General features: G+C 40.6%; 3 protein-coding genes across 4 annotated transcripts in view; 2 read left to right on the forward strand and 1 right to left on the reverse strand.

Annotated features, from left to right (window-relative positions):
* The window catches only part of ripor3 (RIPOR family member 3), a 237,847-nt gene extending 218,963 nt beyond the window's left edge, over nt 1-18,884 (reverse strand). The window contains exon 1 of one of the 2 annotated variants that reach the window (XM_087994934.1): nt 18,673-18,884. The gene's annotated coding sequence lies outside the window, so the exon portion shown is untranslated. Of the gene's footprint in view, nt 1-18,143; nt 18,168-18,672 lie in introns of those variants that run through there. The other variant, XM_087994936.1, reaches the window with a different exon arrangement.
* A 74,869-nt stretch (nt 18,885-93,753) lies between these two features.
* Nucleotides 93,754-187,525, forward strand: LOC122560062 (partitioning defective 6 homolog beta-like). Its single transcript, XM_043710266.2, has 3 exons — nt 93,754-94,523; nt 101,178-101,400; nt 179,394-187,525. The coding sequence occupies exons 1-3, from the start codon at nt 94,461-94,463 to the stop codon at nt 180,233-180,235; spliced, it is 1,128 nt and encodes a 375-aa protein (XP_043566201.1). The 5' UTR covers nt 93,754-94,460; the 3' UTR covers nt 180,236-187,525.
* A 5,245-nt stretch (nt 187,526-192,770) lies between these two features.
* Nucleotides 192,771-223,663, forward strand: LOC122560063 (breast carcinoma-amplified sequence 4-like). Its single transcript, XM_043710267.2, has 5 exons — nt 192,771-193,052; nt 210,526-210,597; nt 219,917-220,018; nt 221,819-221,953; nt 222,321-223,663. The coding sequence occupies exons 1-5, from the start codon at nt 192,825-192,827 to the stop codon at nt 222,438-222,440; spliced, it is 657 nt and encodes a 218-aa protein (XP_043566202.1). The 5' UTR covers nt 192,771-192,824; the 3' UTR covers nt 222,441-223,663.
* Nucleotides 223,664-237,817: the final 14,154 nt, after the last annotated feature.

The raw sequence follows: 237,817 nt of genomic DNA on the forward strand, positions 1-237,817 counted from the left end.
GGTACTTGTTCGTTGAAGATGAAATCCAAATATCACTGCAAATTGACTTTCCCAGTATTGGAAGGGGCCAGAAGGTCAAACAGGAACTGCAGATTTAGTTCTACCATTTGGCTACCTTTTGCAGAAAGAATGATCAATATTATTTGGAGATCTATGTAAAGCTATGGAAGCAAAATCTTTATGCTTTAGCAAATAGTTGGGTATCATGGTGGTGATGCTACATGCTATTCTAGAACAATGAACTCAAATAAAATGAGTAGCTTTTCTCATATATATTTATGTTTTGGCAGGGTGAAGAGGCTGAGTAATTTTCTATGCTAACAATAACTCTCATTCTTGTGCAAACAGGTTATGATTCACTACATGTTGAGTTTAAATTTTCAAACATATTATTGTGGAAGGTGGAACTGAATGGAGATCATGCACATCAGGTTGGGGAAGCAGGGAAATTAGCAAAGTTTTTTGGTCTCTCACTTGCATCTTCAAAAAATGACGCAAGAAGGGACACAAGTCAGCAGACCAATTTCTCACTTACTGGATCATGGTAGTCAAACAGGAAGAAGAATAAAAATTAAAGGAAAATTATAATAATTTCATTGGCAAAATTGTTCACAGTCGTGCTTCTATGGCGGGACCTCACATTGAATCAACACTTTGCGATAAACAGTGGCAGTACCATGTACAATTTTGCCTGGAATGAGGATAACTGATGGCCTATTAGTATTATCACTGGATGATTAAATCAGTAACCCGGCTAATGTTTTGGGATCCCAGGTTTGAATCTTGGCATGGCAAATGGTGAAATTTTAATTCAATAAATATCTGGGATTAAGAGTCTTAAAGACATCCATGAAAATCCATCTAGTTCACTAATATCCTGCAGGTAAGAAAATCTGCCATCCTTACTGACATGTGATCCCTGATCCACAGCAACGGTTGACTCTGAAATGGTTTAGCAAACTACTCAGTTGTAACAATCATCACTAAGTCTCAACAAAGAAACAAAACTTAACAGACCACCTGACATCGATCAAGGGAATAACAATGGCAAAAATAGCCATTTTACCCTTGGAAAATCATCCTCACTAACATCTGGGAGCTAGTGCCAAAATTGGAGGGCTGTTTCATAGACCAGTCAAGCAACAGCCTGACATCGTCATACACATAGAATTATACCATACAATGTCCCAGACACCACCATCATCATTCTACACTCTGGGTCAGTACTTGGATAGAGTTTAGAAGGATGAGGTGAATCTCATTGGAACTTACAGAATACTGAGAGGCTTGGACAGAATGGATTTGGGCCCCAAAGCTCAGGAAGGTTGTATTGGCCCTGGAGCAGGTCCAGAGGTGATTCATGAGAATGATACCAGGAAGCTAGTGCTTCCAAATAAACCTGTTGGGCTGTAACCTGGTGTTGTGTGATTAACTTTGTCCACCTCAGTCCAACACCGGCACCTCCAAATCATGATCCCAGAAATGAAAGGCTTAACATAGGAGGAATGTTTGAGGACTCTGGGACTATACTCAATGGAGTTTAGAAGGATGAGGGGGATTGGATTGAAATTGACAGAATACTGAATGGCCTTGACAGAGTGGAAGTTGGGAAGATGTTTCCATTGGAAGGAGAGGCGAGGACCTGAGGGCACAGCCTTAGAGTGAAAGGAAGACAGTTCAGAATGGAGCTAAAAAGAAACCTCTTCAGCCAGAGAGTGGTGAATCAGTGGAATTCAACATCACAGAGGGCTGTGGAGTCCAGGTTATTGAGTATATTTAAGACCGAAATAGATAAGTTCTAGATTGTTAAGGGGATCAAAGGTTACAGGGAAAAAGTGGGAAAATGGGGTTGAGAAACCTATCAGCCATGATTGAATGGTGGACCAGACTCAATGGGCCAACTCGCCTAATTTCTGCTCCTAATGGTCTTATGGTCTTAAAATAAACACTCTCTGTACTACAGACACTCAGTAGCAGCAGCATGTACTATCTAAAAGGTGCACCGCAGAAATTCATCAAAGATCTTGAGACACCACCTTCCAAACCAATGACCACTTCCATCTAGAAGGATAAGGGCAGCAGATACATGAGAACACCACCCCTGCAAGTGCCCCTCCGAGCCACTCACCATCCTGACTTAGAAATATATCACTATTCCTTCATTGTCATGGAGTCAAAGTCCTGAAATCTTCTCCCTAACTATATTGTGGATTTACCTACAGCTCATGGAGTGCAGTCATTCAAGAAGGCAGCTCACCGGCACTTTCTCAAGGGTAGTAGGAAGTAGCTACAAAACACAAATGTACCACGAGAGAGAAAAATAAAATTTCCAAAGTGTACTCAGTGTGTACGTGCTCCTCAATTGCCCTACGCTATGTGAAAATTACCTTTATATGTCTGCTAGCTGACACTAACAAGTTTAAAATATTTCTCTTGCACTACTAGCACACACGCGTTTAAAGCATTTATATGCTATTAGACTATTCACTAGCTGGACTAGTCATTTAGTTTAGATGGGTCAGTACCTCCACTGAAAAAATGTAGTAGCATGTCCAACAAATATGTTAAGTAGCTGTCACAAACAGTGATTTAAGTGTTATACTACCATCACGAACATGCACTGATCCTCAACATGATCTACTGCATGTTGTAAACATTGCTTAGTTAATAGCTTTGGGGTCAATGGTACCAAGTTAACAGGAGAAGCAGGGATTATGTACTTAATGTGAAGTCAATGACTTCCTAAACAATGACCTCCAATCCTCTGTGAGAGTGAAGCTGTAAGATAATGCAACTAGTTATCAATCACCTGCCATCCACTCATTTCATGTGAACATTACAGTAACCAAGTGTGTAAGAAAAATGCCCTTTTGCATGATGACTTACATTTTCAAATGTAACAATTTTCCTCTCAAATGCACTTAAAACTATAGCCTATTTCCATTGGAGATGACAAAAGTTCATTCAAGGTGCTAAGAATTGATACAGCAACTTTCACTCTACTTCAAAAACCAAAAGTACTTATTATTTAGTGAATTACTGTTTGTTATGTAAATACAAAGTTGCAAAGAACCACGCTGAAGTCCCACAAACAGCAGTGAGATAAATAACCAGATAATAAGCGTTTTGCCATTTTAGTCAAGCGATAAATAATGTTCAGGGAACCATAAAACATACATCTGCTTGTATTCAAATAATGCCATGGGATCATTTATGTTCACTTAAATAGGATAACAGAACATCAGTTCAATGCCTGATCCAAATGAGAAGACCTGTTCCAGTGCAGCAGCAAATTTAGTGCCGCGTGGCTATGACTTATTGTGCTTGCATTTTTCACTGCACTTCTAACCAAGAACTTTCTGTCTTACAGACAGAAGAGAGCACCCACTTCATAAAGCTCAGAGTCATTTTCAGTCTGCCTTTCATGAAGACAGGAAGCATACAGGTGACATTACAGCATACATAGTGTAGGGGACCACATATTTTTCCTTTGTGAACTATCACTGTATGTTTAACAGATCAACATTATCCACATTAGGCAGGAAGAGGCTTTCAGTGATTTTCAAGGAATGTTGTTAATTTATTGTCGAGCACAAACACCAGTTTTCACCTTTCCCTTCCCAGCAACCCATCCTTCCACTTTGGAAGAACCCAACTCCTTTTAAAAAAAGAAAATCAAGCTGTTTAGACATGCTAGAACACATTTCTGGAGCAGAGGTGGGACTTGAATCCAGGCCTTCTAGCTCAGAAATAGGAACACTATCAATGTACCCCAAGAGCTCCCTTAATTAATGTTTTCTAATCAATCTGCTCAAGGATGCAATGACACAGCTCTAGAACAGATGTTTTCTTTGTGTTTTTTCCTATGCACCTCAGAACGTTTTTAAGAACACCACCATATCATGTGTATTACTTTTGTTTTAATAATTCCTTTCTCCATCACCACAACACCCATATTTCTAAAAAACTGAAAAATTACAAGCACTGCTCATCAGGTGCAATAAGAACAAAAGTGAGGAAAAGCAGGGAGAAAGGGAAAGGTCTAAATTAAAATAGAGTTGGAATAGAATGGAGCAAGTGTTTTTCTTATTTCTAAAGGACATTAGTGAACCAGATGGGTTTTTACAATAAGCAACATGGTTACATAATCACCATTAGGTCAGCTGTTTATTCTAGATTTTATTGAAGTTAAATTTCATCATTTGCCACCACAGAGTATAAACCCAAATCCCTACAGCATTAATGTAGTGTTCTGGATTATTAGTCCAGTGATATTATCATTATGCCACCACCTGCTATAAAATGTGCCACAGGCTGAATTTTGCATGTGTCATTCTGAAGTATATACATAGCAGTTACAATGGATATTATGTTACTCAGAACTTTAATAACTAAAAAGAATGGTAGTTGTGTGTGTGCATTCTGATGTTCGGAGTGGAGATTTTAGCCGACTGCTGTACTATTTTTACTATTTACTATTTTGGGTGTTCGGAATTGATATTACATTCCTTTTAGAGCAGTTATGGCTTGAACAGATCGTCTGGCTCAAAGGTAGTGACATAACCACCGCAACATAAAAACCACCGCTCTTACTATTTTCTAATCAACCTATTCAGAGATGTTACAACACAGTTCTGGAGCAGGTGTTTTATTTATGCACCTCTGAACGATTGAACTGAACTGTAGCTCCTATGAGTAGGACAAAAAGAGCATAGTTTTTAAAACTAATCAGAATGAAGAATCCTTATTGAAGCACCCAGAATGGGGAGAAGTTTGTTCACACAGCACCACCCTTTGTGGTAGTAAGCAGACTTATCTTTATTTTCCCAGGTGTAGCCAGTGCTTTGGACCACTAGCTGTGCAGCTGCATGTATGCCGCATTAATGTCATTCAAAAATGCTGTGTGGGTTGCACAGGTAAAAACAATGACTGCAGATGCTGGAAACCAGATTCTGGATCAGTGGTGCTGGAAGAGCACAGCAATTCAGGCAGCATCCGAGGACAGGCAAAATCGACGTTTCGGGCAAAAGCCCTTCATCAGGAATAAAGGCAGAGAGCCTGAAGCATGGAGAGATAAGCTAGAGGAGGGTGGGGGTGGGGAGAGAGTAGCATAGAGTACAATAGGTCAGTGGGGAAGGAGATGAAGGTGATAGGTCAGGGAGGAGAGGGTGGAGTGGATAGGTGGAAAAGGAGCTGGGCAGGTCGGACAAGTCCGGACAAGTCGAGTTGCTGGAGGTTAGAAACTAGGATGAGGTGGGGGAAGGGGAAATGAGGAAACTGTTGAAATCCACATTGATGCCCTGGGGTTGAAGTGTTCCGAGGCGGAAGATGAGGCGTTCTTCCTCCAGGTGTCTGGTGGTGAGGGAGCGGCGGTGGAGGAGGCCCAGCACCTCCATATCCTCGGCAGAGTGGGAGGGGGAGTTGAAATGTTGAGCCACTGGGCGATTTGGTTGATTGATGCGGGTGTCTCTGAGATGTTCCCTAAAGCGCTCTGCTAAGAGGCGCCGGTCTCCCCAATGTGGAGGAGACCGCATCGGGAGCAACGGATACAATAGATGATATTAGTGGATGTGCAGGTAAAACTTTGATGGATGTGGAAGGCTCCTTTAGGGCCTTGGATGGAGGTGAGGGAGGAGGTGTGGGCAGAGGTTTTACAGTTCCTGCGGTGGCAGGGGAAAGTGCCAGGATGGGAGGGTGGGTCGTAGGGGGACGTGGACCTGACCAGGTAGTCACGGAGGGAACGGTCTTTGCGGAAGGCGGAGAGGGGTGGGGAAGGAAATATATCCCTGGTGGTGGGGTCTGTTTGGAGGTGGCGGAAATGTCGGCGGATGATTTGGTTTATGCGAAGGTTGGTAGGGTGGAAGGTGAGCACCAGGGGTGTTCTGTCCTTGTTGCGGTTGGAGTCTGAGGGCGGAGGTGCGGGATGTGGATGAGATGCGTTGGAGGGCATCTTTAACCACGTGGGAAGGGAAATTGCGGTCTCTAAAGAAGGAGGCCATCTGGTGTGTTCTATGGTGGAACCGCTCCTCCTGGGAGCAGATACGGCGGAGGCGGAGGAATTGGGAATACGGGATGGCATTTTTGCAAGAGGTAGGGTGGGAAGAGGTGTAATCCAGGTAGCTGTGGGAGTCGGTGGGTTTGTAGAAAATGTCAGTGTCAAGTCGGTCGTCACTGATGGAGATGGAGAGGTCCAGGAAGGGGAGGGAGGTGTCAGAGATGGTCCAGGTAAATTTAAGGTCAGGGTGGAATGTGTTGGTGAAGTTGATGAATTGCTCAACCTCCTCGCGGGAGCACAAGGTGGCGCCAATGCAGTCATCAATGTAGCGGAGGAAGAGGTGGGGAGTTTTGCCGGTGTAATTACGGAAGATCAACTGCTCTACGTAGCCAGCAAAGAAACAGGCATAGCTGGGGCCCATACGTGTGCCCATGGCTACCCCTTTGGTCTGGAGGAAGTGGGAGGATTCAAAGGAGAAATTGTTAAGGGTGAGGACCAGTTCGGCCAAACGAATGAGAGTGTCGGTGGAGGGGTACTGTTGGGAACGTCTGGAGAGGAAAAACGGAGGGCTTGGAGGCCCTGGTCATGGCGGATGGAGGTGTAGAGGGATTGGATATCCATGGTGAAGATGAGGCGTTGGGGGCCGGGGAAACGGAAGTCTTGGAGGAGGTGGAGGGCGTGGGTGGTGTCTCGAACGTATGTGGGGAGTTCCTGGACTAGGGGGGATAAGACAGTGTCGAGGTAGGTAGAGATGAGTTCAGTGGGGTAGGAGCATGCTGAGACAATGGGTCGGCCAGGGTGGTCAGGCTTGTGGATCTTGGGAAGGAGGTAGAACCGGGCAGTGCGGGGTTCCCGGACTATGAGGTTGGAAGCTGCGGGTGGGAGATCTCCTGAGGTGATGAGGTTGTGTATGGTCTGGGAGATGATGGTTTGGTGATGGGGGGTGGGGTCATGGTCAAGGGGGCGGTAGGAAGAGGTGTCCTCGAGTTGGCGTTTGGCTTCAGCGATGTAGAGGTCAGTGCGCCAGACTACCACTGCGCCCCCTTTGTCCGCTGGCTTGATGGTGAGGTCAGGATTGGAGCAGAGGGATTGGAGGGCTGCGCGTTGTGAGGGTGAGAGGTTGGAGTGGGGGAGGGGGGTCGACAGGTTGAGGCGGTTAATGTCCCGGCGGCAGTTGGAAATGAAGAGGTCGAGGGCAGGTAATAGGCCAGCGCGGGGTGTCCAGGTGGATGTAGTGTATTGGAGGTGGGCGAAGGGGTCCTCGGAAGGTGGGCGGGAGTCCTGATTGTGAAAGTAAGCTCGGAGGCGGAGGCGACGGAAGAATTGTTCGATGTCACGGCGTGTATTAAATTCATTGATGCGTGGACGGAGGGGGAGAAAGGTGAGTCCTTTGCTGAGGACTGATCGTTCGTCCTCAGTGAGGGGGAGGTCTGGGGGGATGGTGAAAACTCGGCAGGGCTGGGAGCCGGGAGCTGGTGTAGGTGTAGAGCTGGGAGTGGGGTCGGAGCCAGTACCTGGAGTGGGTGTGATGGTGGGGGGAATGGGGGTAGAGTCATGAGCAGGGGTAGTGCTCCCCTCGGGGTTCTGGGGGGTGGGGATAGTGACAGTGGGGTCTGTGGAGGGCGTGTCAGCAGAATGCAGGTGAGTGGCGCTGGTGGGGGCAGAGGTGGTGGCAGACACGGCAGTAGGGGTGGCGGAAGTCACTGAGCGTGTGGCATCAGCGATGATGAAGCAACACAGATTTATGTAGACTCAAGGAATCAAGGTAAAACTGCAGAGAATTATTTAAGACTGCACCAGGCAAACAAACTTCTCTCCCATGCAGTCTAAAGCAGCAGGTATAAAACAGGACGGACATATAAATATGAATTATATAGATACAGAATATGGAATAAAATGTGGGGGAGAAAAAACTGGGATTAATAAAGAGAGATAAAAAAAAGATATAGAGAAAAGGCTGATAAAATTATTCACATTTCATTTTACAAATCTCCAACATAATTCAATTCTGAATGATTAAGATTCCATATTGGCATCATACAATTTCAGGGTTAAAGAGAATATTTATTAGTTAATTGTTAATTATCACTTGTCATATTACTAAACTTTTAATTAATGCATCAGCCCTAACTTTTTCTGATGGGGACCTAATGGGCAAGTATACTGAAGTCACAGCATAACAGTGATGTCAATGGAAAAACTGATCAGCGAGGACTGATATTCCTAACAGCACAATATGGACTTTCATGTCAAACAACAACTATTTGGATGCCAAAAGATGCCTTTTTTTTTCTATTTTAATGGTGAGTGCGATTATCCATATAAAACACAGACATACATTTTGTAAAATTCAAATATAACCTCATCTTAGGGCTTACATGGACTGTAATTCAAACTATTGTAAAATGCACTTAATAGTTAGATTTATGTTGTAATATTGTCCATTTACTGCAAAATCCTAATTATGATGCAGCTGAATTGTTTTCAAGAACTAATCTGCGGATCTAAATAATGCAGAAAGACAAAAATATTTTAAGCAATGTGCAAGAAAACTATTTGAATCAGTCACAGCTACTATTATAACATTATGTTTACTCATATTATTCAGTCATTTATGTCATATTGTTTTTGGCTTTGTGATTTAATCCAGTTGTGAGACGATGGGATAAGTGTGGGTCACTATCTGCCTTGCCACATAAAGACAGACTTCTCTGAGAACTTGACCTCAGTGGTTCCTTTGGCAGATGAAGTCAGTTTATGTAAACACAATTCACACTGGAACTGGACAATGTCCTGCCTCGAAACCTTACCCTTCCTCTCTGATCTCATAATCATTCCCTTTCTCTAAGTAACATATCCAAGAAGCATATAATTTAATGTTGGAGGAAAAACAGAAATTGTTTTTCTTTCTTTGTCATAAAATTTCTCAGTTTGCGTTATGAAAATGGAAAGTATACAGAAGAACAAGCTGAAAAATTTGCAATGTACGTATTCAAGAAAACATTGCTGATTTTAATTGCTAAGTTATAGAATGACATTTAACTGGGTCTTAGAAGCAAAATAAAATGTTTTATTTTGGTCAATGTTCCTCATTACTAATAATGAATATTCTAATAAAATAGTGTATGTTTTAAAGGAAGGATTCCAGGAAGAAAACAGAAAACAGGATTTACTAAATATTAATCTCTAAACCAATAACTCACTAAACCAATAACGCAATGAGGAAATTGGGATATATCATAAACATTAATAACAAATCACCCACTCAGCACTAAGTATTTTTGACTCTCTCAAATTCTATTGTGTATCTGATACTTTAATCATTGATTTGGGGGTTTTGCCTCACTGTAGGCTGGATGCTGAATTTTGGAATTATGTGTTAATTAGGAGGTTAATCAATGGATCGGAATTGTGTTAAAGGCATTGGAAGCAAAGCTCTATTGGCTTACAACTATCACTTGGATGTATGGGTTTCAAAAACCATTTTAAAATAATTTCTTGCTATCTACCTACTTATAAGATACACAGTTTTGATAATAAAAGAGAATTTCATTCGTAATCTCATGTTGGCATTGGTTTACAGCAAACATGTTCCATGTCTTTAATATGAGGTGATACTAAATTAAAAGAAATAACAACTTGCATTTATACAATATGTTAACATATCATAAGATACTGCAGAGTTTTATCAACATCACCCAGACCAGAAAATCCAAGCCAAACTCCCTGCCCCTGACTGAACACCAGTTCTACCTTTTTGACTCTCCACCCACCTACCCTACTCCCCTCTTACACCTGTTATCCTAACCCTTTACCCACCTGCCATTCTCCCATCACACACTCACCTGCCATCTTACCTCAACAATTAATTATACACACACTTAACCTTTTCTCAGCAGCTGTAAAAGAGACTGCAGAAAATTTAAACTACAGAATATAGCACTTAAATGCCAGATTGATTCTCTCTGCTTCTGGCTTTGAGCATTCCTAGATTGTTGGCTGTTGATTCATAACAAAAAGCTTCTGTCCAGGAAATTTGAGAGCAGAACTGCTTTTTTTTGTCCAATCCAAGCAGAATTAGAGAGGGAGAGAGGTTGAAGAAGGGAATTTCAGGACCAGGAACCCAGCAGCTGAAGTCTATAGAGGTTCAATTAAAGTTTGAGATGCTTAAAGTCCAAAATTATAGGAATGTAAATATCTAAGAGGATTATAAATGTGAGGAAAATTAGAGATCAGGAGCAGGGAAGCCATAGAGTGATTTGAAAACAACAATGTCAAATTTTAAACCGAAACATTATTTAACTGGGAGCCATGGAAATCAGTCCAAAACACAGTGATGTTAAGTCATAGAGTCATAGAGATGTACAGCACGGAAACAGGCCCTTCGGTCCAACTTGTTCATGTCAACCAGATATCCTAACCTAATCTAGTCCCATTTGCCAACACTTGGCCCATATCTGTCTAAACCATTCCTATTCATATACCCAACCAGATGCCTTTTAAATGTTGTAATTGTGCAGCAGGTCAGGCAGCATCCAAGGAGCAGGAATCCTTCATGAAGAAGGGCTTATGCCCAAAACATCGATTCTCCTGCTTCTTGGATGCTGCCTGACCTGCTGCGCTTTTCCAGCAACACATTTTTCAGCTCTGATCTCCAGCATCTGCAGTCCTCACTTTTTCCAATGTTGTAATTGTCCCAGCCTCCACCACTTCCTCTGGCAGCCCATTCCATACACGCTATTTATCTATTTATCTTATCTATGCCCCTCATGATTGTATAAACTTCTATAAGATCACCCCTCAGCCTCCGATGCTCCAGGAAAAACAACCCAAAAACAAAACTCCCTTTCATTCAAACCCTGGCAACATCCATGGAAATCTTTCCTGAACCCTTTCAAGTTTCTTCCGATAGGCAGGAGACCAGAATTGCATGCAATATTCCAAAAGTGGCCTAACCAAAGTCCTGCACAGCTGCAACATGACCTCCCAACTCCTATATTCAATGCCCTGACCAATAAGGGAAAGCATACTAAACGCCTTCTTCACTATCCTATCTACCTACTTTCAAGGAACTATGAACCTGCATCCCAATGTCTCTTTGCTTAGCAACAATCCCTAGGACCTTACCATTAAATGTATAAGTCCTGTTCTGATTCGCTTTTCCAAAATGCATCATCTCACATTTATCTAAATGAAACTTCATTGGCCACTCCTCAGTCAACTGGCCCATCTGATCAAGATCCCAATGTACTCTGAGATAACCTTCTTTGCTTTCCACTACAGCTCCAATTTTGGTGCCATCTGCAAACTTACTATGTTCAAATCCAAATCATTTATACAAATAATGAAAAGTAGTGGACCCCACACTGATCCTTGTGGCACTCCACTGGTCACAGGCCTCCAGTCTGAAAAACAGTCCTCCACCACCACCCTCTGTCTTCTACATTCAAGTTAGTTCTGTACCCAAATGGCACTTCTCCCTGTATTCCATGAGATCTAACCTTGCTATCTCATCTCCCATGGGGAACCTTATTGAAAGCTTTACTGAAGTCCATATAGATCACGTCGTCCACCACTCTACCCACATCAATCCGCTTTGTTACTTTTGTTTCAAAAAACTCAATCAAGTTTGTGAGACATGAATTCCCACATACAAGGTCATGCTGACCTAATTATCCCGAATTAGTCCTTGCCTTTCCAAATACATGTAAATCCTATCCCTCAAGATTCCCTCCAATAACTTGCCCACCACCAACATCAGGCTCACAAGTCTATAGTTCCCTATCTTGTCCTTACCACCTTTCCGAAATAGTGGTATCAAATTAGCCAACCTCCAGTCTTCCAGCACCTCACCTGTGACTATCAATGGTATAAATATCTCAGCAAGTTGATCAGAAGTTGATGTGAATTAAAGCAGGGATAGCTGGATTTTGGATCAGCTTAGGTGTCTAGTGTACGGAAGATGAAGAGCTTGCCAGGAGAATATTTGAATAGTCAAATCTAGCAATACAAAGGTATGGATAAATATTTCCAATCACAGATGAGCTGAAACAATAACAGGGCGATACAGCAGTGCAGTGATGTGAACAGGCTACCTTTGTACTGGTTCTGATATGTTAAAAAAATCCTAGTGTACTCCAGTATTTTTGAAAGGTCAGTTGTAATTGATGACCAGGAAATTCAACATCCAGTATATATTTCCAATATTAAGGAGCACTATTATCGGTTAAGACATTTAATCACAATTTTGAATGCATTTAAGAACACAATGACATTAGCAATGACATGGAGATATTACTGACTGGCCAGACGCTTCAGGTGGTTAAAAATATACTGTCAATTTGCTTTTATGGTATTTTATGGTTGAAAGTACAAAACATGTTTTGTCAAAGCTTGGACTTGTTTCAAATATCCATGCTATCATGAATATAGCTGCGCTGGGAATTTACCCTATCCATGACAGCATTTGATTTGAACATTTTAAGATTCATACAGGAGAGTTGCAATTATTAAAGTCAATTATGCCAAAAAACAAGGATATTGAAGTATAGAATACAGTATATTTTTGATTTTTGCAAATTTAAAAAAGAAGAAAATTGATACTTTCAACATCAGCATGTTGTATACTAGTTTTTACTAGCTGAAAATACAAAAAAAGTTTTATAGATATGCTGCAAGTTTTGTGGCTGAGATTTAATTGCTCCAGGTAATAAATACTACAGATATACATCTTTGTTTCTGAAGTGTTTGAAATAAATGAATGGATCAACAATTGTATAGCAAATTCCAGAACTTAGATGGATGAGTAAGAAAACAGCTGCTCCAGTGCTTTTAGGGGGTCACAGGTGCAGCAACTCCTAATAATGAAAATTTATTGCTCACTGAACAAAAGCTCACAGTGAATATTTTCTTTGATTAAACAGTTCAACATATAATATGTGAATGTAGAAGTTGCAAATGTTCTTGATCTATGTGTTTTCTTCAATATTTTACAGATGCATTCGTTAAAATTTAGAAAAACATGAAGTTATATTACTTTATTTTTCCTAAGCGCATTAGACAACTTTCCATCCATTGATTCCATTGTCTTGTTTCCCCATCTGTTTTCTTGTTGCAGTCTGATTGGCCAATGCACTTCTTCAAGGAGGCAATTAAGTGATATGTTTTGGCCTTCACCTGTGACCAAGCAGTCGATAAAGTGAGGTACTGAACAAATGTTCCACTATTCTTTGAAATCATTTTTGGTGCTTTGGTATCCTACAACATTTCTATACCACTCCATTTCTGTTATTCATTTTATCTCAGTGGTTGACTTTAACATTTAACATATTGCCAATATGTTTTTATTTTAATATTGACCACTTTTCTAAAGCATCAATGAGATTACTTATTCATCATCAGCCACTTTCTGTATGATGTGGAAAAATAGATCAAAAGAGGAGATACTGTACAAAATCAATTTTTTGTCTTTGTCATTTGGTTAGCCCATAGAAGAGTTCTGAAGCTGCTATTTATCTAAATTATTCTTTTTAAATGTACAGCTAAAGAGGCAAGGCTAAGGAAAATCTTAAAGTTAGAAAAAAGCAAGAAGAAGGAGAAAATATAATTTGTGCAAAAAAATTATCAAATTACAAATCAAAATACAGGGAGGAAGAATAAAGAAAACTAGGCCACTAAGTGAACACAAATAAACAGCTTATGAGTTATTTTAATGCATTTGTATTGGCCATTTTGGACCAATCTTGCATTAGAAAAATTCCAGTACTGATGTGCAGCATCTGCCTGTCTCGAGAGATAATGGACTGCACCAGGACTTATGCCACTTCTATCTGAACATGGTCTGTTATGGTTGAGACTGGAGAGTGGCAGTCCCTTCTGCAGTTGGTATGGATAAATAGAGCTGGCTGGAGGTTAAAAGATGGCCATTTCTTTGGCTGGGCTTTGTTTTCCTCCATGGGGTCATTACTTTTTCCACGTCTTTATGATTGTTTGGATCTGAGCAGTCCAGTCAACAACAAGGGCTTCCTATTCATCAACTCTGACCCCAGTCATGTTGGTGTCTTGCTTACTGATATCTCCTATCCACTTTCTGTCGCAGAGTTTCCAGGACTGAGACTGTTTCCCACAAATACTGCCACAAAAATAATACTAAAGGAGCCAGAAGTATTTTAATGATTACATTGAACATGCCACCTTCAATGGTGGTGCTTCTCTATGAGTTAAACCTAAAGTGAGTTTTTAAAATGTAGAAGTTGTCTAAAAAGTATATAGCTAGTAGGAAGTACATCTATTTATTTCAGTTCTTCGCCTTCCAAATACCAAGCCACTACTTGTAACTGTTACCAATGTTATGAATGCTCCAGAATATCATGTGACTGAGGAACAGATCAAGTTTGAGTGTATTTCACTCCACACTTGTACATAGGTACATCAGGGTGAATTTGACATCAGGGAACAGCAGGTGGCAAGTACAAAGTTTAGATATTTTAATGATAATTTGGATGCTGACTTACACACAACATATATGAGAAGTATATGATCTTTTGGCCAAAAGTCAAAGGTCATCTTTTACACAAGATCTAACATTATTCAAGAACATATCGTAGTTTAAGCTGGATGTATAATTTTATATTCAAATTAAATGACAAGGTGTCAGTGTAGTCATGGTGTTGCCATAGTAATATGCCAGTTTGAAATGTAACTTCTGTTATCTCATATACCCAGGAAGGCAGTCCTGGCAGGTTATAATGACTGTGTAGGCAAGATAGCAGGTTATCTGTCAATCATTATCAAAATACATGATCTAATGGATACTTGTCATTTCTATTTAAAGATAATACATAACTGTAAATCATTTACCCACCATTCTTTCCCAAAAATACTGGGTTGTGATCGATTAATGCTATTACCTTTATATTAGTCTAAGTAGCTGTTCTTCCTGCATGAGCCAAAGCAGTTGGTACTAGTTAATTAATTGGGGCATGCTAGCTTAATGTATGGTTGCAGTTTCTACATGTGCATTTGCCACAATAGTGAACAAGGGAACGTTGACTGATTTTCAGAAATTCCAGTACTATTACTTCACTTCAGGGTCAGCTAATCAGGGTCCATTGAAAACTTGACCTGGACCTTTGAGGCACAAATTAATTCTAGAGAATACATTTGCCTGAAAAAAACTTGAGAAAACATCACAAATCTTTTACACTGACATATAAGCTCTGCCCTTTGATATTGCTAGACTGAAGGAAGACTAATTCTTCCTTCTATTTGTCAAATGTTCACTCAATTTCTACACAGCAGAATATATTACTACACAAACTAAAATAGAATATTACTCCATAATAAAAGGTCACACATGATAAATTATTCTAAAAGCTCTGAAAAGCCAGATATCAAGGTTTATTACATTTTGCTGTGATGTCAGGATTCATCTGAATTTTTCTGGACAAGAAAGGGTAAACTAAAAAGTTGTAGCAGAAGATAATTTTAAGACAAAGATGTGATTGGCAACATCTTTAATTTAGATTACCATATATTTAATATTAATGTAGTTAAAATAATTCATCAATATCCTCGATAACTGCCAACTCTCCATTTAACTTAACACCACAACATGCAAGAAAATCATAAATTGATACAAGATACTATATAGAAATCCTCATATAAAGTGGAAAATCTTGCCTGCCAGAAATGTCATTATGTCTGTACTCTGCAAGATAGCTCATGCTAATGTTCAAGGTGAACACTGTCTAATTCTGGGAATTGTAGTTCACGAAAGATGAAGGCACTTTAAAAGGTATAGAAAAGATTTATGGCAATGGTTCTGATGATGAAAGGATTCAGTTATGTGGATAGATTGGTGAACCTGAGGCTGTCCTCCTTAGAGAAGGTTGAGGAGCTATTTGAAGTAGGCATTGAAAATCATTCGGGGTCTTGATAAAGTAGAAATGAAACTGTTCCTGTTGATTGAGGTGTGAATCAGAGGTCAAATGGTTTAAGGTGATTGATAAAATTGGACAACATGAGGAAATATGTATTATGCAGCTAGTGGTATGGATCTGAAATATATTGCCTGAACATGTTGTAGAGGCAATTACAGTATTGGCTTTTAAAAGTGAATTGGATAAGCACCTGAAGACAAAATAAAATAGTGTTACAGGGGAAAGGCTGGGGAGTGGGGCTAGATAAGTAGATTTTATAAAGGGCCAATACGGACACAACAAACTAAATAGGCTCTTTCTGTGTGGCAACTATTCTAATGATTTTTTTAAACTTCAAAACAATGTAGCAGCCAGACCTAACCCTGTATGATGAGGAAACCATGATCTTGAGATACCCAGTGACTTATTTATCAGTGAGACTATTTAAAGCCAGTCAGTACATATCTCAGAATAAATGACTCCTTCCTGAGGAAAACCTCTCTTCCAGGTTGTACCATACAGCTAATAACTATCTCAGATCATGCCCAAATGTGTAAAATTTGACAGCATTTCTACACAGTGCTGCTGTCTTAGTCCTGAAATGCCTGGCATCCAGGGATGTGTGTTATCTGTGGGAATGGCCTATCAAAGAATGACGTTAGTGCAAGTTCCTGTGGATGAACCTCTGAGATTTTTCTGAAAGGCTATAAATTACCATTTTCCCAATAAATGTGAAATGGGAGGATAAACAGGACCACATGGAAATACATTTTCATAGCTATCACTTGCAGGAAAATAAATGATGGCCACTCTACCTGATTAGCAGCCTTTATGATGTTCTGTTCATTAAAATGAATTAACACGGAGACAATACTTAAAGAGAAGTTATCAGTTTGGTAGAATAATCATGTGGTTCAAATGATACTGTAAACTGCTAAACCAGACCACACAATGTTCAAGATAACTGAATCATGCAGCATATCGACAGCAACAAACGTATGCTTTTCTATCTTATTGTATTATTTTCCTGCCACAAATTGTTCACTTCTTGCAAAATACGATTAAGCATCAATGAAGATAATAAAGTCCAGTAATGATATTGAGCTTTCAAGCCCTTTGGAAATTGACATGCAAGTGTACAATCACAGTACATTAAAGACTATATGAACAGAGCCTTATATGGTGACAAGTTCTAAAGTATTCTCAATTGTTCCACATAAGATATCATGGATTCCTCCAACACACAACACAGCATGAACTAATTTAAAAATCTCTTTGAATTGATCAAAACCCTGACAAGGATAATCTTAGCCCAGCACATCACTATATTGAGGCAAATTACTTCGTTAGTCACAAAATCCTCCTAAAGGCAAAGGGGTAAGGCAGTTCAATTTATTTTTATATTATCACAGAGTTGGTTTACTAATGTACATTATATACAATTAAAGTAGCCATGATGTGGCGGTGGATGGCGTTGTGTGATTTTTAACAATAAAAGTTGCTATTGAATACATCTGGTGGTGAATAACTGTGTATGTTTTATTATCATCTTATTTGATATTTTGCTAAGTTGTATGCACACCAGAGCAGAGAATTTGATATTTGAGAGCAGGATAAGCTATGCTGATGACCAATGAATTAGCATTAATCCTCTTCTATTTCAGAGGATACTGGATAGCAGTGATATAAATGCCACCCATCTCTTTTACTGATAAAATACAACTGATAAAATATACCGTGCTATTAACTGTATTAATATTAATACTAAATGTGTAATGTAAAAATAGTAACATAAGTTGGTTACAACATAAAAATCCATATACATTTTGAAAATGGTATAACTATTTTACAGTACTAAGTGAAAAGAATCCAAGAGTAATAGAAGCCACATGGTGTTTATAAAATACATCTGAAGTATTCAGGGAGCATTTTGTGGAAAAAAAATATTTCAGCTAAAACATACATGCTACTTTCAGGACCTGAATGATAATTAGAGTTGAAGACTATGAAACAATCATTGGTTGCAGTCAAACTCTATCCTGAAAAATGCATAGAAGTGTTGCATGTCACAAGTAATCCAATATCTTTCACAGCAATAGTTATCTTCTGTATAGTGAATGTGTAAATAACTGTCTCAGAAACCATAACTTATAACTGTATATATTTTACAGGTCCAGCATATAAGCTATTTACAGTTTTGACAATTATTTAAAAATTGCTCTGCTCACCTACGTATACTGTCCTGATGTTGATTGCTTCTGAGGTCACATATGACTCTATGCACTGTGGTTTTTTTTCAAACTGTTGTGGTGTTTGCAAAGTACGTAAGGCAGCAATATGCCTACTACAGATAGAAGTTTATCTTAGGAGTGGTAATCAAGAATGTTATCAAAAAGGAAAATTCTAAGAAGCAATTAAGAAGTTGGCGACAAACAAACTTTCTGGTATGCTGCCATTCTAACATTCTGTTACTGTACAGGATGGAGTATAACCTTTATTTTTTCACCTATTTCCTGCGGTGCAGTGGAGCTAACTCTGGAACTGTTAAACAAGTTCTAAATTAACAATATGTTAGTCTGTATAATGTTTCCAGCATGCTATCAGCTGCATGTCATTAATCAAACATCTGTTTTTAGTTTTTAACCGGATCTTATGTTTTTCTCTTTTACCTAGAATGCTCACGAAAATCATAATAATTACTGCAGACATTACTCTTGCATAGATTTTAGAACTAAACACATATACATAAAGACATACCCTCATTATTTGTCCTGGAGCTGGCTGCTAAAGTGCCTGGAGTTAAATATTGTGGATACAATTCACTGAAGCAACAAGATGTGGGTAACCCAAGCGTGAGGCTTTTCTTCCAAAGCAGCGTCCTTTAATAGTGACACTCTTCGGAAAACTGAGAGCTACAATGTTGTATCCCGACACCAATTGCTGCACGCACTTTAAGAGAACCTCAGTTGCCAAATTTATCTCATCATGTTAACCAAGGCAGCTCTCATCGTAGTTAGACAGGATTAGCTATTTTAAAATGTATGTGTAGTTCCCCTGCTGGTGTACTAGGTAAGGACTTTAGCTGGTGTATTGAGCTGACAAATCAAATTCAGTGCATTTGAAGTAAAGGAACTATAAAAGCCCTTTGTGTCTTTAAAGCAAGATTACCTCTTCCAATTGTTATCTAGTTCTGAGACAGGTTGGGTTGCGATTACCCATCATAGTTAATTCATCTAATAATATTTGCTCTAACATGTTCTAATATTGTATGTGATCAAGAATCACTTAATCTTAGGGATGCTAGCACTGGTTAGATGTTGTCTCATATTCTTCACATGACCTTCTAATTCCAACCAATCCACCCCATCCAAGCCTCCATCATTTACTGCTGTCCATGTCTATCCTGTGGCCCACTGACTTTCCACACCAAATGGAAGTCTAAAGATTCTTTGTTACCCATCTAGATAACTCTGAAGCAGGGTCACTGAACTTAGAACATGTAACATTGGGTAATCACCACAAAACAAGTAAGTAGGAGGAGGACAAGGAGGGTGGAGTTAACTGTTGGAAGTCCCCAGGACAGACACTGCTATCTTTGAGTGAAGGCGCTTGGTGTCAGGTATCACAAACAAGGACAGCTTCCTAAAGCATCAAAGGTAGACAAGTTCCTGATTATTGAAGATCCTTGATATATTGTGGGGCCATCAGCATTTAGTAGAAGAGTCTGTATGGTGCATGTTCTTAATTATGACATGATTTGAGCACATGAGTTCCTCCCTTTAGAGAATGGCCAATCTCTTGGACAGCAATATAGAACACCAATCTGAATGGGGGTGGAGGGCAGGAGTAAATCACTGTTGCACATAAAACCTTTCAGTGTTACTCTTAGGCAAAGATGTTTGGAGTGGATGTCAACTGTGTCCCAACCAGTCAGAGATTGAGGAGGGGACCACTCCTCAGAGAGCAACAGCATTATTCCTCACCACCTTGGTCTTTCTGACTCAAGATCGTTACACGTTGTAACGTCCTGTGACAGAGACTGCCTTTGGACTGAAGCACATGCAGTTACCTAAAGAGGAAGCATATGAGTACCTCCAAGACAAGGATTGAAACTGTGGGCATCTCAGCCGGATACAGAAATCACGTGACAGGATACCTCCTGGGATGCAAGTCCCAGATGAGAGGCCAGCATGGGGAATCGAGACCCAGACTGGAGACCAGCGCGAGGAGGCGTGTCCTAGACTGGAGGCCCCAGCAGAAAGACAAGTCCCAGATTGGATGCCACAGTGGGAAGATGAGTTCCAGACTGGAGGCTGTCACTGGGCCCTTGCAGACTAGAAGCATGATGTCCAGTTTTGAAGCCCAGTGTGGTCTGGAGACTTGGCCTGGATTGGACTGGAGGCTAGCATGGACTGGGGTGAAGTACTATACATAGAGTGTTTTTTTTTTCTTTTTATTCTTATGCAAGATTTTTATTTATTATTCTTTCAATTTTGTACCAAATACATAAGTTTCTGTACTTGGGTATCTTCGACCTAAGATGGTACCATAAGCTGTGACATTACAAACCTTTCATTACATTCATTCGAGTGCATGTGACAATAAAGCTAATTCAATTTGATTCGATTCCATCTAATTCTTACTCTCAGGGGAAGCAACTTTTAGAAATGAACATGAATACAAAGTGCCACATCCTTAGTTAGGTTTGATGAGTCGCCTAGGTGAGTTCTTTTTTATTATTAATCTATTTTTCCTACTCAACCTGTACAGAAATGTTATTACATACCTTTGGAGCAGGTGGATTTTGAACTTGGGCCTCCTGGCCCAGGGGTAGGGACATTGCAACTGTGCCATAAGAGGGCCCTAAAAGGTCAGATTTTCCATACTAATTAGTCATGACATTATGAAATTAGAGTTTGAATCGTTCCAGTTTGATATCAAACGTTGAGATGAGGATTAAAGGATGGAAGGTGATTCTTGGACTGGTGCCATTCAATGTTCTGTTGAGACTATTCTGACAGTGAACACGCCATTCTCAGTGTATTTGAGTGTTGATAGGATTTTTCAGATATGGATCCTTGCTAGTTAGTTTATATTTCTGAGTAAGGTGAGTTACAAAATCATCTGTCATCGGGCAGGGAGCTGCTTAAGCGAAATAAAAACAGAAAATGCTGGAGAAACTCAACATTCAATAAGCATCAAGTAGAGAGAAACAGAATGAGCAGACAGTATCTTACATTTTTTGGTTAAGTAGCTACATGCATCGAAACACCCTGTCTAAATTGGCATTGCTCCATCCACAGTGCACACTGACGATCTATAGCTTGCCATGTAAGCAGGTAATTGGACAATTCCAAACATGAACTTTTCTTAACAGCTACCAAAAGGGAACACACACAAAACTATAGAATCTGACTTTTTCCCTAAAAATGCAAACTCGATGTGGGAGTCAACAGGATTCTGTTGAGCTTGTAGCACCCAATGAAGCTGAGCTCTCTCATGCAGAAGGAGAGCTTTCTCCTGCCCAACATCCTTTCCCCCCCCCACACAGATGACAGCTCCCACTCCCAGTTCCTCAACATATAGAACATTGTCTCATTGCTTGCTCCAATTATGTACAGCACAATATCCCAAAATATTGTGACAAATTCTGTCGAGACTATATTGGAATTGTCCCTTACCACCATACCACCACACCACCACCCCCCACACCCCCACCCCCAACCTTCCATCTCTGTATTTCATATCATGAAGCCTAACCTCCTGCCTATCATCTTGAACATTCATCCAGCTTTTTATATTCTCCAGTGGCCTTCCCTGTTCTATTTATAATGGTCACACTTTGCCATTCACAAGCCTCTTCCAGTAAGTATTCAACATTAGTATTCACTTTGACAGTTCCCATTTTGGACCAATGGGTTTATACTGACCACCAGAACTGATGTGTCCATTACCAGAAAAACTGGTAATTGCAGCAGTTTGATCCTATGGCTACACAAAATTTGGGTACGAGTGGTAACTGACATTTCACTATTTTCAGTAACTTCTCCAGAGTCTGCAAATTTATGATCCATGCCAAGCAATCTTAAAGAATGTACCCAAACAGTCTGGTTCCCATGCTGTACAATTACTAAACTTCCATCTTTACCAATAACATTACCTGAGTTATCCTAAATTTGGAAAGGCAATTGATCTTCTTATAAACATTATCCTAAATTAATCTAGTCCCATTTGCCACATTTGGCCCATATACCTCTAAACCCTGGATAAGAGCAAACTACTGCGGACGCTGGAATCTACTGGATCAAAGCAAACTACTGCGGATGCTGGAACTGTTTTTTTTTAACCTTTTATCTTTAGCTTTGACAAAGGGTCAGTTAGACTCGAAACATCAGCGCTTTTCTATCCTTACAGATGCTGCCAGACCTACTGAGATTTTCCAGCATTTTCTCTTTTGGTCCCTCTAAACCCTTCCTATTCATATACCCATCCAGATGCCTTTTAAATGTTGTAAATGTAGCAGCTTCTACCACTTCCTTTGGCAGTTCATTCCAAACACGCATCACCCTCTGTATGAAAAACTTGCCCCTTAGGTCGCTTTTAAATCTTTCCCCTCTCACCTTCAACCCATGTCTTGTAGTTTTAGACTCCTCTACCCTGGGAAAAATAGCTTATCTATTCACCTTATCCATGCCCTTGTGATTTTATAAAACTCTATAAGCTCACCCCTCAGCCTCTGATGCTCCAGGGAAAATAGCCCCAGCCTATTCAGCATTTCCCTATAGCTCAAACCCTCCACCCTGGCAACATGCTTGTAAATAGTTTTTGAACAATTCAAGTTTAACAACATTTTTCCTATAGCAGGGAGACCAGAATTGAATGCAGTATTCTAAAAGTGACCTAACCAAAATCCCGTACAGTCATAACTTCCTAACTTCGATACTCAATACACTGACCGATAACGATAAATATACTAAATGCCTTGTTCACTATCCTGTCTACCCGTGACTCTACTTTCAAGGAACTAAGAACCTGCAACCCAAGTTCTCTTTGTTCAGCAACACTCCCAAGAGCTCTACTATTAAGTGTAAAAGTCCTGCCCTGATTTGTGTTACCAAAATGCAATACCTCATCTTTATCAAAAGTAAACTCCATTTGTCACTCCTCAGCCCATCTGATCAAGATCCTATTGCGCTTTAAGATATCCTATTTCACTCTCTACCACACCACCAATTTGGTATCATCTGCAAACTTACTAACCATGCCTCCTATATTCACATCCAATCATTTATATAAATGACAAAATGCTGTGGACCCAGCACCAATCCTTGTGGCACATTTCTGGTCACAGCTTTCCAGTCTGAAAAACAACCTCTACCACCACCCTCTGGTTCCTACCTTTAAGCTAATCTTGTATCTAAATGACTAGCTCTCCCTAGATTCCATGTGATCTAACCTTGCTAAACAGTCTACCAGGCAAATGCTAATTGAATGCCTTGCTGAAGTCCATATTAACAATGTCCATTTCTCTGCATTCAATCTGCTTTGTCAGCTCTTCAAAAAAACTCAATCTAGTTAGTGAGATATGATTTCCCACACACAAAGCCATGTTGTCTTCCAAATGCATGTAAATCCTGTCCTTCAGAATCCCCTACAACAATGTATCTACTACTGAAGTCAGGCTCAGCAGACTATAGTTCTTTGGCTGTTCCTTACCACCTTTCTTAAAAGATTTCCCCATGTTAGCCACCTTCCTTCCAGTACCTCACTCATGGCTATGATACAAATATCTCAGCAAGGAGCCCACTGATCCCTTCCTGAGCTCTCCACAAAGATCCTTGGGAAAAGGGTCAAATCCAGTTTTAAAGTGACGTTAGTGAGACACTCATTACTTCCTTATACAACTAAGCATGGTTAACATGGTTTTGAGAAAGGGATACTGTGTTTGTGACAAATGTATTCAAATTACTTGAGGATATCAGAAGCAGAGTGGAACCAGTAGTTGTGGTCTATTTGGATTTCCAAAAAACATTTAATAAAATGTCACATGAAAGTTTACTGAATGAGAGCACATGGTGTTGGGGGTCATATATCATCAGGATTGGCTAACTAATAGGAAACAGAGTTGGAATAAATGGGTTATTTTCAGGTTGTCAAATTTTAACTAGTGGACTGTCACAGGGATCAGTGTTGAGGCCTCAATTATTTATGAACTACAATGACAACTTCAATGAAAGGACCAACTATATGTAGCCAAATTTAATGAGATAAAACAAAGTAACAGAGCAAGTCTTGAGGAGAAGATAAAGGACAGAATCTCAGAGAGCTGAGCAATCTGAGCAATGATCCATATGCATCTGCCAAGTGACAAGGTGAGTTTCTCACAAGGCAAGAGTGGATTGCTATTTAAGAGGGATTATAGCTTGATAAATGTTTTATAAATGCTCCAACTTGTCTCATTAATATTTAGCTTCTTGTCTGGTGGTGGGAGAGAGAGAGCAGGTGAGGGAGATTGTTGCAGGCAATAGTGAAAGAGGCAAATAATGAGATTTTGTGAGGAGTAGTGCAGCAGCAGAAATAGAGTGAGCATGAGCAGAGAAAAAAAAGTGTCACTTACTCTTATAGAGCAGAAAAAGTCACTGACTTTTTACAGCACTATTGGCCATTGCCCCACACCATTAAGACCACACTGAGCCAGATGACGAGTTCTGACCAGGCTGCAAGGATCTGGTGGCAAGGTTTCCACTTCCAGTCCTCTGGGAAAAGTGTACCTTTTGGTAAGACAGGCCTCGTGAGATTTCTCAGCCTTCAAAAGACTTGGCACTTGGCTAATTCAGCCCAAAGAGTCTATAACAGATATAGATGGGTTAAGTGAGTGGACAAAAATTTAGCAGATGGAGTATGATGTGGGAAAATGTGAGCTTGTCCAAGTTGACATAAGAAATGAGGACAAAAATATTATGTAAATGGTATGAGGGTGCAGAGTACAGAAGTACAAAAATAATCAAGGTGTCCTTACACATAACTCACCAAATATTAGCATTCATATAGTGCAAATAATTCAGTATGCAATTAGAATGTTGGCCTTTATTGCAAGAGAGATGGTGTATAAAAGCAAGGATATCTTGCTACTATTGTACTGGGTATTTGTGAGATTCCACCGAGAGTATTCTGTACAGTTTTGGTCTCTTTACTTTTTTTTAGATTAGATTCCCTACAGGCCCTTTGGCCCAACTAGTCCACACTGACCTCCCTGGAGCGTAACCCACCCAGACCCATTCCCCTACCCTACATTTACCTCTGACTAATACACGTAATGCTATGGGCAATTTAGCATGGACAATTCACCTAACCTGCACATCTTTGGATTGAAACCAGAGCACCCAGAGGACATCCATGCAGATAGGGGGAGAATGTGCACAGATAGTCGCCCGAGATAGGAATCAAACCCGGGTTCCTGGCACTGTGGGGCACTTATGGAGGGATATACTTCAATTGAAAGCAGTTCAGAGAAGATCTGTTTCTGGGATGAAGGGTTGTCTTTTGATGAAAGGTTGAACGGATTGGGACTATATTCATTGGGATTGAGAAGAATGAAAGGTGATCTTAAGATCCTGAGGAGGCTTGACAAGCTAAATGATAAGAGGTCTGTTTCCCCTCATTGGAGAATCTAGAACAAGGGGGCAGAGTTTAAAATAAAGGGTCTCTCATTTGGGAAGATGAGGAAGAATCCCCTCTCTCACAGTGTTTGGAATCCTCTTCCAAACAGAACAGTGGAGGATTTGTCATTGCATCCATTCTAGGCCGAGTTAGATAGACTTTTGGTTGATATGGAGGTCAACTGTTGGGAATCATAGAGTCATAGAGATGTACACCATGGAAACAGACCCTTCGGTCCAACCCGTCCATGCCAACCAGATATCCCAACCCAATCTAGTCCCACCTGCCAGCAACCGGCACATATCCCTCCAAACCCTTCCTATTCATATACCCATCCAAATGCCTCTTAAATGTTGCATTTGTACCAGCCTCCACCACATCCTCTGGCAGCTCATTCCATACACATACCACCTTCTGCGTGAAAAAGTTGCCCCTTAGGTCTCTTTTATAGCTTTCCCCTCTCACCCTAAACCTATGCCCTCTAGTTCTGGACTCCCCAACCCCAAAGTCACTAATAGACTTTGCCTATTTATCCTATCCATGCCCCTCATAATTTTGTAAACCTCTATAAGGTCACCCCTCAGCCTCCGACGCTCCAGGGAAAATAGCCCCAGCCTATTCAGCCTCTCCCTGTAGCTCAGATCCTCCAACCCTGGCAACATCCTTGTAAATCTTTTCTGAACCCTTTCAAGTTTCACAACATCTTTCCGATAGGAAGCAGACCAGAATTGCACGCAATATTCCAACAGTGGCCTAACCAATGTCCTGTACAGCCGCAACATGACCTCCCAACTCCTGTACTCAATACTCTGACCAATAAAGGAAAGCATACCAAGTGGAATTGTAGCCAGCATTAGATCTGGCACAGGTGAGACTTGAACTCGGCCTCTTAGTCCAGGGATAGGGACACTACCTCTTGTGGCACAAGAGGGCCCCCATTGTAGAATTTATACAATGAGTGGAAATGAGAAGAATCTGTTTCCAATGGCTGAAGGGTCATTAATCAAAGGTCAGAGGCTTAAGATAAATATCAAAAGAACATGAGGAAACATTTCTCACATAGCCAGCTTTTGTGATTTGGATTGCACCATATAAAAAGGTAGTGGAATCAGATTCAGTAGTTATACACAAAAGAGAACTGGATAAATACTCAAGAAGAATAAAAAAGTAAGGGCTATGAAGAAAGAGCAATGAAGTAGGAAGGAGTTGAGCTATAGGGAGAGGCTGAATAAGCTTGAGTTGTTTTCCCTGGAGCGTCGGAGGCTGAGGAGTGACCTTATATAAGTTTATAAAATGATGAGGGGCATGGATAGGGTAAATAGACAAAGTCTTTTCCCTGCATTGGGGGAGTCCAGAACTAGAGGACATAGGTTTAGGGTGAGAGGGGAAAGATATAAAAGAGACCTAAGGGGCAACTTTTTCATGCAGATGATAGTACATGTATGGAATGAGCTGTCAGAGGAAGTGGTGGAGGCCAGTACAATTGCAACATCATCTGAATGGGTACATGAATAGTAAGGGTTTGGAGGGATATGGGCCGGATGCTGGCAGGTGGGACTAGATTGGGTTGGGATATCTGGTTGGCATGGACATGTTGGACTGAAGGGTCTGTTTCAGTGCTGTACATCTCTATGACTCTATAACTGTACTTGCACAATGGACCAAATAGACTCCTATATGGTATCACTCCATGATTCGTTGAATGAAAAGTAAATTCTGCCCAGCAGTAAAAATAAATATCCCACTTCTCCCAGTGATAACCACACTTTTTATGAAGGCATAGAATAATAATTGATTCTACACAGTGATTGACCTGTATAATACAGGTTTTGACATTGGATTTGCTGTTTCTGCTGTGGATTGCCTTGTCTCCAACATTTCCCTGACAATATAATCAAGGTCTGATTATATTGCATAATTAGAAGGCCCAACTCCTGAATTAGGTAAGTATTATTGCTACCCAAGAGACCATCCTGATAAAATTCTTGGCCTTAGCTGGCCTTAGCTGTCAATTTAATCAAGCCAGTTGCTTGGCAGAGGATTAACATATTCAATAAAACTAAAGAACTGTAATTGCTTGAACTCAGAAACAAAATTAAAAATTGCTGGAAAAACTCAGCATCTTTGGCAGCATTGGAGGAGAGAGAGCAGAGTTAACATTTTGGGTCCAATGACCTTTCTTCAGAACTTGGACTCTTTTGAAGAAGGGTCTCCGGACTCTAAACAACAACTCTGCTTTCTCTCCACAGATGCTGGTAGACCTGCTGAGCTTTTCCAGCAATATTTGTGTTTGTGATTAACATATTCATGTGTCCACATATGAAGACAATGAAAGCTGTGTAAGTGGAGGAAAGGTAATTGCCAAATGTAATCTGGTACAGTAAAATGGTTGAAGTTACTAAAGGGTTTCCTTTCTGCCAAGATGTCCAATGCTGTCTAGCACATGAAACCCTTTGAATTGCAAATGTAAAGGATACTAATCTATAAGCAATATAAAATCATTTTAGAAACAAGCTATTCATAGTCTTTTGGGTGGCATGGTGATTCAGTGGTTAGCAATGCTGCCTCACACCGCCAGGCACCCAGGTTCAATTCCACTCTTGGGTGACTTTCTGTGTGGAGTTTGCATGCTGTCTATGTGGGTTTCTGCCAGCTGCTCTGGTTTCTTCCCACAGTCCAAAGATGTGCAGGTTAGGTGGACTGGCCATGCTAAATTACCCATAGTGTTCAGGGATGTGTAGGTTAGGTGAGTTAACCATGGGAAATGCAGGGTCAGAGTTAGGATTGGGGGGAATGGGTCTGGGTGGAATTCTTTAGAAGGTTGGTGTGGGCTTGCTGGGCCGAATTCCCTGTTTCCACACTGTACAGATTCTATGTGTATCAGAATTGTTTCAGTTACAATAAATTTGCAACTTTATGTTGCTTGTTATCGTTACCACCGCTGGGGAAAAAGGAAGTATCTGCAGATTTGTTAGCACAGTTGGGTTTGCAGGTGCAAAACTGCAGCTAGGTCTTGTCTGAGCAGCAACATGGCCTTCTTCTGTTTTGGTGCTATTTTCAATGGAAATCCATTCTAGCCTGGATATCAGTTGTGGCCAGTTTTACAGAAATATTCAATATAATTTTTGCCCCTTTATTCCAGATAAATTCACCAATAAAAGCATTTATTTTGCAACCAGTACATGCTTAATTATGTTTTCTGACTGTTTTAGAATCATATAATTCCTTATTTATTGATAGACAAATGCATTTATACTTTACTTTCCAAACAAATTGCTTCCTTTGCAAACAAAACATTTATTTGTCCACAGATGCAATGGTCAACAGATAGAAGAAATGAGAAGATACTTAGCAACATTGACAAATCTTTCACAATATGTTGATCAACATTAACTTAAAATTCACAGACAAATAAGATATGACATTGAAACTTTTCCCATTGGATCTAATAAATATAATGTATTTTAATCTCAAAACTCACTTGCCATGTTTTTAACCTTTCACATAATATCCGCAAAACATGTTCTGTTCATTTCCAGTACTAAGTATTACGAAATACAAAAATGTAAATTATTACAGAAATATTTTGTAAATGCACCATTTGTAATGTTTCTTGGTTTCATGCAAAATGAATTTTTGCAGGCCTCAAAAGTAACATAATAAATAAGATATATCAACGCAGAAAATAAATAATATTACCTTGATGTGCAATCTACTTCCTTTACAATAAGCATATGAGAAGGTGAGATCATTATCAAATTTCCGTCGTTTCTAAATGGAAACAACTTCACCCAAAATTTCCTGGAGCAGGACTTCAAAGTCTGGCTTCCATGTCCTGAGATTCATTTAATGTATCCACCCAGATTTTCATCAGCAAATTGTCTGCTTACATACCGACAATCTTGGCACATTTATAGATTTTTCTTCATTTAATCTTGATATTTAATAACATTTCTTAGTATACTGTGGACACTGGTAAATTTCTGCATTGCAATTTCAGTTAATGATGCATCATCTACTTTGTTGGCTTACAGTTACAAACAAAACAATAACAGCTTTCTTTGCAAATTATATCAAATGTTAATCACATGCTCAAAAAATGGAGACTGGAGAAATAAAGATACTGTTGTCACAATCTGCAGTGATTTAAAATTTTATTTTTCTTCCATGAGCAGTGTTGTTCTTGCATGTGAAATTTAACATATAAGAATTTTGCTCTACACAGTTCCTTTTTACTCGATGACAGAAATTATATTATCTTGTTTCCTAGTTGAACAAATGCATTTTTAGAGTTAAAATCTTAACAGTCTATGTAAATCTTATTCTACACTCTCTGATCTTATTTCTCTGTTTAAAGTCAGATAATCTTGAAAGAGTAATCAATCAAGAATTCTTCCAGAAAACCTAATACAAGACCAATCTGGTATATCTTCACTGCTGTTTTTAACTATTGATATGGGCAGTAATGTGGACTTTGTTGATGTTTATCAAGTGTGGTCTAAAGGTGGAATACCAAAGTATTAAAAATGACAATTGCTAATTTCACGTGGCTTCCTATAAGTGTATTTTGAAGTGCAAGTTGAACATAGTGGAATTATTTTTAAGTTAAAGAAACAGATATGATGAAGACCAATTTCTTATTGATTATTCTCACTCAGTTAATAAGGCATGGAGGGAAAGAGGGAAAGTATTTTAAATATCAAGAGGAGAAAGATAAATGGATTGTTTAATCTTGTTGAAGAGCGTCTCAAGAGCCCAGGAGATGCCCCAATAGGAGGTATCCCCCTTCCTAGCCATTAATGAAAGCTGCTCACCATTCCACTGCCTTCCTCAACCAGACAACGTTTTATGACAGATTAAGGCTATTAAGTGGCAGTCAGTTGTTCATTTAAAGGCATAAGTAGGTGAAGGGCAAGTGGACTGCCTTACCTGTCTCATGTTATTGATGGGTGCAAGGGCAAGGGTGACAGGAGGCAGGCCACCTGCTTTACTCTATGTGGCCCTGCCTTTAAATGCAGAGTTGGGATCCATAAAATTCACCTGCCTGTCATTCTGCTTAATCACTTGCTGTCCCTACCTCATTTCCACCTATTGTTGACCATCTATCTTTCAGATCTACCCTTGAGGCTCCTTGACACTTCACATAACTTCCTCAGGTTTTCTTTCAAACTAACCTTTGAACTTATTGCCCTCTCAAATAACAGCCATAATTCCCTTCCTTTCAAAGTCCTTAAACAGATAATGCTTCCAAATGCTTATATGCTTCCAAAACTCCATGCTTAACCCTTTTAAAAAGTGTTTTAATCAGCAGGAACACATTGGTAGCATGGAATAACAGCTTTTTATGACAGATGGAGTTTGGGCTTTTACACTCATGAAGGTTTGATGTGGCAAAAGTAAATGCCAATCATGAAAATGTTGATTCAAAAGAGAAGATACCATGACTCATGTGATCACAGCTTCTTGAAAAAAAAAGACAAATTCTTATTCTCTTTTCTATGTGCTTTTCAATATAACATACAGGTAAAGAAGAATGAAAGACATTCTGAAAATGTTACTGGAGATGAGGAAATGAAGGCTCCATTACTTGAAGGCAGGAAATTTTCTTTCTACAGTAGTAGTATCACCTCAACACTTGGTGCAGCATTGAAACTTATGAGGTGCAAGCAAGGGAGCTTAGGGACTCCATGAGAACGTGTCAATACAGACAATACATAGTGCCAAAACAGGACCAACAGGAAACTCTTCTGTAGTACAGGGATTTACAGAGCTACATGAAATGGTAACCTCCTTTGGAATACTTCAGTGTCTCTTTCTCTTTTTGAAAGATTAGGTCATCGCTCGTTAACAGTAGCAGCAAATTTTCTCTTTTTTTATTCATTTGTGGGTTAGGGTTAGGTTAGGGCTGGCACTCTCATCTCTGGAATTCAGCTCTTTTGTTCATGTTTGAACTAAGGCTGGAATAAGGTCAGGAGATAAGTGGCCCTGGCAGAACCCAAACTGGGCGTCACTGAGCAGGTTATTGCTGAGCAGCTATTACTTAATGACACTGTTGATGTCACCTAGCTTCATTTTACTAGGAGAAAATGATGACTGCAGATGCTGGAGAGTCGGAGTCGAAAAGTGTGGTGCTGGAAAAACACAGCAGGTCAGACAGCATCTAAGCAGCAGGACAGTCGATATTTCAGGCATAAGCCTTTTATCAGAGATGCCCTCATCATTTTACTGCCAAGAATGTGGTGCTGGAAAAGCACAGGCGATAAGGCAGCATCCAAGGAACAGGAAAATCAAAGTTTCGGGCAAAAGCCCATCATCAGGAATAAGGCTGGGAGCCTCGGGGGTGGAGTTATAAATAGGAGGGGGGTGGGGGTGGGAGGAAGGTAGCTGAGCATGCAATCAGTGGGTGGAGGTGGGGGTAAAGGTAATAGGTCGGAGGGGAGGGTGGAGCAGATAGGCGGGAAGGAAGATGGACAGATGGAACGGGTCATGAGGACGGTGCTGAGCTGGAAAGTTGGAACTGGGGAAGGTGGGGGGAGGGGAAATGAGGAAACTGGTGAAATCAGTTGATGCCAAGGGGTTGAAGGGTTCCGAGGTGGAAGCGGAGGCTTTCTTCCTCCAGCTGTTGGGTGGTAAGGTAGTGGCGGTGATGGAGGCCCAGGACCTGCATGTCCTCGGCAGAGTCGGTGGAGGGGGAGGAGAGTTAAAGTGTTCAGCCACGGGGCAGTGGGGTTGATTGGTGCAAGTGTCCCGGAGATGTTCTCTGAAGTGCTCTGCAAGTAGGTGTCCAGTCCCCCCAATGTACAGGAGACTGCATTGGGAGCAACGGATACAGTAAATGACAAGTGTGGAAGTGCAGGTGAAACTTTGAGTGTGGAAGGCTCCTTTGGGGCATTGGAAGGAGATGAGGGGGGAGGTGATGGCACGTGTTTTGCAATTCCTGCAGTGGCAGGGGAAGGTGCCGGGAGGGGAGGGTGGGTTGTTAGGGGCGTGGACCTGACCAGGTAGTCGCAGAGGGAGCAGTCTTTATGGAAAGCAGATAGGGGTGGGGAGGGAAATATGTCTCTGGTGGTGGGGTATGTTTGTAGTTGGCAGAGGATGATGCGATGTATACTGAGGATGGTGGGGTGGAAGGAGAGGACCAGGGGTGTTCTGACCTTATTGCAGTTAGAGGGGTGGAGTTCGAGGGGGGAGGTGCGAGATGTGAATGAGATGCACTGGATGGCATTATCAACCACATGGGAGGGGAAATTGTGATCTTTAAAGGAGGCGGCTATCTGGTGTGTTCTGTGGTGGAATTGGTCCTCCTAGGAACAGATGCGGTGGAGGTGGAAGATTTGGGAATAAGTGATAGCATTTTTACAGGAGGCAGGGTGGGAGGAGGTATAATCCAGGTAGCTGTGGGAGTCGGTGGGTTTGTAGAAAATGTCAGTGTTGAGTTGGTCACTATTGATGAAAATGGAGAGGTCCAGGAATGGGAGGGAGGTGTCAGAGATGGTCCTGGTGAATTTAAGGTCAGGGTGGAATGTGTTGGTGAAGTTGATGAACTGTTCAACCTCCTCGTGGGAGCAGGAGGTGGCACTGATGCAGTCGTCAGTGTAGCAGAGGAAAAGGTGGAGAGTGGTACCAGTGTAATTGTGGAAGATATATTGTTCCACGTAGCCATCAAAGAGCAAAAATTATCTTCCGCAATTACGTCGGCATCACTCCCCGCCTTTTCCTCCGCTACATTGATGACTGCATCGGTGCCACTTCGTGCTCCCATGCTTCAGAGAACATCTCTGGGATACCCGCACCAATCAACCCCAGTGCCCTGTGGCCAAACACTTTAACTCCCCCTCCTACTCTGCCGAGGGTGTGCAGGTCCTGGGCCTCCTCCATCGCCACACCCTTACCACCCGGAGGAAGAATGCCTCAACTTCCGCCTCGGGACCCTTTAACCCCATGGCACCAATATGGATTTCACCAGTTTCCTCATTTCCCCTCACCTCACCTTACCCCAGTTCCAACCTTCCAGCTCTGTTCTCCAGCATCTGCAGTACTCACTTTTGCCCTCATCTCTTTACTGATGAACAAGAGCAGACTGATTGGGAATGGCCGGGGGGGGGAGGGGGTAATTGGATGTCGTCATGTATCCTTTTTGTATACAGGATATACCTGGGCATTTTTTCACATGTTTGGGTAGATGCTAGTGTTATAGCTGTATTGGTTAACTTAGCTATGGAGCAGCAAGTTCTGGAGTGTCAGTGTTCAGCACCACTGCCGGAACGGTGTCAGGATTCATTGCCCTTGCTATATTCAGTGCCTTCAAATCATGAGGAATGAAATGAAATAGCTGAAGATTGGTATCTGTGATGCTGAGAAATTCTGGAGGAAGCCAAAATGGAATATGTTCACCTTGAATATGGAGCTCTGGATATTTCTATAAATAAACGGCTTTTTCCTCTTTCTAAATATCTTTGTATTTAAGAGCTGAGTTCTTCCCCAAAAATGATTCAATTTCTGGAAAGGATCCAAAAGGGAAAATACAGAAACTGGTATTCATATCAAACCATGAATTAAAAGTAAAATATTTGTATATCTCAGAAAGCTTTTGCTGCTGAATTTAACATATGGAAATCAAGTCCTTAAACATGGTAGAAGAGAATTAACTTAACCTCTTCAGCTGGGAAAATTAAGAAGACAGAAGGTAAAGCATGGTTCTGACAGATACAAATGGCTTTGGCATCATAAGAAGGGATAAAATTAGAAATAAAATATTTTTGAAACAGGGTATGAAAAACCCACATACTGTACCAAGGAAGGATTTGGAGATTCTACTACAATTTATGAACAAAATTTTCAAATGGGTGGCTTGTTGGAAGCCTATGAAACATGATCAAAATTTGATAAATTTAAGAAAATGGACAATGATTCCATGGAAAAATATATCAAGGCATTTTGAGAGATGATATGAAAAATTAAAGAAATTCAATTGAGAAATTTCAAAGTCTGCGTTAGTGTTTAAACTGTTAGACTGTGTATAAATCTCACACTTTGATAAACTTCAACTTTTGACGAGTATTCAATTTCATGGTAATTCCTGTCTTTTTGAACAAATGGCTACTGCTCCAAAACATTTTCATGGAGATAATTGTTTCTAGTCTCAGGATATGTTGGGAGTTCCATGGTGATAAAGAAAATGGAAGACTGGGATTACTGACTTGTAAAATTGAAGAGAGCCTCGTTGCAGGTATTTGTATAAGGATGACATTGCTGAAAGATTATTTGAAGTGGGTCATACATTTTCACATCGAAGGAAAATGCAAATTTGGAGTAATAGCCAACAGTAAATGAATCCTAGAAAGCCATGGGGATTAATTAATAGATGTTTCCAATGATTTTCTAACCATAACCATGTCAGGAATTGTCCAAGCATAAGAAGTCAAATATTTGAAGTACTCATGAGATAGATGGTTCTAAAGGGTTATCGTGGTGGAGTATTGGAGTCCCTACTTCTGAGCTATAAAAGTACTAGAGTTCAAGTCCCATCTATACTAGATATGTCATGTCTGAACAGGTTAATTAGAGTTTTAAAAAAAGCTAGGTTCTAAGCCTTTAGAGAGAGTTGGGGCTTGGAGTGCATTATTTCCCTCCCCATTTAGTTCTCTCCCTGTCTGGGGTCAACTCAACCTGTATTCACAGGAATTTAGAAGAAAAAGAGGGGATCTCATTGAAAGTTATGAAATTTTGACAAGGTTGCACAAACTGGACATAGGGACATTTTTTTTTCCTGGCTGGGGTTTCTAGAACACTCACACTTGCAGGATACTGCATGGACCATTTAAGACCCAGATGGTGAGGGATTTCTGTATTCAGAGAATGGATAACACGTGGAATTTCCAACCATATTAGGTGGAAGTGGCCAAGTGACTGAATATATTTAAAATTTGTTTTGACACAATACATATGTCAAGGTTTATGAGGAAAAGGCATGAGTATGGCACTGAGATAGAGGTCAGCCACGGTCATATTAAATGATAGAATAGGCTCGTTGGGCTGAATGGTCTAGTCATGATCCTATTTTCTATGTTTCTACTGGTCTTCATTTCAGGTCCTGTTCATCATTCACCACCCAACTGCATTTCTGTGGGTCTGGTTACCATTGCAACATCGAGTAAGATGAGGTCCACAGACATCCAAATGAACATAAACTGTCTTTAAAGAACACAGCTATACAGAGAAGATGGTAAAAGTGGGTTCTTGGAGCTCTGCAGAGCCAGGTTCCTGCTTGGAGTCACCTGACTTCACAATAACACTGCTCTTTTTACACATGCTCAGCAGCAATACCCAGATTGAAGGTAAATTTCTTTTTCTCTACACTGGTTCCTATTGCTCACATTCTCTTACCTTCTCTTTGAAACTTGAAGCACATCACAGAGACTTTAGAAGACTGACGTTATCTAAGAGTGCTATTTTTAAAACAACATCAGCACCCAACATCTAACCAGAGCATTAGCTGTGGCTTAGTTGACTGTAATCGCACTTCTAAATGAAAGGGTTTTTTGGTTCAAGCCTCACTTTTGGCTCTGGACTTTACAGTTTCCAAAGCAGTCAGAGGGATGAAATGGGAAGTGTCTTTTCAGTGTGATAAATCAAATATTGGACAGGCAATTAACAGCTGGATAGCAGGAATGTTGGCCAATTTCCATTTTAAAATGGGGTTGTGCACCGATTAAGTGTCGATAAAATAAGGAGCTAGACAAAGCACAGCAGGTCAAGCACAATCAGAAGAACAGGAGAGTTGATGTTTCGAGCAGGATCCTTCATCAGGACTGTGCACCCAGTCAGGGATCCAGGGTGGAATGTCTGGCAGGGGAAAGATTAGGCCATGAACCAGATGTCAGTTCCCCTACAAGTTTACAGGCTCCTTCTTTCTCTCAGTTTAATATCAGATCTAAAAGCTGAACAATTCAAGTCTACTGACAGCCAACATTGCCATCTTTGGAATCGGACTCTATTGGTAATCGCAGCCACTGTCCCATTGGCAGGCCTTTCATCTGCCCTTCTGCAGTCTCCAGACACTTCATATAACTCACTCAGTTGACAATGACTGTTTTTTTAACAACTGAATTAAATTGAATTAAGTTTAGTCACTTACTCAAGTGAGTACAGTGAAAAGTTTACAAGTCACCACTTATGATGCCATCTTAGGTACAAGGTACCTAGGTACAGATTAGATTAGATACCCTACAGTGTGGAAACAGGCCCTTCAGCCCAACAAGTCCACACCGACCCTCTGAAGAGTTACCCATCCAGACCTATTCCCCTACTCATGCAGCTATCACTATGGGCAATTTAGCATGGCCAATTCACCTGACCTGCACATTTTGGAGTGTGGGAGGAAACTGAAGCACCCAGAGGAAACCCACGCAGACACAGGGAGAATGTGCAAACTCCACGCAGACAGTCGCCCGAGGCTGGAATTGAAACCGGGTCCCTGGTGTTGCAAGGCAGCAGTGCTAACCACTGAGCCACCGTGCTGCTTGTTAGAAAAATAAAGAAATAAAAAGTCCAGTATTACAGATCATGAGTAAATTAGAAAAGTAGTTCAGAATAATAGTCTTTCCAAGCCTCGATTCCACCCCGGGCCTTGAATCAACTCTAGGCTGGAAGTCCACGCTGAGGCCATGCCAGGCCGTAAAACTGCCACAGGCCGCCAACAGACTGCTAGGCCAAGCCACAGAGAGACTGCTATAGTAGGCCAGGAGATTGCTATGTTTTTCTCAGTCTTCCTTTCCTTCTTTCTAAAATATCCTGCAATTGTTTTTCTTCTAGTTCCTCACTGCTACAAATGGAATCCCCCCATGGATCTACCTTTCACTCTTTCCTCTTTCTTATCTACATGCTGCCACTTGGAAACGTTAGCCAAAGATGTAACTTTAAATTCCACAAACATATTATTGATACCCAGTTCCAAATCATTATCACTTTTCTTGACTATTTTTAACTCCGTGTATCTGCTTGTCCAATAGTCATTCCTTAATGAGCTGAAAATTCATTCAATTAAACATAGAGAGAGGCCCAAGGCCCATCAGAAACCCAAGGCCTGCATCACTAATTCCATTGCCAAACCTGGCCACTGTCTTAGAATTAACCATCTACTTTAATCCTGAATTGAATTTCTGAACCCAACCCCTCTTCATTAATGAACCAATGCTTCTGAACATAACCTTCTATCTTCCACCATGAGCTGATCCTAAACTCTTCTACTCATACTTATCCCATTGCCCTATCTTTACCTACAAGTGAATAGGCTGTGAGCTTTGAAACTCTCTACCTGAATCTTTTCACCAATTACTTCTGAATGCCAATGTTTGTTGGATAATCCTCCCGTGAAACCACTTGGGAATATTTATGAATTATAAAATGGTATTGCTGAACTCCTCTATGTATACATATAACAAGGTCTAAAGGATAAAGTTAAGACTTTTGGTACCTGAGATATCACAACAACTCTAAATATCTTATGACATGTTTTATTGAATGATTTTAGGAGCAACAAGAAGTTTTAATTAGCAGTACCATATTTGGTGTATCAATGCACACCTCATCCTCTCCATTGGTCCTACACTGGAAAATATATCACACATTGTAGTTGTAGGGTTAGGATTAAGTGAAAGTAGAACTTTTCCCAAAATGAGCATCATGGAAAAATGCATAGAATGTGTTAAAGGAACATTTTTGTCACAGGGTGAGCAAAATATAAATCAGTCTATGATCTTTATTCAAAATGGCTGGTTCAATTGTTTATGTGTTCATGCCAAGAAAGCAGATGCTAAGTTTGTACGTCAATGGCATAAGTTCATCTGAGTTTAATATTCATGTTTTGATTGTAATGTTTTCCCATGTTGAATATTTGACAGATAAACTTGGCAATAATTCCGTTGTTATGATACCAGTGTCAGTGAATTTAAAGACATAGGTTGAACTATTTGAGTTCTGCACGAAGAGCTGGGATTGGTTGATCATTTTCCTTGGATGGGAGAGCAAGAAAAATCTAGATCAATGGTGTTAAGCGTAGGTTGTTCACTTTAGTCTGTTCACTTTATTTCATTTCAATCATTATCTCATTAATTTGGGCTGATAGAATGAAGAAAAATCCAGCACAGTCCAGTTTCTTGTTAACTCCATCACAATAGAAAATACAAGTGAAAAGTGTGAGGTGATACACCTTAGGAGGAGTAATTTAAGAAGGAAGTTTTCAATGAATGGCATAGAACTAAGAAGTTCTGTGGAACAAGGAGACCCTGGAGTGTTTGTCTATAGATCTCGGAGGGTGGAAGGACATGTTAGTAGAGTTCTTAGTCAGGTGGAGGAACAGAGGGATCTTGGGGTCTATGTACATAGATCTTTGAAGGTTGCCACTCAGGTGGATAGAGTTTGTAAGAAGGCCTATGGAGTATTATCGTTCATTAGCAGAGGGATTGAATTCAAGAGTCGTGAAGTGATGTTGCAGCTGTACAGCACTTTGGTTAGGCCACAGTTGGAGTACTGTGTGCAGTTCTGGTCGCCTCACTTTAGGAAAGATGTGGAAGCTTTGGAGAGGGTGCAGAGAAGATTTACCAGGATGTTGCCTGGAATGGAGAGGAAGTCGTACGAGGATAGGTTGAGAGTGCTAGGCCTTTTCTCGTTGGAACGGCGAAAGATGAGGGGTGACTTGATAGAGGTTTATAAGATGATCAGAGGAATAGATAGAGTAGACAGTCAGAAACTTTTTCCCCGGGTACAACAGAGTGTTACAAGGGGACATAAATTTAAGGTGAAGGGTGGAAGGTATAGGGGAGATGTCAGGGGTGGGTTCTTTACCCAGAGAGTGGTGGGGGCATGGAATGCGCTGCCCGTGGGAGTGGTAGAGTCGGAATCATTGGCGACCTTTAAGCGGCATTTGGATAGGTACATGGATGGGTACTTAATCTAGGTTAGAAGTTCGGCACAACATCGTGGGCCAAAGGGCCTGTTCTGTGCTGTATTGTTCTATGTTCTATGTTTTATGTTCTATGTTCTATGTTCTAGTGGTGAAGAAGGCATATGGGCACTTGCCTTTATCAATCAAGGCATAGATTACAAAAGTAGAGAAGTCATGTGGAGTTCTTTAGAACTTCGGTGAGACCACAGTTGGAGTACTGTGTGCAGTTCTGGTCGCCACATTACTGGAAGGATCTGATTGCATTGGGGAGGGTGCAAAGGAAATTCACCAAGATGATGCCTGGAATGAAGTTATGAGGATAGGTTGGATATGCTTTACTTGTTTTTATTAGAGCAGAGAAGCCTGAGAGGTGATCTGAATGAGGTGTACAAGATTATAAGGGGCATGGATAAGGAGCAGGTCAGGTGCTTCTCACGTGTTAATGGTTGAAGGGTCTCTACGCACTGTATAATTCTATGAAAATCACTCAACCAGTAGGTTTGCCAGCAAAATATTTCTCTCTTTGCTTTAATCAAAACACTAATGCTAAGAAAAATCTAGGCCACAGACTTTACTTGTAACTCCAATGTTCTCAGGAGACTTCACAATGCCTTGAAAGAGAAACTGGCTGTAACACAAAGGATTTTTAGATCAATCCCTCAAACCATTTCCTACAAAATAAAATCCCACAGAGATCACTAATCTGAGCATTTCAAGAACTCTTTTTTTATACTGAAAAACCCTTCCAGCATTTTAAACTGGTTTGCTGCTAATTATTCCCTTCCTAATGAAAACATTAATGGAGATGTTGCTGTGGTAAGATACTGCTTAGATTTACACTGCTTAGGCTGCAGAGGTTCAAGGTGGTGCTTTACCAGAATCTTACTGAAGGCAATAAGGAATGGATAACAAATGTTTGTCTTGCCCGGAATGTTGACACCCCATGAATGATTGTTTTAAAAAAATACAACAATTAACTCTTTTTGTTTGCTTGATGTGTAATAATAGTTTTTTTGCTGTTTTTAAATCACCATGTGCAGGTGGGACAAGAAAAGAAGTTAGTGTGTGGTTTAGTTACGAGTAATAATGAGATCATCACAGGATTGGTATAGCAGCAATCTATGGTCGTTAATTGTGCAGTCGAAGAGGGTGGCCTGGAGCAGTGATAAATTTGAAAGCAGACAATTTGCAGAACAAGCTACTCTAAGGAGAGAATGTGGTTTAATAGGTGCAGCTAACTAGACCTCATAGTGATGTACATATTAGTATATTAGTACAGCAATCGAGATATTTTGAACCAACCTTTTCAGATGTGATATGATGTACCTCTGTTTCCCTTCATTGCCTTTGCCTCTTAGTTTATGAGATCTTCCCAGGCACCTTCAAGGACAGACAATGAAACATTCTCTATGCCTTCCATTAAGGAGATTAAGAAGTTAACTGAAGAACTGCTTTGTGGGTACATTGACGAGCCTTAACAACAATCTGAGAGGTAGCTACAGTTTTGCCAACTTGCCCACCACTCATTAATACTACTGCAGCATTATTAATTCCGAATGGGCAGGTCTCATATACTCAGTGGCATCTGAAAGTGAACTTTCCAGATTTATTCAGTATGGTAATGAGTGTTTATTTACTCTCAGCCTAATGACTTACTTAAATAGGAAAGGCCAATTAGTTTTTAATATTTGCACACGCTGTAAATGGACAGAAATCTGTTACAAAATGTTAAAGGACTAACAAATTGATTAGGGGAAAGTGGTTGATGTTGTCTACATGGACTTCAGTAAAGCCTTTGACAAGGTCCCAGATGGCAGTCTGATACAAAAGTTGAAGTCACATGGTATATCAGGGGTGAGCTGGCAAGATGGATACACACCTGGCTTAGTCGTAGTAGACAGAGGGTAGTGGTGGAATGGAGAGTTGTGACTAGTCATGTTCCACAGGGATCAGTGCTGGGACATCTACTGTTTGTGGTCTACATAAATGATTTGGAGGAAAATGTAGCCGGTCTAATTAGTACATTTGCGAAAGATACAAAGGTTGGTGGAGTGAGGAGGATACAGCAGAATATAGATGAATTGGAGGCATGGGCAGAAAAATAACAGATGGAGTTTAATCCAGACAAATGTAAGGTGATGTATTTTGGAAGGTGAAGTACATTTGGAGATTATACAGTGAATAGCAGAACCCTTAGGATTATTGATATGCATAGAGATCTGAGTGTGCAGGTCCACAGATCACGAAAAGTGGCAGCACAGGTAGACAAAGTACTAAAAAAGGCCAATGATATGCTTGTCTTCATTGTAAGGGGCATTGAATATAAGGTTAGGCAAGTTATGCTGCAGCTTTATAGAACTTTTGTTAGGACATACTTGGAATATTGTGTACAGTTCTGGTTACCAACTACCAGAAGGATGTGGATACTTTGGAAGGGATACCAAAAAGGTTTATCAGGATGTCGCCTGGTAAGGCTGATTTTAGATATGAAGAAAGGTTGGATAGACTGGGTTTGTTTTCACTGGAATGCAGGAGGTTGAGCGGCGATCTGAAGTTTAAAAGATTGTGAATGGCACGGACAGAGTGGAAAGTATGAGGCTTTTACCCAGGGTGGAGGTGTCAATTATAAGGGGACACAAGTTCAAGAAGTTTAAAAGAGATGTGCAAGGCAAGTTTTTCACACAAAGAGTGGTGAGTACCTGGAATGCACTGCCAGAGGAGGTGGTGGAAGCAGACAAAACAGCAGCATTGAAGAAGCACCTGGACAAATACATGAATAGGAAGGGAATAGAGGAATTTGGATCCTCTAAGCGAAGATAGTTTTAGCATGAAAAGGTAAAACATGTTGGCGCAAGCTTAACAGGCCAAAGGGCCTGTTCCTGTGCTGTATTGTTCTTTGTTCTTGTTCTTTGAAAATAATGCACTCCAGTGTTTGTTTCTGAGGGAATATACTTGATGTTTCCAATTTGAGATAGTTAAATATCATACAACTTTTTATCTCAAATGGAGGAATGGCTGCATAATGTAGAATATTAACATTTGTGCCCATGTCTAGTCTACGAGCAAATAAAACAGACAATGCATCTTTTACGAAAGTTGTTATTCCACTATATTGATAATCCATTAATCCATTGGATGACACATATAAAACTTAGTAAGAAAATACTTTTAGTACAAGCTTCCAATATGCTTGTACACAGTATTGCATAGTGTAGTTATCAATCATTTATAGAGATGCATTTGGTTGGAAATTAAGTTGCCTTTGACTTATTATCTGCTGGTCCTTCATTCTGAGTTGTTTTCTTTGAAATTTTTGATGGTGGTAGCTTGCCAGTCCTTTCCATTCTCAGGGAAGGCAAGAGAACAAGTTTCAAACTACCTCAGCCAGAACATGAATCAAACCTGCACTGTTGGTGTAACTCTGAACCATTGCTGGCCACCTGCCATCAGAGCTAGCTTACGTGCATACATGAAACCTTGTTTATCATCAAAAGGTCAGAACCACAGAAAATATAGAAAACCCTTTTTAATACATGGATAAGTGTGGCTGGAAGTACTGTTGGTTAAAGCTCTCCAGAAGCTTTGATCTGGATATCAATTGACATAGGTTATAATTGCAGGAGGATAACAAATTTCAGCTGAGAAATCTGGAGGTCTGGAATTCCCCATTTGCTGTGGAATTTTAACTGTAGCCCTTTTGTCTTGGAGAATCATCACAGGAAATTCATGGTAGGCCACAGGAAATTCATGGTGGTTCCTGAGTGTGTCTTATCCTGCATTGGTAAAACTTGGATGTTGGTGACTTGAAGCACCAACTCCTTCAGACATCTTATAATTTTACGGTTCAGAAAGGTAATGTCCGACAGCATAAGGTGGCAGAATGGAGAAAAAAAAGGGTGACAGCAGAGTTGCAGAAAGATAACCTTTAATTAGTATAAATCCAGTAAGGAGTAAGGACTATTTGAAATGTCTGTGTTAGAGCATAGCATGTTTCCCTTGTATGTATGTTTCACAACTTGCCTGCAGTCCCCGGGGTTCCTAACCTATATCAACTGGTCAGCAGCTTCCTCCATATCCTCACCATTGGAGAAGGTATCATTACCCACGAGACTCTCACTGTTCAACACTTACCCCACTATGCAGAACAAGATCATGCAGTGGAAATCAGTCCACAATCTGCAAGACTCATGCTGGGGCATATCAAAAGGCTCAACCCTTCAGATACCCATCCAGAAACCTGAATCCCTTCAGAAGGCTTACAGCCAGCTCAATTATTACTCTGGTTGCTAATTACAAATGTTATACCTTTCCTCTGTATCTGTGTGTAGGTTCCTCACAGCTAGTTCCTCAGGGGATCACCATTGTCTATGAGCATCAATCCCTGATAGCAGCAGGACACCAGAAAATCTATGGCACCAAGGAGTGGATGTTTGCCTGATCCATCCACATATCTGAAGGATTCAGTGACACTGATCAATGGAGTGGAAGGCTTTCCTGCTGGCGAAGGCCATTGACTGGTCTATTGGAATCTTAATGGATATCTGCAGTCAATCACACACTGCAACTGGAGAAATCTAGCTATGGCTCTGAATCCAATTGCTGTCACAACCTGACTATTTGGTTCAGTACTGAACAACATATTCACTGTCTTGAGTAGGGCATCCGTCACCAGTTTGATTCATTGATGTGATATCACACATATCTCCAGTGGTGCCAGGACAGATCCTGAAGCGTGTACATTCAATACCCCAACGACATTCATTGACCCTACTACTTTATGGCAGTGACCTCAAAGTGGCTCAGTTCATTGTGCAGCATGGCACAAAGATCAGTGACAGTTTCCTTGGAGAAGTGTGGTCTTCAGAGACCCTACTTGTAGGAGCAGAGCCCTCAGATGGTCAACTATCTCTAGAGGGTAGCTTCCTCGACCTTCAGGAGGCTGTTTGTGTGTCCCTCTGTCCCCTTTTCCTACATCCACACCCCAACACAGGCCTCCTCTTGTTGCTAAAATAATTGATCTCACACTGCCTTTGGCTGGCTTTACCTCCCTCAAAGCTGCTCCTCCTCAATAACTGTCCTGGATACTGGATTGATGGATCCCATAGCAGATGGTCTTTTTCTGTTTCCATGGCAGTAATGCAAATCCCCATCCCCGCTTCTTATTCCAAAGTGTTACTATTTGGATGGGATTCTTACATCATGGCCTTTACTGTGCGAGCACATTTACTTCTTCATTCCTGCCTTGGTTTAACATGCTGCGCCACCTTCCCCAGCTCATCACATTGGCTTTTACAATGAAAGCCAGCAGTGAGTTCCAACATGCTTGCAGCCTCTATTAATGGGGCAAACTACAAAGCCACATCCCATTATGAATTATTTTAAGAAAATGCTAAGCCAAATTAATTACCCTGCCATTACATTCATGTATGAGGTCTCCCTGCCATGTCAGTCACTGTCAAGAGTATCTGCTAGCAAAATGAAGACATTGTCTCAGTATTCTGTCACCCTCTTTTAGTCTGACCTCAAGAAACAGAAGAAATCTGACCTCGGACTCTTGAGATTCATACTTATGGTTTTTGGTTAGTATTTAATCACAATGGAACTGCAGACTGCTTTAAGATGAATAAATTAGAAATAATGCCAGACAAGCAAATTATCCTGCTCAGACAGTCATATCCAAGCTTCATATATTGATTGATTTGGTTCATATATAACCCACTTTTGTGGTTGCTGAACTGATTTGTACAATCAATCATGTTGTATGTTTTGAAAATCCTGCTATTTGGAAGAATCCCAGGGTTCTGTTCCTGTTGCTTCTTGCCCAAAAAATCCATAACAGCTTGTTCTTTGAAACATTGTCTCAGTCACATCAATCTATGGAATGCAGACTGACTGATTTTACTGATGTCCCCACCCCCCAGAATGGAAAAAGATTGAAAACAAAGTTCAGTGTGACCTTTGTGACTGTTGAAAATGCATGCTGGAGGTCACCTTGAAGAACGTGGCCTAAATCTGTCACTCCCACCCTGCTGAATGTCAGCCTTTGTGGAAGTATTATTGCTTGATTTAAACCAAGTTAATTGCGCCATAGCAATAGGTCTACTTAACAAGGTAAAGGAGATAAAATCTCTTCTCTTGTAGTGTAGCCTTATCTCTGAGATCTAAACATCTATCTTCATTCTCTTTTTTACTATATGTAAAATCCATTTATAACGTCTCCGAAAGGAACACCTACTGCGATGAAAGAATGTGATGTGAGAAGTTATAATAACTCCAAAACAATTCTGCAAATATCCCACCTGAACTCAATAGAATTACAGGATCATAAGCACAACTGAAATCTCTGCTGAATGCCGCTGACTGCTCCTTTAAGAAACTGTGAAGGGCTGACTAGCAACAATGAACCATGGGACTATGAACAAAAAGACACAGTAAATGTTATTATATCACTTCCATACTACTGTACTTTTACTTACTATGGAAGGTGCCTACACCCCAGGAGATAAACCATATATTGGCAGTAGAGATGGGCTGTTTCTGCCGCTTTACTATGTTCTAACAGAATGGTCTTCGAGTTAATAACAATCATCTATTACTTTTATACTAGTAGGCAAATTTAATACGCGGTAAGAGACTGGAATGACTGTGTATTTAAGTACCAGATATAGAAATAATGGTAAAGCAGTTACGCACTTCCAAAAACCCAAATCTGATTTTCTCTTGCACAAATTATTGTAGGAAATGGTTTGCTTTTTAATTCTTCCTTGGAATATGAGTGCTCCTCGCAAGTCCAACATTTGTTATCAATCCCTAACCACTCTTAGGCATCTTAAGAATCAACCACATTGCAACAGGGATTCCCAGGAATTATTAAAATTCAATGGAAGTGTTAAGGGAATTATCTTAAATGCAAAATATTCACTTTACATGGTGAATGCTGGAACTAGAAGAGTTGCATTAATTATTTGTGATAATAATGTGCCAGACTTTTTAACATGGAAGGTACTTTTGCATTCATATATCAACCATTTGAAATGATTTCTTTAAAACCACTAAGATAGACCTTACAATCAAATACACAGTATTTTCTGTTTGCAGCAATTATGAAAATATAATGCCGTTCCAATGTAATCTGTATGTGCCATTCATGACAGATTCAGAGACATCACCAGAAAATTGTGGCTGGACAATTCTTCAGAGGAGCTACTTAGAAGTCAATGATTCTATGACAGACCATCCATGAAACAGGAAATGATATATCTGAGGTAATGTTATTTATATTCCAAGATATTACTGAATATTATTGCCCTAATCACATATATTCTGAATAGAAAAAGTATGTTCTCTTCTTGCAGTAATGGTGGCATACCTCTGTGCATTAGATTGTCAATGAGCTAAAGTTAATGCAAAAAAAACATCAGAATGATTCCTAAAACCACTCCCAAAACTAATTGAGACTGATAAGATGATCATAGAATGAATGTTCAAATAAAAGCAAAGTATTGCCGATGGTGAAAATCTTTAGTAAAAATAGAAGATGCTGGAGAAACTAATCAGGTCTGGCAGCATCTATGAAGAAAGAAACAAAGTTAACATTTCAGGTCTGATATGACTTCTTTGGAACTGAAGGGAGTTGCAAAAATATGATTTAAAGGTGTTAACAAAGGGAAAGGACAACTGAGTAGGATAGATGATGAAGTTGCCCAGAGCTCTTTTGCGACCTGTTCCATTCAATATTCCTCCCTATGTGTTAAGAGGATTAAAAAAAATTTCCAGTCCTCTTCAGTCATTTCAGATTCAACACATTAACTCAGTTTGTCCTTCTATAGTATGAATGTTGACTGCCCTCTATTGTACAAAATATAAACACAGAATTGATGAGGTGGTTTGATTACTCTGTTTCTACCATCCTAATTGTAACAATTTGAGTACTCAATTTCCACACCGAAATTACAGAGACTTATTGGAAATGTGACAGTTTCAGTGTGAATTTTTAAGAACATTTCTGTGTATTTGGATACAACTTTATTTTTATAGCTGAGTACACAATCTGCAGTGTTGAATTACTGGTTTAAGCTTCTGTTGCTCTTAGTGTCTGTGTGATTAAGGTATGTCTATTTTTGGTATACTGAGGCCCAAGTTTCTCATTTGGTTTGTATGGAGGCTACAATAAAAAAAAATTAACCTCAACAAAGTAATTTTATTAGTCTTAGATTCTTTGTGGAAATGGGTGGATCATTGAAATTAAGAATGATAAATTCATCAATGCCAGTTTAAGGTTATTAGCATTCTAACTCAATGAGCCCTTGGTACTGCACACCCCATTTGATGCACTAATATGGTCCCTTTATGATCATCATGCAGCCTGTTCGCCTCTTAGATGGCACATTCCCAATCTTCTGCGAACCATGCACATGGGGAGGTGATGGTCTAAATGGCATTATCACTGAACTATTAATCCAGAGACCTAGATAATATTCTGGGGACCAGGGTTAAAATCCTGCCACAACATGTGGTGATCTTTTAATTCAATAAAAATCTAGAATTAATGGTCTAATGATGACCATGAATCCAGTGTCAATTTTTGGGATAACCCATCTGGTTCACTAATATCCTTTAAGGAAAGAAACTCTGCCATCCTTATCTGGCCTGGCCTACATGTGACTCCAAACCCACAGCAGTGTGGTTGGTTCTTAACTTTCCCCTGGTTAATTAGGGATGGGCAATAAATGCTGGCCTAGCCAGTGACTCCCTTATCCTGTGAATTAATTTTTTTAAAACTGAACAGCTTATAGGTAAACATATACAGTACTTACTTTACAGCGATTGTTGCTAGCTCCTTTATGGAACTTGGGAACTAGAACTATTGAAAACTGTTTAGTTTATCTATGACAGATGTTTAATACACATTAACTGTAAATGAAATAACGTGTCAAATATGGTTTGTTTTACATGAGACAAACTCAATAATTTACAAACTGATGAATGAATCATACAAGTGGAAAATGTCACATTCATATTGTTGTACAGCCACTCTACTTTCATTGCAAGCAAGGATAAACCCATGGTAAAAATATAAAGGATAGGTTTCATTTTCCCAGTATCTGTGCATATGTTAGAGACAGGTACTCAGTTGATGAAATGTTGATAGGAATAAATGAACAGATGTTTATGCATCTTCAATCACATGATATTGATACTGTTATGGTTTATTATTAGTCATAAAGGAAGTTTTAATCTACATCTGTTTGAGCCACATCCAATCCAAGAGTACTTTATATCATTGGTAGGTTGCAAAAAATGTTAATATAACTTAAAAGTATGTCAAAATTGCTAAATGATTTCATTGTACACCAAGTTGTTCTTTCATTGTACAGTGTCCCACTTAATTTTAAAACACTAAATTGTATGTAAGTGTATTCACATAAAAATAAATGTATTTATGAAATTTATTCCAACTATATTCTGTTAGTGTTAGATTATATATATATATACCACTTCCAGAAAGAGAACAAATCTGCATTACTGAGGCCCAGTGTATAGTTAATGTTTTAACAGATAGAAGTTTACATTTTTTGCAGCTGGAATATACGGTTTATCAATTATATTGTGAAACAATTCCTCCTCAGAACCAGATCTGCAGTTGCAATCTTGTCCGATTCTGAGGATCTTCTTTCTGCTACAAAGTTATCTGTTCCAACTTCTGGAACTGAATGTTGCAGTTTTTCCCATAGCTTCCTAAGCTTTGATAGCTGAATTCCAAAAACAAAATGACCACAACTGATCCATATACACTATAAGATAAAGTTGAAACAGTATAATTATGAAAAGATTTCATAGAACATGTAAATACAATTCTTATTTTTTGTTAATATTGAGAAAAATCCTACTTATTAATTAATCAGTCACCATAGGAATCACAGTGTTTTGATTGTCAGAACTAACACTGCAATTATCCAGAAAGCTCAGCAATATCCTGTAATTTGTCACCACTACACATTCATTACTTTTTATTAATACTGCAAGTTTTGTGTTTAATGAACTTAACTACTGGAATGCAGTTCTTATATCCCAAATAGCATTTTGTCAATGGGTACAATAACTGTCAATATCCATAGAATTTTAAACGTGACTTTTAGCTTTGTTGGAATGAAACTTTTTTTGCAGTTGTAGCAAGTTATTCATTCTTCAATGTGTTTTCCAATGCCGGATGTTTTTATGAATAAGATTAAAAGGTGTTGTGTGGAGTTAAAGAGCTTTATTTATTGATGTGATGAATGGCTATGGTTGATTGACACCTTCCACACTGTAGATGATTTTCAAAACAGATCTTCAAAGCCTCTTTGCTTATTTTGTACGTTCCGAGAGCATTTCAAAGACTGGCCCACTGTTATTATTTGGTTCATTGGTTCTGTACATAGTGGTGATTGGAGGAATAGGCTTTGGAGATGCATGAGGGCATTGAAGGAACATGGAATTGTTGAAAAGGATTTGGAAAGTGCATAAGCATTATGGAAAAGGATATGGAAGGAAGATATGGGGTGGAAGAGCCTATTTGTGTATGGAGAGGCAATATGAGGGGGCATAGAGAAGACATGGGGATTACGAGGAATCAATAGAAAAATTTATCTGGCAAAACATTTTTGGCTCCTCAGTATGCTTCCAACAGGGTTGACAAATTAATTTACCTAATGGGATTCCCACAGACATGATAATCCTTCCCACTGCAATGACAATTGACTGAGCAATGAAATTCAAATTTCCTCTCAATGTTCCTCATAGAGACCCTAACATCACAAGACATGTGTATGGGTTTGCTATCCAAGTTTAAAATTCCAGCACCACTGGCCTTACTTTACCCACTCCCAACTCAATTTTGGGCAGGTGTAGCAGGTGAAAATGCAGCCAAGACTAGAGAGAGAATTGAGTGAGCAGCAGGTTGGATTTGCACTGGAGACTTTTAGAAAAACAGGACAGAGGAGGGAGATTACTGCATTGTTCAGTTTCCTTATTACAGATAAACAAAATATTTAATATATAAAATGAAAAGCTTGTACTTCAAATAGCTTCACAATATAAAACGAACACAATTTTGAAGAAATTGCTAATAACAGTAGCTATAGCTAAACAGGTGCAAGATTAGATTAGATTAGATAGATTAGATTCTCTACAACGTGGAAACAGGCCCTTCGGCCCAACCAGTACACACCGACCCTCCGAAGAGTAACCCACCCAGACCCATTTCCCTCTGACTAATGCACCTAACACTATGGGCAATTTAGCATGGCCAATTCACCTAACCTGCACATCTTTGGACTGTGGGAGGAAACCAGATCACCCAGAGGAAACCCACGCAGACACGAGGAGAACGTGCAAACTCCACACAGACAGTCACCCGAGTGTGAAATCGAACCTGGGACCCTGGTGCTGTGAGGCAGCAGTGCTAACCACTGAGCCACCATGCCGCCCTATAACTAAAAATCATAAAGATATACTATTTCCAGGTGTATCACAATATTATTCAACACAACCAAAGCATCCCTGCTTTTAGTTTTATGCTCCTATTGGAGGGGAAAAAAGAAATAAAACTTGGAACAAGGATGCAAGAATAATATAGAGTAATCCTTGAGAAACCCATTTGAAATCAATAGAATACAAGTTTTGTGATGGGCTTGTGCCAAGTATTGTTCTGTGGTTCACAGTCTATAAGAAACCTAGCTTGGAAAGAGAAGTAATTACAGTACAGGAAAGCTATAAGTCTGCTTTGGCTTCAAAAATGAACATATTGATTTTGTATGCATGTTTGATGAGGTTAGTGGAAGATGTGGCTTAATGTTCCTGAAATAAGATCGTTAAATTTACATATCTGAACAGTTCCGAGAGCACACTGAAAGCAATAAACACCATAAATAATTCACTGATACATGTTTGTATTGCAGCATTAATGATCTGTAGATTTTAATCCTGTGAATATTGAAATTTATTCTGCTCAATGACTTCTAGTTTGCTTTGCAATCATTGCAGGTTTAAAAAAATCATTTTTTTTATGGTGCTTGATGCCTTGAGAGAAAAAAGGGTAAAATAAGCATATCTAAAGTTACTATATGCAGTTGCAAATAATTTATTGATGATAATACTACTGCACAACATGAACATGACAGTGCTAGCAAGATTTTCTGTTCAGTAATCGACCAAGGGTACTATTTATAAATATTAAATTTTAAGAAAATGAGTAACAATGGAATAAGGTGTTTAAAAAAGAGCCACTATTTAACAGCAAAGTGGTGATCTGTTAGTTTCCCAGTGATCCTCCACAATGCAGACTTTCCTATCTTAACTGTCGGTAAGCATTGCTTTAAGGCAAGCAGTTACCACAGTAGAGACTTGATGGAAAATGAGAATGAATGTAAACAATAATACACATATTTTGTGACTAGTTCAAAGATGACTTGACAGATGATTTCAAGTAGGGACTCACTTGATTTCTAGTTAACATAAGGCCTTGGAGCTTGACAAAAAGGGATGACTAGAAAATAGTATTAAAAAGATCCAAGCATACTCACATAATAAAGAAACATATGCACTTCCAGTCACACGATGATGTATCATGTTATCATTTTTTAAAAAAAGTTCCAATCATATTACAAATACAGTACGGTGGGCACTCTGGCAATGTTGGTAACCATGATCAACTCACAGTCCTTGTAAAGTCAAAGCCCTATCTTTACATTGAGAATACCCTCTAGTGTGTGGCATTTTCATGTTAAATAGGATAGACTTCAAACAAATCTGCTAACTCAAAACAGGGGATCCAGGAAACACTGTGTTCCATCAACAGTAGCCAAATTTTACTTCAACACAATCTGCAACTTCATGGCCTGGCATATCCCCAATCTATCATTATCATCAAGCCAGGGGATCAATCCTCATTCAAAGAAGAGTGCAGGAGGGCATGCCAGGAGCAGCACCAGGCATACCTGAAAATGATCTGTCAATCTGGTGAAGGGTGTCCCTCTCCCCTTTGGTATCTCCTGAGCATTCGGTCTCTCATGGCCAGACTCTGCACCAGTGTCTTCCCCCAAGGCTCCTTATTATTGGACTCTTATCCATCTGAAATTCTTTACACGACTTTGAATTGCTGCTGGAACAATGTCTATTAATGATCATTCTTTTATTACACTGTAATTGTGTGTTTTGCATTTCTTATGCACTTTATGCTGCCCTGTGTATGATTGTGTAGTTTGTGCTGTCCATGTAGCATCTTGGTCCTGGAGGAATGCTGCCTTGTTTTTTACTGTTTCAGTTCTACATGGTAGAAATGACAAATAAAATCTACTCTACTCTACAAAACAGGATTATTTGTGAACCTAATAATGTAAGTAGCAAATGGTAGACAGAGCTAGCAATCCCACAATCAACGGATGTAATCTGAGATCTGCAGTCCTGCCACAACCAGTCATGAGTAGGGGTAGACAACTAAACAATTTGCTTTCAAGGTCAACAAATATCCCATCTTAAATAATAGGGGAGGTCAGCATATCAGGTTAAACGATAAGGCTTGAAGCATTGGCAACAATCTTCAGCCAAAAGTGCTGAGTGGATGGTCTATCATACCCTCCTCCAAAACTTCCCAGTATTACATATGCCTGTTCTCAGTTAATTCAATTCACTCTGTGTAATGTCAAGAAATAGCTGGAAGCAATGGGCACCGCAAAAGCCATGGTCCCTGACATATTCCATCAATAGTCCTGAAGACGTATGCTTTAGAACTTACTGTGCCCTGAGCCAAGCTTTTCCAATTAACTACAACACTGGCATCAACCAATGTAGAAAATTGCCCAGTTATATGCTGGACATAATAAAAAAGCAGGACAGGTTCAACTTGGCCAAATACTGATCAATCAGTTTAATCTTGATAATTGATAAAGTGATGGAAGAAGTCATTAAGTACTATCGAGCAGGCTATGTTAACAATAATCTGTTCACTGATGCTCAGTTTGGATTCTGCCAGGATCACTCACCAATGGCATTGTGAGTATACCCACACCAAATGGATTGCAGCAGTTCAAGAAGGCAGCTCATCATCACCTTCTCAAGCTATTGGGATGAGCAACAAATGCTGGCTTAATCAACAACATCCATATCCCATGAGTGAATTTAAAAAAGCCAATACATTTATTGATCGAGGAGGTGAATTTTTAAAATAATTGTCCAATTTTTCTTCAGAATTCACCCACTCATCCTTCTAGTTCTGGAATCTAAAAAGGATGAGCTCAAAAACAAAGAAACTGCTCTCCCCAGTTCTTTATATGTGAGCCCAGAGTAATGCACGCTGTCATGTATATACACATAAATTGTGTACAATATAAAAGGCTTACCTTCTGTAAATCTTCTTCATCTGCATTTATTCTTATTCCTTTCAACGTTTTATTAAACTAACATTTATCTACATGATTCCAATATTACAGGAAACAATCATCACATTTCATCTCAGGGACAATTCATTTGCCCACTGAGTCTGTGCAGATATTACTTTCCTCCTGGAGCATTTCGTTTAATGTCACTTTCTTGAGATACTCTTTACCAATCCCTTTTTTTTTCCATGACATAATCCAATTCCCATTTTTTGAAATAAACTTACGAGCTCAGTTTCAATATCTGTTTCTGGCACATCAACATTCAACACTCTAATTATCCTTTCAATGAATTTCTTTACCAACTTTTCTAAAATATTCAGTCTCCACATTTATTGCATCGTGATGGGGAATATAACTCTTTTTAATGATGATCTGGCTTGAGCCTTATAAATTTTGTATTTGTGTCTTACAGTTTATTGCAGTCAATGTTAACTAACCTCTCTTCATTCACAAAATCTACAAATTTCAAAATTACCTTGTTTGTAATTCCTCTTATATCTCAATCTATGACTTGATTGCTCTTCAATGAGTTCTTCTGAGGGTAATTCTTTTTCAAAATTGCACATTATTTACATCTGGTCTTAGAAAAGAGTGATGATGGAAATGTTTCCAAGATCTTGCTCAGTTACACTGAAGAATCATGCTATGAGATACTCCATCTGATTCCCCTCCTCCTAAACTTAACTTCAATCAAACAAAGATCAGGAAGGTTCTCTTGCAAGCAGGCACTTTGCTCTCCATGCTCCCACCTTCAACAATCCCACTGGTTGATTGACAGTTATTTGATAGTATTAAATTCATTTCAGGTGATTAACTTGTCCAGATACTTGTTATTGTATTGCTTTTCATAAATGAGTCAAGTAGCATAGTCAGAGTCAAAGAGATGTACAGCATGGGAACAGACCCTTCGGTCCAACCTCTCCATGCTGACCAGATATCCCAATCCAATCTAGTCCCACCTGCCAGCACCCAAATTTTATAATATGATTAAACCTGCTCCATTTTAATTGTGAATATGGCAAACAGCAAATATAAATCCCACTTATACATCATTTCAACTGTGCATTCTATAAACAAATATGAACTTCACTAAAATAGCTAAAAGCATAATAAATATTCCATGATGCTTACCAGTCTGTTTGAATATCTGGAATAACACTTGGTTAAATTTTATGCGTATAGTGCACCTCGTGTTTATGAATAATTGATTAACAAACCATTTGACAATTATTTTCCGAACTAAAATCAAGGCAATGATTGGTGACTGAGTTACTTCTGTCAGTACTATGTCATCAGTGAGGCCATGCAATCAGCTCCTTCCATTGCAGTGCTCAAAACTCCTGGTGTATTAAGCTAGATCAAGCTATGTTCCTTTCCTTTTATGTTTCATCAGAACTATTTCCACAAATACATTACAGAATCACAATGCTCAAATATATTTGGAAGTGCTATGGATGGGACTTTAGCATCACTGACAGAATGATTGTTCTGTATTGATTTGCATCAATATGTCTTTATCACTGCTGGAAATTTTAATATGTTATGACACATCTTTACAATTACTAGAGTCTGCACAGTTTAATTTCATATTTTAAGCTCTTTAAGTAATCCAGCTGCTGCTTTCTTTTTCTATACAACTGTCCAGAATCCCCACCCATTTAGAAATATGCAGTCAGGTGATCCTCAAAACAGCCAATTTAAAATCACCACAAACTTACTGCTATTTCCTCCAGAATCACATTGAGTAGTTTGATGATCAGAAAAAACACTCTTTGTTGATTTACCACCTTTGGAAGAGTGGGAAATGCAGTTCTAAAAGGCTTCAGCCAGGTAAAGGGGATTTTATCATTTATAGATACCAGTTCTATAGGAAGGATGTGGTTAAGCTTGAAAAGGTGCAAAAGAAAATTACAAACATGTTGCTAGGACTGGAGGGTTTGAGTTATAGGGGATGGCACAGTGACTCAGTGGTTAGCACTGCTGCCTCACAGCACCAGGGTCCCAGGTTTGATTCCAGCCTCAGGTGACAGTCTGTGTGGTGTTTACACATTCTCCCCATGTCTGTGTGGGTTTCCTCCGGGTGCTCCGGTTTCCTCCCACAGTCCAAAGATGAATTGGCCATGCTAAAGTGCCCATAGTGCTAGGTGCATTAGTCAGAGGGAAATGGGTCTGGGTGGGTTACTCTTCAAAGGGTCAGTGTGGACTTGTTGGGCCGAAGGGCCAGTTTCCACACTGTAGGGAATCTAATCTAATAAACTTAATAGAGTGGAGCTTTTCTCCCTGGAGTCATAGAGTCATGGAGATGTACAGCATGGAAACAGACCCTTCAGTCCAACTCGTCCATGACAACCAGATATCCCGACCTAATTAGATCTCATTTGCCAGTACCCAGCCCATATCCCTCCAAACCCCTTTCAATTTATATATCCATCCAGATGCCTTTTAAATGTTGCAATAGTACTCGCCTCCACCACTTTCTCTGGTAGCTCATTCCATACACATTCCACCACCCTCTGCATGAAAATGTTGCCTCATAGGTCTCTTTAATATCTTTCCCCCTCACCCTAAACTATGCCCTCTAGTTCAGGACTCCCCCACCCCATCCTATCCAAGCCATTCATGATTTTGTTAAGCCTCTATAAGATCATCCCTCAGCCTCTGACGCTCCAGGGAAAACAACCCCAGCCTAGTCAACCTCTCCCTATAGCTCAAATCCTCCAACCCTGGCAATATCCTTGTAAATCTTTTCTGAACCCTCTCAAGTTTCACAACATCCTTCCGATAGGAAGGAGACCAGAATTGCATGCAATGTTCCAAAAGGGGCCTAACCAATGTCCTGTACAGCCACAACATGGCCTCTCAACTCCCGTACTCAATACTCTGATCAATAAAGGAAAACATACCAAATGCCTTCTTCACTATCCTATCTACCTGCGACTTCACTTTCAACATGCTATGAGCCTGCATTCCAAGGTGCCTTTGTTCAGCAACACTCCCTAGGACCTTACCATTAAGTGTATAAGTCTTGATAGGATTTGCTTTCCCAAAATGAAGCACTTCAAATTTATCTAAATTAAACTCCATTCTCCACTCCTCAGCCCATTGGCCCATCTGATCAAAATCCTGCTGTAATCTGAGGTAACCTTGTTCACTGTCCATGACACATCCAATTTTGGTGTAATTTGCAAACTTACTAACGATACCTCTCATGCTCACATCCAAATCAATCATTTATATAAATGACAAAAAGCAGTGGACCCAGCACCAATCCTTGGAGAACTCCACTGGTCACAGGCCTGAAGTCTGAAAAACAACCCTCCACCGTCACCCTCTGTCTTCTACCTTTGAGCCAGTTCTGCATCCAAATGGCTAGTCCTCCCTGTATCCCGTGAGACCTAACCTTGCTAACCAGTCTCCCATGGGGAACTTTGTCGAACACCTTACTGAAGTCCATATTGATCACACCTACTGCTCTGCACTCATCAATCCTCTTTGTTACTTTTTCAACAAACTCAAGGAAGTTCATGAGACATGATTTTCCACACACAAAGCCATGTTGCATGTCTCTAATCAGTCCTTGCCTTTCCAAATACATGTACATCCCATCCCTCAGGATTCCCTCCAATAACTTGCCCACCATTAATGTCAGGCTCACCAGTCTATAGTTCCCTGGCTTGTCCTTACCACCCTTCTTAAACAGTAGCACCACGTTAGCCAACCTCCAGTTTTCCAGCACCTCATCTGTGACTATCGATGATACAAATATCTCAGCAAGGGGCCCAGCAATCACTTCTCTAGCTTCCACAGAGTTCTAGGGTACACCTGATCAGGTCCTCTGGATTTGTCCACTTTTATGAACTTCAACACATCCAGCACTTCTTCCTCTTTAATACGGACATTTTTCAAGATGTCACCGTCTATTTCCCTACAGTCTATATCTTCCATGTCCTTTTCCACAGTAAACACTGATGCAAAATACTCATTTAGTATCTTCCCCATTCTCCTGCGGCTCCTCACAAAGGCCGCCTTGGAGCTTCAGAGGCTGAGGAGTGACATTATAGAGACTTTTAAAAATCATGACAGGCATGGATAGGGTGAATGGCCAAGGTCTTTTTCCTGAGGTAAGTCCAAAAGTAGAGGCATGGATTTAAAGTGAGAGGGGAAAGATTTTTAAAGTACATGAGGGGAACTGTTTCTGAGGGGAAAGCTGAGGGGTAACTGAGAGGAAGCTCCTTGGATGCTACCTGAACTGCTGTGCTCTTCCAGCACCACTAATCCGGGAACTGTTTCATGCAGAGGGTGATGCATGCATGGAATGAGTTGCCAGAGGAAGTGGCGGAGGCTGGTACAATTACAACATTTAAAAGGCATCTGGATGGGTACATGAATAGGAATGGTTAAGAGGGATATGGGCCAAATGCTAGAAAATGGGACTAGATCAGATTGAGATGTCTGGTCGGCAGATGAGTTGGACTAAAGGGTCTGTTTCCATGCTGTATGATTCCACGACGCTATATCTGACAGAGCAGAAGCTTTGGACTGACAGCAGTAAACAAGTCACCAAGTTTTTCACATGCATATAGGTCATAGAGTCATAGGGATGTACAGCACGGAAACAGGCCCTTCGGTCCAACCCGTCCATGCCGACCAGATATCCCAACTCAATCAAGTCCCACCTGCCAGCACCCGGCCCATATCCCTCCAAACCTTTCCTATTCATATACCCATCCGAATGTCTCTTAAATGTTGCAATTGTACTAGACTCCACTACTTCCTCTGGCAGCTCATTCCATACATGTACCACCCTCTGAGTGAAAAAGTTGCCCTTAGGTCCCTTTTATGTCTTTCCCCTCTCACCCTAAACCTATGCCCTCTAATTCTGGACACCCCCACCCCAGGAAAAATACTTTGTCTATTTATCCTATCCATGCCCCTCAATTTTGTAAACCTCTATAAGGTCACTCCTCAGCCTCCAACGCTCCAGGGAAAACAACCCCAGCCTGTTCAGCCTCTCCCCATCGCTCAAATCCTCCAACCCTGGCAACATCCCTGTAAATCTTTTCTGAACCTTTCAAGTTTCACATCTTTCCGATACGAAGGAAACCAGAATTGCATGCAATATTCCAAAAGTGGCCTAACCAATGTCCTGTATAGCTGCAACATGACCTCCCAACTCTTGTACTCAATACTCTGACCAGTAAAGGAAAGCATACTAAACGCTTTCTTTACTATCCTAACCACCTGTGACTCCACTTTCAAGGAGCTATGAACCTGCTCTTTGTTTAGCAACACTCCCTAGGACCTTACCATTATGTGTATAGGTCCTGCTAAGGTTTGCTTTCCCAAAATGTAGCACCTCACATTTATCTAAATTAAACTCCATCTGCTACTTCTCAGCCCATTAGCCCATCTGATCAAGATCCCATTGTAATCTGAGATAACCTTCCTCACTGTACACCTCATATTCTGGTGTCATCTGCAAACTTACTAACTATACCTCTCATGCTCACATCCAAATCATTTATTTAAATGACGAAAAGCAGTGGACCCAGCACGAATCCTTGTGACACTCCACTGGTCAGAGGCCTCCAGTCTGAAAAAACAACCCTCTTACTGGCATGAAGGTCTGAGCTGTTCACGTGCTTGTCCTGACTTCCATCTTGGATACCAGGCACTAACATCAAAAGACACACTCCATTAGCAGTGACCGAGTAGATCCTCCATCCATAGACATTGGCACCCAACACATACCAGCCTCATCGCATCACATTATGGAATATCTCCAATCCAGTTATGGTATAGTTCTGCTGCACTCAATGCTTAAAAAGTCACTGTATCTCTGTCTTGCCATACTTGTCAGCTTGGACTCAGTCATAGCTACAGCAGTCAACACTTAAGGAGATGGAAATATTGCTGTATTGCATCATGCTATCTTAATCTCATGCTAACAGCATGCATCAGCAACCTATTCTGTAAACACACTACATATGCCTCAACTAAATGGCTATGTCTCAAATTCTAAGGGTTATGTGGATAAATGTATGGTTATCCACTTCGGTGGCAAGAACAGGAAGGCAGATTACTACCTAAATGGAATCAGTTTAGGTAAAGGGGTAGTACAAAGAGATCTGGATGTCATTGAAGGTAAGCATGCAGGTACAGCAGGTAGTGAAGAAGACTAATAACATGCTGGCCTTCATAACAAGAGGGATTGAGTATAGAAGCAAAGAGGTTCTTCTGCAGCTGTACAGGGCCCTGGTGAGACCACACCTGGAGTACTGTGTGTAGTTCTGGTCTCCAAATTTCAGGAAAGACATTTTGGCTATTGAGGGAGTGAGCATAGGTTCATGAGGTCAATTCCTGGAATGGCGGGACTACCTTACGCTGAAAGACTGGAGCGACTGGGCTTGTATACACTTGAGTTTAGAAGACTGAGAGGGGATCTGATTGAGACATAAGACTATTAAAGGATTGGACACTCTGGAGGCAGGAAACATGTTTCCGCTGATCGGCGAGTGCCGAACCAGAGGACACAGCTTATGGGGTAGACCATTTAGGACAGAGATGAGGAGAAACGTCTTTACCCAGAGAGTGATGGCTGTGTGGAATGCTCTGCCCCAGAGGGCAGTGGAGGCCCAATCTCTGGATTCATTTAAGAAAGAGTTGGATACAGCTTTCAAGGATAGTGGAATCAAGGGTTATGAAGATAAGGCAAGAACAGGATACTGATTAAGGATGATCAGCCATGATCATATTGAATGGCGGTGCAGGCTCGAAGGGTAGAATGGCCTACTCCTGCACCTATTGTCTGTTGTCTAAGGGGAATAGTCCACAATCAAGTCAAGGATGGTTTCTGTCAATCAGGGACATCCAGAGGCTTGAGCACAGTCAATTTCCTGTTTGGGGTGGACCTGATCAGGAGTCCAGTTCACTCCAATCTTAACAGTGGGCCATAGTCAGTCCTGCAGGTCCAGTACGAACAGTCAGGGATTCACAATACATCAGTCAGGGAACTGCACAGAGATCAGTCAGGGGTCTGGTCAGTAATCAGTTAGGGCTGTCCATCGAAGTTGGTCACGAAGGAAGGCCATAGTTGGTCCAAGGGATCAGCTGAATGAAAGTCAGAGGTGTTTTCAGTCAATACTAATGTGTCGGGAAAGTTGAGGAACTCACCACCATGGCCTTGACAGTTGGAGCTTTCAGCATGATGGTGGACATGACTAAATTGTAGGACCAATGCCCAGAGTTAATGATGAAGACTGCACACATAATTTGAGGTAATATGTGGAGAACACGTGGAGTATCGGTAGTGATGGGCTAGTCAAGGAAAGCCAGGAAGGAAAGGATATGGAGGCTTATAAAGGTCCCTTTAACTACCAAACCTATGACTAACTATACATTATTTGTATTGCCTTCCATATTCAAATGACTTCTGAAGACACACTGCAAATGGAAAATAATTGTGATCACACCCACAATGGAAGAAATCAATATTTGTTTTCTATCTCTGCACATCAGCATCCACTGGAAATTGGTACTGGTCCAGGGTTTGCTGGTGCATCTCCATTTCTCTGAGCCTTAATTGCATCATAGCAAGAGGAATGATAGCCCCTGTTGTGGCTGGATCCATCAATCAGTCACACTTGCAGTGACTGTGGGGAGAACACAAGAAACAGAATGGGTCCATATTAATGTGAGCAGTCAGCACTCACAAATGACAGTTTAGCTGAACAACCTTCCAGTGAGAAAGCTACAGCTAAAGACCTCTCAGGGTGCGCAGGAGGGCCAGAGCCTATCATCCTTGATGCCATTTCCTCCAGATGAGTGAGGTGGTGTGTTAACACAGGCTGAGGTTGTCACTGATACTGCCACAGAACTATGACAACTGCTGGAGTGGGACCTGCGAAACAAAAAAGTGGGCAGCCATTCTAACCCAACCACCATTAAAATGACTGCTGCACTAAACTTATATGCAACTTGCTTCTTCCAATCTATCAATCCTTGACCCACAAATACATCAAGGTTGCTACTGATGCAATTTGTTACAGATCAAAGGTGTCAAACAGTCTTCTCCTTTATCTAATAAAAAAATCAAAGAACTACAGATCCTGGAAATCAGAAACAAAATCTGAAATTGCTAGAAAACTCAGCAGTTTAGGCAGCAACTGTGGAGAGAAAACAGAGCTAACATTTTGGGTCCAGTTACCCTTCTTCAGAACGCGAGTTCATTTCATTATCTTTGTCTTCTTCTCAGAGGAAGCAGCAGCACAGCATTCACCTGCATACTTGCATCCTCTACCATCAGAGTCATTTACCTCAGTGAGTTTACTATCTAGTGTAGGCTCAGAACCACAGATTGTTGTGCACATCATTGAAACCTAACTACAATTGATGGAGGAAGCAATTCCCATGGTCTGTGACTTTCAGAGGACTGCTGAAAACTGTGCATTCGATCAGCACAATGTGGATAATGTACTCTGTCATTACCAACAAGATGAACTTGCAGAGGCTGGCACGAATATCAAGCAGTGATGCTAGAGACCCTCACTACAGCAGAGGATGAAAGAGTGATGGCCACCTGAGGTGGATAGCTGCCAGATGTGTGCTCATAGCTGCACACCATCATTGTAAACATGGATGCACAGCATCAATGACAAGGCGAGAGGGTTGACAAGACACCTCGATTCCACTTCAGTTGCCTTTCATCTCAAGGAGATTGGGAGTGCCAGTAGGCATCCACAAGGGGTAGACTACCAGCAGGGCATCAGGGAACTTCAACTTGGGATCCTTGAGAGATGCCCTGCCTCTCCAATTTTCCTCTGCTAGTGACTCCATTGCTTGCAGAAAGGTCAGCCTGAAATGGTGTATCTACTTGTGCGCAGGAGATCCACAGCTCACTACGCTGTGAATCCCTAGGAGATGTTCACTAAAAATCATTGTAGTCACCAGGTATAACACTCAGCAGGTTCTCTCTATTTCAGCTAGTTATGTGGGCAGCACCTAGGTGTAGAATTCAGCAAATAAAGAAAACCTTTTGAGAGCGCATGAGTAACATGAGTGTTTGTTACATCTTTCTCGTCTGAACCTGTGTGTGTATATGCACAAATTGCACTATTGTAATGTTTGTTGCTATCTCATAATGCCATAGTCAAAGCTCTAGAGAATACTTTCATGGACAGTGACTTTGTCTGAGGTCAGAATAAGGACACGGCTTGGGATTGTGACATTGCACATAGAAAATGTATGTAAGTAATGGAGGCCTGTCCCTGAAGGGTATTGGAAGGAAAGATATGTTCCTTCCAGGCCAAACATTATCCATATATGAAATAGGCAATGGTTAACTGGGATACAAAGGACTTCATTCTTTATGCAGGATATGAGGAAAATGTTGGATTTGTGTAGTCCATATCAGTGGCAGCAAGCTCAGCTATTGCAATAGAAACGTAAAAGAGAACTTAACTAAACTTGAATTAAAATGTCATTACCAGGATTAACAATAGAGCCAAGCCACACCAATCCCTAAGCACCTTTACTGTGCCAGGGAACTCCCCATGCTCCCTCTTCATGGACATCAAGGCATTGATGTGACCATAGAAAAAGGATAGACAATTGGACTCCACAGCCTGCTGCCTGGGCCTGTTGATGGCCACTTTGCCCCTGCCCAGTTCCATGAGGAGATCCTCCAATCTGCCTGCCCCTACCATTATGAGATGCTCTTTGGTCAACAGTGTGGAGTTGAATTGCAATTAAGAATTGAGAAGCATGCCTTTGAAAAAAAATCTAGATAGAGGCTGCAAACAAACATCCAAAGTAAACTTTTAAAACTATTTCCTCCAGACCACATGTGGAATCCTGTGAACCTATTTAAATGCATATTACATGTGACTGCTGCATGGAACACTCTCCACCCCAGATTCACAGTGGAAAGAGGAAGACCCCTTAGAGAGTCATCCACTAGGATCGCTGCTACAGAAGATTGGAGGTTACATCATAGCATATCTCAGTGATGGTGGACAAAACTGAGGATGTGAAGATATGAAGAAGTGAGGAAGCCCATGCAGGAAACTTCTCCGTTCTCTTTTAGAGGACAAAAGGAATTTCCTCAAGGTAGTTCACATTATGAGGTGCAGAATCTCAAGGGAGGGCTCAGTTTCCAGGACTAATGTTAAGTGATGGTTTCATTGTCAATATTACTGAAACTAGCTTTCACTTCCAGGTTAATCCTATCTTGGCATGATAGAATCTTTATCTCCACCTCTTCTGCAACCTGCTCTTGTCTCACAGGAGCTTCCAGCTGGGATTCCAAAGCTTTCAGTTCTTGTGATGACTATCCTGCAAATGGAGCAATGTAAGAACTGAATGTTCATCCCTGCCTCCAGAGTGTGTCATGCATACCTGAGATATCAGGAGATGGCAATCAGGCCACAACATGATTTCAAGAAATCTTGATTTGCGTGAAATGCAGAGATATGCAGCTTCCTTGGGAATTGACCCTAGCTGATTGCGATTCTCTATCCACTGGATTCAGAACGAGGTGTCTCTTCAATTGATCAGAAATTATAAGCTGTAACTCTACACCCCCAAAACTGTACTCCCCCCACTTTAGATTTACCTTTTGAAATTGAAAGAGAATTGCACAGTTGGTGTAGGAGATGGTGAGGTTTACTCCCATCCTGTGAAATAATATGCTTGATCATTCAACTGTAACCCATCAAATTATCCCCATTGTTTACATTCTTCAACATTTTGCAATTCTGACTCCTTTGTGACTCTGTTTACTACCTCCATTTCAGCCTGGTTCCAGTCACGTCACAATTTATTTCCTCATTTTGTCCCCTGATCCCATCACTATCCAGGTCCCTAAACATTTCCTGATCCCTGACCTCCATTACTGAGGGTACCTGCACCATCAATTGCCTTTACCACCACTTTGAGATCATATGTTCCTTGACCCTGACCTATAAAATCTCACCCTATCACATCCAACATCCTCCAGGCTTCACGCTGTAGATGGTGCTCATGTCAAATGAGGAATGGTGATATCACAGGAGTTTCCATCTATTTGTGAACTGATTGAGGAAAAGAAATTGATGAAACCAATTGATCTTAGCATTCAGGTAAGTGTAGAACAACAAGTTGTTTTTAGCTGCATACACTTAAAGGAGAACTCTGTAGCTGTGCTATGAGGAGCATTTAATTGGATTTTTTTAAAAGTTGATCTCTAGGCACTCATGCTATTTTGTAAAGAGAGACAGGTTTTCTAACTTGAAAGAAAATAGATTTTAATCAGAAAGAAATTGTCTCTGTATTCTAGCTGTTGAATGCCTTTCCAAAGATATACTGTATACTCATTAGCTACCTGAATTCTTTGTCCAGGGCTGTGGTCTAGTTGATCTTTAATTACAATTCCAAATACCTGCCATTGAGATCTTAGAATTGTTTCTTTGTAGATGGCCGCTACTGCTAACCATGATGTTCATTTTGCCCCAGCAAAAGGGTTGGAAAATGCATTTTATTAATTCAAGTTACTAAGAAAATGTGAAATATTGCCAAACATGGGACATACGTTCTTTCTAAATTATAAATGTGAGGGAAAAATATTGAATATGAGTTTCCCCCACAATTTGGGAAATAAACAAATATGATTAACAGAGACCTTAAGCGAAGAGGAATAGGGAATTTCATTAGTTTTATAAGAAAGATTCATTTTTATAGTTCATTTATTACTATTTGATTGTTTTGAGAAATGTTTTTGAGTTAAACTGAACATGCAAACACTATGCAGCTAAATGCTGATGTAGCCAACACAAAGACCCTGCAGCAAAGCTTATACGAAGTTGAACTGCTAGTGTCCTCTGACATCCTTGGTCCCATCAATAGCTTGAATGCTTGGTAACCTCCACACCACTCTGAGATGCTCAACAACATGATACTGTCAGCAAAGCTGGCCTCACAGAAGATTAGCTCAGTAATAACAAGCAGGCTCAAAGGGAAGATTAGGGCAGTGTCTGGGAGATAGAAATTATAGATAAGACCAGGAGTAGCAGATACCCTACCTCCTAGAAATTGGCAACAGAGGTTTTTTTGTTTAATGTAAACCTAAATCAGACCATGTTGAAAGTCAAGTAATGTACTGCCTATGTGCTACTCAATGTATAAATATATCTGATTATTTCTTGATTGGGTAGAGTCTTGCTTCAGAACCTTTCTGTAGTAGAGCTCAATGCATTGGCAAAATAAACAATTGCAAATGTGAGCCTCCTGAGATGCTATTGTACAATGATTTACCACAACAATAATGAACTAACCAGGCTATTTATAACTGGCATAACAATTCAACAGCTACAGGTGGTGGAAATTTAGTATGTTTTATTGATGAGGTTAAGATAGAAACCAAAATAACATATTTTATATGATGTAGCAGCAGTTAAGAAATATAGATGGCAATTCTTAATGCTGTGATAGCCAAACAGGTTTTTTAAGAGCACAAAAAGCTTACTTCATAAACTTTCTAAGCTGTCATATGTTTTATCCACTTATGATCTGAAATAACATATTCTTCCATGATCTTATACAAACACAAAATGATCAATTCTACATAAAGTCGATTGCCAAATGTCAATATGTATTTTTTAATTATGTTTTCATTTTTGCAAATGCATATATTTTAGTTATATGTGGATCTATATTCTATATAGATATATATATATATATAATAGATGGATGCAAATTGGCAACATTTGTCAAACAATAGTACTTGATATACTTTTAAAAGCTTGATGCTATTATTCATTTACTTGAACTTTCTGAAAGGTGTGCTTCTAAGTGTTTATAATTTCTCATAGAGCAAAGGCAGATTTCCTGAGAAAAGTTGGAATTTAAACTATAAATTAATTTGAGAATGTTTAATTTTAACATAATTTCATCCAACAACTGGCATATTTTTCTGAAGTTTAATGAGCTTTTGCATGGAATGACCTGTCCAATGTTTTCTTCATGTGTAGCATGTCAGTTATTTCATTAGTAAGCTGTTCGTTATTTTCTAATGCTAGTTTCATGACGAAGATTTTCTGATCAATTACATCTTACACTATTAACCCAAAATGGAAAATAACGTTAAAATAACACTGAGTAGATATCATTGTCAAAAAGATGGGGATATTAGCAAATTTAAATGTTGTGGTCAATCTACTTTAGATTTGCTAAGATTCAATTATGTAACAATTAAAATGTGAGTATGTGAAAAATACTGCATTTTATAATTGGTCATGTTAAATTTGGCCTCTGACTGGTTAGAAGAACTAGAAATGACAAATTACTAAAGTCGGATGAGGGGGATCCTGTTACTGGAGCAGCTCTTAAAAAGGAGATAGTTTATTCATTAAATGGAAGTGATTGTTTTTCATGTGAAAGAAGTTTCTTTGAACCAGAGTGAGCAGTAACTACAACAAAAAACGTTTTGAGAAGTTCAAGATTTGGAATCCAAAAGTCAGAAACATCTCCCTATCTTAAAGATTATATTGTTGATATCTTTCTCCAAGGCATGCAGCAAATGTACCTATTTGGAGCTGTGAAAGCAGAGGTTTAAACTATCTGAATTTAGGTGACTTAAGCAGTGACTGCAGTCTCACAGAAATATTAAATTCAGAGAACGAATATGCAAGATATGTTAGTGCACAGCATATATAAAATGTATAGCAGAAACAGAATGAATAACATTGCACACGCTCAGGCAGCAGAATATGAAGGAATTAGATGGCCATTCATCTTTTCATAATTGTTTTCTCAGTAATAAAAATAAAGTATACATTTTTGTGTGTCACTGAATTAGCTTGCATTTTACACAAATTTTCCAAGGGGCACTCAGAATCATTTCCTATCACAAAAATGACATGTATACTGTGATAGTCTCAAGATTGCAAACTAACCACATTTGGTAGCCTGAACACACAGGAAAAATGCCCTTCCAAAGTGGTATCCATCAGTTCTTCAGTACTTCTTTTTGTGAAATCATGCATTATTTTTGAATTAATTTTTGAATTTGCTGGCTGGATATCCTTAATTGTCTTTGCAAAGACCCCAAGGCCACATTCCAATGAGATGAAATCACAATCTCAAAGAGGGCTGAGCATTTACATTACTGTATTTATTACATTCCAATGCCATTGAAATTAAGATCACCTGTTTGCAAAGCCTCATGAAGAACAACTACCTTGTAGCAGTGTGAATGGGAGCCACGAGGTCCTTGTTTTCATATCCTCAGGCCATCTCAAAGAGCTCTGCATTCAATTTTTAAAATTTTATTAAGTATTTTAAGTACTGTTGTAGTTAAAGCATGAATTATTTTCTCCCTCACAAAATATTCTGGGTTTTGTGAAAGGAGACCTTTCACATTGGTCAGAATATATACTTTCCCAGCTCTCCTCCATCTATGTTCTCCCATAAAACTTGTGCATCACAATTTGCACACCCATAACCCCACATGAAAGCCATTAATCTGATGAGATGAAAAACTAGATAAAGGGTTAGGCCAAGGAGGAAACAAAACTGCATAAAATTGCTCTCTGATTCCTTTAGTTAATTGAATCTCTTGCAAAGAAACACATACCATATTGTGTACGAGGTGATCTCTGGCCTAGCCTGAAATGGACTCAGCTATTTCTTCAAAGAATACAACAAATCACTACACACCACACATGCTGACACTCTGTTCCAGAGCTCCACTATTCTATGGTAACTGAAACCACGCCTAACATCCAGTATAGTTCTGGTCTTACATAATCCAATTGTAAAACCTGGTTTACTCTAATGCAGTAAGTTAAAACAAGTCATCTACATAAATTCAATTTATTCCCTTCGTCATCCTATAAACCTTTACCAAACAATATATAAGACTTTGCTTCTTTAGAGTCTGTGCTTTGTTTAGATTATCTAACCAATATTACAAACTGCATGTCAATCTTATGGCCCTTCTCTGCACACTTCCGAATGCTCAATATCATCAAACACTCTTGACTGACATAATCAGATGATTTATCTATATTGTACTTTGTGGAGTAGTTTAACTAGCTTTCTGCAATAAAGGAACATATTCTATTCCACTTAGTAAAATATGTCCAAGTACTAGTAAAGCAATTAGTCCCTCAGAGAAACAATCAAGCTCACATGCTTCACTGACGACTACTCCTTCTAGAGTTACATGTACTTGTTCCCATGATATCCATAAAGGCACCTGTGCCCTATGTGCTGTGCTTGCTTGTGTCATGACATAATTCAGAGAAAAGGTGAGGATTGCAGATGCTGGAGATCAGAGCCGAAGAGTGTGGAAAAGCACAGCTAGTCAGGCAGCATCCAAGGAGCAACAGATGTTTCAGGCATAAGGCCTTCCTGGTGAAGGGCTTATGTCTGAAACCACATAATTCAGGGAAAACCTAAAGTGAGCCAGAGCTAGATTACCAAATCAAAACAGGAGGAAAATTTGATACCAAACCTTGGAAAATATAATCTGTGGTTAAAGACGTGGAAGATCAATTCAATCTCAAAATCAAGTATATAGTTGCTTACACAAAAATAGACACTGCTAGAAAAGCTCAGCAGATTCAGCAGCATCTGTAGAGAGAAATACAGAGTTAACATTTAAAGTCCTGTGGCCCTTAATTTTATCTGAAAATAGCTGGGAAAAGGTGTTATTTATACTGATGATAGACTGGAGTGTAGAAATGAATAGAGATAAGGGATATCTCTGTCCTTTTTCGACAGATAAGGCAAGATCTGCTGAGCTTCTCTGGTATCTACAGTTCTTTGTTTTTATTATATAACTGCCCACATTAGCTTCATTAGCTTTGGTGGAGTTGTGGATAGTGAGGAGGGCTCTTGTCGGCTGCAAAGGGACTTGGATATGATGCAGAGCTGGGCTGAGGAGTGGCAGATGGAGTTCAACCCTGCCAAGTGTGAGGTTGTCCATTTTGGAAAGACAAATAAGAATGCGGAATACAGGGTTAACGGTAGGGTTCTTAGTGAGGTGGAGGAACAGAGGGATCTTGGGGTATATGTTCATAGGTCTTTGAAAGTTGCCACTCAGGTGGATAGAGCTTGTAAGAAGGCCTATGGTGTATTAGCGTTCATTAGCAGAGGGATTGAATTCATGAGTCGTGAAGTGATGTTGCAGCTGCACAGGACCTTGGTTAGGCCACATTTGGAGTACTGTGTGTAGTTCTGGTCGCCTCACTTTAAGAAAGATGTGGAAGCTTTGGAGAGGGTGCAGAGAAGATTTACCAGGATGTTGCCTGGAATAGAGAACAGGTCGTACGAGGATAGGTTGAGAGTGCTAGGCCTTTTCTCATTGGAACGGCGAAAGATGAGGGGTGACTTGATAGAGGTTTATAAGATGATCAGAGGAATAGATAGAGTAGACAGTCAGAAACTTTTTCCGCGGGTACAACAGAGTGTTACAAGGGGACATAAATTTAAGGTGAAGGATGGAAGGTATAGGGGAGATGTCAGGGGTGGATTCTTTACCCAGAGAGTGGTGGGGGCATGGAATGCGCTGCCTGTGGGAGTGGTAGAGTCAGAATCTTTGGTGACCTTTAAGCGGCAATTGGATAGGTACATGGATGGGTGCTTAAGCTAGGACAAATGTTCGGCACAACATCGTGGGCCGAAGGGCCTGTTCTGTGCTGTATTGTTCTATGTTCTATGACCCATCCTCCTCAGTTAGATGATTGCAGGTGAGGACACCATTAAAAGGGACTACTGTATTTGCGTATCTTTTGATTCTGATTTCTAATCCATCCATTTAGGAAATAATTCAGGATTGCTCATATACATTTTGCAAGTGAGACAAATACTTTTTCATGAAGAACTGTGTTCCTCATGACTTGAAAGAAATTCTGGGATTTACGTATTAAATCAATCGAAACCTGCATTCCTATTCTCAGTGATTAAAGGCTTAACAGACATCTAGGTTTGTCTAATACATTGCATCAGTTGTATGACACTTTGATCTTTTCCTTATAAATTCTGTGTCCTATGTATCCTGCTCCACTAGCTACCTGACAAAGGAGCAGCGGTCTAAAAGCTTGTACTTTCAAATAAACCTTTTGGATGATAACCTGGTGCTGTGTAATTTTTAACCTTATATTGTACAGCCATTAGAATTGTTGTAATGCCATAATTCCACTAGGTGGTGCAATCTGACAATGTTACTACAGAAGAATAATCCTTTCGCTTACTGAACTGATCAATCTGAATATTTGGGTTGAATTTTTGGGCCCTTCTAGGAGTGGCAAGAGAGGCAGGCTAGGATCAAATATTCCACTGCAGCGAGCGTGTTGGTTTCCTGACTCACGAGTGTCACAAGGAATTTGCTGGGCCCCATCAAAGAGTGAATGGTGAAAAGAGATCTCGCCTGTTGACCGCCAGTTGCCTTTAGGATAGGCATTGGACAGTGTGCAGTAAGTGTTTGCCAGTCTTGTGGCATCATTGGGAGGTGACAACACAGGACTGCTCTGCATAATCTGGGGAGGCTACCTGAGCACAACTAAGGCTGCAATCGACAATTGGTCACAATGTTCAGGTTTTGGGTTTGGTAGCAATGAAGAGATTACCCTCAACAAGAAAGATGAACCTCGGGCATCAGGGTTGCAGTAAAAAGAAGAATGGTGCAGCAAACACATGGATACCATCTCTTGATTATGGGTATCTTCCACAAAAGATAGAACTACATGGAGATGACTGAGAACCAGTGCTACGCAAAACTATGACTTTCCAAGCAATTGGCCACTATCATTCATCTCCTTCACGCTGAAGATCTCACATCTCACAACACAGGTTATCATGACCTGTCCAATAATCGTTAAAGTCACTGTGGTCTGCTTGTCTTCACTTCTGCCTTCTTCCAAGGATCAACCTTGGTGGTGAAGAGGGAGATGGCACGGGGCAGGGTGACGACAGGCACATGAACACACAAGATGGCTGTTGAGCCATCAGTTGGCCAACTTGACACACAAGATGGCCGCCGGATCACAATTTGCCGAGAAACAGCAGAGACGATACCACCTGGGGCCACCAGAATGCCAGCACAATGCACTCACAACCCAGTTGATAAGTTTAAGGCAGGTGGGGGAGAGAATACACATGAGTAAAAAACACTGCTCGCCAAAGTGTCTGGGTCCAACCAGTACGTCTTATAGAAATGCTAACAACTTGATACAGACTCAATACAAAAAGTTAATGGCCAGGGCTGCAGTAATCTCCCTTCTCAGGAAGAGTGATTAACGCCCATTACTACAGCAAGAGTTTCCATGCAGGCATTGAAACTGACATTGTTTACACTGGTACTGACAATGACCACACGGAAATTAACAAAAGCTGCGCTGGGTCTGACAAAGACTGTACCAAAACTATCAATGATTCTGTGACGATTACTATAAACAAATCATGTACAAAGAAAATAATCTCATCACTGACCTATTGTATCACAAGATGTATAAAAATGTCTGGACATGTGTTCGGGTTGAGAGAAGACTCACAACTGACTTCTGTGCTACTAATGTTCTCTCTCCGCGGAGCTCCGGTATACCCTTGTGCAATAAACCCCGACTCTGACTCCATGATTTTCCTCACAACAGTGGCATCGGCAAAAAGAAGCGCATCATCTCACAGAGCATTAATGACACCGCTGTCAAAGCTAGATTGTAAATTCAGAAGGTGATGTTGAAATTGTATAGGACACTTATTAGACCTACTCTTCACGATTTTGGAAACCTCTATTAAGTGTCCTCTAGGTCTTCTTCTCTCCAAGTCCCAACTTGCTCATTTTATCCTCCTAATTAAAACTTCTCATTCCTGGAAGCATTCTTGCAAATTGCTTCTTCACGCTCCCCAATGCGTTCACATCTTTACTAAACCCTAGTGAACAATACTTGTGGCTCCTGTTGGCTTCCAAGGAAGGGTAATTAGAGACAGAGACTGCAAGGTTCAATTTTAGTTTGCACCACAAGCTCATTAACCTGTTTCATATACTGTGTGCTTTTACGTGAAACACCCTCAGTGTTGCGTTGACTGCCCCTTCTCATAGTTGTCCCCTTATTTATTGTGCCTGAAGTTAGATTCCTGATCATTTTCATTCTGTCTGTCCTACTACTTGTTTTGGAAACACTCCCTCTTTAACTAGTTTAAAGTCCTTGTGACCACCCTATTTAGCCTTTCTTCTAGGATCCTGGTCCGAGATCAGTTCAGTTGGAGCCAACCCCAACAGTTCAGTTCCTTCTGGTCCCAATACTGATGCCAGTGCCACACAAAATGAAACTACTTATTCCCACACCACTCCTTCAACCATACATTTATTTGAAAAATGTTATCTCTATGCCAATTTGCACGTAACTCGGGTAATAATCCAGAGATTAAAAACTGAAAGAACTGCAGATGCTTCAAATCAAAGACAAAAATAGAAATTGCTGAAAAAGCTCAGGAGATCTGACAGCATCTGTGAAGAGAAATCAGAGTTAATGTTTTGAGTCGAGTGACCCTTCCTCGAGTTCTAAGGAAACTCTAACTTCTCTCTACAGATGCTGCCAGACCTCCTGAGCTTTTCCAGCAATTTCTATTTTTGACAATAATCTAGAGATCATGACCTTTAAGGTCTCGTTTGTTAATTTTGATCCTAATTTCTGACATTGCCAGAATAGGACCTCTTGCCTACGTGTTGGTCTCAACATGGTCAACAACACCTCATTCCCACTCCAATATCTTTTCAAGCCAGCTCAAGATGTCCCCTATCTTGGCACAGGCAAGAAACACATCAAGGTGGAACACTCAATCCTGCTCACAAGGATGCTGTGTGTACCACTAATAATAGAATCTCCTACCACTACTACTTTTCCTTTAGCACCCTCATCCTGCTTGAATGATCTTCTGTACCACAGTGTTGTGATTACTTTTCCACTTCTCCCTACAGTCCTTCTCCTTATCCATATTGGGAAAAAGTACCTCAGAGCTGTTGGACAAGGTCAACAGCTGAGACCCCTCCAAGGCTAAATTCATGGTTGTTCTACCTGCCTCACATGTAGTCGAACCCACCTGTCCCTGACCACTGAACAAATCTGGAGTACTTAACCCACATGATGTGACTGTCTCCTAAAAAAGAGTCTAGGTAATTTCCCTGTCCCTGATGTGTCACAGTATCTGAAGCACAGACTCAAACTCATCAATTCTTTTTTATTTCAAAAATACATTTTATTCATAAAAACTACCTTTGTGTATACATGGTTACAAATGCAGTTCGGCTTTGTATAATAGCATATGAAGGAAGCAAATAAACATTCGAGTGTAACTCTATCCAAATAAGTCAAAGAATATCTTACAAGTACAAGACTATATTTACATACACTGGCTCCTGTTTATTAACTCTGAGCCGAGTTCCTTGAGCAACCAAGACTTGCCACAAATGTAGTCACTATGAACAACAATGGGGTCCACCAGCTCCACCAGGTACAATGCATCACCTGGCCCTGCATCTCCACATTAGTTAATTTTTATTGTATTTTTAAATTTCTTACTGCTCTTTAGTTTTTAATCTGCAAGCTATTTTTCAAATTTACCTTTAAACTAAAAGCAGTTTAGAGACTGGTGAGCCTTACCTCGGAGGTGGGCAAGTTGTTGGAGGGAATCCTGAAGGACAGGATGTACATATATTTGGAAAGGCAAGGACTGATTCGGGATAGTCAACATGGCTTTGTGCGTGGGAAATCATGTCTCACAAACTGGATTGAGTTTATTGAAGAAGTAACAAAGAAGATTGATGAGGGCAGAGCAGTAGATGTGGTCTATATGTTCCTCAGTCAGGCGTTCTACAAGACTGATTAGCAAGGTTAGATCTCATGGAATACAGGGACAACTAGCCATTTGGATACAGAACTGGCTCAAAGGTAGAAGACAGAGGGTGGTGGCGGAGGGTTGTTTTTCAGACTGGAGGCCTGTGACCAGTGGGGTGCCACAAGGATCGGTGCTGGGTCCTCTACTTTTTGTTATTTACATAAATGATTTGGATGCAAACCTAAGAGGTACAGTTAGTAAGTTTGCAGGTGACACCAAAATTGGAGGTGTAGTGGACAGCAAAGAGGGTTACCTCAGATTACAACAGGATCTTGACCAGATGGGCCAATGGGCTGAGAGGTGGCAGATGGAGTTTAATTCGGATCAATGCGAGGTGCTGCATTTTGGGAAAGCAAATCTTAGTAGGACTTATACACTTAATGGTAAGGTCCTAGAGAGTGTTGCTGAACAAAGAGACCTTTGAGTGAGGTTCATAGCTCCTTGAAAGTGGTGTCACAGGTTTATAGAATAGTGAAGAAGGCATTTGGTATGCTTTCCTTTATTGGTCAGGAGTTGGGAGGTCATGTTGCGGCTGTACAGGACATTGGTTAGGCCGCTGTTGGAATATTGCATGCAATTCTGGTCTCCTTCCTATTGGAAAGATGTTGTGAAACTTGAAAGGGTTCAGAAAAGATTTACAAGGATGTTGCCAGGGTTGAGCTACAGGGAGAGGCTGAACAGGCTGGGGCTGTTTTCCCTGGAGCGTCGAAGGCTGAGGGGTGACCTTAGAGAGGTTTACAAAATTATGAGGGGCATGGATAGGATAAATAGACAAAGTTTTTTCCCTGGGGTCAGGGAGTCCAGAACTAGAGGGCATAGGTTTAGGGTGAGAGGGGAAAGATATAAAAGAACCTAAGGGGCAACTTTTTCATACAGTGGGTATGGAATGAGCTGCCAGTGGAAGTGGTGGAAGCTGGTACAATTGCAGCATTTAAGAGGCAATTGGATGGGTATATGAATAGGAAGGGTTTGGAGGGATATGGGCCAGGTGCTGGCAGATGGGACTAGATTGGGTTGGGATATCTGGTCGGCATGGACGGGTTGGACTGAAGGGTTTGTTTCCATGCTGTACATCTCTATGACTCTAATAGGTATTCAAATTAGCAGTTACTTAACAACCATTGAACTTATGACTGGAATTACATCATGAGCTGCCTGTGGTATCACTTTCATTGACAACAGATTGGAACATATAAACTCTTATGCTAATGAAGAATGCACATCTTCCCAGAGGTTTCACCATCACAATTGAAAACCGCTTATTATTGTTCACTTCGTACTTCCTTTGTTGGGAATAACAAAAGCTGACTCACATACAGTCACAGAGATATACAGCACAGAAACAGACTCCTTTGGTCCAACACATCCATGCCGACCAGATATTTGAAATTAATCTAGTCCCATTTGCCAGCACTTGGCCTGTATCCCTCTAAACCCTTCCTATTTATGTACCCATCCAGTTGTCTTTTAAATGTTGCAATTGTACCAGTCTCCACCACATTCTCTGGCAACTCACTCCATACATGCACCATCCTTCGTGAAAACATTGCCCCTTAGATCCCATTTAAATTTTTACCCTCTCACCCTGAACCTATGCCCTCTAGTTCTGGACTCCCTCAACCCAGGGAAAAGACTTTGTCTATTTACCTTATCCATGCCCCTCATGATTTTATAAACCTTTATAAGTTCACCCCTCAGCCTCCCACGCTCCAGAGAAAATAGCCCCAGCCTATTCAGCCTCTCCCTATGGTTCAAACCCTCCAACCATGGCAACATCTTTGTAAATCTTTTCTGAACCCTTTCGAGTTTCATAACATCCTTGTTATGGAAGGAAGACCGGAGTTGCACACAATATTCCAAAAGTGGCCGAACCCAATGTCCTGTACAGTCGCAACATGATCTCCCAACTCCTTTACTCAATGCTCTTACCAATAAAGGAAAGCATATCAAATGACTTCTTCACTATCCTACCTATCTAAGACTCCACTTTGAAGGAACTATGAACCTGCACTCCAAGGTCTCTCTGTGCAGCAACACATCCTAGAACCTTACCATTAAGTGTATAAGTCCACCCTAATTTGCCTTTCCAGAATGCAGCACCTCACATTTACCTAAATTAAATTCCATCTGTCACTCCTCAGCTCATTGGCCCATCTAATCAAAATCCCATTGTACTCTGAGGTCTGGTTTCAAATGTTTATATTGTGCTCATAAAGGAAACAAAGTGCATAGTGATTAAAAGGCATTCAATAGTGTACTATGCAAAAGGACAATTAAGAACTCATGGGGTTGGGGATAATATATTAGATTGCAAAGAATGTTGATTAAAGACAGGAAACAAAGAGTAGAAAACAAAAACTAAGTCAGTCATTCTTAAGTTGCAAGCTGTGCCTAGTGGAGTGCCATAAAGATCAGTATTAATGTATCTCAGTTTGATGGCTATACAAAGCAATGTATAGAAATCCATACAAAGTCTATAGTGTGAAAACAGGCCATTCCACCCAACAAGTCCACAATGACCCTCCAAAGCACATCCCCTATCAGACCGATCTCCCCTCCCCCTTTCCATATAACGTTGCATTTCCCATAGCTAAAGCACCTAACCTACACATCTGAACACTGTGGGCAATTTAGCAATCCACCAAACTTGCACATCTTTGGACTGTGAGAGAAAACCTGAGCATCCAGTGGAAACCTGTGCAGACACAGGGAGAACGTGCCAACTCCACACAGACAATTGCCTGAGGGTGGAGTCAAAGCTGTGTCTTCGGTGCTGTGAGGCAGCAGTGCTAACCACTGCCCCACCATGCCACCTGTTGAGTTGTGAAGGGAGTAGAGAGACTATGGAGAGATATAGACAGGATAAAATAGCTAGCAACAAGATGGCAGGTGAATTGTCATTTGGGAAGTGTGAGATTATTCACTTTCTTCTTAAAAATAGAAATGCCCAATATTTCAGTTGAAGGTGTGAAATTTGTAAATGTGATGTTCAGAGAAACCTGGGTGTAGTTGTCCAAGGAACTCAAAGTTAGCATGCAGGCATAGAAACACTTAGGAAAGTAAATGGCATGTTGGCCTTTACTGCAAGGGGATTGGATTACAAGTATAAGAATGTCTTGCTACGATTGTACAGATCTTTTATGAGACCACACTTGGGAATGCAGAGTCTCAACATTTAAGGAAGGATATACTTGCACTGAAGATAATACAGCAAAGGTTTATGAGATTGTTCCTGGGATGAGAAGATTGTTCCATGATGTGGGGCTGAGTAAATTGGGCCTACATTCTCTGTTCCTTAGAAGAATGAGAGGTGATCTCATTGAAACGTACAAGATTTTAAAGGGCCTAGGCAAGATAGGTGCAGAGGTCTTCTCAGCTGCCTGGGGAATCTAGAATACAGCACAGCCTCAGGATGAGGTGTTGATCATTTAAAATTGTTGATTAAATGAAGTGAACATTACACATATAATTATTAGATGTGCTTTTACATGCAAATCAAAGTATCTCAAAGAAGTGACGTGAGACATGCTGCAAGCTAAAATGAACTGTTAATTCCTAAAAGCAAAAGCAAGTCTTTACATGGTCATCTCCCCTGATGAATATGGCATTGGCCACTTCCTTTATGCAATAGTAAGATGTAGTTGGTGAGATCCTTCCTTCTTTACCACTCTCCTCTTCTTTATAGTGTAGACCAGGAGGTTCTGTTGCATGCTAGATGATCTCTCCCAATCTCTTATGCTAACTTGTAGTCTTTCACTTCTGAAGTCTTACTATTGCCACTCATTTGAAATGAGTAAATACCTTAGAGAATGCCACACAGTTTTGAAGGCTAGGTGAGATCCTACAGCACCCTTGGTAAAATCTGGTAACTTTGCATAAAATTTTAAGATGGTAAGAAATTGAGCAGAGATGTACTGCTGAGGCTGTATAAGATTTTGGTCAGACTGCATTTGGAATATTGTGAGCAGTTCTGGGCACCATATCTAAGGAAGGATATGCTGGCCTTGGACGGGACCCAGAAGAAGCTTGCAGGAATAATCCCAGGGATGAAGGGCTTGTCATATGAGCAGCAGACTCTGGGTCTGTACTCGATGGAGTTTAGAAGGATGAGGAGAAACATATTGAAACTTACAGAATACTGAAAGGGTTGGATAAGTGGGCAGGCAGAAGATGTTTCCACTAATAGGGAAGACTAAGACCTGAGAGTCAGCCTCAGAGTGAAGGGATGACTCTCTAGAACTGAGTTAAGGAGAAATTTCTTCAGCCAGAAGTTGGTTAATCTGTGGAATTTGTTGCTACAAAAAAAGTGTTGAGGCCAAGTCATTATTGTATTTAAGAGTTGAGATAGATAGGTTCTTGGTTAATAAAGTAAAAACAATAACTGCAGACGCTGGAAACCAGATTCTGGATTAGAGGTGCTGAAAGAGCACAGCACTTCAGGCAGCATCCGAGGAGCAGTAAAATCGACGTTTCGGGCAAAAGCTTTTGCCCGAAACGTCGTTTTACTGCTCCTCGGATGCTGCCTGAACTGCTGTGCTCTTCCAGCACCACTAATCCAGAATCTTGGTTAATAAGGGGATCAATGGTTATGGGGAGAAGACAGGGGAATGGGGTTGAAAAACATATCGGCGATGACTGAATGGTGGAGTGGCCTTCATGGGCGAAATGGTCTAATTCTGCTCCGATATCTTATAGTCTTGTAGTCATATGGTTGGTGTGGTAAATGCAAAACTTTGCACTGGCTTGGCAGTTTATGTTTTTCCAAAAAGTGGAAGTTATAGTAAAGTTCAAATAGCTGGTGGGAAATACTTTGCCTCATTGATGTAAGATGCAAAACAATTTCCCAGCAATGCAATCCCTCATATGAACAGCACAAATGTCCACTAAAAATAAGCTATATGTTATAATTTTCATGGCTCTGTCAATGTTTAAACATGCACAAGAGTATCTCGGACATTTAATTCTTTTTGACGCTCTAATTTACAAAGTGTTCATTGGTGTAATTTTCAAATGCCTTGGTAGCAGCGTCTAGTCTACTTTGCAAATAACCCTCCTAGATTATTTACCAGTTTACCAAAGTCTCTGAAACAAGATGTAATTTTCAAAATAAGACCAATGTATTTTGGGGAAGTCAGCAAAATGCTCACCTTCAGTTAACGACCTGTTAAACTTGCTGAAGAGTTTCAGGAGTTATTGAAACTATGCCACTGAAGTGGTGACAGCAAGTGACCACTGTTTGAATAGATGGGCCAAATACCTTGTGAATAACTAAATACCCATTTTTAAGAGGCTGCTGGTCCTCAGCTTTCCTGCCGACATCTCTAATCTGCAAGTCAAAGGCAAACCCAGTCATGGCTGCCATCTGCCTTTGATCATTGCACTTCATAGCCAGGTCCGGTCCCCCGCCAACACCACAAATAGCACAAAGCTCTACTCTGGTCAAATGAAGGGCTTTGGATATGAAACTGCATTTCATTAGCAATGTTTCAGCAGACATGTTAGAGCAAATGGGAAAACAGAATTAATTTCTTTCTACGGCATTCATTCAGATTTATCCACAATGTAGTTGGTCACTTATCGACCTAGCTGATTAATAAATTTCAAATTACAGGTATACATTTTCTGGCTGATTCTTGGAAATTATTTCAAACTTAAGCATATTGAATATGCATACCATAATTCTTTAGATATGGAACACTTTGGAATTTTCTGAGAACTATAATAAGCGTAGAACGTAGAACATGAAACAGTACAGGCCCTTCGGCCCACGATGTTGTACCCAGCATTTGGTAGATACAAATTCTCTACTTCCATAAACATATTTCATGGACAGTACCCAGGCACCATTAAAACCAACCTTTGTTCCTATTTTCCACAAATGAAAATCCAGCTTTTAGGACAATGAATTATTGAAAGCCTTAGGTCCCAACTCCCCTCTGACATTTTTCTTGATTACATGATTAACCTCCGAGTGTGAGGTTCTTTTAAATTATGTTGCTAAGTGTGTACAACTGGGCAAAACAAAAAGCCGAATCGAGTTGCTGGAGGTTAGAAGCTAGGATGAGGTGGGGGAAGGGGAAATGAGGAAACTGTTGAAATCCACATTGATGCCCTGGGGTTGAAGTGTTCCGAGGCGGAAGATGAGGCGTTCTTCCTCCAGGCGTCTGGTGGTGAGGGAGCGGCGGTGGAGGAGGCCCAGCACCTCCATATCCTTGGCAGAGTGGGAGGGGGAGTGGAAATGTTGAGCCACAGGGCGATTTGGTTGATTGGTGCGGGTATCTCGGAGATGTTCCCTAAAGCGCTCTGCTAGGAGGCGCCCAGTCTCCCCAATGTAGAGGAGACCGCATCGGGAGCAACGGATACAATAGATGATATTAGTGGATGTGCAGGTAAAACTTTGATGGATGTGGAAAGCTCCTTTGGGGCCTTGGATAGAGGTGAGGGAGGAGGTGTGGGCGCAGGTTTTACAGTTCCTGCGGTGGCAGGGGAAAGTGCCAGGATGGGAGGGTGGGTCATAGAGGGGCGTAGACCTGACCAGGTAGTCACGGAGGGAACGGTCTTTGCGGAAGGCGGAGAGGGGTGGGGAGGGAAATATATCCCTGGTGGTGGGGTCTGTTTGGAGGTGGCGGAAATGTCGGCAGATGATTTGGTTTATGCGAAGGTTGGTAGGGTGGAAGGTGAGCACCAGGGGCGTTCTGTCCTTGTTGCGGTTGGAGGGGTTGGGTCTGAGGGCGGAGGTGCGGGATGTGGATGAGATGCGTTGGAGGGCATCTTTAACCACGTGGGAAGGGAAATTGCGGTCTCTAAAGAAGGAGGCCATCTGGTGTGTTCTATGGTGGAACCGCTCCTCCTGGGAGCAGATACGGCGGAGGCGGAGGAATTGGGAATACGGGATGGCATTTTTGCAAGAGGAAGGGTGGGAAGAGGTGTAATCCAGGTAGCTGTGGGAGTCGGTGGGTTTGTAGAAGATGTCAGTGTCAAGTCGGTCGTCACTGATGGAGATGGAGAGGTCCAGGAAGGGGAGGGAGGTGTCAGAGATGGTCCAGGTTAATTTAAGGTCAGGGTGGAATGTGTTGGTGAAGTTGATGAATTGCTCAACCTCCTCGCGAGAGCACGAGGTGGCGCCAATGCAGTCATCAATGTAGCGGAGGAAGAGGTGGGGAGTGGTGCCGGTGTAATTACGGAAGATCAACTGCTCTACGTAGCCAACAAAGAGACAGGCATAGCTGGGACCCATACGTGTGCCCATGGCTACCCCTTTGGTCTGGAGGAAGTGGGAGGATTCAAAGGAGAAATTGTTAAGGGTGAGGACCAGTTCGGCCAAACGAATGAGAGTGTCGGTGGAGGGGTACTGTTGGGAACGTCTGGAGAGGAAAAAACGGAGGGCTTGGAGGCCCTGGTCATGGCGGATGGAGGTGTAGAGGGACTCTACACCTCCATCCGCCATGACCAGGGCCTCCAAGCCCTCCGTTTTTTCCTCTCCAGACGTTCCCAACAGTACCCCTCCACCGACACTCTCATTCGTTTGGCCGAACTGGTCCTCACCCTTAACAATTTCTCCTTTGAATCCTCCCACTTCCTCCAGACCAAAGGGGTAGCCATGGGCACACGTATGGGTCCCAGCTATGCCTGTCTCTTTGTTGGCTACGTAGAGCAGTTGATCTTCCGTAATTACACCGGCACCACTCCCCACCTCTTCCTCCGCTACATTGATGACTGCATTGGCGCCACCTCGTGCTCTCGCGAGGAGGTTGAGCAATTCATCAACTTCACCAACACATTCCACCCTGACCTTAAATTAACCTGGACCATCTCTGACACCTCCCTCCCCTTCCTGGACCTCTCCATCTCCATCAGTGACGACCGACTTGACACTGACATCTTCTACAAACCCACCGACTCCCACAGCTACCTGGATTACACCTCTTCCCACCCTTCCTCTTGCAAAAATGCCATCCCGTATTCCCAATTCCTCCGCCTCCGCCGTATCTGCTCCCAGGAGGAGCGGTTCCACCATAGAACACACCAGATGGCCTCCTTCTTTAGAGACCGCAATTTCCCTTCCCACGTGGTTAAAGATGCCCTCCAACGCATCTCATCCACATCCCGCACCTCCGCCCTCAGACCCAACCCCTCCAACCGCAACAAGGACAGAACGCCCCTGGTGCTCACCTTCCACCCTACCAACCTTCGCATAAACCAAATCATCTGCCGACATTTCCGCCACCTCCAAACAGACCCCACCACCAGGGATATATTTCCCTCCCCACCCCTCTCCGCCTTCCGCAAAGACCGTTCCCTCTGTGACTACCTGGTCAGGTCTACGCCCCCCTATGACCCACCCTCCCATCCTGGCACTTTCCCCTGCCACCGCAGGAACTGTAAAACCTGCGCCCACACCTCCTCCCTCACCTCTATCCAAGGCCCCAAAGGAGATTTCCACATCCATCAGTTTTACCTGCACATCCACTAATATCATCTATTGTATCCGTTGCTCCCGATGCGGTCTCCTCTACATTGGGGAGACTGGGCGCCTCCTAGCAGAGCGCTTTAGGGAACATCTCCGAGACACCCGCACCAATCAACCAAATCGCCCAGTGGCTCAACATTTCCACTCCCCCTCCCACTCTGCCGAGGATATGGAGGTGCTGGGCCTCCTCCACCGCCGCTCCCTCACCACCAGACGCCTGGAGGAAAAACGCCTCATCTTCCGCCTCGGAACACTTCAACCCCAGGGCATCAATGTGGATTTCAACAGTTTCCTCATTTCCCCTTCCCCCACCTCATCCTAGCTTCTAACCTCCAGCAACTCGATCCCCTGACCTGTCCGGACTTGTCCGACCTGCCCAGCTCCTTTTCCACCTATCCATTCCACCCTCTCCTCCCTGACCTATCACCTTCATCTCCTTCCCCACTGACCTATTGTACTCTATGCCACTCTCTCCCCACCCCCACCCTCCTCTAGCTTATCTCTCCACGCTTCAGGCTCTCTGTGCTCTTCCAGCACCACTGATCCAGAATCTGGTTTCCAGCATCTGCAGTCATTGTTTTTACCTCAAAAAAAAAGCCGACTTGGTCACAGTCTGCTTGAAAACTTTTAGGTTGCAATGGAACATTGCTTCTAGCACGTTTATGCATTGACAAAGCTTTGCGAGTTTGGATGTTATATTAAGACATGTATAGGACGTCTGCTAACGCTGTTTAAAACAGCAAGACTTTCATTGTTTCGAAAAGCAAGCAGTGAGCCGGGAGTTTCAGTGTGTAGAAGAGCGAGTTGAGTCAAAGGTTTCACTGGTTAAAAAAGTGACTGTTGAGTCAGGGACGGTGCAGCGAGCTGAGGTACAAAGCGGTGAACACACGACTTCTCGAGTTGGGGGCGGGGGTGGAGCTTCGGCGCTAACATTACCGAGAGTGGCATGGGCTACACAACCAGCTGATTGGATGAGAACTAACTCTATTCTAATTACTTTATACTGTTTTGTACTATTTTATTCCATTTTATACTGTTTTAAGGCTATTATACCAGTTTTAAACGTAATACTTTCGAATTTTTAATGTAAAGTACATAAGGATTATATTTCAGAAATCCTAGATAGGAGGGTCCGAGAATTAATATAATTTGAGTTGAAGGGCAGTCCAATTGTTTAAGTTCAAGGTTTAAAAGATGGAAGCTCAAGGTCGTGGCGTGCTCCTCCTGTTCTATGTGGGAAGTCAGGCTCAGTTCTAATGCCCTGCATTAGCAACTGTGTAGGAAGTGTCTCCAGCTGCAGTTCCTGGAACCCTGAGTTTCAGAACTGGAGCAGTAGTTGGAGACATTATTGAGCATATGCGAAGTTGAATGTTTCATGGTTAGAACATATAGAAAGGTGGTCACTCCACAGGCAATGAAGGAATGAGTAACTACCAAAAAGAGCAAAAAGACTAGACAGGTAGTGCAGGAATCCCTTGGGGTCATTTGCCTGCAAATCAGATAAAACTTGTTGGATACTGTTTGGCCTCTTAGAGGAAAGTGGCAGCAAAGTCACAGCACCACAGTGAATTCTGCGACATAGGCCAGGGGAAAGGGACTGAGAATGCTATAATATTATAAATTCAACTGTAAGTGGAATAGACAAATGGTTCTATGACTGAAAACAAGTCTCCAGGATAGTATGTTGCTTCCTGGATCAAGGATATCTTGGAGTGGCTACAGGACGATCTGAAGTGGGAAGGTGAACACCCAATGGTCGTGGTACACATCAGTACCAATGATATAAGTAAGAAAAGAGATGAGGTCCTAAAAGCAGAATGGAGGGAATTAAGAAGAAAGTTTAAAAAAAGGCCTCAAAGATAGTGATCTCAGAATGCCACCAGTGCCAAATACTAGTCAGAGTAGAAATAGCAGGAAATATCAATGAATCTGTGGCTGGAGATGGTGCAAAGTGAAGGGTTTCAGATTCCTGGGGCATTGAGGCTAGTTCTGGGAGAGATGACACCAGTACAGGCTGCAACTGGGCAGGACCTAAACTGATGTTGTAGGGATGTATTTGCGATTGTGGTAGGAAAGGATTCAGATTAAATTGCCAGGGCAATAAAAACATATGCAGGTAGAGGGAAATAATGACTGAAAGAAAAGATATAATGGGGAAAAAAGAAAGGGTGATAGGAAGATACAGCCTGAGTGAGTATATCGTTTGGGGAATTTGGAGTCAGTGTGGGAATTCAGCCCAGGGGGAAAAGGTGCTTTTTGCTTGTTTCTTCGGCTATAATTTGTAAGTTGTTTTACAGGATAACTTGAAGCCCAGGATTGGGCACAGCATAGAAGAAACAGTCACATTATAGGAAAACCATAGATTATTTGGTAGGTAATAGCTGGTATTTTGACCATTATAGTTACTTTCAGATTGAAGGTAAATGGGGGAAATATATGCAGGTTACAAACTAAAAGATCAGTAGAAAATTTTAAAAATCAAACTTAGAATTAAGTAAATAAAATAGGGATGCAGGCTATGTGTTGTACCAGCATTTTACGGAAGCTGGTGGACCTCATTGTGATTCGTAGTGACCACATGTATAGCAAGTGTTGATTGCTTGAGGAACTCTGGTGCAGAGTTGATGACCTGGAGTCTAAGCTTTGAACACTGCATCACATCAGGAAGGGGAAAAGTTTCACCTCTAAGATTTACTGCCTTGAATTTTGTCAGTGGTCAGGGACAGGAGGGTGTGACTATGAGTGAGGCAGGTAGTGGGAGGTTGTAGAGGGTAGTGCTGAAGAAGGTCAGCCTTTGAGCTCGTCTAACAAGTTTGAGATTTTTGCTTCCTGTGTGGGTGAGAAAACTGACCACAGTACTCCCCGGTACAGGGAGCCATTCAAGAGGGTAGAAAAAAAGAGAAATGTAGTTGTAATCAGAGAGAGCGTAATTAGGGGAATATACATTGTTTTTTGTGGCCAGGATCCAAAGTCCTGAAGGCTGTGTTGCCTGCCTGGTGCCCAGGTTCAAGATATCTCAGCTGGGCTGCAGAGGGACTTGGAGTGGGAGGGGAAAGATCCAGTTGACATAGTCCACTTAGGTACCAACATTAATAGGTAGAAAGAGGAAACAGATTCTGTGAGTTAATATGAGGAGCTAGGGAATATATTAAAAATCGGAACCAAAAATATGATCATCTCCAGGTTACTACCTGAGCCACCAGCTATTGGTACAGATGCAACAAGATTAAAGAGGTAAACATGTGGCTCAAAGATGAGTGTGGGAAAAATGGGTTCAAATTCGTGGGACAATGGCACCAGTACTGGGAAATGAGGGAACTGTTCAGATAGGACAAGCTCCATCTGAATCATGCTGGGAACTGAATGCTGGTGATTCACATAACTAGGGCTTTGGATAGGGCTTTAAGCAAAATAGCGGTGTTTGGAGGGGAATTCAATTGCACGGAAAATCATGGAAAAAGTTAAAGGGTGGTGTAGAGGTTATTAAAGTTTCCAGAACAAGTAATAAGGCAGAAAGTATGGAAAGGGGTAGGAATCTAAGTTTAGGCTTAGCAAATAAGGGGACAGCTATGAGAAGTAGTTGGGGAGTTAACAAAGTACTGAGAGTGTTGTACCTAAAACACGCAATATTTGAAACAAAAGTAAATAGGTATACAGTGCAGATTGAAATTGACAGGTACAATGTTGTGCGGAATCACTGAGACATAGCTGCAAGGGGAACAGGGCTGGGAACTAAGTATTCAAGGATACGGTGACTAAATAAAGGACAGGCAGATGGGCACAGGAGGTGGAGCAGCACTGTTAGTAATAAAGGAAATCAAATCAAAAGCAACAAGTGATATAGAGTTGGAAGGTGTAGAATCTGTGTTGAGTAACAGCAAAGGAGAAAAGATCTGATGGGAGTTATGCACATTCCTCCTCGGAGCAGTCAGGATTTGGGGAAGAAAATAAATCAGCAGATAGAAAAGGCATGTAAGAAAGGCACTCTTTCAAAAACTATAGGTACTTCAATATGCAGGTGGATGGGAAAATCATGTTGGTAACAGATCCGAAAAAAAGGAATTTGTGGAATGTCTATAGAATGATCCTTTGGAGCAAATTGTGATCGACCCCACAAGGGAACAGGCAATTATGGAGTTGGTGATGTGCAGTGAGGCAGATTTGATTAGGCAGCTAAAAGTGAAGAAACTCCTCGGGGTAGTGCTCACAATATGATAGAACTCACCTTGCAATTGGAGGGGGAAGAGGCTGGAAATCAGATGTATCGGTATTATAATCAAGTAAAGATAACTACAAAGTCACGAGGGAAGAGCTAGCCAGATTTGGTTGGAAAGAGAGCCTCAGAGAGCAGACAGTGGAGTAGGAGTTTCTAGGGGTAATTTGTGAGGCACAACAGAAAATCATCCTAAGGAAGAAGAAACATATTGAGGGGAGAACAAGGCAACCGTGGCTGACAAGTGATGTCAGGGGCAGCATAAAAACAAAAGAAAAAGTATATATGGTGGTGAAGATAGTGAAAAACCAGAGGATTGGGAGCCTTTTTAAAAGTTAGCACTAATTAAAAGCACAATAGGGCGAGAAGATGAAATATGAGGATAACCTAGCTAGTAAGAAAATAAGATTACAAAAGTATTCTTAGATACATAAAAGGCAAGAGAGAAAGAGGCAAGACTGTGTAGTGATTGTAATGAGGTCAGCCAAGTGGACCTCATACAATATGAGTTCCTGATTGGACCAGATTAACATCCCCAATCAGGAGAACCCTGACTGACAGATAAAAATAAGAGTTGCTGGCCACCTGGGTGTTTTCCTATCTTCCTGGTGGTGGAATTAGAATAAAGATTCGTGCACCTTGTGTCTCTCACTGTGTCTCACACCTGCGCACACACACCATGGAAAAGAAGAAAAAAAAATAAAATAAAATAAAATAAAATGGTGTCTCTACCGCAGTTAGTCAGTAGCGTGGGAGGAAAAAAGAAGAAAAAAATAAACAGAAGTGTTAGAGACTCTGGAAAAAAAAGGAAAAAAAAAAACAGTAGTGTCAGAAAAAAAAATTAAAAAAAGGGAAGTGTCACTGCCCTTTGATGTGAAGGGCAGTGCTTGTCACTGGCCACCCGGGTGTTTTCCTATCTTCCTGGTGAAAAAAAATAAAAATAAGAGTTGCTGGCCACCTGGGTGTTTTCCTATCTTCCTGGTGGTGGAATTAGAATAAAGATTGGTGCACTTTGTGTCTTCCACTGTGTCTCCCACCTGCACACACACACCATGGGTGCTGGGGATAAAATAAGCACTACCGCACTTAGGTGGTAGTGTGGGGGTTAATAAAAAAAAAAAAAGAAAAAAATAAAATAAAAATAAGAGTTGCTGGCCACCTGGGTGTTTTCCTATCTTCCTGGTGGTGGAAATTGAATAAAGATTGGTGCACTTTGTGTCTTTCACTGTGTCTCACCCCTGCACACACACACCATGGGTGCTGGGGATAAAATAAGCACTACCGCACAAAAAAAGTAAAAAGGAAAAAAAAATAAAAAAAAATAAACAGGGATGGAAATATATAATAAGCACTACCGCACTTAGGTGGTAGTGTAGGGGTTAAATTTTTAAAAAAAGGAAAAAAAAGAAAAAGGAGTGTAAAAAAAAAGAGTTGCTGGCCACCTGGGTGTTTTCCGATTTTCCTGGTGGTGGAAATTGAATAAAGATTCGTGCACTTTGTGTCTTTCACTGTGTCTCACACGTATACACACACACCATGGGTGCTGGGGGAAAAAAATAAGCACTACCGCACTTAGGTGGTAGTGTGGGGGTTAAATAAAAAAAAATAAGAGTTGCTGGCCACCTGGGTGTTTTCCGATCTTCCTGGTGGTGGAAATTGAATAAAGATTGGTGCACTTTGTGTCTTTCACTGTGTCTCACACCTGCACACACACACCATGGGTGCTGGGGATAAAATAAGCACTACCGCACTTAGGTGGTAGTGTGGGGTTAAAATTAAAAAGGAAAAAATAAAAATAAGAGTTGCTGGCCACCTGGGTGTTTTCCTATCTTCCTGGTGGTGGAAATTGAATAAAGATTGGTGCACTTTGTGTCTTTCACTGTGTCTCACCCCTGCACACACACACCATGGGTGCTGGGGATAAAATAAGCACTACCGCACAAAAAAAAATAAAAAGGAAAAAAAAAAGAAGAAAAAAAAATAAACAGGGATGGAAATATATAATAAGCACTACTGCACTTAGGTGGTAGTGTGGGGGTTAAAAATAAAAAAAAATAAAAAATAAAAATAAGAGTTGCTGGCCACCTGGGTGTTTTCCCATCTTCCTGGTGGTGGAAATTGAATAAAGATTGGTGCACTTTGTGTCTTTCACTGTGTCTCACACCTGCACACACACACCATGGGTGCTGGGGATAAAATAAGCACTACCGCACTTAGGTGGTAGTGTGGGGGTTAAAAAAGAAAGGGGAAAAAAAAGAAAAAAGAAAGAAAAAAAACAGGTGTGCTAAGAAAAAAAAAATAAAAATAAGAGTTGCTGGCCACCTGGGTGTTTTCCTATCTTCCTGGTGGTGGAAATTGAATAAAGATTGGTGCACTTTGTGTCTTTCACTGTGTCTCACACCTGCACACACACACCATGGTTGCTGGGGATAAAATAAGCACTACCGCACAAAAAAAAATAAAAAGGAAAAAAAAAGAAGAAAAAAAAATAAACAGGGATGGAAATATATAATAAGCACTACTGCACTTAGGTGGTAGTGTGGGGGTTAAAAATAAAAAAAAATAAAAAATAAAAATAAGAGTTGCTGGCCACCTGGGTGTTTTCCTATCTTCCTGGTGTGGAAATTGAATAAAGATTGGTGCACTTTGTGTCTTTCACTGTGTCTCACACCTGCACACACACACCATGGGTGCTGGGGATAAAATAAGCACTACCGCACTTAGGTGGTAGTGTGGGGGTTAAAAAAGAAAGGGGAAAAAAAAGGAAAAAAAGAAAAAAAGAGAGAAGAAAAAACAGGTGTGCTAAGAAACAAAAATTAATAAAGATAAGAGTTGCTGGCCACCTGGGTGTTTTCCTATCTTCCTGGTGGTGGAATTTGAATAAAGATTGGTGCACTTTGTGTCTTTCACTGTGCCTCACCCCTGCACACACACACCATGGGTGCTGGGGATAAAATAAGCACTACCGCACAAAAAAAAATAAAAAGGAAAAAAAAAGAAGAAGAAAAAATAAACAGGGATGGAATTATATAATAAGCACTACCGCACTTAGGTGGTAGTGTAGGGGTTAAATTTTTAAAAAAAGGAAAAAAAAAGAAACAGGAGTGTAAATAAAAAATAAGAGTTGCTGGCCACCTGGGTATTTTCCGATCTTCCTGGTGGTGGAAATTGAATAAAGATTGGTGCACTTTGTGTCTTTCACTGTGTCTCACACCTGCACACACACACCATGGGTGCTGGGGATAAAATAAGCACTACCGCACTTAGGTGGTAGTGTGGGGGTTAAAAAAGAAAGGGGAAAAAGAAACATAAATAAATAAATAAATAAAAATAAACAGGAGATTCCCTCCCCTTCACTGTTTTGATCACAAAAAAAAATAAAATAAAAAAGAGTTGCTGGCCACCTGGGTGTTTTCCTATCTTCCTGGTGGTGGAAATTGAATAAAGATTGGTGCACTCTGTGTCTTTCACTGTGTCTCACACCTGCACACACACACCATGGGTGCTGGGGATAAAATAAGCACTACCGCACTTAGGTGGTAGTGTGGGGTTAAAATTAAAAAGGAAAAAATAAAAATAAGAGTTGCTGGCCACCTGGGTGTTTTCCTATCTTCCTGGTGGTGGAAATTGAATAAAGATTGGTGCACTTTGTGTCTTTCACTGTGTCTCACCCCTGCACACACACACCATGTGTGCTGGGGATAAAATAAGCACTACCGCACAAAAAAAAATAAAAAGGAAAAAAAAAAAAATAAACAGGGATGGAAATATATAATAAGCACTACCGCACTTAGGTGGTAGTGTGGGGTTTAAATTTTTTAAAAAAAGGAAAAAAAAAGAAAAAGGAGTGTAAAAAAAAAGAGTTGCTGGCCACCTGGGTGGTTTCCTATCTTCCTGGTGGTGGAAATTGAATAAAGATTCGTGCACTTTGTGTCTTTCACTGTGTCTCACACGTATACACACACACCATGGGTGCTGGGGGAAAAAAATAAGCACTACCGCACTTAGGTGGTAGTGTGGGGGTTAAATTAAAAAAAAAAGAGTTGCTGGCCACCTGGTTGTTTTCCTATCTTCCTGGTGGTGGAAATTGAATAAAGATTGGTGCACTTTGTGTCTTTCATTGTGTCTCACACCTGCACACACACACCATGGGTGCTGGGGATAAAATAAGCACTACCGCACAAAAAAAAATAAAAAAAAGGGAAAAAAAAGAAGAAAAAAAAATAAACAGGGATGAAAATATATAATAAGCACTACCGCACTTAGGTGGTAGTGTAGGGGTTAAAAATAAAAAAAAATAAAAAATAAAAATAAGAGTTGCTGGCCACCTGGGTGGTTTCCTATCTTCCTGGTGGTGGAAATTGAATAAAGATTCGTGCACTTTGTGTCTTTCACTGTGTCTCACACCTGCACACACACACACCATGGGTGCTGGGGATAAAATAAGCACTACCGCACTTAGGTGGTAGTGTGGGTGTTAAATTTAAAAAAAAGAAAAAAAAAACAAAGAAAAAAAGGGGGAGTGTCCAACTCTATTTTGATTTGGACAAAAATAAAAAAATATAAGAAAAAAAAGAAAAAAAAAGAGTCACCATGGGTGCTGGGGAAAAAAATAAGCACTACCGCACTTAGGTGGCAGTGTGGGGGTTAAATAACAAAAGGAAAAAAAATATAAAAGGGGTGACGAAAAAAAAATAAGAGTGTCAGATATCCTGATGAGGTTGTACCAAAGTCAAGGACTTTCCACCTATAAATAAAGGGTGACTTGGTGATATGATACTAGCCTCTGTGGAGTTTTTTTAGAGTAGACTTTGGACACTGGAAAATGAGACTTAAGAAGTAGTAATGGGGAACAAAGGAATGGCAGATGAACTGAATACTTAATTTGCATCAGTTTTCACAGTAGTATACCAGAACCTCAAGAGAATCAGGGGGCAGAGGTAAATGTAGTGGCCATCATTAAGAAGGTGGTGCTGGGAAACTAAAAGATCTGAAGGTAGATAAATCACCCAGACCAGATGGACTACACCACAGGATTCTGAGAAGAATAATTTACGAGATTATGGAGGCATTGGTGGTGATTTTTCAGGAATCATTAGAGTCAGGGAACTGGAAAATAGATAATGTAACAACCCTGCTTAAGAAGGCAGGGAGGCAGAAGACAGGAAAATATAGGTTGGTTAAGTCCAATATTAAGGATGAGATTGAGGAGAACTTGAAGTGCATGGTAAAATAGGGCTGGGTCAGCACAGCTTTGTCAAGGGGAGATCATGTCTGACAAATCTGTTAGAATTCTTTGAGGTGGTAACAAGCAAGTTAGATAAGGGAGAGTGAGTTGATTTGATCCATTTGGATTTCCAGCAGGCCTTTGACAATGTGCCACACATTGCTGCTAAATAAGATGAGTCCAGTTAGGGGCAAGGTACTGGCATATATAGAAGATTGACTGACTTGCAAAAGGTAGAGTGTGGGAATAAATAGTTGGGGATCCAGCTGTGATTCTTGTGATAGTCTGATTCCTGTGATACTTTCACAATTACAGATTGTTAATCCAGAAAATGGTCAGTTATCTCAACTCTCTATTTCCTGTTAGATTGCTAATGTTAATCCATGTTAATATATTATCCCTCCACCATGAGCTCTTACCTTGTGCAGTAACATTTATGTGGCACCTTAATGAATGCCTTTTGGAAACCCAAGTACAGTACACTACATCTACTGGTTTGCTTTTATCCATCCTGTTTATTAACATTCTCAAATTATTGAATAAAATGTCAAAGATAATTTCCCTTTCATTAAATCATGCTGACTCTGATAGTTTTGTGATTTTCTGAATGTCCTATTATACATTCTTGAAATTACATTTTCCCAATTTCGATATCTAAGGCATCAAAATTTACTTTAACTTCTCTCCCCCATTGTGGAAGCCCTGGCCGTTTTTTTTTTAATATTTTTACAAGTCACCTGCATACTCCATGTTTACCCTTTTCAAGAGCATCAGTCAATTTGTGATAGCGAGGAAGTAGGGAGGAATATTCAGGAAGGAAAATTGAGCGTTAAACAGTTGAGAATGAATAGGTTCTGCAGAGGACCAACAAAACAGGAAAATAAATCCTGAAAACATCAAAATCGTCAGTGAAATTGTTCATAATTATCTTTAGCCACATGTATTTCATCGAAGAATGAAAACCAATTAATACAAATTTAAAATTCACAGCACTACAGATCCTTTAGTGAAAGCGAGGTATTTATTTAAGTGCTGATAAAGCGGACTAAATGTTACGCTTTAATTTTAGGCTTACTTGTATTTATTAGTGAAGTTCGAATAATTATGCCGAACACATAGCAGAAGTTTCAAAGTTGTTCGCTGAAACTTTTGCTTTAGTTGTGACCTATACCAGACGCCTACTTGACACCTGCTCACTCAAGGCATTTCTGATACCTGGACCCATCACCGGCGCTTCGAATCCGCGAGGTGGTGTCAACCGCCGCCGGGCGGCCGCGCGCCGGGGCGCACATTTAAAAATGCACGATGGGCAGGCGGACAATGAAACGAGCGGGCGCCCGCATGAAATGTTGCAGCGGGCTGGGTGCACGTACATTCACACACACAGGTGAAACCGAGGCTGAGTTTCCGGGGCGAGTGACGTCTTCTGGTAACGAAGTCTGGAGTTTGCGGGTCGTTAAGAGGGTAGGGTGCGCGAGGACGCGCTGCGGGTGGGCGGAGGAGTCGGGCACGCGCAGCCGCCAGTAACCGGCTGGAGGCCGAACAGTGGCGGCTGGAGGCGGAGGAGCCAGTGCTCGGACGAGTTCGGCGAGAGTCTTGAGATTGGTCCCCGACCTTTCGTATACCTTACTTCCCCCTTCCAACTCCCTCATTACGCCCCGGGCCGATTCAAATCGCTGCCCTTGGAAGGTCGGGGTGAGCAGCTGGCACCAAAACGGACAAGAAACGTTCTTCCGAAAATGATCAAGACTCATCACCGGACGCCGTCCAGAAGCCTGGAGACCGTGGAGGTGAAGAGCAAGGTGTGTGTGTGTAAAAGGAGGCGCAATGTCCGAGGGAAGCAGGAGGGAGCTTCGTGCTTTGCCAGTCAGTAGCTATTGGGGAATTAATCCAAGAGCCTCGGCCAGTGTTGGCACAGGATCTGTCAGCAAGCTGCTGAGGCCAAGGTTCAATCTGACGGCCAGACACAGGCCTGCTTCAAATGGAGATTTTAGAGCGATAATTTATATTTTTCTTATGGTACACAGGTCGTTTCTCAGTTCTGAGTTTACTGGAGTTGGAGCAGGTGACAGCACAGTTCAAGGAAGTAATAAAGACATTAAGATCTTTCAGAGAATAGCCGGCGGCTGTAACAAGATTTTTTTTTGCGCAGTACATTGCGTGTTGTTTTTAATGCTCCTTGCTTTGTAAGAAACTTCGAAGAGGCTTGTAAATGCCAATAGAAAGCAATTAACGATGTAGTTAAAAAATCTGTGTTCCCATAGGATTTGTCTGGAAGCTCGCTAAAGTGGAAAGGGAATTTTGACTATCCTAGGCAAAGTTGATAGGTAACAACCCTAAAAGTCAACACCAGGTGCACACATTGTTACAAAAATTTTCTTGTTCAGTTTGTCAGATCCCTCTAATTTATGCTTCAATTTCTGTGTGAATTAATGTAGTTAAACAAACAAACTGAGAAAGTATATTAAGTTGTCAGCATGAAAATTCTTGAATGAATTATTTTTTGAGGGAAATATAATGTGTGCAAACAATTTGGCTATTTTATCATAACATTGGTGACCATTGCCCTAATTGTGTATACTTAACTACAGCTTCAGCTATGTCCAAAACATTTTACATCACATAAATGGCTTGCTTGATGGCAACCTTCTTAATTAGACCATATTTCTGATGTGCTTAATCTTTGTCTGATGTCCAGAAGTGTGTGGACTCCCAATTAATCCTAGTCACAAACTTGAATATGTAAGAAACTCCTATTTCTTTTCAAATTGAAGGTAGTAAATATACTAATGTTCTATTGGCCTCAAATGAAATGTGCTCCTAATTTAAGAAGCAATTTGACAAATGCGATTGCAGACTTTCATTTGAAACAAATCCTTGTTGTGCAAATCTTAAGGAATTGCTGTAGGTTTGATCCAATGATTTGAAGAGAAATGAAGATTTTTTTTGTATTATAAAATTTGTCTGATCTAAAAATTTTAATGGTTAAATGTCAGAGTGTTGGCTGCAGAGTAAATGAAGAAAGGAAGTATAGTGCATGACCTTGGGTTGTCCCACTTGGCTGCAAATCTGGAATTAAGAGTGTAATGATGACCATGAACTCTTGTCATTTGTTGGAAAAACCCAATCTGGTTCAATAAAGTCCAGTAGGGAAGGAAATTGTCATTCTTGCCTGATTTGGCCTAGATGTAACTGCAGACCCCCTCAGCAACATGGTTGATGCTTAACTACCAACTGGCTAGTTATTGCTAGTCTACCCAGTGAAGCATGAATAAATTTAAAAAAAAAAACAATTTTAACGTGATAGCTTCTTGTGCATTCCAGTAAAGTGACCTACTTCAGGGTGTAACTTTTAGTTTGTATTTATTGGCTTCTGTTCTATTTGTAACATTCTGGATGCATTGAATTCATTGCCTTTTTTAAGTCTCATGGTTTTGAAATGCATGATATGCTTTTTAAACTTGAAACATCTAGGATATTGTCATGTCTATAGGTGAACTAGAGTATTTGCCCTTTTCAAACTTTTATATTTGTAGAAATAAAACAAACACAATGTTATCATTGATGTTAACAATGTTAGCATTGTTCTGTAATGCTTGTATTCTATATTTCAATTAAATTGTAATGGTGCATTATTATCATTGAACTTTACACACTGGGATAAAAATACGTAGTTTAAGATTTTAAACCCCTCCCACCCATGGAAGTCTTTGTACAGGACAGCACTTTATTTGTTAATCCATGATCAGCATTGATACTTGGCTCATTCTTTTTGTATGTATGAGCAACCACTGTTTTTAGAGCCTATCTATGCAATCTAAATGCAGAAATCAGTATGACATGTAAAATGACAATTATTTTGCAAATTCTACTTGAAGTATTTTTCTTCTCTATAAACAATCTTCTTTTGCCACAATATAAAGAGACATTTATATTTGAATGAAGTGTCTTCACAATTTGTGGATATTTTGTTCAGGTGCATAGTAATTCTTTAGTTATCACCTAACTGAAGGCAGGTCAAGATAATGACTTTTGCCTCTGTTTATCTGTAAATAATATTTCTCAAAAATGGATGGATTTTTAACAAAGCTTGGAATGCAATGCATAGCCAAGGGAGAACCGATTAGTTCTAGGTGAAGATTTGGAAACAGATCCAAATTGTTTGAAGCATCTTTTACCATGAGATGGGATGAACAGTTTATTTTTGTTTGTGCCACTGAATGGTTGTGTTGCTGTTAGTCTGTTCGTAATTAATATACAGGTCATTCTGCTATAACGTGGTTTTGTTAACACAAATTTGCTTTAACACAATTGACAAATTGGGGACACTGTTTCTAAAGCGGGAAGTTTGAGAGTATATTGGTTATGACGTGATTCTTGCCCCACCATTAGTTTAAATAGTGCTACTATTACACAATTTTCTTATACCATGGGATTGCATGAGAACAGAACTATCGTGTTATAGCAGAACTAATTGTATCTTAAGCTAATGGACACATTTTGAGAAAACCTGGTATGTAGATAATGTATGGTCCGAAGGAAAAGCCAGTTTATGTCTGAAGATGTGGATCTTGATCCCTTTAACATTGAGATGGGTATTTTTGTTTTTGAAAAAAGCAGATTGTAGGTCATTTTATTTTAACGTATTGTGGATTGACTCATGCTATTTTGGAATTTTCCATAGCTGTCAAAATGTGAGCAAGTTCTCGGAGCAGGTTATAATAGCGTGAAACCCCATCAGTAAGGTGGAAGCTATAAATAACTTTTTTTCAACGTATTTAGTTCCAGAACATCAACCAGGCAAGGGAAATATTCTAGGAAGTGAAATGCAGAATGACTTCGAATTAAGTGTGGTGGCGGTATGTGTTCTGAGTGCCCTCTGTAGCTCTCAAGGAAAACTAGGAATGGGAAATAAACGTTGGTCTGGCCAGTGGCACTTATCCTGTGAGTGAACATTTAAAAATTTTGTGATGTTGGAGGGGATTCTGAGGGACAGAATTTACAAGTATTTGGAAAAGCAAGGACTGATTAGGAAGAGTCAATATGATTTGTTGTGTGGGAAGTCATGTCTCACTAACTTAAATGAATGTTTTGGAAAAATCACACAAAATTGAAGGCAGAGTTGTAGACATTGTTTATATGGACTTCAGCAAGACATTCAACAAGGTTCCACTTGGTAGACTGGTTAGCAAGGTTAGATCACATAGAATCCAGGGTGAGCTAGCCAATTGGATAAAAATTCTCTTGAAGGTAAGAGACTAAGAGGGTGGTGGGGGAGGGTTGCTTCACAAACTGGAGGCCTGTGACCAGCAGTGTGCCGCAGGTATTGGTACTGGGTTCAGTGGTTTTTGTCATTTAGGTAAGTGAATATGGGAGGTGTGATTTGGAGATGCTGGTGTTGGAATGGGGTGGACAAGGTCAGAAGTCCGATGACGCTGGGTTATGGTCCAACAGGTTTATTTGAAATCATGGTTTTTTGGAGCGTTGCCCTTTTATCAGGTGAAGTCTTCATCTGACAAAGGGCCGATGCTGTGAAACTTGTGATTTCAAATAAACCTGATAGACTATAGAAAGTATGATAAGTTTGCAGATGACACCAAAATTGGTAGTGTAATGAACAGTGAAGAAAGTTACCTCCGAGTCAAATAAGGACCTTGCCAATTGACTGAGGAATGGCAAACGAACTTTAATTTACATAAAAGTGAGGTATTCTGTTTGATAAAACAAATCAGATCAGGACTTGTATCCCTGGGATGCAAACAAAGGGACCTGGGGTACAGGTGCATAGTTCCTTGGAAGTGGAGTCACAGATAGACAGGGTGGTGAAGAAGGTGTTTAGCACGCTTGCTTTCCTTGGTTAGTGCACTGAGTATAGGAGTTGGGACATCATTCTGCAGCTATACAGGACATTGGTTAGGCTACTTTTGGAATACTGTGTTCAATTCTGGTCTCCTTGCTATAGGAAAGATGTTGTGAAAGGAAGCAGTTACAAGAATGTTGCTGGGATTGGAGGGTTTGAGCTAGAGGGAGAAGCTGAATAGACTGGGGCTTTTTTCCCTAGAGCATCAGAGGCTGAGAAATTTTTAAAATCATGAGGGGCGTGGATAGGTTGAATAGCCACAGTCTTTTTTCCCAGGATAGGGGAAAGTCCAAAACTGGAGGGCATATGTTTAAGGTGAGTGGGGAAAGATTTAAAAGGACGTGAGAGGTGATCTTTTCACGCAGAGAGTGGTGCATGTAAGGAATGAGCTGCCAGAGGAAGTGGTGGAGGCTGGTACAATAGCAACACTTAAAAGGCATCTGGATGGGTATATGAATATGGAAGGATTTTAGAGAGATATGGATCAAACACTAGCAAATGGGACCAGATCAGTTTAGGATATCTCATTGGCATAGATGAATTGGATCAAAGGGTCTGTTTCCACATGGTATAACTCTGTGACTGTGCTGCCTTGCTTTGGTGTCCAACATACTTATCTGAAGCTAGTGGAGGGAGAAAGAAGGGTCTTTTAGTATCATGTACTGCCATTGTTTGGGTTATGGTTTTCAAACACATAGGGTAGTCACCCTATAACATTTACCTACCTCTTCAACACCCACTCTGTTCCCTAACCCCAGTTACCCACTCCTGGTACGTGGGCCTGATGTGTGGACTCCTGGAGTGGCTGTGTGGCATCAATTGTAGTGGTAGCTGAAATGGGACTCCTGGCTATGGGAGACATGGAGCGTGGACACTTTCAGCAGCGTCAGGTTGTTGACTGTGGCTGTGTTAGTGCCTGGAGTGGGACCTCCTGGCTGCAGTAGGTCTGGAATGGAGACCTTGCTGAAGTCCTGGAGCTGTGTTTAGGACTCTGGCTGAAGAACTTTATTTAGTGCTTTTTTTAAATTCTTTTGTCAAAATGGCACCACATGGTGGAGACAGAACACCTTTTACTCTATTCCCATAGAGGGCAGAGGTTTAGGGTGAGGGGAAAAATTTAAAAGGGACCTAAGGTGCAATTTTTTCATGCAGAGGGTGGTGTGTGTATGGAATGAGCTGCCAGAGGAAATAGTGGAAGCTGGTGTAATTCGAACATTTTAAATGGCTTTTGGATGGGTAAATGAGTAGGAAGGGTTTAGAAGGATATGAGCCAAGTGCTGGCAAATGGGACTAGATTAGTTAGGATATCTGATCAGCATGGACGAGGTGGACCAAAAGGTCTGTTTCCGTGCTGTACATCTCTGACTCCATGTGATAACAGAATGAATGAATGATTTGTAAATTGGAATTTCAAGGAGATTTTTTATTAATGCACATTGCAATTTTCATTATCCTGTAAAAACTTTGTTAAAGATGTAAATACAGTAGTACTCCCAAAGAACAATACATACATGCTTATGTGAAACACTTATGAAAAATCTGATTCATGATATGGTGGATAATGGGAAGAAGGACAGTGAAGCAATTCTTTTAAAAAGTTTTGCATGTTGCTATTATAAGCTGTTTGCATCGTGTTGATGTGTATACTATCAACTCTACTGTTTAGAAATAAAGACAACTATTTCTAGTTTATTTTCACATCGCTTTCTAAAATATTTTACTGATGGAGCACGAACGAAGAAACTATGCTAGTTGTTACTTCCAAAAGTGTTGTCAAAGATAGGAAAATAAATGTTCTTAGAGTCATAGAGATGTACAGCACAGAAACAGACCCTTCGGTCCAACCCATCCATGCCAACCAGATATCTAGTCAATTTTTATGCATTTGATACTTCTGAACCTAGCAGAAAATTGTTTTGCTGTTTCTGATTTTCTTTGCTTTCTTTGTTATCTGGATTTCATTTGCTGTGACTTTCCACAGGCAAGATGCAAAAGAATGTTTGCATCCTCTCATTTCCACTCCAGTCCTATCTAGGTTGGATACGTTATTGCATTCCTGTGATTACTAAAGAATGTCTACACAGTGTATTGCAGTTTAGTCCTGTTTTATTTCTTTTGACAAATTTTAATTTTAAAACATTTCATTTTCTAAATACAGCTTTTTTTGTTAGCGCTTTTCATATAAGCTGCTTGATAGTAACCAAAAAACAGATTTTTGCTTCTAAAACAATCATAAGTGTGTTTGATAGATTTTAAAAATTGAAATAATACTGGTTTGACCGGTTATGCCACGTTGATTTATACGTTTACTTAAACACATGTTCCAGTAAATTCCTTGGTTGTTCTCTGGATCGCCCTCTAACTTTGTGAAGTCAATGGGAACTGACAGTGTTTTACCAGTTTGATGCAGATTAAGAAATCCCTGTGGAGTCTGTTCTTTGCAGAGTGACCCAAGGAATACATAATCTAAGGGATATGTGATACTGTACATTCATTTTTAAATATTTTGTCTGAATTCCAAATATTAGCTTCCTAATGGTTCAAACTTGTACCACTTCGCTTCAGTACTTTTTTTCTTCCTTTTTTACTTATTTAGTTTGGGGCTGAATTTCGGCGCTTTTCCTTGGATCGATCCAAACCTGGAAAATTTGAAGAGTTTTATGGATTATTGCAGCATGTCCACAGAATTCCAAACATTGACGTGTTAGTGGGTTATGCTGACATTCATGGGGATCTGTTGCCGATAAATAATGATGACAACTATCTGAAGGCAATTAAGACAGCAAACCCACTTCTCAGGGTATTTCTACAAAGAACAGGTAAGAACATTTTAAAAGAATGGTTAATAGCTGTAAGTTGATTCTTCAGGTGCAATGCTTGTTTTGTGTTAGCAGTGATAGAGGGAACTACTATGACCAAAACAAATTTGAGGTCATGGGCAAAGATTGATCCTACTAGTCTGTAACAGAGTTGGCTGATTTGAATATAATACATATTTCAATATCTTGATTTTTAAATGTTTAATGTTCAAATCTAATTAGTCTTTAATAAAGTATTCTTTGTTTCTCTGCAACTATAATTCTAATGCCAGTGCTTATTTTGTTTATGCTAATCTGTTACAACATTAAATATTTTGTGTTCTCTCATAAATTTGCATGGTCACACAGCAATCCAGGAGTTTCATGTGAGTGAGCATGATTTGGATCCTTTAAGTTAGCAGGCGTATGTGGCTGCACAAAACGGTAAGGGGGCTCATGGACTTAAATGAGTAGGTCACACAAAAAAACAAGAAAACACAAGAGTCTGGTGTTTTTTTTCCTTTTCCCTTGTCGCTTTAGAAAAGAAAAAAATAATTCTGATATTCATTTATATTCTGTGGCTTCAGTAAAATGCCAGACTAATAGCTTAATGGGTAATTGTGCTAATGCTGAAAGCACTTTGTCCCTTGCTAACCCCAGATTGAAAAGAGGTGATGTTGCTTGAAGTTTTGGATGTGATTAATGAAGCACATGACATCAATACTGCAGTCAGGCCTGAAAAGAAAACTTAGCAAATAAACAGGGTAAAACATGCACAGCTGCAAGCCAGGACAAGTATGTAAATTATGATTTTGACCTAGTTAACATTAATGTGGATTTTTTTTTGGTTAATTCAATTGCTTCAGTTCTTTTGTAGGTTTAAGTATAACTGGCACCTCAGAAAATACTATCTTTGATGTTTTGAAATAAGGTTAAGTGACCATAGTCCCAGAAGACTGCTCTCTCATTGGACAGAGGTGACTGGCGATGGTTTAGCCTGAGGATCACCATGCTTCAGGCATGCGCAAGATTCCAAAGATGGGACCTTCATGGTAATCTTAGGTACAGAAATTTAGTCTGCGCTTGGCATCACTCTGCATCACCAAACCAGCTATCTGGCAAACTGAGCTATCAGAGCCTCTGATTTTTAAAATACTTGGTTAGTAGATATACTGTACAGAAAACAAGTTATCAGACCATTGCAACTGCAAGGCTACATATAGACTTGGAAACCATCAGCAGAAGGATGTGAAATTTGTTTCAAATTCAGTGCATTTAATTTAAACCTTTACCTTAAATTTACCAATGAGCAAAAGGTGAAAGGTTAGTGGTAATCTGTTAAAACAGGAATAGATTCATTTATAATTAGTAGGACAAGGTTTTCAAACATTCAGCCTAGGCTGTCTGAAAAAGGATGCCTGCCTTGAAGAAGTTTTCTTCCCCTCTCTACAAGAATCTCAGGGAGTCCCTCTCCCACTGCACGGGTACAGCTGAGAACAGAAGTGAGTCAAAAAGTCAGGGCAGGCAGGGACAAGGTAGGACTAATAAAATAAACTGCACTTATTTCAATGTAAGGGGCCTAACAGGGAAGGCAGATGAACTCGGCATGGTTAGGAACATGGGACTGGGATATCATAGCAATTACAGAAACATGGCTCAGGGATGGGCAGGACAGGCAGCTTAATGTTCCAGGATACAAATGTTACAGGAAGGATAGAAAGGGAGGCAAAAGAGGAGGGGGAGTGGCATTTTTGATAAATGATAGCATTACAGCTGTGCTAAGGGAGGATATTCCTGGAAATACATCCATGGAAGTTATTTGGGTGGAACTGAGAAATAAGAAAAGGATAATCACCTTATTGGGATTGTATTATAAACCCTCCAATAGTCAGAGGGAAATTGAGAAACAAACTTGTAAGGAGATCTCAGCTATCTGTAAGAATAATAGGGTGGTTAGGGTAGGGGATTTTAACTTTTAAACATCAACTGGAACTGCCATAGTGTTAAAGGTTTAGATGGAGAGGAATTTCTTAAGTGTGTACAAGACAATTTTCTGATTCAGTATGTAGATGAACCTACTAGAGAAGGTGCAAAACTTGAGCTACTCTTGGGAAATAAGGCAGGGCAGGTGACTGAGGTGTCGGTGGGGGGAGCACTTTGGGGCCAGTGACCATAATTCTATTCATTTTAAAATAGTGATGGAAAAGGATAGACCAGATCTAAAAGTTGAAGTTTGAAATTGGAGAAAGGCCAATTTTGATGGTATTAGGCAAGAACTTTCAAAAGGTGATTGGAGGCAGATGTTCGCGGGTAAAGGGACGGCTGGAAAATGACATACCTTCAGAAATGAGAACATGAATCCAGAAAAAGTATATTCCTGTCAGGGTGAAAGGGAAGGCTGGTAGGTAGAGGGAATGCTGTATGACTAAAGAGATTGAGGGTTTGGTTAAGAAAAAGAAGGAAGCATATGTCAGGTACAGACCAGGATAGATCGAGTGAATCCTTAGGATATAAAGGAAGTAGGAGTATACTTAAGAGGGAAATCAAGAGGACAAAATGGGGACATGAGATAGCTTTGGCAAATAGAATTAATGAGAATCCAAAGGGGTTTTACAAACATATTAGGGACAAAAGGGTAACTAGGAAGAGAATATGGCCCCTCAAAGATCAGCAAGGCGTCCTTTGTGTGGAGCCACAGAAAATGGGGGAGATAATAAATGAATATTTTGCATCAGTATTTATTGTGGAAAAGGATATGGAAGATATAGACTGTAGGGAAATAGATGGTGACATCTTGCAAAATGTCCAGATTACAGAGGAGGAAGTGCTGGATGTCTTGAAACGGTTAAAGGTGGATAAATCCCCAGGACCTGATCAGGTGTACCCGAGAACTCTGGGAAACTTGCTGAGGTATTTGTATCATCGATAGTCACAGGTGAGGTGTTGGAAGACTGGAGGCTGGCAAACGTGGTGCCACTGTTTGAGAAGGGTGGTAAAGACAAGCCAGGGAACTATAGACCAGTGCGCCTGACCTCAGTGGTGGGCAAGTTATTGAAGGGAATCCTGAGGGACAGGATGTACATGTATTTGGAAAGGCAAGGACTGATTCGGGATAGTCAACATGGCTTTGTGCGTGGGAAATCATGTCTCACAAACTTGAGTTTTTGATGAAATAACAAAGAAGATTGAGGGCCAAGCAGTAAATGTGATCTATATGGACTTCAGTAAGGCGTTCGACAAGGTTCCCCATGGGAGACTGATTAGCAAGGTTAGATCTTATGGAATACAGGGAGAACTAGCCATTTGGATACAGAACTGACTCAAAGGTAGAAGACAGATGGTGGTAGAGGAGGGTTGTTTTCAGAATGGAGGCCTGTGACCAGTGGAGTGCCACAAGGATCGGTATGGGCCCTCTACTTTTTGTCATTTACATAAATGATTTGGATCCGAGCATAAGAGATATAGTTAGTAAGTTTGCAGATGACACCAAAATTGGAGGTGTAGTGGACAGTGAAGAGGGTTACCTCAGATTACAACAGGATCTTGACCAGGTGGGCCAATGGGCTGAGAAGTGGCAGATGGAGTTTAATTCAGATTAATGCAAAGTGCTGCATTTTGGGAAAGCAAATCTTAGCAGGATTTATACACTTAATGGTAAGGTCCTAATGAGTGTTGCTGAACAAAGAGACCTTGGCGTGCAGGTTCATAGCTCCTTGAAAGTGGAGTAGCAGGTAGATAAGATAGTGAAGAAGGCGTTTGGTATGCTTTCCTTTATTGGTCAGAGAATTGAGTACAGGAGTTGGGAGGTCATGTTGCGGCTGTACAGGACATTGGTTAGGCCACTGTTGGAATATTGCATGCAATTCTGGTCTCCTTCCTATCGGAAAGATGTTGTGAAACTTGAAAGGGTTCAGAAAAGACTTACAAGGATGTTGCCAGGGTTGGAGGATCTGAGCTACAGGGAGAGGCTGAACAGGCTGGGGCTGTTTTCCCTGGAGCGTCGGAGGCTGTGGGGTGACCTTATAGAGGTTTACAAAATGATGAGGGGTATGGATAGGATAAATAGGCAAAATCTCTTTCTTGGGGTGGGGGAGGCCAGAACTAGAGGGCATAGGTTTAGGGTGAGAGGGGAAAGATATAAAAGAGACCAAAGGGGCAACTTTTTCATGCAGAGTGGTACGTGTATGGACTGAGCTGCCAGTGGAAGTGATGGAGGCTGGTACAATTGCAACATTTAAAAGGCGTTTGGATGGGTATATGAATAGGAAGGGTTTGGAGGGATATGGGCCAGGTGCTGGCAGGTGGGACTAGATTGGGTTGAGATATCTGGTCGGCATGGAAGGGTTGGACCGAAGGGTCTGTTTCCATGCTGTACATCTCCATGACTCTAACTCCCAGGTCATTTCCTCTGCCCTGAAGCTCTTCAACCATGTCCTGAAACAAACACGCTACTCTATGCTACTTTCTCCCCACCCCCACCCTCCTCTCACTTATCTCTTCACCCTTCAGGCTCTCTGCCTGTATTCCTGATGAAGGGCTTTTGCCTGAAACGTCGATTTTATTGCTCCTCTGATGCTGCCTGAACTGCTGTGCTCTTCCAGCACTACTAATCCAGTATCTCTGAAAGAATATGTAGTGAAGATTACCTTATGATGATCTGGCCCCACTGGAACTTTATTTAAACAATGTTTTCATGGTGGGGGGGGGGGGGGGGGGGAAACTATTTAAGCATTTGATTTAGCAATTGTTGCAAGCAATCTGCAGAACATGATCAAGATTGAGAACAGATTTATTTATTAATCAGCTCAGCAGCTTTATGGCCTACAACATTTAAGCCACTTTGTTTTACAGTGAGAATTGCAGAGATAATGATGTGTAGAATTTCTATTTTTGGTTTGTTATTCATCTTAATTGTTCATGCAAATTAATGCTGCTTTTATTCATTTGAGAGCATTGTATTTAGCACAACTTGAATGTACAAATGATTTGTATAATGATAGTATTGAAGAACAAGGTATCTACTGTGAAGTATGCAACAATAGGAACAATAGACTGATGTGCTCAAGATAAGAGAATGCTAGAAATAGTCACCAATTAGGCAGCATTTTAAGAGAGAAGCAGCTCAAAATTTGGTTTTGCCTGATTATCTGCCATGGTAAACATTAATCTTTCTTTTATAGAATATCTTATGCAATGTTTGGAGATTTTAAAAATAGAAGAATGTGCTTGCTTTTGAGTGTAGTGATAGAAATATTTGAAAAAACAATAGTCTTAGTTTTTACAATACAGATAAAGGTCCTTTGGCATATTGTATCTGTGCTGGTCATCAAATGCCTATCAATTCTAATCCCATTTTCCAATATTTGGCTATGTGACATTGTAACTTCAACATGAGATAGCTTTGGCAAATAGGTTTAAGGAGAATCCAAAGGGATTTCATAAATACATTAAGGACAAAAGTGTAGCTAGGGAGAGAACAGGGCTCCTCCGAGATCAGCTGGACAGGCCATGTGTGGAACCGCAGGAGATGGTGGAGATTCTAAACAAGTATTTTGCATCGGTGTTGACTATGAAGGAGGACATGGAGGATAGTGTGTGGGGAAATAGGTGGTGACATATTGAAAAATGTCCATCTTACAGAGGACGAAACGCTGGATGTCTTGAGACTTTTAAAAGTGGATAAATCCCCAGGGCCTAGAACTCTGTGGGAAGCTAGGGAAGTAATTGCAGGGCCCCTTGTTGAGATATTTGTAACATCAGTAGTCACAGGTGAGGTGCCAGAAGACTAGAGGTTTGCTAATGTCGTGTCACTATTTAGGTAAGGGAAAACTAGAACTATAGACCGGTGACCCTGAAATCGATGGTAGACAAATTGTTGGAGGGAATCCTGAGGGACAGGATTTACATTTGGAAAGGCAAGGACTGATTAGGGATAGTCGGCATGGCTTTGTGCGTGGAAAATCATGTCTCTTGAACTTGATTGAGGTTTTTGAAGAAGTAACAAAGAGGATTGAGGGCAGAGTGGTGGATGTGATCTCCATGGACTTCAGTAAGATGTTCAACAAGGTTCCTCGTGGGAAACTGCTTAGCAATGTTAGATCTCATGGAATACAGGGAGAACTAGCCATTTGGGTACAGAACTGGCTCAAAAGTAGAAGACAGAGGGTGGTGGTGGGGGGTTGCTTTTCAGACTGGAGGCCTATGACCAGTAGTGTGCTCCAAGGATCTGTGCTGGGTCCACTGCTTTTCATTTATATAAATGATTTGGATGCGAGCATAAGACGTATAGTTAGTAAGTTTGCAGATGACCCCAAAATTGGAGTCTTAGTGGACAGCAAAGAAGGTTATCTTTGATTACAACAGGATCTTGACCAGATGGACCAATGGGCTGAGAAGTGGCAGATGGAGTTTAATTCCGATAAATGTGAGGTGCTGCATTTTGGGAAAGCAAATCTTAGCAGGACTTAATGGTAAAGTCCTAGAGAGTGTTGCTGAACAGAGACGTTGGAGTGCAGGTTCATAGCTCCTTGAAAGTAGAGTCGCAGAAGATAGGATAATGAAGAAGGCCCTTGCTAGGTTTTCTTTCATTGGTCAGAGTATTGAGTATAGGAGTTGGGAGCTGAAAATGTGTTGCTGGAAAAGCGCAGCAGGTCAGGCAGCATCCAAGGAGCAGGAGAATCGACGTTTCGGGCATGAGCCCTTCAGGGAGTTGGGAGGTCATGTTGCAGCTGTACAGGACATTGTTTAGGCCACTGTTGGAATATTGCGTGCAATTCTGGTCTCTTTCCTATTGGAAGGAAATGTGAAACTTGGAAGGTTTCAGAAAAGATTTACAAGGATGTTGCCAGGGTTGGAGGGTTTGAGCTATAAAGTGAGGCTGAATAGACTGGGACAGTTTTCTCTGGAGCGTCGGAGACTGAGGGATGACCTTCGAGGCTTATAAAATCATAAGGGGCATGGATAGGACAAGTAGTCAAGATCTTTTCCCTGGGTTGGATGTGTCCAGAACTAAAGGGTATAGGTTTAGGATGAGGGGAAAAAATAATAGAAAAGGAACCTAAGGGCCAACGTTTTTCACAGAGGGTGGTACATGTATGGAATGAGCTGCCAGAGGAAGTGGTGGAGGCTGGTACAATTACAGCATTTAAAAGGCATATAAATGGGTCTGAGTAGGAAGGGTTTGGAGGAATATGGGCAAAGTGCTGGCAAATGGGACTAGATTAGGTTAACCTAAGCTGGTTGACATGGACCATTTGTGCCGAAGGGTCTGTTTCCGTGCTGTATATCTCTATGACTAAGTCCTCAAATCTCTTGAGGGTTCTTGCCTTTACTACCTCTTTGGGCTTTGAGTCCCAAATACATACCATCCATTGGATGAAAATGTTTTCCCTCCAATCTCTTCCAATCCACCACCTTATCTTCAAATTGTCCCCTCTGGTTATTGAGCCATCTACGGGAAAAGGTTTCTTCCTATCTACCCTAACTATGCCCCTCATAATTTTGTACAGCTGAATCAGTTGACTTCTCTGCTTCGAGGAAACCAACACCAGCCCCCCTCATCTCCATCTGTGGCTGAATTACTGCACCGTGGTTAATGTCCTCTGTAACCTCTCTCGTATAATCATATCCTTACTGTATTGTGGAGACCAGAATTGCACGCAGTATCCAGCTGTGGCTTAACTAATGTTTTAAAAAATGGCTCCATCATCTCCTACTTGCTCTTGTCTTTATTAGTCAACGGACTGGATACTAGTATACCATATATTTTCTTAACCACCTTCTCTACCTGTCATGCTGTCTTTGAGAATCTAAGAATGTGCAAATGAAGATCCCTCCAGTCACTAGTCCTCTGAACTTCCTCGAGTCATCCCATTCAATGTGTACTAAGGCCATAGCTCCTTGAAAGTGGAGTCGCAGGTAGATAGGATTGTGAAGAAGGCGCTTGATATGCTTTCCTTTATTGGTCAGAGTATTGAGTGCAGGAGTTGGGAGGTCATGTTGCGGCTGTACAGGACATTGGTTAGGCCACTGTTGGAATATTGCATGCAAATCTGGTCTCCTTCTTCCTATCGGAAGGATATTGTGAAACTTGAAAAGGTTCAGTAAAGATTTACAAGGATGTTGCCAGGATTGGAGGACTTGAGCTGTAGGGAAAACTTGAATAGGCTAGGGCTGTTTTCCCTGGAGCATCGGAGGCTGAGGGGTGACTTTATAGAGGTAATAAAATCATGAGGGGCATGGATAGGATAAATAGACAGTCTTTTCTTGGGTGGGGGAGTCCAGAACTAGAGGACATTTGGTTTAGGGTGAGAAGGGAAAGATATAAAAGAGACCTAAGGGGCAACTTTTTCAAGCAGATGGTGGTACGTGTATGGAATGAGCTGCCAGTAGTAGTGGTGGAGGCTAGTACTTTTGCAACATTAAAAAGGCATTTGGATGGGTATATGAATAGGAAGGGTTTGGAGGGATATGGGCCAGGTGCTGGCAGGTGGGACTAGATTGTGTTGGAATATCTGGTTGGCATGGACGAGTTGGACTGAAGGGTCTGTTTCCATGCTGTACATCTCTATGACTCTACTCCCTTGCCATGTTAGTCCTCCTAAAATGCACTTTGCTCACTTTTCTGGTTTAAATTTCATCTGCTACTGTTCAGCCCATCTGACCAGCCAGTCTATATTGTCCTGTAGTCAAAGGCTTTTGTCCTTGCTATTTACCATGCCAGTTTTTGTCAGTGAATGTAATGATCAGACCTCCAATATTAATGTCTAGATCATTAATGTACATAACTGAACCCTTGGGTAAGGGCAAATTGAACTTTTTAAATTTAAAGCTACTTTTCAATAGTTCTACGAATAAAATTTGCTATACATGATTTGAAAGGCTGTATGAAGTTGATCAGAATTTGCAAAATCAAACTGATGAAAGATAGCTGTGATAGCATATAGAGAGATTGACACTCTAGTTTTGATATTGTATTTTCAGTATACAAATGATTAGGAATTGTTGACCAAAGAAATATTAAGTTTATAGCTAGACTTTGAGGGGGATGGAAAGCTCTAGTGGGAAGTGGAATAAGCAGATTGTGATAAATTGAAGTTGAGCTGATCAGTGGCAAATGCTGTTTAAGATGGGCTTTGTTAAACAGTGAAATATTGGCTAACCTTGTCACCCGCATGGGCCCCAGCTATGCCTGCCTCTTAAGATGCGTGGAACTCTTTCACAGTTACACCGGCACCATCCCCATCTTTTTCTCTGCTACATTGATAACTGCATCAGCACCACCCTCGTGCTCCCACAAGGAGGTTGAATAATTCAACTTCACCAACACCTTCCATCCTGACCTCCTGTTCACATGGACCATTTCCGACACCTCCATCTCCCTCCTGGACCTCTGACTCCATTGATCGACTCAACGCGGATGTTTATTTCAAACTCACCGACTCACACAGCTACCTTGACTACACCTCCTCCCACCCCCTTCCTATAAAAACACAATCCTTTTACTTCTGCATCTGCAATTTTATCTGAGATGTCCCACGCTTTCAAAGACAGCAATTTACCCTCCCATGTTATCAACGATGCCCTCCAACACATCTCCACTTCCTGCACCTCTGCCCTCGCAACCCATCCCAATCCACCCTCCACACCTGGCATCTTCCCTTGCTGCCACACAAAGTGTGAAACCTGTGCCCACAGCACCTCTTCCACCTCCTCCCACCCCACCCCACCTCTGTCCAAGGCCCTAAAGGATAATTTCAAATCTAGTAGAGATTTTCATGCACATCTAGCTACCTCATCTACTTTGTCCATTGCTCTCTGTGTCTCCTCTACATTGGGGAGACAGGACACCAACTCGCAGAGCAGTTCATGGAACATTTCTGGGACGTACACACCAAACAACTCCACGCCCTATTGCCAACCACTTCAACCCCCCAAGGACGTGCAAGTCCTCAGGTCGCTGCCTCTGCGAAACCAAACCCATCCACCAACTAAAGGAAGAATCTTCCACATTGGGGCCCTCCAACCACAGAATATCGTCAGCTTCACCAGTTTTCAAATCTCATCTCCCCCCACCAAAACTCAACTCCGATCCAGCCCTCCAACGTAGCACTGCCACCTTGACCTGTTCTTCCTTACCTGTCTGTACCTGTCTGCTCCATCCTCCCCATTTACCTATCACAATTACCTCCCAACTGCATTCACCTCGCACTTTCCCACCTGCCCCCGACCCACCTGTCTGTTTATCTCTCAGCCCCCTTCCCCCTCCATGTTCCTGATGAATGGCTTATGCCTGAAACGTCGACTCTCCTGCCCCTCAGATGCTGCCTGACCTGCTGTGCTAGCACCACTTCCAGAACACTTTTTAACTGATTTCCAGCATCTGCAGTCCTCACTTTCTCCTATGGTCAGCAGCATTGCAATGGCACTTGTCAGCCCTGAAGAAAGCAAACGACAGGCATTCAGCGATCTCTAGCATAGACCCTTCTATCCTGATAGCAATTTAAGTGTGATACCAAGTCAAGGGGGATCTTTGACATGCATCAGCAGTAATGACTCTATACTGATAATCACATTGGTTCAAAAAAAACAGGAAGTTTGCTGTCCATCACTTTTTTTATTTTAAATTTTCAGCATGCTTTTTTATTAATCCAGCCTGTTATTTTGCTATTGTAAAAATGTAGCATTTTTTCTCTCAAATTTAGAGCACTAAGATCTATCCCCACTCATTTGTTTAGTATTTGGCAACATGAATTGTATAGTCAATTTGGTGAGAGAAGTGACTGTGTTGTAATTGAGAAATTTGACATTTCACTAGTATGAATTAGTTTTCAAGACTAATGAAGGTATTAAAAAAGCAATTGTGAAATTAATTCATCACTGAAAACTAAACTGGGATCTTTTTCCATAGTAATATTTGAACTTTTGCAATGAGACTTAACCTCAAGCAGAAATTGAAAATGTGTTGCTGGAAAAGCGCAGCAGGTCAGGCAGCATCCAAGGAGCAGGAGAATCGACGTTTCGGGCATGAGCCCTTCTTCAGGAATGAGGAAAGTGTGTCCAGCAGGCTAAGATAAAAGGTAGGGAGGAGGGACTTGGGGGAGGGGCGTTGGAAATGCGATAGGTGGAAGGGGGTTAAGGTGAGGGTGATAGGCCGGAGTGTGGGTGGAGGCGGAGAGGACAGGAAGAAGGTTGCAGGTTAGGAAGGTGGTGCTGAGTTCGAGGGTTGGAACTGAGACAAGGTGGGGGGGAGGGGAAATGAGTAAGCTGGAGAAATCTGCATTCATCCCTTGTGGTTGGAGGGTTCCTAGGCGGAAGATGAGGTGCTCGTCCTCCAGGCGTCGTGTTGCCATGGTCTGGCGATGGAGGAGGCCAAGGACCTGCATGTCCTTGGTGGAGTGGGAGGGGGAGTTGAAGTGTTGAGCCACGGAGTGGTTGGTCTGGTTGGTCCGGGTGTCCCAGAGGTGTTCTCTGAAACATTCCGCAAGTAGGCGGCCTGTCTCCCCAATATAGAGGAGGCCACATCGGGTGCAGCGGATGCAGTAAATGATGTGTGTGGAGGTGCAGGTGAATTGGTGGCGGATATGGAAAGATCCCTTGGGGCCTTGGAGGGAAGAAAGGGGGGAGGTGTGGGCGCAGGTTTTGCATTTCTTGCGGTTGCAGGGTTGTTAATTCTAAGTTCCAGCATAACAAACATGTAAGTTAGAAGTAGACCACTTAAACCCTTGAGCCTACTCTGCCACTTAAGATCATGGATGATATGATTGGAACCTCAGTTCCACGTTCTCACCTACCCCACCTCCATGATCATCTTTCAGCCATTGTTTACTTCGTCATTTCTGCCACCTCCAAACAGACCCCACCACCAAGGCTATATTTCCCTCCCCTCCCCTATCAGCGTTCTGGAAAGACCACTCCCTCCGCGACTCCCTCGTCAGGTCCACAACAACCACCAACCCAACCTCCACTCCCGGCACCTTCCCCTGCAACCTTGGACTCCTCCATCGCCAGACCATGGAAACATGATGCCTGGAGGAAGAGCGCCTCATCTTCCACCTAGGAACCCTCCAACCACAAGGGATGAATGCAGGTTTCTCCAGCTTCCTCATTTCCCCTCACCCCACCTTATCTCAGTCCCAACCCTCGGACTCAGCACTGCCTTCTTGACCTGCAATCTTCTTCCCAACCTCTCCGGCCTATCACCCTCACCTTAATCTCCTTCCACCTATCGTATTCCCAACGCCCCTCCCCAAAGTCCCTCCTCCTACCTTTTATCTTAGCTTACTTGGCACACCTTCCTCATTCCTGAAGATGGGCTTATGCCCGAAACGTCGATTCTCCTGTTCCTTGGATGCTGCCTGACCTGCTGCGCCTTTCCAGCAACACATTTTTCAGTTCTGAGAATTTGTCAATTTCAGCCGTAAATATTCAAAGACTTTGCTTGCACTGCCTTTTGAGGAAGTGAGTTCCAAAGACTTGTGACCCTCTGAAACTTTTTTTTTCCCTGTCTTAAATGAGCGCACCCTTATTTATAACAGTATGATCCTACGATCTAGATTCTATTCCAAGAAGAAACCTCCTTTCCACATCCACGCTATCAAGATTCTTCATATTTTGTGTTTTCAATCGGATTGCTTCTTACTCATCTAAAGTCCAGCAGATACTTGAGCCTGTCCAATCTTTCAGAAGTCAGCTCGTACATTACGGAGTCCAGTAAACTATGAACTGCTTTCAATGTATTTAGACCCTTTCTATAAAGAGAGCAATAATGTACACAGTACTCGATGTCAACTCGCCAATTCCCTGTGTAACTGAAGTATAACCTTCTTTTGTTTGTATTCCATTTCCATTAAAGAAACAACCTTCTACTAGCTTTCTTAATTACTTGCTGTATCTGCTTACAAACCTTTTGCGATTCATCCATTAACATGGATCCCTTAACATCTTTGGAGCTCTGCAATCTCTCACTCTAGATAATATGCTTATTTATTCTGCCAAAGCGGACAACTTCATGTTTTATACTCCATTTGCTGGATCTTTGGTCATTCTCTTAACCTATCCCTTTTTAGCCTCCTGATGTCCTCTTCACAACTTACCACAATAGTATCATCAGCAAACCTTTAAGGCTTTTCATCCAAGTTTATTTATATAAATTGTAAAGAGTTAAGGCATCAGCAATGATCCTTGTGGCACACCACTCATTGTATAATGCCAGCCAGAAAATGACCCATTTATGCTGACTATCTGCTTCCTTTAACCAGCCAATCTTTTATCTATGTCATGTCATACTCATTAAACCATCCAACTTTATTCTTCCTAACAAACTTTGTGACACCTTTATAAAATACCTTTTGGAAATCGAAGTAATATATCCACTGGTTTCCCAGAATCCACAATACATATTACTACTTCATACGCTAAATTGGTCAAAAATAATTTCTCTGTTCATGAGTTTTGAGAAAAATGAGACTTCTAGCTCAGCGAGCAAACCTACATCCATGATTTCTCCTTTCTCAAAATTGTGTTGGCTGTGCCTGATTAATATTGGACACCTGTTGTTTCTGCCAACGTACATAATGTCATATTTTCCCATGTTATATTCCATCTGCCAAGCTTTTGCTTACTTGCCTAACCTATCTATATCCCTCTGCAGATTATGTCAACCTCATCACTTGACTTCCTATCTATTTTTGTGTCATCGACAAACTTAGCTAATGTATGTTCACTTTTCTTGTTCAAGTCATTAATGTAGATTGTAAATAATTGTGGCCCCAGCACTGATCCCTCTGGATGAAATCCATTAGGACCTGGGGACTTGTGACCTTACACCTCCAGTCATTTGTTGAGTACCACTTTTCTGGTGATTCTAATTTTCTTCTGTTTCTCCCCCCCCCCCCCCCCCCCCCCCCCCTTCTTCCATTCTCTAATTTACAATTGCAAGTGGAATGTTACTTTTATCCTCTACATTGAAGACTGATGCAAAATGCCTGTTCAATTCTAATGCCATTTTCTCACTTTCCATCATTAATTCTCATCTCTCTTTCTGTAGGACCAATGTTCACTTAGCTCATTCTTTATCTTTCCTTTTTTTAAAAAATTATTTTAGAAACTCTTACCATCTGGCTTTTATACTTCAAGGTAGCTTTTTCTCATAGTCTAAATTTTCTAGCCTTTAATCTCGTATAAGGATAAAACCCCAAGGAAGTTGCATAAAACTGAATAAATTTAAGCAGGTGTGTGATGGCTTCTTCCTGGAGCTATCTGCAGTTCTAATCTAAAGGTTGAAGCAGCAATAATTTCGCTGTACTGAGGTTTTAGATGCAAGGACTCTGGAAAAGCATTGTAAGAGTGATACTTTGAGTAGTATGGGAAAAGTTGTTTGTTTCCTTTTTTCTCATTATAAAGGAGTGTTTTTGAGTTTTGATATGATTATAGAGTCATAGAGATGTACAGCATGGAAACAGACTCTTCGGTCCAACCTGTCCATGCCGACCAGATATCCCAACCCAATCTAGTCCCACCTGCCAGCACCCGGCCCATATCCCTCCAAACCCTTCCAATTCATATACCCACCCAAATGCCTTTTTAAATGTTGCAATTGTGCCAGCCTCCACCACTTCCTCTGGCAGCTCATTCCATACACGTACCACCCTCTGTGAAAAAGTTGCCCCTTGGGTCTCTTTTATATCTTTCCCCTCTCTCTCCCAAAACCCTCTGTATTGTATATAGATGGGTTGGTTTATTGTTTTATCTTCCTTTCTTTTATAAGTAGACCTCTTCGCTTTCTGTCAGTCTGGATCTAAAGGTGAGGTAAATGAATGAATTCTGCATACATTTTAAATTGTTTAAATTTTGCGACTTCTCTGGGATTAGTGGGGTTTGATTTCCAGCATGCTACCCCAGTGAGGCACACCAGGATCATAAGTGGACCTCAGATAATTAGTCATCCCCTTGGCATTTTTCTTTCATGTACCTATCAGATACACTCAATGTTCCCATTTAAGGGACTATTTCACACATCTGTTGTATCTCCTTGCAATCCAGAGGTGATTATGTTTCCAAATGCAGCAAGACTTAGACAATATCTGGTGACAAGTGACAATATTTGCACAACAGGTATTAGGCAGTGGCTATATCCAACTGGAAGGAATGGCATTCAATGGTATTACCATCAATGTTGTGGGGTTACCATTGATTAGTGTCAGCTCCTTCCACTGCCACCACCACCACCCTGCCTCTTCTCCCAACCCTTCCCTATGCTGTCTCCTGCTACCAGTTCATTCTTTGTGGTCTACCCATTTGACCCATTTGTGATCTATCCTGCATCATAATGCTCTGGTCAATTAGATGATCGACCCTACAGCCCTCATTTTCATCCGAACAAGCTAAAAGAGTCAACTTTGTTGGACAATCTCTCAGGCTTGTGGTTCCTGCCCTCTTGAGTTTTTTCTTACCTACTTCAATGGTAGTTGTGTCCACTTGTCATTGATGTGCAAACCAGACAACAGATCCTATTCTAAGCAGTGCGACTGACTCCTGGTACAAAACTTTTTAGATTGCTTTCCTTTATCCATGTGTTGCAGTGTCTACAGCTTGGCCTCCAGCTCAAAACTCAAGTGAAGCTCCTCTAGGCACAGTTGTCACCGATGTCTTTGTTTTGGATCACGCTGGTGTCCAGGATTGCATTGCTATAGCTCTGAAACATCACCTTTGCCATTTTATTTTTGGTTAATTGAAATATTTATTGTTTTAGTCAATCAATTTTCATTTTCTATTTGTCAATAGTAAATGTGCTATTTTAAACATTAGAAATATAACAAATCTTAATCCCATGGTGGATACACACTGGTCGATCATCTAATTGACCAGAGCATTATGATGCAGGGTAGATCACAAATGGGTCAAATGGGTAGACCACTGGGCATGTGGATGAAGAAGCAATTGCTGCAGATGGAAAAATTGGAGCAAACAAAGGCACACTACCTCCTCCCTTTAATATGCCTATCATCTAAGCTTCCAGCACTCTGTTTAAAGCTTCACTTTGTGCTAAGTCTCACTAAGAAGCCTCTCTTTATAGATACTTACCAACCTATTCGGATGTGTTGTGGCACAGTTGTGGAGCAGGTCTTTTCACCTCAGGTCGGAAAACTACCACTGCACCATGAGAGTCCTGCATATTTGGTTTTACAGATATTTTCTGATCAAGGAGTTCAGAGAAGTTATTGCATACCTATGGAGCAAGAGCAATGTGAACTGGGGTCTCCTGGCTCAGTTAAGGATGCTTCCACTGCATCACATTTTTTTTTAAATATGCTGCTTAAGGAAAAGACTTAGCTGACACCACTTTCAGAAAAGTAGTTTCAGCTGCTTTCATTATTTAGCTATGCTTCCCTGCAACGGAAACTTTGTAAAACCCATGTCAAGACTGGAAAATTTACAAACAGTAGAATTCAGTCAAATGTTAACTACAAACTAAAATTCAACTTTTTTTATATTTAAAAAAAAAACTGGGAATCCTTTTCCCACAACATAGACAAGAATGCATCGACTTTTATATTGTCTCCTTTGTGGTAAAGTTATATAACATTATTATCATTTGATATCTTGAGTTATGAAGTTGAGGTGAAGAAGAAATGATTTCAGTTCTTGGGATAAATAGTTCTTTCAAGAGTTCAGAACGTCATTCAGAGCAGAGAACTAAGAACACCATTTCCAGCAACATATAAGCCTTCAGTTAAGCAACATGCAGGATACAGGTAATATTAATTGAGGTTATTGACAAGTTGAACTTTGTGATAGCAAAATCAGACCAGAACCCATTATTGATATGATTCCTGTTCAGAATCTTGGGTTTTAGTTTGTGAAGTCTCCAAGTTGAGAGAGTTTGTATCAAGTTTTTAAGCTGCCAGAACTAAAAATATTTTTAAGGTAATCGTAACAAAGTAACCTCTAAGCAATCTGAACTGGAAAGAGTATGTTAAGATCAGAATGACACTTCACTGAGATTTTGAGTATTTGGAAAAGATATTGCTGGGGGAAAAACAAGAGTGACTGTTTGTTTGCTTTATCAACTGTGTAATATAACTTTTTGTTACTTTTAAACTTTTATTTAATAAACTTTTATGTTCTTTAGTTTAGTAACATTGGCAGTCTCAAGAATATGTTCAGTATCCACCACAGTAATCAACTGTTTTAAAATAAAATCTACTGAGCTACGATTAATTGTGATCTAGGCAAAAGTGAGGACTGCAGATGCTGGAAACCAGAGGTTAGATCAGAGTGGTGTTGGAAAAGCACAGCAGGTCAGGCAGCATCCGAGGAGCAGGAAAATCGACGTTTCGGGCAAAAGCCCTTCAACAGGAATTCATCTTAATTCTGTGATCTGACTTGTCTAGTATTACCCTCAAATGGGTACGTTTGGATAACGCCTTGCTGGATATGTGGAACAACCAGATCTAGTCTCTGTACAGCTATCAGACTTGATCTGTAGCTTCAATTTGCAAAGGTCTGAGCAGAAAAAAAAATTGGAGGAAATACTGTTGGGTATTTATCTTTTTTGATTGACCAATCAGGAAATGTTATTACATTTAGGAAGTACAGTTAGGAAATTCACCTTTAACATCCTAAATGTTTAACATCTGACTTAACTTCTAATAAAGAACCAAGATGGTTGGATGGGCGATGATTTAGAGTAATAGAGATGTACAGCACTGAAACAGACTCTTCGGTCCAATTTGTCCATGCCAACCAGGTATCCTAAATTTAATCTAGTCCCATTTAGCAGCAATTGGCCTATATCCCTCTAAATCCTTCCTATTCACATATCCATCCAGATGCCTTTTTAAATGTAATTGTACTAGCCTCCACCGCTTTTTCTCTGGCAGTTCATTCCATACACGCACCATCCTTTGCATGAAAGCATTTCCCCTTATGTCCCTTTTAAATCTTTTCCTCTCACTTTAAACCTATTAAAATCTTGTCTATTTACCCTATCCATGTCCCTCGTGATTTTATAAACCTCTAAGATCAATGCCCAGCCTCTGACGCTCCAGCCTATTCAACCTCTCTGTATAGCTCAAACTCTCCAACCCTGGCAACATCCTTGTAAATCTTTTCTGAACCCTTTCAAATTTCACAATATCCTTCCTATAGGAGGGGGATGAAAATTGCATACAACATTACAAAAGTGGCCTACTACTCCCCACTAGTAAGTAAATGGGAGGTGAAACCTTGCAAGTAAAACTCACATGCATAGATCATCCTGAAATCAGATGGAAATTGAGTGACTTGATGAACAGCTGCTAAATGATGTAACCTGATTAAGATATAAGTATAGTGGAAGAAATGGTCTATAAAATTCAAGTTTAGCATTTGGAACTGCTGAAGTAGGAAGCAAACATCACAATTGTAATGAAATTGATAAGATGTGCAAACTATTTTAAATTTTTGTCTGATGTACTTTAAGAGCAAAACCAGATCAAGTATTAAAAGCTCCAACACTTTCCCTGGATAAGTGCAACAGTGAAACATACCGAAAAAAATTAGCTAATCAGGAGGGAAGAGAGATTACCTCAAGAGGAAACATTTCTACCAGAACTGCAATTGTCAATTATTTTTTCAACAATCTGCTCAGATGTTCTTATACAGCTCGAGACTTGAACTAAAGCCTTTTAACCCAAAGGTGAGAATGCCATTACCTCGCCACAAGGGCATTACTGCAATTTTAGTCTGGCTTCTGTACTCTCTTGGCAGATACTACAACCAAGCTAAAGCTAGAAAACATGTTTTCATTCCAACAAATGCATGACATGATTCATTTTGCATGCTGTTTCAGGAGAATGAGCTTGACAATTTGAAAATAATCAGTCAAGGCTCATGCTCCCCATTGTTGTGCAGTAACTTCTACTAGAAAGATAGGGTTTATGGGTATCAGAGCAATTACCAATTTTGCTGATGCTGTCCAGTTAAATAACATTAGTCTTTGGCATTATAGTGACATTAATGGCAAGTAGTCAGTGTATGAACAATAGTGCTTGCAATTTCAAACTTTTTTAAAAAAAAGTTGGGATTCAAGTGTCCACATTGTTTGTTTGGTTTGAGGATATCCCAAGGATGTGTAAAAGGGATATGGGCAAAAAATCATGCAAAACAATCTGATCAAAACTCATATCTATAATTCAAAATAAAACATGGAGAATCTGCTTTACTTCCTAATCTCTGGCATATAACACCTCAATAAGATCTCCTTGGTTACATGTTTGCCACGGTGTAAACATTCTACTTCTGGCTGTTATCAGCTAGGCCAGAATATATTTAAAGAGAGCATGTCATTTGTCTATTTACTCTTACCCATTTCATGCATTGGAGAAGCTTATTGTAAAATTGCGCTACCTACTATTTGCAACCTAATCCAAATGCATTGTAATGTAGTTTCATAATCCAGTTTACACTTTTGATTGTAAATGCCTGCAACATACCTTGACTATTTCAGGCTAAATTGAACTGTATTGATTTTCCAGTTCATTGTAGAAAACACCCCAATTGTGTGAGCACTAAAGCTTGAACAACATTGTATAGAGCAGCAGCCTGGAATCTTTTCATAGCATTCATATTCTGTGGTAGAGCAGTGAGGTTTAATTAATGACAAATACCATGATCCATTCATCCAAGAATTGTGTGGAAGATTAATTTTTTAAACAGGAAATTGGAGTTTCTAACTTTGTGGATAAATCATTTGTGACTACAATATAGAAGTTAATGAAAATTGACTGGTAAAGCATGTATCTTGTATTTTGATCTTGTACCAAAATAATATTTATATTTAACCATAATGTTAGATTATTTTAAAATCTGTTTTTGAGTTCCACTACTTCTTGTAACACTGCATTCAATGACTGACAAAGGACTTTAACTTAACAGCACCAGTTATCGATTGTGGATGACTTAAAAGTGCTTTTCAGCTGCTTAATTATTTTGGGAGAGTAATAATGTGTTTAGGCAAATATCGCAATTGATTTGTGTGCAGGAAGGTGAGCCAAACAGTCATGAGTTAATTGTATTTGTATTGTTTTGCTGGAGTTGAGAATAAACTTTAGACCGGAGACTTTTTTCAAATTCACATTGTCTTCAATACTGTAGGGATCACTTTCCTTCATTTAAGAGGGCAAGAGAATCCAAGCTGCACTCCCTCCAAATTTAAATGAAGCCTCTGCTAAAGTGTTTTAACCCTTAGCTTGGAGTTTTATCAGAACATCAAGGGCCAAGGCCAATGGTAATGAATCAGTCCAACAAATTGGAATAAAAACTAAGTTTTAGGTCTACAGAAGAGATATAGCCTTGCATTTTAGGAATATGTCCAGACTGTTCAAACTCAATATTGTGCCTTTGACCAATATGACCACATCAGATTTTCCACTGTTTGAAAGGCAAGCTGAAATGATTACTTATGAGGTCAAATATGAATTGTAAAATTACTTTCATTTACAAATAGACTATGATGATGAAAAAGCTAAGCAAACTCCATTTGCTTAATTTGTTCTCTTCTGAAATGATGTGTAAAATAATAAACCAGGGTCCTTGCTGCTTTCCTGGTTTTTCTTTTATTACTATTCTATGTAAGATTGCCATGCAAAAATACTGATCTTCATTTTAGTTTCATGCCAAAAGTTATATTTCACAAAGCTAATTGTCCGTGATCCTTTGCCACTTTGATCACGACCAAGAGAGAGCGCCAGAGATTCATACAGCATGGGAGAAGACACTTCGGTCCAACTATTCCATGCCAACCAGACATCCATATCTGACTTAGTCCAATTTACCAGCATTTGGCCCATATCCCTCTAAAACCCTTCCTATTCATTTACCCACCAGGATGTCTTTTATGTAATTATATCACCTCCATCACTTCCTCTGGCTGCTTGTTCATACATACATCATCCTCCGCATGAAAATGTTACCCATTGTGTCCTTTTAAATCTTTCTTCTCTCACCTTAAACCTTTGCCCTCTAGTTTTGGATTCCCCTCCTCTAGGAAAAAGACTTTGGCTATTCACCCTATCCTTGCCCATCATGATATTATAGACCTCTAAGGTCATCCCTCAACCTCTGACACTCCAGGGGAAAAATGGCCCAACCTTTCCAGCTTCTCCCTATAGTTTAAACCCTCCAATTCCAACAACATGTAAATCTTTTCTGCACCCTCTCAAGTTTCATAACATCCTTTTCCATAAGGGTAACCAGAATTGTACACCGTACTCCAAAAGTGGCCTAACTAATGTCTTGTATTGCCACAATGTGACGACCCAACTCTCCTCCTTGGATGCTGTCTGACAAGATATGCTTTTCCAGCACCACACTGATCTTCAGCATCTGCATTCCTCACTTTTTCCTAGTTTTCGATACTCTATGCACTGACCAATGAAGGCAAGCCTTCAAATGCCTTCACCATCCTGTTGACCTGTGACTCCAAGAACTATGCACCTGCACCCTAGGTCCCTTTGTTAGGCAACACTCCCCAGAGCCCTACCATTAAGTGTATAAATCCTGCCCTGGTGTGCCTTACCAAAATGCAACATCTCCCATTGATCTAAATGTGCCATTTATTGGCCTATTGACTCATCTTATAGAGGTCCTGTTGTTTACTGAGAGGGCCACCTTCAGTGTCCACTACACCAACCATTTTGGTATAATATGTAAACTTACTAACCATACCTCCTACAAAGTGTGAACTGATACATTTTGGGAGGTTTAACCAGTCAAGGGTTATGTGATGAATACTTAGGAGAAAGGGAGGACTGCAGACGCTGGAGACCAGAGTCTAGAGTGTGGTGCTGGAAAAGCACAGCAGGTTAGGCAGCATCTGAGGAGCAGGAGAATCAACATCTCTGAATAATTTCTGAATTATTCCTGATGAATGGGCTTATGCCCAAAACATCAATTCTCCTGCTCCTTGGATGCTGCCTGATGTGATGAATGCCCTCAGCAATACAGAGGGCATGTTTGCAAATCTTTGAAGATGACAGGTGCTTAAGATGGCAAAGAGAATACTTGTTTTATTAGTCAAGACATTGATCACAAGCAGGGATGTTATGATGGAGTGTAGGAGACATTGAAACAAAAACAGAAATTGCTGGCAAAACTCAGCAAGTCTGAGAAGAAAGTAGAGTTAATGTTTTGAGTCAGGTAATTCTCCATCAGTTCACCTTGGAGACTTTACTAGTAGAATCACTTCTACCAGACTGGATGAACTTGTTACAGATAAGGTTTAAACTGTTGATATCTAAAACTGTCCAAGGTAATGCTAAAGGTGTTACTGAAACTACAGACAGATTAATGGATTTGCCAATGAACATTTTAAATAAAATTTGCTGATCACCTACTGAATTGAATATGAATCAGCCAGTCTGAATGTGAATGGTGAAGCAATAGTTGGCTCACATTGAGGCCGGATATCATTTTAATGGTGACGATGAAATGAACATGGTTCACTTTCTTTACAACAGAAACAGGTGTGGAGGTGGAAAGGTAATGATTTTGACAAATAGTTTTGCTCGGCAAGAGTTGCCTTCCATCATAGTGAGAGTAAGCAGAGTAATTGTAAATCTTTTTCATCAAATATCTCAGACATGTTATGACACATTTTGGAGCAGGTAAGACTTATTGTATTCTTGTAGGGGAGGAAGTACTAAGAATGATTTCTGATCCATTCAATAGTCTTGTACTGGCTGTTGGGATGAATGGAGGTTTAAACTTGAACTTGATGTGAAGGGTGTTCAGCGAGAATAAAACGGAGTTGTTTCTAACAGGTCTACATAGTGTGCTGTGCATAAGCAACTTGAATTTCTTAAAAGATGGTCAGATATTATGGTGTGTTTTATATTGTGGAGTATAGTGTGTAGATAGGCTGAACAAATCCGAATGCTACCTTAAGTAGGATGTGAAAGCAGTTACTCTTCTCAAAATTAAAAAAAATGTGCACTGGAAAATGCTGCCTTTTTAATCTGTTAAAAGCATTTTCTATTTGTATATCTTTTGGTGTTGATGTGACTGACTTTCATGTGGTATGTGATTCCAGGAGATTATTGGCTAGAATACAGTTTTTGCTAATAAATTGCCAGCCAGAAAGGATGCTGTCTCCAATTTGTTTCCTCCATAAATTGTTGGGAAAACCCTGGTGACTGGATTTGAAACATTAACTCTAATTTCTCTCCCTAGGTGCTGCCAGATCTGCTGAGTTTACCCAGCTGTTTCTGATTTTTAGCATCCACAGTTCTGCGGTTTTGTTTGTTTCTTCGTTGTTGATTTGAGAATAAAATAAGATCCCTTAAGAATGAGAAAGCTGCCTTATTGAATTCCTCTGGGAAATATCTACCCATTTTCAGTTGTAACTTATCTGATTTTGTTTTACCGAACAATGCTGATGAAAAATAAAGGCATTGAAAGTTTTGAAACAAATTTCAAGCCTTTGAAAAAGTAAGAAGCTAATCTAGAAGTCTAAGGTAATGGCAAGTTAATTTCTACCAGAATCCTGGGAGGCAGCCTGTCTGAGAGAGAAATTTGACCTCTGGACCACTCTGCCTCTTTTTAAAGACTTACAAGTGATTGTCTCTGTCTCTGGAACAATTGTTCGCAGACTTTGATGTTATTATGGTGTCAGCAAATGTTGATTAGTGATTTTCAGTAGAAGGACAGTGTTAATTTGAGGCATGAGGTTTTTTTGGTGTTTTGCAGGTTTTATTGCGCAAGCTAAATCAGCACCATCAATTCAAATGGTTTGAACATTCCTGCTGTTTGTTTTTAGGTATTAAAACATCTCACAAGTTTGCTTCATAGTCAAAAAAGTTTTGAGGCATATTGCAAAGTATTTTTGCAGGAAAGTAAAACTTTAAATTTAATCTTTAAACCAAGAGCCTATCAAAACAAAACCGTATTAAAGCAGTTCTTTTCTGAAATGTTTCCTGATCCATGCCGTTGGATGATTTTGCAATCTTCAATGCGTAACATTCTGTTACCATATAATTTATTTCAAATGGTGGTGGCGGTGGCAAATACTGACCGTGCAAAATACGATGACATTATTTTGCTCTGACTTTTTTATATTTAATTTTGTTTTATTCTTTTCTATCACTGGCAAGACCAGTATTTGTTACTCATTGCTAATTGTCCTTCAACTAAGTGACTGGTTAGGCTATTTTAGAGGGCAGCTAAGAATCTGTTAGGGATGTGCAGTCACATGTAGGTCAGATTCCCTTCCTATAAGATGTTAGTGAACCAAGTTGGCTTTTATGACTATAATGGTTTCATGATTGATCCAATGCTTCAGATAAGCCCAATCAGTAATGTAGGCAGTTCTACAATTTGTTTGCAGTTTTGTTGTGACCCCAGGATATAGTATTTCATAGATTATCCATTTACTATTACCTGAAGACTACATAAAGTATTGCAGGTAAATGAAGGTCAAGATTCCATTATGTGGAGATGCCAGTGTTGGACTGGGATGGACAAAGTTGGAAGTTACACAATACCAAGTTAGAATCCAACAGGTTTATTTGAAGTCACAAGCTTTTTGAGTGCTACTCCTTCGTCCGGTGAGGGGATTTCACCTGATGAAGGAGCAATGTTCCATAGAGTCATAGACATAGAGATGTAGAGCACAGAACAGACCCTTCAGTCCAACTTGTCCATGCCGACCAGATATCTCAACCCAATCTAGTCCCACCTGACAGCACCTGGGCCAAATCCCTCCAAACCATTCCTATTGATATACCCATCCAAATGCCTTTTAAATGTTGCAATTGTACTGCCCTCCTCCACTTCCTCTGGCAGCTCATTCCATACCTTCTGTGTGAAAAAGTTGCCCCTTAGGTCTCTTTTATATCTTTCCCCTCTCACCCTAAACCTATGCCCTCTAGTTCTGGACTCCCCCACCCCAAGAAAGAGACTTTGCCTATTTATCCTATCCATGCCCCTCATGATTTTGTAAACCTCTATAAGGTCACCCCTCAGCCTCCGACGCTCCAGGGAAAACAGCCCCAGCCTGTTCAGCCTCTCCCTATAGCTCAAATCCCCCAACCCTGGCAACATCCTTGTAAATCTTTTCTGAACCCTTTCAAGTTTCACAACATTTTTCCGATAGGAAGGAGATCAGAATTGCACGCAATATTCCAACAGTGGCCTAACCAATGTCCTGAACAGCCGCAACATGACTTCCCAACTCCTGTACTCAATGCTCTGAACAATAAAGGAAGGCATACCAAACGCCGCCTTCACTATTCTATCTTCCTGCGACTCTACTTTCAAGGAGCTATGAACCAGCACTCCAAGGTCTCGTTGTTCAGCGATACTCCCTAGGACCTTACCATTAAGTGTATAAGTCCTGCTAAGATTTGCTTTCCCGAGATGCCTGCCCCAAATGATATTAATGAGTAGAAATCTTACCTACTGGCAATCTGCTTTGCCCCTGTGGTAAACGTGGAAGAGAATCAGGACTGTGATCATAATTTCTATAGTCATCGGAGAAACGCTTGGCTATGTGCCGTCGTCTTTGTCATCTTCGTAATACAGTTCAGGATAATAGTAACGGGTATAAGGCTGGTTAGCTTCACCATTTTCAGAGGAATTAATTTCAGTTAGAAAGGATTGTGACGAGACACCATATCCTCTAGGAACTTTGGACAGATTACATGTGATGTGGGAAGGTCCTGAAGGCCTGCTACTTTCACATCTAATGATACCACATGCTGGCTTTTGGACTGGATCTCACACACCACTTTAGTTTCGGGAAACAAGATCAACTGAGGGATAAACAGAAGTCCCTGGATCCACTAAAGCATCAGTCCGCCTTGGAATGGTTGGCCCATGGCGAATAAATGAAGACATTAAGTTTCCAATATGTGATTTCAAATAAACCTGTTGGAATGTAACCTGGTGTTGTGCGACTTCTGACAAGATTCCAAGAACAGTGATCTCACTCATGATGAAATGTGGTTTCCTTGAGCTATGAATGGCTACCATATATTATTTTTCCCTTTTCTTCCATTACAATAATTACAGAATTGTGCCTTCTGGTGGTTATATTGCACAAGAAAATAGAATTTCACTTTTGGTGAATTCGATCTCCATTCCAAATCACTTTTCCTTTCAAGTTCAGTGTCTTCTCATATCCTTCCAAAACATCCTCTGTGTATACACTTCATAGCATGTTTGCTTTTGAGGTTGGAATCTCATGTGGTCTTGCTAGACTTATTGTATCAGTTATAGATAAGGTCATCGCTGATCACTGAACCGTGGTCTATGTCCCACCCCTTTTATACTCGACCAGGGAGGGGGTGGGGGGCAGGTGGTAGTAAAAGGTTTCTCATTTCACTTAATGATTGCACTTTAAAACTTTCAGTTATCTGATCTTTGGACTTCCATTCAAGAACATGACTTCCATTGATTTACTCACTTGTATCCTCAACCCCATCTTTGCTAACACCTAATAATAAAAAAATACAGTTGCTTGTCTTGAACGTTTTCACTGTCCCCCACACCTTTACCTCCAAAAACAAGTGCACTGAGCCCATTTAACTTTTGAAACCAAAGTTGCAGCAATTACTTCTCTATACTAATCTCCCTTGTTTGCTTTACTTCTAATGTTATCTCTGCTCTAAACCTGAACTTCCATCTTTCACTAGATTTTCCATGAGATCCTACTTGTTTTCCCTCAATCCTATTCCCACCAAACTATGATCACCTCCTGCTTTCAAGACTCCTAAGCCATTCTATCTTTGGATATCATCTTGCTTTCCTGTCAGCTGTCATCACCCATCTGAAAATAAATAGCTCTTGACACTATTGTCCCACTTCCAATCTTTTTCACCTTCAATGTGTTGAACATGGTTTTGCCTCTGAAATCTGCTTCCATTGTTCCTAGAGTTCAGAGTTTTACCTTGCCACTGTACCAATATATTTTTAAAAGTTGCAAAAGACATACATTACAATCCAGTTCGACAGGGCAAATAAATTCCTCTCTTCACTTCTGAGGTTCGTATAAAAATATGAATTTTCAGAAATAGGTACTTTTTTCTATTTGATATATATATATATTTGACCATTAGTAAAGCTATGAAGTTTAGCCAATTCTCCTGAATTTACTTAATTGGTTTATTTTATTTTAACCTCCATTTAAGTAAAGTGCAAAACATTTAAATGCAAAGGTGAAAAGTTGTGCCAAATTCCACAATGTGCATGTGCATATACAACTACATGCACCCAGATGCACAAGCTCACAACTGCTTATCACATTCACTACAGTTCATATGCTAAGTCGCTCAGTACTACACATTCACCCACTCACCCAATCTCTGCCAACTTTCTTGTTTTCTGACCCTGCTGAAAAGCTTTGAGCAATTTGAAGCTAAATTAAAAGGTAAAACCTCCAAGATGATAGTATCTGGGTTACTACTTGAGCCATGGGAAAACTAGCATAGTGTAAACAAAGTCCAAGAGTTACATGTGCACCTCAAGTTTGTATGGATGGAATGCTTTCAGTTAGCGGGCACTGGGACCAGTATTGGGGTAAAAAGGATTTGTTCCAGTGGAATGGACTTCACTTGAGACGTTATCTTTGCAAATCAAGTAACTAGGTCTACATTGGTCTTTAAACTAATTTGGAAGGGGCGAATGTTGATAAAATGCAGTAATAATAGAGTAAACACCGATGTGGAGAATTTCTCAAATGGTGATTAATTTGGAAAGCAATGTTCAAAGAGACCTTGGTATCCTTGTTCATCACTGAACACTAGCATGCAAGTGCAGCAAGCAACAACGGTATTAGGCAAGAACTTTCAAAAGCTGATTGGGGAAAATGTTTGCAGGTAAAGGGACGGCTGGAAAAATGGGACGCCTTCAGAAATGAGATAACAAGAATCCAGAGAAAGTATATTCCTGTTAAGATGAAAGGAAAAGCTGGTAGGTGTAGGGAATGCTGGATGACTAAATAAATTGAGGGTTTGATTAAGAAAAAGATAGATCGATTGAATGCTTTCCGTATAAAGGCAGTAGTATACTTAGGAGAGAAACCAGGAGGGCAAAACGGGGACATGAGATAGCTTTGGCAAATAGAAGTAAGCAGAATCCAAAGGGCTCTTACAAATATATTAAGGATAAAAGAGTAACTAGGGAGAGAATAGATCAGCTAGGTGGCCTTTGTATGGAGCCGCAGAAAATGGGGGATACTGAACACATGTATTGTATCAGTATTTTCTGTGGAAAAGGACGTGGAAGATATAGAATGCAGGGAAATAGATGGTGACAGCTTGAAAAATGTCCATATTCCAGAGGATAAAGTGCTGGATGTCGTGAAACGGGTGAAGGTGGATAAATCCCCAGGACTTGATCAGGCGTACCCTAGGAATAGCTCTGCGGGAAGCTAGGAAAGTGATTGCTGAGCCTCTTGCTGAGATATTTGTATCATAGTCACAGGTGAGATGCTGGAAGACTGGAGGTTGGTTGACGTGGTGCCACCGTTTAAGAAGGGTGGTAAGGACAAGCCAGGGAACTATAGACCAGTGAGCCTGACATCAGTGGTGGACAAGTTGTTGGAGGGAATCCTGAGGGACAGGATGTATGTGTATTTGGAAAGGCAAGGACTGATTCGGGTTAGTCAACATGGTTTTATGCGTGGGAAATCATGTCTCTCAAACTTGATTGAGTTTTTTTTTTGAAGAAGTAACAAAGAGGATTGATGAGGGCAGAGCAGTAGATGTGATCTATATGGACTTCAGTAAGGCATTTGACAAGGTTCCCCATGGGAGACTGATTAGCAAGGTTAGATCTCGCGAAATACAGGGAGAACTAGCCATTTGGATTTGGAACTGGCTAAAAGGTAGAAGACAGAGTGGTGGTGGAGGGTTGATTTTCGACTGGAGGCCTGTGACCAGTGGAGTGCCACAAGGATCTATGCTGGGTTAAATACTTTTCATTTATATAAATAATTTGAATGTGGTATAGTTAGTAAGTTTGCAAATGACACCAAAATTGGAGGTGTAGTGGACAGCAATGAAGGTTACCTCACATTACAACAGGATCTTGATCAGATGGGCCAATGGGCTGAGAAGTGGCAAATGGTGTTTAATTCAGATAAATGTGAGGTGCTGCACTTTGGGGAAAGCAAATCTTGGCAGGACTTATACACTTAATAGTAAGATGAGAAATTTCTTGACTGCAGGTTGAGATGATTTGGAATCTTCTATCTTGGAAGTTTGTTAGTCCATTGTTGAATCATCTATTTAAGACAGGCAAAAAGCCAGATTTAGGAAATTGGGATTGAGGAATGAGTGGGAATGAAGTGAGAGAAAGTTAACTATAATAGCTTGAAGGGTTGTATATCTGTTGCTCCTGTTGTTATAGACTCGACTGTCTTTTCTCATTTCTTGCCATTGAATCAGAATATGTGGCGTTAGGACACAGCTTAAAACATGCTGTCTTTTATTACCAAAATGTTTTCTTCCATCTTATTGTGTGCTTCTACCACAACTCTTTTCACCACCTGAATCATTTTGTCATGCGTTTCCTCTTACTCCAATGCCCTTTTTGTAATGTGGAGAATGGGAGACTGTAAAGTCTCTAATTTATCAAATTCAGCTGCTGAAATGGGTCCTAGATCTTGTTCATCCATCAATTCAGTCTTCACTTACCTATTATAGGTTTAGATTAACATAAAAGCTAAATCAATATCCTCGTCTTTCAGGCCTTGCATGGCTGTGTTCCATCTAGTGTTTGCTACTTTCTTCAATTTTGCAATCTGTCTTATGTTGTTGTCTTCTGACCACACTTTTGTGCATCACTTTTTCAATTTGCCTGCTGTCTGTGAAGTGAACTGGCTCCTTCAGGAACTCTAACCCTAAACTGTTCTTCATTTTACTACCTTCCTCTCCCTTCACCATTTTTAAAAAACGTCACTGAGCCAACTTTTCAGCCAGCCTTTTGTTTGCTCATCTTTCCAATGTCTCTTAACTTTATTTTCCCTGTTGACTACAGTCACCTTTTTTAAACTTTAAGTGCTGATTCATTTTGGTGTTTTAAGCATCAGAGAGAGCACCTTGAATGTAAAATGGAAAGTCTTGCATTTTTTGCAACTACTGGATGCCTCAAAGTGCTTTAGTCAATTGAGTACTGTTAAAGCTTTTTCACCTTTTTTGTACAGAAAATACAACACCATTTAAAAATTAAGGTTGTAATTACTTCATAATGTGACTGACTAAATTATCTGTTTTGTAACTCTAGTTGAAGGATAATGAGGTCCTCTCTTTGACAGTTTATCTGAATGATAGCCCCTTTTGACAGGGAAGGACTTACTCACTACTGAACTGTAACATCAATCTTACTCTTTGCTCAAGGGTCTTGAGTGGAATATTTCATAACATATTGGGACTTCATAAATAATGAGCAAATGTTTGATTTCATGTATAAAATTCTTCAGGAGAAGGGATAGAAATTATTGAAGTTGGTCTGCACATAAAAGTGTATCCAGGAGGTGAATGGCTTATGTTTCTATCTGATATGACATGTCCTACAAAACTGTTCCCAATCTTGATACTAGAAAGACCATTCAAAAGTCAAATAATTATTGACATATCAAATGTCAAGAGCATGAGATGTGCTTTTTGGAGCATAGAAGTTGAAACATGCTTGAGTAAAATGAGGCAACTTGACTGTCACTTAGCTGTGACCCACGAACCTGTTAAAACTGTGTTACCTCTAACCACCCCCTCCCACCCACACTGAAAGTGGTCAACCCGAGTTCAGAAACAAACTGAGTTATGGTTTTGGGTCAATACATATTGTCTGCGTTCGCTACATAACCAATTTTACCCTAATGCAGAAGCTAGGGAATAGGAAGAAATCATATCAGAAGGTTTGTGCTGAATAGAAGCCAGAAGAGATTAAATAGCAACCATTTCTTTGAGGATCTGCTGTATTTTGTTTAGGAATTATGGTGGTAGTCGGTAATAGATCATTGAGTCATAGTTTCTGTGGAAACATGCACTTTTACATGCAGGTTGCAGTCTGGAGATATGGCTAATGATGGTAGAGGCTCCTGCCACTTTTTTCCATTACACAGCTGACCAGGAACCTCTTCAACTCTTAACATCTGCCTTTGGCCTGTGATTGACCATATTTTGAACACCGCTTCCTTGGCAAATTGGTCTTTGAGTGGGAGTCAAACCTGGAGCTCCCAACTTGCAGGCAGCAACTGCCATGCTGCAAAACTTCCAATGGATTATAAAGCTAAAAACCAAACTTGCTCTCCTCTCAAAAGAGATTATGTGCTGCTAACGTTAAACCCACTGGTCTGCTGATTGTCACTATTATGGGGGCTTATCTTATATTTCCTGAATTTACGAAGGATTTTCATATTGAAATTGTAAATAACTTCACCAAGTTTTAAAACTGTTGAATGTATTAGAATGTTTTCCATTTGAATAACCTGACTACATTTTTCACTTTCCTACTTTGTAGGCATTGAAGGAGCAAATAACGCAGAACCATTCTGGAGTTTAGGGAAAAGGATATACTACAGATTCACTGGTAGCTCTAGAAATGTGACAGAGAAATGAGTCAGCAAGCAAGGTGCATGTTTGAGTTCTGTAAATACTGTGTAGCTCAACAAAACAAGTGACTAACTGCTGACATGAAACAAAGTTCAGAAAAGAAAAGGTCAGGGAATCATAGTAGCAGAAGATATTTGAAAAATCTCTCCAGAGCCAATGCTCAGAATGAAGAGCAAATTAATATGTTGCTATAGAGGAAAAATGTACAACATGAGACCTGTTTCGAACAGCAGTCATTAAAAGTAGAGTTCATTGCTGCACTGATACCAAGGAAGCTCTAGGTTTTGGTCTTTTATAGGATATTGTCTGATCCTAATTGCAATTAAATGTGCCAACTATATTTGCTGGAAAATATGCCTTGAGATTTTCTATGAGGAACTTGCTCAACTTGTAAGCATCACAGAGTATATTGACACTAACACTGGTTGTCCAGTTACACATGCACAATTGATCTCTTGAATGCATTTCAGAAAATTGGTCTGTGCACTGGGATAATCAGTTGTCTTCAGAAAAAGAAGAGAAAACTAGATGGAATGATAGATTTTGACATGAGATAAACAAAAAGCTGCTTCATTTATGTTCCAAGACTTTAAAATAACCATTTTTTAATTGGATTAAGAGGAATGTAACAAAGCTATTACTTTATGGGAAGAAAAGAAAGGAAATGTTATTGTTCCATCTTTAACTTAACTAGGAGACGGACAGGTTGGAGAATTGGAAAGACAAATGCTATCTTTTAAGATGCAAATATGAAATTAGGTTGTTTGTTTTGCAGACTTGGACATGCAATTCTATAATAGCTGAGCTTATTCATGTGCTTTTATTTATCATTTTCTAGCTACGTATAATGAAATAACAGACCATGTTTAAATTTAATTAAGGTTCCAATGTATAACACACATTTTAAGAATGTGCTGTGCACTCCTCACTAAAGATCTTTCCTCATGCATTGCTGCCTATCATGAGAAAGGAATAAAAGATTAGACTGATAACTGGTCAACATATGCACACTGTAAGCTAAATTTGAATAGTCATCAAAGAATCTTAATTAAATCATTCATGGTCTGTTCTTACTATTCAATTTATTATGGATCTAATTCATGCAAATTCTTATGTGATGTGTACATTAAACTTGGCCATTGTTGTAAATCAAAATATGTATGTACACTAAGCATTAAATGCATTTATTCTCTTACATGTAAATATGACTCGATTGAGTTCTCACTTGGAATATGCTGAGTTCTTGCAGGATTGTGTTCCAGTGTAGTTAGGGCTTTCATTGAACCTAGTATTTCATCTCTGGAATTAAATTAATTGCTTGTGACAGGTTTAAAATACATTTGTAGTTCTGTGGAAGAAAGACTCTTCAACGCTGCAGCAATTGTAATGATTCTGCAGTAAAATTTGAATCCCACACTTTTTAACCACTGTGCCACTTCATATGTGCATCACCAGGTTGAATTTACCACAAATTGGCTAAATGTCAATTTTGTCAAGTTACAAAGAGGGGTTATTTCTGTGACCCCAAGTCGGTTTTCTCACTCATGTCTGCATCTTGCTTCATTAGCTATGCGCCTCTCCACTATGGTGCCCTACTCAGGCCATCATGCACTCAAAGGCTGAACTACTTGCCTCTGCAGCAACCTCCAGAGTTTGAATGCTGGTGACATTTTTAACTTAGCATACAGCAGGTCGGGCTCTGCTAGCCAGGACATGCTTCATGATGTAATTAGTGGGAGGGAAGTGGAAAAAAGAAAGCATCTGTGGGCACATTGGTAACACTGGTAACATATTGCTATTTTACGTCACCTTTCTGATGCACTGCACTGTCATTGTATGTGGGAAAACAAGAATGAAGCTACATAGGTTTTTCATTCTTAATGCCCTTCCATTTTATATCCCTGTCCTTCCCATGGGTGAAATTGGCTGGGCAAGGATTTAGTGCCCATCACTAGTTGCCATCAAAGGTGGTGATGAGTTGCCTCCTTGAACCACCATAGTTCAAGTGCTGTAGGTAGACCCTATGTTATTATCCTACACAAATGCTGTCTGGGAGGAGATTTCAGGATTTTGACCCAGCAACAGTGAAGGAAAGCTAATATGTCCAGGTCAGGATGGCATGTGACTTTGAGGGAAACTTGTAGGTGATGATGTTTCCATGTATCTGCTGCTCTTGTCCTTAGATGGAAATGGTGATTAAGGAACATTGAAATTCTGGAGTGGACTATTACTGTGTATTGATAGTGGAGGGAAGGGATGTTTGTGGATGTAATACAAAACAAATGGGCTGCTTGGTCCTGGATGGTGTCAAGTTGCCCAAGTGTTTTTGAACTGTATTCATCCAGGCAAGTGGGGAGTATCCATTGCACTTCTCACTTATGCCTTTGATTGGTGAACAGGCTTTGGGGAGTCTGGGGGTGAGTTACCTGCTGTAGGATTCCTAGCCTTTGACCTGCTGTTGTAGGCACTACATTTGTATAGAGTCATGAAGGTCACATCACAGGAAAAGGCCTTTGGCCCTTCGAATCTGTGCTGGTCAAATACAACCATATGATTTCTAATCCCATGTTCCAGCACTTGCAACAGCCTTGTATTCCTTGGAATTGCAAATGTGTATCTAAAATGATGGTTTCTGCCTTCACCCTTTTACAGGCTGAGTTCTGGATTCCCACCACCCTCTGAATGCAATTTTCTTTTCGTCTCATCCCTTTTAAATATCCTCCCCCTTACCTTAAATTTATGCCCCTTGGTCAGTGATCCTTCCAACAAGATGAAAAGGTTCTTCCTATTTTGTCACGTATCCCATGACATACAACTGATGAATGTTTAAGCATGTTCAGTTTCCGGTCATGGTAAGCCCCAGGATGTTGACGGTGGGGCTAATGGTAATTATGATGGTTGTGTTTTTATAGGAGATGATGATTACTTGGCATTGTGTGGCACAAATGTCTTTTCATCCCAAACTTGGGTATAGTTCAGGTCTTGCTGCATTTGGACATGTACTATTTCAGTGAATGAGTAGTGGCAAATGGTGTAAATTGTGCACATTGTGTAAATGTCAATAGACATCCTCACTTCCAACTTTGATAGAGAGGCAGTCATTGATGCAGCTGAAGATGGTTGGGCCTAGAATACTTCCCTGAGCAATTCCTGCAAAGATATCTTGGAACTGAGATGACTGACCTCCAACAGCCACAATCATCTTCCTTTTGTGCAAGGTTTAACAGAAAAACGCATTGGAGAACTAGTAGCAAAATGTTATCTCATTCTTCAATATGGGGCTATCACCTACTAGAAAGCCTTCAAATGATTTTAAATGTTCACTTTTATTCAGCAAAAGCAAACATGAAGATATAACAAGCCAAAAAAAGCTGTATTTGCTTCTGTGACCAGGTAGGGATGTTTTTCTTTTTGAGCAACAAAATATTTTCAGCCAATGAATGATCACTGTGCCCAGCTTACAGCTGTTTGAATCGGATGTCAGTTAATTTCTGTATGGCTTGTTGTACCTGATGCTGCAATGCTGCTTCATGTAGAGCGTGATGTTCCTCCTGTTCAATGTCATTCTCATCCTCTTCAGAAAACTGCTTCAGCTCTTCAGTATCCACCATGTCTTCTCTTTGGCTGCCCCAGTTTTGCAAAGCACAGCATGCAAAGATTATGTGGCAAGTTCTGTCTGGAGTGAACTGCAAGTCTAATCCATTTACTGTGGCAAAGGATATGGAAGATATACACTGTAGGGAAATAGATGGTGACATCCTGTAAAATCTCCAGATTACAGAGAGGAGGAAGTGCTGGATGTCTTGAAGCAGTTAAAGGTGGATAAATCCCCAGGACCTGATTAGGTGTACCCGAGAACTCTGTGCGAAGCTAGAGAAGTGATTGCTGGGCCTCTGGCTGAGATATTTGTATCATCGATAGTCACAGGTGAGGTGCCGGAAGACTGGAGGTTGGCAAACATGGTGCCACTGTTTAAGAAGGGCGGTAAAGATAAGCCAGGGAACTATAGACCGGTGAGCCTGACCTCAGTGGTGGGCAAGTTATTGGAGGGAATCCTGAGGGACAGGATGTACATGTATTTGGAAAGGCAAGGACTGATTCGGGATAGTCAACATGGCTTAGTGCGTGGGAAATCATGTCTCTCAAACTTGATTGTGTTTTTTGAGGAAGTAACATAGGGGATTGATGAGGGCAGACCAGTAGAAGTGATCTATATGGACTTCAATAAGGCATTCAACAAGGTTCCCCATGGGAGACTGATTTAGCAAGGTTGGATCTCATGGAATACAGGGAGAACTAGCTCAAAGGTAGAAGACAGAGGGTGGTGGTGGAGGATTGTTTTTCAGAGGAGGCCTGTGACCAGTGGAGTGTCAAAAGGATAAGTGCTGGATCCTCTACTTTTTGTCATTTACGTAAATGATTTGGATGCGAGCATAAGAGGTACAGTTAGTAAGTTTGCAGATGACACCAAAACTGGAGGTATGGGTGGACAGCGAAGAGGGTTACCTCAGATTACAACAGGATCTGGACCAGATGGGCCAATGGGCTGAGAAGTGGCAGATGGAGTTTAATTCGGATCAATGCGAGATGCTGCATTTTGGGAAAGCAAATCTTAGCAGGACTTATACACTTAATGGTAAGGTTCTAGGGAGTGTTGCTGAACAAAGAGACCTTGGAAAGCAGGTTCATAGCTCCTTGAAAGTGGAGTCACAGGTAGATCGGATAGTGAAGAAGGCGTTTGGTATGCTTTCCTTTACTGGTCAGAGTATTGAGTTGGAAGGTCATGTTGTGGCTATACAGGACACTAGTTAAGCCACAGTTGGAATATTGCGTGCAATTCTGGTCTCCTTCCTATCGGAAAGATGTTGTGAAACTTGAAAGGGTTCAGAAAAGACTTACAAGGATGTTGCCAGGGTTGGAGGATTTGAGCTATAGGGAGAGGCTGAACAGGCTGGGGCTGTTTTCTCTGGAGTGTCGGAGGCTGAGGGGTGACCTTATAGAGGTTTACAAAATGATGAGGGGTATGGATCAGATAAATAGACAAAGTCTTTTCCCTGGGGTCGGGGAGTCCAGAAATAGAGGGCATAGGTTTAGGGTGAGAGGGGAAAGATATAAAAGAGACCAAAGGGGCAACTTTTTCATGCAGAGGGTGGTATGTGTATGGAATGAACTGCTAGAGGATGTGGTGGAGGCTGGTACAATTGCAACATTTAAAAGGGGTTTGGAGGGATATGGGCCAGGTGCTAGCATGTGGGACTAGATTGGGTTGGGATATCTGGTTGGCATGGACAGGTTGGACCGAAGGTTCTATTTCCATGCTGTACATCTCTATGACTCTAAATATCAGAACCTCATTTTAGGCAGGCCATTTTAACAGCTATTCAATGATAGCCTGGTTGAAGAATGGGCTGTATTTTATTTGCTCTGCCTCAGTAGAGGGTTGCATAATTGAGTCATCGGCCGTGGTCATGGAAGAATAGCATTGTCTTCCGTTAACCATTCTTGAAAAGCATTCTGCCCTTTGAAACAAAGGAGGAACATGGGAGTTCTCAAGGTGTTAGACAAAATGGCAACTCCCCAGGTCCCTGGAACAGATTTGAGAGATGTGGTATTGATCACATATAACTTGTACATTTGATGGAATGGAGTTTTTTTTTATTAAACTCAGCTGTTATGATTTGGTGCTTTCAGTGTGATGTATGTGCAGTCTATAGTGCCCTGCAGCTTGGAGAATTAAGCAATGTTGATTTAAAACCTATTTATTAGGCTGCAGCATTGACCTTTGTCACATGGCAATGAAATGGTATGGTGTGATTGCATCAGTCATAGTCTTAATACATTTGAGATTTTAGGGATGAAATCCACACAGGACTGCAGATCTTTGGAAGCAGCCATGTCTGCACAGTGCAGCCATCAGTCACTGGGATAGGATGGCTGCCCATTTCTTCAGCATGCAGATCTTGTTCAGTTAGCATAGCTTTGTGAAGGTGTCCTAGCATATCCTCAGTCTGCAGTGATATTGTGCCTCGTGCTTTTTTTTTGGAGGAAAGGACCATAGAGTCAAGATTTAGACAGGTACAGTTGACTGAAGAAATCTTCAGCTGTGACTCCTTCCTATGGAAATTGTTTGATAGTGACTGGAAGTTGCTACTGGTCCTGGGATTGCTGTCACTTACGTTTGTTCATCATTCCTTAGTGACATAACTCTGCTGTGGTTGGGTCTAGTGGTCAGTGTGACATGGAGGACTCTGACAAGGAGAGCCAAGGAATGCCTCCACATGGATCTTTTTGACATTGCAGATCTATTCCGCTATATGCAGCAAAACCATCTTGTGTAAATGTAGTTAGAGATTCTAAGAGTGGTGGACTTACTGATGTCTTTCCTCCACCCCACATCAGTCAAGAATGGCAACATTGCACATAAGAGTATGTTGGCAAATACAGTGCAAAGACTTTGTCCTCCTTGTTCAGTCCATGAATTCTTAGATTGCCTTTGAAACCTGTGGGCTGCAGGTGAGATTATTTTTGTTTGCAGTCGCCTGTGATTACTTCTGCCGTACAAAATGACTGACTGGCTTAAATCTGTAATGACCAATAATATGGTCAAAATTGTTTGTGGCTAGGATTAGTATTCCATACAACTGAATACATGCGTGTGTTTCTCATATAGAGTACTATGATTTACGAATATCTTCAATCTATGCTTATAAATACTTAATTTAATACTATTGCCACTTAAATTCACATCACCTGCAATTGGGGGTTCTGCATACTCTGCCCTCTCTCACTATGATGTCAGCTATTTCCCATTTCAATTGTATAATCATGAATTGCATAAATATGGAAAGTGGCAGAGTGATAGTCTTAGAAAGATCATGCTGAAGAGCAGAAATAGGCCACTCATCTCATTTACTCTGTTTAGGTTTTCAATGAAATCAAGGTTAATCTGATATTCCTCAATTCCATTTTCCTATCTTTTCATATCAGGGAATCAATTGTTTAGAAATGTACCTATATTGGCCTTGAACATAATGACCCAGCCTCAACAGCCCCCTGTGGCAACGAATTCCACCCCCTACTCTGAGATTATGCCCGCTGATTCTTGACTTTCTCATCATGGGAAATCACCTTTCTATATCTACCCTGTCAAGTTCTCTAAGAATCCTACATGTGTAGTATGGAATGAGCAGCCAAAGGAAATGGTGGAGGTGGGTGCGATTACAATATTTAAAAGGCATCTCGGTTAGTACATGGAAAGGAAGGGTTTAGAGGGATATGGGCCAAATGCTGGCAAAGGGGGCTAGCTCAGTTTAGGATATCTGGTCAGTGCTGACGAGTTGAATCGAAGGGTCTGCTTTCATGCTGTGTGACTGTTTCAAAAGGGTGCCTCTCTTTTTTCTTTTTCTTAAATCCATGTTCCGGTCCAGGAATCTCTCCTGTTCCTTTTTCTCCTTGCAATTCCTACCACGCCTATCAGCTCTGAGCTGCCTGATGGACACATGATTGAGGTTTTCATTTTCCAACATTGCCCTGCTGAATCCAAACTCCATAATTTAAGCATGCTAAACATTGTGCTGTATTGTCCTCATGTTAATGGTGGTTGCAACCGTTGATGTCACGAGGAGCAACCTGTGAGCTAGAGCCAACAGCTCGGTGCCCGTTTTGACTTTAAAGTTGAGAATTGTTGCTATCTGGTTTCTTTTTGCAGTATTGGGGAATAGGAAAATGCATGTCAATGAGGTGAGATTGGATCCCAGTGTAGTGCAAATGCGTGCAAAGAAGCTCTGCTCACTACCATGTTCTCATTTTGCTATTCAAAATGTGACTGGAGAATCAAACTTTTATTCTTGACATGAAGAAATGAGATTCTCACAATTTTGCGATCCTCTATCAACCAACTTGAGGGACTGGGAAAATTCCGACCTTTGCACTTGCAAGATTAATATCTTGAGAGGATTGCTTTAATTTAAAAAGCCTTTCCAGTCATTTAAAGCTATTCTTGACTTGATTGTACCATGGGTGAGTAATTGTTAAATCCAACACTGAAGTAGTTGATAATTTTGAATCATTTTTGTACAGTTAATCGTCCAGTGTAAACATAACTATTTATTTGCACATTTTTTATTTTTTCTAACATTTTGAACTACTGGTCACAAAAGTGTCTGTTTCTTTGTGGGTGCTATCTTAGCGTTGATTCCTTGATGGTTCTTGATAAAAATGAATTCTATAAAAATTGATATTAGTTTGAAGCAGTACTCTTGAACAATATTGAACTGGGAGATGGTGATGAACAAGTTTAACTTCAGTTTTGTCCTCCGTTAACTACATCTTGACTCTGCTAACTTGTTTATATTTCAGTTTTTAAAAAAAGTAGGTTTTTCTGAATTTCTTGTAGTCAACTTTATTCCATGGTGTCATTTGAAAGCGATATCTATAACTAAACAAGTTACAACTAATCCTCATTAAACTGCTAAGTGAGCCAGCCAGTAATAGTGAAAACTCTTTCAGCATAAAACTAAAACTTCGTGTTATCCTTCTGTAAGTTTTTTTTAAATGTGCTGGCAAATTTAAAATCTAAAGTTTTTAATTCCCTTTTGAATACTTTACAGTTTGGAAACAAAACTTTTACTTTTCAACAGTTTTAAGGGAAAGATTTTTAAATTTAATAACTTTGGGGAAAAAAAAACCAAAAGCCGTCAGAACGAGGCTACTTGATGAAAAGGAGTTTTGACTCTGATCTGTATCTTATAATTTTCTCTCTCTTTTCAACCTGTTCCTTTCATGAACATTTGCACTGCCTTTGTCTCTTTTTTTCAGTCCCCATTCACAACTGGGATATATGCACCATAACTAAAGATGATTAAGCAGCTTCTGTAACTTTACTTTTCCATGTGTTTATTTGCATGATCCCCTTGACTGCTGTTCAGGATGCAAAGTTATTGCTTCCATCTCCACATTAATACTTTCCTCCCATTTAATTTGTTTCTTTCTGTCTCTTTGAAACCTTTTTCTTAAATGGAGGTGCAGGAAGGGAAAGTAGATAACAGCTGCATTTTGGGTCAATGGGAAATGGTTCTCCCTATTCTTCTCTCGTTCCTGTTTTTCCTTGAATCTCATCGCTAGTACTTTGAACTATCTGCTCAGCCTTTGAATTTCCCCTTACATTTGTTCACCTTGCCCTTGATCATCCACTTACTCCTGCTAAGATAGGTAGCCAGAGGTTCCCTCACCCTTGTTGTACCCCTCCTCCTCTTGTTCCCTACTTCATTTTCCTCCCACGGTCCTAATACTGTTGTGGGTTTTGACTTTGCAACATTTTTAAATGTGGAAATATTCTCCTAACTGATATCAATTACACCCTGATTTGCATGTATAAATAATTATCAATGAGCTGAGATTGCTAGAGAAAGATCCTTGATGGAAGAAATATAAGTCTGGACACAAGGGGAACCAAATTAAAACAGCTGCTCATGATGGGTAAATGAAAGATCTGTTAAATATGCATATCATATAGTGAGAGGTTGAAATTAAGGGTGAAATTGAGCACACTACTTTGAACTGTTCTGCTGTTTCCTTCTTTCATAAAACGAATACAGAAACACAGTTAAGAACTGAAACAAACAATAGATTACATTTAGCATCATTCTGAAAGAAACCCTGATGGCACTGAAATGAATGAAAAAATGGCAAAGCAGCAAGACTGACTGAAATACCAGTGGAACTGTATAGGTGAATATGGAGTCCAAGTCCTGAACAAGGTCCTTAACTGTGTTATGATTAAAGATAAAATTCCAGGGACATGGACTCAAAGCATTTTAGCAACAATGTTCAAAGAAAAGGGAGACATTCATGGTCGGTAGTTTTTGCAAGAAACCCCCACTACATATATATTTTCAAGGTATAGAAAACAGTCAGGGGCCAGATACTGAGTGGAAGGAGCAAGAAAGTGCAAACCTATGAAAGTCAATTCAGATTCAGGCGTGGACAGAGCACCATTGATGCTACTTTAGAGAAATGTAGTAAAACTTTGACTGTCAATGTAACACTGAAGATGTTAGCTTATACAAATTTAGATAGCATTGATCACCTTATCTTAAAAAAAGGTATAAATGTGTTGGAGCCAATTCAAAGAAGGTTACCAGGCTAATACCTGAAATGAGAGGATTATTTTAAGGTAAAATTGGACAGGTTAGGCTTGTATCTGCTGGAGTTGAGCAGAATAAGAGGAAATTTGATTGAAACATGTAAGATGGAATTTAATTTAGATAAATATGAAGTGCTGCATTTTGGAAAGGCAAATCAGTGTAGGACTTGTACAATTAATGGTAAGGTCCTGGGGGAAGTGTTGCTGAACAAAGAAACCTTGGAGTGCAGCTTCATAGTTCCTTGAAAATTGAGTTGCAGATAAACAGGATAGTGAAGAAGGTGTTTAGTATGCTTTCCATTATTGGTCCGAGCATTGAGTATAGGAGATGGGAGGTCATGTTGTCACTGCATAGGACATTGCTTAGGCCACTATTGGAATATTGATCAATTCTCATCTCCCTCCTATAGAAAGGACGTTGTGAAACTTGAAAGGGTTTGGAAAAGATTTACAAGAATGGTGTCAGCATTAGAAGGATTGAACTATAAGGAGAAGCTGAATAGGCTGGGGCAGTTTTCCCTGGAGCATCAAAGGCTGAAGGGGGACCTTTAGAGGTCTATAAAATAAAATGAGCATGGATAGGGTAAATAGGCAAGGTCTTTTCCCTGGGTTGAATGAGTCCAGAACTAGAGGGCAGAGGTTTAGGGTGAGAGGGGAAAAGCGGAGAAACTAGGACCCGTGGGTACAACCTTAGAGTTAGAGGGGGGTCGCCAGAGAATGGTGGGCCTGTGGAATTCATTGCCATGGAGTACAATGGAGGCCGGGACATTAAATGTCTTCAAGGCAGAGATTGATAAATTCTTGATCTCACAAGAAATTAAGAGCTATGGGAAGAGTGCGGGTAAGTGGAGTAGAAATGCCCATCAGCTGTGATTAAATGGCAAGGTGGACTTCATTGGCCAATGGCCTTCCTTCCATTCCTACATTTTATGGTCTTTATGACCTTATATAAAAGGAACATAAGGGGCAACGTTTTCATGCAGAGGGTGGTGTGTGTATGAAATGAGCTGCTAGAAGAACCCAAGGAGCAAGAGAGTAGACTTTTCGAGCAGAAGCTCTTCATCTTATTCCTGATGAAGAGCTCATGCCCAAAACATCGGCTCCACTGCTCCTCGTATGCTGCCTGACCGGCTGTGCTTTTCCAGCACCACACTCTTCGACTCTGATCTCCAGTGTCTGTAATCCACAATTTCTTCTTCTCGGGATGGGCCAAGTGCTGGCAAATGGAACTGGATTAATTTAGGATCTATGGTCAGCTTGGACGAGTTGAATCGAATGGTCTGTTTCAGTGCTGTACATCGCTATGACTCTCAGGAGGTCTTGACAAGATGGTAATGAAGAGATGTTTCCTTTTCTGGGAGGACCTATAATCAGGGACCACTGTTCAAAAGAAAATCTGATGTCCACTTAAAACAGACTACATAAATTTTCTCTATCACTCACTTACTTATTTGCTTGTGTTCTCTGAAAAGATTGTGAAGCAGTTCTTGAACTCCTCTAATATTTCTTCAGCAAGAGGTTAAAAGGTTATCAAGGTGCGCAGGAATGTGGATTTGAGGTTACAAGTAGATCAACTCAAATCTTATTGAATGGCAGCAAAGGCTTTGAGGGGCCAAATGGTATACTCCTTATTCACCCATTCCTATGCAATTTAATAGCTGGATTTTTTTTAAGGATTGACTTTAAATGGCAAGTAATATTCATGCTACAGAAGGAACGGATGTTCTTCTACAACACAAGACTTTCCAACGACGTCCCCTTGATGTAAATTATGTTCTCAATTCCATTTATCTATCCTTCATGGGTGTCACCATTATGCTAAAACTTAATTGAACCAGTCGTCAATATCACACAGCCTCTCCAATGTTCCATGCATGCCAGTCGTGGCTTTGATTTCAGACCTGTGCAAGTGGTAAGCAAATTAGAGGGATTGCTGTTGGCCATTTTTATACTGGGGTTACAAAAGAGAGTCAGATGTTGGTTGTTCAACAGAAAGTGACTCACTACCTCACTCTTTAAAGCCTTTCACCATCCAAAAGGCACCAGTTGAGAATATTCAATGCCTGACTGAATACCAGCACTTATCGCATTTAAGTTAGACCATAAGACACAGGAGCAGAAATTAAGCCATTCAGCCCATCGGGTCTCCTCTGCCATTCAATCATGGTTGATAGGTTTCTTAATCACATTCTCCCGCTTTCTCCCTGTAACCCTTGATCCCCTTGATACTAGAGAGCCTATCTATTTCACTCTTAAGTATGCTCAGTGACCTGGTCTCTATAGCCTTACATGGCAATGAATTCCATAGATTCACCACTCTCTGGTGGAAGACGTTTCTCCTTATCTCTGTTCTAAAAGGTCTTCCCTTTACTCTAAGGCTGTGCTGTCGGGTCCTAGTCCCTCCTACTGAGGATCTAAAATCTGGATTTAGGCTGTTGTCAGGAGCAACCATTTAATGCATGATTTTACTAACAACAAAATAGCTTCTCAATGCACGTAACCTAATGGCTTCAAGCTACAAATTAACCTATATTTAAAATGCTAAAAGCTGCATTCCTGCCTTGCTGAGCTAACTGAATCAAAGATAAAGCAGAACAATGGACCCTTCACAGTATGGAATTAACTAAGCTAGATAGGACATTACTAACCATCTTAGCCAACCTTGAAATGCAAGTGTGAAGAGATAATGTGTAGAAAACAATTTTGTTACCCAGGAAATATCATTGGGTTAACCTGCTGTCCATTATTACACTTTATTGGATTTACTCTGCAACTAAGGCTGTACTATTTCTTAAGAAACACACAAAAAATTGCCTTCATTTCAAGTGAATTGTGCAGTTTCTCCAAGAAAGAGGCTTTTAACCTCTGTGTTGCTGGACAAACCTGTGCCTGTCTGTTACTAATTAAAGTGTGAAGTCTTGCCGAAGACCGTACTCCTGTCGTTTATTTGACTGATCGCGGAACTGAGAGACCCCTCCTGGGCGGTTGAGATCTTCATTACCAATGAAAGCATCTTACCAACATCTACTCTGTCCAGACCGTACAGTATTCTATGTTTCAATTAGTTTCTCTGCCTCCGCTCTCTTTTCTTCCCTCCCCCCCCCCCCCCCCTCTTTCCCAGTCCTCAAATGTTCCTTACGTTTCGCTGCTTGTTCCTGGGACCATTCTTGTGAGCCTCTTCTGATTGTGCTCCAAGGCCAGTACATCCTGAGATATGGGGTCCAAAACTGTGCACAATACTTCAAATGTGGCCTGACCAGAGTGTTATAGAGCCTTAGAAGTGAATCCTTGATTTAAACTCAAATCTTCTCAAAAGACCTGTCATTATTGCATTTGCCTTCCTAACAACAGACTCAACCTGCAAACTTACCTTGAGAGAATCCTGGACTAGAACTCCCAAGTCTCTTTGCACTTCAGACTTCTGAATTTTCTCCCCATTTAGAAAATAGTCCATGCCCCTCTTCTTCCAAAGTGCATGACTCTCACTTTCCCACATTGTACTCCATCTGCCACTTCTTTGCCCACTCTCCTAACCTGTCTGGATCCTTCTGTAGCCTTCCTGCCTCCTCAATGCTACCTGTCCCTCTCCCTATCTTTGTATTGTCTGCAACATTAGCCAGAATGCCCTCAGTTGCTCTATCTAGATGGTTAATATATTAAGTGAAAAGTTGTGGTCCCAACACTGACCTTTGTGGAACACTGCTAGTCACCGGCTGCCATCCTAAGAAGGATCCTTTTATCCCCACTCTCTGCTTTGTGCCAGACAGTCAAGCTTCTCTCCATGCTAGCACCTGTCCTCTGACACCATGGACCCTTACTCAGTAGCCTCCTGTGCGGCACCTTGTCAAAGACCTTGGTGAAGTCCAAGTTGGTAACATCCATTGGCTCTCCTTTGTCTAACCTGCTTGTTACTTCCTCAAAGAATTCTAGTAGATTTGTCAGACATGACCTCCCTTTGATAAAATCATGCTGACTTCAGGACAAAACAGCTGTCTATTTTGGTATTTCAGCAATCAGCTTATGCACCACTCTTGATATAAGTCGCATCACTCACATAATTATATTTCCCTTTTACAAGAAGTGCTACAGCACTCAAAAACAAGACTTCCTGAAGAGCATCTCCTGAACCATGGATTCCATTGTCTAGAAGGAAAAGGGCAGCAGCTGTTTGAGCATGTTATCAACTGGAAATTCTTCACCAAATCACACACCACTGTCCTGGAAGTATATTGCTGTTTTGTCTTAATTATTATTCCTGGAACATCCACCCAACTGCAGCAATTCAAGAAGGCTGCTGATCACTTTTTTCTAAGACAACTAAGGATGCATTGACACATCAATGACCCATCCGAAATGGTTAGAAAATATAAATCAAGATGCTCATCTACTTCAATTTAAAAGTAAGATAAACTTCAAATTTAGCACCTTTTTTTATTTGCAAAATATGTACTTTTCATAAATTTAAAGTACACTTATAAAATAGTGCATCAGACATTACAAAATCAACTTTTTCATTTGAGCTTTGCACACTTGGGTGCCTCAATCCAAATGCAAAATTGGCACATTTACCAAATATGACCAAAACATGTATAGATTCCAATGAAAGTGTTCTATAATTTAACAGTATCTCAAAACATATGGTAGAAAGGCCTTCAACTATGGTTTTTTATTTTACTCCCACAGCCTTCGTGGCTTCTGAACCAAGCTTTAATGTGTTCATCAGCACATAGTCCTTAAATGTACTCAGTGGAAGAAATCTCTTTGCACTAGAAGATTCATCTGTTTTGAGCAGACAAAAAAACCTTTTACAGAGTTGATGGCTCTCTGGGTGCAGTGCATATTAGTCTGTGTTCTTCCTGGGGAACAGACTATAGAACATAGAATCCTGTGTCATGCAATTGCTTGGGACACACCTCAACAAACTGCATCTCTCTCTAGACCTCCTTTGCAAAGGCATGTTTTCAGAAGGAGATGTGTGACCGTCTCTACCCCCTTGTAGCTGTTTTGACAGAAGCTTGCAGTGGCTCAACGCCCTCGAGACCCTGCTCAGACTTTGTGTTGGCTGCTGCCTGATGGACTTGTGGTCAAAACGTTTCTTTGCAAATTTCTCTACTAAGCACAGGTGATGTGGAATTGTGCAACTACTTGGAGTGTTCCGCAGCAATGAGGCCAGTCCCATCCTCCACAAAAGCAGGGACAGGTAGAATCTGAATACATACTGATACTCTGTTTGTATACGCACAGCTTGATGCAGCTACTCATGAAGGGGTTGGGTAAATTCTACCCCACTGTCCAGAGCTTTGTATGTGGCGTCCCTCTGGACACAGATGAAGTGGAAGATGGTTCAGTTACTGCAACGACACCGGTTCTGGGCTTGAACCTAACTTGCATTAGATACAACAACTGACCAGTGCCTCACACCTGATTATCAGGTTTTCTTTTTCTGCAATGGAGAGGGAATGGTGCTCCCAAAAGCCCAATTTCTGTTTCACCTTCCAAAATTTTTATGTACACCCTGGACCCTCCAAACCATATTTCCAGCGCATACAGGTATTCTGTGCTGACAGTGAAGGGGATAAAGGATAAAGCTCAGTTTCCAAAGAAAGTGACCTTGCTGTTGCCTCGGTATACCTTGATTCCTGAGGCCAGTTTGAACTGGTCGCAGATGCTTGAGTCTAGGCACTGATACTGGATCCAAGCTGAAAATGGCAACGTCATCCATGTACAGGAGGCTTTGAGCTGCTGGCCTCCACTGCCTGGAATTGTCACCTCTTAGGCTCACATCCTTCCTAATAGACTCTGCAAAAGGGTTCTGTACAATACACAATAAAGGCAGAAGAATGGGCAACCCTGCCTTACTCCAGATCTATTCGGGAAGCTTTCTGATTCCCACCCATTGATTGAGACTGTGCTACTGATATTGATGTAGAGCATTTGGATCTAATTGCAGATTCCCTCAAGTCTATTTTTAGAACATGCTCCACAGCTACCTGTGGGGCAATCATGTCAAAGACCTTCTAGTCTAGGCTGTTGAAGCACGTATCCACTGCCCAGACCCTCACAGAGGCAATAGTGCCCCTGAGGAGTGAGAGACTCTCCAAGATCGTTTTGCCCATTAGAGCTGGAAATGTGTTGCTGGAAAAGCGCAGCAGGTCAGGCAGCATCCAGGGAACAGGAGAATCGATGTTTCGGGCATAAGCCCTTCTTCAGGAATGAGGAAAGTTTGTCAGCAGGCTAAGATAAAGGGTAGGGAGGAGGGACTTGGGGGAGGGGCGTCGGAAATGTGATAGGTGGAAAGAGGTCAAGGTGAGGGTGATAGGTCAGACTGGGGTGGGGGCGGAGAGGTCGGGAAGAAGATCTCAGGTTAGGAAGGCGGTGCTGAATTTGATGGATTTGACTGAGACAGGGTGGGGGGAGGGGAAATGAGGAAACTAGTGAAATCCGAGTTCATCCCTTGTGGTTGGAGGGTTCCTAGGCGGAAGATGAGGCGTTCTTCCTCCAACCGTCGTTTTGTTGTGGTCTGACGATGGAGGAGTCCAATATTAGAGCACAGGTTTGGTCAGGATGAATCATCGATCCCAGAGCCAATCTGACCCGGTTTGCAACGACCTTAAACAGGATTTTGTAATTGACATTCAGCAGTGAAATTGATCACCAATTTCTAATTTCCGCCCTTCCCCCCCCCCCCCCCCCCCCCCCTTTTGCATGTAGATGACGGTGGTGATATCTTTTCTCAAATTTGCACATGCTACTTCCCAGAAGCGTACTGTCACACACCTCCAGCAGGTCCCGGCCAGTCACGCCATTCCTGATGAAGGGCTTTTCGAAATGTCGATTTTCCTGCTCCTTTGATGCTGCCTGACCTGCTGTGCTTTTCCAGCACCACACACTTGACCCTGGCCAATCAAGTCCCATCGAGCCAAATACAACCTGGCTGGTAAGCTGTCACTTTCCAGAGTTCTTTTCTAAAGACTCTAGGGCCTTGGTTGTGTCATCTAGAGATAACGGCTGGTCCAGCCTCTCTTGCATGCTGCTGTCTAAAATCTCCATACTGGAGGACAGGAACTGAGGCCATGCTGTTGTGAGGCTTTTGTGTCATACAGTACGGCACAAAAGGATTTGCTGATTCTCATGATGTCACACCGAGATGATGTTACTGAACTGTCATCTTCCTTAAGGCTGCTGAGCGCAGAGCTCTCCTTATGCACCTTCTGGAAGAAGAAAAGCAAGCATGTTTCATCCTGCACCAAGATGGTGTGGAAGTGAGGCATGTTGGCTCTTTAACACATGGAGATTCTTCGTGACATCGACCCCCATTGTCTGCAGTAGGAGTAGGTTCTGCATATTTTTCAGGAGCTCAGACAGATTCCATTCTCCCTCTCTTATGCTCTCCATGTTCCCCTTGACTGTGTCCCACAGTCTGTTGGACTTAGAGGCTTTACAAATCTCCAACCTGCATAATCCCTTCTGAGCCCCTCGATATGTTCTGGGGTCAACCGTTTCACATTCTGCCTCCATATTCCCTTGCCTACTTGATGATCGGCCAGCAGGAGGCAGTGATCAGAAGAATATTGGCGTGACGTCAGTGGATCTAACTGTGAATATGCAGAACACAAATAGGAAGTCGATCCTTGAACAGATAGACCCGCTTGGCCGTGGCAAGGTGTATCTACAATGTGCTTCATCTGCAAGAGTGATGAAGATATCATGCAGCTTGGCGACTTCTCCATTTCATCAGGAATCTGGATGTAGCATTCAGTTTGCTGTCAGTCTCGAAATCATCCAACCACATTGGTGTAGTTGAAGTCTCTGGTCAGAATGATCTGCCTGGATATTGCCAGCAGCAGTGAGAACTGCAGAAGGATAGCCAGATGCTCATTCTTTACTATCTGGATGTATATGTTAATTAGTCTCAGGGGAGTCTTCTGTACATAACGTTTGCCACGAGGAGGTGCCTGTCCACCACCACCTTAACCTCCAGAGGGAGTGAAGATGTCGTCTCGCAATAGAATACCTAGGCCAGAGGAATGGCAATAGATTTTCTCCTGACCAAATTGAGGGCCCATAGACACAAGCTTGACCATTTCCTTTACCTGCTGAAGTGCCATATCCCACACCTGCAGAATCAGGAGATTCATTCATCCACAGTTTTGTTACTGGACAACTCCCTACATCCCTATGGTACGGGCAAATTGTTGGATTCTGAGCGCTGAGGTAACGGTCCTGTTCCTCTCTGGGGGTGTTGCCCTGATCCGGTGTCAACTGAGCGGGAATGAAGCCAAAAAGGTCCAGTTTGAAGTTTGACATGGCCCCATCATGTTTTGCTCTTTATTTGGGGCATCACTGCTCTCAGTTGCCTAGAACTGTGGTGTAGTGGGAACCCCCTGTTTCCCAATGGCTGGAGGTTGGATTTTACCAGGTCTCTCTCGACGTCCAGTGTTTTCAGGTTAGAGGGTGCTCCTCCCCTCCTCCTCTGTGTGGCGCTGTGCCTTTTTTTTTGTTGTTGGTGACCATCCCTCTACAAGTCTTCATCAGAGGAGCTGTTGGTGCGCCCATCATATGCAGCTGCTTCTTTCCATTTTGCTGTGGGACCCTGACATATTTTTCTGTTCTGACTATATCTCACCAGTATCCACTCCACTGCCTCATTCATTTCCCACTCCTCCATTGACTGCATCTGTTCAGGTGGAGTTTGACTCTGCACTGGCTTGCTTTTTCTCCTCTCTAAGCCTGTTTCTTCTTTTGAGTGCCCCTTGTATCAGTTTTCTTGTTGGAGGATAATGCCTTGATGCCCTTTGGGGTCCATGGCTCTATGTAGCCTTCAAGCAGGATAAATACTTTTTGAAGTATAATTAAGATGACGACTATGGGACGTATGGCTCCATTCCAGGTGCAGATATTTGTAACATTGTAATTTTCTGGTCATATATGCAGCTTTGCAAGGATTGCAAGCATTCCCATGGTGTAAGGTGCCATTGAGTGCATGCTGCATAGCGAATGCTGCATGTCCACTCTGTCCCGCATGGAAGTGGATTCTATTTCCTTAGCTGTTGTGTGATCCTGCACAGCAAATGTTAACTTCATATTTTAGTAACTAGCTATACCATCTGCATTTGTTACTGTATGAACTAAAATTTGGGCTATCTACTGACGAAATGTTTCATGATCATGAGGTACAATTGTGCTGCTGCACACAGTGATGAAGCAAGCCTTTGGCATGCAGAAAGCTGGCTTTCACTGCTCTGACTGCTCCAGAGGAACCCTGCAGTATTCAACAGAGAGTGAAAATTCCTGGTGGTCTACTGCTTAGGTTTTATCACCAAGATAATAATGAGTAGCCGAGGAGGAAATAGAAGGGAGCAGACAGCCCCTTTCTGCCCAGGCAACTTATTGGATTATGATATGCCCAATGCATACACGTGGTGCCAGCTACAGTGGCTGGTGGAAGACGGCTGACTTCCAGTGGAAATGTCTCCACAGGATTTCGAAAGTCTGGCTTCACCGTGGCAAGAACGTTGGCAGAGCAACAGAGATCTAGGAATGTATGCTCCTGATAATATAAGATCTGGATGTTTGAGTCGCCCATGATTATAGCTGTACTACCAAGGATAGAGAACTGGTTGGGAGAGAAAACGTGTAGGAATAAATAGGTCTTTTTCCAAGTATCAGACAATGACTAGTGAAGTATTGCAGAGATCAGTGCTTGGACCCCAGCTATTCCCAATATTAATTTTTTGGATGAGGTAACTAAATGTAATATCTCCGAATTTGCAGATAACACAAAACTGGGAGTGTGAAATGTGAGGTGGATGGAGAGATTGAGATTTGGACAATTTTGAGTGGGTGGTCGCATGGTGGTTGGAGTATAATGTGGATAAAAGTAAGGTTATCCACTTTGGGAGCTAAAACACAGGAAGGCAGATTCCAATCTGAATGATAGATTGGACTAGGGGAGGTGCAATGAGATCTGGTGTTCAAATCGCTGAAAGTAAGTATGTAGATTTAGCAGGTGGTGAAGAAGGCAAAGGGTATGTTGGCTTTCATAGTGAGAAGATTTGAGTGAAGGAGCAGGAATGTCTGGCCACAATTATATACAGCCTATGGTGAAACTATACCTGGCTCATCTTATCTGAGGAAGGATACTCTGGCAATGGAAGGACTGCAACAAAAGTTTACTCGGCTGATTCCTGACACATTGGTTAGGACAATGCTCACTTGAGTTTTGGAAGAATCAGGAGGAATCTCATGGAAAAAGTCTAACTGAAGTATACGAGGTAAACGTGGAAAGGATGTTACTGATGACCGGAGAGTCCAGAACCAGGGTTCACAGTTTAGTTATGGGGTAGACCAACTGTGACTGAGATGAGAAAATTCTTCACCCAAAGTGGTGAATCTTTGGAATTCTATGCCACAGGAAGTGGTTCAGGCCAAAACATTGAATGTTTTTGAGAAAGAGTTTGATATAGTACTAGGGGCTAGAGGGGTCAGAGTTTGGGGATACAAATAGGAAGAGGGTATTGGGTTGGATAATCATATCGAATGGTGGAGCAAATACTCTACTCCTGTTCTTGAGTATATTTCTACTTTTGTGACATCAGGCTCATACTCCATGGAGCCATTGCTACTCCCTCAGGTGATGCCTTTGCAGTCAAGATCAATTGCTAGACTGCAGTGACTCACTTAAGTTTGTTTTACTTTTGTGAAGGTTGCAAACGGCAATTGCATGACTCCAGTTCAAGCTTCCATTGAAGCATGAGTGGTCTATAAATAGAGCCATAGAGATGTACAGCATGGAAACAGACCCTTCGGTCCAACCTGTCCATGCCGACCAGATATCCCAACTCAATCTAGCCCGACCTGCCAGCACCTGGCCCATATCCCTCCAAACCCTTCCTATTCATATACCCATGAAAATACTACTTAAATGTTGCAGTTGTACCAGCCTCCACCACTTCCTCTGGCAGCTCAGTCCATACATATACCATCCTCTGCGTGAAAACGTTGCCCCTTTGGTCTCTCATATCTTTCACCCTAAACCTATGCCCTCTAGTTCTGGACTCCCTGACCCCAGGGAAAAGACTTTGCCTATTTACCCTATCCATGCCCCTCATAATTTTGTAAACCTCTATAAGGTCACCCCTTAGCCTCCGACGCTCCAGGGAAACAGCCTCAGCCTGTTCAGCCTCTCCCTATAGCTCTAATCCTCCAACCCTGGCAACATCCTTGTAAATCTTTTTTGAACCCTTTCAAGTTTCACAACATCTTTCCGATAGGAAGGAGACCAGAATTGCACACAATATTCCAACAGTGGCCTAACCAATGCCCTGTACAGCCATAACATGACCTCCCAATCCCTGCACTCAATACTCTGACCAATAAAGGAAAGCATACCAAACGCTGCCTTCACTATCTTATCGACCTGTGATTCCACTTTCAAGGAGTTACAAACCTGCACTCCAAGGTCTCTTTGTTCAGCAACACTCCATTAACATTAAGTGTATAAGTCCTGCTAAGATTTGCTTTCCCAAAATGCATCACCTTGTATTTATCTGAATTAAACTCCATCTGCCGCTTCTCAGCCCATTGGCCCATCTGGTCCAGATCCTGTTGTAATCTGAGGTAACCCTCTTCACTGTCCACTACACCTCCAATTTTGGTGTCATCTGCAAACTTACTAACTGTACCTCTTATGCTCGCACCCAATTCATTTATGCAAATGACAAAAAAATTGTGGACCCAGCACCGATCCTTGTGGCACTCCACTGGTCACAGGCCTCCAGTCTGAAAAACAACCCTCCACCACCAGCCTCTGTCTTCTACCTTTGAGCCAGTTCTGTATCCAAATGGCTAGTTCTCCCTGTATTCCATGAGATCTAACCTTGCTAATTAGTTTCCCATGGGGAACCTTGTCAAACGCCTTATTGAAGTCCATATAGATCACATCTACCACTCTGCCCTAATCAATCCTCTTTGTTACTTCTTCAAAAAACTCAATCGGAGAGCCAAGATGGCGGCGACTCAAAGTCAGAGTCTATAGTGCTCCTCCCAAGACCTAGGCAAAGTGGGCCACCCTCCTCCACCATGCTCACCAAATCAATTAAAAATAGTTTTTACTTAATGTAATTAGTGGTTTAGTACTAAATTTAAACTGTTCAGTCTCCTGTAAAAATGACTAGGGGGAAAGGAGCCCGCAGTTCTCAGCAGGCAGAAGCCCCTCCCCCACCCTCCCCAGCTGCAGCAGAGGTGTCCGCAGCTGCCCCGGGGGACTTACCTACGGTGGCGAGCCTTGCGGAACTAATCTCTAAACTCGATGCAAAGATCGATGCTTTCATTGAAGAGTGCCAAAGTCGATGGAATTCATTCTCGGCCGCACTACAAAAGCACAGCCGAGACAGCGAAGAAATTGAATGCCAAGTCGCAAGGGCGGAGCTAAAGGCTGCGAATTCCGAGGCTGTTGCAGAATCGGCCGTGGATCGGGTCCAGACTCTCGAGCAGCAAGTCCAGACCTTAGAGAATCACATTGACAACCTCGAGAATCGAGGTCGTCGAAAAAATATTTGTTTGCTGGGCCTTCCCAAACGGGAAGAAATCGTCCAGCTTACAAGGTTTCTTGAACAGTGGCTTCCGCAGTTATTGAATCTGGAGGCTGGATCAGGCCAGGTAAGGGTAGAATGGGCCTACCGGGTTGCAATACGTGGGCCCGGCTCGAACCAGCGCCCCCGCCCGGTCCTGTTCTGGCTGAAGAGCTATAAGGAGAGGCAGATGCTCTTGGAAGCCTCCCAAAATCTTGGGAAAGATCCCCAAGCCATGATTTATAAAGAATCCAAGATTATATTATTTCAGGACTTTTCCCCAGCTTTGGTCCAAAAGAGGAAGGTGTTTGACGAAGCAAAGAATTGTTTAAGGGATTTAAACATTCAATACTACTTGCATTACCCAATTATACTACGCTTCAGCCATGAAGGGTCCGTATATAATTCGGATCACTGGAGAAGGCCAAGGAACTTTTGGACTCTCTGAGACAAATTATAAGAGTTAATTGATGTTGTTTTGCCCTACTCCCACCGCGATTTACCCCCCCCCCCCTTTTTTTTCCTTTCATTACCTTACTGTTTAATATTATCTCTGGGGGGTGGGGGGGGGGGGGGAGAAGGGTTTATTTATTCATCCTTTACTTAGTGATTTTCTATCCTTTTTTTTATATATCTGTATATATAGGACAGGGGGTCTAGTTAATGTAGATGGGGGGAAGATGGCTACCTTATCTTATTTTTGTCCTTGGGAGCAGGGTTGTTTTCTCGTGTTATTTTGTATTAATATATTTAATTATTATTTGCTGAGACTGTAATTTTATAGTCATATATGGTATTAACATTACCAAATATATCCAGGTGTTGGTGGGGGGGTGGGGGTGGAGGGTGGAGGATGGGGTACTCACTGTTAGTTCTAGTTCAGTAGTATACTTGAATTTTCTTTATCCTATTGTGGGGTGCCTGGGTCAAGGGTGGGGCACTGGTTGGGAGAGGTTATGATGGGGTTTTTTGGAAAGGAAGTGGTGCCTCCTGGGGATAAGGAAGAAGATCTCTGTTAAAAATGTTTTATACTTTTTTTTCCTATTTAGACTTTTTTTATTATATTGATCTGAATGTACTAAAGAGCTTTTATTTTTGTGAATTTTATATGCTCTATGCTCGGGATGTTTTGGATAAATACGGGTTTTGTTGTGGTCTGATGTTAACACATTCTGAGCATGTATATCGCTGTTCAATTTAAGTTATCCATTGGATTTTTTATTTCTCTTGAATAATGTCAGAATTTTAATGATACACTTTGGTTAGTTGTAAGTTAGATGAGTAGTTGAGTTTTTTGTCTTTTTTTTCTCTTGGTATTTCTTTTATCTTGTTTGATAGATTTTAGTTATCATTTATTTAAGATTTAACTGTATACCAATGTTTATACTTTTTAGTTTTCTTTTGTAAACTTGTAAAAACATAAATTTTCAATAAAAATATCTATAAAAAAACTAATTAAGTTTGTGAGACATGATTTCCCATGCACAAAACCATGTTGACTATCCCGAATCGGTCCTTGCCTTTCCAAATACATGTACATCCTGTTCCTTAGGATTCCCTCCAACAACTTGCCCACCACAAAGGTCAGGCTCACTGGTCTATAGTTCCCTGGCTTGTCCTTACCACCCTTCCTAAACAGTGGCACCACGTTAGCCAACTTCATTTTCCAGCACCTCACCTGTGACTATCAATGATACAAATATCATTATGCAAGAGGCCCAGCAATCACTTCCTTAGCTTCCCACAGAATTCTAGGGTACACTTGATCAGGTCCTGGGGGTTTATCCACCTTTACCCATTTCAAGACATCCAGCACTTCCTCCTCTGTAATCTGGACATTTTGCAAGATGTCGCCATCTATTTCCATATAGTCTATATCTTCCATATCCTTTTCCACAGTGAATACTGATGCAAAGTACTCATTAGTATGTCCCCCATTTTCTGCGGCTCCACACAAAGGCTGCCTTGCTGATCTTTGAGGGGCCCTATTCTCTTCGTGGTTATCCTTTTGTCCTTAATGTATTTGTAAAACCCCTTTGGATTCTGCTTAATTCTATTTGCCAAAGCTATCTCATGTCACCTTTTTGCCCTCCTGATTTCCCCCTTAAGTATACTCCTACTGCCTTTATACTCTTCTAAGGATTCACTCGATTTATCCTGTCTATACGTTACATATGCTTCCTTCTTTTTCTTAACCAAACCCTCAATTTCTTTAGTCATCCAGCATTTCCTATACCTACCAGCCTTCCCTTTCACCCTGACAGGAATATATTTTTTCTGGATTCTCATTATCTCATTTCTGAAGGCTTCCCATTTTCCAGCCATCACTTTACCTGCAAGCATCTGCCCCCAATCAGCTTTCAAAAGTTCTTGCCTAATACTGTCAAAATTGGCCTTTTTCCAATTTAGAACTTCAACTTTTAGATCTGGTCTATCCTTTTCCATCACTATTTTAAATCTAATAGAATTATGCTCGCTGGCCCCATAGTGCTCCCCCACTTACACCTTAGTCACCTGCCCTGCCTTATTTCCCAAGAGTAGGTCAAGTTTTGCACCTTCTCTAGTAGGTACATCCACATACTGAATCAGAAAGTTGTCTTGTACGCACTTAAGAGATTCCTCTCCAACTAAACCAGTCCCAGTCCCAGTCTATGTTTGGAAAGTTAAAAATCCCCTACCAAAATCACCCTACTTTTCTTACAGATAGCTGAGATCTCCTTACAAGTTTGTTTCTCAATTTCCCTCTGACTATTAGGGGATGTGCTCATTTGAGTGGAGTATCCTCCTTATTCCTAGAATGAATGAACCCAGGCTTCTTAAACTGCTTGATATTGCATGCACACATTCTAGAAAGCATACCAATGCATTGAGTATTTGACTGTGTAACGCATCAACATCTTCCTATGGTCTCCCATCAAGACTATCTGCAGTAATCCTCATGTGACCTCACTCCTGAGAGCCTGGGCTAATTACTTCTGCCCTGGTTGCATACTGGCTTCCTTCTGAATGTCATTATCTGCACTGTTGACTGCAAATGTGACAGTAAACAGTTGTATGCCATTTTTCGCTGTTGCTTGCTCACCATTGCCTGGCTGGGTTGCAGTTGTGACAGAAGGAAGGCACAATGTTAGGGTTGTAATGATGAGCAGTGTGGAAAATAATAGATGGATACCGAAACCATCTACAGCTTATAACCCAAGGATAAATAACAGGGATATGAGATGTGAAAAGGAGGATTCGGTGGGGGGTATATTATCATGATCTCAATGGCGACTGATAATTTTGAAAATGATTTGATTATAGGATTACATGATAAAATTTCATGTTTTAACGCTTTTATCGAAAAAAACTTTTTTTTTTGCTTTTGGCAGGCAATCTACACCTGAAACTGTGGAGGGGATCATTCCCTTTTCATACCAAGCTGAATTATGATATCATCTAATGATAATAGTGGACAAGTCAAATCCCAGAGTGAAGCTTGTTTTGATAGACCATAAGTTTTATTGTGCAATTTGGTTACCATGGTGGTCAGTCACTGAAACTGCTAATGTAATTTTAATAAGAACACAAGTCTATTACTCTCAAAAGGGTGGTTGGGGGATAGGAGAGAGGGGCGATGTATTCTGAGAAATAGTTGAAACTGTCTTATTACACATTTCAGAAATATTCAACCCAGTTTTCCTTAACAACAACCTTACAAATATTCAACATGAGTCAAGGGCCATTCTGCTCTTACTTTAAAGTTAATTTGTTCAATTGGCATAATTTCTTTTGTTTCTTTCCAGCTAACTTCTGCATTTACTTGTTGGTTTCTTTAACAGTCTCATGAACAACGTTAAACAGCTCACTTAATTTTTAACCTGAGTTCTTAAACTCCTTTTCCACAGCCTTCTGTTTCTGGAGCCACTCAGGATTTTTTTTCTCTCACCTTGACTGTTTTTGGAGACTTCTAAAGTGCACTGTTTTTGGCACAGGCCTTCTCTCTCTGAATGAAACTTTCACACATTGACAGTTACCTCTCTAAAGGGAAATTGTGTCTGTCTCCCTGTGTCATAGGACATTTTGCTGAGAGGCAACCGCCCAATTTATGTCTCTCCAATTCTTGTTTTTGAAAGCACCGAGCTATCCATCTGGAGGGTTTCTTAAAAACTTCATCTAAATGTATGTAAATAAACATGAGACAACTGGCACATCAATGTACCTCAAATAGTGCAATTCAGACTTAAAGCTGTATATAGTTTTACCCACTTCACAACCCAAGTTTCCAATTAATGTACCATGAATCTTCTTCACATCACACTTACCACAGAACACAAGTCCACAATAATTTCTGGGTTCCCATATCCCCATTTTCACGAGTAGTACCTTCAAGTGATCATCTCCAGGCACTTTTGAGTTTTCAGAGTTTCCCAAATGCTCCACCAGCAGTAAAACTTACTCCAATCAGTCTTCTCCCAAACTCCTTAGATGGCTACAGGATGCACCACTCTAACCAGTGACTGTCTTCCCCCTTTATCCAACCTCCTTGGTTCTCAAAACCAAAAGCCTCCTCTCCCCGAAGAGACAACCATTGTCTGCGGTATTCACTAATTCGTGATCAGGTTACAGGCCTAAGTACTTTGCCAACTTTCCTCATGGTAATGTAAAACAATCAACCCTGTTTTTAAGTAGGGATGTTAATTACCCAAACTTGATCCAGATTCCTTTTTTTATCTTGGAAGCAAAAAGACTGTTTACAGCACAGTTGTTTATAGTCCAATGTTTTCACCTTTTTGAGACTTCTGAGACTCTGACTACTCATTGTAAATGGAGATGCTACTGTTATTATCTCCACTTTGCACCCTCTCAGTAAAGTAATCTAAGCCTTCTTTTGATTATTGACAGTATAAAACTCAAGCTTACTGCCAAGTAGACCACTGAACAGATTGCAGCTGTCATCAAAATTGTTAGTACTATTCAACAAGTGTTTTTGAACCCAAAAACAAAATCTCTACTCTTGCTAAGATTCAAGACTTTACAAATCCTCTTGAATTAGATACAACCATCTTACAACATTTTAATATTGCAACCTAGCAGTTTGAATTGAAAGATCATGCTGGTTGATTGTCATCAGCTGAAAATATCTCCGCGAATGTTACATTTATTTAAGGGAACTACCAACTGGGACCTTTTGATAAATGTTTGTTGACCAGTACAAATATAGTAAACCAATGTTCTGTTACTTACTTTTAGATAACTTATTGATTGTAAAATGATGAAAAATGTAAACCAAATACAGGAGCAGAAATAAGCCATTTACCCCGCTATAGGAATATAGCAAATTGAGCAGGGGTAGGCTATTGCTAGCCTGCTCTGCCATTCAATGAGATGATTGCTGATCTAGTTGTGGTCTCAACTTCACTTTCCTGCCTACCCCTCCCTTGTCTATTAAAATGTATCTAACTCAGTTATCACTTAATTCAATGTCAGTTCCATTGCTGTGTGGGAAAGAGCATTTCATGTGGTAATGACACTCAAAACAAAATTGTCCTGTCCATCTTTAAAAGGGAGATTTTCTATTCTTTAAATCATGTCCCCCTAGATCTCCTTTCCACAACAATGAATATTACAAGACCTTTCCTCCCTATCAAGTCTAATCTAATCTAGCATTCAGTAAGATGATGACCAGCCAACCTTTACCTCCTATCCCTTAAGTTTATTTTAAGTTTAACAATTGATGTCTTGTCAATTGTCATTTGGGGAAGAAAATATTAATATTTTTCAACTTTACATAAACATTTTGCTCTTGAAAAATGTGACTCTTAAGTTTTGATTGTGCCCCTAGTCTTTGATTCTCTTACTAATAGAAAGTTGCCCTTTATCTGAGCCATTTAATATGTTGAAGTTCAATTAAAGCACTCTAACTGTCTAAATTCAAAGTTATGCAATTTTAGTTTTTAAAAAACCTTTTCATATAGTTTAAGCCCTGACGTCCATGTATCATTCTAGTAAATCTATACTGCACTCCTTCCAAAGCCTTCCTTGTGGGGAGCATACTCTGAGTTGCGACAAAGTGTCTATGATTGGCGTGCCAACATCAATCACTACATTGACTTCCACTTCTTGAAATCACTGCTGCGCATGGACCTTGGAGGTCTGTGCAAACATTTGAGGGAATGCTACTTGTGAAGTATCCTTGGTCGCATCCTGCCAATTAGAGTACTTGCCCACTATCCACACTTTGTCTTCTGCTGTTCAGCTATTTCTGAGCATGTTGCTAATTTGACTTCAATTCCATGTGTTTTATCACAGTCTGTTGGGATAGACTTCAAATTCTGTTTTACGATATATTATTAAATGTTGTATATTTAATCATTAAAGTTAACAAGGAAAAAATCTCTATTTGCCTACTAGTGTTCATGGGGAATAACATAAATGTACAGGTTTGTGGAAAAAGGCAGGAATTTGGCACCAAGTAAAAATGTTCTAAAAGCTGGTGGCTAAATGGCTGTTTTATTTAATATAACAATTTTGTGATTTATATGAAATAAAGGTGTATTAAGTGTGCCAATGACAAAGGTGAAGGGGTAGATAGTGTTAAGGATGTGGAGAGGCTGCAGAAGGACTTGGGCAGGCTAGAAGGATTGGCAAAGAAGGGGCAGATGGAAAAGAACATGGGAAAGAACATGAGGTTATGCAATTTGGCATGAAGAAGAGGCATTGCCTATTTTCTAAACTGGGAAAGGCTTCAGAAATCTGAAGGACAAGGGGACTTGGTGAGTCCTAGGTCAGAATTCTCTTGAGGTTAACATGCAAGTGCATTTGCTGAAAATGTGTTGCTGGAAAAGCACAGCAGGCTAGGCAGCATCCAAGGAACAGGAGAATCGACGTTTCGGGCATAAGCCCTATGCCCAAAACGTCGATTCTCCTGTTCCTTGGATGCTGCCTGGTCTGCTGTGCTTTTCCAGCAACACATTTTCAGCTCTGATCTCCAGCATCTGCAGTCCTCACTTTCTCCATGCAAGTGCATTTGGCAGTTAGGAAGGGAAATGCATTGTTTACATTCATTTCAGGAGGACTGGAATACATGATCTGAAATGTATTGCTAAGGTTGTATCAGGTTCTGTTCAGACCGCATTTGAAATATTGTGAGCAGTTTCGTGCCTCGTGTCTAAGTGGAGGGAGTCCAGAAGAGGTTTACAAGATTGATCCTTGGGATGAAGGGCTTGTCATATGAGGAGCAGTTGAGGACTCTGGAGCGGTACTTGATGGAATTTAGAAAGATGAGAAGGGAACTGATTGAAACTTCCAGAATTCTGACATGCCTGAAAAGAATGGACGTGAAGATACTGTTTCCACTATAGGAGAGACTAGGACCTGAGGGCATAATCTGAGTGAAGGGATGATCCTTCAGAACTGAGATGAGGAGGGATTTCTTCTGTCAGAAGGTGATTAATCTATCAAACTCAATGGCACAGAGGGTTGTGGACACCAAGTCATTGCATATATGGGTTATGGAGAGGAGGCAGGAGAATGGGGTTGAGAAACATGTCAGCCATGATCGAATCGCAGAGCAGATGTGATGAACCAAATAGCTTAATTCTGTTCCTATATCTTATGACATTATAAATACTTTTTATCTGGACTTTTTAACTTGACAAAATAAAACGTAAACTTCGTCATCTCTTACCTACTACCGTTCTTCCTTTTTGCTGCTTTTTCATTACTCTTTTTCTTCCCAATCACCTCCCCAAAAAAAAGTTACTAATTGGATTGTGGTGATGGTTTTGAAATGATTAGTTACTAATTGATTTAGGAGTACAGTGTCGATCTGCAAGCTAACCCTAATTAATTTGCAACTAGAGCCAACAGTATAATTAATGTAGATAAAACAGAAGAGCGAACAGCTGTTTTTGCAAAATATTAGTAACACTTCAAATTTTTAATCTCTTTTTCTTTTAAAAGGTCCCTAAAATGTCCAGGGTTCTTGTGAACAGAAGTGAATTTTTAACTGACCATTCAGTAAAAGTTTGCTCTGTAGCCTTGTCTTCATACTGAATACATTTTGCTATATTAACAATGGTATTATTAAACTTGATATGTTAAAGTACATGCAATTGTTCATCAACATCTCCAAAATAAAGGGCTGAATTTTGGTGGAGGTCGGAAAACCTAGAATTATTTGGAACAAACAAGACCTTGTTTGAGAAACATAGGTCTGGTAGCATCTGTGGAGAGAAAACTGAATTAATGTTTCAAGTCCAATGATCCTCCAAGAATGTGTGGGCTTTTGAGTCTGGGGCACGTCCACTCTCATCTGCTTGCTTTCTTATTACTTCTGCTCTTTTCTTTTTTCTTTTGCTTTTCTTTTGAAACTTTCAGTAGCAGGTTAATTGAGACAATAGCACAACAGCAAGAGTGGACCATGTGCAGAATGGTGGCAGCCTCCTGGTGGTCAGATGTGGCTATTCTGGGGATTGGAGGTGGCAGTGCCAGTAAGGGAGACTTCCTAGCATTTGGGGCCAGCGATGGGAAAGCTTCCCCTATCGATTGGAGGTGACGACAGCAGACTTTTCAAGATGGCAGTGCTGGCAAAGTGACACGTTAAAGGAAGTCAGCCAGAGCGGGGCTCTTGGTTAGGCAACAATGGACTGGCAGCAGAACTGGGGGCTCCTGTTGTAGTACATCCAGAGCAGAGACTCCTGGGATCGTCCAGGGACTTCGGGTTGCTGTCACGGCAGACCCGGAGTGGTGACTCCTGATTATCGACGAGATGATGGCAACTCCTGGTTGTGGTAGACCCAGAGCCGGGGACTTGTGGTTATCAGTGAGGTACTGGCGGCAGTGCTGCTGGGGGATTCCTGGTTCTGAGCATGTGGATTCAGCAGAGGATTCTGTAGCAGCATCTGTGAAGTGCACCCAGTGGTGAAGAGATGGTGCCTAAAGAGTGGCGACTCCTACATTGGGTCCAGTGCAGGCGGTGGAGGAGCAGTGGCGACGCAGACATCATTGGCAAGCTAGCTCAGGACTCATGGCAGAGGCAGCGGAAGAAAGATAAATGAAAGAGAATCTGTTTTTTTTATTCTTAAACTATCCACAATAGTGCTGGATTGTAATGACAGTTGAAGCTTTTCACTGTACTTTAGTTTGATTTGATGTTTTTGTTGTCAAATGTACCTGTGAGACGCTTTGTTTTCAGAGCAGTACAGGTAGATCATAGCAAACAAGGACAAACAGATGATGTGTGCTTAGACAGAGCGAGGCGTACAGGTTACAACTGCTCAGGAGGTGCGCAAAGCAAGATCAACATTATTTGGAGGTAGAGTCCATTCAGCAGTCTAATAATGGCAGGGAAGAAGTTTGTTTTTGAATTCATGATGCATGTGTTTAAGCTTCTGTATCTTCTGCCATACGGAAGAGTTTGTAGGAAAGCATTACCAGGGTGGAATGGGTCTTTGTTGTTGGTAGCTCTCCTGCAGCAATGAGAAATGTAAATGGAGCCCATGGATGGGAGAGTGGCTTCCAAGATGGTCTGGGCTATGCACACAACTTATGGTATTATTCAGTGGAAGATACAAGTGTCAATAAATCATTCAATCATTCTTCAAAACTTTGGATGTAGGTTTTCATACTCCTCATGACTCAACATTGGGTTTAACAGTTTTATAGATGAACCATGATTCCTTCTACATCTATTATCCACCCCACTCCCCAGGTCCAGTCATGACATGGGCCGTTTTCAGCAGAGCCAACTTGTTTTCAAATACTCTCAGCTCCCATTATACCTATTAAGTTTCTCCTCACTATTGCCTTATTATCATCAATACATTTGTTTTTCTAAAATAAAACAAAGGATTGTTGATGCTTAAGATTGGAAACAAAAACACATTGCTGTTGAAATTCAGCAGGTCTGGCATCATCTGCAGGAAGAAAGCAGAGTTAACGTTTCATGTCTGGAGACTCCTCATTAGAACGGATGTTCATTGGACTCAAAATGTTAACTCTGCTTTCTTCCCATAGACGCTGCCAACGTAAGTACCACCTTTTTTGAGCTGTTATCAGTTCTGAAAAAAAAACCCATTGGACATAAAATGTTAAGCTGCTAGACCTGAGTTTTTCCAGCAACTTCAGTTTTGTTTGTTTCACATCTTCAGCACCCACAGTTTTTTGTTTTAATCTAGAATTTCCTGATCTGTGTCAGTTAATTAACATAGTTCTGCTTCTGTTTTTTTAAAGGAGATTGCTTAGTAGTGTAATTGTTGGCTTTCCTGAAGCAATGGGTATTAATATAACAAAAATATTCGTGATCAGAGACTGATTGGAATTTTTGACTGAGCATGTGCTCTTCCATGGTGTCTGGAGCCCAGCTGGTGCCTGGAAATGATCCCACCACGTTGTAGACTGGGTTTGGGGAAACTCAATGTTCTTGGAGGTTTCCATCCTCTGCAATGGGTAATGGTAGCCCAGCAATTTGTCTTTAAAAATTGCCCCCATCCTAAAAAATTGATGAGACGCCATTACTTTGATTGCACACCGATGTCAACCTCAGTGGTACATGAATTGACTGAAAGCTATTGTCTGTGTACCTTGCCCTTGTTGTTAAATGTGTATTTGTTGACAAGAGCCAACAAGAGCTCCAGTCAATTCTCATGTACACCAGTGAGGGGCTTTAAGAATAATTGAGTAAGCTTCAGGTTTGGAACAATTATGCAGAACAATTTAGGCATCAAATATTGAACCTTCTTCAGGTTTAACTGTCTATTTCCCAACGGGCTGTTTGAAGAACTCTATTTTTTCTGTGATAGGGCACAGCTTTTGTCTATAAATGTTTCAATTTATTGGAAGAGACAACGTTTTTCTGGGCTATAAACTGAAGTGGAAGTTTTAGTGCTTTAATGGGAACACAGGAAAGTTTGGCAACTTGAAAAATAAATATTGTGTACTAAGCATAGTATTCCATTATCTTGACCTAATGCCTCTTTTTGTTAACATTCTGAAAAGAATAGACAGAGTAGATGCAGTGATATGTTTCCCCTGGTTGTGTGGTCTAGATGCAGGGACCATAGTCTCAGATTGAAAGAAATAAAAGCATAGATATGAGAACAGAGGTAGGCCATTCAGCCCTTCAATCTGGATTAGTGGTGCTGGAAGAGCACAGCAGTTCAGGCAGCATCCAAGGAGCTTTGAAATCGACGTTTCGGGCAAAAGCCCTTCATCAGGAATAAAGGCAGTGAGCCTAGCTTATCTCTCCATGCTCCAGGCTCACTGTCTTTATTCCTGATGAAGGGCTTTTGCCCGAAACGTTGATTTCGAAGCTCCTTGGATGCTGCCTGAACTGCTGTGCTCTTCCAGCACCACTAATCCAGAATCTGGTTTCCAGCATCTGCAGTCATTGTTTTTACCTCATTCAGCCCTTCAAGCCTACTCCACCTTTCAATACGATTATAACTGATTATTCAACTCAATACCCTGTTTCTGATTTCTCCTCATTTCCCTTTAGCCCTCAAAACTACAACTCATTCTTGAAAAGATTCAATAATTTGGCCTCATCTGGCTCACAACTGTGCTTTTGGAAGCGAAACATGGGGGAAATTGAGGCTGAACACCAAAATCTGAGTTCAGGGAATTGTACCTGGCAACAACTTTCTGTTTGAGCTGTAAAATGTTTAAAAAGCTCTAAGTGCTTTGAGTATTAGTATGTGAAAACGTCCTGCCCACAAACAGCATTCCCTCTCTCGCTCATTCTTTCTCTGATCGAAAAGACAGATGGCCCCAGAAAGGATAAAAGAAAGAATATATGCCCAGAAAAGGTCTACGTTCACCTGCTCGACCTTCAAAATTGAAGGATGTTTATCGCCATACAAACAACAACACTCTGCTGAGGACATGGAGGTTCTGGGCCTCCTTCACCGCCGCTCCCTCACCACCAGACACTTGGAATAAGAATGCCTCATCTTCCGCCTCGGAACACTTCAACCCCAGGGCATCAATGTGGACTTCAACAGTTTCCTCATTTCCCCTTCACCCACCTCACCCTAGTTCCAAACTTCCAGCTCAGCCCTGTCCCCATGACTTGTCCGGACTTGTCCTACCTGCCTATCTCCTTTTCCACCTATCCACTCCACCCTCTCCTCCCTGACTTATCACCTTCATCCCCTCCCCCACTCACCCATTGTACTCTATGCTACTTTCTCCCCATCCCCACCCTCCTCTAGCTTATCTCTCCACGCTTCAGGCTCACAGCCTTTATTCCTGATGAAGGGCTTTTGCCCAAAACGTCGATTTTGAAGCTCCTTGGATGCTGCCTGAACTGCTGTGCTCTTCCAGCACCACTAATCAGAAACAATAACATCTCACTATTGCACAAATGAAAAAGGACTTTCCGCTGTACAGCTTGGACTTCTATATTCTTTTTCCACCCGTAGTATATGTATTAAACAATTTTCTTGTGTCTGTCATAATCATGAATGTGTGTTTTCATTTGAGGAAGTATAGGTTAAGTTGCATGAATTTAGATATCCTTTCTTTTGACCGTTCTTATGAAAGTTAAGCATGTTACAATGATTTTTAAAAATCATTTACTGAAAAGAATACCTGTTGTGGTTTGCTTTTGTGCTAGGTAGCAGTCAGTCAAGCAAATTGGGTTTTATGGCCTCATTGGATTTTTATACATGTTGTGATGACTTGAAGAATGGTAGGACAGATTATTGATGCACTCTTCCCTGTTTAGTTATATTATCAAGGATTCATCCATAAGGTCCATCATCATACTTGTTGGTTAATGCTACCGAAAGCTGGATTGTTAAAATATTCAATAGTTCCTTTTTAAAATAGCTAAGAAGGAAATTACTCAGTCACTATCTTTATAAGCATTCCAGCACAGTGACTCATTCACTGGAATCTGGATAAGCCTGTACCTGACTGAAATGCAACTAATGGAACATTCCTTTCCACACCCACTTGCACAACTGAGCTGTAACAAGTTAGGTGTTTTGTCCAGTTCATATGCAAAGTAATTGTAATCGTTTAAACTGAAACGCCATTGTTAACTACTGTTTGTACAGTAATTGCTATTCTACTTGATAAGGGTGGTATTCCATTATCTTGACCTAATACTTGGATGAATAAGACAGCCTTTCTTTGTTTTTAAAGTTCTTAAAGGGATAGACAGAGTTGATGCAGAGAAATGTTTCCCTGGTTGTGCGGTCTGGAACCAGGGAGCATACGTTCAGATTGAAAGGCATAAAACATAGAAATGGAGCACAAGTTAGCATTTCTTAGTATCCTGTTTCTGTTCTCACCCCATACTCTTTGATCCCTTTACCCTTCTCAACTATATCTAACATAACCTTGAAAAGATTCAATGTTTTGGAATCATCTGCTTTTCGTACAGAGAATTTCACAGGCTCCCCGTACTCTGAAGAAATTTTTCCTTATCTCAGTTCTAAATGGCCTATCCTGTAATCTTTGCTTCTCTATACTGTCTAGTCATTGGGAACATTCTTCCAGTGTTTATTCTGTTAATGTATTATTGGCTTTTGTGAGATCCCTTCTCGTTCTTCTAAACGCTAGTGAACATGTTTCTAACCAATGCAATCTCTCTTGTATTATCAGTCCTGCCATTTAGGGGTCAATTCCTGATGAAGGGCTTTTGCCCGAAACATCGACTGTCCTCCTTGGATGCTGCCTTACCTGCTGTGCTTTCCCAGCAACACGCTCTCGACTCTAATCTCCAGCATCTACAGTCCTCACTTTCTCCTAGGGGTCGGTCTGGTAATCCTTAGTTGCAGTTTCTCCATAGCCAGAACATCCATACTCAGATAAGATGAACTAAAACTGCGCACAATACTCCAGGTGTGGTCTCACCAAGGCCCGGTACAATTGCAGGAGAAAGTGAGGACTGCAGATGCAGAGATCAGAGCTGAAAATGTGTTGCTGGAAAAGCGCAGCAGGTCAGGCAGCATCCAAGGAGCAGGAGAATCAACGTTTCGGGCATGAGCCCTTCTTCAGGGCTCATGCCCGAAACGTCGATTCTCCTGCTCCTTGGATGCTGCCTGACCCACTGGTACAATTGTAGCCAGTCATTCATTCTCCTCTACTCAAATCCTGTTGCTGTGAAGGCCAGCATACCATTTGCCACCTTCATCGCTTATTGCACCTGCATGCTTGCTTTCAGTAACCGGTGTACGATGACACGTTGTGCCTCCTATTTTCCCAATCTATTACTGTTTTCAGCTAATCTGGCTTCCTGTTTTTCCTACCAAAGTTGATAACTCACATTATATTTCATATGTCTTGCATTTGTCCACTTACTCAACTAGTCTAAATTACATTGATGCATCTCTGCATCCTCCTCACAGTTCACTTTTCTATCTAACTTGACAGAGATATTACATCTAGTTTCCTTATCTAATAATATCCTTATCTAATCTAATATATATTGTGAATAGTTGGGGTGCAAAGCATTGATCACAACGGTACTCTGATAATAACTGGCAGCCTACTGGAAAATGATTGTTTATTCCTACTCTTTGTTTCTACTCTGCCAACCAGTCACTATCCATGCCAGTATCTGTATGCTTTGATTTTGCATGCTATTCTTTTTTGTGGGACTTTATTGAAAGCATTCTGAAAGTTTAAAACCACAACCAATGGCTCTCCCCTCTCATCAACTGTACCGGTTATCCTCAAAATTCTAGTAAATATGTCAAGTGTGACTTTTCTTTTGTAAATCCATACTGATTCTATCTAATCCTGTCACTATTAAATATTTTTATAATTGACTCAAGTACTTTAAGATGGAATTGAGGAGAAACCTCTTCATTCAGAGATTGGTGGGTCTTTGGAATTTTCTACCCCAGGTGTAGATTCAGTAATTTAGTTATTAGTTACATCGAGGGATATGGGAATAGTGAGGAAATATAATGTAGGTCGATGGTAAGCCATGATATAGGTTGGTGGAGCAGGTTTGAGTGGCTGAATGCCCTAATCTTGCTTCTGTGTTGCTATGTGCTTTATTGAATTGAGATAATGAGTCTGCCAAATAGTTACTTTCACTCGTTCTTTTAAGCTTCTTTTTCCAAATCCAGTTTATCATCTCCTTTTGTATGATTCCACAAGTAAAAGGCTTTCCTTTCTTTCATGGAAAGAGAGAGAGAGAGAAATGGAAGATGATCGGAGTTTCTCCAGAATTTTTTGTATTTTAGATTTCAAACATATATAGTATTTTGCTCTTATCAAGTATTCTCATGGGTAGGCAGGGGTGCTTTGGAGACATCACTAAAGTGTTTCGGCTCTCCTCCTGTGTGTTTGTTGTCTCCAAACTAATTCTAAACAGAGCAATTGTTTTGGGATTCTGGTGTCGGGCATACAAATGACACATACTGGCCACAAGCTGTTTTTGAGTGATTTTTGTTTGTTATTGGGCTATCTTTGAAGCCACTGAATTTTTTTGCAGCATCTTGCAAAGACACTTGATAGAATTTCAGTGCATTAGGATGCCTGCCGTCAGTTGTCCAAATCTCTAAAGCTTGTAGGAGCCCAGGGATCTCTATTGTTTAGCAAACTATGATCTTGGTCTGGGGACTGTGATCCTGGTCCTCAATATTCCCGTCAAACGATGAATAGGCACATTGGAAGCAATTGAATTCAAGTCCAGGGCTTGACAAAAAGTGCAGCTAGGCTGATTTCTGCAGAGGCATCAGACCCCAATATATTGTCCTCACCTCTTGTGTGCTTGCAATTTAGCAGTGCGCGGTTTGTCTACATTGGGAAGATCACAAACAACTTAGATAATTATTTTGCAGAATGTTTTCCCATTCAATTTGCAAGCATGGCTCCAAGCTTGCTGTTGCTTGTCAATTTAATCCTTTGACCTTTCTGTCCATGGCCTGCTTCAGTGATAAAGTGAAACTCAGTGCAAGCATGAGGACAGAGTCCTCTGACTTTGTCCTCGACAGCATTCAGAACTCCTCATAAGAGTTCCAGACGTTAAGTTGGTAACCTTGTCTTCACATTGCTGAATTGGCCTTGTCTGATTTCTCTCTTTATCCCTACATATTGCATTTGCTTTTTTCAAATGACCTTTTGGTCTCACTTTGACACACTTTCTTTAATTCTTTGCTATACTCATTACAACCCAAGTCAAAGAGAGTGGTATAGTCATAAGAAATTTTGGCTCGTGAGGTGATAAATTGGTCCATTGTTCTAGTGTCATATGAGTTTTCTGTTACTACTTGTTTCATGTATCTTTTTATTTTATAAGTCCCTTCTAAATTTGAATTTAAATATGTGCACTGCAATACATATTCTAATAACTCCTTGTATGAAGAAAGTTATCTCTCTTACCCATTCTACTTGACAAGTGCTAAATATGTACACTCTTCAGTGATTTGCACAAAACTGGAAAAAATGTTTTGAATATTTCCAGTTGATAACTTCCACTACTACTCCAGCAATGCAATTCTTTTTATAATCTTTTACAACTGTATATCAGCTGATTTTAAATATCATCATAATTAATTGTCATTATGTTGTCAAAAATATATTGTATTGATTAATCACCAACACCCCTCCTTTTCTTTAATTTGGCTACTCCTGTGTCTGTTTCTCTTTATTTACTGATTTGATGTCTGTACCTGTAAACCTGTTCTATTTTTTTCAGTGCTATTTACATTTTCCCCTTTTAAAAACTCTTCGATCAGATTAAAGTCCATTTAGAGTCCAAGGAGGATTGGGGATGGAGATTGTAGCCTCTAAAATGGGTCTGTTCAGGTAGATTAGATGGTTACAAACATAAAACCTTAAACTTAACCCCTGCCCAGTTCAGGTGTAAGCAAATCAAGGATGTGTGGCTGGCAACAAATATTGCTCTAGAAGTGGGTTGATTTTAAAGGTATGATTGAGGCTCTGTGCCTCCAATTTGATGTCTATTTTAATTTTTTTAAATGTAACCTGTCAGTTTTACTTAGCCTTTGTGAATCTGGCAGCTAAAGACAAACAGGAACTTATTGTTTCAGGAGATAAGTTACCTACTAAAACCAAATTACTGTCTTCCATCCCTTTTATTTTAATTACCTTATCCCTCCTGGCACCTTACCCTGCCACTGCAAGAATTGCAAAGCCTGCACTCACACCTTCCATTCTCTATGCTCCCCCACAGCAGACCCCAGTAGTTCTTTCTTCATAACCTTTCTGATTTCCTCTTCCAAACCCCACTTCCCTCCCTATCACCCCAAACAAACATCACTGTCTTTTTTAGTTCTACTCCCACCTCTTCTTCCTAGCTGCAAACTGGTGCTGAATGCTCACTTCAGATAGGTGGCCAACCTGTTTGGGTGGTTCTGGCCTGCAAAAGGAGGCAAGAAATATTAAGCAGATACAATTGTTCCATATTGCAGGATCCAGATATCCTTCTGCCCAGTCTCCAAGCTAATATTATAAGACCATAAGATATAGGAGCAGAAATCAGGCCATATGGCCCATCAAGCCTACTCTGCCATTCGATCATGGCTGATAGGTTTTTCAACTCCATTTTTCCACTTTCTCCCTGTAATCTTTGATCCCGTTGGAAATCCAGAGCTTATCACCAAGAATAAGTTCTTGGATATTTTCAGTTCAGCGAATGTCACAAAACTAGCAGTAAATACTTGCTTTAAAATGCATAATTTATGACTTTATTTTCTAGCCATGAGAGATAAATAGCTGAGCTACCATGTATTTAAGTTGAATTGAGCTGCCAACTAGTGTGAGGTAAGGTGGAAAACTGGTAGATGGAGAAGACAGATTTGTGCAATCAGGAAAAAAACTGTAAACCTTGTTGTTTTTGAAAACAATTCTGTGGTACATATAAGTGGCTAGGAGTTAGCTGAATTATAGTTGACGGCCATGCATGTAGTGACTACCTGACTGAGCTGCAGTAAGTTGAGGTGGCAATTAAAAATGGTCAGGTATGCAATCAAATGGATAAGGTAATTAAAATAAAAGGGATGGAAGACAGTAACTTGGTTGCAGTAGGTAACTTACCTCTTGAAACAATAAGTTCCTGTCTGTCTTTAGCTGCCAGATTCAGAAAAGCTAGGTAAAACTGGCAGGCTACATTTAATAATCAAACGAGGCTATACCACATCCTATCTAAATGCATTCTTGCAAGCTTTGTACTGTAGTGATAACAATTATCCTGGCGAAGTTGAGTCTTGTCTGAGAAAGATGTGCACCCTGTAAAGGGTAGTAATCACAAATGAAATTGATTATGTTTAATGTTTGTGCAAATTGGGCAAATTGTTAATTGTCAGATAAATGATAGGAAAAATGTTTTGAAGTGAGGTAAAATTGACCTTTGCACTAGCATTTCAGTTTGTCATTCAGTAATACAGATGCGTATGCTTTGTGCACAGCAAGTTCAATGTAAGGAAACTATACTACGTATTTCTCATTGCTGATAGCTGTGTGTTGAGAATGTAACTTGCCACTTATATCTATGGCCTAAATGTTATCATATAGAATGGACTTCTTCAGTATCTGAGGAGACATGAATGGCACTGAACATTGCACAATCATCAGGCATCCCCACTTCTGATTACAATAGAGAGAACATCATTGAGCAGCTGAAGATGGTTGCACCTAGAACTATAACCTGAGGAACTCCTGCAGTGATGTCCTTAAACTGAGATGTTTGACGTCCAACACTCACACCCATTGTGCTAAGTATGATTTCAACCGATGGAACATTTTCCTTTTGATTCCGATTTACTCCAGTTTTGGTAGGCATCCTTGACGCCATATTATGTCAAATGTTGCCTTGATGTTCAGAAAAGTCACTTTCCCCCCCAAGCCTGGACTTCAGCTCTTATGTCCAAGGTTTGGTCTAAGATTGTAATGAGATCATTGGTTGAGTGGCCCTTGTGGAACTCAAACAGGGAGGCATGAGCAGTTAATTCCTTTGTGGAGCTGCTGGATAGCACTGTCACAACACTTTTCGTCACTTTGAGAGGATATTGATTTAATTGGCCCTTTGAATTTGACTAGAAACAAGTGAGGACTGCAGATGCTGGAGATCAGAGTTGAAAAGTGTAGTGCTGGAAAAGCACAGCCAGTCAGGCAGCAACCGAGGAGCAGGAGAATCGACGTTTCAAGCATAAGCTCTTCATCAGGAATGGGAGTGGTGGGTGGTGTCGCCAAGAGGGCTGAAAGATAAATGGGAGAGGGGTGGGTAGCAGGGAAGGTAGCTGAGAATGCGATAAGTAGATGAAGGTGGGGAGTGATGGTGATACGTCAGAGAGGAGGGTGAAATGGATAGGTGGGAAGGGAGGTGGTGATAGGACAGATAGGACAGTTCAGGAGGGTGGTGCCGAGTCAGAGGGTTGTATCTGGAATACGGTGCAGGCAGGGGAAATGAGGAAACTGGTGAAATCAACATTGATCCCGTGTGGTCTCAAGATGGAAGATGATGCATTCTTCCTCTTAGTGTTGGGTGGCTAGAGTTTGGCAGTTGAGGAAGCCCAGGACTTTGTATGTCCATAGTGGAGTGGGAGGGGAATTGAAGTGTTCAGGTGTTGGGTTGATTGGTGCATGTGTCCCAGACATGCTGTCTGCAACTTGTGGAACATTTCAACTCTTCTCACTCTCACTTTCTCTCTTCTCCCCCCCCCCCCCCCCCCCCCCCCGCACTCTGCCAAGGACATGCCAAACTCTAGGCACAAGAACACCTCATCTTTTGCCTTGGGACACTCCAACCACACAGGATCTGCACCACCCTCCTCTCTGACCTATCACCATCACCCCCCACCATCATCTACCTATCGCATTCCCAGCTACCTTCCCACCCCCCACACTCTCCGCATTCCTGATGAAGAGCTTATGCTCGAAATGTTAACTCTCCTCCTTGGATGCTGCCTGACCAGCTGTGCTTTTCCAGCACCACATGTTTTGCCTTTGGATTTGACATGTTTTTATGCTCAAGATATTCTGAGCACTTTTTGAGGGTGAAGAATCTCTTGATGTTTGCCTTCATTAACTCTCCAGCACTCCGGTGGGGAGCAGTGGGTTTTCATGATTCTCCACCCTTTCCAGGTCTTTGTCTTCTGGAGTCAACAAACTTCAGTTCAACTTCCATGTTCCACAGCCACCCATCTGTACTTTCTGTTGGTAATGGATGGCAAGTAGGAGGCATTGGGCAAAAACAAAGACTAGTTTGACATTTGTTGATTTGACTGTAACATACGGGGCACAAACAAATATATAGTGGAATGGACAAGACCCATCCAGCTTTAAAAAGGTGTTGTATTGCTGAAGATACTGTGAAGCTTGACATCATCTCGCATTTCCCTCACGAGTCTTGATGCAGCATTCAGTTTGCTGTCTGCTTTGCTGGATTATCCAGCCACATCAGCAATGCAGTTGGAATCACTGCTCCAATAAATGAAATGGTATTGCATAGAAATCTATGGAAACAGACTATCTGGCTTGAATAATTTATCTTCATGCAAGCTTTTCCCCACCCTGTTTCCTCTCAGCCTACCACCAGGCCTTTATACCCTTTTCTCTGTCATAATCAAGAGGAACCTTGATTATCTGAATGAGATGGGCGGGCACTATTTAATTTGGATAATTGATTATTTGGTTAATTGATTAAATGTCTGTCTTCTGCTGGTCGGAGTTTTTTTAAGCTCACTCCCGGTCCGGTGACGAGGTAGCAACACACTGTGCGTGAGCCCCCCACACCCTGGCCACACTGACCCCGTCCGTGCCCCCCCGCCCTCCTTCCCTCCCCCCACCCCGCCTACTCTCCGGGGCAGCTGAACTGGACGCTACCAACAAGACTACTGCTGCTGCTGCCTTTTGGTGGTGGGGGGCGTGGGAGTGAGTCTCCAAATAGTGTGCCCACATACACAAGTTTACTGCAATGTTTTGACAGGTTTCACCTCTGCCCTGTGCAGGACAATGTTGGAGAGATTATCTTGGGAAGGGGGGTTTATGGTACACCCCTGTGTAGAACTCCAGGGAAAGTATTGAGGGGTGGGGGGAAGAGAGACAGAGAGAGAGAGAGAGAGAGAGGGAGGGCGGGCAGGAGGTCAGTCATTTGGAGACGGTGCCTGTTTAATCACTGTAAACAAAAGATGCGATCAGTGTTGGAACACGTCTTTGATGTAATGTTTCTTTTGGGACCTCGATCTCCTTCGGATAATTCGATATTCAGATAATTGAGGTTCCTCTGTATTTATCTAACTTCGTCTTTAGTGCATCCATGCTGTTTGCTTCAACTATTCCATGTAATAGCAAATTTCACCGTCTCAGCACTTTCTTGGAAAAGGTTTTTCCTCTATTTTTAAATTTAATTTATCAATGACTATATTATTTATGACCTCAGTTTTTAGACTGTTATAAATGAGAACAGCTTCTCTGAATCTGTCCTATTAAATCTCTGTATAATTTTAAATCCATTTGCTCACCTATCATTATCATCTTCGCAGCCTGTTCATTCTTGCTTCAAGATCTCTTGAGCTTCCAAGCAGTTCCTGCTGGATTTCCTACAGGAAATGCAGATAATTGACAGTTTAGCACTGCACCACAGCAAGTTCTTAATCTCTGTTGTAATGTAAAGGAGCTGTGTATTTTTGTGTAGGAAGAAAATTATTTAACTGAAAATTATTTGTTCTTGCAAACATAATGGTAATGTATTTCTTAAATTTTATACTCCTCTCCAATTGGGGAGCAGAATTTAATTTCTGAATTTTTTGAATAACATGAAATTGGATAATTGCCACAGCCATATACTAATAATGTGAAACTAGTGGCCTACGCTTGTGTGGTGCATCTGATTTTTTTTCATAATTAGCACATCCTGTATAATCTCATTTGAGGTAACCCACAAACTTAATTATATAAGCATTATAAACTTTTAATTGAATTTTTTTTCCTTACTTGCAGCTCTTGTGTTTAGCAGTAACTAATTTGAACAATTAATGTCTGAAAGCACTGTATTCATATACTTCTCCGTTTGCATTTTCTGTAGCAAGCACTTGATCTGAAACCTAAGGAGCTATCAATTTTCTGCGAATGATTATAATAGGCTTGAATCCTTTAATAGTTCTTTAAATAGACTAGAAATAGGGATTTGTATTTGCAGGAAACTTACTTGCCTGCAAATATAGCAAATTGAGTTTAAATGAAAATCAGTGAAAAGGATTGTAGTAGCGATGTGTTGCAGCCGCACTCTTGGGTTGAACTGATATCATAGAATAGGTAAAAACAATGACTGCAGATGCTGGAAACCAGATTCTGGATTAGTGGTGCTGGATAAGGACAGCAGTTCGGGCAGCATCCGAGGAGCAGGAAAGTCGACATTTCGGGCAAAAGCCCTTCATCAGGCAGGAATACCTATTCCTGATGAAGGGCTTTTGCCTGAAATGTCGATTTTCCTGCACCTCGGATGGTGCCTGAACTGCTGTGCTTTTCCAGCACCACTCTAATCTTGATATCGTAGAATTCCTATAGTGTGGAAGCAGGCCATTCAGCCCATTGAGTCTACACTGACCCTCTGAAGAGCATCACACCTAGACCCACCCCACAACCCTATCCCTGTAATCCTTCATTTCTTGCAGCAAACACACCTAACCTGCACATTCCTGGACACTGGGCAATTTATAATGGCCAGTTCATCTAATCTGCACAGCATTTGGACGATGGGAGGAAACTGGTGTACATGGAGGAAACCCACATAGGCACATGGAGAATGTGCAAACTCCACACACAGTTGCCCAAGGATGGAATCAAACCTGGGTCCCTGGTGCAATGAGGCAGCAGTGGTAATCACTGAGCCACTGTGTCGCCCCATGAAATGTGGTTATCTCATATAAAGGAAGAGGGTGAAATTTAGTCAATGGGTCATTGAATTACTATAGAAAATTAACCACAACTTTTTATGTAGCATTTATTTGCTTCGCACACAATTTTACTTGAAGTTGTGTTGTGGAGAAAATATAGAGAATCACCAGGAGACGCAGAGAGCTCTTCAAGAAGTAGGTCTTTTATTTGCAAACAAAAAAACCATGACACTAAGAAAGCAGATTCTCAAATGCCTCCGAACTTCAGGGTCCTTGGATTTTTGTATTTTTTTTATAATGTTTCTGTTAGCTTATCAGCATGTCCAACTATATTCATCAAAGTACCTCACTCTAGCTACACAATAAACCCAGTGATGTTAGTTACCATTATCTCTTTAGTTGTACATTCTACTTAATGTTATTCTAATGTCACGGTTAGATATTTATTGATAACTCTGCTTCAGTGATCTTCCATTCCAGACTATCCTGTTATGATAGATATTTAGCTATTCCATCTATTACAATAGTCTCCTGTCTCAAGCTGACTCTACCAACTATGAATTAGATATTTTAATGTCATATCCCAAATATTTATGGTCCCAATCTTGTCATAATAACACTTAACAGAGAAACTTGCTTTATTACTTGTGTTATCTCATCTTGCCATAGTGACCTTTCAGCCTGAACCTTACTCTGCTAATTGGTGTAAGAGTATTCCACTATTCTTATCCCATCCTGCCTTCCACAGATCACAGATTGCCAGTGGTCTCCATGCTTTAACCCTTACCATGATTTCATGTTCTTTATTTTCCATAGTCACCACAGATTATTTTGCCAATTACAACTTGCACATTGTAATGAGTTGTAAGAATGATAGTACTCATTCTTTATTTTGTTCTTGCAGAGGATGCCGACTATAGTGCCTTTGGTACTGACACTTTAACACGGAAAAAGAATGTCTTGTCAAATGTACTGCGTCCTGACAACCGAAAGAAACTTCCAATTGCCATCAGCTTGCCACGTGATTTCCGCCCTGTCTCTTCAATCATTGATGTCGACGTTCTTCCAGAAACCCATCGAAGGGTGCGGCTGTATAAACATGGATCTGATAAACCACTAGGATTCTATATTCGCGATGGCTCGAGCGTCCGAGTAACTCCCCATGGATTGGAAAAAGTCCCTGGAATTTTCATATCTAGATTGGTGCAGGGGGGATTGGCTGAAAGCACCGGTCTGTTGGCTGTAAATGATGAAGTTCTTGAGGTGAATGGTATTGAGGTATCTGGTAAAAGCCTCGATCAAGTGACTGACATGATGATTGCAAATAGTCACAATCTAATCATAACTGTGAAACCAGCAAATCAAAGAAATAATGTGAGGATCACTCGGACTTCTGGTAGTTCAGGCCAGTCCACGGACAGTGGTACTAGTCATCCCACTTTTGTGGCATCCCAACATGTTGTGCAGAATTTCCATTCAGAAGAAGTGGACAGTGATGAAGAAACAGACATAGTCATAGAGGGCAACAGTGAGCCACAGCACATTCCAGTAGCAGCATCAACCAGTGCTAGTATAATGTCTTTAACAAAAAGTGACAGTGATCATGGTTTAACACCAAATGGTTCTATTGCCAGCAGTGAAGGAAATACATGCACATTAATTGCTGCCATGAAAGTGGATACTGTGGAAAAGGAAGATCTGAATAAACGAAGCATGGAGGAGGATGGCACGGTTATTACACTATAGGTTTCTTACCCTGCACTTAAAGGGTGCTAATGATATATGTTTTCAGAGCAGTCTGTTATGGTTATTATGTGCTATACAGTAACTTTTTGTCATAATTTTCAAAGTGTTTCATGTGTGAAATGAGCAGCATAATGTTATAACTAGTATGCATTTTGAATACACAACTTGAAATGGATGGAGTAGTGAAATGTTCACTGCTTTGGGGCAGTCCCTTCCATTTCTGTGTGTATACTTTTAAATAGGAGTACTTTTCAGAGAATTGCAACTTTTACAAAGGAGAAATATAAAAGGTCTCCCACCCAAATAGATACCTAAAAAAAAATCTCATATGACGATCTATTATTGATCTGGTATATACTCATTGTAGAACCACAAAGATCTGACTGTTTACAGTACAATTCCTATACTGATGGTTATTTTAATTTTCTTTTCAGAATAGTTGCACTTAAATACCAAAACAATAGCTTTAATGTAATGAATAATGATTTCTTAAGCATGTTTCTTTCCCCCATCCTTTTTTCATTTTAGAAGATTTTTATGTATGTGGGCATGCATTTGATAAGGTAGTATTAACCACTGCTTAATCCACAGTGACGTCATAAAAAGATGGGATGAGGAATAATTGTAAATTTCATACTCTAGTAGCTACATAATTACTATACAATTCCTTCAAAAAATACACGTTACAGAGACTGAGGTGAAAAGCCTGCCTCTCTGGCTTTTTAAAAATATATAATTAGTCCTGATCAAATATCCTGTTCAATTAAAGGAGTAGTGAGGTTTATTTTAATTATGGTTCAAAACAGAACAGTTAAGGTACTAGCAATACCTATAGACTAGCTTACTATAATTGATACTTGTACTATCAATCCGTGTAAACTTACAAATTATTTTGATATTTGCTACCAGAGAGTATTCCTAGCATTTTTTTAAAAAATGCAAATGCCCTCAGAATTACTGATAATGTGAACATAGGAATTCTGCAAGGAAATGAAAGTTGAAGTGCTAGTACTCAGACAAGTTATTAAATCTTGTGTTGTTGAAGACTTTATAAAACTAAATCAAACAGACTAAATTGTCAATGCTCCTATTAATTTCAGCAAAGATTCATAGCCTGATGAAACAAATTGCCACTGTGCTGTAAACTTTTCGAGTAGACACTTCAGAGTTATGTAGATGAAATTCTAACCGGGATTAATTCTACTTAAAGCACAAACTGATGGGGCACCCAGCAACTCTGTTGTTTGGATATAAACATTTTATTGATGTTTTTAGAGTTGCCTTTCATCGATCTAGATAAATACTGTAGAATAGCATGGTTCTAAGAAGGAAAAAAAAGATTCTATTTATTATCCTAATTCCTGGAGAATTTTGTTTTCTCATTTGCTTTGCTTAGTTTGTTGATTATTGCTTGAGGCAAACAAGATTTTTAAAAATGTTCTTATTGGGTTCCCATGAATACATTCACATTTTGTGAAGCCATGTCAGGTGTGCAATTGCAATTACATTTTAAGTCACAATTTCATTCTCCTTGCTCTGCCAATTTCACATGTATTTAATATTAACATCAAACTTGCAGTGCCATTTTATAGTATCCTGTACAAACATGGGAGGCCTCACTTTTAATATCAGCCAGTTTGTAACAGAACAGGAAACAGTTTAGGACCATTAGAGGGAAATCTAATGTGAGGAGAGGGGGTTGTTACTGACCTACTGTGTGCGGGTAAATTAGTTGTAATGTAGGTGCTTGCTTGTGTAATGATCCTGTGAGAGATCATTAAAGAGAAATCCAGGCACTTAGTAATCAACTGACCGAGTTACACCAGAAGATTTCAAATGTTGAGACAAAAAAACCTTAGTTTTTAAAAAAATAAACAAAGCAAACACCACTGACTTCAGACAATAGTTTATAAAGACTTGTACTCTAAATTCAGTTCTCCTAATTACTCCCTCTGCTCTATCCTTCCCAATATTAGATTTGATATATTAGATTGAAAGTTCATTCAGTTTCCCTGGAACCAACTTTCAAACTAGGTGGTTGTCTAGAGTTCTCCTTAATTCTCATTTTCCAAAGTAATATTTTATGAGGATCCTTCCATTAGTTCTTTTGCTTAGCATCCTCTATCTTGAACTTAATTCATTACTACTGTCTCTGCTGTTTGCTTTGGTTGCCAGCATATATCCAACTGCTGTCTCACAGCTTTCAAATTAAATTGTTAACAACTCTGCCACAAAATTTGGTGAAGACCACACTAGATTTATTTCTCTAGCTACAAACTAGGGATTACTTCAGCCTCCCTTCCTAGTTTAAAAAAAAACAATTGAGTTTGAACTTGATGTACCTTCCACATTTGCTTAAAAGAAACTAATGTTTCTTTCTTTTGGCTTTTCCACCTCAATGAGCTGTGTTCTACAATGTGGATGGCATAGTGGTTAGCACTACTGCTTCACATTGCCAGGGACCAGAATTTGATTCCAGCCCCGAGCGACTGTGTGCCTGCATTCTCCCCAAGTCTGCATGTTTCCCCCGGGTGTTTTGGTTTTTTTCACAGTCCAAAAGTGTGCAAGTTAGATGGATTGACCATGCTGAGCTGCTCAGTGTCCAGAGATGTGTGGTCTAGGTGGATTAACCATGGTAAGGGCAGGGTGGGAGGATGGGTTTGGTTAGGATGCTCTTCAGAGGGTTGGTGTGGACTCAGTGGACCGAATGGCCTCTTTCCACACTGTACTATGCTATGTTTCCATGTTCTACACCAAATACCCAGATAACTTAAGAGTTTTTATCACCAGAGTCAATTTCTGTGACTAAGGGATATCCTCAACTGAATGTAAGTTCATTATTTTACAATAAAAATAATCCCTTAATTCTGTAACTCATATGAATATTTTAGATCTCATGAAGTTTTATGACCATTTTTGTAAGAAGGTTAATTTCAAGTTTTTTAATGGGAATAACAATAGACCAAGAAGTCTAGAAATGGGTCATCTGTTATTCTAGTGTTTACACTTGTTTCTTTGAAGGTCAGAAATAACTTGCATTAAAAGCAAATTACTGTAGATGCTGGAATCTGAAACCAAAAGAGAAAATGCTGGAAAATCCCAGCAGGTCTGGCAGCATCTGTAAGGAGAGAAAAGAGCTGACGTTGAGAGTGTAACGGACCCTTTGTCAAAGCAAATAACTTGGGTTAGTTTTTAACTATAATTCCAAGCTTGTTTGAATGAAGTTACCTCAGGGTTGCCCATCAAATTCACCATCAGGTATCCCCATTTATACAGTTAAACTTAAATTTCTGAAATTAAAAGTTTTTATTCTCAAACATGAGATATGAACTAGATATTCACAATATCTGGTTGTGGTACACTTATCTATCTATCTATGTCTTTTATAGAATACTGCAACATCTTTGTTTGGATACTGTCCAGTTGCTTTACCAAGCTAAAAATCTTATCAAAAGAACAAATTGCCTTGAAACTAAAATATATGTATTTTTTAAAAAATGCATTTTTGTTATGCAAGAGCATTTCTTCAAGTCTGTCAATGTGGTTTATGGTCTACACTTATATTCTGTTAGGATCAGGGTGGTAACAAACTCATCAGGTTTGTAACAAGTCTGCAAGAGAATCTGCTCCAAATTCTGCAGAATTTTCATGGAAGCAGATTTTCTGGAGTCTCCTCTAGGTGCCCTTAAAGGTGTTAATTAATTTGGAAGAATAGCCAAAGATTCAAGCCACCTGGCAACAATAAATCTATATTATGCAGATCCTGCCTTCCACTGAGACTACCGATTTGCTTTATTTGACCAAGTCCTTGTTAGCATTTAAGCGTACCACTTTGAAAATATAAATGTTTCCATTTACTGTTTTAATATTAATTACCATTCTAATTCAAATTAGCCTAAACATTAAACTAGGTCTCTAAATGCTCAAGAAAAATATTTTTCTAGGACAGACCTTAATGAGCTTAATAGTTTTTGAGGCTTGATCCAGGTGCTGTCTGAATTTGCCATTTAAAAAAAATCATTTTTATGAAGTTTATAAGAGCAAACATTTTGTCCTATTATTCCGCATTAAACTGACTCTGAATATCCAAACTTCTATGTTTTAATATAATAATACTAAAGTGTGGTGTTAAAGGGACATCACATCTACTACAGGATGCAGAGAAGATTTTAACTGTAGACTGAGTCGGCTACTCTTGCCCAGCTGCTGAGAATGAAGCACCATTGGAAGCAGAATGTTTGATGTGACTTTTTACTTGGGGCTGAAGCATGATCAGTTAGCTAGACAGCTGGTTTGCGATGCAGAGTGATGCCAACAGTGAAGTTTCAATTTCCAGACAGGCCAAAGTTAGCACAAAGAATTTTCCTTCTCAGTTTCTTGCCTGAAGTGTGGTGATTCTCCGTTTAAATACTTCCCGTCATCTAATGAGAGAACATTAGTCCGGTAAGACTTTACCTTTTAAGTCTTTTGTTCCTTTGCTACTGGGATGCATACAATCTATCAAATGCCCTTCTGAAACAAAATGTTGAATCCTTACTTGTTTGCAAATCTAAATAGTACATACATTTATAAAAGCCAGCAAATAATGAATTTGCTGAAAATCATCTGTATTAAAATCCATGATGCTGGCAAAAGTCAAAGTAAATAACAATTAGTATTTAAGCTTAATTAAATTGATGACTGTGTCAGGTGGTGGGTTTCCTCATATGAATGTCATACAATTTTATACTTTAAAGCCATCATAAAGAAACACATTTTTATTTTGAAGTATTATTGTGTTAAAAATTTGAGCTTTTGAAGAGTTCATACTTTTCTCAGTAGCCTCAAATACATCACAAATTACGAAATGCAACTTGAGAGACTTCAGTTTAAATCTGGACTGATTTGACCTTCTGACTTTAAGTTGGTAATGATCCCTCACTTTTTATTTAAATACATACACCTTAGTGAGCAAAGAGTTCTTTAATCTATCCAGGCTAAACCAACAATTGAATAAGATAAAATGTGAGCAACATTTGAAGTGAGAAAAATAGGAAATATTTTCTAACTGCAAATCGGCATTTAAAAATTGGAATACTTTGTTTAATGCAGGCACATATACGGTATGTACATTATACATCCATGTAGTAAAGGTTTCTTTTGAAGTAATCCAGAATTTTGTAGCAATTTGCCTAAAATGCTGCCTCACTTTGCACACTTTGAAAATCCCTGATAAAAACTGAAAGAACTGGGAATGCTGTAAATCAGAAACAAAAACAGAAGTTGCTGGAAAAGCTCAGCCAGTCTGGCATCATCAGAGAAGAGAAATCAGAGTTAATGTTTCGGGTCCGGTGAGTCTGTCTTAGAACTTGCTTATTGTTTTGAATATTGCTCAGAATATGCTTAGTGTTCTGTGGAAGGATCACCAGATCCGAAACATTAACTTTGAAGATCCTTGATTTGTTTTTCCTTTTCACTCTCCTAGTTTCATAAGTTTTAAAATCTAATTTTAAAAATAATGATTTGCTGTGCAAACCTAACAGTAAGTAGGATCAGTCATGTGCTGTTTCTAATGACAATGCTACTGATATATTTAATTATCTTAATGCAAGTTGGCATTTTTTAATTTGCTGAATCTAATATGCTTAGTAAGGGTCTGAAATATGACTATACAGAATACAAAATTTCAGGTAATTTAGCCTGCTGAATCTGTGAAAATAGTACATCACTTCCTTCCCAGCTAATTAATTGACAGCTGCATGTTGTATTAAAAAGCAAAAACAAACTAGCTTTACTCAGAGGTGAAGAGTAAGTGTTTCCTTTGCAGCAAAAAATATGATCAGTGTGAAAAATCACTTTTAAATTATAACTCGGCATGAAACAAATGAAGGGCATGAAATATATGAAAGGCACTTGCTTTGATCTAATCATTGTGACACTGGAGAAATTTTAGAATTCCTGAACTTGAAAGAAAACCTCTATTTTTGGTTACTCTGATGTAAAACATTCTCAATGAAGCATGTTGTTCAGCTTGACAAACTAAATGAGTGCACAATCTGAGACTGTGTTGTTCAGGACAGAAAAATGCTGATCAATTCAATGGCGAACCGCCGAACGGATCAAATATTTTGTAGCATGTCTGAAGATATGCATTTTGCTTGTGAATATACCCTCTACTGGCTTCTCGCTGTACTACATGTCTTAATATGACTGCTGCTGAATTATTTGTGGACTATTTGTTCACTCTGAAACGACCACTACAAACTGGAGGGAAGTGTATAATTGCATGTTTTGAAATGGCGATTCCAAATGATCAAGCTATTTTTATAACCTTGTATAGGAATATAGTGTATAAGTAGTTACTAAAATAAGAAAACAAATTGCTGTGATGTTGCATTTTAGAGCCTCTGTCTTTTCTGTCTCATTTACTACCTCTTAGATTTATGATAGTAAACACTGTAATCTGACATCATTCCAAATAGTTTATGTTCCATGTTCTGAATATATAGCCTCACATTTCTTCTTTTTTCAAGCAACTGCAGATGGAACGCATTTAATGAAAATACCCATGCTGAGTTCTATCTCTTGTTTGTGAATACTATGCTATGGCTTTGTGATATTTTAATGTAATTTTTTAATGAAATGATTTGTAAAAGATAGGCACAGATATCAGTATTTTCTTATGTCTATACAATATATGTTTATATGATCACACTAAAGAGAAATTTCACATTTTAGAATCTGACCATAGCCTCATGCTTAATATGATATATTTGTATGAACTAAAGAAAAATCAGTAGAGGCTTCAACTTTTATAGTCATATTCAAGGTTTGGCTACCCTGCAGTATTTTCGCTTTGTGGTATCTTCTTCCCTTTTTTTTAAATTCTTTCTGCTAAGACAATGATAGTGACCATAAATATGCTTCATGCAAATCTTGGATTTCTTTGAAATTTTTCCCATGAGTTGTTGGAACCATTCAGCATTCTATTAAAACATGTCAAAACAATTTGTAAGTTGAAATTGTATAAAGGTGATGGTCTTGACCTGTACAATCCTAATACTTGCAGAGTTTATCGTCTACAGCTATTCCATATATGTGACTAGCTTTTGAGAATTTGAAATTACTTGAATTTATTAAGCAAACTATTCATCACTTCAAATAAAACAAATGAAATATTGCACTTTAAATCCCTTTGCTATACTTTTCACATAACATAGAATTAGTATCAAATGCAATCTGTAGAAATGGGAACAGAAAACTTGGCATGTACACTGTTGAATATAACAATAAAAGCTGGTGAACAAACGATTTATTTTGTCCTGTTTTTGCAGTTGTTTTACTTAATAAAGACAAACTGGTCCTTACAAATTTTATCTTTTAAGAATTAAATTGGAAATGCTGAGATCAGAATATATGTAATGAAATTCTCAGTTCATATATTTCAAATCTGTATAAGTATACAATCGATCATCACAGCCAAAAAAATATTTCTCTATTGTCAGTTGAGGCATTTTGGACTCTTGAGTTGATTGTGGTGATAAAAGCCTGATAAGATTTGAAATTGCAAACTTGTCTATACAGAGCAAGATTTATAACACAGAGGAAACCTCCTTCTATCATCACTTATTTTATGAATAAGGAAGTTATAGAATTACTTCAAATTTTACTTTCAAAATTCCAAAGGTTTAGTGGTTGCTGTCTGTTTTGTAGCAAACCAAAATATTTTATACTGTACTTCGTGGTGATATTCTTCCAATACTGGATTCTGGAACAAAATATTTATTTAACTTTTTAAAGATAATATGTTTTATTTATTGAAAACATGAATTACACTTTTGGAATCACTGTAACAATCCTGCCACTGGATAGCATGCTGATTGATTGATTGTTTCTGGTATCAAAGATGTATGGCAAACGAATTTTCAACTAGTAATTTAAATAATGATTAGTTCTTGTATTTTAAGATTGCATTGCACTTCAAAAAAAAAAGTTAATTGGTAATTGAATTTCTATGATATGGCTTTGTGCAAGCACTATAAGAATATGAAGACAATTGTGATTGTTAAGTTATTTGACTGAGAGGCTAAAAAGGTAAAGTAAATGAGGGACATAACATAGTAGGGAACAACTATTAATGATGTTCAAAGTTTATGCGAAGATTTGTAGCTCGGGTGCTCGTTGTTGTGGTTCTGTTCGCCGAGCTGGAAGTTTTTGTTGCAAACGTTTCGTCCCCTGGCTAGGCAACATCATCAGTGCTTGGGAGCCTCCTGCGAAGCGCTTCTTTGATGTTTCCTCTGGTGTTTATAGTGGTCTGTCCCTGCTGCTTCCGGTTGTCAGTTTCAGCTGTCTGCTGTAGTGGACACTATTCAAAAGGGCCACAACACACTGCAGTACACCAGAACTGCAAAAAGAAGAAGAGGAACACCTATACAAGGTATTCACCAAAAACGGATACCCGCGCAACTTCAACAACAGATGCCTAAGAGAAAGACCACGGAAAGAGGACATACCACAACCAAAAGGACTAGCCACACTATCATACATCAGGAGCATCTCGGAACTGACAGCCAGACTACTGCAACCCCTAGGACTCATAACGGCACACAAACCAACAGCCACGCTCAGACAACAACTCACCAGAACGAAGGACCCGATACCCAACATGAGCAAAACTAATGTAGTGTACAAAATACCATGCAAGGACTGCACAAAACACTATATAGGACAAACAGGAAGACAGCTAACAATCCGCATACATGAACATCAACGACATGACCAGCTATCCTTAGCCAGACAACAAGCAACATGAATTCGACTGGGACAACACTACTATCATAGGGCAAGCCAGACAGAGAACAGCCAGGGAATTCCTAGAGGCATGGCATTCATCCACAAACTCCATCAACAAACACATCGACCTGGACCCAATATACCAACCACTACAGCGGACAGCTGAAACTGACAACCGGAAGCGGCAGGGACCGACCACTATAAACACTGGAGGAAACATCAAAGAAGCGCTTTGCAGGAGGCTCCCAAGCACTGATGATGTCGCCTAGCCAGGGGACGAAACGTTTGCAACAAAACCTTCCAGCTCGGCGAACAGAACCATATTAATGATGTGTTATCCTAGCCAATAGAGATGTTTTGTAGCCCTGAGTGGATAACTTTGTAAGATTTGGTACATTGTTTCTCCAACAAAGTAGAGTGCGTAGTGTTACTATCAACATGATTAATATATTTTCGCAGACCAAGATCTTTGAGGTAGAAATCAAATTGAACTTCGCTTGCACAGTAATATAAATGTAAATTAGAAAATGTCTTTCATGAGTATGACCCTACATTGAAAAATGTTTCCTTTTGTATTAGAGTCCTAGAGGTGTACAGCACGGAAACAGACCCTTCGGTCCATCGCATCCATGCTGACCAGATATCCCAATCCAATCTAGTCCCACCTGACAGCACCTGACCCATATCCCTCCAAATCCTTCCCATTCATATACCCATCCAGATGCCTTTAAATGTTGCAATTGTACTCGCCTCCACCATTTCCTCTGGCAGCTCATTCCATACATGTACCACCCACTGCGTGAAAAAGTTGCCCCTTAGGTCCCTTTTATATCTTTCCTCTCTCACCCTAAACCTATGCCCTCTAGTTCTGGACTTCCCCACCCCAGGAAAAAGACTTTGCCTATTTATCCTATCCATGCCCCTCATAATTTTGTAAACCTCTATGAGGTCACCCCTCAGCCTCCGGCGCTCAGGGAAAACAACTCCAGCCTGTTCAGCCTCTCCCATAGCTCAAATCCTCCAACCCTGGCAACATCCTTGTAAATCTTTTCTGAACCCTTTCAAGTTTCACAACATCTTTCCAATAGGAAGGAGACCAAAGTAGTGGATAACCAGTATAGCAATTTGATATACTACTTTATATTCATAATTATGTATCAAAACTTTAAACATCGAGCTCACAGCAGCTTAAAATCATAGGAACATGGAAAATGGGAGCAGGCCTATTTAGCCTGCGCTGTCATTTTACTAGTTTGTAGCTGATCTGTCTCAGCATATTTTCCCACCATATCTAAGTACTTTTGTATCTAATGTATAAACCAGTGGAAATGGTTACTCGAAAGGAGGCATAGATCCAGATGCACATTAAGGGGTGAGATTGCTTTGACTGTTAGAAACTGTGTATGAGGAATGATTAGTGGGCCTAAATAAGGGTAAGGAATCGGTGCAAGCTTGATGGGCCGAAGGGCCTGTTCCTGTGCTGTCTTGTTCTTTGTTCTTTTCATTCATTAAAAATTGATTCTAATTGATGTGTCTCTAAGACTTCATGAGAACAAAGTGGAGAAACGATCATTTTACAGTGCCTCATTTATCCAGGGTCATGTTGGAACAGAATGTCTATATGACAATGATGTGGAAGTGTTGATGTTGGACTAGGGTAGACAAAATGAGCAGTCACAAGACACCAGGTTATAGTCCAACAGGTTTATTTGAAATCACAAGCTTTCAGAGTCCAGCTCCTTCATCGGGTGAAGGATCTTCTTGGAGATCCTCTCCACTTTGAGCTGGCAGTTTGTGGTGTTGATGGTACCCATGATGTGGAGGTGCTGGTGTTGGACTCGGGTGGGTAAATCACTTTACCTGAAGAAGGACCAGCGCTTTGAAAACTTGTGATTTCAAATAAGCCAGTTGGACTATAACCTGGTTACATGTGACTTCTGATTACATTAATGAGTTCATTTGAAATTTTCTGCCATAGATAGGAAAAGTGGATATGTATTGGCAATCCTGAAAAACACATGATACAGTAGTCTAATGCTGTGCATGTAATTTTTGTTTAGGCTATTTGGGAATTTTGTGGTGCCCTTTGAGAATGTGGCACTTAGTTTTTTTTGTAATGTTGGGATCATGTCCAGTCACTTTACGTGAACTTTTTTTGAGCCAATAAAGTCTGCTACAGGTGGTTAAAAAAATGCAGTGAATACTATTGCAAAGTACCTACTATACTGCCAGATGAAGCAAATATGTCAACCAACTCATTTTCAACCTTTACACTTCTTGTTGGGATCCTATGCAGTAATTATCTGTGTCTCAGCTTGTTATCAGCTCTTTTATCTCCTATCCCATCTCTCTTTTTTTTCTGGAACACAGTCACGAGGTGTACTCACTCTTCTCCTCCCCGCCTCTGCTGCCCCCCCCCCATAAACACCATCCTTTCCAAACGATTTTTAGTTCTGAATATGTAGTGAGAAAAACCGCCAGACTTGCTGAGTTCCTCCAGCATTTTGTGGATTTAAAAAGTTTTATTTTTATATATACATCTGCATAGGCTTTTGTATTTTGACATGGTTGTGCAAGTAGAAAGGGAGAAGAAACCCCTGACGCATACTAAGTTCAGCCACTTCTGTGCTGTTTTCCTGAGATTTAACACTATAGTGTAAGAAATGTAAGACAATTGTCTGAAAAACTGAAATTGCTGAAGAAACTCAAGATTGCATTTGTGGAGAGAAAACTAAGTTAACATTTCGAGTCCAGCGACCCTTCTTTCAGAAGACAATTGGTTGCTTCCCTTGATTTTGACTACTTTGCTACTTTTTTTTAAAGTGTGTCATTGGAAAAGCACAGCAGGTCAGGCAGCATCCGAGGAGTGGGAAAATTGATGTTTTAGGCATAGGCTCCTTATTGGGAAAGTGGTTGGGGGTGGGGGGAAGGGGCTGAGAGATAAACAGGAGAGTGGGGTTGGGGGAAGGTAACTGGAGATCTACCTGTTGCTTTCCCAGCTACTTTCTCCCTCTGGCCCTAAACCTCCTAATTTGTCTCCTATCCCGCATTCCTGATGAAGGGCATATGCCTGAACATTGATTCCCCTCATGATGCTGCCTGACCTGCTGTGCTTTTCTAGTACCACACTTTTCGACTCTGATCTCCAGTAGTTGCAGTTCTCACTTTCAGTCTTCTGCTTGTTGACCTTAGAAAAGAGAAATAACACAGCAAGCCCGACAACAGCAGCAGATGGAGAAGTTTACATTTCGGGTATAAAGTTTCTTCAGCAGTGGAGGTGGGGGTAGGGGGAACTGCAGATAAAGAAGGGGAGTAGGGCTTTGGGTGGGGAGAGGTGAACATAGGTGGTAGGTACAACTTGGTTATGATGGGAGGGATGAATCTGCTTGGAGGAAGGATTGATAGGTAGAATGGAAAGGAAGGTTATTTGAAATTGGAGAACTCCTTGGGTGCTCAGCGCTGTATGTAAGGTGTTCTGAAAGCTAATGCTTCCAAATAAACCTTTTGGATTGTAACCTGAGGTCGTGTGATTTTGAACTTTGTCTATCTCCAAGTCATACTTTTCTCTCAACTGTTACATTTAGGAGAGGTTCCAGTTGGTTTTCAATATCATTTGATGCCTGGAATGAGTTTGTACAATTGAACCTCCAACCTACGTGTGTCGCTATGCTCTGTTCCCGGTGTCAGTTATAGCGCCGCCTGCAGGCTGGGAGGGACGGTGTCGGGTGAGTGTCGCTGAACGCGGCTGACGCAGTAGTGCTGTCGCCAAGGTAACCGCCGAAGAGGCCGGGAGGCTGCTTGGAAAGTGGCAGTTTTTATGGATCAGGAGGAGGAGATCGACAGGCGGCAAGCGGCCGCATGCCCGGATTCTGAGCTACTGGTCGGGTTTGGTAGAGGGAGCGGGAGTCCGGTTTCGGAGCTAGTGGTCGGGCCTTCCAGCGGGAGCGGGAGCCCGATCTCGGTCTCGGAGCCAGTGCAGAGCTGGGTGATGCAGCAGAGTGCACAGGAGCTGGCGGCATGTCTGGGAGCTGAACCTTGTCTGGAGGTAAGTGCAATCCAGTCAGAGCCGACTTGGAGTGAATTCGGCATCCACCTTGAAGTATTAATTTAGTAAAGCTCATAACTTGAAGCATTAATATTTTGATGGAAATGGGATATTTGCGATCTGGTGTAGTTTGTCTTTAACTGCGTTAGGTTCAAAGTTAGAATAGTTTACAAAAATGTTCTGCTCCTAATCTGAAATCTGTACAGTTTCGTTGGTAGCGGTCTTCGCTGATCTGAAATACAAACATTTATTTAGCCCTTCCGGTGCACATATCTTGGAAGTACATTTATACTGCAGTTCTAGCAATATTGTGGGTTTATATTTGATGGGACAGCTAACCTACAGGTTAAAGATAAAATAAAATCTGTAGATACTGGAATCCAAAATACACAGGCAGGAGGCTGGAACAACACAACAAGCCATGCAGCATCAGGAGGTGGAGAAGTTGATGTTTTGGGCGTAACCCTTCTTCAGGACTGGTTAAATGCAGGTAAACTAGTTATTCATTATCTCACTGCTGTGGGACCTTGGTGTGCACCAATATTACAACAGTGATTAGAATTTAAAAAGATTAAACTCCTTTGGCACACCTAGAGCTTTGCAAAGGTGCTGCAACATTATAAATATTCACATAACGTATTATAAAAATTTCAAAGCGCTTTCACAGGAATATTTTAAGCAAAGTATGGTACTGAGCCATTAGAACAGATGGCCCAAAACAAAGAAGTAGGTTTGAGGAGCATCTTTAAAAAAATCATAGGAGTTAGCGATGTGTACAGTGGAAATTCAAGAGCTTAGGGCTACTCAATTAATGGCATGAGTATCAGTAATGGAGGATTTTAAATTAGACCACATATCTCAGACGATTATGGGGCTGGAGGGGATTATAGAGATTGGGAATGGTGAGACTGGAGGGATTTGTCAAAATAGCCATTAACATGAAGCCATTGTAGGCCAGCAAGTGCATAAGGGGCATAGTTGAATGGGCTTTGAGCTGTAGCAGGGATGAAGTTGAATTATAATATGGAATTGTAACTAGGTGTCTTGGTGATGCCAAAGCTTGTCTTTTTGAAAGCTCATTTCGGGATTAAATATTACATCCTGTCACCAACAGTCTGGGCTAGGATTATTGCCGGAGAAAGGGAATAAATCAGTGGTTAGGAAAATGAGATTTGAAACCAATGGCATAGCTTAAATCTTCTCAATGTTTAATAGGTGTTGGATTTGTAATACAAAAAAGTTGCAATATTTACTTAAAAGAAATTGTGCTTTTCTGGTGGTGGATGTCAAGTAAGCAACCTGTTAAGTTGGGAATCAAGAAGTAGGACTAAATGTTGCCAGTGTACTTATCCAAAAGCACAGCATTAGTCTTCATGTCATCAAAGGGCATCATGCAGGTGGAGATTAAAAAATGGCCAAGGATAGATCCATGGGAAATCCTATCCCAGAGATAGCAGGAGGAGAGGACATTGCAAATGATATTTTTGCAATGGTTAGGGTAGCTAAGAATGGTCTAGAAAAATTAGTCCCATCCAGCTGGATTACAGTCAAAGGCTGCAACTAAGTCTAGAACGATGAGGGATAGCTCGCCTATCAATACCATCTTTCTACTTGACTGAATATTAGAGGTGGGAGAAAGTGAGGACTGCAAATGCTGGAGGAAAATATCAGAGTCGAGTGTGGTGCTGGAAAAACACAGCAGGTCAGGCAGTATCCGAGGAGCGGAAGAATCAACGTTTAAGCATAAACCCTTTATTAGAATGAGGCTTGTGGGCTGGCGGTGGCTGAGAGATAAACGGGAGTGGGGTGGAGCTGGGGGGAAGGTAGTTGGGAACACAATAGGTAGATGAAGGTGGGGGAGAAATTGATAGGTTTGAGCAGAGGGTGGAGTGGATTAATGGGAAAGACGATGGACAGGTCAAGAGGGCGGTGCTGAGTTTGGAGGCTTGGGACTGGGATAAAAAGAAGGTAGGGGAAATGAGGAAACTGGTGAAATCCACATCAATCCCTTGTGATTGCGGGGTTGCATTATTAGAGGTGCGCAGTATGAAGGTACTTTCATAATAGCTGGAAAACAGAAATTGAGAGAAACACAGTAGGCCAGGTTGGAACTGTGAAAATTACTGATGTTTTTGATGTGAAGGGATTTACTGTGAGATGTTACAGATAATATTAGTCCATCAGGAATATCTAATAGTTGTGATAAAGCATTCCCACACCTGAGCATTCTCCTGTTTTCTGCAATTGTTTTACTACTTGTTCACAGACTTAAATTTGACAATTAATGAAATTAACTGTAATGGCAAATCTGGTTTTAGGAGAGCTTTGGCAGAAATAATTTGACCTCCTTGGACACTTCAGAAACCTTAGGTTGTTTTCAGACCTATACTCTCGAATCATTGCACAACTGGAGTCAGGTGGATGTTGAGCACAGGATAATAAATTTAATGGAAGGAATTAGGAGGCCATAAGCATAATTAATGAAGTAAGTTTTTGCAAGTGTTTTTGAACAGTGGGCATGGGGTGAAATGTCAAAATACATTAGCTGGTGAGGATGAAAGAAAGCAAGCAATAAAAGAAGCAGAAAATAAAACAAAAATTGCTGGAAAAACTCAGCAGGTCCAGCAGCATATTGGAGAGAAATGGGAGTTAGCATTTTGGGTCCAGTAACTCCTCTTCAGAACTGAAGCAGGATTTGATAACAGAGATGCTGAAGTGGATATTAGGATTCCCAGATCAGGTGGGTTGAAGCAAAACCAGTAGGCAGCAGGAACTAATTGAGGTGTGTGAGGACATGGATGATGAAGTTGTGGATTATTTGAAGTTTGTGGCACAGGAATGCTCATTGAGAGGTTTTGGTTGTAGTCTGAAGAAGACACAAATGAGAGGGCAGAAGAGATGAAGTTTGTTGAATGCCATATGTTTGAGGTAAGGGAAACCAAAATTGGTCATGGGAAAGCTTGAGATTAAACTGAACTTTAAAAATTGCACAACATTTGGTTAAGCATCAGCAAACAGCCAGAAAGTAGTACATTTGTAGATTTACTCTCAGACATTTCATCACCATGCGAGGTAACATCATCAGTAAGCTCCAATGAAGCGTTGGTGTTCTGTCCCGCTTGCTATTTATCTGTCTTGGTCTGTTGTGGTGGGTGATATCACGTCCGGTTCTTTTTCTGAGAGGTTGGTAAATGGGGTCCAAATCAATACTTTTGATAATGGGATTCCGTTTTGACTGCCAGGTCTCTAGGTATTCCCATGCGTGTCTTTGTTTAGTCTGTCCTAGGATGGATGTATTGTCCCAGTCCAACTGGTGTCCCTCTTTGTCTGCATGTATGGATACTAGTGATAGTTGGTCATGTCTTTTGGTGGCTAGTTGGTACTCAGTTGGTTAGTTTCCTGCCTGTCTGTGCAATGTAATGTTTGTTGCAGTCCTTACAGGGTATTTTGTATATGGCATTTGTTCTGCTGATTGTTGGTACGGGGTCCTTTAAATTCATCAGGAGCTGTTTCAGTATGGTGGTAGCTTTGTGGGCTACCATGATGCCTAGGGGCCAGAGTAGTCTAGTGATCATCTCCAAGATGTCTTTAATGTATGGTAGGGTGGTTAGAGTCTTTGGCGTGTTGTGTCTTCTTGTTTAGGTCTGTCATGTAGGAATTGGCGGACTGTGCTTATCGGGTACCTGTTGTTCCTGAATACTTTGCATAAGTGTTTTTCCTTGGCTTCTCATAGTTCCTGGGTGCTGTAGTGTGTTGTGGCTTGTTTAAATAATGTCCTGATGCAGCTCCATTTGTGGGTGTTGGGATGATTGCTCCTGAAATTGAGAATCTGGTCAGTGTGTGTGGCTTTCCTGTCGACACTGGCCTCCCGATTTCCTTTGGCTTTTCGTTTTACAGTGATGTCTAGGAAGGGGAGTCTCGGTGTTCTCTTCCTCTTTGATGAGCTTTATACTGGTAAGGATATTGTTTATGTGTTTGTGGGTTTCTTCTAATTTATTGCATTTCATGATGACAAAAGGGTCATCCACATTGTGGACCCAATGCTTGGGCTATATCGTGGGAAGGGTTGTTCGTTCCAACCTCTGCATATCTGCTTTTGCTAAGAGACCTGATACTGGTGATCCCATTGGCGTGCCATTGATTTGTTTGTAGATCTTGTTGTTGAAGGTGAAGTGGGTTGTGAGGTACAGATCTACTAGCTTGAGGATGCTGTCATAAAGTCATAGAAATGTACAGCACGAAAACAGATCATTTAGTCCAACTCGTCCATGCCGACCAGCTATCTCAACCCAATCTAGTCCCGCCTGCCCGCATCTGGCCCATATCTCTCCAAACCCTTCCTATTCATATACCCATCAAGATACCTTTTAAATGTTGCAATTATACTAACCTCCACCACTTCCTCCGGCAGCTCATTCCATACACGTACCACCCTCTCCATGAAAAGGTTGTCCCTTGGGTCTTTTTTATATCTTTCCCCTCTCACCCTAAACCTATGCCCTCTAGTTCTGGACTCCTCCACCCCAGGGAAAAGACTTTGTCTATTTATCCTATCCATGCCCCTTATGATTTTGTAAACCTCTATAAGGTCACCTCTCAGCCTTCGCGCTCTAGAGAAAACAGCCCTAGCCTAGTCAACCTCTCCAATCCTAGCAACATCCTTGTAAATCTTTTCTGAACCCTTTTAAGTTTCACAATATCATTCTGATAGGAAGGAGACCAGAATTGCACAGTGGCCTAACCAGTATCCTGTACAGCTGCAACATGACCTCCCAAATCCTGTACTAAATACTCTGATCAATAAAGGGAAGCTTACCAAATGCTGCCTTCACAATCCTATCTACCTGCGACTTCACTTTCAAGGAGCTATGAATCTGCACCTGAAGGTCTCTGTTCAGCAGTATTCCCTAGGACTTTATCATTAAGTGTATAAGTCCTGCTAAGATTTGCTTTCCCAAAATGCAACAGCTCACCTTTATCTAAATTATCTAAATTAAACACCATCTGCCACTTTTCAGCCCTCAGGCCTCTGATCAAGATCCTGTTGTAATCTGAGGTAACCTTCTTTGCTGTCCACTACACCTCCAATTTTGGTGTCATCTGCAAACTTACTAACCATGCTTCTTATGATCACATTCCAAATCACTTATTTAAAAATGAAAAGTAGTGGACGCAGCACTGATCTTTGTGGCACTCCACTGGTCACAGGCCTCCAGTCTGAAAAACAACCCTCCACCACCACCCTCTGTCTTCTACCTTTGAGCCAGTTCTGTATCCAAATAGTTAGTTCTCCCTGTATTCCGTGAGATCTAACCTTGCTCCAGTCTACCGTGGGGAACCTTGTCGAATGCCTTACTGAAATCCATATAGATCACATCTACTGCTTTGCCTCATCAGTCCTCTTTGTTACTTCTTCAAAACCTCAATCAAGTTTGTGAGACTATCCCTAATCAGTCCTTGCCTTTCCAAATACATGTACATCCTGTCCCTCAGGATTCCCTCCAAAAACATGCCCACCACCGATGTCAGGCTCACTGGTCTACAGTTCACTGGCTTGTGCTTACCACCCTTCTTAAACAGTGGCACCACGTTTGCCAACCTCCAGTCTTCCGGCACCTCACCTGTGACTATCGATGATACAGATATCTCGGCAAGAGGCCCAGCAATCACTTCTCTAGCTTCCCTAGTGCATGATGTGGCAGGTCAGGGACACTGATGGTGTCTCTGGCTCCTGTAGCTGTGGAAAGTGTGTACACATTCAACTCATGAAGGAGCATGTTGCAGCACTGAAAAAAGAACTAGATGACCTCGGGCTCATCCGAGAGAACAAGAATTTTCTGGACAGGACCTTCCAGAAGAGCATTCCAGAAGAGAGAAGGGAGATGACAATGAGGAAGGAAGAGATGATTCAAGTACAAGAGACTCCAGGGGAAGTAGCTCTCATGAACAGGTTGACTCTCTTGGAAACTGTCAAGACAGACAACACTGCCAGTCCGAGAGGTGGACAAGTCTGCCAATCGAAAATTGGCGTGGAGGCAGAGCCGAGGAGTCAGACATCATGCAGAGTCGAGGTAGTGGGGACTCCATAGTGTGAGGGACTGAAAGGGGTTTCTGCAACAAAGGCAGGATGGTACATGTATGGAATGTGTTGCCTTCCTGGTGCCAGGATCCAGGACATCACCGACCAGAGTGCAGGGAATCCTCAAGGGCGAAGGTGAAGAGCCAGAGGTGGTGGTGCATGTCGGCACAAATGATGCTAGGAAGAAGAGGAGGAACATTCTACAGCGGGACTTCAGAGAACTCGGAAGAAGGCTTAAAAGCAGGACTTCCAGGGTGGTTATCTCTCCAGTTCCTTGGACTGGAGAGGGCAGGAACAGGGAGATAATGGACTTGAATGTCTGGCTGAGGAACTGGTGCAGGAAGCTAGGATTTAAATTCTTGGATCACTGGGGTATGTTTTGCGGTAAGGATAAATTATACAAGAGGGACGGATTGCATTTTAATAGGTGGGGAACCAGCATTCTGGCAGGCAGGTTTGCCACTACAACACAGGTGTGTTTAAACCAAGTAGTGGGTGGGAGGGGACATATTAGAAATTCAAGTAGGAAGTTAAAGGGAAAGTGAGAATAAGAGGAAGTTAAGAAAGACAACAAAATCAATGGAGCAGAAAACTCGAGATGGGATCATACAGTATGGTCAAGTGAAATAGGGATTGATAGGAAGGTTGAGAGGAGTAACAAATTAAAAATATATATGAATGCACAAAACATAAGAAATAAGGTGATGAGCTTGAGGCTGAATTGGAAATTGGCATGTACAATGTTGTGGGGATAACTGAGACGTGGCTTCAAGTGGACAGGGCCTGGGAAATGAATATTCAAGGCTAAACGTGCTATCGAAAGGACTGATGGGCAGAGGGAGTGGGGTGGCTTTGTTGGTTGAGGAATGAGATTCAGTCCCTTGTGAGGGGGGACATAGAATCAGGAGATGTAAAGTCAGTATGGATAGAGCAGAGAATTTCTAAGGGTAGAAGGGAGTTATCCAGAGGCCCCCAAACAGTAGTCTGGATGTAGGATGGAAGTTGAATAAGGAGTTGAAATTGGCCTGTCGCAAAGGTATTACTACAGTTGTTATGGGGGATTTCAACAAGCAGGTAGACTGGGAGAATCAGGATGGTACTGGATCCCAAGAAAGGGAGTTTATGGAGTGCCTCCAAGGTGGATTCTTAGAACAGCTTGTACTGGAGCCTACCAGGGAGAAGGCAATTCTGGATCTGGTATTGTGCAATGAACCAGATTTAATCAGAGACCTCGAAGTAAAGGAGCCATTAGGAGGTAGTGACCATAATATGATAAGTTTTAATCTACAGTTTGAGAGGGAGAAGGGAGAATCAGAAGTTGAACAAAGAGACCTATGGAGCTATGAGGGAGGAGCTGGCCAAAGTTCAATGATTCAATACCTTAGCAGGGTTGGCAGTGGAACAACAATGGCAGATCTTTCTGGATATAATGCAGAAGGTGCAGGACCAGTTCATTCCAAAGATGAAGAAAGATCCTAAAGGGAGGCAGGAACAGCCGTGGCTGATGAGGGAAGTTAAGGATTGTATAAAGATAAAAGAGAAGAAGTATAACATAGCAAAGATGAGCGGGAAGCTGGAGGACTTTAAAATAGCAACAGAGGATAACTAAAAAGGCAATACACGGAGAGAAAAAAAGAGGTACGAAGGTAAACTGGCCAAAAATATAAAGGAGGATAGTAAAAGCTTTTTTTAGGAATGTGAAAAGAAAAAAAACTGGTTAAGACTAAAATTGGTCCCTTGAAGGCAGAAATGGGTGAATTTATTATAGGGAACAAGGAAATGGCAGAAGAGTTGAAAAGGTACTTTGGATCTGTCTTCATTGGGGAAGACACAAGCAATCTTCCAGATGTAATAGTGGCTGAAGGACCTAGGGTAATGGATGAACTGAAGGGAATTTATTTTAGGCAGGAAATGGTGTTGGAGAGACTGTTAGGTCTGAAGGCTGATCAGTCCCCGGGACCTGATGGTCTGCATTCCAGGGTACTTAAGGAGATGGCTCTAGAAATCATGGACACATTGGTGATCATTTTCCAATGTTCTATAGATTCAGGATCAGTCCCTGTGGATTGGAGGATGGCTAATGTTGTCCCACTTTTCAAGGAGGAGGCAGAGGGAAACAGGGAATTATAAACCGGTTAGCCTGACGTCAGTGGTGGGAAAGATGCTGGAGTCAATTATAAAAGATGAAATTATGACTCATTTGGATAGCAGTAACAGGTCAGAGTCAGCATGGATTTATGAAGGGAAAATGTTGCTTGACTAATCTTCTAGAATTTTTTGATGTAACTATGTAGATGGACAAAGGAGAGCCAGTGGATATAGAGTCCCTGGACTTTCAGAAAGCCTTTGATAAAGTCCCACATATTAGATTAGTGAGCAGAATTAGGGCACATGGTATTGTTGGCAAAATACTGACTTGGATTGAAAATTGGTTGGCTGACAGGAAGCAAAGAGCAGTGATAAATGGGTCCCTCTTGGAATGGCAGGCAATGACCAGTGGGGTACAACAAGATTCAGTGCTGGGACCGCAGCTGTTTACAATATATATTAATGATATAGATGAAGTTATTAAAAGTAATATTAGCAAATGTGCTGATGACACAAAGCAGGGTGACACGGTGAAATGTGAGGAGGATGTTATGAGATTACAGGGTGACTTGGACAGGCTAGGTGAGTGGACAGATGCATGGCAGATGCGATTTAATGTGATAAATGTGTGGTTATCCACTTTGGTGGCAAGAACAGGAAGGCACATTTAGTATCTACATAGAGTCAAGTTAGGTAAAGAGGAAGTACAACGAGATCTAGGTGTTCTTGTACATCAGTCCTGGATTGGAGGCACTAATATATGCTGAAAGACTGGAGCGACTGGGCTTGTATACACTTGAGTTCAGAAGGATGAGAGGGGATCTGATTGAGACGTATAAGATTATTAAAGGATTGGAGACACTACAGTCAGGAAGCCTGTTTCCTCTGATGGATGAGTCCAGAACCAGAGGACACAGTTTAAAAATAAGAGGTAGGCCATTTAGAGCAGAGTTGAGGAGAAACTTCTTCACCCAGAGAGCGGTGGATATATGAAATACTCTGCCCCAGAAGACAGTGGAGGCCAAGTCTCTGGATACTTTCAACAAAGAGATGGATAGAGCTCTTAAAGATCATGGAATCAAGGGTTATGGGGATAAGGCAGGAACAGGATACTGATTGTGGATGATCAGCCATGATCATAATGAATGGTGGTGCTGGCTCGAAGGGCCGAATGGCCTACTCCTGCTCCTGTTGTCTGTTGTCTACTCCCACAGAGTTCTAGAGTACACCTGTTCAGGTCCTGGGGATTTATGCGTTTCAAGACATCCAGCAGCCTCCTTTGTAATATGGACATTTTCCAAGATGTCGCCATCAATTTCCCTACCCTGTATCTTCCATGTCATTTACACATTTAGTATCTCCCCCATCACCTGTGGTTCCATACAAAAGCTGTCTTGCTGATCTTTGAGGGGCCCTATTCTCTCCCTAGTTACCCTTCTGTCCTTAATGTATTTGTAAAAACCCTTTGGATTCTCCTTAATTCTATTTGCCAAAGTTATCTCATTTCCCCGTTTTGCCCTCCTGATTTCTCTCTTAAGTATACTCCTACTGCCTATATACTCTTGTGAGGATTCACTCAATCTATCCTGACTATACCTGACATATGCTCCCTTCTTAAGCAAAACTGCAATTTCTTTAGTCATCCAGCATTCCCTCTACCTACCAGCCTTTCCTTTCACCCTAACAGGAATATACTTTCTCTGGACCTTGTTTTCTCATTTCTGAAGGCTTCCCATTTTCCAGCCGTCTCTTTACCTATGAACATCTCGCCCAATCAGCTTTTAAAAGTTCTTGCCTAATACCATAAAAATTGGCCTTTTTCCAATTTAGAACTTCAACTCTTAGATCTGGTTTGTCCTTTTCTATCACTATTTTAAAATTAATAGAATTATGGTCTCTGGCTCCAAAGTGCTCCCCCACTGACACCTCAGCCTCCTGCCCTGCCTGATTTCCCAAGAGTAGGTCAAGTTTTGCACCTTCTCTAGTAGGTACATCAGCATACCAAATCAGAAAATTTTCTTGTACACACTTAACAAATTCCTCTCCATCTAAACCTTTAACACGATAGCAGTCCCAGTCTATGTTTGGAAAGTTAAAATCCCCTACCATAACCACTCTAATATTCTTACAGATAACTGGGATCTCCTTAAAAAATTTGTTTCTCAATTTCCCTCTGACTATTAGGGGTCTATAATGCAATCCCAATAAGGTGATCATCCCTTCCTTATTTCTCAGTTCCACACAAATAGCTTCCCTGGATGTGCAGGGGAACCTGAATTATCTGAACAAGATGGGCGGGCACTATTTCGTTCAGATAATCAATTATTCAGTTAATTGGTGAAATGCCTTTCCTCTGGTGCTCGGAGTTTTTAAAGTCTGTTCCTCGTTCAGGAGACTGCAGCAGTTTACAGCGTGCGAGCCCCCCCCCCCCCCCCCCCGCTCCCAAACCCTGTCCGCCCTGCCCCCTCTCCAGGGGCAGCCAGACTGGACAGCAACAAAAAGACTGCTGCTGCAGTTGCCTTTGTGGGGTAAGTCTCCAAACAGTGCGCGCGCGTACGCACACACGCACACCTTTTTACTGCAACTTTTTGACAGGACAATGTTAGAGAGATTATCTGGTGAAGGGGGGTTTTGGGTACACCCCTCTGTAGAACTTAAGATAAAGTGTGGGGAGAGAGAAAGGGCAGGAGGTCAGTCATTTAGAGACATTGCCTATTTAATCACTGTAAACAAAAGATGTAATCACTGTTAGAAACACATCTTTAATGTGGTGTTTCTGTCTGGACCTTGAGATCTCCATCGGATAGTCTGATTTTTGGATAATCGGTATTCGGATAATCGAGGTTCCTCTGTGATTCCAGAAATATCCTCCCTCAGTACTGCTGTAATGCTATCTGTTATCAAAAACACCACTCTCCCTCCTCTCTTGCCTCCCTTTATATCCTTCCTGTAGCAATTGTATCCTGGAACATTAAGCTGCCAGTCCTGTCCATCTCTGAGCTTTGTTTCTGTAATTGCTCTGATATACCAGTCCCATATTCCTAACCATGCCCTGAGTTCATCTGCCTTCCCTGTTAGGCCTCTTGCATTGAAATAAATGCAGTTTAATTGATCAGTCCTACCTTGTTCTCTGATTTGTCCCTGCCTGCCCTGTTTGACTCGCCTTTGTTCTCAATTGTACCAGTCTCAGATTGATCTCTTTCCTCACTATCTCCCTGGGTCCCATCCCCCACCTTACTAGTTTAAATCTTCCCAAGCAACTCTAGCTCCCTCCCAATATATCAGTCCCCTTCTAATTTAGGTGCAATCTTTCCTCCTTGTACTGGTTCCAATGATCCAAAAACGTGAATCCTTCTCCCATACACCAGTTCCTCAGCCATGCATTCATCTGCTCTATCCTCCTATTCATGCCCTCACTAGCATGTAGCACCGGGATTAATCCAGATATTACTACTCTCGAGGACCTCCTTTTTAAATTCCTGCCTAACTCTGTAATCTCCCTTCGGAATCTCAACCTTTTCCCTTCCTATATTGTTGGTTTCTCCTGCTGGCCCCTCTTCCCCCTTGAGAATGTTCTGCACCCTCTCTGAGACATCTTTGATTCTGACAGCAGGTAAGCAACACAACTGTCCTTGCTGATGGAGTTGGTGCTGTTAGGTGATGGTGTCCTTGGTTCATCTAGCAGTGAGGCCAGTGTTTCTTTGGTTAGGGTGATGTTTATTGATGTGAATAGGGCGATCACATCAAAGGAAACAATGACCTCGTCCTTTACCTTGGTGTCTTTGATGTTAAGGAATTCCTGGCTGGAGTGGATGGAGTGGCTTGAGTCTTCTACTAGGTGTTCCAGTTTGCGTTGCAGTCCCTATGCTAGTCTGTATGTCGGTGTACCGGGAAGTGAGGCTATGGGTCTGAGATGGGCCCCTTGTCTATGTATTTTTGGTAATCCGTAGAAACGGTGTGTTGGCAAGAACTGAGCTAGCTCAAGCAAGACTGAACTCGTGGCTTCAGTTTTGTTCATGTCGAGCTATTTGTCAAAATCAGGTGGGCCAATGGGCTGAAAAGTGACAGATGGAGTTTAATTCAGATAAATGGGAGGTGCTGCATTTCGGGAAAGCAAATCTTAGCCGGACTTATACGCTTAATGGTAAGGTCCTAGGGCGTGTTGCTAAACAAAGGGACCTTGGAGTGCAGGTTCATAGCTCCTTGAAAGTGGAGTTGCAGGTAGATAGGACAGTGAAGAAGACGTTTGGTATGCTTTCCTTTATTGGTCAGAGTATTGAGTACAGGAGTTGGGAGGTCATGTTGCGGCTGTCAGGACATTGATTAGGCCACTGTTGGAATATTGCGTGCAATTCTGGTCTCCTTCCTATCAGAAAGACGTTGTGAAACTTGAAAGGGTTCAGAAAAGATTTACAAGGATGTTGCCAGGGTTGGAGGATTTGAGCTACAGGGAGAGGCTGAACAGGCTGGGGCTGTTTTCCCTGGAGCGTCGGAGACTGAGGGGTGACCTTACAGACGTTTACAAAATGATGAGGGGTATGGATAGGATAAATAGACAAAATCTTTTCCCTGGGGTCGGGGAGTCCAGAACTAGAGGGCATAGGTTTATGGTGAGAGGGGAAAGATTTAAAAGAGACCTAAGGGGCAACCTTTTCACACAATGGGTGGTATGTGTATGGAATGAGCTGCCAGAGGAAGTGGTGGAGGCTGGTACAAATGCAACATTTAAGAGGCATTTGGATGGATATATGAATAGGAAGGGTTTGGAGGGATATGGGCCGGGTGCTGGCAGGAGGGACTAGATTGGGTTGGGATATCTGGTTGGACTGAAGGGTCTGTTTCCATGCTGTACATCTCTATGACTGGAGCTACTGGTTTGATCTCTGAACCAATTTAATTACAAAATAAATTTTAAAACACTTAAACTGTTTCTGTTTTTAATTATTTCTGGTCACCACACTACCAGAAGGATGTGGATGCTTTGGAGAGGGTACAGAAAAGGTTTACCAGGATGTTGCCTAGTACAGGGGATTTTAGCTTTGAAGGAAAGTTGGACAGATTGGGTTTGTTTTCACAGGAGGTTGAGGGGCAACCTAATAGAAGTTTATAAAATTGTGAATGGCATAGAGAGAGTGGAAAGTATGAGGCTTTTTCTCAGGGTGGAGAGGTCAATTATTAGGGTACACTGGTTCAAGGTGCGAGGGAGGATGTTTAAAAGAGATGTGAGGCAAGTTTTTCACAGAGGATGATGAGTGCCTGGAATGCATTTCCAGCGGAGGTGGTGGAAGCAGACACGGTAGCACATTCAAGAATCTCCTGGACAAGTACAAGAACAGGAAGGGAATAGAAGTATATGGATCCTGTAAGTGAAGACAGTTTTAGCATGGAAGGGCAAAATGTGGCGATGCAGGCTTTGAGGGCTGAAGGGCCTCTTCCTGTGCTGTATTGTTCTTTGTTCTCTTGGCCTACGGTATGAAACTTTTGAAAATATAACAGTTGGAAATATGTGTTTGCAAATTTCAGAATCTTGAAATAAGTTTTATAAGTAAGATTGTTGATTGCTTTTAAAAGAACCATTCTATTAAATAATGGTTATATATGTAAACACTGTGCTATGGCATGTATTCCCCCTTGTTTGGAAAAGCATAATAAGACGTTATTTTAGTAGTAATGCAAATAATGTTTGAAAACATCACTTACAGGTTTCCCTAACCATTATATATTTTTTTAAAAAGGGATACAACACTACATCATTAAGATACCACCTATTATGGCATTATCTTTAATGACAACCAAAGCCCTAAAATTAATCTAGCTATCAGCGCAGTATCCCTCAATTTCTGCAGTCAGCTTGATAAATTTGAATTCAAAAACTAATGTTTCTGATTTGAACCTATTGTAGTCTTTTAACATAACCTCTGTGGTGTGTATTTCCAAGCTGCTTATTAACCCATTTACCTCCTGAATTATGGCATTCCTTATTCTGCTTATTGAGGTGTCAGATTTTACATGCAATATTTTACTGCAATCAGGAAAGTAGTACTTGAAGATTGCTAGGATTCTGGTGTGAATAGTGACAGAATATTATATCTCCTTATATAAAGTCAGAATTTGGAAAATATTGTTATAAGAATAATTTTGCACTGATTTACTTATTTATTTTAAAATAAGTGCACTTTATATGCAGATTATACATTTTACCAAGTTGTGTGACATTGTAAATTTCAATTATATTTCCATACTCTCTGATTATAACCAGATGTAGTAATGAGTATAACAGTATACATTTGCAAAAAATCCATAGTTCATGTTCTTATTCCACTGATAATTACTGAGTAATGAATATAGATATGTGAAAACTTATATTTTTTTTTCACTAATTTGAAGCTCACTGTTGATTTTATATTCTGAGTATAAATCGCAAGTTGTAAATAACTACATATTTGTTAAGAATTATTTGTAAAGTGAAACAATTTTCTTACATTTATGGATAGAAATTGCCACACATAAATGCTAAAGTTTTGGCTGTCCGAATGTCATTTTAGTTTAAATTTATCTAGATTTGTCAAATCTATCTACACTCCTTCTGCAAATCTGACTCTTCATTGTTTATTACAGGATTTGATATTAATTAGTCTACCTTTTCCCAATATTGCCTTTCCCTTCCTCACCTACGCCTTAAGAAATAAGAGTTTAAATGTCATTTTGTTTGTTCTTGCTGGTTTATTAAAATTATAATTTTAACACTTTTGAGGAAACATCTTTGAAGAAAATTGATGAAAAACAAGGACGATACACGTCTAAACTTTTGTGTGCGCTCTGGAACACTTAGGTTCAGAGACCACAACTTGCTGATGCTGTACATATGATTCCTCCCTACAGAAGTTTTGGTATTTGTTGTGTTTCAGTGTGCAAAATGTTGGGCCATTCTCAGGATAATTGATTTATTGCAGTGATGATGGTTTTATGTTCCATGTTTTTTTTCAGCAGACATTTTATTTTCGTTTTTATGTTTTTCTGTTCCATGCCCAACTGTCATTGACTTTATCTTTACATAATGTCACATTTGAGGTTTGTTAACAAAATAAATGAACCAAACCATTATATAAAATCAAAGATTTTTAAACACAGAAAACTATAAACAATGTTTATACAGTACCCAAAACACACCTCTAGTACAGTACCCAGAATGGCATTCATACAATATTCACACCAGAATCTCTTTCATCTAACACCTCATAATATTCAAATCACTGTGACTTCAGCTTTTAGACTGGAATTATAGATAGTTTCTTCCTGAAACTTTCTCACACCTGCTTAAATGTATTCAGTTTTAAGTAAACTCTTCAGATTTATGCCAACACTTGTGGTTTAGGACTAGCACTAACTCCACACTCTAACGTAACCTAGTTCACTATGTCTCTTGACCTACTCAGGAGCACAGGGCTATACAGCTATTGTAATCTAAATATTTCACAGGGCTCTCCCACTTGAAAGTCTAGCCCTCAACCCTATATGTGTTTCACTTAAGCTTGGAAAAAATCAAGCTTTAAGACCCCATTATTTATCTTACTGGGTTGCAACATAATCTAGAAGAAATCAAAGTGCATTAGTGGTGCACAAAATCCAGCCAGTCTAAAGTCAAGACTCAAAATAATTTTAAAATAAATCACCATGGCAACAGAAGTAGCTACAAAATAACTTTAGACTGTAAGAAAATCCATGTTGTTAACTCAAAAAACATAAGTTCAAACTAGTAATAAACGATTTTTAAAATATACATGAATCTTACAGTTTGCATTACAATATGTTCTTCCTTTTTGTTGTTAAGATGAAGAATGTTTCCATTTGTATTTCAAGCTTTTTGATTAGCCTATACAAACCCAGATGGGGGATTGTAATTTACTGCATTAATTTAGATAAAATTTCTGTTGCCAAGGGCGACACAGATAGAGAAAAATCTAGAAGGGAGTCAGTGATTGCCTGGGTGTGCTAGAGAATGAATTGTTCAACATTCCTGTAGAAAATCCTGCAAGACTATTGGGAATTGGGTTTAGGGAACTCAAATTTGCTCTGATGTTAAAGTAACAGTGAATTCATTTTGCAGTTTGTTTTCAATGCGTTGGGCAGACATTTCAGCTGAATGAAATAAGAGTAGCATGTAAATGCACAGAAATTCGCCAGAAGGAAACTCGTAGCTGTGTCAGCTGGAGCAAGAAGCCTTGATGTGATGATGGTGGCAAATCTTTGCTGGTACTTAGTTTGTAAAAGTATTATTGCTGAGATAAAAGGGGTAGTACAAACTTGAATCCTTTTCTGGTGTTCGAAATGAAATCTTTCCAGCCTTTTTGTCTCATAGTGAGTCATATATGTCTGAACCATCTTTTCTTTGGAGGTAGTCCATTGCTTAGCTAGTTTTTCCTGCCAATCTTTGGCCCCAGTTTATCCGGCCAGATACAGACATGGAAACAAACTCTTTGGTTCACAAGTCCATGCCGAACATAATCCCAAGCTAAACTAGTCCCACCTGCCTGCACTTGGCTCACATCCCCCAAATATTTCTTATTCGTGTACTTATCTAAATGTCTTTTAAACATTGTAACTGTACCCGCATCTATCACTTGTTGTAGAAGTTCATTCCATATTAGAACCACTGTGTAAAACAAAAATTGCCCCTCATGTCTTTGTTAAATCTTTCTCCTCTCACCTTATCTCCTTTTAACTCAAACCTTCTATTCCTGGCAACATCCTGATAAACCTTTCCTGAGTCCTCTCCAGCTTGATAATAGCTTTCCTATAACAGGGCAACTAGACCTGGACACAGTACTCCAGAAGAGGCCTCATCAACGTCCTGTACAACCTCAACATGATGACCCAACACCTCAACTCAAAGGTGTATATATACTTTATCCTGTGTCATGGCCTCCATCAGTTTTCCCACTAATGATATTTAATAAATGTTTTATTCTTTGTGTTAAATGTACACTGACAGATTCTTCAGAATGTGTTCAGTAACAGACCTCTACGGTTATAAAAAAAAATTAAGTTAATCTCTATCAAATCAGGTTTCCCTCTGGAGTCTGACTTGTCTAACATTACCAAGGGCTGGGATCATAACACAAGTCAAATCTACCTTATGTTGCATATAATACCGGTAAAGTTTCCTTTTTATGCGCGATATAACATTATTAATATATTGCATTAACGATACCCTGTAATAGAATAGGATGATAAGAGGTTATATGATTTTCATATTTACTTATCATTGTGGGCTCATGATGTGTCTTGTATCTTTTTCTTATGCAGGCCAAGAAACTTGATGAGAGCATTGAAGAAATGTTAATCAGATTGGATGAATTTTGTGCAATGCTTGAGATGGTAAGTATTTCAATATTTATGATTAAATGAAATAGTTAAACATTTCGTGATCATTGTATCCTAAGGTTTAGGATAATTGTGGAAAAGAACAATGAACAATCCGGTGTGGGAAGAACAGAGCTGGGCCGGATAACCTGAAGCCAAAGGTTGGCAGGAAAAACTAGCTGAGCAGTGGACTACCTACAAAGAAAAGATGGTTCAGACATAGTAAGAACCGTGCAAACAAAGTTAGAGCTACTGAATTAAAGAGGAGGTAGCAATTCAGATTAAAAAAAGAAAAAAACATGCTTTCAACAGATGTCGGGTAGAAACTACAATTTAGATTAGATTAAGATGAGATTACATTACAATGTGGAAACAGGCCCTTCGGCCCAACAAGTCCACACTGACCGCCGAAGCACAGCCCACCCATACCCCTACATTTAACCCTTACCTAACACTACGGACAATTTAGCATGGCCAATTCACCTGAGCTGCACATCTTTGGACTGTGGGAGGAAATCGGAGCACCCGGAGGAAACCCACGCAGACACGGGGAGAACGTGCAAACTCCACACAGTCAGTCGCCTGAGGCGGGAATTGAACCCGGGTCTCTGGCGCTGTGAGGCAGCAGTGCTAACCACTGTGCCACCGTGCCGCCCAGTTTACAACCTGGCTGACTGTAGAAGTTTCAAAAGGGAGATGACAAAGCCAATAAGAGAAGCAAAGAAGGATTATGAAAAGAGACTGATATAAATAGACATCCTAAAGTCTTCTCTATGCTTATAAATAGTATCAGGATGGTAAAAGTAATAATGAGTGATCAAAAGAGAATTAAGATATAGAAGCAGATGTTAAATGCATACTTTGCATCTGCCTTTACAAAGTAAACAGATGCTATCCAAGCCTTGATGATGGACAAGGAAATTCAGTCACTGAAATCAAATTTGCCGCAGCATTGGATAGATTGTCTTTACTCAAAGCTGACAAAGTACCTGGGACTGGATGAAATGCATTCAATTTTACTGAAGAAATTGCAGAGACACTTGCCATAATTTTTCAGCCTTCATTATACTTAGAGGTGGTGAGAAGACTGGAGAATTGCAAACATAATGCCCTTGTTCAAAAAAGGGTACAAGGAGAAATCTTAACAATTACAGTCCAATTGATGCAATTATGGAAAACTTCTTGAAACAATAATACAGGATAAAACTAATAGTTTCATGGACAATGTGAAATTCAATTGTTGAACTAATTTGCTGGAGTTGTTTGATGAGGTTTGAGCAGAGAGGGGCGGTGAGGATATTGCTGTTGATTTGGTGTATGTGAACTTTGAAAAGGTGTTGGATACAGTGCCACATAATAGAATTGAGAACACTGCTAGAACTTGTAGATTAAAAGGGACATGGATGCTATGGATACAAATTGGCTGAGTGACGAGTAACTGAGTGCTAGTTACTTGGTTTTTTTTGGAGGTAGGTTTGGAGTTCCCTGGGATTGGTATTTAAATCCTGTTCCTGATAGAATTAATGATCTAAACCTTGATGCACAAAGAACAGCTGCAGAATTTGGAAGGATTGTGAGAAGGGTAGTGAATCTGGGAAACTCTTTACCTTTGAGGACTGGGTCACTAAGTATATTCACAGTTGAGACAGACAAGATTTTTAATAGTGAGGAAATCAATAGTGAGGGAAAAGGCAGGAACATGGAGTTGAGGGTTATCAGATCAGCCATGATCTCATTGAATGGCAATGTGGCTAAATGGTATACTTCTGCTTCCACTTGTTATGGTCTTATGGATGGTGTAGTACTTCAGAAGGACATTGACAAGTTGGTGGAGTAGACTGAAGAAGTTCAAAGCAGAAAAGTGAGGTGATATATTTTGGAATGAAGAACATGAGAGACAGTTTAAAGGGAACTGCTCTGAAGGTTTAAAGAAAAAGACAAACCTGGATGTATATGTGCTTAAATCATTAAGGGGCAAAATAGGTGGAGGGAGCAATTGGTAAAGTAAAAGTCATCTTAGGTTTTATTAATATGATGTAGAATACTAGAGAAAGGAAATTATTCTGAACTTGTGTAAAAAAACTAATTAGAATTCAGCTAAGTATTGATTAGTTCGAGGTGCTTTAGGAAGGCAGTGAACACATTTGGAAAAGGTGCAGAAGATGTTTAGATTAGATTCCCTACAGCGTGGAAACAGGCACTTTGGCCCAACAAGTCCACATCAAACCTCCGAGGAGTAACCCAACCAGACTCATTTCCCTACATTTACCCCTGACTAATGCACTTAACACTCTGGGCAATTTAGCATGGCTAATTCACCTGACCTTTTGGAATGTGGGAGGAAACCAGAGCACCCGGAGGAAACCAACTCAGAGAATGTGCAAACTCTACACAGACAGTCGCCCAAGGTGAGATCGAACCTGGGTCCCTGGTACTGTACTAACCACTGAGCCACCTTGGCACCCCTAATGATTTACAAGAATGTTTCTAAGGAAGAAAAATCTCCATTATGCAGATAGATTGGAGAAGTTGGAACTTTTCCTTGCAGACAAAAAAAAAGTTGAGAGGAGATTTGATAGAAATTTTCAAAATCATGTAGGATCTGCTTAGAGTAGATGAGGAGAAAGACTGTTCTCACTTATGAAAGAATGGAGAGTGAGAGGGTGCAGACCTAAAGTGTTTTGTCGAAGAAGCAAATGCAATGTGAGAAAATATTTTTACACAGTGGGTGGTTAAGGTCTAGAATGCATTGCCTAGAAGAGTACAGGTAGTTTGAATTGAGGTTCAATTAATTCATTCATGAAGACATTAGATGATTATTTGAATAGAAACAATGTGCCGAGTTAGAGGGAAAAGGCAAGAGAATAGCACTGTGATAATGCTCATTTTGAGAGCCTTCTACAGTGGACCTAATGATCTCATCCTGCACTACTCAATGACATTGACATAATTAAAACATTCATTTCATCTTTTAAAAACAGGATAAATTACATTCTAATGCACGGAAGGGTGTATAGTTTATGCTGCCAATTACAAATTCACAAGGGCCTTTCTCACATGGACTGCAGCAGCTCAAAGTGGCAGCTCACAGCCACCTACCTGAGGGCAATTAGACATTGGTTTTGCCAGAGCATTCACATACTAAGAACAAACAATACAATAAAGAACAAAGCATTGTATTGAGTTTTCAGTGAGTTTGGCTGATGTTCTAAGTGAAGAAGGACCTCCCAACAGTACGTTGCTGGGTTATGAATGAGGTGCATTGAGACAAAATATATAAAATTTATATATACAGCAGACTTTTTATTGATTGGCACCTATGGGATCAGGAGTGTGCTGTCAACTGTTGATATTTTGTGTGGCCATTTGATTGAACAAATATATTTAAGTTGAGGTAAATAATTTTTTTTTAAAAACTATGATAATTGGACAGAATTATCAAGGGAAGATGATGGACCTAGCGGTATTATCATTGGACTATTAATCCAGATGGCGGATAGTGGAACTTGAAATTAATAAAAATCTGGAATTAAGTGTCTTACAATGACCATGAAACCATTGTCAATTATCAGAAAAACCCATCTGGTTCACTAATGTCCTTTAGAGAATGAAACTACCGTCCTTGCCCAGTCTGGCCCACATGTGACTTCAAGCCCACATGTGACTTCAGACCCACAGCAATGTGATTAACTTTTCACTGCCCTCTGGGCAATTAGAGATGGACAATAAATGCTGGTCTAGCCAGTGATACCCACATCCCATGAATGAATGAATAAATAATACAGTAAACTTTGCAGTATTTGTGGTATATAATTCATGCTGTTTAGCAAGAATGGTGATTCATAAGGTGCCAGTTAAAGCAAAGTTAGCTATATTAATATATTTTGGAATTTGGATTTCAAAATGTAGGCAGAAGGGTATTGGCTAATTCTGGTTCTTTAAAAAAGCAAGATTAGAAAACAGGTGATTGCAGACTACTTTTATTCATTCATGGGTCTTAATGAATGTTTATACTTGTGGATTTATGACAGGTAGAGCATATATGTGAGGCTATAACTTTTGTTTTCAGTTCTGAAGAATCTAGAATTACACAAGTTATTTTTAATTCAGTACAGAAGATGACAGGATTAGAGTTTAGAATCAAGTTCAGATTCTCTCCTAGGAGGAGTTTAGAGAACAAGTTAGCTCAGTGGAAGGGATGAATTTGTATAGCTTCCAATTTAGGAGAGTTTGGTTAGAAATTTGCATATTATTAGAACTTAGACAGTCAAAGTCCTCAGATTTGTGGAAAGTTCACATTGGAAAAGATTAATCAAATTGTCTCCAGAGTCCATGGCAAATAAACTTGCAGAGGTCAGTTAAACAGAACCTTAATAAGTTGAGGTAGTGGTGTAATTTCTTGAGAAATTTAAAAATAGCTAGATTTTTACTCTTTAGAATAATGAACTTCTGTTATATTGCTAAAGAAAATGTGCAATTTTTTGAATACGTTGCAGTGATTGACCACCAAAAGAATAGGAAAGGAAGATATCATAGAATCACAGAGTACAGTAGGGGCCGTTGAGTCTGTGAGCTTCCACATTGCTGTAAATGTCATCAACTAGACAAAACAGCTCACTGTTCTTTGCAGGGGGTCTGGGACTTCTATGAAGGGGGCAAGTAACGATGTGTTTTCTTAATCCACTAGATTGAGGAATACTTATACAGGAATTCAGTAAGGCGTTCAACACGGTTCCCCTTCGGAGACTGATTAGCAAGGTTAGATCTTATGGAATACTGGGAGAACTAGCTATTTGCATACAGAACTGGCTCAAAGGTAGAAGACAGAGGGTGATGATGGTGGAGGGTTGTTTTTCAGACTGGAGGCCTGTGACCAGTGGAGTGCCACAAGGATCGGTGCTGGGTCCTTTACTTTTTGTTATTTACATAAATGATTTGGATGCAAGCATAAGAGGTACAGTTAGTAAGTTTGCAGGTGACACCAAAATTGGAGGTGTAGTGGACAGCTAAGAGGGTTACCTCAGATTACAACAGGATCCTGATCAAATGGACCAGTGGGCTGAGAAGTGGCAGATGGAGTTTAATTCAGATAAATGCGAGGTGCTGCACTTTGAGAAGGCAAATCTTAGCAGGACTTATACACTTAATGATAAGGTCCTAGGGAGTGTTGCTGAACAAAGAGACCTGGAGTGCAGGTTCATAGCTCCTTGAAAGTGGAGAATAGTGAAGGAGGCGTTTGGTATGTTTTCTTTTATTGGTCAGATTATTGAGTACAGGAGTTGGGAGGTCATGTTGCGGCTGTACAGGATATTGGTTAGGCCACTGTTGGAATATTGTGTGCAGTTCTGGTTTCCTTCCTTTTGGAAAGATGGTGTGAAACTTGCAAGTGTTCAGAAAAGATTTACAAGGATGTTGCCAGGATTGGAGGATTTGAACTATAAGGAGAGGCTGAACAGGCTGGGGCTGTTTTTCCTGGAGTGTCAGAGGCTGAGGGTTGACCTTATAGACGTTTACAAAATTATGAGGGGCATGGATAGGGTAAATAGACAAAATCTTTTCCCTGGGATCGGGGAGTCCAGGACTAGAGGGCATAGGTTTAGGGTGAGAAGGGAAAGATTTAAAAGAGACCTAAGGGGCAACTTTTTCACACAGAGGGTGGTACGAGTATGGAATGAGCTGCCAGAAGAAGTGGTGGAGGCTGGTACAATTGCAACATTTAAGAGGCATTTGGATGGGTATATGAATAGGAAGGGTTTGGAGGGATGTGAGCTGGGTGCTGGCAGGTGGGACTAGATTAGGTTGGGATATCTGGTCGGCATGGACCTGTTGGACCGAAGGGTCTGTTTCCATGCTGTACATCTCTATGACTTTGAGGAAGACCCTCTTTCACAAAGTATAAGTTAGAATATTTAATTCAGTATACAGTGATATCCGAAACAAAATAAAGAGAAGGAAAGATGGGATTAAAGAGAGAGCAAATATTTCATAGCAGATCACAAAATTCAAGCCAATGCATCCGTTGATGCTGTAACCAAACGAGAGCACTTCCTGCACATATACAGAGGCAGACACAGACTGACCAAATGGGGACCGATCATTTAGTGGCAATGATCACAAAAACACTAAGCAGTACAAGCTACTTTTCCCTGGGCATTCATTATGGGAAAAGTGGAGAAAACAGGCAGGACTACTGGATGCAATCTACAAATTAACAATAAAACCTCCATGCAATGTAAAAGAACGCAATGTATATCTTCACCATAAAAATGTAGTTATGCTGCTATTCCAGACCTTTGATAAAACCATCAATTTTGTAGATTTTCCCTGTACCACCTTCACCATTTAAACCTCTCCCTTAAGTCTGTGGTCATTACAGTGAGTCTATCAAGCTACAGTCTTGATAAACTCACTGATGCAACACAGTGGAAATCAAGCCCTGCTATTCCAGATTTATAATAAAAGTTTAAGAGAGAGGCCGAATAGACTATTTTCTCTGGAGTGTTGAAGGCTGAGGAGTAACCTTATAGAGGTTTATAAAATCATGAGGGGCATGGATAGGGTAAATAGACAAGGTCTTTTCCCTGGGGTGGGGGAGTCCAAAACTAGAAGCCATAGGTTTAAGGTGAGAAGGGAAAGATTTTAAAGGGACATAAGGGGCAACGATTTTCACACAGAAGGTGATGCGTGTATGGATTGAGCTGCCAGAGGGAGTGGTAGAGGCTGGTACAATAACATTTAAAAGGCATCTGGATGGCTACATGAATGGGAAGAGTTTAGAAGGATATAGGCCAGATGCTGACAAATGGGACTGGATTTAGTTAAGATATCTGGTCAGCATGGATGAGTTGGACTGTTTCTGTGCTGTATATCTCTGACTCTATGATTAAGTACACATTATTTCTAAATTTACCCGATTTCTGGACCCAATTTTATAGAAAAGACCCACGAGGTTTCTGTTTGAATAAGAATTATTATTTATTACAAATAATTAGATTGTAACTGCAGGTAAACACTTATAAAATGTTGCATATGACACTACAAATTAAAATTATAATTCTCTTCTACACTCTCCTTACTCTCTCACACACATGCTCAGACAGGGGTAAGAACACAAGGGTGGAGCAGGACCAGTAAAGGAGAAGCAGTGGATGTAATATATTTGGATTTTCAGAAGACATTTGATAAGGTTAGGTTAAGCTACTTAACAAGGTGAGAACCCGTGGTGATGGAGACAGTATATTAGCACGAATAGAGGATTGGTTAACTAATAGAACACTGGAAGTTGGGATAAGAGGTCAGTTGGCTAGATGGCAACATTGGAGTGCTACAGGAATCGGAGCTGGGGCCATTAGTATAGAAGAGCTGGATATTATTTAAATCAAGAAAGACTGCTGTAAACTACAGTGCAGAAAGATTTGAGAGCTCTCTTGCATAAATCTCAAAAAGCTAGGATGCTAGTTCAGATAATTTATTTTAAGCTCATAGAACCTTGGCCTTTATTTCAAACGGAATGGAATATAAAAGTAAGAAGGTTTTGCTAAATCCATACAAGGCACTGGTCAGACCATAACTGGAATGCTATGAAGTTTTGGTCCCCTTATCTAAAAGAAAGATATGCTGATATTGGAGGCAGTCCAGAGAAGGATTAATGGGTTGATTCTGGGTATGGAGGGACAGTCTTATGAGGAGAGATTGTGTAGGTTGGGCCTGTATTCATTGGAGTTTAGAAGAATAAGAGATGGCCTTGTTGAAACATACAAGATTATGAGAGGACTGGACAGAAAGGTTGCTTCCCCATGTGGGAGTGTCTAGGATGACAGAGCATAATGTCAGTAATATTTATTTACAAAATCTGTTGAGCTGTTTGCATGGGTTTCAAGTGACTTACTTTTCAAAACATGCAGGCATCATTTGGAAATGGTTTTAAAACAGTTTTTTCTCATTTCAGTTCACAGTTTTAAAAAACACAAAATTAAGAAGACATGGTCCTTACATTCTGACCAGAGTGTTTTAGTTTTAGCAGAACATTCTCCTATTCTGAAACAAAAGCAGACATTGCTGAAGAATCTCAGCAGGTCTAGCAGCATCTGTGTCGACAAGACTGAGTTAATGTTTTGAGTCTAGTGACCCTTCTTTAGAATGGTTTGAAGAAGGGTTACTGAACTTGAAATGTTAACTCTGCTTTCTCTCCACGGATGCTGTTGGATCTGTTGAGTGTCTCCAGTAGTTTCTGTTTTTGTTTCAGATTTCCAGTTTTGTAGTTCTTTGTTTTATCTCTCTGTATTCTGTATTGGTTCAATTGTTTTTAATTGCCATCAAATCAGTAGTTGGATTTGATAAGTACTATGTCTACTGATACACCCAGATTCCTTGAACTGTAGCTGTAGTAATTTATGCAGTATAATCAGTACCTGTTTCTTTCTTTTTGAAGAAAATTTACCTCCTGTCTATTATTTGCACATTTCATCGCATCACTTTTAAAGATTGTAGTGTATTTCATTCTAGGAGTAAGGGTGTCTTGCTGCAGTTGTACAGGGCATTGGTAAAGCCACACCTGGAATAATGTGTGTAGTTTTGGTCTCTTTATATCTGTGGATAAACGTTCTTGCTGTAGAGGGAGTGCAATGAAGGATTACCAAATTAACTCCTGAAATGGAGAACTGACTCATGAGGATAGATTGAGTAAGGATTTTATTCACTGGAGTTTAGAAGAATGAGGGGGGCATCTCTTGGAAACCTGTAAAATTCTGACAAGAGTAGTCAGATACAGAAAGGATGTTACCAATGGTGGGGAGTCCAGAACCAGGGGTCATAGTTTAAGAGGTTAAGGGTTAAAATTTTAGAACTGAGATGAGGAGAAATGTTTTCACCCCAGGAGTGATGAGCCTATGGAATTCACTACCACAGAAATTGGTTGAATCCAAAACGTTATGCTTTCATGAAGGAGGTAGATCTAACTCTTGTGGCTAAAGTGACCAAAGGATATGGAGAGATGGTGGGATGAGGGTATTGAACTTGAAGAAAAGCCAGAATCATATTGAATGGTGGACAATCTCAAGTGGTTGAGTGGTTAGCACTTCTCTTCTTCTGGCAAAATAAATGGTGCTATCCAGAGCATATAACATTATAACATTAACTGCTACCAAAATATTTGCAAAAATAGCTATTTTTAAATACCTAACTGCTCATGTGCTGACAGTGAGTATGCCTGCAAACTGTCCCTGGCTGATAGTGTAAACCATTACAGTGATGTTTCTATGAAGCATCATCTCAAACATATTCTAATTGGGGAAAATACCTATATTAGGGAACTAAAATTTTCCATTTTTGACAGATTCGAAGTGATTCATCACAAATCTTGGATGAAAATGTTCCTAAACTAAAGGCCAAGGCATTGGAAATGAAGAAGGTGTATGCAAAGATTGACAAGATGGAGGTTTGCAACTTTTCAAAATGCACGTCACAACCAAATTCAATTTAATTTCTGATACTCAAATGCCTAAATGTAAAGTAGACTTCAAGTGATGGTGCTAGTATGTGCTTGAGTTGTGGCATGAATCCTAAAGCAGATGGTTTTTTCCAAGTCCATGCATAGTATCCTCATATTAAGCATTACACTTCAGCCATGTGCTTCAAGGTGCTCTGTACTATTTAGTTACCACATTTGGATAGCAGAAGGTGTTCTTCAACAGCATTGTGGAACAACTGCCGGTTAAATTTTCCTCACATGGTTCACACAGAAGTGACAGATTTGTTGAAGAGAAATTTAAATTTTGAAAGGCTTACTTCAGAAATGTGACAACGATTTGTAATTTTATGAAATATCCTTGAAGTTCTTTTACTGAAATCTTTGTATAAGTGTATTCATGCATAATCATTGTAAGAACCTGAAAACATTTTTTTAAAATTGGGAAAGCTCAGCTATTTCTTTACTTGAAATACAGGAATATAAATCCTGGACTACAACTCTTTATCCCACAGCTTTATTGATTTTCTTCATTGTAATAACGTACTCACTGCCTACTCTCCACAGTTATTTTGTTTGTACGCCAAACATCTTGGCTGATATTCTTTGGAACTACATACATCCTATAATATTGTTCATGGGAATGTAAGAACATGACTAGGCTAGTCATTCTGCCTCATCATTCAGGTGATCATGAATGACTGAACATAGACTTCTAATCACCAACAAGATGAAGGATGGGAAGGGTATCAATTCCTACCTTAAAAATACTCAAAAACTGAGCTTCCAAAGCGCTCCGTAGTAGAGAATTCCAAGGTCTTACTCAATTAATTTGTCCTCGACTCAAAACGAAATGGCATCCCTGTTATTTTGTTTAAATTGTGCCTATTGGTTCTAGAAGAATGAGAAGTGATCTCATTTAAACCGACAGAATACTTAAAGGTATAGATAAAGTAAAATGTATTCCCTGATTGGGGAAATCTAGAGCCAGGTGGTGATACCAGGACTGAGATGAGAAGAAATTCATTGATTCAGAGGGTTGTGAATCTTTGGAATTCTCTACCCCAAGGGGGCTGTGGAAGCTCAATTCTTGAGTATGTTTAAAGTAGATGTTGGTAGATTTCTGATTAAAGTGCATGGGGTGTAAACGGTTTTGGAAATAATGTGGGTCAAAGATATTTTAGTGTTACATGAGCCGTGATCATATTAAATGGTAGAGCAGGCTGGACGGCTGAATGTCCAACTACTTTTGTTTTATCTGGGAATGGGCTTTGTGATGAGAGGGTAATGAACTTTGAACCAAGCAAATCTAGTTTATGGCATTTGCTAGGCTCTCTTTATTAAAAAGGAATCTTTGGGAACTGACAACTGTTTGCATCAAAAGCAAGGCAACCATTGTAACATAATTCATACTTTTGAAACAGAACATTGTTTGAAGGGCAGAAATAAGCTAAAAACAGGCTGCTTTGTGTGCTTTAAGAATTTCACCTTCTACCACCCACCGCTGAGAACTTGCAAAGATCTTTTGGAGTTTAATTTTTATCTTTGTGTTGGTATTTTATAAATCAAGGCACAGTTTCAATTTTATTTATACGCGAAGTTAACCCATCTGTTGATATTAATGTTAACATTTAAATAGCTTCTAAATTTAATAAGTCTAAACAGAAATAATCTTTTGGTTCAAGAAGTACTTCAAATATCGAATCTTAAAACATTGAAAAATTCTTTGCTCATTCATCCATCTCTTTCTGTCTGAAACTCTCATTATAGACCTTTGTGAAGATGGTTGGACAGAATGCAGCTACACTTGAGCAGCAAGTGATTCAGGCAGAAAAGGACTGTGGAAACTTGCCTCATGGTGTTCGTAGACTTCTACTTTCAATTAGTGCACCTTCATTTCTAAATGTAAGCAAAGTAAAGTTACAAAGCAGAAAATATAGTTTTGTTCAATGTTTTAATTATTCTCTTCTGTGATTCACTGTCACAGTTTTCAACATTAGACAATAACTGTCTAGTTTTTCGATTTAGGTTTGTCAGGATATGTAAAGTGAGATTAAGGCCAATGATCCAGCCTTAATACCATTGACATTGCAGTTTTCATTTGTATTTTGCGGGTGATGGTAATGGTGGGGAACGAGTGCTGTTGGGGATGTGGGGGTGCAGTCTTCTGATTTTTTTCTTTGCTGAGCAAGTTTGCGTAAATGCAGCTATATTTCAAATTTTGCTTCTCTTCAATTACTTAGCATGTCTTCTGGGTTTTGTTGTGTTACAGAAGAAATGCAGCTGCCCCAAACAACAGAACACAAGATATGAGCTACCCAGTCTGTACAGAACTGAGGCTTATTTTCCCGAGAGTTCTGATACGCCATACTTCAGCAAGCCAAAAACCTGATTGTAATAATGCATCCCTCAAGCTAGGACACTATTCATCAACAATGTAACATTTGCATAAAGAACAAAACTGAAAATATTACTGCAAGTCTTCTACAGTTTGTTTCATCATCTAATTCAGTTTGGATACAAGGTGGTATGTCTGCTTTCAATTTATGGAGAGATTTTCTGTGAAATATAACATTACTAAAACAAAGATTTCAATACTGCAATATTCAACTTTTGGGACACTCTTAGCACTGAAAGATACAAAACGTGTATGCAGCAGTGATCACCATCTGCCAATGCATTTTGTTCTACAAAACCTTAGCTACCATAATATATAAGCAAGTCGCAGATCAGAAAGGTTAGGACTTTAGACACAGCTTAGACTAAAGAGGTGGGTGTATTGTCCCCCCCACTCATGCCCAGAGCCATATAATAGTGGGTGGGCCATTAAATAGAGACTTCTATCTTCAGTTGGATGGAAGTCCTATCTCTGAATACTTCTGGTATTTCAAGTGTCTGGCAACTCTCTGGTCACAGCAATGCCACCCACATCAGAGGCCACAGCTGAACTTCAACCAGTCGATGGTGGAGCTGCAGATACTTTAGGGAAGATTTGCTGGTAAAATGTATAAGGGGCAGGATGAAATGGCACAGAGGAACCAGAAAATGGATTGGGTGGATGAGGGGCTAGTGGAATCAAGGAATGGACATGGGGACCTGTAAATGTGATAACCTACTGCCACCTGTCCCTTGCTCACAAGCATGAGGTGAAAGTTTCTGGACCTCAGACTTGGCATGATTCTGTGGTTGCTATGGAAAAATTGTGGCTTGGGCAGGAGTTTCCTGTTAAATCACCACAGGCAGGAGGGGTGCTCAATTTTATACCCTCTGCCTGTCTCCAATCCACGCAGGATTCAGCCTTATTGTGGTGTTTCTTTTGTCTTTTAAACCCCTGGATAATGCAAGCAACATGTGAGTTAGCACATTATGAATCTGCAAGGGCATATTTTAACTCAAAAATAAAATTGAGATCTGTCTTCTCGATTGTGTGAAACCCACTGTTAAGCTTGAACATTCTACAAATTCTGCAATTCCTAATGTACCCATAACATGTAAGTTTCTAATCTTGAGTTGAGCATAAAATAATTATCAATATGAACAATGTAGCATAAGAACACTGCTTGCCATGAAGAGAAGAATTGTAATTTTGTTTTCCAGTAAAGTTCATGAATCTAATGTCTTTTATTCTTTTCCAAAAAACTTGTTTCCTGTCATATAAAGCTGAACCACCCTAAGGATTGTGATAAAACCAAAATGGAAATATGGTAAGACGAAAAGAAGTCAAGGTTAAAAACAAAAGAAAACGTACTGTATAGAGAGAACACATTAATTAATGACTGTCATGCAGTCAAGATTCAGATGACTACACAGGTTGTGCAGATTTTGCCCACATTGATATCCAGACCACACTCATTCAATTATTTTAGCAAAGTCCTACATGTCAGAAAAATAAGATAACTTATATACCCCTTTTTCCCATGGTCATTTGATTGCTCCAAATTTTTAGAGGACAGTATTGTAATAAAAAGAACAGCTGATTTACATCATTACAGTGGACAAGAAATATCTATATAAAACATTTCCTGTCAACTAACTACATGATAATTTTCATTCAGTGATGCATAAGCACAAAAAGCCCTTCTGCCCATCAAATATTGCAACCATGGACACAAATCTGATGAGTTATAATGAAATTTATAGACATACAAACTCCAGTTAATTACAATGGAAATGAGTTCAAAGGTTAGTTAAGTATATTTGATAGGAGATAAATGATGAATAGATTTACATTCTAAAAATGAAGCTATGTTTCTAGTTTGCATATATTCAGCTAGATTCAAACTTTGTCAACTGCTCTCAGGATATATGGATCCAAATTCATTGGAGACATTGTTACAAAATGTGCAATTTGAAAACTGACATGTTGCTCAAAATTTGCAATTGAGATTCACGCAGTTGCAATAATTTATTTTCAATACAGTTTATATAAAATGTTGGCAGCGATATACTTAAAAGTGTGGTTTATTATTTCTTATAGTTTTGTAGATTGGACATATTTTGCACCAAAAAATCTTGCTTCCATTGTTTAGTATCAGTGGCTTTCTCATCTAAGCAAGCTGGCCCCTTGCATAATTGACAAGAGTAAAATGACACAGTAACATAACCAGAATAGAGTTACATACATATATTGAGCAGTGCTTATTGGCGATCATTTATTTTCAACACTTGTTTACACAATTCTACAACTTTTGTCTAAAATGCCTACATTTGAAGAGGACATCTTTAGCTATCTGGTTCATGCTAGGGAATTTGCTGGTCACGTTCCTGTTGTACCTGTCTTCTATGAACTACGTTGAGACAACAGATAAACGGTTTAGTGGAGATGAGAAGAAAACCTTTTTCACTCAGGTGGTGAGAATCTGGAACTCATTGCCTGTAAGGATTGTAGAGACAGAAACCACCATAACATTTCACTTGTGAGGCCAAGCTTTGGAATATGGGAATCAGTAGTTGTTTTTGACTTGCATAGATGCGATGGACTGAAAGGCCTTTTTCTATGCTGTAGATCTCTGATTCTATTCTGATGTGTAGAGGATTTGTAGTCATGCTACTCCAGGGGGAGATTTAGCAATGCAGTCGCTGTGCTTTTTTTCAATCACTGGTTTGTCTTTCACTGTGGTTCAAGGGTTTCTTTCAGTTCCTCATGGTTTTCTCTTGCGTGGAAATGGCAGTCAAGGTTGATTCAATAGGGAATTAGAGAGAGTGTTCGATTCGAGGAAGGGCTATATAAGTTGGCCAAAAAAGCAACAGGGCTGAGTAGTGGGAGCAGTTTAGAATTCAGCAAAGGAGGAAAATGGAATGAAAAGGAGATAAATAGGGTATGAGAATAAGCTTATGGGGAACACACAACAGATTGTATGTGAAAGCAAATGTAGTTCCCTTACAACCAGAAACAGGGGAAGTTATAACTGATAACAAAGAGGAGTCAGAGCAATTAAATACAAACTATGGTTCTGCCTTCACAAAGGAGGACACAAATAATATCTGAAACGTGTTGGCGAACATGGGCTAGAGAGGAAGGTACAGAGCCAATAAATCTCCAGGGCTTGATAATGTACATCTCGAGTATTGAAGGAAGTGGCCCCCGAAATTATGGATGCATTGGTGGTCATCTTTCAAATTTCTGTAGATCCTGGAATAGTTCCTATGGATTGAAGGGCAACTAATGTAACTCCAAAATTTTTTTAAAAAGAGGTAGAGAGAAAATACATCAGTATAGGCTAGTTAGTCTGAAATTGACAGTGGGGAAACGTGTTAGAATCTGATATAAACGATTTAATAGCAGAGACTCGGAAAAGCACTGACAGGATCGGTCAGAGTCAGCAAGGATTTACAAAAGGAAAATCATGGCAAATCTATTGGAATTTTTCAAAGCTGTGGAGTTGGGATCTAATGGATGTAGTTGCTTGGACTTTTAGAAGGCATTCAATAAGGGCTGCTATGAGAGTTTTGCATGTGAATTTAAAGTGCATGGAATTAAGGTAAGTGTATTTCATTGATAATGGGCGAGTGACAGACAGGAAACAAACCATAGGATATGTTAATGATTTACATGAGGGGACTAAAGTTAATGTCTCCAAATTTACAAGTAACACAAAGCTGTGTGGAAGAGTTACTATATGGAGGGTGCAGAGATGCTTTGGTGTGATTTGGTCCTCACCTTCCATCCCACCAACCTCCGTACACATCACACCATCCACCGCCACTTTCACCACCTGCAAACAAAACCCAACAGTAGGTATATATTTCCCTCCCACCCTTATCAGCATTCCGGAGAGACCATTCCCTCTGTGACTCCCTCATCAGATCCACGAGTCCCCACCAGCCACCCCCTCCCAGCACCTTGCCCTGCCAGTGCAGGAAGTGCAAAACCTGCGCCCACACTCCCTCCCCCAGAGATTTTTTAAACCTCGATAAGGTCACCCCGCAACCTCGGGTCCTCCAGGGAAAACAGCCCTAGCCTATTCAACCTCTCCCTATAGCTCAAATCCTTCGACCCTGGCAACATCCTTGTAAATCTTTTCTGAACCCTTTCAAGTTTCACAACATCTTTCCAATATGAAGGCGACCACAATTGCACGCAATATTCTAACAGTGGCCTAACCAATGTCCTGTACAGCCGCAACATGACCTCCCAACTCCTGTACTCAATTCTCTGATCAATAAAGGAAAGCATACCAAACACCTTCTTCACTATCCTATCTACCTGCGACTCCACTTTCAAGGAGCTATGAACCTGCACTCCAAGATCTCTTGTTCAGCAACACTCCCTAGGACCTTACCATTAAGTGTATAAGTCCTGCTAAGATTTGATTTCCCAAAATGCAGCACCTCACATTTATCTAAATTAAACTCCATCTGCCACTTCTCAGTTCATTGGCCCATCTAATCAAGATTCCGTTGTAATCTGAGGTAACCTCTTATGCTCACATTCCAAATCATTTTTATAAAAAATGAAAAGTAGAGGACCCAGCACGGATCCTTGTGGCACTCCACTGGTCACAGGCCTCCAGTCTGAAAAACAGCCCTCTACCACCAGCCTCTGTCTTCTACATTTGAGCCAGTTCTGTATCCAAATGGTGAGTTCTCTCTGTATTCCACGAGATCTAACCTTGCTAATCAGTCTCCCATGGGGAACCTTGTCGAATACCTTACTGAAATCCATATAGATCACGTCCACCGCTCTGCCCTCATCAATCCTGTTACTTCTTCAAAAAAACTCAATCAAGTTTGTGAGACATGATTTCCCACGCACAAAGCCATGTTGACTATGCCTAATCAGTCCTTGCCTTTCCAAATACATGTACATCCTGCCCCTCAGGATTCCCTCCAACAACTTGCCCACCACCGACATCAGGCTCACTGGTCTATTGTTCCCTGGCTTGTCCTTACTGTCTTTCTTAAATAGTGGCACCACGTTAGCGAATCTCCAGTCTTCCGGCATCTCACCTGTGACTATCGATGATACAAATACCTCAGTAAGACGCTCAGCAATCACTTCCCTGGCTTCCCACAGTTCTAGGGTACACCTGGTCAGGTCCTGCCCTGTTTGATTCGCCTTTGTTCTCAACTGTACCAGTCTCAGATTGAAATCTTTCCTCAATATCTCCCTGGGTCCCCCCCGCCCCCACCAATTTACTAGTCTAAATCCTCCTGAGCAACTCTAGTAAAGCTCCCTACCAGTATATTAGTCCCCTTCCACTTCAGGTGCAATCCGTCCTTCTTGTACAGGTCACTTCTATCCCAGAAGAGATTCCAATGATCCAAAAATGTGAATCCTTCTCCCATACATCAGCTCCTCAACCATGCATTCATCTGCTCTATTGTCCTATTCCCGTCCTCACTAGCTCGTAGCACTGGGAATAATCCAGATGTTACTACTCTCGAGGACCTTTTTAAATTCCTGCCGAACTCTCTGTAATCTCCCTTCAGAATCTCAACCTTTTTCCTTCCTTTGTCATTGGTTCCAATGTGTACAATGACGTCTTGCTGGCCCCTCTTCCCCCATGAGAACATTCTGCACCCTGAGACACCCTTGATCCTGGCACCAGGGAAGCAACACACCATTCTGATTTTTCGCTGGTAGCCGCAGAAACATCTGTCTGTGCCTCGGACTAGAGAGTCCCCAAGACAATCGATTGCTTGGAACCCAATGTACCTCTCATTACATTAGAGCCAATCTCAATAACAGAAACTTGGTGTTCATGCTATGTTCCCCTGAGAATCCATCAACCCCAACATTTTCCAAAATAGCATACTTGTTTGAAATGGGGATAGCTACAGAAGACTCCTGCGCTACCTGCCTACTTCTCTTACCTTTCCTGGAGTTAACCCATCTATATGACTATAGCTGAGACTTACTCCCCTTCCTATTACTGCCATCCATCACATTCCTAGCTCTCGTAAATTCCTCACTGCTTCTCCAACTGATCCATTCGATCTGATAGGATTCGCAACCAACAGCATTTATTGCAGATATAATCCTCAGTAATGCCTAAACTCTCCCTAAATTCCCACATCTGACAACAAGAGCACATCACTCCACTAAGGGCCATTTTTGCTTCTTTCAATCTACAGACCCAGAAAATGGCACTGTTGTATTCCTCTACAAAACACTGCTCTAGGTTAAATGAATACTTTTGGCTTATATTTTTAAGTTCAATCAAGAGACATATCTCAATAAAACATAATCAATAAAGAACCCACTCTACTCACTACTGCAAACTTATTTTAAGGCCACACTTAAAACATCCACTGATCACCTGGCTGTGACCTCTCCCAGACAGGTTCCTCCAAGATCAGTTGTGAACTTCAATATTTTTTAATTTTCCCAGGGGGACTCCAATGTACAGCAATACATGAATTCAACAGCAAAGGCAGTAACCGCTAACTCTGTCAGTTAGCAATGTGGGTTCGTTCTCTCTCTCGCTCTGTCTCCTGCATTGATCTCACCATGTGCTTCCTTTGTCTGTTCTTCTCCCTTTTAAAAGTGCTGCTGTTTTGACTTTTTTTCCTCCAAAGTTCCAAAACAATGCAACAGCATATAAAATAATAATTGCTGCTTCTGGAATTCAAGGAAATCACCAACACCAAAATACCTCAAAAGAAGGAGCAGCTGTTACAGCCAGAAATTTTTCCCATCCTCCATCTTAGATTACCCAGAATCCACATGTTGACATTATACAGGACATTAGTGAGGCAACTTTCCGACTACTGTGCAATGCTCTGGTCGCCCTGCTATAAGAAAGTTATGAAATTGGAGAGGGTTCAGAAAACATTTACCAGCATGTTGCCGGGATCAGAGGGTTTGAATTATGGGGATAGGCCGGGTCATTTTTCACTGGAGCATCGCAGGTCGAGGGGTGACTTTATTGAGGTTTGGAAAATCATGAGTTACGTAAATAAGGTGAATGAGCAAATGTCTTTTCCCTGGGATGGGTGCATTCAAAACTAAGGGGCATATCTTTAAGGTGAGAGGAGAAAGATATAAATGTGATCTGAAGGACAACTTTTTCACAGAGGGTGACTCGCGTGCAGAATAAACTGTCAGAGGAAGCGGTAGATGCAGGTACAGTTACAACATTTAAAAGACATTTGAATGGGTACATAAATAGGAAAGGTTTAAAGAGACATGGACCAAGCACAGGCAAGTGGGGCTAGTTTAGTTTCGGAAACTTGGTCAGCATGGACAAGTTGGACTGAAAGGTATGTTTCCATGCTGTATGTCTCTATGACTTTCTCTCATAGAAAACTATAAGATTTTAATAGGACTTTACAGGATAAATGCAGGAAGGATGTTCCTGATGTCTGGGGAGTCCAGAACCGGAGGTCATTGACTAAAGACATGGGTAGGCCATTGTGACCTAGCAGAGGAGAAATTTCTTCATCTGGAAAGTGGTGAGCCTGTGGAATTCTCCGGTACAAATGCAGTTGAGAGCAAAACATCAAATATGTTTGTCATTTCATGTTGCATAAAGGTATTAATTAATTTCAGTAGAAATCTATGTTGCTAATTTCATTTCTGATAAATATGGAGATTGGATAAGATTTTCTAATATGGTGTCTTAGATACAAGTTTCCACTATAAAATATAAATTTTGATGTAAAAGCAGTATGGTCTTTAGGTCTTCATTCAAAATTAGTAGTTATCTTCCCAACTGATTCATATACTGCTAATTTAAGGTAAGGTTAAGAAACAAAACAATACCATTTTCTTAAATCATTTGCATTTTGAAAATTACTTCAAGTTAATTTATCCAAATTCAATTTTTTTTTCTCTGAAGTAGCTTGTTTAGTTAATGATGTGATATATCTTACATTAGCTGTACCATAATTGGAAAGGGCATTTATTATCTATTCGCTTAATAGTATTTGATGTGTTCATTTTACAAACTGGTGCCAGTACTATATATCCAGTGAACTTAAATTTTGTAGTACCGGGTGTTGGAATATTCTAGTGTTTGGCCATGCTTGTTTCTTTCTCTTAGAATATAATTTGAAAAAAAAAAACAAGTTTTTAGCCAGACCAGCAAAACTGGCCAACAGCCAATGCCCCTCCTCAAAACAGGTACCTGTGTGCTGGTAGCAAGAATATGAAGCTCTACAACCAGAGAGTACATTCCTATTAGGGTGAAGGGCAAGGGTGGTAGGAGTAGGGAATGCTGGATGACTAGAGAAATTGAAGTTCTGGTCAATAAAAAGGAGGAAGTATCTGTCAGGTAAAGACAGCATGTGTCAAATGAATCCCTAGACTTGTATAAAAGGGAAGTAGGAGTATATTTAAAAGGGAAGTCAGGAGGGCAAAAAAAGGAAGAGATACTTTTGGCAAATAGGGTTAAGGAGAACCTAAAGGAATTCTATGAATGCAGTAAGGACAAAGAGTAACTAGGGAGAGTTAAACATCAGCAAGGAAAGTGTGGAACTGAAGGAGATGGGTAAGATGCTAAACAAGTATTTTGTATCAGTGTTTACGGTGAAGGATAGGGAAGCTAGAGAACTTGACGCAATATCTTGAAAAGTGTCCAAATTAGAGGTGGTGCTGGACATCTTAAAACGCATAATAAATCCTGTGACAGGATATGTACCTAGAATGTTTGAGAGAAGCTAGGGAAGTGAACCCAAGAACTTTGTGGGAAGTGATTGCTGGCCCCCTTGCTGAGATATTTGTACCATCGATAGCCACACGTAAGTTAACGGAAGGCTGGAGGCTGGCTAACATAGTACCATTATTAAAGGAAGGTGGTAAAGAAAAGCCAGGGAACTGTAGGGCACAGTGGCATGGTGGTTAGCACTGCTGCCTCACAGTGCCAGAGGCCTGGTTTCAATTTCCACCTCTGGCACCTGTCTGTGTGGAGTTTCCACATTCTCCCAGTGTCTACGTGGGTTTCCTCAGGGTGCTCCGGTTTCCTCCCACAGTCCGAAGATGTGCAAGTTAGGGTGAATTGGCTATGCTAAATTGCCCGTAGTGTTAGGTAAAGGGGTAAATGTAGGGGAATGGGTCTGGGTGGGTTGCTCTTTGGAGGGTAGGTGTGGACTTGTTGGGCTGGAGGGCCTGTTTCCACACTAAATAATCTAATCTAAAATGGGGCAGCACGGTGGCTCAGTGGTTAGCACTGCTGCCTCATAGCGCCAGAGACCCAGGTTCAATTCCCGCCTCAGGCAACGGTCTGTGTGGAGTTTGCATATTCTCCCCGTGTCTGCATGGGTTTCCCCCAGGTGCTCTGGTTTCCTCCCAGTCCAAAGCTGTGCAGGTTAGGTGAATTGGCCATGCTAAATTGCCTGTAGTGTTAGGTGGATTAGTCAGGGGCACACATAGGGGAGTGGGTCACTCTTCAGAGGGTCGGTGTGGACTTGTTGGGCTGAAGGGCCTGTTTCCACACTGTAGGGAATCTAATCTAATCTAGACTGGTGTGTCTAACATCAGTGGTGAGCAACTTGTTGGAAAGGATTCTGAGGAACAGGATTTAAATGTATTTGGAAAGGCAAGGACTGATTTGGGATAGTCAACGTGGCTTTGTTTGTGGGAAATCATATCTCACTAGCTTCCGAAGTTTTTTTTAAGAAGTGATGAAGAGGATCGATGAAGGCAGAGTGGTGGACACTGTTTATATGGACTTCAGTAAGGTGTTCGACAAGGTTCCACGTGGTAGACTGGTTAACACTGTTAGATCACATGAAATACAGGGAGAACTAGCCATTTGGATACAAAATTGGCTCAAAGGTAGAACACAGAGGGTGGTGGTGGAGGGTTGCTTTTTGGACTGGAGACCTGTGACCAGCGGTGTGCTACAAGGATCAGTGCTGGGTCCACTGCTTTTTTGACATTTATGTAAATGATCTGGATATGAATATAGGTGTAGTTAACAAGTTTGCAGGGGACACCAAAATTGGTAGTGTAGTGGACAGCCAAGGATGGGCAGGTGGAGTTTAATTGAGATAAATGAGATGTTACAGTTCAGTAGAGCAAATCAGGTCAGGAGTTAAACACTTGGTAAGGTGCTGGGGAGTGTTGCCGAACAGAGATACCTCAGATAGATCCTTGAAAGGGGAGTTGCAGGTAGACAGTAGTCAATCAGGCGTTTGGTATGCTTGCCTTAATTGGTCAGTGCATTGAGTAAAGGTACTGGGAAGTCATATTGTGGATGTACAGGACATTAGTTAGGCCACTTTTGGAATACTGTGTCCAATTCTGGTCTTCCTGCTATAGGAAAAATGTTCTTCAACTTGAAAGGGTTCAGAAAAGATTTACAAGGATGTTGGAGGGTCCGAGCCAAATAGGCTGGAGCTACTTTCCCTGGAATGTTGTAGGCTGAGGGGTGACCTTAGAGAAATTTATAAAATCATGAGGGGGAATAGCCAAGATCTTTTCTCCAGGGTAACAGAAGGCATAGGTTTAAAGTCAAAGGGGAAAGATTTAATAGAAACCTAAGGGATAACTTTTTCATGCAGAGGGTGGTACATGTCTGGAATAAACTGACAGGAAGTGATGGAGGCTGGTACAATTGCAACATTTAAAAGATGTGTACATGTATATAAATAGGAAGAGTTTGAGGAAAATGAGACTAGATTAATTTAGGAATCTGGTTGGCATGGACGAGTTGGACTGAAATACCTGTTTCTGTGCTATACACCTCTCTATGATGAACGATTCACAAATAAGGATAATGGTAACATAAAACATTAGTCAGAATAGGTCATTTGGCTCTTCAAGCCTACTCACCATTTGCTAGGATCATGGCTGATGATCCAGCCAAGTACCCTGATCCTGCTTTCTCCACATCCTTCTGATCCCCTTCACCCAAAGCTCAGGTGTTTTGGCTTCAACTTCTTTCTGTGACAGAATTCTGCAGGCTCACTTCTCTATTTGAAGAAGTTCCTCAATCTCCCTCCTCAAATAGAAATTACAAATGAACACCTTCAATGTACATGAAAGACTTAGATTGAGGAGAATCGAATATACTAAATCTCCAAGGATAGATGATATTTATTGCAACACAACAAAAATATCTAGGTCAGACATTTATATAGCATTGAGGTAAAAACAATGACTGCAGATGCTGGAAACCAGATTCTGGATTAGTGATGCTGGAAGAGCACAGCAGTTCAGGCAGCATCCGAGGACAGGCAAAATCGACGTTTCGGGCAAAAGCCCTTCATCAGGAATCAGTGGGCTTTTGCCAGAAACGTCGATTTTGCCTGTCCTCGGATGCTGCCTAAACTGCTGTGCTCTTCCAGCACCATTAATCCAGAATTTATATAGCATTGACAATTACAAGGAAACCATTACAAATAGGAATTGAACATTTGGTCCCTTGAACCTGTTCCTCGGCTAACAAGGCTGGTCTACCTCAATGCCATTATCCCACATCTCCTGATGTGTTTAATAACTAGAAATCAATTCATTTCTGTCTTGAACTAATTCATTGACTGAGTCTCCACAGTTGTCTGGTACAAAAGAATTTGAAAGACTTGCACTGTGTCAAGTGAAGAAATTCCTCCTGCTCATTGCAGTCCTAAATGGCCCTTTATTCTCAGTGTTCCCTAGTTCTACACTCCCCCACCCACCCATGGAGTCATCCTTGCTGCATCTACCCTGTTAAGCTCTTCAAGAATTTTCTTTCTCAATGAGATTACCTCTCATTCAATCCCACCAAGTGGATTCATCAATACATGGAATATGATCCGACTAGATTAGAGTCCTCAATGACTTAATGAAGGGTTGTTACACCAAGAAGCTAGCTTTCATCTTGATTGCAGCTGTCTGGCAGGCTAGATTACGAATGTAAGCAAGATTGTGAGAGACATCTCAATGGAGGCTGAACACATTTCACTCAATATTCCCACAGTTACTTTAGTAAGGATGATAGAATCATAGAAACCCCACAGAATGAAAACATGCCATTTGGCCCAACAGGTCCACACCAACCCTCTAAAGCTCTCCACCGCATCTCCTCCACTTCCCGCTCCTCTGCCGTTGAGCCCTGCCCCTCCAATTGCCACCAGGACAGAACCTCACTGGTCCTCACCTACCACCTCACCAACCTCCATATACATTGTATCATCCGTCGTCATTTCCGCCACCTCCAAACGAACCCCACCATCAGGGATATATTTCCCTCCGCTATCAGCGTTCCGAAAAGACCACTCCCTCCGTGACTCCCTCGTCAGGTCCACACCCCCCACTAACCCAACCTTCACCTTCCCCTGCAACCGCAAGAAATGCAAAACTTGCGCCCACACCTCCCCCCTTACTTCCAAGGCCCCAATGGATCCTTCCATATCCGCCACAAATTCATCTGCACATCCACCCACATCATTTACTGCATCCGTTGCACCCGATGTGGCCTCCTCTATATTGGGGAGACAGGCCGCCTACTTGCGGAACGTTTCAGAGAACACCTCTGGGACACCCGGACCAAGCAACCCATGGCTCAACACTTCAACTCCCCCTCCCACTCCACCAAGGACATGCAGGTCCTTGGACTCTTCCATCGCCAGACCGTAGCAACACGACGGCTGGAGGAAGAGTGCCTCATCTTCTGCCGAGGAACCCTCCAACCACAAGGGATGAACTCAAATTTCTCCAGTTTGCTGTATGAAATGTGTAATGTAATTGCAAGTTGTTGAGTGATTTCTTTCTGTTGGACTTCATGTATTGGATATAACTCTTAACTATTCTGTCCCAATTGATTTTAATATTTCGTAAGCCTCATGCTATCTGCAAATCAGATTGTGATATTCCAATGTAAGCCTCTAATTTTAAGGGCATGGACTGTTGACTATTGCATGAGGTAAAAAAAAATCTAAAAGCATGACTTCTGCAAAGTTATGTCTTCCTTGGTGCACAAATGTCAGACGGAGGATGAAACAACAGAGGTAGAGCCAGCTGAAAGATTTTTTTCTACAGTATTGTTCTAGAATTTCCATCCCTTCTGGCATTTTATTTCCAAAAATATTACATGACATTGATAGTTGTTGATTCATGCTATTTTCCCTTCCTTATTTATAAGTGCCTTTATAAAGTTAGTTTTGTTATCTTCAATTGATTACCGATTTGATACCTAGAAACAGAAAAGTCCTTAAGGAGAAGGAGGAAAAAAAATGATTTTGGTTACTTTTTACGTTAAATACAAGTCTGAGATGTGCTTATTCACCTTCCTGTGCTGTTTGAAAAGCATTTGACATCTTGTTAGGATGTAGTTCTGGATTTGCAGCCCACTGTTATGTTCCAACGGGCCATTGAGATGAAGGTGAAGCATATTTCTGTTCATGAATTCTTTTGTTGAACACAAATCACATTCAAGACTTGTTTCTGGGAAGTTACATTCATTGAACGAAAGCAAACATGACTGATACAAGCATTGTAAACTGACAGTAGAAAGGGACTATTAGATGTTGCTGATAATTTCACCATGATTAAGTCATAGCTATTACCGAAATTTGGCTGAGGGAGGGACAAAACTGGCAGATCAATGCTCCTGATTTCAGATACTGTAGGAAGGTTAAAAAAAAGGCAAAAGGAGGGGGAGTGGCATTTTTGATTAAGGCAAACATCACTGCTGTAGCCAGAGAAGATATTTCTGAAACATTGTCCAGTGAAAGTATGGATAGAAATTAGAAAAAGGGAATGATCACTGATGTGATTTGACTATTGGGAGGTCTATAGTAGAGGGAACTTTCCACATATGTAAGAATAACAAGGTTGTAATAGGTGATTTTAATTTTCCAAACATTAACACTATGGCAGTCTCAGTCAAAGATTTGGATGGTGAAGAATTTGTGTTCAAGAAAATTTTCTTTATCAATATGGAGGAGCAGCAAAACTTGACCTTTGGTTGGGCAAGTGACTGAAGTGATAGTAGGAGAACACTTTGGGTCTAGTGATCATAATTCCATTTGTTTCAAAATAGTTATGGAAAAGGATAAGCCTTCCAAAAAATTAAAACTTTTAATTGGAGTAAGGCAAACTTTGATGGTATTAATTGTAGTAGTGTGTTCATAGATAAGGAGACATCTGATAATTGTAAGGCTTTCAAAAAATATCAGTCATTATGTTTGTTAGAGTGAAAAGGTTGGTAAGATTAGAGAACAATGGATGAATAAAGGCATTTAAATTCTAGTCAAGAATAAAAAAAATTAAACAACTGGGTTCAAATGAATCTTTTGAACAATATCACGAGTGTAAGAGCATCAGGATAGCAAATAAGGTTAAGGATGTAAAAAGATTCTATAAGTACATTAAGAGCAACTAGAGAGAGAGTTGGGCCCTTTAAAGATCAAAGGTAATCTTTGCATCAAACCTCAGGAGAGGAGAGCGACATCAAATGAATATTGCCCAAGTTTTACTGTGAGGGGGGAAAGAAAAATGCATAAAGATGGATAAATTTCCTGGGACCTGATCAAGTGTACCCTAGAACTCTGTGGGAAGCTTGGGAAGTGATTGCTTGGCCCCTTGCTGAGATATGTGGATCATTGATAGCCACAAGTGAGGTGCCGGAAGGCAGGAGATTGGCTAATATGCTGCACTACTCAAGAAAGATGGTGAAAAGCCAGAGAAACTTTAGTTTGGTGAGCCTGACATCTGTGGTTGGCAAGTTGTTGGAGGAGATCCCCAGGGGCAGTATTTACATATTTGGAAAGGCAAGGGATAGTTAACATGGCTTTGTGCATGGGAAATTGTCTCATTACTACTTCAAAAAACATAATTAAGTTATCAAGAGGATTGATGAAGGCAGACTGGTGAACATGATCTATATGGACCTCAGTAAGGCATTCGACAAGGTTATATACAGTAGACTGCTTAGCAAGGTTAGATCACATGGAATACAGGGAGAACTGACTTCAAGATAGAGTGCGATGGTGTACGCTTGCTTTGTAGCCTAGAGGCCTGTAACCAGCAGTGCGCCACAAGGATGGGTGCTAGGTCCACTTTTTACCATTTATATAAATGATTTGGATGTGAACATGGGAGGTATAGTTAATAAGTTTCCAGATGACACCAACATTGGTGGTGTAATAAATAGTGTGGTGCTGGAAAAGCACAGCTAATCAAACAGCATCTGAGGAGCAGGAGAGTCGACGGAACGTCAACAAGCAGCGATTCTCCTACTCCTTGGATGCTGCCTGACCGGCTGCTTTTCCAGCACCACACTCTTCAACCCTGATCTTCAGCATCTGCAGTCCTCACTTTATCCCAGTGTAGTAGATAGCCAAGGAAGTTACCTTCTAGCACAAGAAAACCTTGATCAGATGGGTCAATGGGTTGAAGAA

Source organism: Chiloscyllium plagiosum, unplaced genomic scaffold, assembly GCF_037043375.1.
Source record: "Chiloscyllium plagiosum isolate Xiang-an unplaced genomic scaffold, Cpla_swu_hap1 HiC_scaffold_15, whole genome shotgun sequence".
Taxonomy (NCBI): Eukaryota; Metazoa; Chordata; class Chondrichthyes; order Orectolobiformes; family Hemiscylliidae; genus Chiloscyllium; species Chiloscyllium plagiosum.

Bases quoted from the DNA above. Each gene is read 5' to 3' on its own strand.
- LOC122560062 (XM_043710266.2), top strand. From the start codon at position 94,461: ATGATCAAGACTCATCACCGGACGCCGTCCAGAAGCCTGGAGACCGTG. The intron at 94,524-101,177 runs GTGTGTGTGTGT...TTACTTATTTAG, and splicing joins CCGTGGAGGTGAAGAGCAAG to TTTGGGGCTGAATTTCGGCG. The intron at 101,401-179,393 runs GTAAGAACATTT...TTGTTCTTGCAG, and splicing joins GGTATTTCTACAAAGAACAG to AGGATGCCGACTATAGTGCC.
- LOC122560063 (XM_043710267.2), top strand. From the start codon at position 192,825: ATGGATCAGGAGGAGGAGATCGACAGGCGGCAAGCGGCCGCATGCCCG. The intron at 193,053-210,525 runs GTAAGTGCAATC...TTTCTTATGCAG, and splicing joins GAGCTGAACCTTGTCTGGAG to GCCAAGAAACTTGATGAGAG. The intron at 210,598-219,916 runs GTAAGTATTTCA...CATTTTTGACAG, and splicing joins TTTGTGCAATGCTTGAGATG to ATTCGAAGTGATTCATCACA.